Consider the following 205831-nt stretch of genomic DNA (forward strand, 5'->3'; position numbering starts at 1 on the left):
CATTGTGCCTGAGTCTGAGCTTTCAGAAGGAGCCAGCACTACACATTAGAACTGCTTTCAGATAAACTATTGTTTCTCCTAATCCCATGTAACTGGAGGAGTCCCAAGGCAGACTTGGATTTCTTACTATTGAGTGCTATTCTGATACGTACTGTTTGAAAAAACAGATTTCAATACAGGATTCTGCAGGAAAAGCTCTATTTACTGATGAGTTTTGAAAAAAAAAAACATGTTTTCCCATAACAGTATTCCTTTAATATTTCAGTTGAATTCTTTCAGTGTTCAGAACTTAAATTCTCTTTCAATGTAAATATATTGTTTATGCAAAAAAAAGTACATAATTTCCAGCAAAAATAGCACAAATTACTTTTTAAGTTTCTTCTTCTTGATTTTCCGAATTTTATTTGGATTGGGTACAATTCTTTTAACTTTTAGGGCTTGTAACTTTATGTCACCTGCGTCTTTAGTTTCTGCCTCACTTCCGCCATGTTTTCGTTTACGACTGGCCAATGGCTCACTGCTGGCCTTCTCCATAGTTTCATCATCTTCCCCTGAAGCTGCAGCCTTTGGTAAGCCTCTCTTTAGCCAAGGAAGGTTTAACGGTGGTATCCTGGGAATGACTGACTTCAATTCCTCAATAAAAACATCAGAGTTCTTTTTAAAGCCCAATGCCAACACAGACTTCAACCCGAGCGCTGGCCCAATGTTCTCACTAAGACGTGGCAGCTGGCAGGCTGGGGTTTCACGGCTCACACTGAGTTCAATGAGGTGCTTGGTGATCATCTCTGGTTTTGCAGATTTACACACCAGGACCAAACTGAGTTCATTTTTTTCCAGCCCCCTGGTGACCTCATTAATCCCTATAGCCAGCTCCTTGCGAAGGTCGTTCCGTGTCCAGCCTGATTTTTCTGGGTCGTCTTGGACTCCTTCGCTTTTTGTTGCCTCTGAGCTTTCTTTCTTTGTTTCTGCCTTTTCACTGTTGTTTCCCTTTCGTGTTTTTACTTGTTTGCTTTTTCGGGGCTTCTTTGCAATTTCAACCTTTTTTAGGCCAAGGTCCTTAAATGTATCAGTTAAAGTTTTTAATATGAATTGCATTTCTTCCCCTACTACGGTATTCCAGGCTATTTCATACGGGTTGTTCAATGACGTCTTCACTACAATTGGCTTGGATTTACGTGTCGACCCTTTTGCAACCTTAGCAGCCATTATTTAGTTGCTACTGCAAAAAAAAAAAAAAAAACAGCAAAAAAAACTTTAAAACTCTAGTTTTACTGCAATCTCGCATACATTAACAGACAAGGAAACTTGTATTACTTATTTATCATGTTGGATAGCCCCCTTAACACCAGTAACTATGCTAAGTTTTTTACTAAAAACTTGCTATTCCCCACTGGAGTACTGAAATACACACAGAATAAAGACAGAGGGGCTCAGACTGGGAGTTCCCTAGGGTTGAAAATAAAAATCCTATGATCTCTGGGTGGTGAATACTGGGGGGGGCTGCTGTCAGAGAGCTGGAGACTTGGGAAAGGAGGGCGGTAGCTCGGATGCCTGCATTACCCCCACACACACACTCACAGCTTTCCCTATGCTGTACAAAGACCCCAAGAAAAACACATTTTTCGAAAGGACACATTCTAATGAATCTAAAATAGATGTCTTTCTGCACCAAATGACAAAGCTTTCCTAAACTTGGCGCTCACACGTGATGATGTGGTGACATGAAGCCCAATATGCATAGATGTACCAAAGCAGGGGCCATCCATGGGCCCCGAATGAAAAAATCTGAGTGGTAAAGTGCAGACGTGCTCTAACCCTTTCAATGCCAGCAGAATTTCACATTTTGGTTCCCCCATTTCGGTTTTGTAAACATTCTGTGCTCTCTCATTTCAGGGGCGTTTACTGGGGGGGGGGGGGAGGTTTAGTTTAGGTAGGAAAACTATTTTCAGGAGAACCCTCTAGGAGAGCTCTAAATACAACGCTATACAAGCAATGCTTTTCTGAATTTTGCAGTTTCTACAAAAAAAATATGAAAATTCTAAAAAAATCACCTCATCATATCTCCCACATGACATGAAGTTCCAAGATAAAACACCCTAAATATGAAAGCTAAGGGGCCACTGAACAGTTTGATGCCCATTGTGCATAGGATTACCAAAGTATCATTTAGAGACCCCAAAAAGAAGTTAGTGCATACATATTTCATGGCATATAAATCAGGCGGTCTATTTAAGATGACCCCAGAAAACCTCATATTTTCAGAAAATACACATTCTACCAAATGTAAAATGGGTAAATATGTCTTGGTATGGCAAAGCAGCAAACAGCAAAGCTAAGCTAAATGGTGTCATTTTTATGTCATTTCAGAAAATTGTCTCAAACCTGGCATTTTACCCTATTCTATATCCTACATTTCATAATGTACCAACATAAAACATTCTAAATATGAACGCCACGGGCCTACTGAACAGTTTGATGCCCAATATGCATAGATTTACCAAACCATGTGGCATATAGAGGCAACCAAATGAAAATAGCGCATAAATGTTCTTACGTAACCAACGGGCTCCTACATTAATCCCAGGACTTGATGTCCTGAAAAGGGGCGCTATTCCCAAAAAAAACCCAATAAATCTGATCTGATAGCTTGGTATCATAAATCATTAGCTGCCCTTTAAAATTGCAAAAAGAGGATTGGTGGGGAAATGTGAATGTAGCCAGTGAAAAATCTGGGTCGGGGCCGGGAATCGAACCTATGTCTTAGCGGGTCCGCAGGCCGCTTCAAGTCCGATGCCCTTACCACTAGGCTACCCGACCCACTGAATTCTGGGAGATTTTTTTTACTCTGTTGTCTGTAACAGACCAACGGTTGGCTTATTCTAACTGCAAATGAAACATGCAGGTTATAAGGCTTCCGTTTGCACCAACACCTGCATAAGTAGGGCAGTGAGCCCCAACCAGTGCTTGGTGAGCTACATGTTGCTCCCAGGGGCCTCAAAGTCCCCTTATCCGGAAAACCCCAGGTCCCGAGCATTCTGGATAACAGGTCCCATATCTGTACAAGCAATGCTTTTCTGAAATTTGCAGTTTCTATAAAAAAATTATGAAAATTCTAAGAAATCGCCTCAAAGCTTCCACTTTCAAGCATCATATCTCCGACATGACATGAGGTACTAAGATAAAAGACCCTAAATATGAAAGCTAAGGGGCCACTGAACAGTTTGGTAATCCTATGCACAATGGGCATCAAAGTATCTGGCATTTAGAGACCCCAAAAAGAAGTTAGTGCATACATACAGTGGTGTGAAAAACTATTTGCCCCCTTCCTGATTTCTTATTCTTTTGCATGTTTGTCACACTTAAATGTTTCTGCTCATCAAACACATTTAACTATTAGTCAAAGATAACATAATTGAACACAAAATGCAGTTTTTAAATGAAGGTTTACGTTAAGGGAGAAAAAAAACTCCAAATCTACATGGCCCTCTGTGAAAAAGTGATTGCCCCCCTTGTTAAAAAATAACTTAACTGTGGTTTATCAATTTCAATTTTCAATTTCAATATCAATTTCTGTAGTCACCCCCAGGCCTGATTACTGCCACACCTGTTTCAATCAAGAAATCACTTAAATAGGAGCTACCTGACACAGAGAAGTAGCCCAAAAGCACCTCAAAAGCTAGACATCATGCCAAGATCCAAAGAAATTCAGGAACAAATGAGAACAAAAGTAATTGAGATCTATCAGTCTGGTAAAGGTTATAAAGCCATTTCTAAAGCTTTGGGACTCCAGCGAACCACAGTGAGAGCCATTATCCACAAATGGCAAAAACATGGAACAGTGGTGAACCTTCCCAGGAGTGGCCGGCCGACCAAAATTACCCCAAGAGCGCAGAGACAACTCATCAGAGAGGCCACAAAAGACCCCAGGACAACATCTAAAGAACTGCAGGCCTCACTTGCCTCAATTAAGGTCAGTGTTCACGACTCCACCATAAGAAAGAGACTGGGCAAAAACGGCCTGCATGGCAGATTTCCAAGGCGCAAACCACTTTTAAGCAAAAAGAACATTATGGCTCGTCTCAATTTTGCTAAAAAACATCTCAATGATTGCCAAGACTTTTGGGAAAATACCTTGTGGACCGACGAGACAAAAGTTGAACTTTTTGGAAGGTGCGTGTCCAGTTACATCTGGCGTAAAAGTAACACAGCATTTCAGAAAAAGAACATCATACCAACAGTAAAATATGGTGGTGGTAGTGTGATGGTCTGGGGTTGTTTTGCTGCTTCAGGACCTGGAAGGCTTGCTGTGATAGATGGAACCATGAATTCTACTGTCTACCAAAAAATTCTGAAGGAGAATGTCCGGCCATCTGTTCGTCAACTCAAGCTGAAGCGATCTTGGGTGCTGCAGCAGGACAATGACCCAAAACACACCAGCAAATCCACCTCTGAATGGCTGAAGAAAAACAAAATGAAGACTTTGGAGTGGCCTAGTCAAAGTCCTGACCTGAATCCTATTGAGATGTTGTGGCATGACCTTAAAAAGGTGGTTCATGCTAGAAAACCCTCAAAGCTGAATTACAACAATTCTGCAAAGATGAGTGGGCCAAAATTCCTCCAGAGCGCTGTAAAAGACTCGTTGCAAGTTATCGCAAACGCTTGATTGCAGTTATTGCTGCTAAGGGTGGCCCAACCAGTTATTAGGTTCAGGGGGCAATTACTTTTTCACACAGGGCCATGTAGGTTTGGATTTTTTTCTCCCTAAATAATAAAAACCCTCATTTAAAAACTGCATTTTGTGTTTACTTGTGTTATCTTTGACTAATAGTTAAATGTGTTTGATGATCAGAAACATTTTGTGTGACAAACATGCAAAAGAATAAGAAATCAGGAAGGGGGCAAATAGTTTTTCACACCACTGTATTTCATGGCATATAAATCAGGCGGTCTATTTAAGATGACCCCAGAAAACCTCATTTTCAGAAAATACACATTCTACCAAATGTAAAATTGGTAAATATGTCTTGGTATAGCAAAGCAGCAAACAGCAAAGCTAAGCTAAATGGTGTCATTTTTATGTTATTTCAGAAAATTGTCTCAAACCTGGCATTTTACCCTATTCTATATCCTACATTTCATAATGTACCAACATAAAACATTCTAAATATGAACGCCACGGGCCTACTGAACAGTTTGATGCCCAATATGCATAGATTTACCAAACCATGTGGCATATAGAGGCAACCAAATGAAAATAGCGCATAAATGTTCTTACGTAACCAACGGGCTCCTACATTAATCCCAGGACTTGATGTCCTGAAAAGGGGCGCTATTCCCAAAAAAAACCCAATAAATCTGATCTGATAGCTTGGTATCATAAATCATTAGCTGCCCTTTAAAATTGCAAAGAGAGGATTGGTGGGGAAATGTGAATGTAGCCAGTGAAAAATCTGGGTCGGGCCGGGAATCGAACCTATGTCTTAGCGGGTCCGCAGGCCGCTTCAAGTCCGATGCCCTTACCACTAGGCTACCCGACCCACTGAATTCTGGGAGATTTTTTTTACTCTGTTGTCTGTAACAGACCAACGGTTGGCGTATTCTAACTGCAAATGAAACATGCAGGCTATAAGGCTTCCGTTTGCACCAACACCTGTATAAGTAGGGCAGTGATCCCCAACCAGTGGTTGGTGAGCTACATGTTGCTCCCAGGGGCCTCAAAGTCCCCTTATCCGGAAAACCCCAGGTCCTGAGCATTCTGGATAACAGGTCCCATATCTGTACAAGCAATGCTTTTCTGAAATTTGCAGTTTCTATAAAAAAATTATGAAAATTCTAAGAAATCGCCTCAAAGCTTCCACTTTCAAGCATCATATCTCCCACATGACATGAGGTACCAAGATAAAAGACCCTAAATATGAAAGCTAAGGGGCCACTGAACAGTTTGGTAATCCTATGCACAATGGGCATCAAAGTATCTGGCATTTAGAGACCCCAAAAAGAAGTTAGTGCATACATATTTCATGGCATATAAATCAGGCGGTCTATTTAAGATGACCCCAGAAAACCTCATATTTTCAGAAAATACACATTCTACCAAAGTAAAATGGGTAAATATGTCTTGGTATGGCAAAGCAGCAAACAGCAAAGCTAAGCTAAATGGTGTCATTTTTATGTCATTTCAGAAAATTGTCTCAAACCTGGCATTTTACCCTATTCTATATCCTACATTTCATAATGTACCAACATAAAACATTCTAAATATGAACGCCACGGGCCTACTGAACAGTTTGATGCCCAATATGCATAGATTTACCAAACCATGTGGCATATAGATGCAACCAAATGAAAACAGCGCATATGAATTTTCTCACGTAACCAACGGGCTCCTACATTAATCCCAGGACTTGATGTCCTGAAAAGGGGCGCTATTCCCAAAAAAAAAACAATAAATCTGATCTGATAGCTTTGTATCATAAATCATTAGCTGCCCTTTAAAATTGCAAAAAGAGGATTGGTGGGGAAATGTGAATGTCGCCAGTGAAAAATCTGGGTCGGGGCCGGGAATCGAACCTATGCCTTAGCGGGTCCGCAGGCCGCTTCAAGTCCGATGCCCTTACCACTAGGCTACCCGACCCACTGAATTCTGGGAGATTTTTTTTACTCTGTTGTCTGTAACAGACCAATGGTTGGCTTATTCTAACTGCAAATGAAACATGCAGGCTTTAAGGCTTCCGTTTGCACCAACACCTGTATAAGTAGGGCAGTGATCCCCAACCATCTCAATGATTGCCAAGACTTTTGGGAAAATACCTTGTGGACCGACGAGACAAAAGTTGAACTTTTTGGAAGGTGCGTGTCCAGTTACATCTGGCGTAAAAGTAACACAGCATTTCAGAAAAAGAACATCATACCAACAGTAAAATATGGTGGTGGTAGTGTGATGGTCTGGGGTTGTTTTGCTGCTTCAGGACCTGGAAGGCTTGCTGTGATAGATGGGACCATGAATTCTACTGTCTACCAAAAAATTCTGAAGGAGAATGTCCGGCCATCTGTTTGTCAACTCAAGCTGAAGCCATCTTGGGTGCTGCAGCAGGACAATGACCCAAAACACACCAGCAAATCCACCTCTGAATGGCTGAAGAAAAACAAAATGAAGACTTTGGAGTGGCCTAGTCAAAGTCCTGACCTGAATCCTATTGAGATGTTGTGGCATGACCTTAAAAAGGTGGTTCATGCTAGAAAACCCTCAAAGCTGAATTACAACAATTCTGCAAAGATGAGTGGGCCAAAATTCCTCCAGAGCGCTGTAAAAGACTCGTTGCAAGTTATCGCAAACGCTTGATTGCAGTTATTCCTGCTAAGGGTGGCCCAACCAGTTATTAGGTTCAGGGGGCAATTACTTTTTCACACAGGGCCATGTAGGTTTGGATTTTTTTCTCCCTAAATAATAAAAACCCTCATTTAAAAACTGCATTTTGTGTTTACTTGTGTTATCTTTGACTAATAGTTAAATGTGTTTGATGATCAGAAACATTTTGTGTGACAAACATGCAAAAGAATAAGAAATCAGGAAGGGGGCAAATAGTTTTTCACACCACTGTATTTCATGGCATATAAATCAGGCGGTCTATTTAAGATGACCCCAGAAAACCTCATTTTCAGAAAATACACATTCTACCAAATGTAAAATTGGTAAATATGTCTTGGTATAGCAAAGCAGCAAACAGCAAAGCTAAGCTAAATGGTGTCATTTTTATGTTATTTCAGAAAATTGTCTCAAACCTGGCATTTTACCCTATTCTATATCCTACATTTCATAATGTACCAACATAAAACATTCTAAATATGAACGCCACGGGCCTACTGAACAGTTTGATGCCCAATATGCATAGATTTACCAAACCATGTGGCATATAGAGGCAACCAAATGAAAATAGCGCATAAATGTTCTTACGTAACCAACGGGCTCCTACATTAATCCCAGGACTTGATGTCCTGAAAAGGGGCGCTATTCCCAAAAAAAAAACCAATAAATCTGATCTGATAGCTTGGTATCATAAATCATTAGCTGCCCTTTAAAATTGCAAAGAGAGGATTGGTGGGGAAATGTGAATGTAGCCAGTGAAAAATCTGGGTCGGGGCCGGGAATCGAACCTATGTCTTAGCGGGTCCGCAGGCCGCTTCAAGTCCGATGCCCTTACCACTAGGCTACCCGACCCACTGAATTCTGGGAGATTTTTTTTACTCTGTTGTCTGTAACAGACCAACGGTTGGCGTATTCTAACTGCAAATGAAACATGCAGGCTATAAGGCTTCCGTTTGCACCAACACCTGTATAAGTAGGGCAGTGAGCCCCAACCAGTGGTTGGTGAGCTACATGTTGCTCCCAGGGGCCTCAAAGTCCCCTTATCCGGAAAACCCCAGGTCCTGAGCATTCTGGATAACAGGTCCCATATCTGTACAAGCAATGCTTTTCTGAAATTTGCAGTTTCTATAAAAAAATTATGAAAATTCTAAGAAATCGCCTCAAAGCTTCCACTTTCAAGCATCATATCTCCCACATGACATGAGGTACCAAGATAAAAGACCCTAAATATGAAAGCTAAGGGGCCACTGAACAGTTTGGTAATCCTATGCACAATGGGCATCAAAGTATCTGGCATTTAGAGACCCCAAAAAGAAGTTAGTGCATACATATTTCATGGCATATAAATCAGGCGGTCTATTTAAGATGACCCCAGAAAACCTCATATTTTCAGAAAATACACATTCTACCAAAGTAAAATGGGTAAATATGTCTTGGTATGGCAAAGCAGCAAACAGCAAAGCTAAGCTAAATGGTGTCATTTTTATGTCATTTCAGAAAATTGTCTCAAACCTGGCATTTTACCCTATTCTATATCCTACATTTCATAATGTACCAACATAAAACATTCTAAATATGAACGCCACGGGCCTACTGAACAGTTTGATGCCCAATATGCATAGATTTACCAAACTATGTGGCATATAGAGGCAACCAAATGAAAACAGCGCATATGAATTTTCTCACGTAACCAACGGGCTCCTACATTAATCCCAGGACTTGATGTCCTGAAAAGGGGCGCTATTCCCAAAAAAAAAACAATAAATCTGATCTGATAGCTTGGTATCATAAATTATTAGCTGCCCTTTAAAATTGCAAAAAGAGGATTGGTGGGGAAATGTGAATGTCGCCAGTGAAAAATCTGGGTCGGGGCCGGGAATCGAACCTATGCCTTAGCGGGTCCGCAGGCCGCTTCAAGTCCGATGCCCTTACCACTAGGCTACCCGACCCACTGAATTCTGGGAGATTTTTTTTACTCTGTTGTCTGTAACAGACCAACGGTTGGCTTATTCTAACTGCAAATGAAACATGCAGGCTTTAAGGCTTCCGTTTGCACCAACACCTGTATAAGTAGGGCAGTGATCCCCAACCAGTGGTTGGTGAGCTACATGTTGTTTCCCAGGGGCCTCAAAGTAGGTTGCCATTTTTAAATTTCTGGCTTGGAGGCAAGTTTTGGTTGCATAAAACCCAGTGTAAAGCCAAACAGAGCCTTCTATAGGCTGCCAATCCACATAGGGGCTACCAAATAGCCAATTATTATTTAGAGCTCTAAATACAATGCTGTACAGGTATTGGACCCCTTATCCGGAAACCCATTATCCAGAAAGTTCCGAATTACGGAAAGGTCATCTCCCATAGACTCCATTTTAATCAAATAATTCACATTTATTATAATAAAACAGTACCTTGTACTTGGTCCCAACTAAGATGTAATTAATCCTTATTGGAGCCAAAACAGTCCTATTGGGTTTAATTACTGTTTAAATAATTTTTTCAGTAGACTTAAGGTAAGAGATCCGAATTACGGAAAGTACCCTTATCCGGAAAACCCCAGGTCCCGAGCATTCTGGATAACAGGTGCCATACCCATACAAGCAATGCTTTTCTGAAATTTGCAGTTTCTATAGAAAATTATGAAAATTCTAAGAAATCGCCTCATCTTCCACTTTCAAGCATCATATCTCTCACATGGCATTAGGTACCAATAAACAATACCCTAAATATGAAAGCCAAGGGGCCACTGAACAGTTTGATGCCCATTGTGCATAGGATTACCAAAGTACCTGGCATTTAGAGACCCCAAAAGGAAGTTAGTGCATACAAATTGCACAGGAGATCTCTTCAGCTACTGAATATGCAACACATTTAGTGCATTTTTTGTGGTGTAAGACACACAAAAAAATACTCTGACCCCCCTAAAATATATAAGGAAAGTCTGGAATAATGCTCCAAACCTGATAACATTCCAAGAATTTCTGTATGCTATAGTAATTCTAATGGCAAATCGCTTGTTATGCACTTGACACAATTTAGAGGACAAAATCCATAAATACACAAAATTCCTTCACAAGCACAATCACATATGTAGTTCTGCGTTGCGGAATGAACCTTGACATGCACGTGTGACAATAGTACATAGAAGTAAGGCCACCGATACAGGAATCATTATATTTTTTTGTGTAGAAGCGGGCACAATGTTTCAGTCCCTGAAGCAAGATCTGGGGAGAAAATTAGTGTATTGATCCTTTAACGGCAAGCAGAACCCTGCATGTGCTGTAGCATAGTTTATCCTATATACAGGTATGGGATCTCTTATCCGGAAACCCACTATCCAGAAAGCTCTCCAAATAATACAGAATTTTAAAACTGATTTCCTTTTTCTCTGTAGTAATATAACTGTACCTTGGAATTGATCCCAACTAAGATGTAAATAATCCTTATTGGATGCAAAACAGTCTTATTGGGTTTAATTAATGTTTTATTGATTTTTTAGTAGCCTTAAGGTATGGAGATCCAAATTACGGAAAGACCCCTTATCCGGAATACCCTTGATCCCGAGCATTCTGGATAAAGGGTTCTATATTCAAGTGGTTTCAAACAGAACTGTATATAAAACAGTGTCCACACAAAGAATAGAGAAAGATTGTTTTATATCAAGAACCCAGTCCAATACTAAACAAAATCAGAACTCAGATGAGACAGGCAGCCAACAACTCTGTGACCCCCGGCTTCCTGCGCAGTGAAAAGACAGGAAACATTTGGTTCAGGTTCAGTTGGCTGAATATTGCCAGGAATCTCTGGCTTCATCCAATAAGGATTAACTATATCCTAGTTGGGATTAAGTACAGGTACTGTTTAACTATTACAGAGAAAAGGGAATCATTTAACCATTAAATAAACCCAATAGGACTGTTCTGTCCCCAATAAGGGGTAATTATATCTTAGTTGGGATCAAGTACAGGTACTGTTTTATTATTACAGAGAAAAGGGAAATCATTTAACCATTAAATAAACCCAATAGGGCTGTTCTGCCCCCAATAAGGGGTAATTATATCTTAGTTGGGAGCAAGTACAGGTACTGTTTTATTATTACAGAGAAAAGGGAAATCATTTAACCATTAAATAAACCCAATAGGGCTGTTCTGCCCCCAATAAGGGGTAATTATATCTTAGTTGGGATCAAGTACAGGTACTGTTTAACTATTAAAGAGAAAAGGGAATCATTTAACCATTAAATAAACCCAATAGGGCTGTTCTGCCCCCAATAAGGGGTAATTATATCTTAGTTGGGATCAAGTACAGGTACTGTTTTATTATTACAGAGAAAAGGGAATCATTTAACCATTAAATAAACCCAATAGGGCTGTTCTGCCCCCAATAAGGGGTAATTATATCTTAGTTGGGATCAAGTACAGGTACTGTTTTATTATTACAGAGAAAAGGGAATCATTTAAAAAAAATAGAATTATTTGCTTATAATGGAGTCTATGGGATATGGCCTTTCCGTAATTTGGAACTTTCTGGGTAACAGGTTTCTGGATAAAGGATCACAAGAACGCTTGGACAGGCCTCCTCTCGGCTTCCATTAGGTTTCTGTCAATAAAATGCACATCCCATTGGAGGGGACATATTTTCACTCACTCAGAGTTGATTGGCTCTACTATATATGTATGGCACATGGAGAAAGAAAGTGACTAACCGCAGGACAAACGGGAGCTGAAGTGAAAGTGCCACAGAGCCCCATGCTGGGTACACAGACACACCGATGCAGCCAGGCCCAGGCGGTATCAGCGCCATATAGAGAGATAATAGTGTCAGGCTCCCCTCCTGATAGCTTTCCCACAGTCCCACGGTTCGCCTACCTTAGTGACTAGGGTTAACGGAGAGTCCAACTCCCGGCGGAGGGTGGGCGCACTCATTTTGCGTAATGACGTGACGTCACAGTCTCGCAAGATGAGATTTGTGACGCCTGAATTAGCCGCTTGCGGAAGTGCGGGAGACTTTAAGGTGTTGCGGGATATTTAAACAGCGATCTGGCGGTGCGGGATGTGCGGGATGTGCTGAGGAGCCGGACTATTGGGCGGTAGGTCCCACACTGACTCCCTGTATGTGTTTCCCCAGCCGGTCTGTGTGCGGCCCCTTCCTTCTGCCTTTGTACCACATTGCTGTTGGGAATAACACACATGCCAAGGCTAAAGAACTAATCAGATAGTGCAAACATGCTGGGAAAGAAAGTGTGACGGCAGCAGAGAAGGGGGACAAATAGCAGAGTAGGAAGGTACTGAAAAGCAGAATGAAATAAAGTACAAAACAAGAGAAAACAAAAGAATGGGCGTGATGGAGATTAAAATGGTAATATAGAAATAGGGGAGAGAGAGGGTTAAATGAAGGGAAACTAATAGGTGGGATACAATTATTATATTAGCTTAAAGAGATAGGTAAGAAAGGAAACACAGCAGCAAGAGAAGTAGCAGGGCGGATGGGGAAATAGATGTGTCTGTGCTGTATCTGTGTATTACATGTGTGTTGGCCTGGGCTCTGGCTATCCTGGCAATGCAGGGGTTAAAAAACTAACAAAGAAGTGCAGAGAAAATACAGTGAAGATAAGTGGAAATAATAATTCAGGATTTATGGTAAACAAAGAGATGGTGGGACAATAAGGAAAGGTGGAGCAGAAGGTAAATGGGAAAGCAAAGTAAGGAGAATTGGGAAAGCAGCATAAGAATGAGAATACAAGTTTAGAATAATTCTGTAAAGAACAGAGACAATGGTTGTTCGGAGAGAAGGGTACATAAAAAAAGATGGCGGAGCATTAAAGCAAGTAGAGAAAGGCTCTCTGAGAATAAAGCTGGCCATACACGCACCGATACTAGCGTACGAAACCTCGTTTCGTACGATATTCGGTGCGTGTATGGCATGTCGGCGAGTCGACCGATATCACAGGAAGCTGCTGATATCGGTCGACTCGCCGATCGGCCAGGTTAGAAAATTTTGATCGGGCGCCATAGAAGGCGCCTGACCAAAATCTGCCATCAGGGCTGAATCGGCAGAAGGAGGTAGAAATCCTATTGTTTCTACCTCCTTATCTGCTGTTTCAGCCCTGACTGTGTGTGGCGAATCTGACGATGTTTCGTGCGACCGATGGTCGCACAAAACATCGTCAGATCGCCACGTGTATGGCCAGCTTAAGGCTGGAGACCGATGATAGAGAAAAGAAGAGAGTAAAATTCTGGAATAGCAATAAAATTGTTAGAGAAGAACACAAATTTACATATGGAAAAGGTGAAGGGAAAAGCAGGACAGAAACAAAGAAAAAGTAAAGAAAATGTTGGATGTGGGTGAGGTTTTTAAGGAGAAGGAAAGGTAAAAACTAAGTAAGCTTTATTAGAAAGGTCTATGTAAATACAGCCATAAGCACTCACAGAAACGCTGCACTGAGTTCTCTGTCAAAAGATTCGTTGTGTCTGTTTTCCTGTGCCAGAGACACGCAGCTCTTTGCTTTCTGCTCATTCCTTCTCCACCCCTCCCTCAAGAATGCTAAGAACTCACTCCCCCCCTTAGGAATGTGGATCTGAGCCAATCAGCAGGAAGCTGACTCATAGTCTTACTAACTGAGCATGTTCACTTGGTCTGGGTGTCGGTGCAGGAGCACGGCATTATGGGAACTTTCATCTGAACGGGAGAAATATGGGAAGACTTAAGGACACTATTGACTTATGGGCCCTCGCTGTCTTATGAAGTTGTGTAGTACTGCTTTACTGGCGCATTGGTTTTCCAGAAAACTGCCCCTACATACCAGTGAGCTGTTTAGTATCTTCTGCTATCATTTCTGTAGGGGTATGTGATGGGGTTTTTGAGTGATATTTTGGTGATATTCTGAGACAATTTATGCACTTTTTTTCAGCAGCTATCTAGTTTGGAAGTTTATCAGCCATCTGGTTGCTAGGGTACAATTTTACCAGGCAGTGGTTTGAACAAAAGACTCGAAGATGAATAGGGGAGGGCCTGAAAAGAATGATAGATAATAAAAATGAACACATTTGTAGCCTTACAGAGCAATAGAAATTAAGGAAAGGCAAATAACAAAAACTACAAAAATGAACACCAAATAAAAGGTTACATACTGAAAGCAGACTTAAAGTGAACCACCTAACCAATTTTTTTTGTGTGTGTATTTGTGTTTTTATGTAAATAACTGTTTTTCATATCTTGCAGATAATTGGCAAATGAAAGGCCACAGCAAAATTATATCACGGTTAGTAATATCATTTTAATAGTTTGATAACCAATTTCCCATGTTGTTTGATTTTCTAAGCACACCAAGAGAGCTGTGTAATGGCTTATGCCATTCCCTTTTGTGATTCAGATGCCGCTGGGATTAAAGCCAACATGCAGCATGTGCAAAACCAACACATCTTCCATGTGGAAGAAGGGAAACCAGGGGGAGATCCTGTGTAATAACTGCAGTGGCAAGAGCAGCAGCAGCAGCAGCGGTGGTGGAAACAACAACAACAGCGGCGGTGGTGGAAGTACCAGTGGTAGCAGCTCTTATACTGGCACAAACTTTGCAAGTGCATCCACGTCCCAGCAGAGTAATGGTGGGAACACTAAGCAGGTACTGGTGCAATTGGAATTTACTTAGTAATGATTAGTTGTTACAGTTCTACAGTTTGCCAGCAGTTTTTGGTTTTGGGTTTTTTTGTTTTTTTTTGTGGGGGGGGGTTCATACTGGTTATTAAAGGCATATATTATAGTAATAGTATCTATTTTAATATAGATATGTTGTTTTTCAGTCCAAACAGGAAATCCACCGCAGATCAGCCCGACTAAGGAACACAAAGTACAAATCTACTCCGGCTGTTGAAAAGAAGGTTTCTACTAAAGGAAAGGGCAGAAGGCACATATTTAAACTAAAAAATGTAAGAGTAATTAGTCACCATCACTATAGCCATTTGTTTCTAGGTGGATCCAGTATAATTCTAAGGACCGTTTAGTGGGGGGGATGCACAGCAGGAAGTGTTTTGGCGCTTTGCTGGCTGAATCCTTTCATAAGGATAATTAGAAAGATTCAAAGAGAATGTAGCTTGCAGTTCCATATGTGCCATACAGTTTGGAAGAGGTTGCACACTGCCCCATTTGGTCTACTTAGTTATTATTTAGATGCAGCTAAGCTGATCTACGGCAAGTCATCCCCTGGTGGATGAATTCACAAACAACCAGCTGTAAATAAATGGCATAGTAAGGTCACATGGAGCTACTTGTTGTGGCTACAAAATAGACAATACTAAAAATTGTCTCTGTCTGTTTAGCAAAGAGAATTCTCAGTATTGTCTATGGCAGGGTGTTTTTAGCCACGGCAAGTAGCACTGTGTATCATAGCCGTAAGGGTAAATGTTTGCTTTATATAAAGGGGTTAAACTCTACCAATTCCAGATAGCTTGGAGTTAAGTACAGACACTAACTGGTGAAATATAATCGTATGTTACTGTACAAATCTATTTATTTACTGGAAATTTTATAAGGAAATCATCAAGGAAGGAAAGTAAAATTTTTGTTTTGGGAGGCTACCAGTAGAAGGCTTACCAATGGGGAATTTATAATTACATGTGAATTTTTTTGGCTTAACCTCCCTAAATCTTAATTATTCTCCACTGGTGAACATCCTTTTTACTTGAGAAAGAGTCCTGCAGTAGGTTACGTACCCTTGGGCTAGTTCCAGTCCAGAGTAGGACTGCGAATGAGAGTGCAAATACTTTCTCTTGTAGAAGTTTCACCCCTCCCAGTCATTAACTCTGTTTATTTATTTTTTGTGTTTAGCCGATCAAGGCACCAGAGGCTGTATCTACCATCGTAACATCAGAGTCCATCTTCCATAAGGTATTAACTAATGACTACTGATATATTCAATTTTTTTTATATAATATGCACTGTACTGTTTCTATTTCTAATATGCACTGTAGATACTCTTCTCACCTGAAACCAAGTGTGGGTATTTAGTGGGCAATTTAAGCATGATGCCTAAAATCACCACATATGCCTTTGGCCTAATATTTATTATAAGGCCAGGCAGCAGTTATGAAGTTCTTAGCCCCGGTATCTGGACTTAAAACATATAATATATGGAACCCATCTCTAAATATATTTTATTGTCAATCATATATGTCTGAAATGGTTAGCCGCTGGTCTGTCCCATTTAGTCCCTCAAGCTCTGTTAATACAAATGAAATTGCACTCTGATCTGCTTTTGGGTTTTTTTTCTGTGATTAAGGATATTCATAGATCAGTGTGCTTTGTTGTGACTATGTTTTGGGTTGCTGCAGGGACTCTACTACCAGATTGGAGATGTGGTTTCTGTTGTGGATGAGGAAGATGGCAAAACATACTATGCCCAAATCAGAGGTTTTGTACAGGATCAGTACTGTGAGAAGAGTGCTGCCCTGACATGGCTCATCCCTACAATGTCCAGTCCAAAAGATGGGTTTGATCCCTCAACATACATTATAGGTTAGTATTAACTCAAAAGTAACTTCCAAATTAAAGGCAGTGGCCTCCAAACGTATTGAATTTCCATTGATGCTGAAGATGAATTTCTGGACTGTGATACCTGCTCTGTTGCTTTCGCCTGTTAGGTCCCTGCATTAGATAAAATCTTGTAATATGTTGTCTCATGTTTCTCTGGCAGAGAAGGGTTTCCTTAACAAATGAATCCATCACATCTAAATTGATTTAACATAACTACTGGCCAGAGGTAGGGGCAACAGCTGTGCTCATAAAAGTTTTGTCCTGGTGTCATTTCTGCCAGTCCCTTGTCTCAGACAAATATTAATGTATTTCAATTAAGAAAAACAAACATGTAGGAAGGTTATATTACACTCAGGATTTCCCCACAGCCGGCCCATTGCAGGTTTGCCTGCACAGTGAGACAGGTAATATGAAAATGAAGTTGATACTAAAGTAGCCCAAAGCTCTGGCAGCAGTGAGGCCTCTGAAATTGTCCCAAACTTCCTCTTACTTGTAGATGTATGAGTTCTATTATCTGGAATCTTTGGGACCTACAGAATTCCAGGATAAGGGCTTTGGTTAAAGGGGATCCTGATGCTTCTAAACCAAAGTTTGTTAAAGAGCCCCACCCAACACAGAAACCCCTAATATACCTATCACTGTAATCTGTTCCTTCTAAATATATGAATACCATTTTATAGGCTGAAATCCAGCCAGTTCTTCTTTTACTCCATAATTTGAAATCCTGGCAAGGGAGGAGGGACTAAAATATTGATGTTATAGATTGTAACAACTTATTCACTGCTTACAGACAGCATGCAGGAACTACATAACCCACAATGTATTGCACTATGATGTTAAAACCAAATCGGTCAATAATGAAGGTTTCAGGTTTTAAATAGGACTCTATGGGAGCAATCATTCTGCTTGATTGTATTTCAGGGTCTGTTTTATGCCATTTTTTTCTGCAATTTTCTTAAAGGGCCAGATGAAGATCTCCCCAGAAAGATGGAGTGCTTAGAATTTGTGTGCCATGCTCCCTCTGAATACTTCAAGTCTCGCTCTTCTCCTTTTCCTACTATTCCTACCAGGCCAGAAAAGGGATTTATTTGGACTCACATTGGCCCCACTCCAGCTATCAATATCAAGGAAACAATTGCCAACCACTGATAGAGATTCATAGACTGTATTGTCCAGCCAAGCATTTCTCACATGTAGCTGAATTTGGTCTTCAAACAATTTTTTTGCCAAAACAATTAAACGACGAGAGCTTGTTACCTGTAGGGGTAAAGATTGGGTGCACACGCCCAGCGAATGTCAAGCAACCAATCAGCACTGAGCTATGCCTAAAAGGAAGAACTGAAGAACTACTAGATCTCTTTGGCTGAGAAACGGCCACTTTCATACAATGCAATTAGATTAATACAATTCAGGGAAAATCCAGATGGTTCCACCTAGATGGGCAGGTTTCCTTCCTTTTCTAAACATTTTAGTGTGAAGTCTGATAAGTATACATGGGGTCCAGGTGCACATACCTTAGACCTACAGCAAAAGGAGGTTCATGCCACAGCCAGAACAGCAGGCATTCATGGATCCCACGAAACAGGCTTGTATAAAAGAATTACAAACTTTATTGTAGGCCAACAGAAGATTATAGCCTTACATCAGGGGTGGCCAAAACATCAATTGTGGTCCACCAGTCGCTCCCCTGTGGATTTCTGGTGGACCGCGTCGAAGCCGGGAAATGCGGAAGTGTGGTGGTTCCGTGCGTTTATTGGATATGCGTATGTACGCTGCGTCGCGTATGTGCGCACGGAGGAGTCAGAAGTCGATGGAAGCAGGAAAAAGTCTGGGCGCCCCTGCCTTATATGTTTCCTGCATAAAGCTCTTGAAGGAAAACTATACCCCTAGAATGAATACTTAACCAACAGACAGTGTATATTATGTTAAGTGTCCTATTAAAGAATCTTACCAACCTGGAATATATATATCAGTAAATATTGCCCTTTTATATCTTTTCCCTTGAGCCGCCATTTAGTGATGGGCTGTGTGCTCCCTCAGAGATCAACTGACAGGAAATAATGCAGCTCTAACTGTAACAGGAAGTAGTGTGGGAGTAAAAGGCAGAACTCTGCCCATTTATTGGCTGATGGAGCCTAGCATGTATGTGTGCCTTGGCTTGTTTGTGTGCACTGTGAATCATATGATCCCAGGAGGCGGCCCTTAATTCTTAAAATGGCAATTTTCTATTTAGCATTACCCAATAGCACATAATGTTAAAAAAAGTATATTTTTATGAAAATGGTTTATTTAGATGAAGCAGGGTTTTATATTTGAGCTTGTTTATGCAATATATTTTTATAGAGACCTACATTGTTAGGGGGTATAGTTTTCCTTTAATGATAGGCTAAAAAAACAGGTATATCTACCCAAATACAAATTAACTAATTAATTAGAAGGGGAGGGAGCAATAAAAAAAAACAAAGAAACACCAAATATAAGAAAAAAATAGCATTCCAAATTCAAAAATTACTCATAATAACAGGAAACATCAGATTCATAATTTAAACCCTGAGACTGTCTTGTTTTTAACGTAAAGATCCATTTAACATCTTTTTTATTTAGTAGAGGAAAAATGCAACCACCCCCAATCGCGATTTTTATTGCGATTCAAGGGATAATGCAAGGCACGGCGGGCGGGAGCTGCTGATTGCGGAAATGACGTTATGCCATCATAACAGTTATTATAGGAAGACGTTCTGTGTGCACAATTAGCTGCTAAGGAGCTAATTGTGCACACAGAACGTCTTCCTATAATAACTGTTATGATGGCATAACGTCATTTCCGCAATCAGCAGCTCCCGCCCGCCGTGCCTTGCATTATCCCTTGAAAGCCAATTTTTTGTGAAATCCCTTATGCGGCCCAGCCTCATCCTGACTTTGCCTCCTGCGGCCCCCAGGTAAATTGAGTTTGAGCCCCCTGATCTAGACTGACTCTTTCTATAGCCATTACAGAAAGAATTCACATTGCCATCAGAACAAATTGCAAAATGATTAGAAACATTTACTTTCTTATATGTGTTCTCTTAGGCCTTCCTTCAATAGTCGCTCTGTTTGGCCGACATACTGTTTACCACACTTATTGCAAGTCAGCAAATAATATATTGCTTTATTCAGTAACTTTACTTTTAGTAACTGAAGATGTAAAGGTTTTTAATACAGATACGTAAGAGAATGTTAGACAGCTAGAGGCACCACACTTATACATGTAGGTATCGTAGAGCCTTTCTTAGAGAAAATTAAACTGGGAGCCAAAATATTTCCAATAGTTTTACATATTTACAGCCATTTTTCAGAATGTGATCTAAAATAGGGTCGGTCTGGAGTATAGGAAGTTTTTTGTTAATGTTTTTTTATTTGAAGAAATTGGGGACTAAACATGAAAATGCTCAAGGGCGCCTCAGATCCAGATATCGAACCCACAGTCTCTCTAAGAGAGACATTAGAGGGGGAACACATCTGAATTTCCTGGAGAGAGTGGACTTAGATGTCTTTACTGCCCTTGTAAAAGCCTTAGTCAGATTGGGCATAGTATATCCTCTATCAGGCAAAAGATGTAAAAACTGTCCAGTTGGTGTATTTCTGATTACATGTGGGGGATGAGAGGAATCTGCTTGTAGAATGGTATTACCTGAACATTGCTTCCTATATAAAGAGGTAGAAACGTGATGCCCAGAACCAATAAGAGAAATATCCAGAAAGTGAATAGTAGTAGTGTGAAACTCTTTAGTAAAATTCAAATTCATTTCATTCTTGTTCAAAAAAGAAAAAAGGCTTCAAAATGTTGTGTATCTTGCCAAATAAACAAAAGATCATCTCATACCTGCTGTAATAGAAGATGGATTGTTTATACAGATTTCTGTTGTGATAAATAAATGTGTACTTCTAGCAACCAATATTCAGGTTGGCATAGGAGGGGGCAAACTTAGCGCCCATGGTGGTACCACATTTTTGTAAATAGTAATTGTTGTCAAATAAAAAGAAATAGTAAATATTCAATGGAGCTCAATAGAAAATTCTTCAGTACAGTAGTGACAGGTGGGTGCCATTAGACTCTCCAAAAGCCATTTGTTTAGTGCTGCAAGGAATCAAGGCTAACCAATGAACTACCACACACTGTAAAATAAGTGAAGCATTCTTTTTACACCACTCATTGTTCCCATACAACTCCCTTCTAAAACTTATGTTGCACCATGCTTACTCACTATGCTTTGCTTGAGATCCACTTATAAATACAATCCAAACCTGAGTTGATATTAGAGGAGATCTCCTGATTATCCCTTTCTTATTAATGCGGGCTAATCAGTATGATGTTACCTACGACAAATGTTGTACGATGACAGAAGAAGGAATATACTTGCATGCCATTTTATTACTAATGTTACTTCTCTATTGATGAGGCTATGAAGTGGCTGTATAAAGGATGTATTTTTATATTCTATTCCTATGGAGTGGTTTTCTAATATATGAGGTTTGGAATGAGTTGCATGGTAATTATTTATATCCTCTAGGAACCCCCCACCCTAATATTTACTATATAAATCATTTTATCTAGATTAGGAGTTAGGATTTACACAGGCAGTTGCTCCTGTGTTATTGTTTGATCACCACTCAGGATTAACCTGAAATAATAAAGATGTCTGCTGCATGATACATCATTTTATATACACTTTACAGTTTTATGCACGATAAGTTAAATAGCACCTTAGTCTTTCCTATATCACTGTGTTTGGTGAGTATCATGGCACTGTTTGGTCACAGGATGCTTTTTCATTACTAGTAATGCCTTTTCCATCGCTTCCATCTGTCAACAACGTGATCAACATACACCTGTATCCCACAGGAAGCCTCTGCTCATTGTTTAGAAAAATCTTTAGGACACAGAGCAACTGTAATGCAATTTTTTCTTTCAGTTGTCTAAGCTTTGCTACAATAAAGTAGCCAACAGGGACAGAAAATGACAAAAACAATCATAGTTTTACCACGTCATTCTATGTCTGATGTCTTATATTTTTATTGCGTGTGGGTAAGTGAAGTATTAACCGAAAAGGAGGCCAAACTGTGCAAATTAATGCTTTAAATATAAACTGAACATGCACCCAGTTGGTGCCACTGCTGGGCCCAGGAACGCCAAACTTTAACAGAAAAGCTGACTTTCCTGCTCTACTGCGCATGGGTCGGCCCCAGGATTGTGCAGAAGGAAGGGGATCGCTCATCCACAGGTACCCGGGCTGGTACAGGTTTCTGCTAACAGGAGCACCAGCCCAGGGTATCAGGTAAGTGATTACAGTCACTGGGGGATGCCTAACATTTGACACCCCCCAGTGATTGCATCCTTCCTTCTTTTTTAACCACACCTGGAGTTAAAGGTGTTAAGGGGTAAATTACCTGGGAGATTTTGATCAGATATTATGAGTCAGACTTTATACAAAATCTCATCTCCACAGCTCTAAGGCAATTCGGACCAGTTAAAGTTGGATGGGGGTTTTTTTTTTTTTGTTCATGCACCTACATCTGACAGTTAATGTCTTCTCGACACCAAGTAGCAAGGCTTGTCTACTATCTGCTCCCCTATAGGCTCTCGCATGAAGTGAAAGTTCAGGTTGTCTACTAGTGCCAGTAGATACACTTATGGGGAATTAACTACCGGTACATAGATTTTTAAAGGGGGCATAAGCTCAGTGACCAATTTACAGGACAGTTTGCTCAAAGTGGTCTCCATTATACCATTTAAATTTACATTAAGCCTTGTGGTTTACTGAATTTGCAGCTGCCCTGCATATGAGCAGGCTTACACTCGAGGATGATGGGAGTTGTAGTGTGAACCCTAAGCTATGGCCATCATCATTTTCCCTGTGGCTGCTGACAGTAACATAGCTGCAGTTTGTTTTTGCCTGACCTGATTTGCCTTGTTTTTCTATTGTGTTTAAAATGATGGTGAAGCAAAGGCATTATCAGGGTCACTGGACAGTTAGCCTATAAGGCAGTGTTCAGCGGACCATACACAGGCCCAGATTAGCTGTTTGTACTTTTTTGGCCTGTCCATAGAGGCAAACTGATGGCCCACCCAACCCATATTAATATAATATAGCCTGACTATTGTACCCCTGGGCTGTTACACATGAGCTAGCCTTGAAACCCATACGCACCTAGGTCAGCAGCAAGGCCCGCCCATTATTAGGCTATGCCAACTGTAAAGCTCAGTTGTATGAAGTACAAAATATAGGGTTTATTTACAATGGTGATTTTTAGCCTGCAAGAGAATTTTTTTTTTTTCACAATCCAGAAAATCCACACTTTGTGTTAACACAATATTTTATTTAGATTCAGGATTTGCTTTCATAAAACTGGATACATTTTTATAATTCCAAAACTTTGTATCGTATAAGCTTCAATATGAAGCCATTAAATATTTCATATAATACAAAACAAAAACTGCTTTTTACATGCGAACGGTGTGAGTATAGCGAGGCGAAGCATGGGTACTGGTGAGCAGTTGGATAGATTTCTTTTGCATGGTGTTTATGTAGGAAACGAAATGGCAGGCAATGCTGGGAGTTGTTTCTGAATGCTCTATAGCCAAAAGGATGCTGAAACTCCGATATACCCCAGTCCAGGGCTTGCAAAGAGATTACCTTGGGCACGCTCCTGTTATGCCCCAGCTCTGGCAGAGATCCCCATTAGTAAGACTGTAAAGCTCTTAGTAATAGAAAAAAAAAAAAAAAAACAAATCTGATGACAAAAGATTCTCCTAAAAGAGTGAATGATGATATACACACACCAAGCTACATGGGAGACAGGGGATGTAATGGATAGGGTCAGCAAAGCACTCACACTCATAATTTATTATTCTACAGGCAGATTCAAACTCTGGCCATCCACCCCTTGCAGAGCTGTAACTTCCAATTCCCTTTTTCATGAAGCGAGAAAATTGTGATCCCACATCAAATGGACTGGTAGCAATGCTCATTAGGGTGACCACCAATAAGCCATTATCAAAGAAGTTAAAAAGGAACTCCTAAAGGTCCCCATACACGGGCCAATTCTAGCTGCTGATATTGGTCCCTTAGACCGACGGGCAGGTTAGAAAATATAGTCGGATCAGGGACCGCATCGGCTCGTTGATGCGGTCCCCGAAACGATTGCCGCCAATAGAATTCAATCATTTGGCCCCAGGGCCAAACGACCGAATTAGCCTACACGCTCCCCAACATTGCCCACCCGTAGGTGGGGATATCGGGTGAAGATCCGCTCACTTGGCGATCTCGCCAAGCGAGGGAATCTTAACGAGTATGGGCACCTTTATACAAGAAAGTGAAGTATGTGGATTTACACATCCTGTACCTTTAGGCTAATGCCCCATAGGGAAGATTAAACATCACTTAAGTCTGAAGCTGACAGGGCAATCTTAGTAAGAAGAAAAAAAAGAAAAATACATGCATGGCCACAGAAAAGGTTTTTTATCATACAGATATGTACCTAATGGCTATTAATTGTAATGAGTAACTGGCACAAGTACATTTTACAATCAATTTCAATTAGTAACCTCTGAAGCACTTTGTTTGCTTATCATTTTAAGTTCTTTTCCTTCTAAATACCCAGTTTTCTTTACGCTTCTTGCCATTAAGTGCCATATCAGCAAGGGATTGCACTGGGCTGACGCGCACACACACACTCTCGGCTCTGACCAAAAATCCTGGTGCAGCTCAGCTTTTCTCTATTATAACTGAAAGTACCATGAGAGTTGTTTGGATATCTTTCATTGACAATTATGTGATATTACCCCTCCAGTTCCTTGCTTATAGGTTACAGCCCCCTTTTCTTCAAACAGTCCCTAAAAAGAACTTCTAAATCACCGATGAGCGCATCAGTACAATGAAGATATAGCTTCAGTTTAGCTATGGTTAAAAAAAAACATGCCGTGTGGGTTCACAGTCTGAAATCTGTCATTGCACGTACTGTTTCATTCAGTTATTTATCACTTCAAAAACAAGTGTTAGTCTGAATCTGAACTTGAGGCTGCAGTCTTCTTCTTCTTTTTCTTGCTGTGTTTCTTGTGCTTCCTTTTCTTGTTGGCTTTATGCTAAAGAGAAAGGAGACAGATAATGGAATACTGCCTACATGTCTACCATAAGCATATCAAATTAGAGGTTATTTAAAAGGACAAGGAAAAGCCAAGTCACTTTGGGGGTGCCAAAATGTTAGGCACCCCCAAGTGACTTAGATCGCTTACCTTGTACCCCGGGCTGGTGCCCCTGTTAGGAGAAAACTGCACCAGCCCGGGGCACCTGTAGCGGAGCGCTTCCGCCTTCGCTTTGGAAGGACTAAACGACAGGCACGTGCGCAGTAGAGTGAAAAGCCGACTTCTCTGTTAAAGTTCCACTATTCACTCTACTGCGCATGCAGGGAACCAGGAAGGAGGAAGCGATCGCTGCTACCCCAGGCTGGTGCTGTCTTCTCCTAACCAGCCCGGGGTACAAGGTAAGCGATTTAAGTCACTGGGGGGTGCCTAACATTTTGGCACCCCCAAGTGACTTAGCCTTTCCTTCTCCTTTAAAGAGCTAACTTACAGGCTTAGCTTTCCTTTAATGGAACTGGGGTGCTAAAATAAGAAGTCTCTGCAGGAATCTAACTGCAAACTACATTTGTTCTAGGGATAGGATTGCCACCTAGCAACAGCTAATGGCTTTGGTGACAGCCTCGTGAACATACACTGGAAAAATGTATTTTACCACTACAGCCATGTTTCTGTGTTCCCCTTCTGATGTGCTTGTCATTTTAAAATGCTTTTAGAGCATTTAATATGACCGTGTCTAGTATTTCTGCACAGAAGGAATACAATACAGATAGTTTTAAAGGTAATATCTGTAAAGAAAGAGACAGACCCTTTTTTTACAGCCCTGAATACCTGGGTTTTGTGTTGGTAGGCATAGTAGCCCTGTTTAATATGTGGAATTATCATGGACTCTTAAAAACATTGATATTTATTTAAGCATTTAAGTGAGGCCAAACATGCAGGAGGAAGTAGTATTAAGTTTAAAGCCTAAGTCAGCTAGTGCAGCTGTGGCGAGACCTTCTTAGGCTGGTCACATGGTTGAAGGTTTGGCCAATAAATAGAGCTGCTCTCTAGAGCCAATTAGGAAGCAATAAGAGAGGTTCAAGGCAAAAATTATCTAGGCCTTCTTGGTCCACATTGACTAACAACGCCAATGGACCAATAGCAATGGCTACTTTGAACTGGATGAATGACAGGAATTAAGCCAATATATTTGTTTAATAAGGCCTGATTACCCATATAAACGACCAGGTGGCAGTAAGATGTTACTGGGCCCCATAACAAATTCATATTAGAGCCAAGACATTGGTAAGTTGATCTACTCTGCCAAGATATATTACAGTTGCTCATTAATAAGGGCTTGTACTAGGCCCTCTACACTCCCAGGCTCCCCATGCAGCTGCAGTGTTTCCTTCCTCTTAGTAAAAGTAAGGAGCAATTAATTTGTGCATAGTGTAAATTGCATCATATTTCTATATCAGGGAGATGGGAAATAACGCCATAGAGTCTGTCACAGAGGAAGAAACTGCATCCTCCATGAGCAGTAACAGAAAGGTTATCTGTCCTGCAAACTCACTCAGAAAAATAACAGTTTATACAATTCTCTTGAGCCACTGACATCTTGTCATTTATTTATTTTTCTTTTTTCCCTGCAAACTTACTCTGGACCTTTGCAGTGTATTCCATTCTAATTCCCAAACAATACGTTTATAAGTAAGTGGAGCCTGTGTCACACTCCTGGGAATCATTGCCTGTAAAGACAGACCTCCTACAGGATACAGGGTTCCCAATAGAGTAACCCAAATGGGCCTATATACAATGCTTTCAGTGAACCATACTCTGTAGAACAGGATTGTCCATACATGTTCCTTAAGGGGTCCTACAGTTCAGTTCAACTGACACCTGACTAAAATTTCATTCTAGTTCAACAAATTAATAAAGTAAACGTTACTTGGTACCAAATAGGTATTATTTCTATTTAAATGCTTTTTAATGCTTGGTATATAATAATCACACTTTGCACTTCTTGCCATCGGTACTTGTTTTCCAGATACAAGTGCAGAAGTGTCACGCTGCTGATGCTGTGAAACCCCATGTACACAGGTAACCCTAGGCAGCATGTAGAGATGACATGCTAGCTGCTGATTGTGAAACCCAGGTACAGAGAAGGGTGTTAAATTTCCTTAACTGAAGCAACAGGTTGTACTGTAGTACATGGATGGATTTATTCCACACAGCAGCTAAATGCATGTAGGAGACAACTTACTGTTTTTTCTTCTCTGCTTTTTTTCTTTTTCCAATATACCTTGAAAAGGAAGAATATTGTGCCTGTAAGCATGCAAGCTCCAGTTATTTCATACAAATGTTTTAGTGGGCCCTTTACTACCCTAAAAGTAGAGACTGCATTATGGCTCCTCAAATGAAATACATTAATTCATTATGGTAACAAAATAAAATAGGATTACACAAACAGACAAACCCTATTCATGCCCATTTCTGTTCTAATGACCATCATCCCATTCTGACCACTCAAATCATTGACTAAGAAAATCTAAGTTTCATAAGTTACAGAACTTAAAGTCAAAGCATCACTAAACTATGCCTGACATTTGGGGAGAATCCAAATTTGCTCTCACCTGATACACCTAGAAGCCCAGCTTGAGGTTCAGTATGGGTGAGAGGTGGGTTTGAATGCTTGTTGGGCCCCTGGCTCAATACAAATACAGCTAAATTTCCATGTCTGTAGCCTTGTTATAAACCAATGCTGGACTTACTTAAAAGAGGGTGGTTTGGAAATAAAGTCTTGAAACCTGTGACAGAGGGATGCTGGGGATTGTATTTTTGCAGCATAAAGCTCCAAAGATCACCAAAAAAGCACAGTGACTTCCCTAACCCACTTGTACATTTTTAGATTTTTCTCTAATGAGCAATGCACTTTTTCCTTCTAGTTTGTCAGTACTGCGATGTAATGTATGTAATCTGTGTGATATATACACCCTTCTATTGTACAGAGCAGCAGAATATGTTGTTACTTTATAAATACTTGTTAATATGAACAGACCTCTTCCTCTGTATCAGATCCAGAAACAGACTGAGATGATGAGTGTTTTTGGTCTTCATCTTCCCTTTTTCTTTTTCTGATTTTGCTGTCCTTGATAGACAAAGAAAATCAGTTACGTTTATATGCTGATTTCAGCACTCAAATCTGACAATGCAGCAAAAATGTACAATAATGAATGGTAAAAAAAAAACTGCAGAAATGAAATCAGTGTTTGCTGGCAGTTATTTCATAAATTATTTGTACGTGTTCCCCATTTTCTCTGTGCTGGGCAGACATATTCCTATGAACCATTCAGGAGGTGCTGGCTAGAAATCCTTCAGATACAAGCAATGTGTCAATCCTGCAACATTAAAAGGGTATATTTATCATGCTGTGTAAAAAGTGCAGAAAAGTATTACCGGTGATGTTGCCCAGGGCAACCAATCAGCAATTAGATTTCAATAATTTACGCAGCATGTTAAATATACCCCCTTGACTGACTGTGCTGTTTAGAGCAGTCAAAATGAATTCTTCCTGTCTACTATTGCAAAGCAATGAGTGTTTCTCTTTGGTGTGCAGTGTGTAAAAAGTAAACAAAATGGTTCCAACTGTATGGTTCTTTTTCTATATAATTATGACTTGCAAAAAGCTCCACTATACCCAAAAACTTTCTAGCTGTGTCTTTAAGCATATGAAGTTTATCTGTCATGGGGTAATTCAAATGGGAAGGACAAAAGTGCAGACCTAATACACTGACCTGTACGAGGTGACTTTGGGCAACAAAACTGCGTAAGTTTTGCAGCCGACGATTCACTTTAATGCCGGTGGGAAAGCATTCTGGGGTGGGGGATGTCGCCCGCATTGCCCAGTTTTAATTGTGGACAAAGAAAAAAAAAAAATCTATCCCTATACCTTTAATGAAACAAACATTCTTCCCTGAAGTAAAACATTTTTAGTATGAAGTAGTTTTTTTTTCCCTCATAACTCTTCAGCAGAAATCTAATGGAAGCCCAGCATCATTAATTGTGATCAGGTTTTGTTGTTTACAGAGGTCAGAATTCTGCCATCCAAAATCTATCACCTTGTCTTTGTCCTGCTCATCTTTGGATTTCTTCTTTTTCAAACTATCCTGTAATGGTAATTAAAACATGTAACTAAGCTTGTAAAAAGCTAATTAAATACCTAGGAAACAATAAAACACAAGCTTGTGAGAAACTAATTTTGACTATATATGCATCTGCGTAAAGAGTTTTTTTTTTTTTTTTTTTTTAAAGAAGTTACAGGGTGGCAGCTTTATATCAAGATAAAAAGCAAGAGACATTTTTTACTGTTTTGTTCTAGTCTTCTTCTGTCTCTATACGGTAGTGGCATAACAAACAAGGAAGGTGGTTGCAGGGTGGCCTGGACTGTGAGGTCTGTTTCCTCCATTGCTGCATATGAAATCTCTGCTCCAAGCTGGCTCTCAGGTAGGAGATAGGGAAGGGAGCATGTATTTATATGCAAGTGGCCAGGGAGTTTGGGTTAGTCCGCTCTGTGCCAGGCCCCTCTGAAGATATTTTTTGAAGGAGGGCCCAGAGCAGAGTAGTTACAGCACTGACTTTTGGATCTTCATTATATCCCTCCCACTGTTAAGCTGTGCTGTGGGCATAATGCAGTAAGGGAATTATAGTTTGTTATCTGACATAATGTTTGTATATGTATAATAGAATTCACTTCTTACTCCAGCATGATAGTTGCTGAATCATAAATATCAGAACTTTTAAATCACTAAGGCTAATGCCACGCAAATCTGATTCTCAGCCTGTGTAAGTGTAGGCTGAGAATCATTCAGTCCGCGGGCATCAGCTTAGCTGTCTGCACCTGGAGCCACTACTTATACGCAGGCCGTGACAGCCCTGTCTGGCATTAGCCTTCAGGGTACAGGTCAGACATGCTAAGGACAAATATGTTCATTCATATATTTTAGATTGTAACCTCTAACGAACAGGGCACTATTTACCTCCTGTACCAGTGTTTGTATGTAACCAATATGTTTCATGCATATACTCTTTTTACATCACTATGTATGGAATATCTTTAAACATACCTTGTTTTCCAAGCCAGTATCAGAACTACTGTCTGATGATTTACGGGAATACTTTTTCTTCTTCTTCCTTTTTGTTTGTTTTTTCTTGCTCTGTTTACAAAAAACAGAATTTTTTAATAAAATATTTTCAGAACTTCTCCTGAGCTATATCACCAACTATTTGAAGTGTTTGGGGGAGATTATCGAGATGCCTAAAACTATATTTACTGAGTGCTCACAGACCATCAAAGTAAATATACTCTACAGCTAAAAATATGGAAAAACTCTCACCTCATTGTCAGATTCATCCGAACTGCTGGGAGAATCAGAAGACGATGATGAAGAAAAAGGTGAAGACAACTTGACCAGAGACAATAAAAAGCAGAATTTGTGAGTTGGATTTTAAAACAGTCCTCTTGTATTAATAAGCAACTGCTCTTGGTTAATCTCCAGTGTAACAATATACAGTAACTACCTGGTAGCAACTGGTCTGCTCTGATATAGAACAGCTAAATGAACTAATTCCAAGAAGTGCCACACAGGAAAGACACAAAGGACAAGTAAGGCTCCTGCCAGGAGTGTGTGGATTCTCGGCCCGCAAATAAATGCATCTTAATGATGTGCCTCGCCCAGAGCCATTTTCAGCCCAGGTGCAGGCACGTAGAGCAGATTTAAGCACAAAACTATATGTTTGAGCTGTTTTGCACCAAAATACACAGGGGTGAATTACTGGCCTGTTCTTGCCTGCAGGCCGAGAATCTCCCACGTCTAGCATTAGCCAAAGCTAATGGAATACATGAGAACAAAAAATAGGAGACAGTAAGACAAACATGCCAGTGGTCTCTGGTATCATGGCCACAGTACACTCGAGGGATAGTCTCCGCTCTAGTTTGCAACAGTTTGTGTGCCACTTGATGCCTTTGTGTTTTAACCTTTAAACTAACTTTGTAGTAGTGGGGTTTCTCTGTTTGATCAAACTAGTGAATCTGTAATAAATGGAGACAATGACTTGCTTGTCACTAAATAAAAACACAAAGTCTATTTTGCGATTTTAAATCTCAAGCCTAATATAGAAGTCGGTTATGCAAGACTCAGTGTAACTTTAAGCTGTGTTTAATATCCAGTTTTATTCTGCAGTCCTCTTGCCTTTATTTTAGCAATAAAGATGACTCCCAAATAACAGCTTTCTGCCTCCATACATCAACAAAGTATTCAAAAAAACCTTGACTTGTTGGTAGCTAAGGTAATGTGGGCATCTATATTCAGTGGTTCACCAAATAACTTGTTTATGGAGACTAGTCTCATGGAAACTGAAAAGGATCTTCATTATTTATTTTGTGTTGTTCTTGTTTTGTAGCCTTCCTGTTTGGAATGAAACTGTTTTCTAGCTGCTAGGGTCAAATGACTACAGCAATGAAACAATGAATTGTAGGGGAACTGAATAGAAAGCTGGAGAATATACATAGAGATATACAAGAGAAGCAGGGCACACTGTCTTAGGGTATCAATGTTACACCACAGTAACAATCAGTGATTAAACTTGAAACACTATGAAAATGAAAGCTTCTCTCACCCCACCAGATTTCTTCTTTTCCTTTTTTCTTTTCTGCAGAGAAAAAAAAAACAGAACGGTAGTGTCCCTACATATACTGTAGGTTAGGATATGAACCTAAAGCAGATACTATGCAGATTAAAATTAATGTACAAAATAGGCAGAGAAAAGTAGAAATTACCGTTTTTACGTTATCAGCTTGTAGGAATTTTATGTTGAATTCAGATGAGTAATCAGTATACACAGAAAGTAATACAATATATTTACGCTTATCTTTAAAAAATGATTAGCCTTAAAACAAGGAGAACACATAAATACCTCTTTCTTTTTAGAGGAGATCTCATTGCCAGAAATAATCTTCTCTCTGTGTTTTTCTAGCTCCTTTCTCCAGCTCTAAAAATAAAAAAAAATATATCCATTACAGTCCTGAGCATTACACTAACTGTTGTATTTTTCTGCCCAACAACAAGAATGTATCCAAAGGTAAGTCACAAAATGCAATTATCTGATCAGATTTCTAAAGCCATTTATAGTACATTTAGCCAACATTCACCCTATATACAGTGGGATCAAAATATTATAAGAAATCCAACTCTATCAAGGTATAGGCAATACTGACCAGTCAGTTATCTGGGACCATATCAACCTACCCAGAAGTGGCAGGGCTATAAACATTGCACTTCCAATGCTATCCAGTCACTTGGCTCTCAGAAAAAGCTTAGCATGCCAAAGGGTATGGCAAGTTTAAAACACAGCTGTATGGCAAGTTTAAAACACAGTTGTATATAAACTCCAAATGTGTTAAAATAAAAAACGATATTTAACTAATACATAAAAATATATTGGAAAAATGTAATAGACTAATTTAATAACCTCATTCATCTTTTCCTCAAACTCAGCCAGTGCTCGAGAGCCTTTCTTTTTCTTTTCCAATTGTTCTTTAACTTCTTCCCTAGAAAACAAAGGAGTTAATAGAGCTTGCCAGCTTTTGGTCCTTTTCATGCATTTAAATGACTGCATACAAAGCTTAAACTAGATAAAATATAGCATGGGGAACCCAGTGTTAGAGGGGAACTTCACCTTCCCACAACCAGAACCCAAACAGTCTCAAGACACAATACATAATGATGGATTGCTATGTATATTTTTCTTCTAACCTACCCTTGCCTGTAGTTTTTTTTTTTTTAAAAAGAAAATAAAAAGAATAAATTGTTGCACATAATTATGTATTTTTTAATCTAGACAATGAGTTATATTAATTACATTACAATACATTTTATAACAATTAAAGGGGTGGTTCACCTTCAGGTTAACGTCTAGTAGGTTATAAAATGGCCTATTCTTAACAACTTTTTGATTGGTCTTTTTTATTTTGTATAGTTTTTGAATTATTTGCCTTCCTCTTCTGCCTTTCCAGCTTTCAAATTGGGGTCACCGACACTCACTATTGTTACTTTTTATTAATTATCCTTCTATTTAGGCCCTCCTCTATTCATATACAGGTACGGGATCTGTTATCTGGAAACCCATTATCCAGAAAGATCCAAATTACAGAAAGGACGTCTCCCATAGACTCCATTTTAATCAAATAAGGCAAAATTTTTAAACATATTTTCTTCTCCACTGTAATAATAAAACAGTACCTTGTACTTGATCCCAACTAAGATATAATTACCCCTTATTGGGGGCAGAACAGCCCTATTGGGTTTATTTAATGGTTACATGATTCCCTTTTCTCTGCAATAATAAAACAGTACCTGTACTTGATCCCAACTAAGATATAATTACCCCTTATTGGGGGCAGAACAGCCCTATTGGGTTTATTTAATGGTTAAATGATTCCCTTTTCTCTGCAATAATAAAACAGTACCTGTACTTGATCCCAACTAAGATATAATTACCCCTTATTGGGGGCAGAACAGCCCTATTGGGTTTATTTAATGGTTAAATGATTCCCTTTTCTCTGCAATAATAAAACAGTACCTGTACTTGATCCCAACTAAGATATAATTACCCCTTATTGGGGGCAGAACAGCCCTATTGGGTTTATTTAATGGTTAAATGATTCCCTTTTCTCTGCAATAATAAAACAGTACCTGTACTTGATCCCAACTAAGATATAACAAATACTTATTGTAGGCAAAACATTTGTATTGGGTTTATTTATTATTTAAATTATCTTTAGTAGAGTTAAAACTCGGAGATCCAAATGACAGAAAACCCCAGGTCCCGAGCATTCTGGATAACAGGTCCCATATCTGTCTCTCTTTCAAACCAATGCCTAGTTGCTAGGTTATATTGGTCCCTAGCAACCAGATAGCTGCTAAAATTCCAAACTGGACAGCTGCTAAACATAAAGCTAAATAAAAAAATGGAGACTGAGATTGTCTCAGAATAGCAATCTATACAGCATACTAAAAGTTAATGAAAGAGATTTACTTATAAATCAGTGCCGCCCTAGTGCTAATGAATATACTACCAATAAATACAAGAATGCTTTTGCAGATTTGTTAAGCACCCCCTTGAGCTGGACAGCCTTTGCTATGAGAAACAAATGGCCAAAGGTGGTCTAGTGGAGAGCAGAGAGCTGCACAACTTGGAGAATTCTCTTTTGACAAAAAAAAAATACAAAAGTCATCTTGCAGACTGCAACGGACACCAAACAAAAAAAAACAAAGCCACACTGTTATTTGAATTTTTATAGAGGAAAATTTCATTTGCTACAAAATTGATATATACACGTCTAAAAATCAATTGAACTGGACAACTCACCAGGTAGGTCTTGGCCTGCTAAGATAATCCTGTATTGTTGGACCTCCAGATGATGAGGGACCCCTGGCTCGGGCCATGGCTATAGGATTCATATATGCCTTAAAAGAAAATATTTTAAAGGACAAGGAAAGGGTTAACATAAATGTGGGTCCATGTAAAGGCATACCTTAATCCTCTCTAATGGTGCTCTTAATTCGCTTCACTTTAAATTCATTTGAATGTACCAATTATCATAAAACTTTTAAAAATTCCCACAATGCAGCACTGCCTAGAGAAGCCCAAGGCTGGGAGCATGAGCAATAGATACGAATTCTAATAGTCACATGCTGGGAGCGCACTTGGTCTACACTCTTGGTACTCTTGCATACATCCGCCCTGTGCCCTGTGCTGTGCCCACCCTGTGTAGAACGTCAACCAATAGCAACCGTTTAAAGCAGTTGCTATGGTGATGCGTACTAAGACAGACACAGACAGCGATCTGCATTAAAAAACTATTTATTCTACTTCAGTGCTGATCAGTGTGTGTGCTCCTGTCACTTGCCCACGTTATATTCAGCCCAATCCGACCTCCACAGCGCACCAGGGAAATAATCACGTGTGCGCAGGGCAGAGATGTCCTCCATAATGATGATGTGGGAAAGGGAAAGATGGCGGATGGGACCGAGCAGATGCATATAAAGTTTGAAGGAGAAGGAAAAGTAAAAACTAAGTAAGCTTTATCAGAAAGGTCTATGTGAATACAGCCATAAGCACTCACAGAAACACTATTTTTTAGAGCACATTCCTTATATAGATAGAGGAGTACAATTCATTGGCATAGTATTGTTTTTCACACTATATGTCCATAGCTGCAGTGACATTTATATCTGCTATACACTGACACAGGCTTTCATACTGGGTTGCCTTAATTCCCCTTTAGTTTAAACCAGGGATCCTCAAACTACAGCCCCCCCCCAGGGTAATTTACCCAGCCCCCCTGGTCCTCACCCCTGGCAGCGGAGAGTGGGAGGGGGGGAGCTGGTAGAGGGAGGACGGACGGAGTGGAAGGATGCAGCGGAGAGCAGGCTGTAGTTTGACCCCGCATCATGGAGCTGGAGCGGGATATGGGGGGGGGTGAGGCATAGTTTGAGGACTATAGTCCAGCCCCCCAACAGTCTGAGGGACCATGAACTGGCCCCCTGTTTAAAAAGTTTGAGGACCCCTGGTTTAAACGATAGAAGGGAATTAAAACCTATTCCCTACGCAAGGGCTCCCGGCACTGCTCCTCCAGATTACCAAAAGGGCCTCAGCATCCTTATACTTGATATGCATAGTTGGGCAACAGGGATGGTGGCCACTGTGTTTGGCCAGGTCACATCTCCTAGAGCTTCCACTGTTATCGCTGGCCATACACACAAAGCCGGAACCAGGTCAGCTTCCAGAGCAAATTCTAAATCTAAGCCTCTTAGCTGCAGATGTATGCTTGCAACTCCTAGCATGCAGTAGACGGTATAAAACTAGGTGCATGTATAGGACCAGTTATCTGGTAACCCGTTATCCAAAAAGTTTCAAATTACGGAAAGGCCATCTCCCATAGACTTCATTTTAAGAAAAAAATTCACATTTTTAAAAAAAATATTTCCTTTTTCTCTGTAATAATAAAACAGTACCTGTACTTGATCCCAACTAAGATATAATTACCCCTTATTGGGGCAGAACAGCCCTATTGGGTTTATTTAATGGTTAAATGATTCCCTTTTCTCTGTAATAATAAAACAGTACCTGTACTTGATCCCAACTAAGATATAATTACCCCTTATTGGGGCAGAACAGCCCTATTGGGTTTATTTAATGGTTAAATGATTCCCTTTTCTCTGTAATAATAAAACAGTACCTTGTACTTGATCCCAACTAAGATATAATTACCCCTTATTGGGGGCAGAACAGCCCTATTGGGTTTATTTCATGGTTAAATGATTCCCTTTTCTCTGTAATAATAAAACAGAACCTTGTACTTGATCCCAACTAAGATATAATTAATCCTTATTGGGGGCAGAACAGGCCTACTTGGGTTTATTTACTGTTAAATTATTTTTTTTAGCAGACTTAAGGTATGGAGATCCAAATTATGGGAAGATCCCTTATCGGGAAAACCCCAGGTTCCAAGCATTCTGTATAACAGGTCCCATACCTGTACTTCTGCGCCTCTGTAAATAAGCCCTAGCATCCCTTTAAAATCACAATATGAAAAACCACCTTAAGCTGCACTAGCACGCTCCTACAGCTGCTACGTTTGGCCCATTTCACGTTAATGTGGCACTAGAGCGCATGTATTTACAATGCAGGGAATCATCAGCTGCTCTGTGCGTCCTGTACCTGCCCACTGCCAGTTCTGGTGCCTTGAAGTTGTATAATCTTACCTCCTTTTAGACTAACATCACTATGTTTATTCTTCAAATTATTCTTAGCCAAGTACACAGAAGGCAGACTGTAAATCCTGTATCACTTACAATATGACTAAATGATACTATAAAAATACTATACTACATACAGGCAGCTTAGCGTTATCAAGACCAGTTTTACAGTACCAGAAACACATACTGATGATACGAGGGGAGGGGTTTGTATTAGAGAAAGTGTATAGTAAGGCTAGATGATATGAGGGGAGGGGTTTGTATTAGAGAAAGTGTATAGTAAGGCTAGATGATATGAGGGGAGGGGTTTGTATTAGAGAAAGTGTATAGTAAGGCTAGATGATATGAGGGGAGGGGTTTGTATTAGAGAAAGTGTATAGTAAGGCTAGATGATATGAGGGGAGGGGTTTGTATTAGAGAAAGTGTATAGTAAGGCTAGAGGATATGAGGGGAGGGGTTTGTATTAGAGAAAGTGTATAGTAAGGCTAGATGATATGAGGGGAGGGGTTTGTATTAGAGAAAGTGTATAGTAAGGCTAGATGATATGAGGGGAGGGGTTTGTATTAGAGAAAGTGAATAGTAAGGCTAGAGGATATGAGGGGAGGGGTTTGTATTAGAGAAAGTGAATAGTAAGGCTAGAGGATATGAGGGGAGGGGTTTGTATTAGAGACAGTGAATACGCTAGGAGGTGTAACTATGGGACAGGCAGTACAGTACTGTATGAGAGCGCTAGCAGCACTTTATATTGGCGCTTCCGTTCCAAACTTCCCGCAGTGGAACTTCCCCGTCTCCCCGGTACCGGCCGGGAGCAGCCCCGGAATAACTATAAATAAGTATACAGTGTGCGGGGCCGTACCGAGCCCGGGGCCATAGGGGCAGCTCCAGCCCTTACACGGAAGCCGCCGGGCACGTAGTTCCGAGCAGGACTAAGCTGCGTATTAACGGGGCAGCGCATCAATATGGCCATTACGATGGTTTTCCCTGTACCCAAACGCTTTATTTCGGCCCTAACCCGCGACTAAATGCGGCCCCGCCAGCGCCACACACACATGCACTCACCACCCGGTTATCTCTTTTCCCCATTGTGCCAAATCCGTAGCCTTCCCCTGCTTCCAAATATACTGCCAAATCCTCTGGCGGCTGCAACCAGCCCCACTATCCGGAAACACCATCAGGCGCATCGGAACCAGCGAGAGAGCGAGTGGGAGAGCGCCCCCTATATGGGCGGAATGGGCCGCTCCCCTGACCTCTCAAAGCTCCGTGCTCTACAGTCAGTGACCCGCAGCTCTCTCAGCAGCAATATCCCTCCCCTGCCGGTACCGACGCGCTAGGGACTGGGGGCCTTGCTGCTGAGGGAGCTGCTGTTTGTCAGAAGGTGAAAAGATAGGGGAGCTGCATAAACCAATGCGCCTCTATTGCTGGTACTAATATCATTCCAACTGTATGAGAATATCACTGAAAATAGGAAATTGTTGGGGTTAAATTGTGTTACTCCCTAACCCTGCCCCGTTACGCCCTAACCCTGCCCCGTTACTCCCTAACCCTGCCCCGTTACGCCCTAACCCTGCCCCGTTACTCCCTAACCCTGCCCCGTTACACCCTAACCCTGCCCCGTTACTCCCTAACCCTGCCCCGTTACACCCCTAACCCTGCCCCGTTACTCCCTAACCCTGCCCCGTTACACCCTAACCCTGCCCCGTTACACCCTAACCCTGCCCCGTTGCTCCCTAACCCTGCCCCGTTGCTCCCTAACCCTGCCCCGTTACTCCCTAACCCTGCCCCGTTACTCCCTAACCCTGCCCCGTTACACCCTAACCCTGCCCCGTTACACCCTAACCCTGCCCCGTTGCTCCCTAACCCTGCCCCGTTACTCCCTAACCCTGCCCCGTTACTCCCTAACCCTGCCCCGTTACTCCCTAACCCTGCCCCGTTACTCCCTAACCCTGCCCCGTTGCTCCCTAACCCTGCCCCCCGTTACTCCCTAACCCTGCCCCTTTACTCCCTAACCCTGCCCCGTTACACCCTAACCCTGCCCCGTTACTCCCTAACCCTGCCCGTTACGCCCTAACCCTGCCCCGTTACGCCCTAACCCTGCCCCGTTACTCCCTAACCCTGCCCCGTTACTCCCTAACCCTGCCCCGTTACTCCCTAACCCTGCCCCGTTACTCCCTAACCCTGCCCCCGTTACGCCCTAACCCTGCCCGTTACTCCCTAACCCTGCCCGTTGCTCCCTAACCCTGCCCCGTTACTCCCTAACCCTGCCCCGTTACGCCCTAACCCTGCCCCGTTACTCCCTAACCCTGCCCCGTTGCTCCCTAACCCTGCCCCGTTGCTCCCTAACCCTGCCCCGTTGCTCCCTAACCCTGCCCCGTTACGCCCTAACCCTGCCCCGTTACTCCTAACCCTGCCCCGTTGCTCCCTAACCCTGCCCCGTTGCTCCCTAACCTGCCCCGTTACTCCCTAACCCTGCCCCGTTACTCCCTAACACTGCCCCGTTACACCCTAACCCTGCCCCGTTACTCCCTAACCCTGCCCCGTTACGCCCTAACCCTGCCCCGTTACGCCCTAACCCTTCCCCGTTACTCCCTAACCCTGCCCCGTTACTCCCTAACCCTGCCCCGTTACGCCCTAACCCTGCCCCGTTACGCCCTAACCCTGCCCCGTTACTCCTAACCTGCCCCGTTACGCCCTAACCCTGCCCCGTTACTCCCTAACCCTGCCCCGTTACGCCCTAACCCTGCCCCGTTACTCCCTAACCCTGCCCCGTTACGCCCTAACCCTGCCCCGTTACTCCCTAACCCTGCCCCGTTACTCCCTAACCCTGCCCCGTTACGCCCTAACCCTGCCCCGTTACTCCCTAACCCTGCCCGTTGCTCCCTAACCCTGCCCCGTTGCTCCTAACCCTGCCCCGTTGCTCCCTAACCCTGCCCCGTTACTCCCTAACCCTGCCCCGTTACTCCCTAACCCTGCCCCGTTACTCCCTAACCCTGCCCGTTACTCCCTAACCCTGCCCCGTTACTCCCTAACCCTGCCCCGTTACGCCCTAACCCTTCCCCCATTACGCCCTAACCCTGCCCCGTTACTCCCTAACCCTGCCCATTACGCCCTAACCCTGCCCCGTTGCTCCCTAACCCTGCCCCATTACTCCCTAACCCTGCCCCGTTGCTCCCTAACCCTGCCCGTTTGCTCCCTAACCCTGCCCCGTTGCTCCCTAACCCTGCCCCGTTACTCCCTAACCCTGCCCCGTTGCTCCCTAACCCTGCCCCGTTACTCCCTAACACTGCCCCGTTACACCCTAACCCTGCCCCGTTACTCCCTAACCCTGCCCGCCGTTACGCCCTAACCCTTCCCCATTACGCCCTAACCCTGCCCCGTTACTCCCTAACCCTGCCCCATTACGCCCTAACCCTGCCCCGTTACGCCCTAACCCTTCCCCGTTACTCCCTAACCCTGCCCCGTTACTTCCCTAACCCTGCCCCGTTACGCCCTAACCCTGCCCCGTTACGCCCTAACCCTGCCCCGTTACTCCCTAACCCTGCCCCGTTACGCCCTAACCCTGCCCCGTTACTCCCTAACCCTGCCCCCGTTACGCCCTAACCCTGCCCCGTTACTCCCTAACCCTGCCCCGTTACGCCCTAACCCTGCCCCGTTACTCCCTAACCCTGCCCCGTTACGCCCTAACCCTGCCCCGTTACGCCCTAACCCTGCCCCGTACTCCCTAACCCTGCCCCGTTACGCCCTAACCCTGCCCCGTTACTCCCTAACCCTGCCCCGTTACGCCCTAACCCTGCCCCGTTACTCCCTAACCCTGCCCCGTTACACCCCTGGCTGTGCCGCTGCTCAGATCCATAGCTCTGCCCAATGCTGTCCCTATCTGAAATAAAGAACTTTTCAGTTACTGTGGGAGATCAGTCAGGGGGGAGGGGCTGGTAAAACTATTTGTCTCTTGAAAAATTTAGGAGATATTGCATTTGGGAGATTTAAGCTTATCTTTCAAATACATTATAGGGGTTGTTCATCTTTGAGTTAACTTTTAGTATGATGTAGAGAGTAATACTGAGACAACCGCAATTAGTCTTCATTTTTTATTATTTGTAGTTATTTCACTAGTTGTTTAGCAGCTCTGCAGTTTGGAGTTTCAGCAGCTATCTGGTCGCTACCGTCCAAATTACCTTAGTGACCAGGAAGCTGTTTGAATGAGAGGATGGTAAATGAATAGGAAAAACAAGCTATAAAATGTAACAATAACAATAAAATTGTAACTTTGCACAGCAATAGTTTTTTGCCTGCTGGGGTCAGCGACCCCCCATTTGAAAGCTGCAAAGAGTTAGAAGAAAAAGGCAAATAGATCAAAAACTATAAGAAATAAATAAGACCAATTGAAAAGTTGCATGCAGAGAATTTGTTGGATAGATAAGTCTGTCTGACTAAAGTGCCTTGTGTATTACAGCATTTAAGGTACAATTAAATAACCCATCTAGGCATGTTATACTATAGGTACTGGCACTCCTGGAGATTAGACGCCTGCAATAAATCTTTGCTGCCGCGGCTGCCTAATCTCCTGCAGATGCTTTCTCACTGGCAGTAAAGTAAACCGCCGTTGGGAAAACACACACAGCATTTTGTTTTTCTAAAGTCGCCCACTTGATCTGTTTCAAAGTGAAAATAGATATACCTGCCATGTTGTGGGGCTGATTCCTATAGAACACTGCAGAGCAAACCAGGGGCAGATACAAACAAATAGCATTGTAGTTGAGCAAAACTTTTGGGTGCAGCAGAAAATCAAACAGCAGACTAGCTTTTTTACACCACCATTACATGTAAAAAAGTTTTTCTTTAACAGTAACATTTGGAATAACAGTTTAATTCACTTGCTCTGAATTTGTCATTGACGCAGGCACCATGGACTTCATACAGCTACAAAATTTGTTCTGACATATGTGTGATTCATAAAAGGAAATTCAAAGTTATATATGTGCCACAAGGTAGCAATGGGGGACATGCAGAGAAACATAAGCATAGAGTTCACTGCAATTCATCATAGAGAAAATCCATTGGTCTTTATTCACTTGCATTGCATATTCAAAGGGTGAAAATATATACTGTATACATGCCCTAACAAACTCTATACAGGTCACTAGTCAAGTGTTTGACTTGCAGCTTGGCTGCTTGTAGCATAGTTTAAACCAATACTTCCCAGTGGACATGATGTTCGTGAGATAGTGCTGAAGTTGAAGGCTTGTCATGTGGTCCCGGATGAAAAAAAGTGGATAAAAAATCTGGCAGGCGATGCACAGTGCAGCAACATGGGGTGCAGGCAAGCACCTAATGCCTAATGTAGGGCAGTCAGTAAGGGCAGTTTAACTCAAGGGGAAAAAGATACAAACGTTGATAAACCTGGCCCAATAAGTGGAGAGAGCCATAGGAAGAGCAAACTGAGCTTAGGGGGAGAGACCTTGGGGGCAGAGAGTATGGGCAAAAAAGCACTCGGTGCTGCAAATGATTTAGGGAATGCAAGGTGGCTGATCGAGGGGATTAAATGATAGAAAGACCATCATTCTGGGAAAGACATTATGAAGGGTAGTAAACAGAGACAGTGATCCAATTAGAAGTGAATGTTATCCAAATACCGTCAGCCCAGCATTGGCAGTCATTTGCAAGAAACAATGAAAACTAAGATGTTTTTGTATTATTTTATTACAGAAGATTTGAATGCCCAAAGCAAAACAAACAAACTTTAAAGCAGCAATTTTCAATATATCATGGTCAAGTGGAGGTGGCCCCTCACTGACTATTAGCGATACATCACAATTAATCATTGTCATGTCCCTCTGTTTTTTTACAAAAGATTTCATATTTTAAATAATAACAATAACAGAATTGAGAGAGAAGGAAGGAAGTAGGGAGGGAACTATAATTGAGAGAAGTTCTTCACTTAGTAGGAGGTGCTGGAGATGGAAGCCAGGAACACGGGATACACGAGGCAAGCAAGAGGTAGAACTGCATTCCGCTAGGGTGAATATACCAGTGGCCACCTTCATGTATGCACAAGGCCAGAATATTTAACATACCCACACACTGAATTTGAATTTAAGAAGTGCTGTAGTAAAGTTAAATTATATATATATATATTAGTGGGAACAAGTTAATTAAAGACAATTAGAGAAGCTATTAGGACATATTTTTCAGTTGCTCGTACATGCACCAAAGAATACACAAGGTTGGTTAGATATGTAGCATGCATAATGGGACCATCATGTACAACCTGCAGCCCTCCAGCTGTTGGCCAACAAGCACACCTTGTACTTGCCCCTGAAGTGTCTGTAGGCAACCACAACGCAATAGGAAGTGACAAGGGCCGTGCTGTCGCATTGAACTCTCACATTATATAAAACGATTATCCTATTACCCCCATTAATTACAGTGGTATCTCAATAGATCTGAGGAGGAGAGATGAAACATCCTATCAATTCAACTTTGTTATAGCATAAATCATGAAAAGTGGGATGGTGAAAATGTGAATCACACGGCATTGATAGGCAAATCACAAATAAAGGGGAAACTCTGTTTTTTCACATTAAGCTTACTAAATATGAATTCCAACCTCAACCGGTAAAGATGTGCTTCTAAGTTTATGAACAAGAAAGAACCTGAAATTGTTTTTTCAATGTAAAAGTGGAATCATAACAAGCAAAAATTACATACAGAGATTCTACATCACATTTGTCAAACAAATCAAGCTCCTGCAAGGGTTAACTTATCCAGCACTGTCATTGAATGCTCTGTAGAACTGGATTGTAAGTTAGAGCACCCCCACACAAGCTGCAGACAGCTCATTCTGCCATGCAGAATTTTGTCCGGGGGCTCTGCCAGGTGTGATCAGCTAGTGCAGGCTGCCATGTTGGGGTAATAAGTCCTGACTACTAGGCATTCAGCAGATGTGTGATGGCGTGTAAGTACAATGCAACAGCCACTTCCCACACGTTTGCCTATCCTAGTGTCTACACCACAGGGCACGTGCCAGATAAGTGCAGATCACACCTGGTACACTGTATTGGCATTTAGATTGTATAGGGGTCTTGCAACGCTATGCCTTTAAACCAAGCTCCTAAAAAATAAAGGTACTTGGTAACTAGTCCACATGTACAAAGCATCACTTCCATTTCCTCCTTCCTTCAGGAAGGTAAATACGCCACAGAGCTACGGAGGGGGTGCAGTGCCACAGGCACCAAGGGGAGAGACAGAATAAGAAAGGTAAAAATACCACATGCCAAAACATACAGGCTCCTTTATAAATGGCCATAGTGTGTGTAAATGTCTACAATATCAGATATATAGGCTGGTTTTATATATGGGCTAGTTGAAGGAAAATTTGCTAACATAGGCACAGCATTGGGCAAGTGCGGTAACCCATGCCAACCAATCAGCAATTAGCTTTCTTCAGCCAAATCCATTTAGAATAATAACAGCTCATATTTGTGGCCATTGTGGATTACAGCCCAAGGTAAAATTGCATCTATGTTTTAAAAAAATGAATAAAATAATCCGAGGTTGTGCAAATTTCTCTGCTGACCACCAAGCCCTTCATATAAAATTCACACAGTGGGATAACCATAGAGGAAGCAGAACCTGCGGTGTCAGGGAGGCCCAGTCCGTGGGGTGCCTGGTAGGGATATCTGTGCACTGGACCACTCCAAAAGTGTTTTTGCGGAGGGCCTGGCACACACTAGTTATGCCGCTAAATTCACATTAGACCTTGCAAATGATTCTGTGGTGTTCTACTAGCCTATAAAGATTCAACATTAAACTGGCTTTGTAATCAGGACTGTTTTCAGCACCCCCTTCCCCCCACAAAACCTTAGTGGGTGCCGTGATTCCTGTACCAATATGTCACTCCACTGAGAAAATACAACAAGCAATGAAAGAACTCCTTATGCATATGGCACCCACACTTGTCAGGGAAAGGAATTCAGCTTTTTAGGATATCTTTTTTTTTTTAACGGCTTCCAAACCCTCTTCACTAATTACTTTGAGCACCTTATTTCATATAGTTTCCACTTCCCAGCAAAAGAGGTAGGCGGGGAAAATAAGGGTTGCCCCATTCATTACATGAGTCCACAAACAGGTCAACCCATTTATTGCATTACCCTGCTTCATCAAAAGCCTAGAAGCCTGGGGGATCAGCACTTAAAGCACGTGAACTTAAAGGTACAGTTAAGTGTAATATAAAACTGGGTAAAAAGATTGGCTAATTATATTGAAAACATGTTTATTTCGCCAGTTTCATTTTTACACTGAACTGTTCTTTAAGCATTGTAAAGGCAGCCACCAACTGGAAAGCAATAGGTGGAACATGAATGATAGAGGTAGTGGGGATTCAGCGCTTGTTTCAGGGTTTGCTTGCAGTGGAGGGGTTAGGTCAACGTTCTGGGCATGTGGGGTGTATATAGGTGCTTGGCACAGACAAATGTGTTTGTGTATGCAGTATTAGACTAGAGAAATATGTCATACATGTGTATGTATAGCACATGTAGTCAGTACCATGGTTCCTATAATGTAGCATGTTACCTTGTATATACATACTCACAGGGCCATATTTATAAAGGTGTGTAAAAAAAACAGACATTAAAATGCACCACAGACTAGCACTTTATCGCCACGGCAGGCTGCATTAACGCAAAGCCAGTGATAAAGCTAGATAGAGACAAGTACGTGTAGCAATGTGTAACATGCTAGCGTAAAATAGCAATTGTTAAGTACCACCCCCTTTTTAAGTCCCAATTTCTTTGCATCCTAAGTCTCTAAAATAATGGCATCATTTTCTCTTTTAGTCTGGCATTAACAAAAAGCACAAAAGATGTCACTGATTGTTTCTGTGCTTATAAAGATGATACAAGGGAAAGTAGAGCTTTATTTATGCACCATTCATTTTGCATTGCTTCTTACACCATCTTTTCAGTGTCACATTTACACACCTTTATAAATATGTCCAGTAGTGTCTGTACCCAACTGCCACTACACTTTGTGCTCCCTTATTCATGGTGCAGGTTCTCAGCAATATGAGAGCTCTGTAAGGAAGGGTTCCTTCTAGGTTCAAGCTTATCCTGGAGTTGTTGCTGAAAGCAATGTTTCTATTGGCCCTGGGGCAGGATACAGCACATTTATAGGGTTGTAGCACCTGAAATGGACTGGATGGACTCTTGCTTTTTTTTACGGGTGTAAAAAGGTTGGTGGATATGATTTACCGTATGTCAGAATGATTATGGTACATTAATTTGCAATTGCCCAGCATTCTTCTTTATATGGGGCAATACATACAATTTCTAGGTGCAGTCTTGCCTGCTGTTGAACAAGCCTTTAAACTCTCTGCATTCATGTGCTGTTGCTTCATACAGCTGAGGCATTTTCTATTGCAGAGATGATGCCCTATGATGCACTGAGTTTTGTTATAACTCCTTTCACAGGCTAAATGCTTACTTAAATATGAACCAACCTTTTTAGAATCTTCATTGCTCAGCACACAAATTCACAAAAAAAAGAATATGTCTTCTGTTAACAGTCAGGGCCCATCTTTAGACACTAGAATATGGCAGCCCACCATATTTTGCTTTCCTTGGAAGTCGCTTTCTCCATAGACGTGTGTGTTCATGAATAGATGGCACTACTAATGTATAAAGTTCAGCCTTCCTGCTCTTGTTGAACTGTATCTTCATGCCTTACCAGTCAACAGTGAACACTGTAGCTGAAGACTGCATGTTTGACACCTCTTATGTATAAGGAGAATTTCTCTATTCATGTAGCAGCTCCCACTGAATAGAAACCTACATGCAACCAAAGACTAAATAGCAGATAAACAGTGCCTATAAACATGGTATATTTTCTCTCTGCTTATACACAGGGTATCACTTAGTGACTGGCTATATGAGTATATGAGTGTATAAAAAACACCCCTAACTAATTCAGTAACACTTACTAGACGTACCGCTCAAGTCTTTAATAATCAGGAATTTCTTTTGTTGTGTTGGGACCCTGGACAAATGGATTTTGTGTGGCCCTATTATTTAATTCATAGAAAATCCCAACGTAGAGCCTCCTTAGCTGATGGAGAACAACTCCCAGAAGCCAACAACATCCTTTGGGAGTTGCACTTCAACAACTGAAAGGCTGCAAGTTGGGTAACACTGACATAAAGCATTATTTCCCACACTGACTATACCACTGTTGAGCTACTTAGTTCCTTCCCCACAACTGCCATTCTGAGGGGCCACAAGTTTAAATCCCCTAAAGGCAGCTCTGGTGATAAGGCGGAGGCTCATTAGGTAGCCAGTTTGGCTTTAGCAGCTGTAGATAGAGAGTCCATCCTGTTTTGGCAGTGACTGAGTTAATCTAATTGATATGGCAGCTTCGATGCTGGACAATAAGAAGGCAGCAAAAAAATCAGCAGCTTTACTTTTAACTGGAATTCCTCCAGGTTTAAAAAAACAAAAAACAAAAAAAACCTCAAAAGACAGACAAGTAAGCTGCACTCGGCTTGCATTGATTTGAGGAACGGTAGCAGTGTTTCAGAAAGAGATGCTTGTGGGAATAAAAAAGATTCTGTGAGCAGCTCCACATTCACTGGGTTCTGGCAAGACCCCATTTTGTCCAGGTGCCTCCCCTACATCAAGCAGTCTTCTTTCCAGCAGAACCTTCATCCACCCCCTTCTGGCCGCTTGGCCTGTGAGAGTCTACACTGTCTTTGCCTTTCTGTAAATCATGGAAGTAAGGGTGGGACAAGGCGCTGTATGCAGAGATGCGGTTGGCTGGACTGAAGGTCAGGCATTTCTAGGAAAAGAGAAACAATCATGGATGTATTAGGTAACTGGCCCACTGAGATTCTGAGCTGGTAATCAATACACAACCAATACACATCTCATTAAGCCTATTCATCTAAGGCAGGACCATCCTACTGGAGGCTCACAGGTTGGATGTGGCCTCCGCAAGATATTTATAGCACCCAGACAGAGCCAAACCTCTATTTACCTCTTTGCACTAGTATAGTGAATCACTGGCCTATTATATGCAGACCGTTGGACAGCACTGGTCTAAGGAATTGTTGGTCTGTATAATAAAAGGGCTGATTTTAAGAGCCCCTGGCTTTAAAATCTAAGTGGTGTGCTGCTCTTTGCAGGAAGTGCCAATCAAAAAAACTGGTGCTTCTTTACAAAGAGCAGGTAAGAGTGTCAGTAGGTGCCCTCCAGGCCTCTCCTTATCCTCTGCCTTAGATCAGGCAATAAGGACAAGGCACTTTGTGGCCTGCACCTCCTGCTGCTCTGTACCCTGTGTGTCTGAATGCCTTGGGCCTAATGCAGCTGGCACTAAATTCAAACTTCAATCCACAGGTCTCTACATTCCAAAACAGAGGACAGAGGCCTGTGGCTCTGCACCTTAAAGTAGGCAAAGTGTAAAAATTAAAATGGCCAATTGCACCCTTTTTTGCACTTTCCACTATGCATAAGGCAGTGTATGTGCTCTAAAGGGTTTCCTGACTGATTTCTTGGGATCTATATTAAGTCAATGAATCAGCTTACTTTCCCTTTTAATTAGGTCATATAGGGACTAGCAGTTTTCAACATCTCATCTTATATTTAGGGCCTGGGCACCGTTTCCTGCTAAAGCATTTATTGGCCATTATATTAAAAGTACCAAGGTGCCATCAATTTAGCATGATCCTTCAACAATTAGAGCAGCAGCACTGAAGGGTGCAAGTCCAAGAGATAAATATCATGAAGTCATAATAATAATGTCATGAAGTTCCTTCTAAATAAACTGTGCAGCCACAGCTATAATAGCGAGGAAACATTTTACTTACAATAAGTAAGTCCTTGCCTTGCTCATCTATACCTGGAACAACATTTTCAATGGGTTGAGGCTGTCTAAAATGGAAGGCATTCCTTGGTACAGCCACATCGTGGGGCCACTCTTCTTCCTCTGGGAGACCAATGACACTATGGAAGAAAGAACAGCCATTAACTGGCATTTTTATGATCTTATTTATTTTAAATACTAAAACTATAAGGGCTGTTACACATGGGGAGATTAGTCGCCACGACAAATCTTCCTTGATGTGGGCGACTAATCTCTCGCAATGCCATCCCAGCAGCGATTTACATTCTAGTCGCTGGGATGGCATTGCGAGAGATTAGTCGCCCACATCAAGGAAGATTTGTCGTACACAGCGGCGCAATTTGCGGAAGTTGCCTTGAGAGGAAGCTTTGGCGACTTTGGCAAATCGCGGCACCGCATATGCCATCCCACCGGCAATTTACATTCTAGCCGGTGGGATGGCATTGCGGGGAGATAAGCCGCACGCGACAACGGAAATTTGTTGCGGTGCGACTAATTTCCCCATGTGTCACGGCCCTAACAATAATAGTTAGATTAGTGATTAAATAGCACCACTAGGGGGCACAGTTGTACTTCAACTGATTTGTGATCCAAGCGCTTGGTGATTAAAGATACCAATTTAAGTGACTTATATGAAGGTTGGAATCCTCATTAGACTGTATGCCTTCTCTAGTGCTGCAAGTAAAATAGACCCCAAATTAATTTTTTCTCCTTTAAACAAAAACAAAAAACACTAGTATATGACTCCCCCCCCAACTAATATTGCCTGAAATTCTTTTGGCCATTATGGAATGATGCATAATAGCTGGGTTTCTGTCTGCTTATATAGGGAAAAAGCAGCCATCAGCCTAGCTTTCATGACTCTTCAGGGAGAGCTGGGTGTTGAAGTCAAAGTAGGGTCAGTCAAAACAGTACCATGCCCAGGTAGTCACATTGTCAGGATGAAATGCCACTGTATGTTCAAACTGCCTGTGTTATATACACATGTATGATATACAAACATTACACCAAGGCTCAAAGTTTCATGGTTCGTCACAGCTGTGGGTATGAAGCTTCTGGTCATTTATTGCAGGGAGAAAGTACAGGGCTTCTATATGTAGCTGGTTCTGTGGGGCTTTTGGTATTGGAGCTATATCATTACATTATCCCCATGATTAGGTCTCTAATTTGCAAGCTAAGAGAGAGTGGTGTCCACTGGTCCCAAGTGGCTGCTGAGAGCACTATGGGTTTGTGGGAAGGAGCAGGGTAGGTACAGCTTTCAGCTGGCAGCCAGCACAGGACGTGAAAGTGTTACTGAGACCATAGCTAGATAGGGGCAGGGCCACAGAAGCCAAAGGAAACTGGGGTAAAATACGGGCCTCTTTACCTGCAACCACATAAGCTATATATTAGCACTCATATTTATACTTACTCAAAGATTTTTCCTAGTTGATCAACATCTGAATTTCCACGAAAAAGTGGCCTTAAAAAGACAAAAAGAATAACATTTTATAAATCTGTCAACAAATCTGTCTTCATACATTTCTCGCTTAGTAGATAAGTCGGAAGTAGAATTAGCAGGGTACCTGAATAGTAAGTAATAAATCAATGCTACACTCACACCAGGCTGTTGTCAGTGGACCCATAAATGTGCTGTGGGCTTGCAGCCATTTTTTGGATCATATGGGGAAAGCCTTTTGATGATGCAGTCCATAGACAGGGCAAGAGCATGGGAGGTTCAGAGGTATCTCAACCCCCCTTCAGAACAAAATATAGAATGGATTGTGGGCTTTTCACCCCTATGACAATCACGCACATCAGGTTACGAATATTTAAGAATCTTTACAGCCAACAAAAGGCCAACAAAACCCACAGCAAATCAACAGTTGATGCAATCTCACATGTATTTCCGAATCCACTATAGGCAGGACGTTCATTCATGTCTAGATTAAATCAGGCAACCAACCGCAAGCACGTTAATGAGTTATTTTCACTCCCAATACACAAGGAATTCACATAAACAATTCTATGCATGCCTAACAGCTACAGAATGTTGGTTCTCTACCAACGATCCATTGTGCCGTCACTGGGGCGTCTTTGATCTTTTTCTCTGGAAGCAATCCAGCAGAATATTCTCACGGCTGCAGGTAGTTCTCACACATCATCTTTGCCTGTATCTCTGCTCAAAATTTCCTTCCAAAAATGAGCAATATGTTGCCCCCCCTTACTCATGTGGGCCAATGCTTCCTGTATGAATGGGCAACGCTGAGTTTTGCTGTGTTACAGGCACAAGACCATTCAGAGCACACTGCCTCTCACTTTTCCTATAATAATGTGAAGAAGCTAAATAATGGCCCCTCCCTTTAACTCCCCCAAAGCAACTTCCATGGCTTGTGTTCAGTAGGCAGCTGGATTATGTTAATTTAGAGAGAACACTCCAAACAAACGATACCGAGGTGTGAATTGAGTGGGTAGATTTAGGTGGAACCAAGTGATTCTCTTCTCCCTCAAATACTGTATAATAATTCACTCTCTCTATATCTGCACAATGGTTACAACCTCGCTACACTGCTACTTCCCCCATTATATTATATGTGTATTATACACCCCCATAAGATGGTATTACTGATCCTCTACTTAGTGCAGTACAATACATGTTCTCCATGATGCCTGTCTAGCTGTCCCCCTGGCTGTCTTTGTGTCCATAATAATAACATTTGTTTTGTGAATGATTAATCCTTTCCTATTTGTGGATTGAAACTTTTAGTTTTAACATATTTGACCTAATGTTCTTTATTTACATAAAAAGCAGTTCCTGTTCTAAAAATACACTGTGGGAGAAATCTTATTTCCCTTTATATATGATACTGGGATGTTCCTATTAATAACCAGGAATTATGTCCCACGTTCCTTGCCTCTGTGAAGGCCTGTTAATGGCAGAACAAGTGTAAATTGGCACCTACCTGGGGCAGGATGTGACACCAATGCCCCGTGATATCTGGGACATCATGCCTGCCAAGGACAGACAATCAGGACACCAGGGATTAAAGTGGTAGTACATCGGTCACTTTCTGCTATTGCCAGTATGCTGATCCTTATCTTTAGTAAAGACTTTAGGGGTCATTTACCATGCCCCATGCAGTGTGCCAAGTACAAAAAGGCTGTAGGTTTTTTTATTTGCATTTTGTACAATGCGTGGGGCATATGAAGAATGGCCGCAGGTCTATACAATACTTTTCCGACAACAGAGACCTGTGCCCCCCCCCTCTCACTAATACAGCGCTGACTGCCTTAGATGAGTCCATTCTAGTTTTCCCCATAAACTTTATGCAATAAAACATAAGCTACATTTTTTTTCTTAATGAACTGCTTTTTGCCCATTACTTTTTCATTCAGAACAAATACATATCTGTAACGTGCTTCTAGGGGGCTGTCTCACCAGGACAGTGACGTCTCTGAGACTGGTTAACAGACTAATTCCAACAAGATCAGAGTTTTTATGCTTTATTGACAGAACTCGATTATATTGAAAACAGCCACAGGAGGGCAGCAACGGAATGCACATTTACACACACACAGCTACTTCAGCCCATATACAGGATGCACAGATACAAACCCCACAGGGTATGGCACCCACTCCAGACAAGGCAGACACAGTAATATGTGGCAATCTCCCAGCCTGGGTACAGTCACTGACCTTAATAGCAACCACTTGCACCTGTCAAACTCCCATAAGCCTTTGTGCGGCACAGGACCAAAGCTACTGGCACTGTCAGTCTCTCATTTCCGGCAACCCCTGCACCCACTTCCTTTTCCTGTGAGAAGTCACTTTCTTGTTGTATTTACCTCCCTGGGGTTTCAGCCCTCAGTGGAATTGGCCAGTTTGGGAAATGGTTGACCAGTCCTTGACAAACAATGTAATTTTAAAGTTTTACAGTGTGATTGTGGATGCATGGAAACTGGGATTAAACTGTCATGGGGCAACTCCATGGGGCAGTATACCCCCTGTTCAACAGGAGCAAAATGCATAGGGCTTGTGCTATATGTACTTGTTTTTCTATTGTTTTAGTCACAAAATTCTTTGCAGCACAGCACAGAAGTTACTGAGACCAAGCTAAAATGGCTGCTGCTATCTTAAACAAATGCAGGGAACTCCTAGGGCTGTTTACTCAGGTATGGTAAAACTTTCTGCAGAATAAATATAGCATTCTAGCTGGCACTAATGTGGTACATCTATTGGCAGTAAAATGCCAAAATGTCTTTCTTTCTCCTTTAAGCAAATATTAAAATATATTTCAAATATGATTTCCTTTTTCTCTAAAGTAATAAAACAGTAGTTTGTACTTGATGGTAACTAAGCTGCATGAATCTATATTGGTGTCAAACGATCCTAATGAGTTTATTTCATGTTGAAATGATTTTAGACTTAAGGTATAGGGACCCAAATTATGCAAAGATTCCTTATTCCGGAAAATACCAGGTCCCGAGCATTCTGGATAATAGATTCTACACCTACCTCCTTATAATGATTTGAATAGCAGTTCAGACAAAGCCATCATCTTCTAGAGCAATGCTGTCCAACTTCTTTGATGCCAAGGGCCAGAATTTCTCTAGCATACATAATGAAGGGCCGCTAATGGAAGCAAGTTTTGACCACTCTCCTTTTAGACCACAACCATTTCAAACCCCACCCATGTTATCACAAGAGCTTTAAAAACCATATCCACATTAATAGTGGTAGTGCAGCAAAAACCCAATGGTATGGCACACACAGGCAGCACAGGACAGGCAGAGCATGGCACACACAATCAGTACTCTGTCTGCCCTATGCTGCCTGTGTGTGTCATACTCTGTTGGCCCTATGCTGCCTGTGTGTGCCATATTGTGCCTGCCTTATGCTGCCTTTGTGTGCCATACTCTGCCTGCCCTATGCTGCCTGTGTGTGCCATACTCTGCCTGCCCTATGCTGCCTGTGTGTTCCATAATCTGTCTGCTCTATGCTGCCTGTGTGTGCCATACTCTGCCTGTCCTACGCTGCCTGTGTGCCATACTCTGCCTGCCCTATGCTGCCTGTGTGTGCCATACTCTGCCTGCCCTACCCTGCCTGTGTGTGCCATACTCTGCCTGCCCTATGCTCCCTGTGTGTGCCATACTCTGCCTGTCCTATGCTGCCTGTGTGTGCCATACTCTGCCTTCCCTACGCTGCCTGTGTGTGCCATACTTTGCCTGTCCTATGCTGCCTGTGTGTACCATACTCTGACTGCCCTATGCTGCCTGTGTGTGCCATACGCTGCCTGCCCTATGCTGCCTGTGTGTGCCATACTCTGCCTGCCTATGCTGCCTGTGTGTGCCATACGCTGCCTGCCCTATGCTGCCTGTGTGTGCCATACTCTGCCTGCCTATGCTGCCTGTGTGTGCCATACTCCGCCTGCCCTATGCTGCCTGTGTGTGCCATTCTCTGCCTGCCCTATGCTGCCTGTGTGTGCCATGCTCTGTCTGCCCTATGATGCCTCTGTGTGGCATACACACTGGCAGCATAGGGCAGCAGTACATAAAGTGACACAATGCTGGCACTGCTCTGAGGTGTGAACAGGTGAACAATGTGGGTGTTTACAGTCTGAGCCTGAGGTGTGAACAATGCAGGGGGAGAATAATGCAGGCACTAAAATGTGTGAACATCACAGGGGATTACATGTAGAAACAATACAGGGGGATTACATCTGAATCTGAGGTGTGAACCATGCAAGGGGGCCAGTTAATCTCAGTACTGATACCATTTAATGCTTACACAAAGAAAAGCCATCAAAGCAGCCAAACAGGTGGGGGGGCCACACAGAGGGGGGTTGCGGGTCGCCAGTTGGACAGCACTGTTCTAGAGCGATTGAGGTTCCTGACTGATACTATATTCTAATTATTTTGTACAAACCAATCCAAGGATTGATAGATGGCAGCACTTTTGTTGTGTTGCCCTTGGTTTCAGCCTGACTGTGGCATAAATAACTACTAGTTCACCGGGTTCCTGGAAACCATTTTACTGTTTAAGTTCAGGAAATTCATATGAAATGTTTACTAAACTCAGTACCTTGGCAACCATACATCTAGCGTCCCTGTCATTATTGGTGCCAGTAAACAGGCAGCAAAGTAAGTAATTCATTACTTGCAGCAGGCCAAGGTACAAAGGCAATTTCTAAATAAAGTGTTAGCCCACATTCCCCGCTCACATCACTGCCAGCTTTCAGACTGTTTGGTTAGCCAATGGCTGTGCTAACCACACTGCTTAGCCCCAACTGGCACAAACTTAGGCTGGGAAAAAACCCACAGCTGAAATGCCTGGCACACAAAATAACAGTCAAATCCAACCGCAAATTAAAAAATGTTACAGGATTTTACAACGGCTATCAATCAAGCAACTGTTGTCATGCTTACGAAAACATCTGTTAGCTTAAGGGGGGAAAGGCTAAAAAACCCTAATCAGCATTTCCTGTGGCAAACATGGGTACAGTGGGTCACATACCAACTTTATTTTATAATTATTTATTAAAGGGAAACAAATTTCTACTAGATATGTAAAGGTGTAGTATAACCCTATTAACACTAGTGCAATGAATAGGGCTTGTGATAAGCATACTTTTTGCCTATTGTTTTACTTAAATTACCAGGGCACAAATAAGCAGGAGTCCATTCTGCAAGGGTTTATATGTACCCTGGTAATTTACTTATGTACCTTGCAAGGACCAAACATGGAGTAGCTTCAATTTCTCTGTTTAACTCGAAACATAACAAAAACCATAGATTTTTGTTCTGAAGAAAACTGGCTCATTGAAGCTCTCCATAGATTCTGGCAGATAAATGCACCTTCAACATAAATACATCAACATAGACATGATATAGACATAGATGACTAGCAGAATAAAAATGGTAATGGTTCCTGTTTCCACCTGCTTACACTTTTGCTACTATATTAAAGGAAAACTATACCCCCAAACAGTGTGGGTCTCTATAAAACATATTGCATAAACCAGATCATATGTAAATCCCTGCTTCATCTAAATAAACCATTTTCATAAAAATAGACTTTTTTAGTAGTATGTGATATTGGGTAATCCTAAATAGAAAATTGCCATTTTAAGAATTAAGGGCCGCCTCCTGGGATAATAGGATTCACAGTGCACACAAACAAACCAAGGCACACACACATGCAAGGCCCCATCAGCCAATTAATGGTCAGAGTTCTGCCTTTTGCTCCCACACTACTCCCTGTTACAGTTAGAGCTGCATTACTTCCTGTCAGCTGATCTCTGAGGGAGCACCCAGCCCATCACTAAATGGTGGCTCAAGGGAAAGGATGTAAAAGGGCAATATTTACTGATATATATATATACCAGTTTGGCGAGATTCTTTAATAGGACACCTAACATAATATAAACTGTCTGTCTGGGGGTATAGTTTTCTTTTAAGGCATGGGAAGAAGGGGAAGGGTGAGTAATTTAGTAACGAGGTCAGTATTTCTTGTACAGGAACCTGGACTGTGGAAGGAGCAATATTCACCTTTATTTTAACTTTTACTGTGTTATGGGACCTGTCCTGTATCATTATTGGTTTTGTATGTTATAATAATTCTGGCTCTTATCTCCAGCTTATAATGTTATATAGTTGTGTTGGTGACTAGCAATTTATTTTCATAGGTAGCTGCGTATTCTTCTTCATCATTTATTTATATAGTGCCAGCAAGTTACGCAGTGTGTAACATTCAGTTAAAAAACATGGGTCTTATGGGATAAAAAACAGGGGTCTTACAATATAAAAGCATAAAAATAGGGTCAAAGGGCCCTGCTCACAAGAGTTCTCAGTCTAAATGATCTTCCATTCTGCCTTGTTGGCAGGGTAGTGAGCCCTAGCAATCCTACAGCAGCTGAAATTCCAAGCATTAGAGTCACAGAACAGAAATGATAAATGTTGTGAAAAAAATAACATATATATTAAGACTGATGCCCCATTAAGAACTGGCATAGCACGAGGGAGATTCTTTATCTGGAAGCCTACCACCTTTAACTTTCAAAGCCCTATAAATTTCTAACATTTATGACATGCAATATGAAAAACAGCTAATCTGAGATCTGGCAGATTATTTACAGATAGGGCTTCCTTTCCCTATTAGTATTGCACACATGCACTTGCTGGTTGACCAAACACTTATCTGTCCCAGTGTTCTAAGGGTTCTGCTTAGCTTTAATATTAGTAGATTTAGACCATTCCCCCACACTTTAGCTAGCCACTTTGGTTGCCAATTTTACCATAAAAATACAACGCACAACAGGAGGGCAATCATAACACATCTTGTTTACTACACATACTTCCAATTGTATCAGCCAGGATCACCTACTCTTCCTGCAAAATCTACAGCTTTATTATAGTTCATATTTTTTCAGTGGCAGGTCATTTTGTTATAACTCTAAAATATGGCCAAACACTTTTATCATGCTTAACTGTAAAAGTATTCTGCAAACAGTAACGGAAATGTATGGAATGGTTAAGAGTTAAGAGTACAATGATGCACAATCACTGAGCAGCGAATATAGTACATTATGGGCCTGATTCACTAAAGTGCAATAAAATTTATTGCACGCTTTTTTGCGTTAAATTAGTCGCGATAATTAGCGCGCGATTCACCATAGTATTATCGCGTGCGTTAAGTCGCCATATCGCATGCGTTATTTTTCGCGCAACCGCATGCGCTAGTTTTAACACATGTGTTAATTTCCGCGCTGAAAAGAATACGATCGCATGATTCACTATAACTTAGGTGCGCTAAATATCGCATTAGGCTATGCGAAAATTAACATTATAGAAAAGTACAGTAAATGAGTTTTTGGCAATAAAATATGGACTTACAGTGTTATTTATTCAAGTATGTGTCTTATTACTAAACTTTACTAAAGTCTTGGCATGTATGGAATTTCGCTACTAATATACAGTACTATAGCGGTAAATATTTAGTCGCCAAAATATACTGTACTGTAGCGGTAAATATTTAGACGCACAAAATACATTACTAGGTATAATAATTATAGAAAAGTACAGTAAATGAGCTTTTGGCAATAAAATATGGACTTTGCATTGTTATTTATTCAAGTATGTGTTTCCCCTAGAGTGACGCAGCCGCCAGTTTGCAGGGAAATGGTAATTATTAATACAGTAATTTTCCGCAAGTATTGGCGTGTATGGCTAACACGGCGTGCGTTCATTCACACGACTATTTATATGCAGCTACAAGTGCTGAAATGTTTAGCCAGGCATGGATTTGCAGCCAAATTTTGGACGTGCGGCGAATTTTTCCGCAGCAAATTTTTTCATGCGATTCGCAAAACAATCTGCCAATGGCAAAACGCATAAAAAAATTTGCCACGCAAAAATTCACGCGTGCCCAAAAATTTACACAGGCGTCAAAAAATAATAGTCGCGGGCAACAATTTTTTTGCCCGCACAACAGTTTTGCCGTTTTGTGGATCTTTCGAAAGATTTGCTAATTTTTCACCAAAGATAACCAGAACACATTTGCTCATCACTAGTGGCTACTATTTATAAGCATCTACCATTTATATGATACCATTTATATGCTACCATTTATATGTGGCTAATATTTATATACACTATTTATATGCGGCGACAATTTATATACACTATTTAAAGCTACTATTTATATCCGGCGACTAAACGCGAGCGTTATTTAGCGCATGTATACCGCATTGAAATAGTCTTCGCGAGTTAAATAACGCATGCGATATCGTGCGTAAAATAGCGCAAGTATGCTTATAGTGAATCGTGCGAAAAGTCGCGAAAATTAAGAAGCACTAAAATTTTTACCGCACGCTAAAAATATTGCACGTTATTTCACACTTTAGTGAATCGGCCCCTATGTGATTTATATGGAACATATACTATAATATGCTAGACATACATGCATACCTCCCAACATTTGAAAATCAGAAAGAGGGGAAAAATATCTACTACGCCCAGCATGGCAGACTAGTACTACTTTGTAGTCATACCCCCAAATTCCATGTTTTTTTTACAAAAATTATTAAGGGAAAGTAAATGATTTTTGGGGGATTTTTTGTGTGTTGCTTGGGAACTGGTTTAATTGTACCAAAGTCTTATATTATTTGTAGTTCATACCACCACTGTTTTAGTTCTCAAATTGTGATAACGATTGTTCTTTATTCCTTTGTTTTGTCGTATGCTACTAAATATATTGTTCCTTTTCACCATTAGCTGCTTAACTGGTCTTACTGGTGATGTTATATACAGTACATGCCTACGCAGATGCTTTAGCCCAGGCATAAGCAAGAATGCGGGGCAGACAAACCTGCAAAGTAATTTAATTTAATTGCATGGAGCTGCTGTACCAAGAAAGCATTACAGCAGCCTAATCCTATGTAAGAAGCCTACTATGCAAACAGTATGAAGCACATAAATTATGATAGTTGGAAGGTATGATGTGTATGGTGAATGCAGAGGGGGTTCATGTTGTTCAAATTGGTTACAATCTGAATAAATAGCACAATGAAATCATTGGCTCTTAACACGAACTGACAAAAATCTAGAACTTTACCAAAACACATGGGATACCTGGCACCAAATAATCAACCTACTGGTATGAATTCAACCATAAGTGACTAAATGTAACCATGACTTTACTATCTGTTACTGTTTGTATTTTTTCTTCCACAATCCCTCTTCTACTTTATCGTTAATGTCACAAAAAAGTGTCTAAATGCTACTGATATAAACACTATTGTGTGACAAGACAAATGCTACTATTAATCATATGTATTTGTATATAATACTCTTCTTTTTTGCTATACAAATAAAACTGACAATATTATTCTTGGGCAGTGTGTAGTCTGTTTCATTGTTCTACACAAGCAGACCTCAATGCATTATTCTTTGTGGAAGGTTATTATGGTCAGGCCATTGCCAGGCTGGGGTATGGTGCATAATGCTTTCTGTCAGATTATCAAAATTTAGTAGCATTCAGTAGTGTTGTCACCACATGCAACATGTTAATCCATTTTAACTATAATGAAATTAAGTTCCAGAGACTCAGCTCTATTGCTGAAAACCACTATGAATAGGGTGTCAGAATCAGGGCCACCATGAGTGGGGCAGCCTGTCAGGGGCTCAGTGCCAGTAGGGGACCCTTGAGTGTCATGAGAAAAATGCGCAGATAAGGGGCAGACTGTAAAAGAAAATAGTTGGGCAATAGCCAGGCTGTTGTATGGTGCCCCATTAAAAGGATGGTTTACTTTCAGGTTAAGACATACATAATAAATATGACTTACTTTCGTCGAAACATTTCTGCAAATATACAGCCAACACTCCAAAGGTCAACTGGCGTGGCGTAACTCGACTGAAGTAAGACTTCTGGGGCTCTGTACCACAAGGTGACCACCTGCCAATGAAAACAGCTATTAATTACACAAGTGATCCATTTCTCCCCAAAATCCATCATTATTGTTCTCTGTAGTGGCAGGCTGATAATGCAATGTATATATAATACACAAATACAATACATAAATGGCTTGTGCAGGTAAATAGGCATCACCAGTACATATATGAGGCGATATTAAAGGGACAGGTGATGAGGAAAACCAGAAGGAGGTTCCTGGGGTTCAGAGATTCCAATCTAGTGTGTGCAACTAAATAGGAGGGTGATAAATGCAGCCAATGATAGCACTGGGGCAAATGGGGCAAACTACACTAGATATTGTGCCTCCAAGAGGAAGAACTGCTTAGAAGCCACTGATGGAGAGTTCTCTACAAATGAATTCAGGGATGGAATTTCCCTGGCAAAGAGCAGGGAAGAACTTGAAGAACTTGAAGAAATGGAACGTACAGGGACACAAGCAAAGACTTAATGACGTTTTTGGAAGTGAATAATTTTCAAGTAAACAGAAGGATTTAAGTAATTTGTTGCTTGATGGGGAGCCATAATAAAGCAGTAGTGGGACATGTAATTGCTGTTAGTACAACACAAGCAAGTGTTTAAGGAAATAACATTTAATTACAGTATCTGCATGACAAGGCTTTCTACATAAAGCTAGAAGTAGTAGCCAACAGTGGTAGCAACAGAACCAAAAGCATCTTCATCCTAAATCTCCTAATTTAATTCTGAATTTCCCTACTGAGTTTCCAAGAGACGAGTTCTTCCAACTGAATTGAATCTGACCTACTGTGTGACAACTGCTAGATAGCATAAGTGGCTAGGACTCTAACCGCCAACCCTTTAGATCTTGAACTATAGATTCCATTTCTACTAATGTTGTTTTTCTACTAATGGTTTCAATCATCTCAATTTCTTCCTTTTTCTTCTTCAAATTATGACATTCCGTGTAATTAAATCATTTTTTAAACTCAAATTTATTGGCCATTTTGTTTACAATTAGCCCACGCACATGAAATGACTCAATACAAATATGTTTGAATCCTGCTGTGTTTGTTCTTCTGCATTCCACTCTTCTGATTTGCTCTATAGTATTTTCTTATTCATTTTTTACATGGCTGTATCAGAACCAGGGATTCTGCCTAAGGGGAATTATCTTGAGATCGCTCCTAGCTGAAAGCACTTGCCTCCACTGGTCTCTAAAATCTCCTTCTGGGCTGGGTAATCAACTGATTCATAATAACCTGCATTATTACAGTATATATTGTTTGGCAACAAGCATAGTAAAAAATTCAGATCTTTGCCCCTTGATAAAGTCCAATACACTGTGGTTTTAATACAAAAAAAAGTATTTTTATTCTCCCCACCCTCTTACCATAGAAACCAAATAAATATTTGCCGGCATTCTTTTAAGTTTCTAGATAAGAATACATATAGCTTGTTCCCAGGATAGAATTGCCTAGCACTCAACAAACACATTGAGGCTGATTCATTTTACGTTTCGAAGTGTCTTAATTTAATTAGGAAATGCTGTTTAAGAGTTTTATCAGGCAGTACTATTATTTAAGGTGTGTGGATGTTTGCCGAGCGCTGTAGATAATGAAGCTTTACTAACAATCCCTGTACGGAATGGGGACCATGGGCACCAAACAGAAAAAAACAAAACAAACAAAAATATATATGTATCCAAAAATAGAGCTATGGAGCTGCATTAACTAAGAGTGAGCAAAGTGCACAAATGAGGAAACCAAACACCACTAACAGTGAGCAAAGTGCACAAATGTGGACAACCAAAATTATTTTACCCCCACAGATGTTGCATCTGCATCATTATGGATCTCACGGATTTAGTTCGGTATTTGGCTGAATCTTTCGCAAAGAATTCAGGGGTTCGACTGGATCCTAAAATAATGGATTCGGTGCATTCCTACTTATAGATATTTAACCTGTTGATCAAAATTAGTGCCATGCAACCCCTCCAAATAAACCCAAGTGCACATATATACGCACACTCATACCAACCTCACATATATAAACTATAAATACAAATATCTATACTAACTGTAGATCTTCGTATCACAATAGCCTTGGATTTAAATCATCCAAGCTCCTCTTATAGGCATTAACAGAATATGCCATCACAACCTGAAAGCTCCGTTCCTCTAATGTAAAGGGGTGGGCTCTGATGCGCTGATCCTTTTTATGGGAAAAAAAGAGCACCCCCTATCTGCCTATAATCCCCTCTAATGTACTTGTACAGAGTAATCATGTCCCCTCGCAAGCATCGTTTTTCCAGAGAAAACAACCCAAACCCTGACAGTCTAACCTCATAGCTTAAATCTTCCATCCCCTTTACCAGTTTAGTTGCACGTCTCTGCACTTTCTCCAGCTCATAATATCCTTCTTAAGGACTGGAGCCCAAAACTGCACTGCATACACAGGGTGAGGCTTTAACACCGAATGACACTGCCTGGAATTAGACAACTTGTTATCTACGAAAACCCCCAGATCCTTCTTCATTAAGGAACCCCCAACACACTACCATTCAGTAGATAGCTTGCATTTATATTATTTCTACCAAAATGCATAACTTGCTGTCGACACTGAACCTCATTTTCCAGTTTGCTGCCCAGTTTTCCAATTTAATCAAATCGCTCTGCAAAGCGGCAGCATCCTGCATGGAACTTTTTGCACAATTTAGTGTCGTCAGCAAAAATAGAAACAGTACTGTCTATGCCCACCTCCAGGTCATTAACAAACAAGTTAAAAAGCAAAGGCCCAAGGACTGACCCCTGCGGTACTCCACTAACAACACTGGCCCAATTAGAAAATGTTTCATTTACCACCACTCTCTCCGGTGTATGCTTCAGCCAGTTCTCTGTCCAGGTACAAATATTATGTTCCTATTTCTAAATTTAACAAGTAACCTTCTTGTATGGTTACAGCTGGGGCTTTGTATCACCAACCCCAATGGGCGTGGGATGAAAAACAGCATAGAGCTTTTAAAGGTGTTTTATAGAATTTTATGAAAACGATATATTGCAAAGTTCCTCCAGACAGTTCCGGGAAATGAAGATGATAAGATGTCCCAAAGTATTCTGCTAAGAATTCAAAGCAAACAAAATGCTGATTCTCCATTGCTGGGAATAGAACAGCATTCCAAAAAAGGTTTTTTTTGTTGTTGTTTTTTTTTTTTTTACAAAAAATTTGATTTTTCATTTTTTCATTTTCTATTTTTTTTTTTACTTAAATTAACGTTGCCTTTAAATTTTATTTCTTTTTTTTACATATAATTTTTCACGTTACATATACAGACTGTAGTCAGGAACAGTCCAAAGTGCACCAAGGTTTGACAACCACTTGCTTATCTATAACTGATCTATCTAATGATCTAAATTAAATTCTAATTTAGAAGCACATAATGGCCAAGGATGTCTAAATGGAGGCTGGTGGGCCACATATGGCTCTCATAAGGATTTTAATGACCCCTAATCTTTTCAAAGGCTTCACTGATTTCACTGTACAGGTATGGAATCCATTATCCGGAAACCCATTATCCAGAAAGTTCCAAATTAGGGAAAGGCCATCTCTCATTTTAATTCAATTGGTAGGGAGTCTATACTTGGTACAAGTATGGAACCACAAGCGTGTGGGGGGCTCCTAATTCTTCTTTGAATACTGATAATGTGGCAGGTATACAGGGGGCTCCAGCATCACCACCAAAGTGACTGCAATTTGCTGTGAGGGGATAGTACTTCTTTACATCAGTTGATAGAACTTCTCCAGCAGAATTCTGCATTGTAATCTGTTTTTTTAAAAACACAAATGTTTTATTTATTTTATTTAACTGTAAATGACACATGGGGTAGCCATATTCTTCATTTCCCAGGGTGCCACAGCCATGTGACCTGTGCTCTAATAAACTTCAGTCACACTTTATTGCTGTGCTGCAAGTTGGAGTGATATCCCCACCCTCCCTCAGCCAATCAGCAGAAAAATGGGAAGGGAGCAAGATAGCAGCTCCCAGTAGGTATCAGAACAGACTCAATAGTAAGAAATCCAAGTCCGGCTTGGGACTCCTCCAGTTACATGGGAGTAAGAGAAACAATAGGTTACCTGAAAGCAGTTCTAATGTGTAGCGCTGGCTCCTTCTGAAAGCTCAGACTCAGGCACAATGCACTGGGATGGCGCCTACACACCAATATTACAACTAAAAATACATTTGTTGGTTCAAGAATAACGTTTTAAATGGCAGAGTGAATAATTTGCTATGCAAACTGTGTAATTTAGAAATAAAAAGTATACCATAAAAATCATCACAATCCCTTTAAGCTAATAAGTAAATTTTTTATGATTTTCTTTTGCTGCGTAGTAATAAAACAGAATCTTGTATTTGATTCAACTAATTTATCAATCATTTATTTTATAGTATTTTTAATTAATCCTTATTGGAGGCAAAACAATCTCATTGGGTTTAAATAATATGTAAAGGTTTTTTTTTAGCAGACTTATGGTATGGAGATCCAAATTACAGAAATATCCCTTATTCAGAAAATATCAGCATTCTGGATAACAGATTGCATGCCTGTAATACATTATCATTAAAATTTAAGCATTTTCTCTTTGAGAAATAACAGCTCTGATGTAGGCAATCCTTTTCTTATTTACTGCTAATGGACAGCAGTCTGGATTAAAGAGCAACAGGAGAGATGGAGAGTTTCTGTCAAAGCTTTGGTTCTAAGCCATAGACAGCCACTGCCTTGAATCTGTACTAAAGGGAAAAACCTGTATGAGTTTCCAATACAAAGCTCACAATAACTGCCCCTAACCATTAGCAGATAATGAAATCCAATGGCAGTGCCATTAGCTATGACCCTAAAGATGATATTCATTAGGCAAGTATAAATTTGCCAGTGGCAGGAATCAGAGTGGGGAAGATATGTGGGTCAATACAGATGCAATAAGAAGTTATTTCTGCTCTGTGCATGTTCACACTAATTCACAAACCATAAACCAATAATACCAGCAAGCTGCAGAATTCTTCAGACTCTGATGTTTTCATTTAATATACCTTCAGTCAGGGAAGTTATATCTCTCATAAACAACATACTCCGCCAATTCTGAATAAACATCCGAAATGGTACAGTATTGAAAAATAAAACTGAAACACTCAGCACCTGTCATCCTGCAGTTTCAAGTATTTAACGCAAAAAGATTTTTCGAGAGTCGCGATATTTTGCACCCTTACACATAGTAACAACCCAGTCTCCTGCCCTATGTAACTGGCACTTAGATTAATACTGAAACCACCAGAATATACCCCAGAAACAGGCAGTACCTGGTAGAGAAGGAAGCATACCTGGGGGTGTGGCCTAGGGTTAATGGGCCTGACCCAGACATAAACAAAATATGAAACTGCTGGGTTGGCATCTCAACTTGCAAAGATCCACAGTGTTTTGTGCCTGTCTCAGAGCCTTAAAAGCTGATTTCTCTACCACTGATGTCCATGCACTGGTCCAAGCGCAGGGGTAGAAAGTAAGGAGGGGGGCATAGGGAGTATTGGGTTGGCCATCTGAAGTGGCATTTAGGCAAGAAACACATCTTTGTGAAGATCACTGTTTGCTACAGCTCTAAATATATAACTAATTGTATTAAAAGAGTCTCCTATGTTATGAGAATTACTGGCTTTGCCCAGGGTAGGGAGATATATCCTAGGCAAGGAGAGAGATGGTTTGAGGAAATAAATGAAATGTAGCAGTACCAATACAGTATTCTCCAGCAAGCGTATGTGCTCAAAGGTACAGCATTTTATTATAGTGAGACCTCTCCAAAGGTTTTAGGGGGAAACCCTTGAGTAACAGAGGAAGAGCCCTGGGCAACTGCAAAAGAAGGTTCTCCATGATAACGTTTGTTTTGGTTTCACTATGATAAAATGCTGTACCCATATACTGGTAATTGGATGTCATGATTATTTGTTTGGGGAACAACCCCGTGCATTGGGGCCAGAACAGACAGACCCAGGGTACAGATATATTCCTTAGGGAAACAGATACGTGACAAAGGAAATATGGGTAGGTGGTCTGTAGAGATATGAGGGTGGACAAAAAGTCGACACGCCTAACTCTAACCCATCAGCTCCCAAGCCGCATCAACCTGGCAAGACATCTCTATTTATAGCCCCACACCCGCCCATTTCTTATGTCATGAAAGGGGGGCGGGGCTGGCAGGTATAATCCTAGAAATAGCGGCTGCCAGAAGTGAAAGCCAGTCAGAGTAGCCAGTCAGAGTAAGGTTACAGGCAGGGAGGGCAGAAAGGAGAGGTCAACCTGAACTTGCCCCTGACCAGCAAATCCTATTAGGGTGTTGGCCGGCCCGCACATCACTAACAGCCAGTATGGAATACCTATGTTCACACTAAAATAATCTCTATTAAAGTTTTGGGTTTCTCTTTTTGTAATACTTTGTAGGCGCAGTTTGTGAGTGCAAGTTAAAACATTCCCCACCTTAGTTTCAGAATTCAGGAGCAGGAATATGGTTTATTAACACACACATTCCACATACTTACAGGTTTTCTTTAAAACACTAGTGATAAACAAATGCAGACGGTTTAGTTAAAGCTATCTAAGAAATGCATTAAAGGGAAAAGCTTGGCTGCTATTTCTAGGAAAGCATAGCTTCTAACAACCAAATTCTTAGTATTTCTCACACATTCAGAGTTGGGTTACTAACACTTCATGTAACATCTAGTGCTCTTTCTCTTCACCAGAACATTAGATCCTTCTCCTGCAGCACACTTTTGGGCTTTCTTTTATCCATTGTCAGAATCAACTGAACAACCACTAACTGATGTCTGCACACTTATCACAAACAAACACAGGGGAGCGACCATGTTGTCTGACAATGTGGTTAGGGTGCAGCTAGTGACATATACAATCATTCATTGCTATACTGTTCTCTACAGAGAGTAGTTTGAGCTACTTACAGGGCCAGATCTAGGGGTAGGCAGGAAAGGCATGTTCCTATAGTGCAATGGTGGGGAGCAATAGGCACATACCTCTTCTGTCATCTACCCATAGTCTGGGTCTGCTTGTCATTTAACTTCCTTCCTCCGCATTGTAACTGTGCCCACTTGCCTAGGGCATGCAGCTGGCTTGGCCCAGCACTGGTTATTTATTTGTTAATATGGCATAAGATGGAGCTCAGCAATTCAGCATGTAGGATGGAATAAATACCTGCTTCATTAACAGAGGCACAGAATAGAGAAACTGTGTGTTTTCTGGAGATACATTGTTTTTAAAGTCATAAAGAGTACATAATACATCTGTGAAATAAAACTAAAGATGCACAGTGTGAATGTCAGTTTTGATGGCGGTGACAGAAGATATAGATATATAGTGCCATAGACCATCTGTGGTGCTGGCACACAAGTTACAGTGTTGTAGATTCTACATTTCTATTTTCAATGCAAGATCATAAGTTTCCATAATATTTGATGGAAATCTACCAACACGAAAGGTTTCCATTTCTGTTTTAAGTCCATAGTTTCTAAAACATATCTATGCCAAAGAGGCTTAGCTAGGCTCTACCAACCTGCTCAGGCACACCTTTATTTAACATTTGAGGTGTAAAGGTGACCATACACTGTAAGATCCGCTCATTTGGCGAGGTCACCAGCGAGAAGATTTTCTCCCCATATGTCCACCTACGGGTGGGCGATATCAGGCTAATTTAGATCATTTGACCCTAGATGTCGGTCGAGGGGGCCCGTCGTTGGTGCCCATACACGGGCAGACAAGCTGCCGAGAGTATCAATATCGGCAGCTGAAATCGGTCCGAGTATGTCCCTTTAGGGAAGGGAAAATGACTTCTGTAGCAGAGATAAGTAATGGCACTTATAAGTGACTCTCTCCCCAAGAATTAACAACAGGCTTAAAAATAAATATCCCTTTATTAATGAACAATACCCTTTGAAAAAAGTACAAAGTACAAAACCAGTCTAATATTATCTAGAATTGTACCGAGTTCAGTATAGGATGAAGATATGATTCAGCTGTTACTAATTCAGAGAATCTGTTAGGCATGATATGAAACATCATCCTATATAGACTGTTCAGCTGTTTATCTTGCTACAAGATAGTTAATATGAATAACATATTGCTCAGGTCTGCTATTAGTAATCCCTATTGCAGGTGTACAGTGTTTTTTCTTTAGATTGGTGGATTAACCACAGGGTCATAAGGACCACAAAGCATAATATAATGCAACTGGGCTAAATTTTGAATTTGAAATGTAACATGCACCTGCATTCAGCAGTACAATATAAATGTTTCAGCTTTATTAGAGATTTTTTCATAAGATGCTTTTCGAATATTCAGGGGTGTCCTTTGCCTGCATGCACCGTATTACTGCTTAATGCTATCAGTGTGGCTTTATAGCCCAGTGGTAGGCACTAGCCAGCAGGCCATAACGTCAATTAAATTGTTAAATAAGCAAGAGCTTTGGGTCAGAACTTTTGGGATTCTAATTAGGTGGCTTTAACCACTATGGTTACTTTGCAGTAGTCAGTGCAGTGTTTTCTTTACTGTCAAATTAATTGGATACAAATTGAGTTCCATGAAAATGGAGGTCAACATATAGGTCCAGAGATCCATTGCTCCTTAAACCATTCATATCATGGTTTCAAATCATTCAAATCATTGTGATTGGTACTTTTATATAACTGTTTTTCACCAGATATACTGGTACAGAGTTTCATTAATACCAGCAAAGCACTAACAGCTGGGCCATAAATCTCTATGCAAAAATGTGCCAATATGGCGCGTGACCTAAGGCTAATGTCACACTAAGACCCTGAAAACCGTTTGGCGAGAATATGCCCCACTACTATAAATTTATCCTACCATGTGCAGGCACATGTAGCCAATATCTGCCAAAAAAGTGAGACTTCATATTTTCAGCGGATATCGGCTACATGTGCCTGCACCCGAGCGTATTCCATTAATTTGGGTGCAGCCACAGGTAGGAATGTATGGCGCTATTTTCGGCAAGGGTTTTTCGGCTTGCCGAAAATATACGCCATATGCTAAGTGCGGCATTAGTCTTAGCCCTATCCCACAGTAGTTAATTTGTTAACAGCTATTACTGAAAGAAGAATGATGTAAAGAAAATATAAAGAAACAGGAAAATTGCATGCATTTGACTGAATTCTATGAAACACTATAAGGGGCAGATTTACTATTTAAAAAAGCAATAAAATGAGTGGGGTTGGTTTACTAATCATTTTCTGGGGTACTATGAATTCACAGTAACCCTATAAAATTGCATTCTGTAGACTTTAGAGGTAACCCTTGTTCATTCCTAAAATTTACACTGAAAATTAAAATGTAAAAATATTATTTTTCTTCATTGTAATTAATTGATTAAAAAATAGTGTCATTTAACAGATATTCTGCTGAGCTCCTGTTCTCTCTCTAGAACTTTTGTGCTACTGGAGTCAGGCACTAGCCGAAAGAATCCTTTTCCACAAAATGTAAAGGCAACAATGATCTTGCTGTAGGGCTCAGTTATGTCTTACTATTACATTTCTCTGCATACAGCCTACTTTTTAAAGTGATCTGTCCTGTCAAAAGGCCCAGGTGTAGCTGGGGGGCCTGGACTACCTTAAAAAGGGTGGTCTTTCATGTAAACAAGTAGGATTTTGTGGATGGGGGGGGGTTGCTACCTTTTTTAGAAAATTTTCCAGGCCAGTTTAATAGGGACAGGGGGCGGGGTGATAATGCGAATGGAGAGGGCAATGATTTAATTGGCAGTGAAGACAGATCGGCAGCAAACAGGAATCAGGGGGCGGAACAACAGCTAATTACAAATGTATTGGCAACTACGTTGCAGGAATTTTGCTGTCTGGGCCTGGGGTGGGTCAAGTAGGCATATGGGCCCAATGATTCTTTAAGTCCACCTTGTTATAACACACATGCATACAACATATGCATGTTCCCATATCGGTTAGGAAAGGTTTTAATACATAACGCAGCAGTCACCCCAGGCTGCAGCATAAATTTCAAGCTGTATAAGTAGCCATGTTCCTTTCCACTCTGTATTATCCTTCTTAAAGTACAGTAAAGTGTTAAAAATATCTGCCTCTCTCAATTCAAATTTAATTGAAAGAGGTAGATATTTTTACACTGAGCAATTAAAAGGTTTTGAAAACAATAAGGGGCAGATAATTATAAAATATTTGACCTTTTGAGCTGTAAGGAACAATAAACAATGATAAAAAAAGAACAATCAGCTTTAAGATTTACAAATGTTTTCGGCTGTAGTTTAGCAATAAAAAAAAAACGTGCAAAAGATTTAAAGGATTTGCTTAGTTGTCACTTACAATATACATATACAGTGGTGTGAAAAACTATTTGCCCCCTTCCTGATTTCTTATTCTTTTGCATGTTTGTCACACAAAATGTTTCTGATCATCAAACACATTTAACTATTAGTCAAAGATAACACAAGTAAACACAAAATGCAGTTTTTAAATGAGGGTTTTTATTATTTAGGGAGAAAAAAAATCCAAACCTACATGGCCCTGTGTGAAAAAGTAATTGCCCCCTGAACCTAATAACTGGTTGGGCCACCCTTAGCAGCAATAACTGCAATCAAGCGTTTGCAATAACTTGCAACACGTCTTTTACAGCGCTCTGGAGGAATTTTGGCCCACTCATCTTTGCAGAATTGTTGTAATTCAGCTTTATTTGAGGATTTTCTAGCATGAACCGCCTTTTTAAGGTCATGCCACAACATCTCAATAGGATTCAGGTCAGGACTTTGACAAGGCCACTCCAAAGTCTTCATTTTGTTTTTCTTCAGCCATTCAGAGGTGGATTTGCTGGTGTGTTTTGGGTCATTGTCCTGCTGCAGCACCCAAGATCGCTTCAGCTTGAGTTGACAAACAGATGGCCGGACATTCTCCTTCAGGATTTTTTGGTAGACAGTAGAATTCATGGTTCCATCTATCACAGCAAGCCTTCCAGGTCCTGAAGCAGCAAAACAACCCCAGACCATCACACTACCACCACCATATTTTACTGTTGGTATGATGTTCTTTTTCTGAAATGCTGTGTTACTTTTACGCCAGATGTAACGGGACACGCACCTTCCAAAAAGTTCAACTTTTGTCTCGTCGGTCCACAAGGTATTTTCTCAAAAGTCTTGGCAATCATTGAGATGTTTTTTAGCAAAATTGAGACGAGCCATAATGTTCTTTTTGCTTAAAAGTGGTTTGCGCCTTGGAAATCTGCCATGCAGGCCGTTTTTGCCCAGTCTCTTTCTTATGGTGGAGTCGTGAACACTGACCTTAATTGAGGCAAGGGAGGCCTGCAGTTCTTTAGATGTTGTCCTGGGGTCTTTTGTGGCCCCTCGGATGAGTTGTCTCTGCGCTCTTGGGGTAATTTTGGTCGGCCGGCCACTCCTGGGAAGGTTCACCACTGTTCCATGTTTTTGCCATTTGTGGATAATGGCTCTCACTGTGGTTCGCTGGAGTCCCAAAGCTTTAGAAATGGCTTTATAACCTTTACCAGACTGATAGATCTCAATTACTTTTGTTCTCATTTGTTCCTGAATTTCTTTGGATCTTGGCATGATGTCTAGCTTTTGAGGTGCTTTTGGTCTACTTCTCTGTGTCAGGTAGCTCCTATTTAAGTGATTTCTTGATTGAAACAGGTGTGGCAGTAATCAGGCCTGGGGGTGACTACAGAAATTGATATTGAAATTGAAAATTGAAATTGATAAACCACAGTTAAGTTATTTTTTAACAAGGGGGGCAATCACTTTTTCACACAGGGCCATGTAGATTTGGAGTTTTTTTTCTCCCTTAATAACGTAAACCTTCATTTAAAAACTGCATTTTGTGTTCAATTATGTTATCTTTGACTAATAGTTAACGGTTTTTGATGAGCAGAAACATTTAAGTGTGACAAACATGCAAAAGAATAAGAAATCAGGAAGGGGGCAAATAGTTTTTCACACCACTGTATATTCTAATATATATATTCTAAATAACAGGTATAAGCTATTACCACTAATGCTTGGGACCTGGGGTTTTAAGAAAAAAGATATTTCCATAATTTGGATCACCATACCTTATTAAGTCTGCTAAAAATCATTTAAAACATTAAATAAACCCAATATGGATTCATGCAGCTTAGTTACCATTAAGTACAAGCTACTGTGGGGACAGGTTAGGGCCTAGGTGTCAGGATAGCTCTGTAATAGCTTGCTACAGGAGTAAGAGATAGGAGCAGGTTAGCTAACGAGCATCCTGAAGCTCTACCAAATTAGAAGGGTCTCAAGTGAACCACCCTTAAGCTGGCCATACACGCACCGATAATATTCGGTGCGTGTATGGCAAGTCGGCAAGTCGACCGATATCGCAGGAACCTGCTGATATCGGTCGACTCGCCGATCGGGCCAGTTAAAAGATTTTGATCGGGCGCCTGACTAAAATCTGCCTTCAGCGCTGAATCAGCAGAAGGAGGTAGAAATCCTATTGTTTCTACCTCCTTATCTGCCGTTTCAGCCCTGAACGATGTGTGGCTGATTGTACGATCTTTCGTGCGACCGATGGCCACACACGTGGCAAATCGCCACGTGTGTGGCCACCTTTAGGATATGGACACAAGTGTACAGACTTGGGGTTACTAGGGTTGCCACCTGTCTGGTTTTCAGAAGGGCTGTCCTCTCTCGTCACGTTTATTGATTTATACAGTGAGCAGCAAGTTTTCTGGAGCACATTGCAACTCAATGTAACTATCACCTTACACAAATATACCAGGGCTATTTTAGTCTGACACTTAGTATAAGAGGAGCTTAAAAGGAAGTCTACCAGTGCCTAGCTCACTGTCTACTGGGTGAAAGCATGTTTTGCTTAATGAACGCAGGGTATGGAACACCTGAGATTTTTTACAGCATCAATTTGTGCCAACACAAAGCACTGCGACACTCTGCCCACTATGCACAGTACTGCTTGCATGCTTTCTATATGTACAATGGATATTTGCTGTCTTGCTGTTCTAGAAAACATAAAAAACGGATGTTGTGGTAATCTGTGAGTTTCCTGTTCTCATATCTATAATCTCTATCCGTGTCAATAATATTATGTACATTGCATGGCATAATCATAGGAACCATATTCCTAGATGGACACAGCATTTGCTCACTTGATCCTACTGAACACGGAAAGCAGAAATATCAGTGCTCAGTATAAAACTACCTGTGCACCAGTACAGGGCTGGGTATTCAGAACTTATTTACATTATATACTGGAGGTGAATATAAAATTCAGCTTTCATATTGGCCATTTCCCATAGACTCCATTTGAGTCAAACACATTTAATTTTGGGATCCTTTCCTCTCTGTTATAATAAAACAGCAGCTTGCACCTGATCCCACCTGAATTCTAACTGCAGGCAAAACAATCCCATTGGGTTTATTTGGGGGCAGATTTCTTAACATTCTGATTTTCGTGGTTTTAGAGTTTTTTGAAACCACGACTAAACTCATTGCCACAAAAACCATGAATGTCTAGTAATTTATAAAAAAAAAAAAAAAAAATTGTTGCAGTTTTGTTGCATAATATAATGTGAAAAAATTAATTGTGAAAAAAACATTTTTTAGTAAATGTCCCCCATAACATATAAATTATTTATAGTAAACTTAAGGGGCGATTTATCAATGTTCGAGTTTGTGAGTTTCTATAAAAGTCAATAGGAGTTGTCCTAGGCAAGTCAAGCCATATTTTTAATTTTCACACAAGTTTACCACATTAATAAATAAGAGAGCATCTAATATGTCAGTTTAATCGATTTTGAAAAACAATTTCAAATTCACAAACGGCAAAATTCATAAATAAGTCCATTAAAGTATGCTGATTCAAATTACAAAAACATTGAACATTAGTAAATACCCCCCTTAATGTTTAAATAATTAAGGGGGGTAAGTATGGTGATCAAATTACAGATCCCTAGCGAGCATGGTGGATCACAGGTCCCATACCTGTAGTAAGAGTGGAACGCATTCCCATCAAGTTCAACTCCAATTCCTAATTCTGTCTCTCCATTTCAGTCTCCTCTGAGACCTCAAGGTACCAAAACATTGGTTTACTTACAAAATCGTATTTGTCGCAACGAGTACAAAAGTTTTGTTATTCATTCAAGCTTTGGTATTGTGACTTTCCCTTGGCCAGGTATGACTTTAGGATTTGCTTGGATGACTTCTTGGATAAGCACATTATCCAAGGCTATAGTAATCTTAAGATCTCTAGTTACTTTTATATATCCATGTGTATATACAGGGATGGGACCTGTTGTCCAGAAAGCTTCGAATTACTGGAATGCCATCTCCAATAATTAAAAAATGTAATTTTTTTTTTTTAAATGATTTCCTTTTCTTTGTAATAATAAAATGGAACCTTGTACTTGACCCCAGATAAGATACAATTAATCCTTATTAGAGGCAAAACAATTTTATTAGGTTTATTAAATATTTAAATGTGTTTTTTTATTTTTTACTGGGGATAATTCAGAAGGAATAAACCTTTGGGACTATTCCTGCCATAAGAACAAGAACAAGCTCGTAGTTTTGCACCTGCAGTTTTTTTACCTGCAGAGAACTAACCTTAGTCTGATGAGTCTTCTTGGCTTGGGCTAATATAAAAACTTGAATAAGATTTGGTGGTGCTATCAACCTTTAACTTCACTTGACTGTAGTCCAAAATATATTCATGGCCTTGTTTATACTGTTCTCCTAATATGACCCTTCCAACATGTGATTTGTTTTAAATGTTCCTAGCGCTCATGATTTAGAAATGAACTACCCAAGCAGAGTGAACCTAGGGGACTTATTCCTAAATTGTGCAAAAGATGAAAATGAACAGATGAAATTTCAGTTCATTTCAATTCATAGAGAGAATATAATAAGGGCAAAGCAAAAGTCTTGATTATGTATTTATTTGAGTATTATGGAATACAATTATTAGATCAGCACATTTTTACTAAGGAAAAATGAGTGTAATGATAAAAGTCCTCATGTATACCTCTATATAGACTCTAAGCATGCAGAACTAGTAGAGCTCTCTGCAGTACATGCCCAGGCCATCACCACATTCCTTGTAGGAAAAAAAAGCATCAGCTGTTTTGAGAAGATAAAAAGAGTTGGCAACCCCTCATAACCTAGGTCTGAATCCAGAGGGTGTAAGGACACATGGGGACATATTTATCTTATCCCAGTTACCAGGGATTTAAAGTAACATACTGGGCATTCTCTGGTGGCAATGTTTGGTGAAACAGTGCCAGATTAGTCACCATCTGATACATTACCTGTGTCGGAAAGAAAAACAGCTGCTTTTATAACTGAGGAGCCTAGAGTTTGAGTGGCCCCAACATACAGTAGAAGGGATTTATTTATTAAAACACTTCTAACTATAAACATAATAATTGATTTTGGCTGTATGCAGGTGAAAGTGAAATAAAAACATTGGGATAATCCGCCTCTGTCTCAGTGTTATACAGCTCTTCTAGGCTATATTTTATCTTCTACAAACACACGCACATTTGCTTATAGAGCAAAAGCTAGGAGCTCTTATGAATGCCTTATGCTAGTTTGCTCTGGCTGTTAGGGAATTGCAACAGAGAGAAAGAAATCTATTTCCAATGGTTAAATCTAGTTAACAAAGAACATATTGCTCATGTGATGATTTGAAAAAAAAAACCCAATAAAGGTTAAAAATAAAGCTTTAAGATTTAGGGGGTTAAGATTTAGGGGCGGGGGGGTCCCACCTTGTTTCCCTCTGTGTGGATGGACTACAGTCACTTGTACAGCATGGACCTTAATGGTCACTGGTTAATGATATAGGGTCTGGACTGGACATGCATGGTAGCTCCTGAAGATTCTTACCTGCCGTCAATATCTGCATTTAAATGGGGGGTGGGTACAAGAGCCTAATGCACTGTGGTTTTTTTAGGGATCTCTTTAAAACAACAATAAATGAAATGCACTTTATGGCTAATTCATCATGGAGCCCAATAGCAAACAGCTGCCACCTACATATGAAATAAATACTCACCCTGCTTTTCTCTTTCTTTGCATTCTTATAAATGTATTGTTATTATCCACTATCCACAGCTTTTTTATTTCCCAAAAGAAATGGCAATCCCCCCTTTCAATAAAATCACTATAGCCCAGTTGCCAAGACTTGCAGTGAGGGGGAATATAATGCGTGGATTTATAAATAGAAACAAATAGTAGATTAACATATTGAACCAGAACTGGCAAAATATTTAGATTATTTGAGCAATTTTATTTTGCCATTATGTCATGTTGGAGAAATTATACCTATTAAAAAGTTATATTGTAAAATTACAGCCATTTATATGAGGCAGGAGGCATGCCCAGGACATGGGCCAGTATAGAAATGACACTATGAGATCCAGAATAAAGCAAAAACCCTGCATATCAACCAGAGTAACAAACACGTGTACTCAGGACCATTTAGGGGAACAGACACTTAACTTGTCCCGTGACACTAGCCCTGGTGGACAGGAAGATAAGAATGGCTTTGCTTGTGACAAACAAATGGCAGATAGTAGAACAGCAATGGTAGTACGTGGCAAGTCCCTAAACACATATGTATCTATCCTCTACCATCCCAGTATATGAGCTATCCTTCCAGATCAAAAATACCCCATCTGACACAGATGGAACACAGAGGCATTCTTCTGATTTCTGTTAGCACCTTAGTCCCAGAATGTTCCGGGAAGAATATGCTCTGCAAGTGGCCCGCTGTGCCCTCCGGCATTACTACGGGGGGAAGTACAAGTGCGCTGAACATGCTGGGTGGACACATCGGCTGAGTAGATGACTGTGGCTGCCGGCCAATGTTAACAACCCCCTGGGTGGGAAAAGCAGGGAGAACGGCTCTTTGTGTCCTCCTATGATTTATTTATTTATTGCTTGCTGACCTTTCGTGCTAAATACCTGGTTACTACCTGCAAGCAAGAGAATGCACACTGCTTACTTTGTGTTCAAAGAAAAATACATATATTTTTTCCAAGTTTTAGTAACATGACATTTTTTTGAAACATCATATATTTTCTTTTATTTATATAGCAACAACATAATATGCTGTGTATTAACATCAGTCCTTGTGCCAATGGTGCTTAGAATTCCTTCTTTTTTAACTACTGGCAGTCACATAAATTTAGGAAAATTTCACAAAATTGCCCTAGTTGCCACCCAGGGGCGGCGCCAGTAGGCAGAAGAGGGACCTGTCTAGAGCGCAACAGTGGGAGGATCGCTCTGATGTCACCACGCTCTCCTCCCCCCCCACAATGTTACTGCGCATGGCAACAGGCCAACTTTATTTATAAATGTGCAAAGAACAAACACATACATGCAACCACAGATAAGGTTTCCTACTTGTAAATAGGCATTTGCATGCGACTACTAAGAACACCAATCTGCCTTCGGATACAATTTTCTCTCTCTCTCTCTCTCTCTCTATATATATATATAGCGAACCCAGGGTGGCACTCTGCTTCAGCTCTTACCTCGGGTGCAAGGTAAATGATTTAAATATCCAAAAAAAAGACCAGCAACACCGAGTTATATTCCAAAAAGATCAATTGTGTATTAAAAACGCATGAGCAGCTGTTCATGAGTTTTTAAGACACGATTGATCTTTTTGGAATATAACTCGGTGTTGCTGGTCTTTTTTTTGTAAATATATATATATATACACATACATAGACAATACACAAAAGACACGAATATCCTGTAAATTATAAATGGTGCTTAATAATGTCATCAGTTCTAATCAGTGCTTAGTGATGTAATTTCGGTCACATGCCTCTCTGAAACTTGTGTATTATAATAAATTATGTACCAACCGTCATAAAATATGAGGATGCTAAAAACCACCTTGGAGTTCCATGACCTATATATAAACACTTGGCCTTCAGCCTCATGCTTTTACATGGTCATGGAACCAAGGCAGGGCTGGCAATGTTTGGGTTCTGGCAAATGCCAGAGGGGCTGCTGTAAGATGCCATAGACAAACACTATACAGTGGGCATGGTGTCGGCTGTTTTGGTTTCTTTTTACTTGAAATGCCGGGGCCTATTTTGAATCTCTATCCAGACCTGCATGGAACTATTTGGGGGCTTATAATATCCTTATATACAGGGGGTAATATCATTTCCTTTACAACAGGGGGTATATTATTCATTGTATACTTTATATTGTCCCAAAAAATTATGTATTTAGAGGTTTTTGTAAGTGAAATGGAGGTTCTAGCCATGCTCTGGGAGCAGTGCCCTTAAATATTTGTAGGCCTGCTCATCTCTAAGCCATAAAGCAGTATGATAAAATGCATGAAACAATTGGTGCCATGAAATGGTATACATGAAGTAACAAGAGAGCTGTTTTATGCACAGCATATCGTTAGACTGCACAAGGGAAGCCAAAATATGCACAGCTAAATGGAATGTTACAGGGGCCTCTTTCAGTGAACAAAGCAAGCTCAGTTTGGCTCCTTTTCCCTAGCCCTACCACATCCGTACATCGTTAGCTGGAAAATTCCAGATATATGCCGTAATTTTTTTGTGCCTTTTTTTTTCCTGCCCAGTGCTCTTAGAGCTTTAATGTCCAGATGCCATTTTTTTCCCTTTATTTGTCGCTTTATTTTTGGCTCATAGCCAACTGTGGTCAACAATTAATATAGAAAAGGGAAAATATGGTACATTTCCTGGCAGCTGAGAGAGGAAATACATCATAAAAATTTTACTTTTTATGCAACCTTTTTTTTTGCCAACAGGCCATCCTTTTTCTGTTTTATTTTTTTTGACAGAAATATACTTTGTTCAAATGACGTGGCCCCAATCTCTGAGCGCCCTCACGTCTGACATGCATAATCAGTAGCAACCTGAAACCAGAAGAGGCAGAGAGAGTCACTAATCCAGCAAAACATTCCCTCCTTGGAACTCCCACTGCCATGAAGTCTATAGGCCTGAGGATTTACATGCCTTCCAGCTGCTGTCTACCACCATCTCAGAACTCAAACACACTCAATGACCTACAGCTATTATAAAATACATTTGCAGGCACTTTCAGCCAGCTGTGAATGCTGGGAGCTGCATGACACAACCCAAAAATATAAATTGCAAATCAAGTTATACTTTTCATACTTATGTGAGGCAATGTAAAATCAGTAACTATGTTTCTGATAGAGGTTGTCGCTCTGTGATGTACAACATGGAAGCCTCTCATGCCTTAAGCCACTTGCATACTGTCAAAAAAATCCCATTGGGTATATTTCATGTTAAAATATTTTTTTAGCGGGCTTAAGGTATGGTATCAAATTTAGAAAGAGCCCTTATCCAGACTCCCGCTGATCTCGAGCATTGTGGAAAAGAGGTACGTACCATAACCTGACAGCAGTGGGTTCAAAAATGCTGTAATTCTGTAAAGTAATGTAAGCCCATCAGAAGCAGATTGAAGAGAAAAGACTGCAAATTAGGCAAAGAGGCTTCTGGCCAAAGAAGCCACTTGAATACTAAGCCAACATAACTGTACCCTGAGATACAAGGCCCTACATATTCAAATGTTTGGAAAATGCTAATAGTACATAAAGCAGAAGGAAAGGCTAAGTCACTTGGGGGTGCCAAAATGTTAGGCACCCCCAAGTGACTTTTATCGCTTACCTTTTACCCCGGGCTGTTGCCCCTGTTAGGAGAATACAGCACCAGCCCAGGGTACCTGCAGCGAGTGTCTCCTCTTCCTTCCTGTCTTCATACACTTGCGCATGGGCAGTAGAGTGAAAAGCCAAATTTTAACAAAAAAGTGGTCTTTTTCACTCTTCTGAAGAAATAAGGAAGAGGAAACACTCACTGCAGGTACCCCGGCCTGGTGCGGTTTTCTCCTAATAGGAGCACCAGCCCGGGGTACAAGGTAAGCGATTAAAGTCACTTGGGGTGCCTAACATTTTGGCACCCCCAAGTGACTTAGCCTTTCCTTCTCCTTTAAAGCAAACTATAACTACTCCAAATGGCAAATTTATCATTTGTTAGTTGGTTCCTTTCTGCATAACAAGCAGCCAAAAGATTTCCTCCAAATGTCTCATTCACTGACAGAAGTGCAACAAAAAAATCACTATGGCCTTTACCCACAATGCAGCCTTTCCCATGGAATTCCAGCAAAAGAGAGGCTGTGACAGCCTGTGTCATAACATGCACACAATTTACTAATGCAGTCGCATATTATAAACTACATTCGTAAACTGCACAGAAGCTTTAGATGCAAGTCAGTTACGTGTTTAGGTGCAACAGGCAATGTTAGCACCTCCTTATGGGAAGTACAGATTTCGGGCTCCCTTATATCCTGTACTTTGCATGTAATTCATAAAAGCAGACTGAACAAATGGATTGACATTAGGCACAAAATAAAAGGGACATGTATAAGGTAAGTACATATGTCAATAGTTTTTATACACCACCAAACATCTTGCCCAAAGTATCAGGAGTCAGTGGAACCCAAGCATAATATTTCTCATTAATTAATGTACTATTTGTTATTGCACAGGACCAAAATGCACTCATGAGTACTAAGGAGCCCAAAATGACACTAACACCTAGGGGCTGATTTACTAACCCACGAATCCGACCCGAATTGGAAAAGTTCCGACTTGAAAACGAACATTTTGCGACTTTTTCGTATGTTTTGCGATTTTTTCGGATTCTTTACGAATTTTTCGTTACCAATACGATTTTTGCGTAAAAACGCGAGTTTTTCGTATCCATTACGAAAGTTGCGTAAAAAGTTGCGCATTTTTCGTAGCGTTAAAACTTACGCGAAAAGTTGCGCATTTTTCGTAGCGTTAAAACTTAAAAGGTGCAAAGTTTCGCGTAAGTTTTAACGCTACGAAAAATGCGCAACTTTTCGCGTAAGTTTTAACGCTACGAAAAATGCGCAACTTTTTACGCAACTTTCGTAATGGATACGAAAAACTCGCGTTTTTACGCAAAAATCGTATTGGTAACGAAAAATTCGTAAAGAATCCGAAAAAATCGCAAAACATACGAAAAAATCGCAAAATACCGATCATTACGAAAAAAACGCAATCGGACTCATTTCGACCCGTTCGTGGGTAAGTAAATCAGCCCCCTAGTGTAATGTCTGTGCTTTTCCCCTTGCACCCCAAGCAAAAAAAAAAAAAAAAAGGATGAGACACATGGCAGCCTTGTACAGGTCTTTCCTGCACTTTCTGCCGCTTGGGCTCCCTCATACAGAGGTGGCAGCTAGAGGCTGTGACAGGCATGCTCACTCCCTGCCCCCTGTTTGCCCATGCATATACAGAGACAGCTGAGCTGCATACAGAAAACTGCTGAGACTCTTGGGCTCAATTTTGGAAATTGGAGGCACAATGTGGGAATCCAATGCACAAAGTGCAAAACACATGAACACTTGGTGCCACTTTTTTTTTAGTAATTTCATCAGCAATAATAAACAAGCCCTTATGTTTCAGTGCTGCAAGCCCCTGATGGCTGCTTGTCTTCCAGATTTGTTTGACCCAACATTGTGGTTTGTTTCTTGTAATTGATATTTGTGTCCTTCTTTCCCCTCCATACTATTCATTTCTAGTACAGGTATGGGATCCATTATCCAGAAACCTGTTATCCAGAAAGCTCAGATTAAAGGAAGGCCATCTCCCATAGACTCCATTTTAATCAAATAATTCAAATGTTTTCAAATTATTTCCTTTTTCTCTGTAATCATAAAACAGAACCTTGCAGGTACCAGTACCTTAAGGTGTGGAGATCCAAATTATGGAAAGATCCCTTATTCAGAAAAACCCAAGGTCCTTAGCATTCTGGATAACAGGTCCCAAACCTGTACTTTAAAGCTGTATTTGGCCATTTGTAAGTCACAGAACAAACCATACACTAGTGATGTGCGGGCCAGCCCATAACCCACAGGATCCACAGGTCGCGCGAGTTCGAACTGCACATTACTACCATACACAAAGCAATGCCTGATTTATCAAAGCATTCCATATTTTTTTGTTCCACCACTGACCTGATACACATACTCACAGGCTAAAGATGCTTCTGATTATGACAAGTATAAAGTTGGTAAATTACATAAATTATATTAATTTATTCTAGTATTTTAAAGCTGTGTCTGGCTATTTAAAAGTCACAAAGCACACCATACACAAAGCAATGGGCGACACCATATTATATTTTTCTTTACAGAATAATATACGGTTAAATGCACTACTGCTGAATTGTTCCACCACTGGCCTAATACACTCACAGGCTAAAGATGCTTCTGATTATGACAAGCAGTTGTAATACACTTGCATTATTACTAAATGAATAGTACTGCTAAGTAAAACAGTATTTACTGTATGCACAACTAGATTTAAGCTGCTATTGGTTACGGTAAAATTGAATCAATATGGGTTTTTTTTTTTAATCGATGGTTATTGTTTAAACCACTGTTGACAAATATAACTGAACGTTAAAAAGAAAATTTGCGTATCATGAACAAATATGTATCCTATTTATGTTCTGGCCTGTTTTTCAAATGAAATGCCAGCAAGTTTCCTGCCTAGGACTACTTCAAAGCACAGAGCCAAGAGCAGCCAAGCCAGTTCAAATGTGGGGAAAGTCAAAAACGCTGAGGAATTTCACCTACAAGCGGTATACAATGTCCTATTCACCAAGAGCAGATTACAAAAGATAGCCTTCCTATGAAAGGAAATAGAAACCGCTTGTCGATTGCGTCTGCTACTTTGAAATTTTAATATTAAAATGGCTAAATAGAAACAATATGAATTAAATATAGGGAGGTTCATTACTACTCATTTTTCCATTTGCATGGTTGCATTGGATCCAGAGCCGCCCCATTTTAAAACTGGTCTTCTAGACAAAGGTAACACAATCTGCCCGTACATGCTGCAGGAAAGGTGCTGGCTTTGGTGCCAACAACATGTGGCACACCGTAGCAAATTGCCATATTCATGGCAAATATATGGAATCTAAATATTTACAGATATCCACAATAAAAGCCACCAGTGGAAATGTTTAAAGGTTTGCCAAGCTTTTTATAAAAAAAACACTGGCTCTAACAGAAGCTATGACCCGCATTCCGACTTGCTTTCTATATCTGTTTTTCTAGTAACTTTAATTAGGTGCAGACCAGAGTGAAGTTGGGTGACCAAGGATAAATGCTGGGTGATGCACCCAGCAAAAAAATGCTTGTGCAGAACACTGGACCTTGTCATGCAGCGCTTTACAGAATAAAGGGAAACAAAAGACAAAACAGTTAACATGTACATATAGACAATTCACAAAAAAATGGTTAACAGTTACAGGGCCCTGCTCGCAAGCGCTTACATCCTTCGTTCTCACCTGAAAATACCTGTCAACGGAGGCTTGGCATGTTGGAAGTGGTCAACCACTGCACTGAAATGGCAGAGGAGCAGTAAGTACAAACTCCCAGATCAGTGGTCCCTAAAATTTGAGGAACAAAAGTTGGCTTGGAGATGTGGCAGCAGGGGTTCAGCCTGAAGGCCTCTTAGAGTGAGAATTGGGCATTTTATTCTCCTAGAAACACCCCAAAAGACAAGCTTGAAAGCCAATAAGAATGAGATTTGGGATGATAATGTATTGCTTTTACCAGATATTCTTGTAACCTTGTCCAAAGGTTGAACCTTCAAAGGGGACTTTGGCCAAAGCTTGGGCTTTCAAGTGGAGCTTGAACTGAAAAGTTTGACAATCATTTCCCTAAGTTTTAATTTACCCAGTAGAGAAAGAGACAATAAAACATTATCATGAAAGATACTAATGGCTTTAATTTAACAATTGATGTAAAGGCTTAGAATGTATTCTGTGTACTAAGTATTAACTCATAAAAGCCAATCTCTACCTTCCTAATGTTCAATCCTCCAATTTCAGAATTGTGCAGTGACTTTACCACAATTCCTTCTCTCTAAACCCCAAAAAGCTAAATTACCTGAATTACATTGAGATCCAAAATGTACAACTTGAACTGCTGTGGGACCCAAGATTAAAAAAAAAAAACAAAAAACGTCCATACCAATTTTTTTTCCATAACTGTATGTATATGTAATAAAGGTCGCTATTTTTTTTGTTTGTATGGGTTCATGTCAGAACCCACTAAAAATGGTTTATTAGGTTATTTACAAATTTAGCAAAACAGCTGTGCTGTGTTTTTAACCACATAGTGTGGTTGAGAAGTACACAACATGTATAAAGGTTCTATTGATAGTTAAAAAAGTGAATATAATGTTTACTGGCTACAGGATCACTCAGCTCTTCATATAGATCTGTCTCCCCAATGAAAAAAAATGAAGGTGTGGAAAAACAAGAAAATATGTTATTAAAGGAGAAGTAAAGGTAAAAACTAAGTAAGCTTTATCAGAAAGGTCTATGTAAATACAGCCATAAGCACTTACAGTAACGCTGCACTGAGTTCTCTTTCAAAAGAAACAGGATTTCTTGTCTGTTTTTCTGTGCCAGCATCTGTGTAGCTCTCTCCTATCTCCCCTCTCCTGCTCCCCCTCCCTCAAGAATGATAAGAACTCCCTCCCCCCCTTAGGAATTTGTAATTTGAGCCAATCAGCAGGAAGCTTCCTCATAGTCTTACTATCTGCGCAAGTACACTGGTCTTGGTCTTGGTGCAGGAGCGAGGCATTATGGGAATTTTCTTTACACAGCTCAACTTTTTTTTTCCTATGAGGCTTCTGATCATCTGAACAGGTGAAATATGGGGAGACTTAAGGGCACTATTGAGAGAACTGAAGGTATGCCTGCAGCTTGAGATGAACTCTTTATTAGCCTTTTCTTCTCCTTTAATATGCAGGTGCCATATTCCATGTACGGCCAGTCTGGTGTCCACTTGCATATTTCTTTAATTTTATTAAAAAAAATAGAATAGAATATATGAATAGATCATTTACCCATAATAAATGATCAGCTCTAGACTATGATCTCTGGGATCGGACATGTTTAAGATCTCAGACCTTATTGTATAACATACATAACATATTCACTTAAAATGTTATTATTGCCTCATTCATGAAACTAAAAATAGAATAATCATGCAAATGTGCAGTAATTTTTTTTTTATATACAGTATTAGATTTAATAAATTACACTTTTTGTTTAATCAGGGTTTTACTTTTTTAGAAATGTGTTAATGAGGCTTTTTGCACCTACTGTTGTAGGGTAAGGCAGAAACTTGTCCCCTAACAATAAGCTGCTAATCCTTATAAATATGCTAATGATTCCCCCCAATAGTGCCCCTACCAGAGGTGTGAATTGAAGACCATGTGAAACAAAGCAAAACAGAAGAGCTTAGAACTGATTTGAGCTTTACTCCATTTTCAAAATGTCGGGAAAAAAGTTGTTAATAAGTTAATAATGTTTTTTGGAAAGGAGCAAAAGCTATTATATATGTCATCCACACATCATAAGTACATATCCCCCCTTTGATTTGTTTATATATTTTAAATTAAACAATTCAGTACACTGTACTACCTATAATTCCCCATGAATGGTTTAACTGTGTTATAATTATCACCATGTTCTCAAATTCTCTTTTTTCTTCTTTATCCTCTCTAATTTACTAATACACATTTTGCTAGAAATATATTTGACAGATGAATAAAACAGTTTAATTCACCTTGTATGACTTTTAATTCGGGCTCTTTGCCAGGTTCCAAAAAGCACTGTGATTCCAAGTCAATCAGCAGTACAAGAATCAAAATAAACACTTGTGCTCCCTGGAGCATCTTGTAAGGGAAAGGGACCTTCATGTTTGGTACAGGGTAAATAAATTAAAGGTAAGAATAATTATACAAGATAGATAAATCAGACCTCCTCCCCAACTTGTGCCTAAACCTAAACAAAATGTGAGGGTCTGTGGCCCTAGGGATTGGGGCAAATGGAAGTAATAAGAGGGTGTATTCCTGTCTGTGCCCCATCAACTTGCATACTTTCCTGACCAATATGACTACCGCTAACAATCAAACAAGTCCCCAACAGCAATGTCTGCCTTTGTGTTCCAAACCTGCATTTATGCACATTGAAGAGGGACTTTTAATATAGTCCATAACTTGTGTATACGTGTCTAATATCCAATTCTTCTACAAAGAACACTTTCTAGGAAGAAGTGACAATAGCTCATCTTATAAAGAAGTGATTTTGATGCCAATATAGTCAGATGGAACTGTTGTGCTGCAGTAGAGCAGTATATCTATGCAAGCTTTAGAAAGATACAGCAGACCTGACTTGGGGGGGATAACAACCCCATGGTGATGTAAAAAAAGAAAAGCATTCTTTGACAAGAACAGTGGGCAAGTCACCTTGGTAATTTACACTGTGCAGTGAGGTGAGCTAGATGCATATTTGTTAGTGTATCAATGAAGGGGTTGTAAGAAAAAATTAATTGAAGTAGGTTCTGAGATTTACAGGCATCTTCTTCAAAGGTTAATTTATTTAAACAACATGTGTAGTGTAAATCCAACTTTGCCACTGATTTGTGCCTTATGAAATATTTAGGACACTGGCTAACTTGTTAAAAGGTGGCCCTGGCAGCAAACACCAGACAGCAGTTTTTGCCTCCTGCCACAAGACAGGGCTCATTAGCAATATGTGCCCACCAACAATCACTCATTTTCTGGCCTGGATGATATGCAAGTTAGTGGGTGGGTAGATGGGAGAGTGGGTAGATAGGGTGCACATCCTCCTCTAAATACAAATGTGTGGAAAACAAACACCACTCTAATGGTGCAGACAGTGCAAGTCCTTGCATCTGTGGGTGTTGTGGGCCAGGCTGCAAAATGTGAAAAACATAAAGGCTCATGTATCTTTTTTGCACTATGAACCCCGCCCTGCAATTTGTAAATAGCTCTTTATTGTTTTCTTTTTAAACCACATTTTAATTAGAATATGCAGTTAACCAACAAGTTTGCTTCTCTAGTATAGCAATTAGTATGAACAAATCATAAAACTCACTCAAGTGCTATAGTTTTGGCTGTGACCATTAGGTAGCGCAGAAATGTAAAATCTATGGTGCATGAATGCTCTTACTCTGTGTCACTGCCACAGCTTTTATATGCTATGTCACTTATTAATTGACAGATTAAATGACTAAAGCAAAATAACCAATAATAATAATTGTAAATAATTATTATAAAAACATGTTGCTCCCCAACCCCTTGGATGTTGCTTCCGTGGCCTCAAAGCAGGTGCTCATTTTTGAATTTCTGGTTAGGAGGCAAGTTTTGGTTGCATAAAAACCAGTGTAATTGCCAAACAGAGCCTTCTGTAGGCTCCAGTCAACATAGGGCTATCAAATAGCCAATTAAAGCTATCATTGTCACCCCGAGGAACCTTTTTGATGCGTGTGTTGCTCCCCATCAGTTTTTCTATTTGAATGTGGCTCACGGGTATAAAAGGTTAGGGATCTTTGGACTAAGGTATGTTATTCTGGGGAGTAATTTTAAAGATAAAACTTTAAATTTTTACTTGGCTTTTAGTTTTTATACTTTTTTAGTTTATGACTTATTTTCCTTCCTCTTCTAGATCTTTCTAGTTTTTAAAATGGGGGTAACTGACTATAAACATCCATTCATGCAGCTTAGTTACTATCAAGTACAAAGTTCTGTTTTATTATTACAGAGAAAAAGAAAAACGGTCAAAAATGAAAAAGGGTTTTTTTTTTAAATAAGTTACTCTGGAAATATATAACTGATCCCATGCCACATGGATTTGAAAATGTATGCCTTTTAATGTTATAGAATACACAGGACTCCCTCATGTACAGGCCGTTATTAATCAACTGTAAAACATACTTAGTAATTTAGTAACATAGTATAGTAACATAGAGGTTTGGGTGGAAAAAAAACATTTTATAAAGAAATGTTGCAGCCTTGTAATGGTGTAATTCATTTGATGTCACATTTGCACTTTTTCCCAGAAACTATCGGGTCTGTTGAGAAGTGTTGCTATATGTGAAGCGTCTCCTGCAGCTGACTGGCAAGAACAAGTTTTCTGTAACTTGGTTATGAGATTACCGTGGTCCGTTTAGTAACGTCAGACTGTTTATTCTTCACCACATTCTTTCCCACTGTAAAAAGGTGCTTTTTAAATGCCACATTCCAGCGCTGGTGCCAATAAGTCACTGGAGCATATTTTCCCACAAGAACTGATACCATGTACAGAACTCATCCTATTTAAACCTTCTGGAATTTTCTGCTACCATGCTTTGCACAGAACTATCACAGATCAATACTTAAATACTTTGCCAGTGTCCCTTGGGTCGGTTATTTGCAGTTGTGTAAAACCAAAGACATACTTCTGGCATAGCCTATATGTACATGCCAATCATGTAATTAAAAGTACAGTACTGCAGGGACAGGAGAAGAATTTTACTGTCATCTACAATATGAAACCTGCATGCAACATTTAAAATGTTATGGGGTTAATGTAATAAAATGCACTAATTTCGCCCAGGAACAGTAACCCATAGCAACCAATTAGCAGGTAGCATTTACTGGACACTGGATACTGGATAACATTATTGGATGCTATGGGTTACTGCTCCTGTGCAACCTTAGTGCCTTTTTTTACATATGGGGGTTACAGTGCCTTCCTGTTCACAGGCTACTGCTACTACTAGGTTTAAGTATAATTCATGTTAAACATCCTGACACCCCCATTATGTAAAGCAGGTCTGAACATCCCAATGAGTCCTGAAACAAAGGCTTCTATTAGAATCCCTAAAATAAGCTATTTTATAACAAATATCAACTCTAATCAAATATATATGGTTTCCGGGCAATTCTACTAAATATGACCACAGTGAGTAAATGTGGTCCTTAGCGTGTAAGCAAAAATGGGGCAGGGAACAATGTGAATGATCACTGCAAAGTGGTGTGGAATATGTTGTACTAATAAATAAAGGTTTATAATGATTATTATGCCCAGAAGGCTGAAAGCACACCAGAATCTGCACATTTGTCCAATGCTCGGGCCATGCAACTGGTACATTTCCATATAGGCTTCATGCACAATATATTATAAATATGCTCATTTTCACTATACATATACGTTCTGCCCCTTCCTTTCTCTTTAATCTGTACCCCTTGTTCTAATATATTAAAAGAAATAAAAATTGAATTGAAAAAAAAATATGCTCCCTCAGTGCTGGAAAACCATTATTTCTGGCCCCTTGTTGTCCCCATAGTTCTTACACATTCCAGCCTCTCTACAGAGCCCACCTTCTATAAGTTAAATGGGGTCACCATCCTTTCTGTTATGGAACACTTCTCTATAAAACCTGGGGACTATTTTTACAGCAATGTCTTGAGGGTTCATAATTTTGTCTTTAAAATTAATCCACTCAAAGAAAAACCTGAATTATTACTGAAACACATATTTGTGCTGATACTTTGTCTTATATAACATACTTGTAACTTGTCAGTTAATACCAAATATACATATATGAGTATTGTGGTAGTTTCTGTTCATCTTCGATCGCCTCATTTACCTTCCCATAAAGAGGGCAGAGTTTTACTGGTAACTGTGACAAAGCATTAACATTTACTGAAAAAAGGAAGCTAAAAGTATTTCTCACATATAAGGCAGATATCATGGACCTTTTGCTTTTCAGATTATTAATTCCAGCCAAAATAATAATAAGCTGCAATTTTCCATATGACTGCACTGTAGGGTATGAAGGGAAGAGACTCACCCCTAATGTAGATCTCCTAGCCAGGAGACAACTATGTACCCTAACTAAAGGCCCCCATACACGGGCCGATAGAAGCTGCCGATATCGGTCCCTTGGACCGATTCGGCAGCTAATCGGCCCGTGTATGGGCAGAAACGAGCGGCCTGGCCGACCGATATCTGGCCTGAAATTGGCCAGATATCGATCGGCCAGGTTAGAAAATCCAGTCAGATCGGGGACCGCATCGGCTGGTTGATGCGGTCCCCGAACCGACTGCCCATGGCCGCAAATGTAATCCGATCGTTTGGCCCCAGGGCCAAATGATCGGATTATTTTTTTTTAAAGCAACTTGCTACCCGATATCGCCCACCCGTAGGTGGGGACATCGGGTAAAGATCCGCTCGCTTGGCGACATCGCCAAGCGAGCGGATCTTATAGTGTATGGGGACCTTAACTCACTAAGGAATACTCAGTCTAGATGACAGTTCCAATGTAAAACTTGCTGGTCACTCATAGAGTCCCGATGGCCCCCACTGGCTTCTTGCTAGTACTAAACATCAAGCACACCAGCATATGACGGCACAATGATACCTGGTAGTCAACTGATGTGTATTGCCATTTCATGGGCTTATCTAAATTGCTCTAAAGTATCTTGCAAATAACAGAAGTGATAAACCAAAGCAATCACCATATACAAAAGTAGAAAAGTGATTTATTTATCGTAATAAGCCTCATTGCTAATGGGGCAACATTCATTTAAGCTCAATATGAGCCAAATACCTAGGGCTTGTGTTGGAAGCCACACTGCTGATCTTTGGGATCTGTCAAACTGAATTTCTCCATTTCTACTGCAACAGGAGCTGAAACTTCTTTCATTCCAAAATGACAAAAGTATGCATATGAGTGAAGGTTAATAAAACTTACCACTGATGTGAGTGCCATCTGAAAACTGTAGATTCTGGCAAGGCCAAAGTCTGCTAATTTTATCTGTCCATTGCTGGTGACAAGAATGTTTTGAGGCTTTAGGTCTCGATGAACCACTCTATGGGAATGAAGAAAATCCAGTCCTCGAAGAAGCTGTAGCATCATATCCTAAAAGCACATAACAAATGTGTCATTACAAACAGCATGGCCACTATCACTGAACTGAAAAAAACACCTTTACACTGATACAGCTACATGCATAAAGCTTCAATGTACAATACAAAGCATATTTAGGATATTTATATACAGGGTCGGATTGGGGGGTGCAGAGCCCACCAGGGTCCCGCCCCAGGGGCCCTGCAGGTGCCCCAGCCAGCCGTGTTTACCCTAACCCCCCCCCCCTTTAGGGGACCCCTTAACCCCTCCGCAGGGCCCCCACCCGACGTCCTCCCCGAGCGCGTATAAATTGAACGCGTCAGGGGAGAAACAGTCAGAAGGGGGAGCGCCGGCAAAGGTCGGACTGGGCCGCCGGGGCCCACCGGGATTTTTCCCGGTGTCCCGGCGGCCCAGTCCGACCCTGTTTATATATATACAGTGCATTGACTTCACTTGTTCAGAGCAAGCTACAGAATTCAGTGTTGGAGAATTTTCTTTTACAATAAAGTGAATGGGCTTATTACACTTTCATTGCCTTTAAAATTTACACTTTATTGGACCTTTCCTGTGAGACCATCCAATGCACTTTGTACAGCGCTGCGGAATATGTTGGCGCTTTATAAATAAATGTTAATAATAATAATAAAATGCAAGTAGAATGGCTGGGCTAGTAAGGGTTATGGAGACATTTTCTTTAAGGGCAGCACAAAATGTAACATTTAAAGGCACACATTCTATTTTTAAACGTGTATAATGCATTGTTTGACAGTATATGTTCCTTCTAATTAAAAGGGCCTTATGAAAGGTTAATAGCATTTCACAACTACTAAGCTAGGCCTACATTGCATTCTGTTATGAATGCAATGAGTGGTTTCTCTGTATATGGCAAACCTAGAGGTCAGTATTCAACACTTTCCTACCAGCAGAAGCATCGGCCATATACAGGTCTTCAGCCTGATGTTTTATATGGTCATTGAACTCCTCAGTTACTTACAATTTTACAATAGGAGGTACATTATTCACTATATATATCCACTGGAGTATCACTTGAAGGGATGATGAATAGTCATCTCTTTAAATCCAAAGAAACTATGTAACTTATTCTTTTCATTACTGGTGTTTTTCAATCTCTCAGTAAATGATAAAAGGTATGTTAGGTTATCTAGTATAAATAAATTTAGGACTTGCTTGGTAATCATTGAAGATGTTTCACTACTCATCCGAGCAGCTTCTTCAGTTCAAAATCTTCATAGACGTATTTTAGGTTGCTTCAAACTGAGCACTTCAAAGGTTAACTGGCTACCTGTTGCATTTTCTATCCTCTCAGTGCAAATAAATTATACAGGCATACTAAATGAATTATAAGCACACTGCTGCCATCATAAAAATGGGGAGTCTGCACTAGACTAAATTCCAGACAGAGTACAATTCCTGAACTGAATTATTATAATTCCAAAATATTATTAGTTATTTTTTAATGTTCACGTGATAATTACCTTCTTTGCACACATCCCAGACCATGCACAATTTAAATTCCCTATACTGTTGCGGGCTGTATGAATTATAAGGGTAATGTAAGAATTTTTTTATAATTACAATATTATTAGGGCTAAGGTCGCCCAGAAGTTTTAACTTGAATGTCTAGGGAATTAGGGCTTTAGGCCCTCTCCTACAAAAAAAAACAGGTAGCAGTCCACCTCTGACTAAGTGCCTGTAATGGCCTCATATAAGACTTCTTCCTTTTTGCTATTTATTAAAGCTGTAATTAACCTGTTTTAATTAACCTGTTTAACATATCCTGCTATTGGGGCATACCTCTTTATGTTAATTTGTATTCACCTCACTGTGCTGAACATGTACTTGCAAAAATGATGTATACTATATAAATTAAACAACACTATATGCAGCCCGCATTAAAAGACAAGTGAGACAGAAGGAAGTTGGATATCAACTGGCTCTTTAAAGGACTGCCATTTGGCAGATGTTGATAACTGAAGCCGTGGGCAGGCAGGAAAGGTACGTTAGTGTGGGGCTTTTGCCTTCCTGCAGCTGTCTCTGGATAGCAGCTAAGTGTCTCTACTTATTTAACCTCAAAGATAAAGCCTGGAGGATCCCAAGCAACTCAGGCGAATGTTTTTTTTTTTTCATTAACGGTCATTTCCTCTCTGGTGTAAGTTACATGACAGCATGTGACAAGCAGAAATGAATGGGGACACTGCACTGCCAATAGCCCTGAATAGCTCTGACACTGGCTGCAGGCGGCCTGCTAACCCACCCAGCCAAGACCTCACAGGAGACATGGCCAAGGGCCCACAGTGCTATTCACTGACAAGCCAGCTGGTTGCTCATTAGAGAGATAAAACAATGCCAGGCAGTCAGAGAAAGAAAAGTTTAGCAACTGCTCCAAAGTAAAGTTGTTTTAACCCTTCTTAGTTTAAAGAGATACTGACACTAGAAATTAACCCTTTTTTTTACATCTTTTATAACATTGTCTTTGCATGCCATAAAAGTACTAGCCTGATGCTTTTACATTACCTATCTGATCCCTCCATGTTCCTCTATGCAAGATAAAAAGGCATTTAAATCCCTATACAAGCTTCTGCCTGTCTCTTTAAGTAGAAGAAAAGGTGAAAATGCTGAGGGTGCCAAATGTTAGGCACCCCCTAGTAAAAATGATCGCTTACCTGATACCATGGGTCAGTGCTCTTGTTGGTAGTAAACTGCACAGCCCAGGGTACTTCTGTTGGAGACCCACCAAGCACTCATCTTTTTCTGCTTTTTCCTTCTTCGATGGTCCCAGCCAATGAATGTGCAGTAAAGTAAAAAAAGCCAGCTTTTTGCTTATAGCTTGACTTTTCACTCTATTGTGCATGTGCAACCGGTGCAAAAAAGGAAGAAGAACAATCCCTGGTACTCACACACACTAGGCCAGTGCAGTTTTTGCTAACAGGAGCACCAGCCCAGGGTATCAGGTAACTTATTATAATCACTGGGGGGAACCTAACATTTGGCACCTCCCAGTGATTTCAAAAGGGCTTATGAAGACATTCCTGTATACAACAGCCCTGTGTTGGCCGCACAATCGTACAGTGGTTAGGACTGTGGTTAGGGCCCTACATTCAATTCTGCCAGGGTACTATCCATAAGGAGTTTGTAGGGCAGACTTACGAATATAAGTGTTATATCTATGTCTACAGTCTTCTAGTATAGGTAAGGGACCCCTTATATGGAAACTACCCACTTTAAGCAAATAATTCTAATTCTAAAATAAAAATGATTTACTTTTTCTCTGTAATAATAAAACAGCAGCTTGTACTTGATGGTAACTAAGCTGCATGAATCCATATTGGTGGGAAAACAATCCCATTGTGTTTATTTCATGTTGATATGGTGACATCCCTTGTTTATTTCAAGATATGGTGACATCCCTTATCCAGAAAACTCTTGGCCCCAAGCATTCCATATAAAAATGAAAGTGAATATGTAACTGGTTGCTATGGGCACAACTGCAATATAACACCTATGTTCATTAAAAAAAACCTGTATTTTCTTCCTGAGCTTGTCTGGCTTCGCTCTGGAATTTTTCTCAATTTGTGTTGAACTGCAATTACATTAATTTTAGTGCATCTACACAAATGAGTCAGACACAACTCCCCCTTGCAACCACAATAACACTAGAATGATGGGAAAACATGCTGAATTGTGGGTAAAAAAAAAGTAGATTCATTTTTTTGAATCAGTTATTGGAAAAACACTTCAAAGTTTGACTGATACCTGCTCTGACTGAACTGATGCAGAATATTAAAAAGTTGAAATAAAGGGAAACGGTAAAATCAGGATGTATATAATAGTATAGCCTATTTTTAATTCTAGCTTGGCATTGTTCCTTAAGTATAGTTCAAGTGTACCGATTTAGAAATCAGTATTTATTGCTCTATAAAAAACAATAAATAGAAATAAATCTGAGAAATGACCAGCTGAACAGGAATGAACCTGGGAAAAATTCAATGCATGTGTATGTCTGGAAACCCATTTTCCAGAAAGCTCCAAATTACAAGAAGCCCATCTCCCACAGAGTCCATTTTAAGCAAATAATTCTAATTTTAAAATTGATTGAATTTTTCTTTATAAAAAATAAAACAGTACCATGTACTTGATCCCAATTAAGATATAATTAATCCTTACTGGAGGCAAAACAATCCTGTTAGGTATATTTAATGTTTAAATTATTTTTTAGTAGACAAAATATAGTGATTCAAATTACAGAAAGATCTGGGAAACCCCAGGTCCCGAGCATTCTGCATACCAGGTCCTATAGCTAAGTGTATACCTTGTATATATGAGTCAAAATCATGTTTAAATATTTACCACATTGGCATTTCAGACTGCTGGCATGCTGATTTTGGGATTTGGATGCAAAGAATGAGAAACAATATGTTGTTATAGTTTACAGCATACAAAGGAGCTTAATAAAATAAGGCCATTGTATAGAGTATATACTGTGACCATTTGTAGCATACACTCACTGTTTTCCAAATGATTTCGAGTTTTAGTTTTCTAACAGTTTAAATAAAGGTTATGAATAAGAAAAGAAGGGGCACTTACAAGAGGAAATGATCGATTTCTCTTAAATCAAACAAAAATAAACCACTCTCTTTTATACCAGTTCCATGCAGCTTCCACTCGGATCGAGAACGTCCCCCTTTCTGTGTAATATTGAAAACTTTACAATTGTGGAATAATGCAAACCATTGTTTACAAGGGTAGTCTGAGGGCATTGAGTGAAACTTCAATACCCTTGTTTGGCTGGATTCCCAATTCCGGAAATCTAACATGAAAAACTTGTAATGGACGCTGTCATGCTATCAGGAAACATGACTAAAATGAAGCAAAGATAAGAATACTAATGATGTTATAAAAAAAAAAAAAAAAGATTTTTGAATGCAGCTTACCAGGCTTGTCTTCATACACGCACACACAAATACGCACACAAACATATCTCAAGCATTTACTTCTGTTACCAAACATGAACACAATGCAATCAGCTTCCTGTCAAAGGGCAATGAAAGGTTAATATAAATTAAAAGTCTAAAGGCATTCTTTTTAAGTACTTACTGCATATCTAAATTCCCAGATCCCTGCTTGCTTCTCTGAGATATGGTGCTGGCAGCCTACAGAAGTGTGAAGACTACAGTGACATCACTGAAATCTCTCTCCCCTTCCTGTAGGCTTCCAGCGGCAGCCTTCCTATTCTCTGAGCGATCCTGTCTCCTGTTCTGAGCTACACATGCCCACAAGCCAATCAGAAGCAAATCTGGCAGGGGAGGGGGAGGAGGGAATGAAACACATGTGCAGTATGAAGCAAGGAGGGAAAGGAAGGGAGAATACCTTTTTAGAGATGGCTGCCTGTTCTAGAAAATGTGAAGTAAGTGTGACTGAGTAAATATTTGATTAAGTGAGCCAAAAGTGCAGTGTTTTTACTAAACAACAGGAGGACTATTGGGCAGTATGCTTTTTAAATTTTGACTTGCATTCTCCTTTAATTGTAAGGTGTGCCTAATTCTAATACACAGAGCTGCCTCTAGACAGCGACCATGGGCAAATCAAGATATACTGCCCTAACCTTCCCCAGCTCCTATATTAGGCTCACTTCCTTTTGTAAGAGTCCAAACATTCTACCACTGCATTACCCAAAGCCAAAGGTCCCCAGTGTGCATTCCATCTACTTTTTGGGGTTTTCATTTTGATGCCAACTGGTGATGGATCAAGAGTGTGGAAGAAATCATGGCTCTCATCAAACAGTAGTACAACTACTTGGGTGCAACCCAAAGTACACGGACAACTTCTAAGTCACATTCATTTTTCTTCAAGCATCAACCTAGTTAATACAATTCTGTCCACCCAGACAAATGCCACTTGTGAAGGACAGAAATACAAAATATACTGATGATATGGAATAAAGCATATGTGGTATCATTATTGTGTAATGAATATAGCCCTTAAATTAAAAAGTACTAAATACAATGATGGTGCAGCATGATTCTAACTGTTGCAGTGATAAAAGCTTGTTTATATCACTAATTCTAACCATGATAGGAAGGGATGATTTCAAAAGCACATGAGTATTTTACTGGGCCTTTTCCTCGTGCCACAAGTCACCACTCTAGATAAATAAGCGTAAATGAACAGGGAGTCAAACATTTTCATTCTTTAGAAATTATCTTGCTAAATGCTAAGGTTCATTTAATTCTCAATGAAATGTTTTGCTCATCCCTGTACAGTACAACATGGCAATAAGAACCTCTACTCTTCTAAAGAGAGTAAACTTATTTTCTCTCCTTTAACTCTGTAGATAATGATCCATTGTGAGCTTCCGAGGATAGGGAGCTACAGCAAAATATATCTGCTCATTATGCATCGCTGTCCCTCTTGAGCCGACGAAGAAAAAAAAACCTTTCTATTGTGGATCTCCTACCACACAGAGAAGAAGACAAGATGATGATTTTCCAGCTCATTTCACATGCAAAGAATTCTCACTGATCACCATGGGGAGGCCTCTATTTCTCTCAGTGGGAATCTGTTGGTGTGTGCCATAATCATCTGCTAGCCGGGCAGATAAGGGACACATCAGTAGAATTATGAACATCTTTTTGAAAGTTACCGAGGGTGCTGTATGTTGGGGTCTGGTAGTGTGCAAAGGTGGCCATCCATCTAACTGAAAACTCAGCCCTTCAGAGATTCATTGTAGATTAATGCAATGCTACATATTTGAAGTTCTTCTAGTGCATCTGTCTAGTTTTCTTTATGGAGAAAATCATTAAATACAGGGGCACAGACTAACCACCACTAAGCGTGTGTGGTTTTGCCAATGTGAAAAGCAGAAAGCCCATGTATTGCAATTTGCTCTCTGTTACACAAACAGGACACACAGAGCACAAAACAAAGATCTTTATGATGTGAAAAGATGTCAGTTATGTAGAAGGGTACAGTGATCAGTATTTGAAGCATACTGTCTCTGTCTCAGAACTTTATTATTATCATTTATTTATATGAGAATAAACTTTTTATTGCAGGGTAGACATCCTCTCTGTAGACATTTGTTAATCTTCTAGTAATCACATATACACTGCATTGTTTTGTTGACATCTATGCAGAAAAGTGGCCAAAAGCAACTTAAAAGGCATTCCTTCTCAAATATATAATAATAAATACAGGTATCGGACCCCTTATCCGGAAACCCATTATCCAGAAAGCTCTAAATTACGGAAAGCCCGTCTCCCATAGACTCCATTTTAATCAAATAATTCAGAATTTTAAAACTGATTTCCTTTATCTCTGTAATAATAAAACAGTACCTTGTAATTGATCCCAACTAAGATATAATCAATCCTTATTGGATGCAAAACAATCCTATTGGGTTTAATTAATGTTTTATTGATTTTTTAGCAGGTATGGAGATCCAAATTACGGAAAGACCCCTTATCCGGAATACCCTTGGTCCCGAGCATTCTGGATAATGGGTCCTATACCTGTAACACTGTTTTGCCAACCAGACTGTCCATTCTCAACCTTTCCGTTAGAATTTCTAACAATAATGGACTATTGCATCATAAATATGGCTGCACCCTCATACAGGAACATGGGGGATCATATAGTTAATGCAAAAGCATTAAGCTAATACTTTTAAGGCAAAATTATAGCATGCAAGGACAAAGTTATGATAAATGTAAAAAACAAAGGCTTTATTTCTAGTGTAAGTATCTCTTTAAGCTCTAAATGAATAGCCATCCTACTCTGTTAGCCTAACTGGCATTGTATGGTGTGGTGTACGCTAAAGTGGATCTGGCTTTCTACACGTTCACTGTTTGCTCATGTACCTACATTTAAACAAGAACTGTGGATGTTTCTGTTTGGAAGCTTACATAGTTCCATACATCTCTTGAAACTACACTGACTTTTCTTTTTGAAGTATATAGAGAAAGAGGCTCTTTTCACACTGCGTATATGTGTGGCAGACAAAAAAAAATGATCTCAGATAGGAAGATTGGTTTTCACACACTAAATACATCTATCCATTAGGCTTCTAAAAGAAACTGTAATCAGAGATGTAAATTGATGAGTCCACAATTTCAGATAAAAACGACATTTCGTAGAGTTTCCCATGCTGGATACTAATGGTAGCGGTCTCAGTTGTAAAGGATATCGTATGACTATATGTAACTGTACTCTAAAAGAGGGATAATGCACAGCTGTCACAGAATAAAATCCTCTAAATGAATGAACTGACTAACCTAAAAAACACGATTAGTGTGACCACATGAGCCCCATTATCAGAAGGCGGCTCCGTAAGTAGGACTTCAGCAGCGGCTCTTTGAAATAAGAGTTTCAAAACCAGTAATAGCAGCGTCTCTTCCTAATAATAGGTATGGATAGTTTATAGTACTATATACCAAAGCAGCGTAAGTATCATAAAACACCTTCCACACACTTTAAGTGCAGCTGCTTTCCTCAATATAAAAGTGAGGCACCATAATCTAACAGCTCAGTGTTCTATATATTTAAAGGGGAACTCCAGCTTCTGAACAAAAATATGTTAAAAAAAAGCCCCACACAACACATAAACCCCTAACAATCTGTAATCTGTTCCTTCAGAAAAATAGTATGAATAAATATTATTTGTATATGCTGAAATCCAGCGGCAAACCAGTTCTTCTCTTCTCTGCATCATTTAAAATGTAACTTCTCCCACAACTTACAGACAGCATGCAGGAACTACATAACCCACAATGCATTGCACTGCAATGTTCCTTTCCTTATTGACATCACATGTGCAGGTAATTGTTGGTTTTGGAGTACTGCAGGCTGAAGGCAAGCTACTGTTACATTTGAGTCTCAAAGTAGTCAGCCAGTCAAAGTTGTTTGAAATTATGTTTACTTTTCGAAAAGCTTAAATTGGGTTTGGGTGGAGTCCCCCTTTAACTGATATAGTTTGGGTAAAATTTTGCACAAGCATACAATAGTAAGGGGTGGGTGGATTTACTGAAACTGAAGGATTCCCAGCAGTTCATATTTTATCACAGTTATTAATACTTAATTTTACTGACAGTCAGAAAATTGTTTAAACGAATAAGTTACTGCAGGCAAAGCTTCAGGAACCTTCACTCTTTTCATGAAGCCTTTCCAAAGACCAACAGTCACGTTAAGTCACAAGAAATGTAGATTTTAAGACCATATTTCAAACATAACATATCTTTGAATAAGCTGTGATGCATACAAAGTTGTTTTAGGAAACCTAAATAAAAATGATGTATGTTTCAGTGCTTCTGACTCGTTCCACATATCGACAATAACTAGAGAAGGGGAATGAGTGGCCACGATCAACCATTGCATCTGCAGTACTCCAGCATTCTCTGTTTGTCTGCGACCAGGTAGCGCACACACACACAAACTTTTTTAATATGTGCAATCAATTTTAAAGGAGAAGGAAAGGTAAGTAAGCTTTATCAGAAAGGTCTATGTAAATACAGCCATAAGCTCTCACAGAAACGCTGCACTGAGTCCTCTATTTAAAGAAACACAGGATTTCTTGTCTCCTTTTTGTAAACATATTCTTAGGTATCTGACATCCGCTCTCAGAAAAATCCTTCATTCCTGGGGCCTGAGTCTGCGCAGCTCTCTACTCTCTCCTGCTCCCCCCTCCCATAAGAATTCATAAAACTCACTTCCCCCTTAGGAATGTGCAATATGAACTACAAAGGCTAGAGCTGCAGCAGGAAGCTAGGAAGACCAAGCTAAAATGGCAGCTGCAATCTGAAACAAACAGAGGGAGCTTCTAAGGCTCTTTACTCAGGTATGGTAAAGCTTTCTGCATAATAAATATAGTGTTCTAGGTGGCACTAATGTGGCAAATCTATTGGCAGTAAAATGCCAAATTAACTTTCCTTTTCCTTTAAACTAGCATGCACACTTGCTATGTTGGGTCAACTATATAACAAATACATGGCACATATATATGGTATACTGTGGTAAACTTACTGTTAGGGGCTTTTACAATACTGCACACAGTGTATGGTGTTTGTAATTTCCAAAGTGTAAGCAATTCAAACTTGTAAGCACAAGTATAGGGGATCAAACTGTTCAGGAGACCCCTGGAATTTATATTTATGATGTTTTGTCTTTGTATATATGATCATGTAGGAGATTAGATGTTAAAAGAATCAAGCTTTGAAATATAGTTTAAAAAAATAATTGTAGCAAACATTTGCAGTTAGGTAGTTTGGCCTATTTACCCTTTTTTGTAGTCGACTTAGTCTTGGACATTATAGGCCTATAGGCCTTACAATCTAAAGCAGTAATCCTCAACCAGTGGCTAGTGAGCAACATGTTGCTCACCACCCCCTTTGATGTTGCTCCCAGTGGCCTCAAAATAGGTGCCAATTTTAATACTGTATTTCTGGCTTGGCAAGTTTTGGAAGCACAGAGACAGGGCCGGATTTATAAGTCGGGCGCCCCGAGGCCACCCCCTGTCCGGCGCCCTACCCAAGCCCATCCCACCCCGCGCGCATGCGCAACCGGCACGCGCACCCCCGCGCATGCGCGAACTCGCGATCGCATACAGAGCAATGGGGGAGAGACAAAAAACTTACATTTTTGGTGCGGCAGGGCGGCATGCCGCCCCCCAATTTGTGCCGCCCTAGGCCCTGGCCTTTCCACAAATCCGGGCCTGCACAGAGACACAATTTTACTCTAAGCAGAGCCTCCTGCAGGCTAGCAGTCCACATGGGCTACCAAATAGCCAATCACAGCCATTATTTGGACTCCCCAAAATATATCTTGGTAAAAAAATTCAATTATATAAAGCTGTCCCATATAGTTTTTTTTTAGGTACAGCAAAAACTCTTTCCAGGAAAGCCTCTAAATTAAAAAAAGCACAATATGTTTGAAAATCAGTTGGTATTAAAAGGTGATAAATTAAGTGCAATTCTGAGCACTTTCGCGGTGTAGATAATTTTTTTGCATATGCATTCATAATATTAACAGTGGAGCACTGTTTATATTATGAATTAGTAACATGCTAGTCTGTCTGAGTGGAATGGACAGGAATTCAGAAGCTTATGTACATTCCAGGAGGCATCTTCTGATACTCTTCTGCTCAGTTCTATTACTCCTGTAACACCGACTATAAAGTTAGCTGTAAATCATCATCCAAAGGAGAGAAGTGAATTGACAAAAACTTTTTCTTTCAGTGTGTAAAAAAACAGGCGTTGTTCAAACCAGCACAGGTATAGTTAATCCCGCATTTACTCTTCTCCCCCCCCTGCTCTCCCTAAACCAGGCATAGAGTGCTAGTGTGGACAACTCAGTGTGTAACCGAGCCTTACCCCTTAATTTTAACTATTTGATATAGTTTAATGGTTATTTAAAGGTTAAGTTTTAACTTGGTCTGAGTCTACGAACTAATACTGATGTGGGTGGTGCAGTGTTTTGATCTTCTTTCTTTCTTCCTTAATTGTAAAAAAAACAGGTTTTGGGTGGACATCTACAATAAGGACAAAAGGCTTGATACCTTCTGTGATTTTTATACTGCAGGTGCATAACTTGTAATAATATGAGGGAAAGTTTTCTTGCTAACAATGTATATATTGAAAATCAATTTATAAGTCTAAAGGTAATAGCTGTAAATTGAAATATGTATATATATGGGTTCATTCAGTGTGAATATAGCCGATGAATAATACCATAATCTCTCCCTTAGATCACTGCTACGTATGGTAAATTAAAAAATAAATGGCTTTTTTTTTTTGACAGAAAAAAATTCCAGAATTTGATAAACCTATTTTGTTAGTTTCTTTTTGTATTCACTGGCACCCACACACCCCACTCATTTCACTCCTTCCAGCTATGCAGTAAACTCAGTACAAACTCAAATGTGTGCCTGTGCCTTTCTCATCAAAGATCTATATCTACTTAACAACAAATGCAGCAAAATATACAGAGATTTTGATGTGTTAAGGGTAATTCTCACCTTACTTCGACATACTTTAAGCAAGTAACTATACATTCTGGTAGAACTCTAAAATGGTGTACTAAGTCACTTCCCCACTTATACAATAATTACTAATAGGCCTTTTTTACCACCACTCTATACCCATCACACTGCCTATTGGATGCAGGTAGGATGCAGGGGGTGTAGGGGAAAAACCCCATCAAAATACTCTCTGACACAAAACATGAACCCTTTGACAAAAAAAAAATTAAGGTATGGAACCTGCAATCCAAAATGCTCAGGACCTGGGGTTCTCTAGATAAATTCCAGTACAGGTATGGGATCCCTTATCCGGAAACCATTATCCAGAAAGCTCCGAATTACGGAATGCCCATCTCCCATAGACTCCATTTTAATCAAATAATTCAGAATTTTAAAACTGATTTCCTTTTTCTCTGTAGAAATAAAACAGTACCTTGTAATTGATCCCAACTAAGATATAATTAATCCTTATTGGATGCAAAACAATCCCATAGGGTTTAATTAATGTTTTATTGATTTTTTAGTCGACTTAAGGTATGGAGATCCAAATTACGGAAAGACCCCTTATCCGGAATACCCTTGGTCCCGAGCATTCTGGATAACGGGTCCTATACCTGTACCATTAACTTAGTATCCTCATGCATTAGTCCAGTTGTCTGGACTGGTGTTAGCTAGATGGCTTGAAGGGTCCAAGTTTTGTTGAGAAAACACTTGTTCCAATAATGTAGTTTGTGGGTCGTTATATGCACTTCCAAGGTATGGTTGCGCATTGACAGAAAAACATACAGTTTGCATATATACTTGTAAGATGTTTTTTTGGCAACAGCAGACACAATAAGTAAGAGTCTCTTGGCTCCCCTAGTCATTCTCGTAGCAGTGTTTGTATTCACTCCTCATATTGTGGGAATAAGGGTACATAGTTGACCACGTGTCTGGTTGCATAGTTCTGTACCTGAAGCCAAAAATGTTTAATAAGTGGGCAGTTCCACAGGCAGTACATTAGGTCAGCTGGGGCTCCTTGGCATTTGGAACAATGTTTATCCTGTCTTATTTGGGCTTTTAACAGTGTTAGTGGGGTTAGGTAAATTCTGTGGAATAAGTTTCATATTCTTTCCCCATAAATGCTGGATGGTAAAGTGTACCACGTTTGTTTGTATGATGCAAGAATTTGCTTCACTTCCATTCCCAATATGTCCACTGTCCATTGCCTCGGTCCTTTTGTCAGTTTGTTTGAGTCTATGTTTTCTTTTTAAGAATCAATAGTTGAAGGATATGTCTCATTTTCCATTGCTAGGGTTTCAAAGAAAATTGTCTAAGGTGTTGTTCCAGTCTTTTTGTCAGAAGTGGCGAACAGTTCTGCTAGTATATGTTTGTGTTTATAAGAAAGTGAAAACATTTTGGGGTAATGAGGGGTATTTGTCTCACATTTGGGTGTGTATGAAGTGTTCTGCAGTTTTTATCTAGTAGGTGCCATATAGCTATTACCCCCTGCTTATCCCAGTCTAGGTATATCTGTAGTGCTTGGCCACTTTGGAATTTTTTTGTTTGTTTTCATATTGTTTGTCATACTAGCCAGGTTGCATATAACAGTGGGTTATCCACAAATCCGTCCAGTAGTTCTTGTTTCTGTAAGTGGAGCAGGTAGAGTAGGTGGGTGTGGGGGAGAAATTGTTGTTCCTGTGTGGTGTTTGTGTACATTTCAGTATTGTTTATCCAGGCTTTTAAATCTCTTAGGAGGGACACCAAATTATATTGTTTAATGTTAGGGAAGTTTAACCCTCCATTTACGTTTTGTTTTTGTAGTTTTATTAGTCCGATCTGGGGTCTTTTTTATTCCAAATTTATTGTCTAAAGATTCTCTGGATGTCCTCCTATCGATATTGATGTATTTTGTAGTTTGAGTAGCAGCTTGCGGAAGGAAATCATCTGTAGTGGATTAGTTCTACCCATAAATGGACACACTATAGGCTTGCCATTTTTTAGTGTCAGGGTGTAGTTCCTCCATGTATGTTGTGATATTGTGGTGGTACAGTTTGGTATGATATTTTGTTATATGTATGCCTAAGTAGGAAATCTTAATCTTTGGCCCATTTAAAGTTCTATTTTGTACTCTACATGTGTGTGCCTTTTGGGACCAGCTAAGTATGTAAGGTGGGGCTTGCTTAGGGTTTCCTATATAAAACAAAAGGTCATCTGCTAACACTGTGAGATTTGTTATGTGAGAGCCTTTCTGAATTCACTGGAATTCTGTCATGTTTTGAAGTAATCGTAGAAGTGGATTTAGGGTTAGGTTGAATAAAAGTGGTGATAGTGGGCATCCCTGTCATGTACCCCTTTGTATGGCAATGGGGATGATAAGTAGGCCGTTGAGAAGGAGTTGTGTTCGTGCTCTGGAGTATATTGTATGGATACATTTTTTAAAAGTTGGGCCTAGTTTTCCAACTTCTAATATCTGGTATAGGAAGTGCTATAATATATTTATGATAAATATTTTATGGAAACTTTTTCCACAACTAGGCGCAAGAGTATGTTTTTACTGCTTTGCTCTTTAACTAATATTATGGAGGCTGCTATTGCTGTTCTGATTCCTAGTGTTGAGTGTCTGTTTTGCATAAATTCTAGCTGATGGGTGGTTAATAAAGTTGGGTTAGGAGTTGAAGTTGTTGGGCTACGATTGTGGATAATGTTTTTTAATCCACATTTAAGAGAAAGATTGGGTGATAAGAAGTGACTTGAGTGAAATCCTTGTTAGGTTTAGGGATTAAAATGGGGCATGCATCTGTAAAGCTTTGTGTGGTGATGCTATCTGTGTGTATTTTGTTACAGATATTGGTTAGTAGTGTGTAGGATCTTATAATATATGTCAGTGTAGCTGTTGGGTCCTGGTAACTTATTGGTGGCTAGTTGTTTTATTGGTATGTGAAATGTGGTGGTGTGGTGATGAGAGGAGCGTTTAACGCTTCTCTTTGATCGCAGTTTACTTCTGCTACGATTGCTTTAGTCAGAATTTGTTTCATTAACGTTCGTTTGGTTCTTCTGCCTTGTATAGAGTTGTGAAGTAGTTCTCTGTGGTTTTGATTATTGCCTCCATGTTGTTGAGGGGCTTTTTCACTTTAGTATGGGTCTTTTTAGAAGGCTCTTTTGTGAGATTGGCTAATATTCTTCCAATTTTATTGCCCAAACTGTAGAAAGTAATTTTTTAAAATTTGAATTATTTGATAATAATGGAGTCTATGGGGCATGGCCTTCTTGTAATTTCTGGAAATTAGGTTTCCGGATAAAAGATCAGATACCTGTATTAGTTAAACTTAGTAACATCTCAAGAAAAAAGCTCATCATATATTTCAACCAAAAAACAGCAAAGGGGTACCATAACCCTACTGCCACCAGCATGCCAAGAAGCTTCTTTTTCTTATCAACCCTATGTAAACATTTCCACAATCTTTCCAACTGTGCAGAAAATACATTTATAAATGATATGCGTGTATTATGTTCAAAAAATGTAATAGTTATCAGCTCAGTGTGTAAGAGCTAATGCTTTCCTATATTTCATTCCCCAATAATACATAACAGAACACAGAAAAAGCTTTAATAAATGCTTTTTAAATGGCACTTAAGCCTTTCTGTAATATATGACACAGAAATGGTTAAACACTCTTTTAAGTGTATCTGTTTTGGCTCTTTGAACGTTGGACCCCTTTCTAAATGCATCATTTAGTCTTTAATTTTTCCATACTCAAAAATAACTGTTTAGGTGACAGCCATTTATCCACCAGTGCTAAGCCCCCTCACGATTAATGCCAGCAGTGACTGACAGAACAACAAACAATTCCAAAATTTAAATATATGGCAGAGAATTATGATGTTGGCCATTGGACTCTTGAGATCTAAAGTATTATGCTACATTGAGAATTGAACGTAAAAGTCATATATATTTTGCATGTTTAGCAAAACGGTTAATGAATACAGGTGCCTTTGTTTTTGTGGGTTAGGTTTTTCTCTTTGCTAGCAGAACTGCATTGATAAACACTGATATTTATATATACTATAGCAGCAGTGGGATAACAGTCTCTGGAAAGGGACTGTGGTTGTGGGATAGCAGGTATAGTAGGGAGAGATGGTGCCTATAGTAGCAGTGGGGGGGATAATAGCCTCTGGGAAGGGACTGTGGCTGTGGGATAGCAGGTATAGTAGGGAGGGATGGTGCCTATAGTAGCAGTGGGATAATAGCCTCTGGAAAGGGATTGTGGCTGTGGGATAGCAGGTATAGTAGGGAGAGATGGTGCCTATAGTAGCAGTGGGAATAATATTCTCTAAGAGACTGTGGCTTAGCAAGTATCGTAGGGAGAAATGGTGCCTGCAGCAGCGGTGGGGATAACAGCCTCTGGGAAGGGACTGTGGCTGTGAGATAGCAGGTATAGTAGGGCGAGATGGTGCCTATAGTAGCAGTGGGATTGTAGCCTCTGGGAAGGGACTGTGGCTGTGGGATAGCAGATATAGTAGGGAGAGATGATGTCTATAGTAGCAGTGGGGGATAATAGCCTCTGGGAAGGGACTGTGGCTGTGGGATAGCAGGTATAGAAGGGAGAGATGGTGCCTATAGTAGCAGTGGGATAATAGCCTCTGGGAAGGGACCGTGGCTGTGGGATAGCAGATATAGTAGGGAGAGATGATGTCTATAGTAGCAGTGGGGGGATAATAGCCTCTGGGAAGGGACTGTGGCTGTGGGATAGCATGTATAGTAGGGAGATATGGAGCCTATAGTAGCAGTGGGGGGAGTGGGGCTGTGGGATAGCAGGTATAGTAAGGAGAGATGGTGCCAATAGTAGCAGTGGGGGGATAATAGCCTCTGTGAAGGGACTGTGGCTGTGGGATAGCAGGTATAGTAGGGAGAGATGGTACCTATAGTAGCAGTGGGGGGAAAATAGCCTCTGGGAAGAGACTGTGGCTGTGGGATAGCAAGTATAGTAGGGAGAGATGGTGCCTATAGCAGCAGTGGGGATAATATTCTCTGGGAAGGGACTGTGGCTGTGGGATAGCAGGTATAGTAGGGAGAGATGGTGCCTATAGTAGCAGTGGGATAATAGCCTCTGGGAAGGGACTGTGGCTGTGGGATAGCAGGTATAGTAGGGAGAGATGGTGCCTATAGTAGCAGTGGGGGGATAATAGCCTCTGGGAAGGGACTGTGGCTGTGGGATAGCAGGTATAGTAGGGAGAGATGGTGCCTATAGCAGCAGTGGGGATAATATTCTCTGGGAAGGGACTGTGGCTGTGGGATAGCAGGTATAGTAGGGAGAGACGGTGCCTATAGTAGCAGTGGGGATAATATTCTCTGGGAAGGGACTCTGGCTGTGGGATAGCAGGTATAGTAGGGAGAGATGGTGCCTATATTAGCAGTGGGATTATAGACTGTGAAAAGGGACTGTGGCATATTATATATAAAAGGGAGAAATGGTACCTATAGCAGCAGTAGGTTTAATAAACTCTGGGACAGGACAGAAGTGTTTCTGTGGCAGAGTTTAACCCCTCTCTTGTTGAGGTAAATAATTTCATAGATATAGATTAAAAAATGTGCAGCAATAAAGATTAGAATATTGTTGACCCTCTTACTTGATACAAAAGCACAAATTAAATTAAATCTAAAATTTCAAAGCTAGCAGAAAAAAATGGCACAATTCAAGATCATTTCTTAAAAATTAAATAAAGTGATAATATATTAGATCTTCAAGCCCCACAAACGTTGAAGGATACTGAATGTACCATACATATATTTACTTTTTAAAATTACCTTTATAATTTCACTCGGAACGCCAGGATCTGGTACTTTATCCAAGTAAGTGGTCAAATCTTGATCAACATGTTCAAACACCAGTGTAAGTTTTGTCTCTCTGTCTGTCCGTGAAACTGTACATACATCAAACAATCTGTAGAGAAAAAAAAAACATGAGAATGGGAAACCACCAACACTTACATACAGCCAGCCATTTCCTAGTGGGGTCACTTTTAATTTAAAGCACCCCTTAGCTATATTTCCTAAGTTTCAGAAGGTTTTGCCTTAAAGGGGGGCCTAGAGATTATAGTATGAGCCTTTGATGTGGGATCTCCAGCTTAGAGACCCTGATTTGATCCCCCTGTGCTAACTCCCTATAACCCAAGGCAAGTCACTTAAATCTTCTGGTGTCTTCTGCCTTGCTTGCTGTAAAATGCTTAAATGTTTGCAAAGCCAACAAAAATAAATAAACCTCAATGTTAAAGGGGATTTACGCTCAAAATCAGAATCTTTGTTTTTATTAATGAAAGGAAATGCAATTCTAAGCAACCTTTCAATATACATTACAGACTTTCAATGATCTGCATGTAAGTATATGCAGTTGAAAGTAGTTTACATCTGTCCTTTGCTATTGTCTTGGATTGCAAGACTACATTCATTATGCAAAGAAAATACATTTTAATGTTCATTTCAGTAACACAGAGTTAACACAGAGCAGCTTTAATGTTTTAGAATATGTTAAAGGATACTCTATGGTAAAACATAAAATGCAGAGGTTTTATTCAAATAAGTAGAAACATGGGAAAGATAAGAAATGACAGCTACTGATGCACAAAAAATTCCAATTATATAACAAACTAATATAACAGAAAACCATCCAGCACACAGCAATGCAGGTGAGACACTGGTATTTGAACCACAAAATTGCTCATCTGTATGTAGTATCTACTAATAACAATAATTACAGATAATAGATATATATGCCCCCTTTTATATTATTTACACGTTTATGCAATATTTAACTTGGGTAGTCAAAATGAGTCTTGAGGTTACGCCATTTTTTTTTTCACTTTGCACCATGCCTTATACACCACTGGAATTGACATTAGAACTATGGCCAATGGTATGGACCAGTCAGCCCAGTCAGAAGTTTTCTTTGATTAACACAAAGGGGGCATTTACTAACATTCATATTCATAATTTTTTTGTACAAAAATACCTTTTTTTCTCGGAGAAACACATTTTTTCCTGCTATTTATTATGCGTCAAGCGATAAATCCGAAAGTAAAAATATGGCATCTAAAATCTGTCAAGGTCATGTCCTTCAAGTCAAGGCAACTGTCCTTGATTCCAACTGAAAGATCTTCTTTGCTTTGTAGGACTTTCTATTCGCTTAAAAATGCTAAATAATCTCGGTTTTTGTGGGGGGAGGTTTTGTTCATGCTTGCTTTTAAAAGGCTGTTTTATTACATCACTTGACATTTGTGGTTTTCCTTGGTTTAACAAATCTATAAAACCACAAAAACGTTGATAAATGGGCTTCCACGAGGCATGCTCTTGTTCCCCTTGGTGATCTTATGACCAGAGTCATAATAAATGACTCCTTATATCTGTTTTCATTTCTTTTCCAACAACTAGGACATATGTCATATTGTTGACCCCTTTAGCCAAGCATTACACCGATACAAAGGCAATATTTGGTCTTTGCTGAGAACACAGATCAGTAGGATGATCATATTATTTGCTAAATTAAATCTCAAATCAGTTGAATCAATTAAAAAAATGAATTGATAGATTTCTCCCCTCATTTTCTAACTACTTTCACCTACAATTTCTGTTCCTTTTCTATAAAATCTATACAGTTCTTACTGCCCCCTTTATTACCCGCTGCAGTTGTACATGTTCCCAGTTTCAAACACGTCACAATCACCAAGATTCAGAAGCACGGAGAAAATCTTTGTGATGTATGTTTGAGTTATAAATTATTTTTGAGGGTCACCCTGACCATCTATCTATATGCAAGAGGATAATAAATAAAGGATTTTGTTTGATTAATCAGCCTTGCGAGAAACTTCTGAAGAGGGAATGTTTGCTAGTATTTGACTTTAGGTTAGTAACCTGCAATAAATATATTTATATAAATCAACATGGAATGCAGCCGTACAGCCTATAACCCCAACACATGCAAATAGAGAGGAGCCAGACAGGTCTGAACATCTGAACATAAACACTGGAAAATATTTCCCACTGTATGATTCCTTTGTGTTCACTTAAATTTGCTTTAAAATTTTCAAAAAACACCTTTGCTGCCAGATATTTAGTGCACTGGCCAAACCAGCAATGTAGGGACATACTTCAGTAAAATGATTTCCCTGAAAAAGAAGGTGTATACAAATGATAGCCTTCTTATGGGGCATTACACGCTTGCCACCACTTTGATAGATCACTTCTCTAATCCAGATATTGCACTTGGAAGCACAGAATGTATAAATGTCACGATCCAACCGGCACAACTTTCTTGGAAAGGCCTTTGCAAATAAAATCATTAGACTGTTCCACAGCTTAAAGGCATTATTATACTAAAATGATCTGAATATTGGTCAGGGTCATTTATGAACAGATGAAATGCGTTTGCATAGCAGAATCCAAATATCTTTAAAGATGAACTATGCTGGAGTGTGAATGAAACAAGGTAATAAACATGCAGTTTTTTAAAAAAATATGTGATTATATACCTGCCTCAAATGCTGTATGTTTTTCTATTTTTCAGTCATTTCTAATCTGTGGCATAACCCTGGAATAAAAAATGTAATGTTTTGCTCAAGAGAAAGTATTGCCAAACAGTGCAAATGACAAAAAATCTAGAACCATGTAAAGTGGACCCTACTAAGTAGAGAAGGAGGAACAAATTTACCCAGTTTTATAACATGAGTTGCCACTTACATTCTGCATTGACTAGAATGTTGCTATATGTTTTATTATGGTTCTACTTCTTATCAAGTCTTGAAATATTTTACAACGGTGTAATGCCATACTAAAGAGCCTAATTTCTGCAGATACATTGGGCCATATTGGCACAGTCACATGGGCTATATGGAGCCTAATGGTGGGCCACGTAGAGCATGTGGAGCATCGGGGGGTGTGGCGCAGTGTGCTAGAGGCAGCCGGAGTAGTGGGTCCTTAGCTGAGGAGGTGGGGGCGGTGCACTGTTCCTTGGTTCTAGAGAAGTTACATTATGAATGATGGAGGTAATAGGTGCTCTATTTTTTTGGTTACTAACTGAAAATAATTGTCAGGTAATATTTACAGGTCACTTGCTGGACAGCAAGTATTGCTTTTGTTGTTACCTTACACCGCCCTGCTGAAATCTATTAAAGATGCAGAAAATGTATAAGGTTTTTATGTAAAGTGACTAAAACTTGTAAATATCATTTCACTATTGTTCAGCTTTTCATGTTTTGCCAATATGGTTTGGTTTTTTTAGCTAGGGTTCTAGTAGGTAAGGCAATCTGATGGTAAAGGTTCATTTTAATTTATGTGCTTAAAGAGTTTCAGTGGTCTGGTAATATTAGTTTGTCACAAAACTTTCTTTATAATATTTATTCTTATAAACAAAGCACAGTAATACTATTTCTTTGGTTAATTAATTTAACACTTTTTAGGAACTAAACTGAGCATTGATGCAAACATTACATACATAAGCTTATGGGTGAAGACACATGGAGCTACTAGTATCAGCTACTTGTTGTGGCTCCAGAAATAGACAATGCTGATCATTTACTGATAATTGTCTCTACATGTGTTTTAGCAGAAGCAATTCCCAGTACTGTCTATGGCAGGGTATTTTCTGGTGTTTAGTAGCCGTGACAAGTAGCTGCTACAAAGTAGCTCAGTGTGTAAGGGACGTTTATCAATCTACATTCAACATGTCGCTCTTTTCTTTCTGCTGGACAACTACTTCCAACATGTGGCATGCTAATAAGGGACTTTCTGTCTGCTATTTAGACAAAGGAACTGCAATGTATTATACTTGCAATACCATACTGTGAATATTAGTAACTAATTCAGAAAAAATATGTTTTAACAGTTAGGGAGCTCTTCAGTCTGACTATTATAGTGCAAAAAAACAGAAAGGGGTTGAATGATACTCTGTCATGGGGATGTGGCTGTTCAGGGAAAAGACCAAGCAAAGCAGCAGCAGGAACAATCTGTTTCCTCATAGCTTGCAGAGAGAAATAACATACAGCTAAGTCTAGCATAGGTATTCCCCTCTAATAACCACAAATTAAGCAATAGTAAGTTACATTTAGTGCATTACCTATTCAGCTATTGTGTCTGAATAGGTTATGCATTTTTTGTGTGTGTCTTATTTTACTCTAAGGGGTGAGTGTAATACAAGTTGTTTTAGATCTAAAGCTTAACAAAAAAAATGTAGGCAAGAAATGCTGCACATTACTGTTTGGGGTTCTGTACCAGCCCAAGGCGACCACAACCCTTTAGCAGGGAAGATCTGTGCCCTCAAAGATGCCAGTAGCCCCCCATCTTCTTTTCTGCAGATTCCCTGCACACACTCTGTGCTGCTGTCAATTACCTGAGCTTAGGGACCAACTCACAATATACTGTATATATAGAATATAGATGATAGAATATAAATGTCACAATACAAGATTCATAAGTAATTCGTTCAGATTCTCAGCTCAGACACCAGTGCAATTTGTATTAGAATTAAAAGCAGCCGTATAGCATCAGTTTTTATGAGAGACAACCCTCGTTTTCTCCTTGATGATTTGCGACAACCCCTAAGCTTAGCTTCTTAAAGGAACAGTAACACCAAAAAATTAAAGAGTTTTAAAGTAAATAAAATAAAATGTACTGTTGCCCTGCACTGGTAAAAGTTATGTGTTTGCTACAGTAACGCTACTATAGTTTATATATAATAAGCTGCTGTGTCGCTACGGGGGCAGCCATTCAAGCTGGAAAAAAGGAGAAAAAGCACAGGTTACATAGCAGATAACGGATAAGCTCTGTAGAATACAATAGTGTTTTATCTGTAATCTGCTAAGTGCCTGTGCCTTTTCTCCTTTAAGGGCTCTGGCACACGGGGTGATTAGTCGCCCTCGACAAATCTCCCGTGTTTCGGGCGACTAATCTCCCCGAATTGCCATCCCACCGGCGACAATGTAAGTCGCCGGTGGGATGGCACACGCTGCGCAGGCGATTTCGGCTGCGTGTGCCATCCCACCGGTGACTTACATTGTCGCCGGTGGGATGGCAATTCGGGGAGATTAGTCACCCGAGACACGGGAGATTTGTCGCGGGCAACTAATCTCCCCGTGTGCCAGAGCCCTAAATGGCTGCCCCCCTGGCTACACAGCTGCATTCTTTATATAAACCATATTAATTAGTGTTTCTGAGGCAAACAAACCAGTTGTACCAGTGCAGGGCAGCAGTACATTATATTGGAATTTCTTTTATACACTTCAATTTTTTGGTGTTACTGTTCCTTTAACAGCTAATACACTCAGCATGTGCGTGTCACTGACAGTAACATCTAACAAAATCCAAGACAGTCCAGCTCCTGTGCACAACAAAATGTTAAACCTTTATCCTAGTGAGTATATAAAATATAAAAATATAAAAAAAGCATTTGTAGCCATATTTATTTTAATGGTTCAGATTTCCTTTACCGGTTTGTTGATGCCATCTCGTCCAAACAGCCTGCATTTACAAGGTGGGCATAGCGGGAAAAGGTCTGCTCGTTTAGCGACCTTCGCCAGAGATCAAGCAGAGCAGATCAAGTGAATGACCAACTTTACATGTATGCAATGCACAATTATAGGCTTATGTAACAGTTTTTAATGTTGTGAATTTTGAGAGTGTTTTTCTAATTCAAATACACATGCATTTGGAATGCTTGCTTATTTATTAAGGGAAACCTGTTTGAATAAAAAAACTGGAATATCTCGAATTTGCGAGTTTACAAAATCTTGAATTGTCCCTTTGCCTAGGACAACTCCTATCTACTTCTACATGACCTTGCAAGAGTTTTACAATTGAGTTTTCAGATATTTTTTCCTTAATATATATCAGAGATTCGAGTCTTTGAACCAAAATTTGAATTTTTGTGAGAAACTCAAATTGTTGATAAATCACCGCCATAAGAGTTTGATAACTAATGGAATTTTTTTTTTTATTCCTATTCATGCTAATTGTTTTCCATTTACACTTGTATTACATTTACCCCTACCCCCTATTTTTTGGGATCTTACAGGGGACCCCTGCAGTGAGCACCCACCTTATTGTATTGATTCTGTAGGTGTGCAGCATTGCATACTTGAATTTTTTTGCCACGGGTGATAAATCTGAACCCCCCCCCCCCGCCTGAATGTTAGCTATTTAAAAGCTCTAAATGTTAAAGTGAATTAACTTGAGTTGTTAGGATATTAGATTGTGCTCATGTAGATATTGCAAATGGCATCTCCCAGAAACCCATAGGACAGGCTAATGGCATTCACTACCTGCACATCAATGCAAAGTCAAAATGTAAAAGTAGAAGAAGCACTAGATGACGTGGCTTTCTAAGAACATCAGAAATCAGTTTTTTATTACGGCTGCTTTACCATAGTTACATCATTTTTAGCTTGGGCCAATCAACTGTTCCCACAGAAATGTACGGTTTTTAATCATGGCTTCATCTTGTACATTGTGCAGTGGTAACATTTACAATACTGTCTCCTGGTTACATAACAAATATGTATTTCTTCATATCATCCAATTTTCTTTTTTAGTATGTGATTTCTAGTATGTCCCATAAGGTTTAAGTTTGTTTTAAGTTTCTGTTGGAAGATGGTCGCATTAACAAGGTCAGTACAGTTTGTGTCACATTTGTAGGGATGATGTAAGCTTACAGCTCTGTAAACAGAATATTACAGAATCTGCAACTTGACCTCCTCTAAAAATAAAGCACCGGAGGGCTCATTTAAGAATGCAAGTGGAAAAGTGCAAAGCACATAAATTGCGATTTTCTTTTTACCTTACCCACAATGCAGTATTTATTCTCAGAATTCCATTGCAAAATGGCAGGTAATGAATCTTTTAGCTGATTTACCAATGCAGATATTTAAGAGCTTATTTACAGTGCCCACAGTGTGCAAAATGCATGGGGTTTATGCAGCATGTGCTCAATTCAAAAGGGGCAGGAGAAGGCACATAGGTGTCCTCCCCCCCCCCCACCCATAAAGTCATTCTGAGGTGCAAGGTAGAAGCAGCAGGACACACAACCTGCAGGTGCCCTAAAGCAGGCTGTAAGAACAGGGCTGCCTCACCTGCCACTGAGCTTGTCATTGAGTGCCGGATTTTTTATCAGTGCAGAGCGCATGTGTCATAAATAACCCCTTTAGTGTGGGATTTCAGTGTAAAGTTCATGTAAAAATGGAGTCCAGGCACTGATTCTAGGTCTCTGCACCTTCAGCACAGTTCAATCAAAGTAAGCTGAACAGGCATATTGTAAAGTTGCATGTTTGCAAGATATGGATCAGAATCGCTGGTGGGATGGCATACGCGTCGCTATGATTTCCGGAAGTCGCCCGAAGTTTCCTCTCAAGGCCTCCCGCCGGTGATTTACATTCTGGCCGGTGGGATGGCATTGCGAGGAGATAAGTCGCCCGCGGCAACGAAGATCTGTAGTGGGGCGACTAATGTCCCCATCAGTCACTGCCCTATGACCCAGAATAAAGAAATTATACACACATGATGGAGGGTTGGATAGGCAAACAGATTCAACAATGCCATCAAACAATAGCAGGAGACCAATCTGGAAGGCAAGATTGTAAATACTGCAAGCAGTACACAACAGGAATTCATTTTATGCAGTCAAGAGGTCAAGACAGGTAGCAGACAATGTCAAGTCTATTTGACCAGGCAAGAGGTCAGGGCAGGTGGCAGACAAAAGCAAGTCTGTTTGGCAATCAAGAGGACCGGACAGGTGGGAGATAATAGCAAGTTTGTTTGGTAGGCAAGAGTACAAGGCAGGTGGCAGACAATAGTAAGTCCATTTGGCATGTAAGTGGTCAAATACCGAAAATCTGCAGAAATTGTAAAGGGCATGGCACTCTGGAACAAAAGTTAAATCACCAAGAGAACTCGGTTCTCGAATTAGTTTTCTGCAGGTAAGAAATATCCAACCTGCACCCATCCTTTCTCAACTCAGGCCTGACCAGCGACCCTGAGAGGGGGGGCTAAAAAGACTATCCCACCAAAGAAAAGGTAAGCGACTGGGAGTCCAGCCACAGCTCACAAATGAAAAGTTCTGTGCTCCCAGACCAACGTGAAACCAGCACCATATATAATTTACAATTGCCTACAAAATTTTAGGTTTTTTTTCTTTTATCCTATAAAAGGGAGGTTTTAGCAACAAAAATCTTTAATGAGGGGAGGGGAAGAGGGACAGCTACACTGCCAGTAAATTTGTCGGCTCTTGCTGGTGATTTACCGGCTAGGCCAGTCAAATACCAGCCGGGTGGCAATTCTATTTGGAACAGGGACCAGAAGGAAGGCAGTGGTACCAGGCACAACTGTATGGAAGTGCAAGGAGCAGAGACATAAAGTACCTTTAATAATTAGTCGGATTATGGGAGGCACCAGAGCAGATACAATAGATTATCCTCTCTTGTTCTCCATCATCCTGTCATTGGTGTAGAAAAACTGTTCAATTAAAGTAAACTGAATACAGAATAGCAGAATCTACATTCCTGGCACTCCAGCATCTACAGTGTTGGCAGTTAAAGGGTTACCGACATATACAGTACAACTTACAGTAGGGAAAGAGTGTAAACGTACAATTTGGGCATCACAAATACCAGCATTAATTATTCTGGAATAGTCAGGGTTAAAAAAAGGAAGTGATGGTTTGCAGCAGAAACTAAGAAGTGAAGAATAGGCTAAAGGAAAGAAATCAGCAAGGAAACTGCAACTTTAAGCAGTTAGTTTTGTCCCCTTGCTGCTCCCCCGCGTATGTGATGGCAGACCGTACATTCCCAACTCTTCCTGCCAAGTGAAAATGAAAACGCTTCTAGTCTAGAAATGATTGAGGTGGTTTTCCCTAATCAAATTAAAGCAGCCAAATGTTCTTTTCAAAGGTAACTGTCTACTCGGCAGCTGTATGCAAACGACCACATCAAATGTGGATCGAAAAAAAAAAAAAATAACGATAGAGACTTCTGTCCCTTCGAGTGCTTTACTTCTTATAGAGAGGGAACAAAAGCAGCAACACAGCTAATAATTACATTTGCCGAAAGGATGAGGGGGTTTCATTTAACCCCGTCCTTTCTAGAGATTCATGAGCAGCTGGAAACAGTTATGTGAGACAGTACTTCCCAAGGTAACTGTGTTATAACTACAACACATACTCGTGGGATACAGAAAGTACACCCAATATGAAGTTTTAATTTTTTAATATGTGGACATATCAATATATGGTCTTTATTAAAGCAGCATATAAAGGTAAAGGAGATGTAACTGAACAAAAAGCAAGGACAAATCGACTTTGTAATCCACACAAAATTAATAGATATGCCATTTGCTTATTATTAGGCTAATACCTCGTATTGCTCCTCTGGCACAAACAACATCAAGTAGGTTCCTGTTGGGCCCTGATACCCTTGGCTACCAGTCCTTCTTGGTGTTCTGGCCACCCTTCCATGCTCTCAACTAAAGGTGGCCATACACAGGCAGATTTAAGCTGCAGATTCATGTCAGATTCAACCTTTTTTGTGCCAAGGACCGGTGGTAAGCAGGTAAAATTTTCCATGGACCGGGGGGTGGGCATATTCAGCGCGGCCAGGAACAGAGGCGGCCCACTAGAAAGCAGCCTGTGGCCCGGCAATAGTCCGCGGACCGGCGGTTGGGGACCCCTGCTTTAGACTGATTTAGCCGCTTATCTGCCAGTATATGGGCACTCTTGAAGGGCCTACCCGGCCAATTTTAGACCAGATATCAATTGGGCAGGTTTGAATTTCCCGCTGGAACAGCATAAGCTTATTAATGCAGTTCTCGTTCCGACAGGTCCTATTCCTGTCATTGTAATTCGATTATTCTCATACCGCCCACCTCAGGTGGGCATATCGGTGGATCCGCTTGCTGGGCGACCTTATATAACGAATGGCTACCTTCCACCACCCGCGCGCATTACCAATTTTCAGTCTCCACTCCTATTGCTGGTTAGTGCACTGATATTGATGTCTGTTGTTTGTCCGTCTCTCTTTCACTTGATACTGGTAGGAGCAGTGTCAGACTGTGGTGTCCAGGGCCCACCGGAGCTGCCACCTCAGGGGCCCCCACCGTAGTCATAAGCTGGCACTACAACCTGTGGTCCACCCCCCACATGTACCTTACACTACACAGCCGAGATTGGGAGGAGGTCGGGGGGAGCACCAATAGAACAGAACTTGGGGCCATGGTGCAATTAAGGAGCAAAAAAGTGTGGACCTGTGGTAGCCTGGTCAGAACTGTGTTAAAACGGGGTTAGTTTGTGATTATTACGTCATGCATCTGATGCACCTAATAATGTAGCCCTCTGTGGGATGTTTAGTTTGGCAGTCACTCCAAGGTTCCTCCTGCATCAGCAGGCATACCTGTCTGGGTTTCAATGGAACAGGCAGGACTGATGAAATGGTGTTTGCTGCAGCAATGTTGAAGTGCAAGGAGGGTGTTTGGACACAAGTAGCTTTATTAAATAGCATCAATACATGCACCCAATGAGCTCATGTTAGACCACACTTATTAGTAGTTGTAAATTATGCTCTTATATGTCCCTTTACAGGTTGCAGTAGCTTCAGCGTTCCCCTTCATCAAAAGGCATACAGTGCAAGTGCGCAAGTGTACCTTTCAATGCAAGTACATATAATGGATGGTATTTTTCATGCAACTAACTGGGACAAACTTGCTGAACCACACCTGCACTTAGCGGTAGTAAATGAGCCTTAAAATGGTCAATATCCTATCTTTCCACATATATAGCACCCCCTGTGGTCAGTTTTGCCTATGTAAGATATAAGAACTACTGTTTTTAGTTACAATTCATTATATTCTTTGTCCTAGCAGTCACTGGCACTTTCTCTGGCCACTGATATGTCATAACTAGTCATTTTGTATTTTATTTCTTTAATATGTATTACTCATTTCACTGAAAAACAAAACCCATACTACAATATCTGAACTCAATCTATATATTTAGCAGTAAATCTATATATATATAACACAGCTAAAAGGAAAAACTACATTGTGAATCATGTATTTACAGGGAAGGGGAATTTGAAAAATAATTAGACAAAAATGTACGAAGTGTGCTTTTCAGATTGCTTTGATGGCTGAATGAGTCAGATCACCTTCCTATGATTCATACTCACACCACAGCAGTGCAATTTTAAGAGTACATCGTCCATCCCAAATTGTGGTCATTACAGAGACTAGACACATAGCAGATCATACGTTTAAGGATAAGTAACCCTTTTATTTAAAAAAAAAGACTCTATAAACAGCCCCTAGAATAACATACCTTTCTCCTTGCATTCAGTTTAATTACCTTTCTAATTTACAAACAGTACAACTGCAACTCTTTCAGCTACTTCCTAGTCTAGCATGAAGCTGCCTCTGCTCCAATGGAAATCAATCAGGCCTGTGCAGTATCCAGTGCTGTATTTAGGTGCGTTGTCACCATACCTGAATGAGCCCCCTAGTTTGAGGAAGTAACGTCACAAGCAGCGTGCAAGCTGTTGTGCTGCAGAAATGAAATGTGACTGAAAGCAGGAATAAAGGTATATTATTCTGGGCACTATTAAAAGTAATTTTAGTGCCAGAAAAAAAGGTTTACTTAATCTTTAAAGATTTTCCCCCCAGTACTTGCATTTCTTAGTCTCTGTAAAAGAACTGACTTTGTAAAAGTACATGAAATAATGAAAGGAGTTACGGAATTAGTAAAAATAATCACATATGTGGTTAATGCAGGTTTTAGTTTTCTAAAAAAGACAACAGCCTGTGTCTTGTTTTTCCGTTTCCATAAACAAATGAATGAACATCTTGACACTCATTAACAAACACATGAGCAAAGTGCTAAAACTTAAAAAAATCATCAGGTTTTTACCCACAATACAGTGTTTTCTAAGAATTTCAACAACTGCCTACAAGTAATGCTCACATTTAGCTTTTGTTAGGTGCAAATCAAGCCATTTCAGGTACCCTGGGTTGAAACACAATTTGTATGCAATTTGTTATGTGCAAATCAGTGTTTGCAATATGCTAAGGTAACATCTTCACAATGCAGGTGGTAATGCCAGGGTTTCTTCCATGAGCCCCTGTTTTACACACCTGTATAAGTTCAACACTAGAGATGAGTCTAACAAGTGTGTATAGGAACAAGTATTCTGTGTTTAAATGTGGGTAACCTATCCTGTGTTTGATAAAAGTGTCAACAAGCATTTACCCAAACAAATTTCAGAACTTCATTGACCCTAAAATGCAGTTAACAACTTATTCCATGTCTTGAGGAGTATTTTGTCAAGCAATGCCCATCACATTAAAATATTCAAAAAGCCTATAGTGCTGTAATAAAATCTTGCAATATACTTCTGGTACTAATGTATGCTTTCCCATGCTTGGAGCCCTATTCAGTTATAATAACATCTATCTTTAATGCCAACCATTCCAGTTCAGTGGTGCAGAGTGAGGGTTTGTATACAAAGTTGCAGGGCAGCAGACACGGAACTTCCAGCTATGGTAGCCGCTGTAAACATGCAGAGGGCCACTGGCACTTACATGGAGTTACTGTATATAGAAAGCCAACTGCATCCCTAGACACACAGAAGTACTTACTGGGATTCATTCAGTAAAATAATTTAGTCTACCTACAAGAACTATGCTTTCCTCATTAGCCTGAGCAAAAGATCCCAGTACACACACACACACAATTATAATTACTTTAATTTTTTGCTTCTGTATTCATAGAGAAAAGTTGTACGGTTCTAACTCTTAGTAATCCCCAGTATCACTGAATCAAATATCAAATCAGCTCTGAATCATTCTCGAGACTCTGAGTCAGTTTGGTAAAGGGGAATTCCTGTTTGCAAAGCAGTTACACCATTATTACACATGGCATTCCTCTCTATAAAAACATAAACTTTCAATGTTGAATTGCATTTTTTAGCCTGCTGCTTTTGTAACAGGAAAATCTAGCATCTATCTGATTCCGGTAATATTAATCTAACTTTAAGAAAACCATTTATGAGACACTATAATATATTACTTTACAAACTACCAGCATAACTATCATAGTTCTAAGTTTCTTTTATTACTAAACTTCCTTTTAAAAGCCTTTTCCCTAAAAAGTATCAATCAATACTAGTCAATACTTTGTTAACTGCTTGGTACAGTTCTTTTGTTACACTTCTTAAATACAGATGGCATCCTTAGCTGGGTTTCTCTATATTATTTCTGCTTCAACAGGTTTCTGTTCCCTTTTAATTGCTGATTAGAGGTTTTTTTTTCATTAGTCGCCAACATCTTTGCCGCTTAAAGGGCACCTATCACAATGATTTTGCTTTCCCACAATAGGTGCAGGCTGATAGAGCACATGCATGAGTGCCACAGCTCATTATGTGCATGTGTGTGACATAGGCGGGTGAGTCGCATCCACTGCTCATGCGCACTAAATAACATGGCTGCCCACACCGGGAGCTCCTGTTGGGGGCGGCCTAGTACCGACAGGGTGTGTGGAAGCAAAATCATTGTGATAGGAGCCCTTTAAGCTGGTGTGCCATATCATTTTAATCCTGTGCTCCATGACCACCATAAAAGGCATGCCTGGGCATGATTAATTAGTACCACTGTCTTTATGCACCGCCTCTCAATAACCATGCCCTATCATTTTAGGTCACAGAGATTTTATAAACCAGCAGTGCCTTGTGCTGAAGGTGGTTGCTTGCAAATGGCATATCACCTATTACATCCCTTTCTAAAGAGTATTTATAATTACAATAAAGCCACAGACTTAATTTAACATTCTGTCTGGTTATAGCACAGGGACACAATAGGGATCTAAGAGAAAATCCAAAACAAACTCTTATACATCACTGATACAGGATCCCCCAAGTTAGACTTCATAAGCGGGCATCCACATCACATCTTGGCCATACCAACTCCTAAGTACTTGTTTTCCTCATGAATCAACAGTTATTGAATGGTCTTAGGGCAGTTATTCGATGATCTCAGAAACTGCAAATAAGTGAAAAACAACAAAGGAAGCTGGTTGAATTCCAGCTCACAATTTTCCTTGCAACAGTAGGATGATGGCTCTACTTACCTCATCAACTAACTGTGGAGGGGCTACACCTCCAGACACAATCTTAGGCTGAGTAGCTCATTTTTGGGGGGATTTCGAGGACAGCTTACTGGCTATCCGCTGTATCCTGAACATTCCCCACTTCCAATTACAGTGTATCACGAGAAAGTTTCACAGCAATATAGTGACTTAAGTCATTAAAATGTAACACTGACCTGACCTGAATTTGCCAGATTATTTGGAACACTTTATTTTCACAAGCACCTCAGCAAGCCATTAGATTTCCTCTACAAAAACAGCAGGGATTTTGTTCAAAGGGACTCAGAATCTGCCCAGTTACTGAAGCAAAAATAACCTGCATACCCCCTATCTTTTTTATAGAAATAAAGCATATCAGTTTTATCTAAACAAGAATTAATTAAAGCATTAGATCCAACAAGCAACATTGGTTTGTTCAAGATTTTTAACAAATTCCCCATTTTTTCCCAATATTTAGATCAAACCAAATCCTTATTTTATGATTCGACAGAATATAAGTCCTTGGGTGCGTAAGTTATTGCAGGTATGAAACCTATTATCCAGAATATTTGGGACCTGGGGTTTTCTAAATAAGGGGTCTTTCCTTAATTTGGATCTCTACACTTTAAGTTTACTAAAAACATTTACATGTTAAATAAACCTAATAGGATTGTTTTGCCTCCAATAAGGATTAATTATATCTTAGTTGCAGGGCTGGAACTAGGGGTAAGCAGAAGAGGAACATGCCTAGGCCGGGAGGGGGGGGCGCTGGGCACATACCTCTTCTGGAGGAGCTAAAATGCAGCCATATTCAGTGATCCCCTGCACTCTCCCACCCCCTCAATGATGTGCATGGGCTGCTCATTTTACTTGGCCCAGCCCTGCTTAGTTGAGATCAAGTACAAGGTACTGTTTTATTATTACAGATAAAAAGGAAATTATTTTAAAAAATTTGAATTATTTGATTAAAATGGAGTCTATAGGAGAAGTCATCCCATAATTTGGAGCTTTCTATATTAGGATGACCCGATGACTTAAAACTTCAGGGACACGTCTTACAAATAAATGCATGCTGCAGGTCAGCATTTATTGCATTTAAAAAGCCCTGCTAGCTGAATTTTCAAGTGATCTGGTAACCCTATTCTGGATAATGGGTTTCAGGATAACAGATCCTATCCCTGCACAATGGGAGACCAATTAAAATGGCAAAAATTACCACAACTATGATACAGTTTGTTGATGTTGACCATGGAACTTTAGTTTCTCTTTCTCTACATATATATATATATATATATATATATATATATATATACACACATACATGTGTGGGTGTATTTTGCACACTGAAAATTGTCTCTTTTCATTCTTGTCACTCTGTTAATGATGGGAAATATTTACCGAGCAATTCCATCTTTAAACAGGCTAGCAAACACACACTTCTATATTCTTAACTTAAAAAAAGGGCCACTTCTTGCCAAAGCCTCAGCCAGTCAAGCCACATCACAATACAGGTATGGGATCCCTTATCTGAAAACCGGTTAACCAGAAAGTTCAGAATTACGGAAATGCAATCTCCCATAGACTCCATTATAAGCAAATCATTTTTTAAAATGATCTCCTTATTCTCTGTAATAAAAAAACAGTACCTTGTACTTGATCCCAACTAAGGTATAATGAGTCCTTGTTGGAGGCAAAACAATTCTATTGGGTTTACAGTATTCAATATTTGAATGATTTTTAGCAGATTTAAGTTATAAGTGCCGCCTTCCCAAAGGTACCCCCTTTACCTACAGGCTGTCAGGACTGGTACAAAGGCACGTGTCAGTGAGTTATACAGGATGCTCCTTTACTCCAAAGTAACAACCTTTCTATACAGGTATGGGATCAATTATTCAGGATTCCTCTTACTTGGGGTTTTTGCAGTACGAAGTATTTCTGTAACATGGAACATGCTGAAAGCCTATTAAAAATACTTAAAGGAGATCTGTCACCCAGACATATATGTATAATAAAAGTCCTGTTCAAATCAAACATGAAGTCCAAATTCCTTTTTTTATTAACACATCCATACCCATTATAAAAACATTTAAATATCCCAGTTGTCATATACTTTTCATTCATCACTTCTAGATGCCACTGCTCTCCTAGCTTTCCTCTTTCCTCCTCACCATTTAAGGAGGGCATCAGATCCCCCATTCTGGCACATAAACACAATTTTGGCATGATGCAAAGCTTTCCTTACTAACAAAATGGCACCTGGCTGCTTGCTGTAGTTATGTAATTCCAAGACCAAAAGAAACAATTACATAATTTATGTAGAGTAAGTGAACTTTATTATGCTTGACTAACCCAACAGAAAAGAAATTGGAATTATTTCTTAGGGTGACAGGTCCCCTTTAAACTTACATTTTTTTTCAATCAATATGTAGTTGTACTAGTTAATTAATGTACTTATTATTGCAGAGAAAAAACAAATATGTGAAAAAATAAGAATTAAGTAGAAGACTTTTGGAAATGAACTTGTATATTTATAAAGAGGGGTTTCCAGATAACAGATCTGATACATGTATATGTATAATCAATTTGGTAGACCCTCTGAACTGTTTGTCTAAACTAATACTGTCTATAAAACCAAAAGTGAAAAAACAAACATTAAGGGTAGTGATGTGTGGGCCAACAATCTGTCCCACCCTAACCCATCCTGGGCCTGTCCTGTCATGTTTTCATCACCTTTTTCACCGTTGCCTGACTTGCCCATCTCAGATGTCACCGAAGTGTCTTCTAATGAAAGGGCCCAACTGAGCTGAGCTGGGGGAAGTATGCCTGATGGGGTTGGAACCAGGGGGCTAATGTCACTTGTGGAAAGAGCCCTGGACACATTAGGCCCACCACCTGCTGAAGAAGTAAATCATTGTGCTAGACCCCCGTGTAAATCTTCAGGGCCTGGGCCAGCCAGGACACCTCTAATTATGGGCTCAAATAATTTCAGTGATAAATATGCGAAAATATCATCTTACAATATAATTTTTTTCAATATAGTTTAACATAGTTTTTGTTAATATATTTTAGTTCAAGGCCAACTTGAAGGTCCAAATATTGGTCAGGCCATTCCTTACCTTATGCAATAAGTAGCAATATAGAAAAAATATTGAATATATTCTCTTCTGTGAATGGCAAAAGAATTAAAAGAGCATGATGAGACCATTTGCCGGAGAATTCACAGCCTGTCCATAGTAAAGCTAGCCAAAACCTGGTTACATCGCAAATATGCTCCTTAACTGGCCTTGTGTGAGCTCTGAATGATTACTTTATTCCTATAAAATATGTCAGGGAGTGACGAGACTTTTATTCAGCCGGAGTTAAAAGCCTGATTGTCCAATGCCTGCATTATCATTTGTATGTGGTCGTTGGCTGAACACACAGAATTGGGGGCCCCTTGATCTGCCTGATGCATTTAGTCAGTATCACACACTAACTCACACTACCATCACAAAGAATATACACAGCTTAGTTAGTGATCAATTTACTGGTATTATGTGTGCTAACAGTGCCCACTTCATTTACTGCCCGTATTTTTTTTTTTCAAAAAACATTAAAAAAGGAACAGCAACAACTAATGGTAATAATAATGAAATTTAACAAACCAAAATGGGTTGCAAAAAAGAACAGAAGCCATATATTTAGAATAAGATGTGGGAGAGGTTTTTTTCACTCATGAAATGAAAATACTGAAACAATAGGAAATGGTCAGCGCAATAACCTAGATGCAAATTAGGGAGACACATGTAAGAGTTAGTGTGCATTTTATTACTATTCGGTCTTTCTTACTGCAGGGTATCCAGGCATTTTGGCCAACTACCTGGGGGATGACAGGGAAAGCTAAATTCTCTGATATATAAGGCACCACCCAGAGAATTTAAGTGTTAAGTTTATTTACAGAGCTAACACTACCCTTTAGAACAAATTAACTGAACCTGTGAATTTCTAATGGAGTACCTTGCTACCATCTTTACTTTCCAGGAGTCCCTTGCTAGACTTATATGTGAGTACGGGCTCAACATTTTCTCATTTTGGTCTACATCATATGTACAACTCTTAAGTCTTCCATTTCTATGTGTTCAAGAAGGCTTACCCATGTAATTATCTTCCTTTCTGTAAAGAAGTGTTTGTTTCACCTTACAGTTATCCGCTACCCAAGTTCATGATGCGGCTTCTAGTTGTAGCCATTTACCACTGACAGAAAATGCTTTTCCTGCTACTTCCTTTGAAATATTTGAATGTTTCTATTGTCTGCTTCCCATCTCTCTTGTAACTTGCATTCCCTGCTTTCACATTGCCCTTTTTTTGCTGTAGTTCCCTTTTATCTGCATTTACTGGAATTGAGGTGGCCGTGTCTGTAAGTCTGTTTTTTCTTCTTTCTGTTCTCCATTGCTGGCCCTCGGCTATAAATGCAATATACCTTTCTGTGCAGCATTTTGCAATAATATGCCTCCTTTGATAACACCGGTCACATCTACTTATGTACCTTCAACGCACCACCCAGCCCACAGAATGATTCCGCTATGCAGCTTGGCAAGGCAAAGGTCTATACCATTAAATCAATGCAGATAAATAACCAATACACAGGAGGAATTCCAAGAACATCATCAACGTGTCTACAACCCCTTTATGCCCCCATTTATATCACTTGAGATGTATGTAAATGCTATTCCAAGCATCTACTCAGTAAAGCTGCATCTACAGCGGGGGCTAACATGCATGGCATTACTTTTCTGGTTTAATAAAAAGTGTTTCTTAGGCCATGTGCACATGGAACATTTGCTCCGCTTCCCTCAGCCTGCATTATCTGCAGGCTGAGAGAAGCAGATTCACTCCCTTCCTCAGTTCTGTTTATCTGCAGTAAAAAGTATTGGATTGGAGCAGAGGTTGGGCTGAAAATGTGGTTTTTAAGGTAAATTCTGCTCCGTGTACCTGCACTCAAGCAGAAGATGCACGTGTATCTGCTTCTCTCAGCCAGCAGACATGGCCTTCCTAATAAACCCTATAGTTGTCCATGAATAATCCTGGATTTGTCTATACACTCTTGCATTTGGTACTGGCTGTTTTGTATGTTTTTTTGTATGTTTAATTTTACAATGCTGCAGAATATGTTGGCATTTTATAACATATGTTAATAATAACAAAATACTGAATCCACATAAAAGATTTGGCTGAAAACCAAACCAAATGCAAACTATAATTTGAATATTCAAATCTTACCAAAAAAGCAAAAAATTATAACCTTTCAAATTATTGCTTTTAACTTTTGGGTTTTGTTCAGCTAAACACTTAGGGGCATATGCATTAACTGTCGACCTTCAGATTCGACATAATCAATTCCAGAATATGCAACTGAGTTCCATAACTTTCATTTTCTTGCATCAATTTTTTTTTTTTTAAATAATTAGCTTGTAACCCAAAACCTGTCAATGTGTACATGTACCTAATTGTTTCATAGTTCTTTGATTTTACATACAGGTATGGGCTCTAAATTACAGGTCATCTCCCATAGAGATGATTCTGATTTCCTTTTCTCTGGAATAATAAAAAAGTAGCTTTTACTTTATGGTTACTAAGCTACATAAACCCATACTGGTGGCAAAAACAATCCTATTGGGTTTATTTAAAATTTAAATGTTTTCTAGCAGACTTATGGTATAGTGATTTAAATTGTAAAAAGATACCTTATCTGAAAAACCCCAGGTCCCAAGCGTTCCACATAATAGATCCCATACCTGTATTTTGAATAAATTGCAGGTAGAAATTGAGTAAATTACAGAACACAGTGGTTGTAAATTAGATGACCAGCCTATTTATTTTTAGCTGACCTTGATATTTGAACTTATACGGGATGCAATATCCTTTATTTGAAATGAAAAATATTTTACAAAACCAATAATCCTTAAATACTAGTAAAACAGCAAATCAAACATCTCAAAGAATTCCAGATCAATTTAAATTCCAATATACAATGTTGACAGTTAAATCAAATCTTTGAGACATTAGGCAATTACACCTCTATCCCCACTAGGCCAAGCAAATAAAAGCACATCTGTTTTTGACTTAAACCACATGTTGCCTTTTAAATAGCACAAGTTTTGACCACTTCTTAGATGCAACAGTTGAATGAGGCCATTAGCTGATCTCCTGGGCAATTAAAGTAATTGTCATTTGCATGCTGATTACACGCTCAGAAATGAACCCTACAATTTGAACTTGTGTCTAATTATGTCTATGATTTTTGATTCCTTTGAAGGCTAATTTACATCATAACTTGTAAAATATTTGCAACAAATGAGGACCAACATAACACCTAAGGGTCTTTAAAAGAAATGTACACATGTTTTCAAAAATTTCTATACTGTATATTTGTTTTACAGTTAAAACCAGAATTATGCCAACCACTCTCAAAGGTGCAACCACAGGGTTGAAATGGTTATCATCTGTTTTCAAATGAAACATAGATATCAAAGAACGCTCTATAATGTTTGGCTTTAGCCTATGAAAAGGTGTTGAGCCATATAGGAAGAGTAGTATTTATGACAGCAGTTAATGTTGATATGGGAATAGCCATGGTACTAATGACATCTGTGAAAACAGCTGTATTTCTCGCTCAATCATGGGTAAAGTATGAAAAGTATGGTCTAAAAAATAATCTCCACCAACGTGATCTCTGCGCTATAGTTGTAAATAAACTTTACAAACTGATGTGAAGAACAATCATCAGGAACTGTGTAGGAGCAATGAAACTTTGTACTAAGCCAATGCTGGTTTGGAAATGTCATTAATGATCTCACTAATGCTACACTGAGCTCAGGGATAGCAAAACTCAAAAGCTATATTCAAATGCTTTTATTTTCCTTTCTCCAAAGCTCTGTGTTCCTGTGTTGGCCACCTTACAGAGTTCTTTTACTTGTCTATACATGTCAAGAGCTGAATTGTCATGAGTATTTGTATGCATTGCATAGCAACATTTGAGTACAGTGGAAAATAAAGGAGAGGCTCTAGGGAGCACAAATGCAGATTTTACCATCTACATGCTTTTGTTTGGTATTTAAATAACATACTGTACTGCAAACGACTGTATGTGTAGCCTGTACACTGCACAATAATACAGATATATACATACAAACTACAAACAAGAAGGGGCCAACTCATTAAACGTCTATTTTTGTATAAACTTTCTTTGTTTGCATTTCAGATATTTATTAAACAATGCATCAGAGTAAACATACAAGGAAGTTAAACATCCTTATGGGAATAAAGGAACAGTTTAGGGTAAGTTAAAGAAGATAAAGAAAATTCCTTAATATTTTGTCCTGGTTTTCTAACTCTGGACACAGCAAACTGGCAACTCAACTCTGACTTTTTTCTTTTATACTGGACACATTTAGATTTATGATCTCTTTGTTACTTTGACTGTCCCAATGCTACAAACATGCAATATGCAAACTATACAAACTACAAATCTATAGTGAGATATTTGCATTGGTATAATAGTAACCTGGATTTCCAGAAATTACTCAGGCCCCCATGCTGACCACATTTGGTTCATATCTGACTACCGTGCTGTTCATCCAAAGAGATCCACCTTATACAGGTATAGGACCCGTTATCCAGAACGCTCGGGACCAAGGGTATTCTGGATAAGGGGTCTTTCCGTAATTTGGATCTCCATACCTAAAGTCTACTAAAAAATCAATAAAACATTAATTAACCCCAATAGGATTGTTTTGCATCTAATAAGGATTATTTATATCTTAGTTGGGAACAATTACAAGGTACTGTTTTATTATTACAGAGAAAAAGGAAATCAGTTTTAAAATTGTGAATTATTTGGTTAAAATGGAGTCTATGGGAGACGGGCTTTCCGTAATTCGGAGCTTTCTGGATAATGGGTTTCCGGATAAGGGGTCCGATACCTGTATAACAAAAAAGAACAGCATGCTGGTAGGACAGAATCTGAGAGAGAAGAACTGAGCCAAGCCCTTTTTTCAACCTGTAACTGTAGCTAATGCTAGTATTAATGTCATTCTGAGTCTAGTTGGGATTCCAATGTTCTAACCTCTGCTATTTTTTTTATCTCAGGGAAGCCACATATTTAGATAGACAGACTGTTGAAAAGATATACTAACATCTAGATAGCATAAAAAATGTATGTAAAAAATGTAACTTAAAGCGTAACATCTAGTAGACAGACTGAATCATTTTATTTCCTAATGGAGTTCCTGGTTAATAATCAATGTAAATGTTTTTTCTTCTTAATTGAATTGGGAACATAAATCAATAATTTCCCCATGGTTCAGTAACAAATAGATATACGTAGGGCTCATCCACATTTTTTTAATATTGCTTACTGTCTTATTATATAGTACAATCGTATGTGGCATAATAAAAACCCATGTTTATTAGGACATAATTATGCTGTCTTGTCACAAACCTATGTTATGGGCTTAGTTTGTGTCTAATATTTCCTTATTAACTCTTTGCAACCCTATGTATTTAATATCTGGAACTTTTTGTAAATGCCTAATGATGAATACTAAGTGGACAAATGAATATAAGTACCATTCCACTAAAGATATATACTGACCACTAAAAAAGTGAGATATGGACAGTGTGATTCAAATTCATGTCCACATACATATGTATACTGGAACATATTTGAAACAAAATTCCTAACTATTCACACAAAACTCCATCTCAAAACATTTTTAGCCATCACATAACACTGCTCATCTTTTTTGTAGGGATAGAGAATCGAGTATTTTAGAATCCGGCCGAAGCCTGAATCTTTTGTAAAAGTTTAATCCGAATAACGAACTGAATCCGAACCCTAATTTGCATATACAAATTAGCAAAATGACGGGTTAATGTGAACAGCACCCTACGCACGCAGTGTTTATGCGATAAAAAGTCACATGATTTGAAGGATTCGGAATCGGTTCGAAAAGAGGCAGGAATTCAGCCAAATCCTGGATTTGGTGCATCCCTTCTTTATTACTAGCTTTATTTGCTCCTTGTTAAGGCTCCATATTTTTAACTAAATTACATGACCACGATAAGTTTCAAAGGAAAGAAACTGAAACAATAATACCTTGCAGAATAACTCTGCTATCAATGATATACATATCACTCTACTGGATTCAAGGGTCAGCTTTCTAACCAAATCAATTTACTGCCATACCCTTCATACATTAAAAAACCACTGCAGAACTTTAAAGCGTAGGAATCCTCAGCTCCTGATACAGAGAATAGCACAGAAGCTCTACATGAGAACGAAGCATTACAATTAGTCATCCTATAAATATTTCTGCCTTGAGATCAGATTTAGGAATTTTACATATCTTTTTGGAGTCATTTGGCTCTGAACCAGTGCCTAGTTCAACTGCATATTATAAGAGGGCATATGAGGATGCTGGCTTCCTGTGGTCTAGTCATATGACTCTGGCAGTTCATATACTCTCCCAGGCCTCGTTCTCCTATAAGAAGCGCTTGCTCATCATGTTAGATTCTTTATCTGCTCAAACTAAAGTATACGTTTGTGTTTATATGGTTTTACTGAATGGTTGGGTATTTCTCAAACTACCACAGGTGCAATGTGCATGGTATACTTGGTGTCACTTCTTGCCATCAAACTGACATCTTTGTGTTATTCTTTAGGCGTAGGTGTGCTGCGCATTTTGATGCAGCCTACACTGGGAACCCTGAAGCTATTACCAGGTGGTGTTAGCAGCCACACCTCCCCTGCATCAAAGGGCACACTTACCCTATATATGTTATTCCCAGGAAGCATTGATGTTTCTTATTTCTGAAAATTTTGCAAAAAAAAAAACAAACAATTTTTTTTTTGTTCTTAGAGACTCAATACAGTTATGGGATCTATGATTTTGAATGCTCTTGAGCAGGGATTCTCTGGATAAAGGATCTTTTCATAAACTGGATCACCATATCTCAAGTCTACTTAAAACAATTTAAACATGAAATAAACCCAATAGGATTGTTTTGCCCCCAATAAGGATTAATATCTTAGTTGGGATCAAGTACACAGTACTATTTTATTATTGCAGAGAAAACGGAAATCATTTTTAAAAGTTTGAATTATTTGCTTTTCAATCAATCTTGAAGTAAAATGTAAATATATATATATTTAGCTTTAAACTTTATATGAATATGCTGAGCAATAAACTATACAAAGGTACAGATTTCAAACTACCATTGCTACAATACTCCAGGTTAATAGCCCAACATCAAAGAACAGAGCTCCTATCAAAAAGCACATATAAAAGCACATAGCTTTTTAAGTCAGCCACACTTTTGCATGTTAGAGACCATGGGAATGGTCACTTTTCTGATGCATTATGAAACTAGATGTTCATCTTTTTTTCTCACACTATATTGAGGGTTTTCAGGACTACTAAGAATTTTTTAGATACAAGAGTGAGTCATGCACCCAGTCACTTATGAATATTATGCAAACATAGGGGAGAAACTGAAAGTATAAGATCTTTTAGAATTACTCTTTTATCAATGTAATTCATGCCTTCCTCTAAAAAGCAAGTTCATCTATTCCTGTAAGCACTATAATATCACAGGTTCCTTATAAGGGCTTTAAATAACAGAGAATTTTAGAACTTGTACTTGATCTATCTATCTATCATTCCATCCAAGGCAACACACTGGCAACGCCTTGCTTCACCTTGACAGTGAAGTACTCTTTTTAGTAATCAGAAGGTCAACCAAAAGCCTTAAACACCTTTAAAGGGATTCAGTCATGCTTTTTATGCTGTTCCAGAATAAGAAGAAAGTCTCCACCAACAGCTTTTTAGCAAGGTTTCTCTTCCAACAAATACAGCTGAAAAACTGGGGTAATTAAATAACCAGCTGCATAGCTGGTGTTAGTGCAAGAGTTAAATCATTTTAGTGCTGAATATCAGATTGATATTGACTGAACACCAAGTTGTGTAGTTAAGCAAAAACTATATGGATAAAGGGTGCTCCAGAGTACATAACAAGAGTTATATAAGGTTTCTAGGAACCATGAAGATGAGTCATTCAAACTAAAATATTTAGAGTACCCCAGATTTTTAACATAAAAACACCAGAACATATATGTCACATTTCAGTGACTATACATACATGTATATCTCATGTCTCATAAACTGAACAGAATATTGTTTTTGTGATACTTCTAAATCCCTAGGCATTCACAAGCTTTCCACATAAAAATATCTTTTCAATTCTAGAAAAAAAACAATGAGTTAAATGTATGTTTTTTAATGGGACAACAACTGAATAAGCCACGTGCAGCACAAATCACATTTAAGGAAATCATATTGTTTTTAAGCAGGGTGCATCCCGAATGATGTATCAAAAATGGAAAGACTAGGCGGACTAATTAATGATGGGCAAAAGTTTTCGCCACAACTCGCCACAAAAAAGTCATCAAATCCAATGTAAAAAACAGTTGCACAGCTTCAAAAAAGTTGCAACTCCAAGGACTTGGGTTTTGCAAATTTTCCCTCTTTCGCAAATTTTTCACAAAATAGGACAGATTTGCCCATCATTACACATAAACGTAATACAGGTATGGGAGCCCTTATCTGGAAACCCATTATCCAGAAGGCTCCAAATTATGGTAAGGCTATCTCCCATAAGCATCCCTTATCTAGAAACCCATTATCCAGAAAGCTCCAAATTATGGTAAGGCTATCTCCCATAAGCTCCATTTTAATCAAAAAATTCTAATTTTCATTTTCTTTGTAATATTAGAACAGTACCTTGAACTTGATTCCAACTAAGATATAATTAATCTTTATTGAAGGCAAAACAATCCTACTGTTTTTATTTTGTGTTTAAATAAAATTTTAGTATCCTTAAAATATGGTTATCCAAATTAAGGAAAGAACCCTTATGCAGAAAACCCCTGGTCCCAAGTATTCTGGATAGCAGGTAAAACTAAATCAGAACATGCAAGTGAGTTCTTTAAAACTCCATGGAAATCTATGGAATTGTTTTCCAAAAATCTTTTTTTAAAAATGCAAAAGTTTGCCAGATTTTATAAGGCAAACTTTTTGTTTATTTACTTTTTAACCGATTAACCAATTGAATCTGCATTTACTAAGTTTATTAGATCATAAATAGCTATAAAACCCAGCAAGACAGTTCCTACAAGTTCAGAAAAATGATTAAAGGTGGCCACACACGTGGCGATTTGTAATCTTTCGCAATCGTTAAATCTGCCACTAACCTTCAGGGCTGAAAAGGCAGATAAGGAGGTAGAAACAATAGGATTTCTACCTCCTTCTGCCGATTCAGCCCTGACGGCAGATTTTGCTCAGGCGCCTTCTATGGCGCCCAATCAAAATCTTTTAACCTGGCCTCCTGCGATATCGGTCGACTCGCCGACTTGCCATACACACACCGAATATCGTACGAAACAAGGTTTTGTACGATATTAGTAGTGCGTGTATGGCCAACTTTAGGGAAGTTTGCAAGAAATTAAATTTTTACTTATTTTATAACGTACCCATACATCATACACAAAAGCTTTTAATATACAGTGAAATATTTCATTATTTTTGTTTCTAAGATATATTTTATTGTTAATATGGCCACCAGATGTAAAGGCTTGTTGCACATACCCAGCTGACACCCACATTTAAGCTGCTTTCAAATATTCTGTCTTCTCTCTATAGGTAAAAAGCTTGTTTGTTTGGTTCAACGCCTCCAGTCACCATTAAAGGGCAGTGGTCCACCATCTACAATCTAGCCAATGGCCACTGTGTGTGACATTAACATTAACCTTCATTTTAAATTGTGCAACAAATTCTCTGACATATTTAGCTAATGGCTTTTGGGACATTGACGTGAACTCATTTTCAAGATTCTGTTTTTTAGCAGAAACAGGTTCTTTTCTAGTACTGTTTATCGGCATTTTATACCATGCATTCTTCTTTCTGTTAACAAGATGCCTAGATACTGCTGTTGACAAACAGTCATACAGTAATGTAATGAAAATATGTGCAAAAAGGGGGTGAATAATTGCACATATGCAAGCCCCTGTAGAAACTAGGATGCCTGAATGGTCTTTTAACATGATGGTGCCTCATGTAATTCTTGAAAATTTTACATGTCTTTGAGTTAAAAGTCTTGTAAGGCTGATCACTGATGAAGCAATTGTTTTTCATATCTATGTTATGGAGGTGGACTATTACTCTCATGGAGTTCTTTATGACATTCATCCATACTGTCATATATGTCACTTTTGCCCTGATGGATCCCTTGTCAATAGCATGCATGAGATAGGGCTCACTAATGGTCCAAATGTCACCATACTGATTCCCGGGGTCAGGACATATGCACTCTCTCTCTCTCTATATATATATATATATATATATATATAAATGATAACCTTATAAAGTGAGCTTAGTGTTGACAACAATAATAATACTAGGTGATGTAATTTGTATCACATTACTCTGTGTATTATAAATAATATTATACATTAGGACATAAGGATGGCCTAATGCGTTTCTTGCCCCAGCAGGCATGAAACGCAGAAAAACACTAGGCCATCCTCATGTCCTAATAAATTTTTTTTCTACTTACTACTGAATGAACTTTATTGGGAAGCTCACAGTATAATATTTTTTGTGACTCTTTGTCATATAACCATAAACTGGGGCAATTTGGAGCTATCCCTTACAAATTCAGCTTATTTGGCTGCCTTTCACTTTAAAAATCACACCACATGTTTTTTGCTTTTGTAAATAATAATATACTCCCTTTTGCAAAATATGAGAATATTAGAAGTCACCTTAAATTTCCATAACCTGCATGAAAGTGCCTGGCCTACAGCCTCATGCTTTGATATAATCATGGAAGCCTATAAGACTTCTTATGTTTTCCAACAGTAGATACATTATTCCATATATATATATATATATATATATATATATATAGCGAATAAATAAGGCTTCAGATATAAAACACATATAAGGCATAGCCTGTTACTTTACTGTGAGAATCCAGAGGTATAAAACAACTATCCATAAATGCACTAAGCATTAACATTGGATATTATGTGAAAATCTAGTTTGGTCTTTCAAAGGATACAGGCACCATTTCAGAAATCATTTGTTCACCAACCCAGAACCCAATATCCTGGAAATGACACTTTCTTTTACTATAACAATGTAAAAGTACAAGCATTAGAGACAGAAAACCCAGAGTCTTCTACAGAGTATGAGAGTATTGCCTGGTACAGTATTTGCTAAACAGATCTTTTTGTTGACAGTTTGGAAGTTGTTTGGCCTTTGGCTTTTGGTAATGCCATTGGGTCAAACCCTCGCTGAGATCATCTTCCTGACCATTTTGAGTTTGGAGTGGCAGAAAAACATGTTTTAGGGCAGACACAATAGCTTCTGCCTATGTCACTGGGTCAAACCTACAGTGAAGACTGATGTCAGTCCTAAAAATGAGAAAGGTAAAGAAGAAGATGGTGAACACTTTGGTTCATAGAACTCATATAGGAAAAGCTATTGGGATAAAGGTAATATTAAAATGGAATCTCACAAGGGAATATGGTACTGTGCCTTACATTAAGCTGGAATATACAATAGCTGAGCTAATACAGTTTAAGAATAGAGGACAAGAGGGATAAATCATGGAGGAGGAAATAAACATAAACACACATGGGCAGTTAACATGAGTAGATATATTAAAAGGTGTCATTCAGGTGTTTTGGGGAAAGTGAAATATACTAAAAACAGGATAATACCATCACTGTCTACAGGCACTGTGCATCTCTCAGAAAAATGATAAACAAAGAAATAGCATAAAACTCAGTTATGCCATCAGTTTATGCCACTTATCCTTGCCAGAGCTTCGGATTCATGCATTTTTTTTTTATTAACAATGTTTTTACACTGGAGTAACACCAAGTAGTCAATCACTGTGTAAACTTGACACCAAAGACATCTAACTTTATGGCACTCCCACCAGATATGTGCCATGGTCCCAGGTTCTTGACAGCCCCTAAGACAATTAGAGTTATGAGAAGGTACATGTTTGTCTATGTGAACTGATACTAAGTACCAACCTAAATACCAGAGCTAACAGAGCAATGAGCAGTTTTGAGAAAGTAGGAGTAGCCCGTTCATTTTCTTCAAGAGATAAGCCTAACTCTTTCTCCCATGCCCAAACATATTTAAGTTCTTTAAAGGAGGTGGAGTTGGTCCATTTGTCTTAAAAAGTAAAAATAATTGTAATACAATATAATTCAAAAATCAAAGGGTCACTATAGGTGTTACAGGGGGAAGGTTATGCACTTCTGGCAATTTTACTATAGGTATTAGAGAACTTTTGTGAATAAAATTATTCATAAGTGCAAAGTTGAGCTCAGACCACCACTGAAAACACTGTTTGTGTTAGGCCTGGGGAAAAGTTTGGGCTTCTAAGTAAACTTAAGGATGGGGTATGGTTGGAGATAAGGTCCCAAGCCTTCTTACCTTGTTCCCATATTTTTAGTGAACGTGAGATAACTGGATTTTAAATTGGGGGGCGAGTTCTAGGTGGTAGCCAAAATAAATTTTGTATTGAAATATTGGAAAATAAATCTTTATAAACTATAATTTTGGTTTAATTGTTTTTCCCCACCCTTTCTATCACTTTATACTCAACCCCTCCCTGAGAGAGGGTAGGAGTAATTAAGCTCCTCCTTTCCCCTAATCCTGGTTATCTCCCTAAGGACTTTGTATTTCAATATGTTATATATGAAACACTGTCCACCATGTTTAATCTGAAAAATGAATACAAATCATTGAAAACAAATATTGGAAAATGTACTTTGTTCTATGGATACCCACTTGGGTGGGGGGTAAAACATGCCATGTAAGGTTCAATTCCCAGCACACTTTGAATCCTAGCCATAGTTCAGCCACATATGGAGGGCCAATGTTTGCCCCTGGAGAAATAGGATAGACCAAGCAAGAAAATTCCCAATGTGCAAGCTGGTAGAATGACTTGGCTCCACTGCAATTAATTTGAAGAACCCCAAAGAATATATGCCTATGCCAGACAGTGCCATGTGCTCTTCTATCCCACCACTCATATAAATGCCCGGGGCCCCGATGCCCCCCTACCGTAACACCTCCATGGTCTCTTCCCAGGACCATCATTCCCGCTACAAGTGGTGACCACGTGTCCGCATGCCCCGCCCCCTCTCACCTGACCACGTTGGGATGCTCGAAGGTCTCCAGGTGCCGAAGCACCGCCACTTCCCTGATGGTAGAGAGCGGCATGCCCTCCTCCCCGGTCTGCACCCGCACTCGTTTCAACGCCACGAAGCGACCTCCGTTCTTTAAGTCCCGGGCCTTGAACACCTTGCCGTACGCCCCTTCCCCTATCTCAGCCACGCACTCGTACTGCTGATCGGCCAAGCTGTCCTTCTCCATCATCATCATCATGGGCAATCCGGCCGCTAGGGGGCGTGTTTATCCCAGGCCGCTGGAGAGCTTGGAGCGTAAGGGGCCTGCGCGGAACAGATTGGATGGCGAGCTGAGTGTGCGGAGCGGCGCTTTAGCGGTTCGGCAGCCAGGGGATTGGAGAAGAAGAGGAGCCGGCCGCTCACACAGACGCGCACAGCTCGACTTGAAGCGCTACCAGCGCGGAGCAGGAAGCCCTGGCCAGCACAGGGGGTGGGGTTGGTCACATCATCTGAGGAGACAAACATCCACATGGTCACAATGTAGTGGCTTCTTAGCTTGATTCTTGTCATCTATAACGTGTGGCCCACCATCTGCCAAGGAACTACAACTGCCAGCAGCCCTCCCACTGCTACAGCTTATAACAGAGTGATGGGGTGTATAGTAAGGCAATAGCTGGGCAGCTACAGGGCTCAGATCACAAAACAACTTCCCTGACAGAAAAGTCTGACTTTTTAATTAAAAAAAACTCCCTTTTTATCTATAAATGTCAATTGGAGTAAATATCAATAGATAAACAGTGCTTCATTAACTGCATGTCCTTATATATGCATAACTGCTGGAGTTGCCATGCAGATATTCCTGCTTTGATGGGCTAAACTGGCCAACATTACAGCTTCCAATGTGGCTTAGTGCTGCTATACCATTCATTTGAAACCTTTGGACTTGGATTTTTTTAACCCCCTGGCTAATGCCCTACAACCCCCAACAGCCCCCCTTTTAGGCTTTGAGGGGATGAATTGTAGGCTGCAGCAGCTAGAGTTGTAGATCCCCAGCTGTGATCATTTCAGGCTAAAGTTATTAAACGTATATGGGTAGCATACTTACGAAACCATAGAAAGAATTTTAAATATGCCTTCCTGCTCATTTTTTATGATTCCTACATTTTTACCAAATAAATGGCCACTATTTGAATGCATGCATTGTTTATGTAGCGTTTATGAGAAAATTCATAAAAAAAAAAATTTAAATAAAGTTTTTGCTCATGTGCCAAAATTCTGTGTTATTTCTTTTTACTCATTATATTAATGACTCATTTGCACTGTGTACTTAATTAAAATGACTCAGACCTATATCAGCTCAGCAGCTGGCCGCTGCATTAGCCCATAACCAGTGGCTGTCTATAGCAGATCTCATTACAAGCCAAGGATGACTTGCTTTGCTATATCTTAAACCTACCACTTATTGGGGTGACTGAGCAACATAATGTTTCTTGGGGGCTGTATACCCAATACTAGTTATTAGTAAGCCTCATCATGCTGCTTGTGTTACAATGATAATTTAGACCCCCAAGATTGCAGGAAGGTACCATTGTGCCCCAAGTACCCCAACACACAGAGTTGCACTATGGGAAAATCTTGGTGCTTTATAACTAAACGAAGATAACATGATGAACAGGGAACCATAACACTGGGATTAATACATACCAAAGCTATAGCCTTAATTGTAAAAGATTAAAAACCCTTTTAGATCAAACAGAACATACATCATGAACTGTATTTACTCAATATTATCCAAATTCATAACTTTTTTTAGGGAAAACTGAACTTGCAGTTTTTTTTAGAAATTCTGCTAAATCTCTTAGAGTCTTAAGAGATTTAGCAGAATTTCTAAAAAACTGTAAGTTCAGTTTTCCATAAAAAAAAGTCTTAGAGAGACATCCCCGGACTTTTTTCATTTACTTGGAAAATCAGCCCTGCACAATTGAGCTGACAGCAGGAACAGAACTGCTTTGTGGAGGGTTCTGAAGCAAATTATCGGCTCTGTAAAGTGTAAGTTACGCTGACGGGAATACTGTATTCTAATGTTTTTATGGGTTTTTTCCTGCTGGTGTTATTTTTTTGTTATTTTATATTGCTGTGCAGGGGTAAACCATGTAGACAATAGATCCAAAAAAAGGGTTAAAAAAAAGTTAAATGCTGTACGAATCAGGGAATTATAAAGTAGGGGCAGGCTAGGGAACAGTAGCACTTTTAAGATGATAGAATCCATGATTATTCAAACCATTCGCAAGCTGCTAAATGGTTCCTTTAGTGTGAGAGTAGGAGATAAAGAGCACATGGCAGCTGTTCTGCACAATGCAATTGGGGCTTGTTGCTTTAAACCACATTTAGTTGGCATTCCTGCAAGGATGTCCAGCCTGTGACACCCCAGCTGTTAGTAAGCAACCATTCCACATCACCCACTCTCTGGGAATGCTGGGAGTTGTAGTTCACCATGCAGCTGGAGAATCCATGCAGAACAAAAAGACTTCTCTCATGGTGCTGCCTTTGTTGTAGCACATGCTAAAATAAATGGACTTACCTGGATTGGTGCTTGAACTTGCAGTTGGGGTGTCCTTAGGGATGATGGGCTGCAGCACTGGGGGATGAGATCAGCCCTGGACCCCCCCCAACCCCGTATGAACTGAGCTCAGAGGAGGCAGCTGCTGTCTCACATGGTCCCACTTCTGTGCTGTTTGGGCCACACAGGTAGCCACAGCTCTGGGCTCTTCTGCACAGCCATCCTCAGCCGAGCAAATACATGCAAAAGACACAGGCTCGCCACAAAACACAGGGCGGAGAGGAAAATATGTATTTATATATATAATTCTTTTTTTTCTTCTTCACAAGCCTTAAAGTTTATTGTGCAGAGCTGTGAGTCCCCATTGCAATCACATAAGCTGTGAGGTAGTGCTCTCCTATGGCTCTCCTCCTCCTGTTCCCAGCCTCTCTCTCTCTCCCTTTCCTTCCTCACTGCGTGTCTAAGCAGCAGCAGTGCTTTCTTTTCCTACTTTTTTTTTGTTTTTGCTTTCCCACGCTGGCTGAATGTGACTTGACCCCGCTTCAAAAAAGTTTGACATAGTGCGAGAACATTTCCGCATTCTTCACTGACTACAAAGCGCGCTGCCGCCTCCTTCTGCTTTCTGTCTCTGCTCTGTGTCTCAGCACTCAATGAAATCCTTCATATTAGGCTGCCACAAGCCAAGGCAGCACACACACGCACACACACGGCGCACTTGCACATTGAACATGTTTCACATACGTTCTAATACACCTTCTTGCTAGGCTTTTCCATTAAAACTTGTAAAGTGTTTTATGGCAGAGCTGCTGCAAATTCCTCAGCGTTAACCCTTGCGCTGCCAAAGCCAGGACAACGCTTGTTTCTGTCATGGCTGCTGTGTTAATGAAAGCTGTGGAATGCATATAGGTTAAAAACTCCTAATATAGTACGGGGCCCATTTACTTACTCACGAACCGGCCGAATGCGTCCGATTGCGTTTTTTTCATAATGATCGGTATTTGGCGATTTTTTCGGAAAATTGTCGCAACTTTTTCGTTACCAATACGATTTGCGCGAAAAAACGCGAGTTTTTCGTAGCCGTTACGATGCACTCGTATTTTGTCGCGACTTTTTCGTAGCCTTCGTGCCGAGTACGAAAGATTCGGATTCATTCAAGCTTCAGTATGGTGACTTTCCTTGGACCAGGTTGGAGCTGCAGAGTGCCATTGAGCCCTATGGGAGACTTTCCTTGGGCCGGGTTGGAGCTGCAGAGTGCCATTGAGCCCTATGGGAGACTTTCCTTGGGCCGGGTTGGAGCTGCAGAGTGCCATTGAGCCCTATGGGAGACTTTCCTTGGGCCAGGTTGGAGCTGCAGAGTGCCATTGAGCCCTATGGGAGACTTTCCTTGGGCCAGGTTGGAGCTGCAGGGTGCCATTGAGCCCTATGGGAGACTTTCCTTGGGCCAGGTTGGAGCTGCAGAGTGCCATTGAGTCCTATGGGTGACTTTCCTTGGGCCAGGTTGGAGCTGCAGGGTGCCATTGAGTCCTATGGGAGACTTTCCTTGGGCCGGGTTGGAGCTGCAGAGTGCCATTGAGCCCTATGGGAGACTTTCCTTGGGCCGGGTTGGAGCTGCAGAGTGCCATTGAGCCCTATGGGAGACTTTCCTTGGGCCGGGTTGGAGCTGCAGAATGCCATTGAGCCCTATGGGAGACTTTCCTTGGGCCAGGTTGGAGCTTCAGAGTGCCATTGAGCCCTATGGGAGGCTTTTCTTGGGCCAGGTTGGAGCTGCAGGGTGCCATTGAGTCCTATGGGAGGCTTCCAAAATCATGCTAAGTCTGAAAGTTTCGCCCGTCGCTTACGAACGCTCAATACGAAAAAGCCGCGACAAGATACGAGCGCATCGTAATGGCTACGAAAAACTCGCGTTTTTTCGCGCAAATCGTATTGGTAACTAAAAAGTCGCGACAATTTCCGAAAAAGTCGTAAAGGTGCCTAAAAAATCGCAAAAAATACGAAAAAGTCGCAAAATGTTCGTTTTCCAATTCGGATTCAAATTCGTGTCTTAGTAAATGTGCCCCTAAGTGTGTGTGTATTTATAAAGAAAGTCCAAAAGAGGAGCTCAAATGCCCAAGCACATATAAGAAAATATCAACTAATAGACTATAGTTCTGCACTCAGTGGAGCTTAAACACCTAAAACAATGTATTAAAGTAATGAAAACGTTTAAAGGATGTGATGTTTCAGTCATGCACAGGTATCCTTCCTCAAGGTTTCATTGTTTTCTAATGTTCTCATAGGTCTTCTGTGTACCACTGAACATTTGGATCTCTTATGATTTGATCAGTGTAATAAATCACTTTGTTTAAGTCCCACTGAATGCAATAAAGTAGAACCCCCTTTTTATGTTTTTTTAGGTGACCAGAAATAAATGGAAAATCCGGAAAAATGTAAAATCAGGGAAATGGATTATGCATTTTATATTAGTGGAATCACAAAAAACAGTGAAATAAGGAAAACGTAAAATTGGGTTATGTAAAATAGAGTATTTACTGTACTTTATATACATATATATATGTGTGTGTGTGTATACATTGTATATATAGATATATATATTTTTAACAATTGTTGGTGAAATTTAAAGACTAAAGTCCCTTAAGAATCATAAGTAGTGTAGTGCAGACCACCTTTATTGTATGTATTGCCTACAATACTTATCCTTAAGGGAGTGAAACTGTTAAACTCTATCCTCTTTCTCTCTTTCTCTCTCTCTCTCTCTCTAAATATATATATATATTAACTCAATGTTCTGCACACCTTAGATTTAAAAGTGCATTGATGTGTAATGTTTTACATCTCAGTTTGTAGTTCTATTAGATAAAATCGTAATATTATTTACAGCAATAACATTTTGTGTTTGGATTGTAATCCTCTGTGTGTATGTAATTACCTTTCTACATATAATTATCAAGTCATTAAGTGCCTATCTATCTGTTTGTCTATCTTTTAATTGTCTATCAAGCCATCTTGGGAATCAGGCTTGTGCATCAAAATAAGTCAGATGACAAAATAATTTCTGCATGACTGCTCGGTAAAAGACTAAATATCTAGAACGCTTGGGACCTGGGGTTTTCTGGATAAGGGGCCTTTCCCTAAACTGGATCACCATATTTTAAGGCTACTAAACACCATTTAATCTTTACATAAACCCAATAGGATTGATGCAGCTTAGTTACCTTTATCATGTAAAGGTACTGTCTTATTTTACTAAAAAGAAAATTAATTCAAACATTTTCGCTCAGATAGAAATGTTTTGGTACTTTCTCAGTAATAAATACCTATTAAAATAAACAGCTACATAAATATATATATATATAAAGGAGAAAAATAATGTGCATACACAAACAACAAATACCACATATCATTTTTACTGTTCTGTGCCTCATTACTTAGATTTAATATTAATTTTACATACTCAGATAACATTTAAAATGTATTGAATCTCAATTCACAAATAGTATGGAGTTAGCATATCAAAAGTAGCCTGTTTGTATGCCTTCCATGCTTTATTTGAGTCCACGTTAAATTATGATAGAGGCTTTTGTATGTTTGTATAAACTACACATTTCTAGCTGGAATTTTCTATCACCTGATCATACAAATAACAATGTTGTTTTAGGCTCTTGTTTTTTGTACAGAAGCTTATAGTCAGTTCGGTGATTTCAAAGGAAATATTACAGTTACAGGTAGCTAAAAATGTTATTGTTATTGCAAAAAAATGTTATTATACAAAAATGTTTTTGAGGGTATGCAACCAAACAGCAAAAGGGTTGTAGTATTAAAACAGAAAAAGAAATATGAAGGTTTAAGACTTCTTTACAGAATTCTAAAGGAGTATTATGACACCATGAATGATGGAATGGTACCTGTGTATGTACAATATTTAATGATTCTTCCTCCATCAGATTTACACTTGTTCTGTAATAAATGTAAATGTAAGTGATTGCTATGCAATTTAAACATATTCCAGGGCAATTTTACACTTTTACAATATTTATGAACATAACATTAAAACAGTTCATTTACATTTTATTTGACAAAATAAACATAACTGCTATCAAAGTCCCACTGAAGTCAGTTAGATTAAAACTAATTAAGTTAAGCTAGGTTAAAACTAATCAAAACACAGGTAGGTGATCTATTTCTCAGGAGCCCCCAGTCAAGAAAGTTTAGAAATACAGGACTTTCTTTGTCCATACTGTCCAATGCAAACAACAAAGTTTTGACTGATTTACTTTTTCACTGTTATAGGAAGACTGTTCCTTTTATTTACTAATAAACAAGCAAGAATAACTCTATATTTTTGGCAAAACAACCCTTTTGTTTGTGTAAAAGTTCAAATGTATTCTGGTAGCTTTAAAGCATTTTGTTCAATATTATGGGGATATACCTCATCAGGAAAACCCCTGTCATTGCAAATTATTGATTTCATAGCCTAAATGTATTATAGATTTAATATAGACAGTAGAAAATTGTTGAAATTAAAAAAAAAATCAAAAGCAAAAATAACAATTAACTTTACTAGTGTAACGCATATATTATTATACAAGTATCAGATCCCTTATCTGGAAACCCATTAGTTATCCAGAAAGCTACAAATCACGGGAAGGCCATCTCCTATAGAGTCCATTTTAAAGGGCACCTTTTTTTTAAAAAAAAACAAAACAATTTTTGGGTGATAGGTGCCCATTAAGCAAATAATTATAATTTTTAGAACCAATTTTCTTTTTCTCTGTAATAATAAAATAGTGTCTTGTGATTGATGATAACTAGCCTGCATTAATCTAAATTGGTGGTAAAAAAAATCCTATTAGGTTTATTTAAATGATTAAGCGATTTTTAGATTAATGTCTAAATGCATGGTAATACAAATTTTGGAAAGATTCCTTATCCAGAAACCCTTTAGGTGCCAAGCATTTCAGATAAGAGATTATTTACCTAAATTTGCTGTTTTGTTTCAGCAACAGAATCACATATTTGATCCCAGGGGTTTGTTTTTTAAATATTTTAAGGAGGTTGTATTGCCAGTCACACAGATACTTTGTTTGTCAACTGTGTTGTTAATCGTGTTTTAATGACTTTTAGAAGTTATTTTTATAAGTTCCTTTTTTAGTTTGGTAAGCCTTCCGTTAAAGGGAAAGTAAGCACATGTGTAACATCTTGCATGCTAAAAGCAAAGTTCAATGACTTTAAAGTTATTTGTTAATGCTATTGAAATTAATATCTGTCTGCCCTTGGCTATTCTTGGCTCTGCTAGTCCTGACTACATGTAACACTGAATCAGTATACAGGTATGGGACCTGTAATCCAGAATGCTCAGGACCTGGGGTTTTCTGGATAAAGTGTCTTTCCTTAATTTGGATCTCAATACCCTAAGTCTACAAAAAATAATTTAAACATGAAATAAACCCAATAGGATTGTTTTGCCTCCACTAAGGATTAAGTATAACTTAGTTGGGATCAAGTACAAGGTACTGTTTTATTATTACAGAGAAATAGGGAATCAGTTTCCTAAAAACTTTCAATTATTTGATTAATATGGATTCTATGGCAGATGGTCTTTCTGGATAATGAGTTTCCGGATAAAAGATCCCATACCTGTAATCAGTCACTTCTCATTTAATCATGATACCAGTTTCCATGCACATTTTTTGTTATTGCACTTTTACTTGCACTTATTGAACTTGTAATCATATTTGTTTTTGTTACCTGTCCTTTAAGTGGGTATAGTGATGCTGCAATATAAGCTCTCAGCTCTCTAGTTACAAGAAAGGTAATTCACCTATATAAAGGGCTGGCTATATTCTATTTTTTTTTCTTTTCATTTTATTTCTGTAACCCCTCTTTGTTATTTTAATTTTAGTGTAGCTTGCAAATAAAATAGTTCTATTATATTGAATAAACAGTCTTGTGTTAACAGCCCGTTAGCCGTTCAGATTTGTTTATAAAAGTTACTCTCTTTTTTTGTTTGTGCGTTGCTGCAACACAGTACCCTTTGGTCTTTAGCTTATGTGTGAGCACATAATTTAGAAGCAAATGACCACCTTGACCAGTATATTTCATTTGTATGTATGTAAAACTTTATTAAATGCTACAAGGATACATGGCACTGTACAATTTTGCAGAACAGAACAGTACACAGGTTTTACTTCACTGATGTCCCTCTGACCGCCACATGTTATAAAAATACTTTTTTTTATAACATGTGGTGGTCAGAGGGACATCAGTGAAGTAAAACCTTGCAAGAAAAGAGATTTTTCCACCCACCTATTTCCCCTATTTGGGGGAAATATTTTTGTCCTTCCTCTGTGTACTGTTCTGTTTTGCAAAATTGTACAGTGATGTGTATCCTAGTAGCATTTAATAAAGTTTTACATACATACAAATGAAATATGCTGGTCAAGGTAGTTATTTACTTCTAAATTGTGTGCTCGCACATAAGCTAAAGACCAAAGGGTGCTGTGTTGCAGAAATGCTGTGCGTACAGTTATAGGAAAATAAGCAAATACAAGAAATCAGTGGGAACGTTGCTTATAATGAAAGCAAATCCATTGGGAGGATTTTTTTTGCACCACAACATCAAGATTTTAACTAATACACATCAAGCTTGCTCTAATGCTGTTTTTATATCGCACAAACTGCAAACAGAGGAAGTATAACCTAACTGAATTACAAGAGAGTCTCTTTTGTAGATACCACAATGTTGAACATGCGTGTATGTAAGAATGTGTAGGTGTATGTTTGTGAAAGTGTGTCCAAAGTAGAACAAAAGCAAATGCATCCTGGGCAGGGCACAGCCCATTGATGTTGGCAGCAGTAGGCATTTTTCCAAGGCACACGGCCATTCTTATCACTGATTTCAGGCAGTGATTTTAAATGTTCAATTAGGACTATAAGTCAGCCCTGTATGTTCCCCCCAGTTTCTGGAAAAATTGTGTTTGGAAAATATTGTATATATATATATATAAACACACATATATTTATATACACAGATGCACATATATAAATATATATTAATTTAGTAATGTAGTTCCTAGCATTATTTGCTATAGTATACAAATACTTAATAAAGGTAATTTATAACTGGGGATAACTGGTGTACATTTTTTGGACATTTTTAAAAAGTACAAGCCCCTTAGCCAAGTGAATTATAACCCAGTTATAATTAGTTTCTATTTTTATAGCACGTTACTCAACCCTTTACAGAATATATCATTCACTTTATATCATAGTACAGGTATGGGATCTCCTATCCGGAAACCCGTTATCCAGAAAGTTCCAAATTGCAGAATGGCCACCTCACATAGACTCCATTAAAAGCAAATAATTCTAATTTTTACAAATGATTTCCTTTTTTTCTGTAATAATAAAACAGTACCTTGTACTTGATCTCAACTAAGATAAAATTAATCCTTATTGGAGGCAAAACAATCCTATTGGGTTTATCAAATATTTAAATGATTTTTAGCAGACTTAAGGTATGGAGATCCAAATTACGGAAAGATCCCTTATTCGGAAAACCCATGGTCCTGAATATTCTGGATAACAGGTCCTATACCTGTACTGAGCATTATAGAATAGCAATGTCACTCTTGCACCCTTTCAGGAATATGGAGGACAGACAGAGAAGATCATTTGGTAGAAACATTTATGATTAAGAAAAGGTTTTGGAGAATGGTTACCGAAAAGTAACAATAACAAAATTATATTGTGGCAATGTATTGGCACCATTTTTATTTAATACAGTTTTAATTTTTTGTTTAATGACAATTGTCTTCTTTTCTGAGTGAAGCTACACCATACTGGAATCGATTGTCTAAGTACAAAAACAAAATGAAATACTGCATATTGGTTATTTATAATACAGTAGAGTTTTAAAACCTTTTCATCTCAATGAATTAGAATTTCAGGCTAAAAAATTAAATTGAGTATTGAACTTCTGCAGATTTTTGTGTTCCAATGTTTCATTAAAAAGTATCTGTTGTTATACCGAAGGGTAATGTCAAGCATTTTGCAAGCTTCTTGGGAGTTTCTGTTTTCAACAAATTGTTTGAATGATCCCAACTCAGGGTCAGCCATCCTCCCTGAAACATATGCTGTGTATGTACAGTAATGTATACAATAATAATGCATATAGAAACAATAAATATATAGAGGAAAGGAAACAAAAAGCAAAAAAAAAAACCTCTTTCAGAAAATAACTTTTATATTGTATACGTAAAGATGCATTTTTTCATTTGTGGGTTTGTTTGGTAGTGTATTCTTTATGCTCAGGGACCATGCTCTCATTCAGGTGGAGGTTGATAACTAATATCTGTGGAAGGAAGTCAACTATTACTGAATTAGATTTCTGCATTCCATAGTGTACAACCAAATGCAATAATACATTTAGCTATGGTTGTTTAAATGTGCTGAGCTTTAATTTTACCTTTGTTTATTCCAATATCACAACCCTGATGTGACCAATAAGAAAGCATCATTCCACAGTATTGGAGAACCACTTTGCAGCACATAAAGGACATACCTAGGTGTTTCAGAGATGATGAGCTCCTGTCTATCATATATTTACTCCAAAATCTCGGGTCTGACAACTAAACAAATCAGATTGTGCCATTTAATAGTATTAGCGAAAATTCAAAATCATGGCTTTATGACATTGAATAAAGCATATACCCAGGCATTTTCAAGTGTACTGAGTTTGATTATATGGTTTATTTGCCTTGAAACCAAATTTTTACTTTGCACATTGCATTGTAAATGAGTCCTTATGACTGCAAATAAAGAAATAATGTGACCAAAAAGAAAAAAATGTAGTTTACCTGGTTATTATTGCAGCAATACAACGTTATAATGGGATATGATTATGTTCTAAATTCCAATTCAAGTTTGATATTCCAGCAAAACATGCTCAGTAGTAGCCAAATTATATGTGTTTCAATACGTAGAAAAATAATGCAAGGTTACAAAGAAAAACAAAATACAGTTTGTATTTGGTTAGGTTTCCTATGCCACAGATAATCTTCTCGCAAGATGTAATTAGTTGGGTTCATCATGGTATAATTTCTGTTAAGATTTGCATGACATGTTTTACACATCAAAGGCAACAAACAGATCAGGGCAGGTGTGAGAAGGCTGCAAAGGGATCACAGTTCAGAAACGTTTGCCAATAAAACAATAAAAAGATATGTCTCGTTTATTGTAGAAATATTTAAAATGGAGTAGATAATTTTTAACCACTATGAATAGAAAAACTTTACCTTTACAGTTAAGATCTCAATTATAGATGAATGCTAGCTTAGTTACCTTAGTTTCTGGAAAGTCATTTTCTGAATAATAGGTCTAACACCAGTTATTGAATACAGCAGTAACAACCCTGAAACCTTATACTTCCCTGTAGTTCAGCTCATTTAAACATCAATTTAGCACAAAAGTACTTAGAAAGTGAAAGGATTAAAAAGTTCAAAGTGAAAAACATTTTTTTTTTATGAACAAGGTGTCATAGTTGGTGTTCATGGTGGGTTGGGGGGCTTTGAACAGAATGGATACAGGTACCAATTATTTGGGGGGTGGTAGAAGTTTAGTTTCAACAAATTATTTCAAGAAACATGGAGCAGGATTTGTTTACATGGGTTATTGTTGGTCAGCTATTTTACTGAGAATAAGCTCAGTAATAAGTTCTCAAAAAGAGCAGAATTGTTGTGCTGTAAAATGCCAGATATGGCATTTGAATGTATCCCAATAGGCTGCCAAGGTTCATCCAGGTCACTGTATATATGTATTAATAAGTCAAATCAACTGGACTTGTTGCATTTTGTCAATTGAAGACGTTTCGCTACTTATAAAATTGGCTTTTCTGAACTGAGAAAGCCAGTCGGATGACATGTGAAACTTCTTCAAGAGAAAAAATACAGCAAATCCAGTTGATTTGATTTATTACTACAGGTATCCCAATAGGTATTGCCTAATGCCATGGCCATTTCTGGGGCTGCTACTGCTGCTGCCTGAGACAAGTCCATTCTGTGCAGAAACATAATTTCCACTCTTTATGTTACCAGGGCAGGCTGTTTTCCATTCCTGCTAAACTGCTGCCCCAGGCACCAACTTCTACCCATGTAACATATGCAAAAGTAAGCATCATGGCAATCGTCTGGGCCTTAAAATTAGTACATGGTGCATAGCCACTTTAATTTTTTATTTGATATGGTATATACTAATAGTACTAGTAATGCTTTTACCTGAAAACAAAGTGTAATATCCTTTGTGCTATAATCTGGAAATACTGATTTATTTTACTTCTAAAAAAATTAAGGCTCTATATAACAGATTACATGGCACTAAATGCTGTTGTAAAACAAATTATTTTAAATGAGAGGGTGTATTATTTGATCACATAAGGTTTTTAAGGGGCAGATATTGTTTTTAGCAGTCTGCAAAATCTCAGCCTATTTAAGATCTAGTCCAGTAATTATGTGCCAATCACAAGTTAAATTATCAGCCTTGAGTGACATGGAGATATTATTGGTATGAAGGGAATTTTAAAGACCTTTTAGAGAAAATACAATTATCATTTGTCATTAGTGTTTTGAAATTGTAATGTGGGTGGTGTATGGCTGGCTGTGATAGTTCAGTATACCAGTAGTGATATACCAGCAATCATCATCATTTATTTATATAATGCCAGCAAATTACACAGCTCTTCACAATAAATTTAAAAAAACAGGGATCTTAAAAAGTTAACAAGCAAGGGTATACAGAGTAACAATAGGATCAGAGGGCCCTGCTCGCAAGAACTTACAATCTACAGCAATGAAACTAATAACTTACAGTTGGCTCTACTCACATGGGACAGTTTTCACCTGTAGAACCAAACAAGAGGTGCACATAAAGAGACTAACTAGGAATAACTAAGGTAGATTAGAGTAGTTGCCTAAAATGTCCCAGTTTTCCATTTTGGAATGTTGGAATATATTGGCACAGTCTCCTCAACTTTCAGCCCACCAAGTCAACAGCAGTTAAAAATTGTCCCATCTACTGACATTTGCCACAGGGAGTAGAATCCCATTTCCTCAAATGTTGTCTTGTTTATTTTCTAGGCTAGCAAAAGTTCTCTTCTCATACAACAGATGTCCATGTAAAACCATCTACAAAAGGCCATACTAATATTATTCTTCCAGCAGAGCCCAAGAGTTCCTTTCCAGAAAAACAAATCTGAGCCCCATTTCAATTGTATTGATTTACACTTCATGATTTACAATATTCACTGAGAATAATATATACATTGATTAATAGGACAAATGTTTTCTGCAGAAAGAAATCTTTCTGTCAGTTCCCCCTAAATGGATCGCTGAAATAATTGTATGTAGCTGCAGGCATTCATTTTCTTAGTGAATAGCTAAACAAAGCAGTTCCCAAAACACTTTTTGATTAACTGATGTTTGTCAGGCCCTCCCCAAATACATTCCAGGCCAATAACTGCCAGACCCATCTTAATAGATTAACTGCAATCAAATTAGGGTAGTAAATATATGACATACTCGCCTCCTTTCATTGAGGTGTGGGGTGATTTCTGCATCTCAGATTTCAAAAATAGCAATCACCAGGAAGCTGTCAGACCAACATTTTAAAGGCACAACAGAAGGCAAATTTGGATAAGTGCAGGGAACTAGTTGAAAGAGCGGGCCCTGGGGGCAATGTAGGAAGTCTGTGGTCCTCAAACTAACTTGCAATACAATTAACGTGCTATAAATAAATGATGAGGTTGAAAAAATTACATAAAACACCTTTTTTTAAATAATATCATACTATTTGTAATGTTTTTCTGCAAAATAAGTCAATTAGTAGGTGTTATCTTCACTGTATCTATGTATCTTTATCTTCATAGCCAATAAATATATTACCATTGCATTTTATCTATTCAAATCATCTCTGCATTTTTTCATGAGTGGAAGCTGCCATAGTTCTTGTATTGGCTGCTTTGTTTTTCATAAACTGGAATCCCCGCAGCACCATCTAGTGGACAGAAAATATGGATTTACTAATTATAATGAGTCAAGCAATATAATAACACAATTTGCATATATGACTAAAAATATATAACCTAGTTTGTTGAATATGGTAAGCTATACCCTTATATGGTGCTATCTATTTAGTAACCTTACTGGAACATAAGCTAAGGGCTGTGACACAAGGCTCCTTGTCGCGGGCGACTAATCTCGCCGCAATGCCATCCCACCGGCTATATACACGGCGCCACGATTTGCTGAAGTTGGCGAAGTTGCCAACCCACCGGTGATTTACATTTTAGCCAGTGGGATGGCATTTCGGGGGGATTAATCGCCCGCGACAAGGAAGATTTGTCGCGTGGCAACTAATCTCCCTGTGTGTCACAGCCCCAACACTTATTTATCAATGTATCCAGGGTGTGTTCTTTCTGTTTCATGTCAAAAGGCACAGAGTGGTTTGTTGACTTATCCAAGGCCACAATTGTTCACACAGGAGCCACCACTCTAATTGAACTCAGACCTCCAGTCAGAGTCTAGCAACAAGCTGAGTCGCTCCTCCATGGTTGTTAGTACATCCAACAAGTATGTTGCCTGATAACTGACTATTCAACAAAACATGTTAATTCTCTTTCACACAAATTTTATTGCACAAGTGTGATGTCTCAGACTCAGATTGATAGGCTTTCCAACGGTTATTGCTTGAAGAAAAAGTGCAGCTGACAAAAAAACCCTTGCAGGCTTTCCAAGCCTTGAAGAAGTTCTACAGTATACAGTGGGTAATATAATAAAAGTCTAAAAAGTTGTTATATGCCCATTGGCCTATTTGAAAGCAAAGATCTATGGTTCTTGTGGGTTACTGGTCCTAGACCAAATGTTGTGTCTTGTATTTCATTGTCATAATGAAGTGAGTAGGTACAATCTATAAAAATACTATAACCAGAAGGATATCAGTATAAACATGATTAGAATTAGTATGTCACATTTATCAGGCAAAGTGCCCTTGCACAGGTATAGGCCAAATGGCAAAATAAGGATAACATAACTGTGAGTGCTCTAGTACAATTCTCAACAAGATTTTTGCGTACACTTCTGGCCTTCACTGTAGACTCTATAGCAATTCTTGCATTGTTCTCATAAGAAAATCTTTCAAACAGTCAAATTGTATGTATATAGCCAGTAGCTGATGGCCAGAATGTCTATAATAAAAGTTAGTCTGGTATAGCATCATACACAGCTTGAAAAGCTTACCACCCAGGCACCCCACCCAATGTTCTAGATACACATACCCATTCATAAGAGATGCTTATAGATCTCTGGGCCAGACCACTGAACAGCAAATGCAGTCCTGTGCTAATTGATTTTTAATGTGATTTTTGTCTTTCAAGTGGCAGCTTTTATTTAAAACAAAATATAGATAAGAATAGTAAAAACTATTATTAAATTAATTAAAATTAAGCAAGCCATATACTGCCTAAAAAGTATTACTTTTCTGTGCATACCAATAGTTGATTGATCCTCTCTCTTTGAATTTCCTGACATATTCTTTCTGACAAAGCATCTTAGGGCTCTTCCAGATAAAAATGGACCATTAAATTGCAACACTAAAGAGCACTATTTGTGATGGTTTTTTTTACCCACAATACAGCATTTTCCCTACAATTCCAGCTATAATAGTTGTCACAATAGTGGTGTTGAACCTGATGCTATTTTGGCTTATTTGTTAAAATACACAAAGCTGCACTTGTACTTCAATGTGAATTGAGCAAAGTTGCATTGAAAGCCTTCAGATTTCATAATTTCTGGTGTTCGGCATCAAAATTATGCCTATGCTTGTTTAAATGCAAGTGCGCGGTGTCTACTGATGCAGGCTGGTCTGGGAAACACTTTCAAAAGTGGCAGTAGTTCTAAAGCTTAGCTGCATGAATAGGTACACTTAAGTTGCAGCAATGAACAAGCGGCACTGAGTTCCACAAACCATTGGCTTAGACTGATGATAATCCATACCGGCAGTGCAGCATACTTTCCTGATGGCAACCCTAATTGCTTGTGAGCAAATCCAGTGCAAGTTGGATCTACCATTTTCAGAGAGGGGATTTGGTGAATTCTGGCATTTAGATGCAGTTGGACATGATTTATCAAAACAGGCAGGGCGGTCACAATGGTGGAAGTGCACAGAGCGTGTTTGGAAGCAAGTAACTTTAAGTATTGGCATCAATAAGTGCTGCATTTCCGTCCATTGTAGCGCAACCGCATTTGCAGCCTTGTTCTCAAATGACCCTTTATAGGAGGGAAGTGCAGTCCCTGTCACTTCCTTCCCCCCGCCAATCCCAAAGTATTCGGCACAATGGGATTATGGGGCAGTCTTTTAAAACTGCTTGCTCTTGGGATCTTTAATGGAGTATAAGCTGGGCATTTTAGGCAAAAGTGTCTAAAAATCTCACAACCATATCTGTCTGTGTATATTCAACCTTAACAAATATGTCAGTACATGAATAAGACATAAATTATGTGGCTTGCAGTGGATTAAATGAAAGCATGTTACAATTAACTAACATAAGTATAGTGTGATCAGTGAGGCCCCAACTGATAATCAGTTTGGAGATTTACTTGAGAAATAGATCATCATCCTGAAAGGTGGGGGGAGGGGGGTAAAAAGATCTTGCTGTGAGGCCCAGTAACAGCTAATTAGTTAAACAGTTATACAGTAACACTGAAAAATTAGTAGGCTCTGCAGTGCGTTTTTAGCCCTAACCATGTGGGTTCCCGAAGAGACTTTAAATGAGCATCCAAACATTAAATTGCTGGATTCACTTGTGAGAGAGGAAAAATGTCTTTCATTCCAGCGATGTTGTGGGCTGTGAAACCACAGATATTCTTCTTGTGAATCAAAGTAGGGAACATAAGCACATCATGTGCAGTAAACTAAACACAAACACAGAGGTGGCCGATCACTGCATGAAACGCCCAGCCTGTTGGCAATGCCAGAGTTAAGGCCAGGACAAAACATTCATAGCCCCGAGACATTGTATTAGTGACTTATTTACTGCTTCCAGAAAGGAAATTCCTCACTTTGGAGTTAGGATCCCCCCCTTGTTAACAAAATTCAGCTTTATTGTGCAGCATGCCTCTCTTTGTATTGCAGGGAAGGCTTTCTCTCACAGGCATTCCTGTGGCCAAGCTGATCACGATGGTGGGCCATGTACCGTCAACAGTTCTGTTTAGAAATAAGCCAGTTGTTTTGAAGCTGCCAAAGCCCAATGAAAAACGTTTGCTGAGCTATTAAAATCAAACTGCAGCAGTAAAGCAGAACAGCTTTTAAAGATAATGAGATCCAATTTGAATAATCTTGTGATGAATTTTAAAGGAACAGTCCGTTTATATATGTGCATGAAGTATAATCTGTGCAGCACTTTAATGTGTAGCAAGTGTTGGAAATATTGTTAGTGAAGGAGCAAACTATTTCCTGGCTTTAGTCTTTATAGCAATTAGGTGGTTTTCTATGGTGTAAAAGCAATCAGATTACGTAATTGCCTAATAAATCACTGGCTGGGATTAACCAAAGTAGGAGCATACCATGTTTATAATTATTAAATCAAAAAATGACTGACCAATCGAGTTAGGTAACCTACTGCTTTTTTGGATAGAGGGAGGTATTTTCTCCTTCTGTGATGCTTAAATGTTCACCTTTGAGTTAACTTTTAGTATCTTCTAGAAAACACTATTATAAGCAACTTTTTAATTGGTCTTCTTTTTTTGTTTATATTTTTTTAATTATTTGCCTTCTTCTTTTAATTCTTTCCAACTTTCAAATGAGGGTCACTTAGATTGTAAGCTCTACGGGGCAGGGATCTCCTTCCTACTGTGTCTCATACCACATGGCACTTATATATATATATACATATATGTATTTATTGTATTTATTTATTATACCACTTGTCCTCCCTGTGTGTAATTTTGTATTCTGTAAGATTGTACAGCGCTGCATACCCTTGTGGCGCTTTATAAATAAAGTTATACATACATACATACTGACCCCGGCAGCCAAAAACTATTGCTCTGTGATGGTACAATTTTATTGTTATTGTTACTTTTTATTACTTTTTCTATTTAGGTTCTCTTCAATCCATATACCAGTTTCTTGTTCATATTACTGCCTGGTTGCTAGGGTAATTTAAACCCTTGCAACCAGATAATTCTGAAAAAAGTGAAATATTAAAAAAGAAATTAAGACCATTTGCAGATGAACTTAGAATATTACTCTCTACATCATACTAAAAGTTAACTCAAAGGTAAACAACCCCTTTAATTAGTTGCTTAGGTAATCCTTTGGATTACTATAGAAAGGGTATTGTTTAATGCTTATTTCTAATTTTAGCCTCTCCTTCTCTATAAGTAATTATTTGCTCCTTTAGAATATGCAATGCAGAACATTCTGTCTCTCTAACTATATGCAGATCCTTTATACTTAAGGGAGTTACAAAATATTTACATTTAGCATTTTATCTTCGACCTGGCTTGGCTTCCATCCAATCTCCCCATATGCTTGGCTTTATGGGGAAATCCTAGTGGGGAATCTGGACCTGCTTTGACACTCTTAGATCATTGCTGGAATTCAGAATTCCAAATGTACTTTGTGTAAGCATAAAGTGAATATCTTCTTTCCCAGCCGTCTGAGAGTACCTTGAAGGGCAAGGTTAGCAAAGTTGGGAAGGGAATGCAAGAAGAAGGAGTAAAGCAAGGTATTTACCAATAGCAAAAGAGTAAATAGTGATGGTAAATGGACTCTAGTCTGAGGATACTGTGAAAATATAACAGTTTATTTACCACCTTAAAGTGATACTGACACCAAAAAATTTCTTTTAAAAATATGAACCTACTTCCAACCTACCTATAGGTCATGCTGACTGTTTTTTCTTAAAAGTCTTGTTCCTCTACATAAATCCTACTGAAGATCCTGAACCCGACTGTCTGGCAACCCAACTGTAGCTTCTCAATCTGTCAAAAGTACTACGTCATAAACTGGGAGGATTCAGCTTGCCGTTTGCTTCAAAGAGTTCCCCCTCCCTCACTCCTCGCATTGTGAACTAGATAGCAGGCAGGCTTGATCTTTCCATTGCCTGCCTGCTTCAAAGGGCTGCCCCCTCCCTTTCGGCTCTTTGCACAAAGAATTTAAATAGCTTTCCCATGCCTGCCTGCTTCTAAGGGCTCTCCCTTCCCCCTCCCCATTACACACAGACAACAGAGCTGAGCTTGTCACACACCTGCTGAAAGCAGAAGGGGTGCTGCAGGTTTGTGATTGGGCATATTTATTCACTTGGAGGCATTTAAATTAAAACCCAGAAGAGGGGAACAAACATGGCTGCTCCGTGGGTCTGTAATTCGTGCTACCATAATTATGAAGTGAAAAAACTTTGCAGATTTAGTTTATAAGGAATTTAAAGCTGATACAAATTAAAACACAACAGCAGGTGTAAAAAAAAATTTAATTGGCTGTCAGCATCACTTTAAAGGAGAAGGAAAGGCTAATAAAGAGTTAATCTCAAGCTGCAGGCATACCTTCAGTTCTCTCAATAGTGCCCTTAAGTCTCCCCATATTTCTCCCGTTCAGATGATCAGAAGCCTCATAGGAAAAAAAACGCTGAGCTGTGTAAAGAAAGTTCCCATAATGCCTCACTCCTGCACTAAGACCAAGACCCATGTACATGCTCAGTTTGAAATCTTGTTTCTTTTGACAGAGAAGTCAGTGCAGCGTTTCTGTGAGTGCTTATGGCTGTATTTACATAGACCTTTCTGATAAAGCTTACTTAGTTTTTACCTTTCCTTTTCCTTTAAAAGTCTAGGAGGGATAAGGAAGTTCTAAATGGGAAACAACATGTAGGAGAATAGAAATATATGAAGCAGATGAGGTTAAGACAAAGAGTTGGATACATTTATAAATTAGACTCTAGTATTGTTACAGGATGCAATGACAGACCTGTCAACCCATTAATGCGCAAAACGTAATTGTGTTCACTTACTGCCTCCATGGTGGAGTGGGAGGTTGTGAGAAGGCAAAGGAGTCATCTAGAATATGAGACAAATGAATGAGTGAATGAATGAAACAAATAATGGACTAATTGCAGCCATTGGGCCTATTTGAGTTCTAGCCTTGTTCTCTGTGGGACTACTGATGAGTACTGCTTGCCTGATAAATATCTGGCAGAAAATTGGACAAAGACCACATGCAGGCCTGGATTTGTGGCGAGGCCACAAAGACCCGGGCCTAGGGCGGCAGAAGTTTAGGGGTGGCATGCCGCCCCGCCGCAACAAAATTTTTAAATTTGGCACCCATACGGAGCAGTCGGGATCTCTCCCTACTGCTCCATATGGGAGTTTAAAGGTTTGCGCATGCGCACTCGCAGCAGGCGCGCAGGGGGGGGTCGCGTGTTCGCACATGCACACGGGTGGGGGCGACCAACAGGGGCAAAATCCGGCCCTGACCACATGGACTGATCAATGATGTCCTCACCCAATTAGTGTGCATAGTATTTTACCATTATAATCTAAATGCTGGTATTGGTACCAAATGATAGGATGAGCCCAAGTTGGCCCAGCATGTGGGAGGCCAATCAGACAACTTTAGAAAGGAAAAAGTAAATAAGTTTTCCTTTATTCATGGATGTTCCTTTCTCTACTATTCAGCTCACATGTGCATAATTGAGTACACAGGCGACAAACCAGTACTGATCCAGGCGCTCCTAATCATGATCAGATGGCTAGTAAAATCAAACACAGTTTTACATCCTTGTCAATTTGCATATTATTTCCAGATGTCAACAGAGACCTTACATTGTACCATGTTGTAGTCCTTAAAAGACTGATTGAAGCTGAAGTTTCATTTAATCTTTTTGGTATGGTTAAATATAATGCCCTGAACTGAAAAAAGTAATGCGACTGTATATTGTTTTATGCCTATGAAGGGTTTCATTCATCCAGGTCATTTAGTATATAATTTTCAGTCATAGCAAGTCTAAAGCAACTGAGTAATCTTGGAAATGTTTCATAGCTAATCATAGCATCCACTAGCATTTTAAGCCCTTAAGGGTAATACAGGTATGGGATCTGTTATCCGGAAACCCGATATCCAGAAAGCTCCAAATTACGGAAAGCCTGTCTTCCAAAGACTCCATTTTAATCAAATAATTCAGATTTTTAAAATTGATCCAAACTAAGCAGTTCATAACTCTGCCCCACCCTACATCTCTAAACTCATCTCTAGGTACCATCCAACCCGCTTGTTACACTCCTCTACTAACCTGCTCCTCAACTCCTCTCTCATTCCCTCCTCACACGCTTGCATTCAAGACTTTGCAAGCGCTGCCCCCCTTCTCTGGAATTCGCTCCCACAAACTGTCAGACTTTCTTCCAATCTCTTGGCCTTCAAGAAATCTCTAAAAATGCATTTATGTAGAGAAGCTTAAGCTAATCTAGTTTAACATATCCTCGGTGTGCCGCTAAAAGCAATACCCTGTGCCACAACTGTCATGCCCATTCCCACATCTTGTGTCTCAACCCTTTCTCCTTGTAGAGTGTAAGCTCTTTTGGGCAGGGCTCTCTTCACCTCTTGTATCGGTTACTGATTGCTTTATATGTTACTCTGTATGTCCAATGTATGAAACCCACTTATTGTACAGCGCTGCGGAATATGTTGGCGCTTTATAAATAAATGTTAATAATAATAATAATATAATTAATCCTTACTGGATGCAAAATAATCCTTTTGAGTTTGATTAACGTTTTATTGATTTTTTAATAGACTAAAGGTATGAAGATCCATATTACGGAAAGACCCCTTATCCAGAATACCCTTGGGCCCGAGCATTCTGGAAAACGGTTCCTATACCTGTACATTCTTATAAATTCAATCACAGTGCTTTAGCAAAAGCTTTTTATGCAGGTAACCCAGTGCAGAATCTATGGTCCAACGGGGGGGGGGGGGGGGGTCACTAGGCTCATACCTCATCTACCTATCTACCTGTAAACATCTACTTTGCTAATTTCACACAAAAACCCAACGCAATAATCTGAAAACCTCAGTTTCAAAGCAAAGAAGGATCCTCCATGAAAGAGAAGAGACATCTGTTATTGACTTCTACATGATGTCCTCAAGCTTTAACTGGCGAATTACCAGATTTTTAGCCGTTTTGTTGCATAGTAAATTTTGAAAAAGTCACAAAATTTTTATTTTTTTTTACTTTTAGCACTAAAAAATCTGAATAGAAAAAAAAAATCCAACCTTTAATAAATGCCCACCTACTGTAACAATTTGCTATACTGACATGCAGGGGGCCTGGCTTGTCACCATTGAGCATTATCACTCCAGCTCCTTGACCCCCCCACCCATGTCACCTGATACCATTGTCTAGGGTGCTCCTTAACAGTTACTGAGGTAACCTTATTCTGAAACGCTCTGAGCAAGGTACATATTGAATGAGATGACAAATAGCTTGAAAGAGACACAAGGGAGGCCATGTATGCAAAGCTGTATCTGTCTGGCTGTGTATATTTTCTGCCCTGCTGGCCTTCTGAAAAAAATGTAGCAGAGGCAGCTGATTAAAAGGAGAACTAACATCTGCTACTTTGTTTCAAGAATCAGAACTACATTTACAAATAACTTTAAAACCATTACAGGTTATTTAGGAATCATTTTTCATTCATTACGCAAAAAACTTTTAGGTTGTATGTCCTTTCCTTTTAATACATTTTGGTCAAACTTGCCAACCATGACAGCTCCATTTCACGGACATCTATCGCATCTATACCATTAAGGAAATATAGCACTGCACTTACTGAGCCCCAAAACAACATTCCCATTTATTATCCCAAAAACCATTAGGGAAATAATTTGTTTTATATAAGGAATATTTAAAGTGTTCTACCTGCAGCTGCACACATAGAGCAGGTTTTATGAAAAAAGTCAATCACTGCTTGGTTGCCATGGCTTGCTGCAGTAGGAGACCACTGTATTTTCTGTAATACACAAGAACTATGGATTATTTGCATATGTATACACAGGGCTTTACAAAATATAGCATTTCAAAAAACCTGATCTATGTGTGTATATATATTTACTTGTTCTCGATGGGTGAAAAAGCAGTGTGAAAGGATGGTAGATATAAGAGGAAAGACAGAAGACAGAAGGAGTGACAGTAGTGTTATCAGACATTTGCTTTGGTTAGTTAGTCTTCACTAGATATATGAAAGCTGATTATTTGTTATGTGCTACTGCCATGGTTGGGCATATTACTTAGTAAAAGGGCACTAATTACTGAAGTGGTAGAAGGTCTTAGGGCATGGTGCCAGAAAGGACAAATAGCTCTCTGGTAATACAACAACTGGGAGAAGCAGAAAAATCATAATTATGGGTTTTTGGAAATTAAAGGGGTTGTTCACCTTTAAAATAACTTTTAGTATGATGTAGAGAGTGATATTCTGGTAAAATTTGTAATTGGTCCTCATTTTTTATTATTTGCAGTTGTTGACTTTAGCTTTTTGTTCAGCTGCTCTCCAGATTCAATATTCAGCAGCTATCTGGTTGCTAGGACCCAAACTAACTTAGCAGTGGTTTGAAAAATAGACAGGAATATAAATAGAGGAGGGCCTAAATAGAAAAAGAAGTAATACAAAGTAACAATAACAATAAACCTGTAGCCTCACAAAGCAATAGTGTTTTGGTTTCTGGGGTCAGTGACCCCCATTTGAAAGTTAGAAAGGGTCAAAAGAGAAAAGCAAATAAGGATAAGAAATGAATTTATTACTAAATTACACTGTTCACATTGCAAATAATTCATTCTACCATTTAATATTTTATTTTTGAACAAATAATTTTTTTAGCTGTGATATTGGTGTGTAGACGCCATCTCAGTGCATTGTGCCTGATCCTGAGCTTTCAGAAGGAGCCAGCACTGCACAATGGAACTGCTTTCAGATAATCTATTGTTTCTCCCACTCCCATGTAACTGGAGGAGTCATGAGCAGGACTTGGATTTTTACTATTGAGTGCTATTCTGATATCTACCACTAGACAGGGCATGGGAGCATTGTTAGCAACACAGGTATCAGGTAGCTGCTATCTTGGATGCGGGGTGGGCATCACTCCATTTTGCAGTGCAGCAGTAAAGCGTGACTAAAGTATATCAGGACACAAGTTACATGGCCATCTTCACCTTGGAAAGTAAGAATATGTCTAGCCCCATGTCAAATTTAAAAATTCAATATATAAAAATACCACTGGAGTACCCGGAGGAAACACGCGCAGTCACGGGAAGAACATACAAACTCCTTGCATTTACATGTATAGAATCTATTATCCAGAATGCAGGGTCCCTGGGGTTCTCCAAATACAGGATCTTTAAGTCAGCTAAAAAATAATTTAAGCATTAAATAAACCCAGTTAGATTGTTTGCCTCCAATATGGATGCATGCCATCAAGTACAAGCAACTGTGTTATTAATACAGGGAAAAGGTTATTATTTATTAGGGCTACCCCCTGAGATTTAAGGTACAGCCAAATCAGATGGCTTGAGTTATTAAGTGCAGACTTATTTTTAATCCTAAATATGTTGTTACTTAACTAGCAAATAATATATAAAACACAAACTTTGCCCAATTTAAACAGTAGGCAAAAATGACAACTCTTTCTATGAAATTCTATTGAACAAGAAGGTATACTCCCCCTATAAAGGGTCACTATCTGTACAGACAAAATTGCAGACCAGGGGCTGATTTACAATGATAAGTGCAAAGTTGCACCAGTGTAAGTGCAGACTGCTCTAGTTGTTTATTGGTCACTATGCCACATTTGCATCTGCATTTGTGAAAATTTGTACTTATGTTAGTGAATAAGGCATTATACCTCTTCTTTGATAAAACTCTGTTTAATTCTTGTGTCTTAAATGATATAGAAATTACATAAATAATATTCAAATAAAAGTATGGGAATATTTAAAAAATATCCCTTTATGTAGTATTTTGGTGTATATTCAGTCTGGTTTAGTGATGTGTGGGCCGACAAAATTTAACCCGCACACAACCCTAACGTAACTTGTAATCCGCACCTGACTCTAACCCACTGAGCCTCTGTATTTATAGACCTGCTTGTCTGACCCCCGGGTTTACCCTTTTTCTATATGCCTTTTATGCATGCTTTAAGGGTTCTTGTTTTCCTGTTGCAGATTTCATAAAATTGTGATTTGTTGTCTAAGCAACAGTAGCTAAAATCTCAAATAGATTTTAAGGAATACAATAGACACAACAACATTAGTACAAGGCAATATATTTTTCACCAAATATTTCAGTGTAACCTTTATCAAATGCATTCATATTTTTTTTTTTGCTATATATTTCACATTAGGTTCTAGCAAAAATATCAATGAATATATAAAATCCCATTCAGCATTTCTTTGGGTGGGAAGCTTGCAGAATAATGAACATCGGACACCAGGTAAAGAAGGAATTCAGCACTCTGGCCAGCTCCCTTTGGCTGTTCCTCAAACCCTACTGAATCAATACAATACTTCTTCCATATTTTAAAGCCACTAAGCATTCTACAGAGGGATGGGCAGCTGTCTGACTACTGCAATTATTTCTCATTTAACACATTTGCTTATAAGTTTGCTGAGGCAATTTAAGCTAGATAAATTACTTAATGAGGCAGTTGTAACCATACCTGTCCAAACCCCCCACCTAACAACAACCACCAGGAGTGTATATTTTCATAGTCATAGTAAGTTGGGTTGAAAAAAAGACATAAGTCCATCAAGTTCAACCATAATGCCTATATATAACCTGCCTAACTACTAGTTGATGCAGAGGAAGGCAAAAAACCCCATCTGAAGCCTCTCTAATTTGCCGCAGAGGGGAAAAAATTCCTTCCTGACTCCAAGATGGCAATCGGACCAGTCCCTGGATCAACTTGTACTAAGAGCTATCTCCCATAACCCTGTATTCCCTCACTTGCTAAGAATCCATCCAGCCCCTTCTTAAAGTTATATAATGTATCAGCCAGCACGACTGATTCGGGGAGGGAATTCCAGAACTTCACAGCTCTCACTGTAAAAAATCCTTTCCGAATATTTAAATGGAACTTCCCTTCTTCTAAACGAAGTGGGTACCCTCGTGTCCGTTGGAAGGACCTACTGGTAAATAAAACATTAGAAAGGTTATTATATGATCCCCTTATATATTTATACATAGTTATCATGTCACCTCTTAAGCACCTCTTCTCCAGTGTAAACAGACCCAACTTGGCCAGTCTTTCTTCATAACTGAGACTTTCCATACCCTTTACCAGCTTAGTTGCCCTTCTCTGGACCCTCTCTAACTCAATAATGTCCCGTTTAAGCACTGGAGACCAAAACTGAACAGCATATTCTAGATGGGGCCTTACCAGTGCTCTGTAAAGGGGAAGAATAACCCCCTCCTCCCGTGAATCTATACCCCTTTTAATACAGCTCAAAACCTTGTTTGCCCTTGCAGCTGCTGCCTGGCATTGCTTGCTACAGCCAAGTTTATTATCTACAAGGACTCCAAGGTCCTTCTCCATTATGGATTTGCCTAGTGCAGTCCCATTAAGGGTATACGGGGCTTGCATATTTTTACAACCCAGGTGCATGACCTTACATTTATCCACATTAAATCTCATCTGCCACTTAGCTGCCCAGATTGCCAGTTGGTCAAGATCCTGCTGCAGGGATGTCACATCCTGGATAGAATTGACTGGTCTGCAGAGTTTTGTGTCATCTGCAAACACTGATACATTACTCATAATACCCTCCCCTAAGTCATTTATGAACAAATTAAACAAAAGTGGACCCAGTACAGAACCCTGAGGGACCCCACTCAGAACCTTATTCCAAGTAGAGAATGTGCCATTAACAACCACCCTCTGTACCCGATCCTGTAGCCAGTTTTCTATCCATGTGCAAACGGCTTCACTAAGACCAATAGACCTTAGCTTAGAAAGCAGTCGTTTGTGGGGAACAGTATTAAATGCTTTGGCAAAATCCAAATAGATTATATCTACTGCATCCCCACTGTCCAGCTTCTTACTTACCTCATCATAAAAAGCAATTAAATTGGTCTGACATGACCTGTCCTTCATAAAGCCATGCTGATTACTGCTCATAATGCCATTCTCCACTACATAATTTTGAATGTGATCCCTTAACAAGCCTTCAAATAACTTGCCCACCACAGATGTCAAACTTACAGGCCTATAATTGCCAGGCTGAGACCTTACTCCCTTTTTAAATATAGGAATGACATTCGCCTTCTTCCAATCCCTAGGTACCATACCTGATGAAAGAGAGTCTGAGAATATCAGAGACAAGGGCCACTGTAATTCTGCCCCTAGCTCTCTCAGTACCCGAGGGTGTATTCCATCTGGCCCAGGTGCCTTGTTTACATTTATCGTGTGTAACCCTTTAAGCACCATATCCTGTGCCAGCCACTGTGTAGTTGAAGCTGAGGCAACAGTGCAGCTATTGGGTGGGACTTGGCCCTCTGGCTCCTCTACTGTATACACAGAAGAAAAGAACTGGTTAAGCACATCTGCCTTTTCTGTATCCACTGTAACCATATTGTTACTATAACTCAATGGGGCCACACCCTCAACCTGCATCTTTTTACTATTAATATACTTAAAAAACTTTTTGGGGTTAGTCTTGGCCTCGGCCGCGATGCGCTCCTCATTTTCTATCTTTGCGTTCCGGATTGCTGTTTTACAACACTTGTTATAGTGTTTATAATCATTAAACGCAGCTACTGTCCCCTCTGACTTATATTTCTTAAAAGCTTTCCTTTTTTTCCCTATTAACTTCTTTACCTCAGAGTTAAGCCACATAGGGTGATTCTTAACACTTCTACTTTTTCTTATTAATGGAATGAATTGAGAACAGTAATGATTTAATATCATTTTAAATGACAACCATTTCTGCTCTGTGTTTTTATCAGAAAACATAATGCCCCAATCTATGCGCTGAAGCGCTGCCCTTAAGGAGCTAAAATTTGCCTTCCTAAAATTCAGTGTCTTTGTTGCCCCCGTGTAAATTTGTTTCCTGCACCAAACATCAAATGAAATAACATTATGGTCACTATTACCCAGGGGTTCAACCACTTGCACATTTGCTATACGTTCTGGGTCATTAGAGATCACTAGATTTAGTATAGCATGGATCCTGGTTGGCTCCTCAACAACTTGTGACAAAAAATTGTCATGCAGCAAGTTTATAAACTTGTTCCCATTTACTGTCCTGGCAGTACTATTGCCCCAGTCAATATCAGGGTAATTAAAATCCCCCATTATTATCACTTGCCCCAAACTAGCAGCCTTTTCTATTTGCAACAGGAGCTGGGCCTCTTCCTCTTCACTTACATTAGGGGGTCTATAGCATACCCCTACAATTAGTTTGGTAGATTCTTTAATATCTGTGAGAAGCTCAACCCATAAGGATTCAGCTCCCTCTGTTACCCCCATCACTTCCTCCTTAATATTTGCTTTTAATTCTTGCTTAATGAACAGACACACTCCTCCTCCTTTTCTATTGCCCCTGTCCCTCCGAAACAATGTATACCCCCCAATATTAACTGCCCAGTCATGAGACTCATTCAACCAAGTTTCAGCAACACCAATCACATCATATTTCCGCTCCAACGCCAGTACCTCCAGCTCTCCCATTTTACCAGTCAGACTCCTTGCATTGGTAAACATACATTTAATGCTGGTTCCGTCGTGAGAATGACGTGTAAACATCTTATGGGCCTCCCTGCCATTATCAGTATCCCGAAGCAAGTCTCCTCCCCCATTTTCCCTTACTATGCCCACTACCTCATCTATCCTGTCTACCACAGAATTTCCCGCTGCACCCTCCCCCCCCCACTCCTAGTTTAAAATCTCCTCCAACCCGCTAGCCATCTTTTCCCCCAAAGCAGCTGCCCCATCATCATTGAGGTGCAGCCCATCCCTGGCAAAGAGCTTGTAGCCGATTGAGAAATCAGCCCAGTTCTGGAGAAACCCAAAGCCCTCCTCCCTGCACCAATCTCTCAGCCAATATATATGTAGATAAATAAACACAGGGAGGACAAGCATTATAATAAAATAAATAAGTAGATGAAGTGGAAAGAGACAGGTCCCTTGCATACAGGCACAAATTCTCAAATGTGCACAAAGGTAATGGCCCTTAAGGGTCAGGACTGGACTAGACTAGATCATGTTCTAGTTCTCCAAAATGCAGGATCCAAGAGATTGAAAGAGAGTAGGGGAATTCAGGGATGGAATTCTTGAGGTAAGAAGCAGGAAGATAGAAAGGTTTTGGATGAGAGATGGCAGTGGGTGTGGATGGGGTAAAAAGACAATGACTCTGGGAGGAGTGTAGAAGACAGCCAGGAATCTACGGGCCAACAAGTAAAGAAATGTAGTAAAGAGCAGAGGAGTGAAGAACTTTTAGATGAAGGATTTTGGATGCTATCCTTTGCTTATGAGGAAGCCACGCTAAAGGTTTTACCTGGGGCTAACAGGTTGCCTCTTAGGAGAGTTGGAGGAGCCTAGCAGCAGGGCTTAAGGTTGTAGAAGAGAGAAGTAGGTGTCTGGGAGGCCAGTTAGTAGGATAATGCAATAGTCTAGGGTGATAACACAGTGTAATTATTTGGTTAATAAGAAGAACAAGTCAAATGCTAGAAATATGATTCTATATGTCTGAAAAACCACGGTTCCTTTTTTACAAGTGCAATCATCAAAGATATGTTGGAAAATGAAATGGAACCTGTACATAAAAATAAAAAGGAAAGACAAAAATGTTCTGTATCTCTTTTTCATTGTTATGTCGTATACTTCAAATGAATTTTACAGGTTGTAACTCTCTTACATTTAATTATTTAAACGGCTGTGCCATTTACATTAGCAGTTAAAAACTCAATAGACTGGCAAGCAAACCTGTTAAATTCCAACTGGAAAAGTTGATGAAATTCATGGTGTGGTCTCCGCAGGGTAAAATTGACGTTCTCATTCCACAGTTAATCTTTCAACACTCCTGGGCAGGAAGTCAATTAATACATACTACGTTACGCCTTCTCCCCCTTCATCTTTTAACACAAGATCACTTTCGGTTTAACTCGCTGACAGAATCACACAAGGAAAGAACTGAACGTTACAGGGGTTTATGGGTAAATATATAAAATGCAATGTTGAGAAGCTGGCTTCAGATTTATGTATTGCATTCTTTTAACCTTTGCAGTGGCTACATATTATCATCTCAAGCCACAGTCTGGTTACACAACGTAAAGTACAGGCAGGGGACCTGTTGTCCAGAATGCTTGGGACCTGGGGTTTTTTAGAAAAGGGGTCATTCCATAATTTGGACCTTCATACCTGGATGTAATAAAAATCATTTAAATATGAAATAAACCCCATAGAATTGTCTTTGCCAGCAATATGGATTTATGCAGCTTAGTTAGGATCAAGTACAAGGTACTATTATATTACAGAAAAAAAGGAATTGAATTGAATTATTTTTTTTGAGTTTTTTTTTATTTTTTTCCTAATACTATAACAGCATCAAGAAATACATTCTATTCATATAAATATCCATTATTTTTGCTGACTAATGCAAAATTCCACATATCCCTAGATCCTGTAAAGCCCATTTTCTACCATAAAAAACTTACCCAAGGGTGGGTTTACTGATTTTTCGGGTTCACTTCTTTTATGGGTGCCAAGATTTCACAGAACAGCTATATCTATGATTCTATATTTCCTCAGAGTTTCATTGCTTTAATTTGAAAACTTAAAAACCTGTGTGCCATAGAGTCTATTTTCAGCATATAATTACATCTTTCTTTCAATTATTTTTTTCTGGAATAATAAAACATTACCTTGTATTTGTTCCTGCCTAAGTTGCATAACGTACAGCAGGGGTCCCCAACATTTTTTACTCATGAGCAACATTCAAATGTAAAGAGACAAAAGCATCATGGAGGAGCCAAATAAGGGCTAAGATTGGCTATTGGGCAGCCTCTATGCACACTATCAGCTTACAGGAGGCTTTATTTGGCAGTAAATCTTGTTTTTATTCAACCTAAACTTGCCACCAAGTCAGGAATTCAAAAATAACTACACTGAGAGCAACAGCCAAGGGGTTGGTGAGCAACATGTTGCCCCTGAGCCACTGGTTGGGAATCACTGATGTACAGTGATGGGTTTTTTCATGATGTTCAGTGTCAAATTCTACCATTTAAATAAGATAAAAAGAGATTTAGAAGCCTACAAGAAGCCAACAAAAACGGTATTATATATTTATAGAGCATAAATTTGAAGGCTTATTTTGTTTCCAAACTATTAACAAATAGCTCAGTAAGCTCCATAGATCATAGAGTCTGTTTATTGCCAATTAAATGCAAAACTCACCTTTCTAGCTATACCTTTGGAGCTCCTATTACAGACTCACATACAACTCAAATTTGATTTAAACATTTTGTATTAAAAATGTTTAATACTATTTTAGGGCCAGTTTGAGGGGCACTGTTTATACCCCAAAGGAGACAAATATTAAAATGGTGTTCCTTATAGGAGAAGTAAAGTCATATTGGCATTTTACTATCAATAGATTAGCCACATTAGTGCCACCTAGAATGTTATATTTATTCTGCAGAAAGCTTTATCATACCTGAGTAAAGAGCCTTAGAAGCTTTCTCTGTTTGTTTAAGATTGCAGCTCCGATTTTAGCTTGGTCTTCATAGCATCCTGCTGCAGCTCTAGCCTATAGCTCAGATTACATATTCCTATGGGAGGGGGGAGTAGGAGAACTGCTCAGACTCTGGCCCCAGGAATGAAGGATTTTTCTGAGGGAGGAAGTCTGATACCAAAGAATATGTTTACAAAAAAGGAGTCAATCTATGTCAATAAATCCTGTGTTTCTTTTGATAGAGAACTTAGTGCAGCTTTTCTGTGCTTATGGCTGTATTTACATAGACCTTTCTGATAAAACTTACTTAGTTTTTTCCTTTCCTTCTCCTTTAATGATTATAAAGATCTTCTTTCTTTTTTTGTTAGTTATGGGGATTCTTTAATAAAAAGTCAATCTTAGTGTAATAATTTTGTCTACCAGAAAAGGATAGAATCAATATTTTTCTCTAGTAGTGATGAGCAAAATGTTTCGCCAGGTATGGATTTGCAGCAAAATACAGCGTTACACCTTTGTCACATGTTTTTGTGTAAAAATTTTACCACAAAAAAGTTGCTGTGACAAATCACCCATATAATCCAGTGTATTTTGCATGGATAAAGTAGCAGCAAAAAAAAATTATTAACATTATTAACATTTATTTATACAAATCGTGTGTTTTGCAGATTTTCACCAATTTGCAAATTTTCCTATGGTTTCACAAGTTTCAGTGAAGCAAAAGGGGACAGATTTGCTATTCTCTAATAATGTACAATCATAATTATTATTATTTATATAGCACCATCAGTTTATGCAGCGCTTTACAGAATAAAGGGGTACAAAAGACAGAACAGTTAATGTGTACATATAAATGATTCACAAAAATGGTTTGCAGTTACATTTGGATAAGAATTGGAGACACTCGGGGGAGGGCCCTGCTCGCAAGAGCTCACATTCTAAAAGGTCATAATGGGGAGATGACACTGACACTTATTAGGGGGAGTCTAGTGCTGGATAGTAAATCTATTTAGTATGGCTTGTTGGTGACAGTGAGACTACTTTATATCTATGTTGCCCAACCTGTGCCCATTTAGTTGTTGTGAAAATGCAAGTTCAAACCCTCATAGTCTCTTTTGCTCACCACCACCTTTGATGTTGCTCCCAGTGGCTTTAAAGTAGGTGCCCATCTTTACATTTCTGGAATGGAGGCAAGTTTTAGAAGCACCCAGACAGTTGTACTTGAAACAAAGCCTTCTGGCTAGCAGGCCACATGGGGCTACCAAATAGCCAAACACAGGCTTTATTTGGCATCCCCAAAGTGTGTGGCTCATCAACACTTTTTAGAACTGACTGTGGCTCACAAGTAAAAAAGGTTAGGGGTTCCCTGGTCTATTATGTTTTAGTCTGAAGCAATGAATGGGCTAAATATAAATGTTTTAATGTGGTCAGATTCACATCTGTTGCCACCAGTATAACATTTGTGTGGTGTTTCTCTTTTGTTCATTTCGGCTGTATCTGTTATTGACTTGTTTCCTCTCTGGTATGCTCCATAGCCAGCTTTCATCTGTCTTAGAATTATCTACTGACCTTCCCTTTCTGTTGTTAACTTCTGTCTGACCTTAGTGTTGATTCATTTCTCTCTGTTGCCAGCTACTGCTTGACCCGACGCTTAGTTATTCTGACCCTATGGTTGCTGAGTACTGCGGCTAGTAACCATAGTTAGTGATTGCTCTGATTCCAGGTGCTAGCTGAGTGGCTTAGGTCTCTGCTACATCATTAACATGTACTGTCTCTTATAATCTGCCTAAAGCCATAATGCCTGAGTGCTTGTCTTTATAAAACACTCTTTTGAGGTATGACCTTTTGTATTTTACATGTATACAGTATTATCAGCATCACTCAGTTCTAGAGGTGTTGTCAGATGTCCTAAATGGACATGGAATTCATCAGAAGTTTTTACGTAGTTGCTGGGACTGCCTAAACTTGGATACCCTAAAAGAGATGGGATTTTTAGGGTTTATCAGACTGTCTTTATTGATTCATAATGATGCCAGTTCCTGTATCAGGTAAGGAAATGAAAGTAGAGTTCTTAATAACAGTTGCCTGCCTACAGTTGTTTTACAGCTTAATGCTTTTTGCAGTTCATCAGTTGAGATGGCATTTCCCCTGCAGAGACTTGCTTACTGAGGTCAAAAAGGCCATCCATTAGATATATGCCAAAATCCAGCCTGCCACCTGCAATGACAATCAACAAAATGTTTAATGTGACTAATATTTTATTTTTCTAATATTTCCACAAATTTCCATGAGTTCCCAGGAGTTGTTCACCTATAAAAAACTTTTATTATAACGTAGATAGTGATATTCTGACACAATCTGCAATTGGTCTTTATTTTTTTTATTTGTAGTTTTTGACTCACTTAGCTTTTTGCTAAGCAGCTCTCCAGTTTGGAATTTCTGCAACCATTTGGTTCCTAAGGTCAAATTACCCTAGCAACCAAGAGGGAGCCTGAATAGCATGATAAGTAATAAAATGAATAATAACTGTAGCCTTACAGTAAACCCCACTGTGAAAGCTGTAAAGAGTCAGAAGCCAGATGAGGGAGGTGAATAATACAAAAACTATAAACAAAATTTAAAAGGAAAAAAAGAATGAAAAGTTGCTTAGAATTGGTATTGGAATTGGTATTACATACTAAAAAGGTGAAGCAAAGGTGAAGAAACCCTTTTTAAAAGGAATGTCCCAATACTTTGCCACCATATATATCACTCTTGTCCCTGCAAAGGATATCAGCCTTACCAGCACACCTTGTCCGCACACAGTTATGTCCTCATCCCATATCCCAGACAGGGTATATACATTATTGAGACTCCTAGAAAATAAAGGAGAATTGACATCTCTGTGCCCTGACCAAAATCAAAAATGGTCAAACATTATGTGGTGGAGGTTGATCCAGTTACTAAGATCTTTATTCCCTTGCCTGCAACTTATGTGCCATGTATATACCATTGGTGAATGCATGCAATTGTGAAGCTTTTAGTAGAAGTTTTAAATAAGCAAATGTAACCCCTATTTGGCTGTAAAACAGACAAGCGCCAGCTAGATTAGGTTTAGAGCATGGGGTACATAGGACTCAATCCTTCACATGGGCTTTCACAAAGTGGAAATATCACGGGGTGTAGTGCAACTACAACTCACTGTCACTGTGTGCAGAGTAAAATAGCAAATAATGGACACCACAAGGTTCTTGCAGATGAACAAAGGATAACTTGGTTTATTGTCAAAGACAATTATCTCACAGGGTTGATGGTATACTCACAAATATGCTAATAATGTCAGTAGTACACTCTGAGGACAACAAAAGAGGATGCCCACCGGTTTATCCCACCTATTTTTAGAGACTAGGCAGGGTAAAGGCACCTTGTCAGCTCGGCACCACTATGGAGGGCAGTCTGGATAGATACCTTAGTCTTCAGGTTGAATATCTTTAGCTTAAAGAGTCCTCAGGGTTAGGTACTAGCCTGTATCCTGCATCTTAACCGTGGCCCTATGCTAAGGCAACAGTGCCTGTATGGAAGGGTACTTCCAGCTAACTTCCTGGATGGAGCCAAAAACTGCTCTTGCTTCCTTGCCCATCTTAGCTCACTTTCCTAGATAGTGCTTGACGGAGTGTAACTGTATAACTGGTCCTCATTCACAGGGTCCCTGTCCCCAACTTCTCTTGAGTGTAAAAGGGTACACTAGGGTAGAGATGACTTTACTGGGGCCCTGTTGATCCCAAGCTCAGTGGACCTTCCACCTGAGACACCAGAGGCAGCCAAAGAGGAAGACCCACCCCTTTGCTAAACACTATATTGGAGTGCAAAGGGTTGAGTCAACCTGTAAACCAATAGGGCACATATGTAAAACTATAAACTTGGGTCTTTGTCCAGTAACAGCAAAACAACTAGGAAGTTGTAGGGTTTAAAGCCGTAGGGGCATGTTAACCCTATGGGTCCCTACATATATTATTATTAATAATAATAATAATAATAATAATAACAGTCCAGATTGCTTTGAACCTGGGGTTTTCTGCATTAGGGATCATTCTGTAATGTGGAGCACCATGCCAGATTTAGATACCATCAGGTATAAGGAAAATTATTTATGTAGCTAATTTCTCCCATGGGACTCAAAGAACTTTACAGCATTTAAGACAGCAATTAAGTGACTTGTCCAAGGTCACAAGGAGTTGCTACAGGGAAACAACCAGGGTCTCTAGCATGAGATCCCACAACAAAGCCTTACCTCTGTGCAAATTTCCCCTGTCAGATCTGAAAAATTGCTTGTTTATTGAGGACACGATATGACATTACATTTCTGTATTTTCTACATATTCTAAATGTATGGATAATGGATCCCATGGCTGTACAAACATTCTGATTTTGTACAATTTACTAAAAGAAAGTGGATCTCAGACAAGTCTTTTGCAAATCTTTACTGAGACTGAACCTACACACAATGACTTACTCTCTGGCAAACCCAACACATATATATGTTGATTTTTTTTACCTTTTTGCAATGACAGTTCGGTGAGAATATCAGATGAGGAATCTGGATTAGACTGTATGTTTTATGTGACAGCATTCAATAAACTTTGTGAGGAACTCCATGGTCAATGGCAGGTATGCATAAAGAATGCTGTGCTATTTTTTCTAAGCCATGTAAGAATCCCAACAATTTGCTGCAAAGCGCCATAGAATAGATCTCTAAATTTTGCCCTGAAGTGGAAATCAGGTTCATTCACAGAACACTTGCTTACATATACAGTACTCCCACACACATGAACCTTTTTGGCCACAAAAACTAATCCAAAAATGACAGTACATTCATAAAGTTTGGGATTCATAATAGGCTAATGAATCTTTTCCACTCTTAATGGGGCACAATAAAATTTGCACTTGTGCGTGAAAGCAATGTGTAGTTTTGGGTGGCAGAGGGGGGCATTGAGGCAAGCAGGCTGGCATGCACGGAGTGGTGCTGTGTAAATAACTGGCGGGGGGTGGGCAATTGATGGGTGGGTGGCTAGTAGGAGAGGGTACCTTGGGTGGCAGTCTTCTTACTTTCAAAACAGTGATATTTTTGGGAAAATTGTTTCCATAATTCTTGCTGTAAGAAGTTATTTTTAAGAGTTTTGCTCACTGTTCGTGCTCTCCCTGTGAGAATGCGTTCTTTGTGTAAAAGCCTTTTTCTTGACAATTCTTTGACATTAATTGTAACCGTGATAATAAAGAAAAAAGAGCGTTCTAGGTTTTCTAGGTAAAAGCCATTTATTTGTTTAAAATTTAAACATTTAATTTAACTTTACTATGATATTCTGAGGCTATTCTGAGACACTTTGGTCTTTTTTTAATACTTAGCTTTTTGCTCAGCAGCTCTCTAGTTTGTCATTTCAGTAGTGGGTCCAGTTTACTGTAGCAACCAGACAAAGGTTCGACTGACAGACTAAATATAAATAGGAAAGTGCCTAAACAGAAATATAAGCAATAAAAAGTAATTATAAAATGATAGCATCGTAGAACAGTAGTTTCTTGGCTGCAGGGTCAGTGACCCCAGGCCCAGGCTGGGATTTCAAATAGGCCCTGGCATTTCAAGTACACAGAGGCCCAAACAGCCTCCGACCAGCCCAATTAATAATGACCTATGTCTATGGCATCTTATAGGAGCCCCTCTGGCATTTAACAGTATTCACAGATTGCCAGTCCAGGCCTGAGTGACCTCCATCAACTTGGAAAATGAGAAAGGCAAATAAATAAAAAAATAAAAAATTAAGTTAAGAGCAGGACATTCTATAACATTCAGAGATTACCTTTAAGGGGTAGTTCTCTTTTAACTTAACTTTAAGTATGATGTAGACAGTGATATTCTACGGCAACTTGTGATAGGTCTTCAAATTTTAGTTTTTTGTGGTTTTTTAATTATTTGGCTTTTTGTTCAGCAGCTCTCTAGATTTAATTTTCAACATCTAGGGTCCAATTTACCTTACCAAATATGCAGTGGCTTGAATGAGAGACTAAAATATAAATAGTGGGGGGGTCTAAATAAAAAGATATAAAAAGTAACACCAACATTCAAATGTTTTTTTTGGTTTCCAGGGTCAGTGATCTCCATTTGAAAGCTGGAAAGAGTCAGAAATAATTCAAAAACTTTAAAAAAATGAATTTTGATTATAAGGTTGTTATAAATAAAACATTCTATACCATACTAATCTTAATTTAAAGGTCAACTATCCCTTTAATTGAAAAAATTAGCAGAGATAATAAAGTTTTGCAAGGCAAAGGAACTCCACGGTTGTATAAACAATAATGAGACCTTTATCAATCAATATGTATAGGTAAATTAAGCGCAGAATTACAAAAACAGTGACGGCTCTATATTTTGTTCGGGAATATTTTCATGTATAAACATAACAAAACTCCCTTTGCTAGCTTGCTAAGGACTGTGCGAATACATTGATTTTTGCATAAGAAGTCTTGACCTTAACACAATGATATCCCTATTAAGAAGATATACATTGACAGTAAAGAGTTGCCTGACCTTAATCGCTGAACCTTGCTAACGCCAGCTCAAAGCTAAAAACGCCACCTATATGGAGATTTCACTAAACAGTCCAACCCTTCTAGCTCAATCTGTGATACAGACTTTGCAATGTGGAAGGCCATCCTGTGAGAATCACCTATTTATTTTAAAGAAAAGCCTATAAGCCAAGCCAACCGCCTAGCAATTAACATTGATCAATATTGCATTTAGGATTATAACATCTAAAAAACAGTCTCCTTAATAAAGATGAGTTGATGTGATCACTTTTCCAACCCTACATCTTTTTAGAATGTTCTTATTCTTTCCATTCCGTTTTACATACGAAGGCCAAAAGTTACAACACTGTAGCCAAACATTCATTATGGTTCATAAAAAATACATTTATAGCTGTATATATTGTTGGCAAATTTTACTCTTTAGGAAAAGATGGAAAATTACACAGAAAATATTCCAAGGTTCACAATAATTATTGATATGATGTGGAATATAATATCCTAAGAAGAATTTCAAGCATTAATCAGATGTCATTAAACTGACAACTTTGTGACATAAGTAAGAGCCAGAGAAACACTGATAAGGCTCCATCTAGAAAATGCTGTGCAGCTTTGGTCTCCAATGATTAAAAGGAAAGCTATTAAAATTGAGAACTAAGCTGGTTAAGGGAATGGAAAGTTTCACTTATGACTGTCCAGGACTGGCCAAGTTGGTATTGTTAATGCTGGAGAAGAGACACTTAAGGGGACATATGATAACTATGTGTAAATATATAAGTGGGCGATACAATAAACCAGGGGTCGGGAACCTTTTTGGCTGAGAGAGCCATAAACACTACATAGTAACATAACATAGTAACATAGTAAGTTGGGTTGAAAAAAGACATACGTCCATCAAGTTCAACCACAATATAATGCCTATATATAACCTGCCTAACTACTAGTTGATCCAGAGGAAGGCAAAAACCCCATCTGAAGCCTCTCTAATATGCCGCAGAGGGGAAAAAATATTTTAAAATGTAATTCCGTGAGAGCCATACAATATGTTTGGCTATGGATGTTGCGGGGCAAGGTAGGGTGGGTCCCAAGGATGCCGGATGCGATGCAGAGGAGGGCGTGGCCTGCGCTCGGCGGATAGAAGACGTGTTCTAAGGCAGGCAGGTTATATATAGGCATTATGGTTGAACGTGATGGACGTACGTCTTTTTTCAACCTAACTTACTATGTTACTATGAGGGCGTGGCCTGCGCTCGGCGGATAGAAGACGTGTTCTAAGGCTTAGAACACGTCTTTTATCAACCAAGCGCAGGCCACACCCCCCCCCCGTTATATATTTTTTTATTAAAGATTTGCCAGCGAGCTAGATGCAGCCATCAAAAGAACCATATCTGGCTCCCGAGCCATAGGTTCCTTACCCCTGCAATAAACTATACAATGCTTTATTTACGAATATGTCCTTCCAGTTGACACAAGGGGGCAGATTTATCAAGATGTAAGTTTGAAGCTTAATACAAAAAACTCACCCTATTCAATGAATCTATTCATTCCTGTTTTTAGAAGTGTTTTTATCAATGGGGAAAAGACATAGTTTGCCATTTGATAAATATGCTTCTTAAAATCCCATAGAAATTAATAGATCATGGGTAAGTTTTTATGTAATAAGCTCTAAACTCAAGTGCCAGAAATACATCATTGGATTTGCACAGATTTATCTATAGGGCTATGTAGGGATCTTTTTTCACATTTTTTCCTGGTTTAGCAAAGTTATGGAATTGTTTCCAATATTTTATGTGAAAGGTTGAGTTTTTGCAGACAATAGCAAGTAAGCCTCGCACATTTTTTTGTCCTGCTGTTTAGAGGGAATTTCATCAAAATTTGAGATTGGGATTTTCCCATGATTTAGGAACAAGACTTTTCCTGAAAGGTCACAGCAAGTAAATGCAGTTGAGATTTTCACCAATTCACCAATTTTCTGAGATTTCACAAATAAAAGATCTGACACCTAAAACCTGTTGGGTTGCTATAGCGGCTGTAGAAGAAGAATGCTGTAGTTTTAGCATTCGAGCAAGTTACTCATCAAGTTTTTATTTTGTTTGTGATCACAATTCTTCCACCAAAACAAAACTCATTTGCAATTAAACCATGCAAGATTTTATCATAAATATTAAAATGATGACAAAACACCACCTCGGGAAAAGTCACAATTTCATTTACGCAGGATTATTCTTGGTTTTAAAAATTTATTTTAAATCAAAATGTCCAATACTGTTTTTCCCTTGCCCCATAACTTGCTGCTGCCCCTATAATGTATTCAGGTGCAATGTTGCTGTTTTGGTAGTGTGCTGTAAAAAATATGAAATAATCGGCATTCCTATTTTTTTGGTATAGTACATAAGGTTTTAAAGATACCTATAAAGGAACCCATGTTTTTATCCTACCATGCAGCACAGTGTTGCTGCTGTGAGCCCATCATTGGCCTTTTAATTTGCCGTTCACAGGTCAATAAAAGTTACTGGCTTATCCCTTCCAGAGAGAGGCAGCAGCTTATTGACCCATGGTATGGGGCTTGTCAACAAATATCTGGCTGAAAACAGGCAGATATCAATTGGGGAGGTTTGATTTCTACACCCATTGAACATTGGCATCATATTGTCAATTAGGCCCTCATCCACCAGGACTGTAGGCCCTCTGGTCAACCCGATTTGGCCCAGCAAGTTGGTGGCCCAATAGGGCCCAGATCTGCTTGTTTGGCATGGTCACCAAATGAGCAGATCTGGCAATGTATGGCTAGCTTTAGAAACCATTTGGGATTTACTTGATCTTAAGGCTGTTAATCTTAAATCAATACTGTCATGGGAATGCATCAGTTAATAGAGCTCTTTAGTAGATACAAGATAGATAGAAGAGCAAGATAGCAGCTCCCAGTAGATACAGAATAGCACTCAACTTTTAGAGATCCAAGTCGGGCTTAGGACTCCTCCAGTTACATGGGACTAGGAGAAACAATAGGTTACCTGAAAGCAAAACATATAGTTCGGGCTCCTTCTGAAAGCTGTGGCTGCTTACACACAAATATTACAACTAAAAAACATACATTTATTGGTTCAAGAATAAAGAAAGAATAAGTTTAAATGGTAGAGTGAATTATTTGCTATGTAAAGAGTGTAATTTGGAAATAAAAAGTCCACAATAAAAGTCATGATAGTATACTTTTAAGGCTATTCACAATTTTCTTTTTCTACAAATTGGTCTAGAATTCTTGTGCATAAACTTTAGGGCTTACACATTACACTAGACAAGAAGGTTTCTTGTGCTTCAGTAAAACCAGCATACGCGTTGATTCGTTTTCCGAAAGTTTCCTTTTACATGACTTTGCGAGCTTTTAGATAACATATTTTTACATTTGCCTTTTTTATAGATTTGGAACTTAATAAATTGTAAAAAAAATTATGGGTTTATTAAGTGAAAACAAAAAACCCGATTATTAACACATAAAAAATTTTAAAAATACAAATTTCAAGAAAAAGTACAACCATTGAAAAATCAGCCCCTAAGTAATCGTATTAGATGTTTAAGTAAATGCTAACAAAACCATTACTTTTAAGCACTTTATGGAGTCATGTAATGAAAAGTCTTTAGACCACCCATAGCATCCAATAAGATGTTTGTTTCAAGTAAATGCTACCTGCTAATTAGTTGCCATGGGTTAGTAGACAAGTTGCAAGCTTAAGGCCTTTTATTACATTACCCCCCTTGTGTACCCCCTTTTTTCTGGGCAAAAGCAAAGAATTAGGCCAATCAACGAATGAAGTGATAGGCTGTAGCACGTCCCATGTTGGCCACCAATGCACATTAGTTGCCTAGTATTAGTTGCCTTTAAATAACACTAAAAAATAGCACTAAAAATGAATGCTTTGTTTACAGAGAATCTACATAGAATAAATGAATGGCATTTCCTCTCGCTGAGCAAATACATTTTTAAAATTTCGGTGAAGCATGAACATTTCTCTGCTTTCCTTTGAATGTGTGTTTTTGTCTGTGATGCCATTTGAAACTCATTGAATGAACAGCAAAAAGCTGATTGGAGACAAGCTGTGAAGAATATCTTAGAGCGGACGTTGCCAACATTCCTTCTGTTGCTGAAATGTGGCCATTATTTGGAATTGGCTGGAAAGCCACGTTGTCGCTTAGGGATGTTGATCTTGTGGCTTTTCATGAGTTGAGAAATAAGTTTTTGCCATTTAGTAATACAGAGGGCAAATGAAATCACAAGGGAGGCACTCTTCTTCTGATAGAGAGCAATTTAAGGAAAAATATCATTTAAAAACAGTCACACAGCCCCCAGCCCAACATAAAGCCAACCCCACTGCATAGCTTTGCGACAGACAGTAGAACACATTAAACACATGCTACCAGTATCCTGTATGTAGAGAACCGAGGCATTTCACTAATCAATACAGAGAATATTGTAATCCAATAAATCAGAACCTGCCCAAATGGAGCTTCCAGTCTTGTTTCCCTGTTAAAGTAACACAATGACACTAGGGTCAATGTCATCAGGAGCCATTTTACCTACCTGTATGTTTTTGGATGGTGGTATGAAGGGAAACCCAACACCAGTATGGGAGGTGTATCAGCACAACAGCAACCTGGGGAGATTTGTACTGAGGACTCAAATGGCTCCATATATTTCACACAAAAGGTTCCATATCTGAGTTTAAAACATATTTCTAGTTATAAGATGTGCATGTTCTATTGTGGGAGACCAAAGTGATAGCTGGAGGATTAGAGACCAACTTGTTTAGACAGGATATGTACCATTTATAATAAACCCAGTTTCTGGAAGGCACAAGAAATACCAAGTGTATATTTGCCAAAATGAATACAGTCCTGTTATTACTGTAGCATTCCCAGTATAGTATTTTTGAATCCAAAGATTATACTCCTATGAATTATATGCTTACTGTTTTAATGTTCTTTTATTAGACAGCACACATATAATGTTGGTTATCAGTCTGTATACCTACCAATCCCTGCTAGTATACAGTAGCTGTTTACAGTTAAGCTAGTTAACCTATCTAGTAGCGACTTTAATTTGCTGCTATGTCCATTCTACTTTTCTTGGTCCAGAAATAAAACAAATTCTTTCTATGTGCCCCTAATCAGCCAGAACTATGATATATGGATCCCCTGCACCCTATATATCTATACCATAACACAAAGTCATCATAAAGTCAAAATGCTTAACTTTGCAAATCTTTATCGCAGATAAAAAAGGTGCTTGTCAACAACAATGTGTAGCCAAAATATACTGTTTCAGGTTGTGGGTAAAATAATAATATATTAAAGGATGATATATTTCCCTGTGTTTTTCTTTTCTTTTTCCTCTTTGGCATACATCCTAAAAACATGTAGATGAGAACTAAACACGGATGTGGGGCAAGTAATTGCAGGTACTTCTGGCTTCAGCTATGGGAATATTAACACAACTGGGAACTGGCAGAATAATGACACCTTGTATATCACCTAAATTACTTACAGAAAACCATTAAAATCACTGTAATAGTTTGCTCCAATTGTGAATTGTACACCTTCCTTTGCTACTGGTAATAAGTATATATCATAGTTTAAAGTATACAAATCTCTTGTAATATTATATGTTTACTATATTAAATAAATGCGTGACATCTTATTAGAGATGATCATCTTGTTCCACTATAACCCTGGTAGCAGTGTTAACTAGAAAAGATCAGAGTGAGGTGCTATCAGACACAAGGCAGCACTTTACTATTACCTGTCATAAACAGGGGTAATTACAGGCATCTGTTGCACCTTGTGGCTGCCTGCCCCCCCTAACTTGCATGTACAAAGTTACGTTGCTGGTAGGAGGCAGGATAGGGGCACTCTCGAATGCAGGCAGGACTGTACTCATGGGAAAGATAACGTCTTTGCACTAAGGAGCAAGTGCATAAATATAGTCTTTTGAGACAGTTTTTACACAGTGTTCTGTCTCCTTATTTCAGGATGGGGGGGGGGGTGATTATTCTAGGTTAGTAATTCTGAGAACAACTGAGACAGATGGGTGTTGGACAGGAAGGATTAAGTGCTATTTTCTCACCTTTGTAAGAGTGTATTTCTATAAGTCAATTTAAAAACCTACCAAGATGTGAGTCATCAATATACTCTTATAATACTTACTAGGGATGTTTTCTTTATTGCTAAAGTATCAGTTACTTATACTTGTCACAGATAAAACCAGCATCACAAATAGAGGAAAATAGCAATTTAGCTGTGAATATACTCCTTTGTTAAAGACCCCGAAAGAGAGGATCTGGCAACAAATGGCTTGGGCTTGGCCAAGTTGTGTCTAAAGAGTAAAAATCCTTCCTGACTATGAAACTACAATGTGACCAGTTACTGGATGAACATTGCACAGTGTATAATAATAACAGTAGCAGTGTATTTACTCAGGGTCGGACTGGGGGGTGAAGTGCCAACCGGGGCTCCCGCCCCAGGGGCACTGCAGGTGTTCCCTAACCCCCCCCGCAGGGGCCCCCCTAACCCCCGTCGTAGGGCCCCCCACACGACGTCCTACCCCGAGTGCGTAAACTTAACATGGGAGGAGCGGTCGGCGGGGGAGGGGGCGCTGCAAGAGTCGGGTCTGGCCCGCTGGGGCCCACTGGGATTTTTCCCGGTGGCCCAGTCTGACCCTGTATTTACTTATTGGCTAATAATGCATCCAGCCCTCGAAAATATCTCTTATATGTGTAAATGCTGCACCTAAAGACGATACTTCCTAAGTTCTGATCTCAAGAGATGTCCTTGTGTACTCTACTGGTGGACCTTCCAAATACTTGTGTCCTGGAAATCAAAGCTGTAGTCAATACTCAGACTATTGCCTTACCAATACTTTACCAAGATCAGATATTTATTCTGCTGCTTTAGGAATTGCCAAAATGGTGACTGTAATTCATATTAAAGGGGACCTATTACCTAGCTATTAGAAGCTGTACAGTTAAAGTCCTTTGCATATGAAACATTAAATTCTATTTCATTTTTCATTTATTTGATAAAACATCCATTCCTGTTATAAATGCATTTGAAAATCTCAGCTGTCAATCATATATTGCCTGCCCCGCCTCTATGCCTCAGACGCAGCAATCACTTTCATTTCTGCACTTCCTAGATGTACTCCTGACATCCCCCCTACCTTCCCACTGTCTATAATTTTGTAGCCTGTGCATGGGAACATGTGTCAGGTCCTCTTTTTGAAACATACTCATGTTTCTGGGATGTTGCAAACTTTGCTATATAATCAGCTTACACAAAATGGCTGCCACCTGCTTGCTGTGATTGTGGATTCCAATATAAGAAAATAAATAATATTTAAATAATTTCAGTTGTGTAAATAAAGTTTATTTTGCCCGACTAGCAAAATAAAATAGGATTTTGAATTATTTCTTAGGGTGACAGGACCCCTTTAAGGGAAGGTCGGCAGGTACAAGAAAAAAATCTTTAAAAAATAGCGTTAGTGCAGGATAAACAGGATAAACATGGCATGAAAGTATTTGGCTATGAACCACAGAACGCAACACACAAAGAAACAAAGAAATCGGTACACTACCATTGGTTGGCATAGTGGAACACATGTTGGCATTGCTGCCTTGCAGCTGAGTTGCATGTTTGTCCCCATGTTTGTGTGTCTTTTATTTTTAAATTTAGTTGCATAAAAACCAGCCAGCCAGCCAAACAGAGCCTTCTATAGGCTGCAAATCCACATAGGGGTACCAAACAACCAATCACAGCCCTTATTTGGTACCCCCAGGAATTTTTTTCATACTTTTGTTGCTCCACAATTCTTTTTATATTTATTTTAAAAAAGGTTGGGGACCCCCGCCCTAAGGTCTGGAATGGGATCCCTTTTTTGGACACCCGTTATCCAGAAAGCTCTGGATTATGGGAAGGCCATCTCCCTTAGACTGACTTTTAATCAAATAATTCAAATTTTTTTAAATGATTTCCTTTTACTTTGTAACAATAAAACAGTACCTTGTACTTGACCCCAACTAAAATATAATTAAACCTTACTGGAGCCAAAACAATCCTATTGGGTTTAATTACTGTTTAGCAGACTTAGGGCTCTGGCACACGGGGAGATTATTTCGGGGACTAATCTTCCCCGAAATCGCAGAAGTTTCCTCTCGGGGAAATCACAGTGCCGCGTATGCCATCCCACTGGCGATTTACATTCTCGCCGGTGGAATGGCATTTCGGGGAGATTAGTCACCTGTGACATAGGAGGTTTGTCGCGGGCGATTTATCTCCCCGTGTGCCAGAGCCCTTAAGGTAGAGAGATGCAAATTAAGGAAATAACCCTTATCTGGGAAAACCCCAGGTGCCAAGCATTCTGGATAAATGGTCCCATCCCTGTACTGTGTGTTTCAACTTGTGTTTATGTGACAAAAAGTCACATGATTTTAAGGATTCGGATTCGGTTTAGTCAGAGGCACGGATTCCACTGAATCCGAATCCTGCTGAAAAATGCTGAATCTTGGCTGAATCCTATATACTAGTGATTTATCAAACAGAATAATTACAGTACAATTATTGTTCGTTTTCAGATCAACGTTAATGCACAAAGCTAAACACACAGAAAAGTGCCAGCCTTTGTGGGCCAATAGTGTTATCTACAGGTATAAGTAAACCTGATGCTGTTGTGTTAAAGGGCAGGGGCACATCTAAAGCTGGACATACACGTTCATATTTCAGTCTTCTTCGGACGAACGTTTGGGTACTGATCGTACGTTTAATTGCAATGATCTAAAACTAACATACAGATTGAAACTGTAGGATAAAGTACTAAAAAAATAAATCAGAGGATGTTCTGAACATAAAATAATTGGCAGACAACAATCATACATAGGTGATGTCCCAGAAATGCATTGTTGGTCACACAAGGATATCGACAGATACACAATACATGTGTAGAATTTATCAATGACCATCTAGAATTTACTAACCTGTCTGATTGACTAAATGACCAATCGCCATAATAAGACAATTATTGGGATAATAATTAGGAGCCCACACAGGGTCTGAAAATTGTATGAAGCCTAGTATGATTATATCAGTGCGTGTATGGCCAGCATAAGTCTGCGGCCACCCAAAACAGTACTATTCACACCCTAGGTAATGTTCCTAGAGCTAGCCACATGGGCTCTCGTGGGAGTTCTTTAAGCAGCAGAATTGGTCTGCTCATTTTGAAATCCTACTGGTATGTACAGGTATATGGTGGAATTAACAGGATAACCAGAAGTGGCAGGTGCTAGAAAAGTATAGATCATTTTGCAATCTACTTGTCTGGCATAGATAGGGTTGCCACCTTTTTGGGAAAAAAATGGCCTTCCTATGTTTTTATCATTCTTCCCTATTAATAATATTGGCATGAAGCATCGTTTTACTGGCCAGGCCAGTACAGTACCAGCCAGGCTGCAACCCCAGGCAAAGAGGCTGGAAATGTATATTGCCACTCACTTAGCAATGCTGCAGCAAGTGTTCCCCAACAACATTTAGATACTTGCAGAAAATTGTTGTTGTCCCTTGCTGGCCTATGGCCAGGGCTAGACATGGAACATGAGCAATAATCAGCAATAATATTTAGCAGTGTAGCCAACTGCTGTGAGCATTCCCCTGGCATTAGCAACGAGGTTGCCCCAGCATTTGTAAAGGCTGCCTAATGTGACGCTTATGTATGGTACTCTCTGATTTTGCTAAATGGAGCTAGCTGGTACCAAACTGGGGAAGTACCAGTAAAACTAAAAAAAAAAAAGACTTTGCAAAGTGGGAAAATGTGTAGTTTTGGGCTATCAAGCATCTTAAGAAGTACATCTGTGTAATTGTGTTTAAACTTATATATTCTCCTTAATCACTCATGTATATCTGACCTAAATGTAACTACCAATCACTTGTGTTCGGACAAATCCTTTAAATACCTACACAGTAAGAATAGAAACTGGGTATCATAATTTTAGCAGACACCCCTCACAAAATTGCATGTGGTTAATCCCATACATAAAGCACTTACGTCTACCTATTCTTGCACATGTAGGATACTCTCTGATTTTCCTAATCGAAGCTAGCTGGGGCCACACTGGCAAAGTAAGCTCTTGTGAGCAGGGACCTATGACCCTCTTTTTTACTTTGTTACCCTTGTTTGTTAAATTATTGCCCTGTTTGTTATAAATTAATGTAAAGTGCTGCATAACTTGCTGGTGCTATATAAATAAATGATGATGATGACAAAAGTGTGCTCATTGAATATATCAATGTGAGAAAGGCATAAAGTACAGCATGCAGAGGTACAAGGGATCTGGAATTTACACTGGCCTTGCGTGCAGGGCTCCCTTTGTTTAGTTAACCTGTGCATGCACAATTAAAAAGGGATGCCCATATTCTGACCACACAATTTCAAATAGGTGATATGCATGGGTATATCATAAATGGTTTTATTTTGCACTTAGCCCCTATTAGGGGCCTTCATATGTAGAAGGAACATGTGTTCTAGCCTGCAGAGTGTCACAATTAAGCATTGGACTTTAAAAATCAGGAGACGCTTGGAGGTCACAATCATTACTGAGGCCTTGCTCTTCATTTTTTTTTCAAATTTATTATATGGTCATTTGTTGGTAGTGGGTTATCTAAATATGTGATGCAAGCATAAGCATAACTTGTTCAATATGGCAGTTGCTTCTGTTTTGTATAATGTGAGAGTGCTGCAAGCACCATTGTATCTCATCTGAAAATTCCACTACCACCTTTTCTCATAGGGAAAGCTCATGCTGAACCTTGACTTTGGGTGGGGAAACCTGCAGAACCGATCCTCCCCAGTCTGGCAGCAGGGTTACATATTAAGAAATACACCGTGCAGATTAGGAATGTGTGGGCAATAATGATGGATTGAGCTGCAGAATAAGAATTAATAAAAAGAAAACATGTTTTTGGGTGGGTCATCCTTTTCATGTTACTTTGCTGTAGGGCTTGGATACGTGAAGTGTGTGGGAGCCAAGCTGGAAGTATACGCTGGGACTGGAGCTGGGATTAATACCTAAGACTGATGTTGTTTTTTTAATATCTGGACAAATGTAAGTGAATACAGTAACAGAAATGACTAATACATGTGCTTTTGGTTTTTTTTATATAGAAACAACCATTATGGAAAACCTTCCTACTGGGCAGCCCTTATTCAAGGCCAATATTCAGATTAGCACTACATTATTCGTCCTCCATCCTGGCAGTAACAGTTGGCCAAAATAACCAGTAGGTAGCCATGGTGGCCATCTAAACTGATACCCTGTTTGTATTATTTGTGTTAATATATATTTTCCGATGTCCAAACACTTCCTGATGAAAATAATAATGTGCTGCGCTGCAAAGGGAGACTGCTCAATGGCCACGTGGATGAAGGGTATCAGTACACTTTGCTCCCCCTACATAAGGATAAGATGAAACCCACAGTAATACAGATTGCCTGAATAGAGATTACTAGTGTGACATACTGTAAGCAAAGCATTTGCCTTGCTCTACTATGGCAAGCACACCCAGGGGATCTTGGGTTCTTTCATTGTTGCTGTTTAAAGTTCCCTAAGTTCAGTGAATGGGTATGTAACCCCTATTTGGCTATAAAATAGTCAAACCCCACATGTGACTCTCTTAGCCAGGATGGGCCTTCGCTAGATGGAAAAGACCTGCAGAGCTGGGGTGTAGTGGAACTACAATTCACTGTAGCTGTGTGCAGTGCAGATTTGCAAAGAAGGACACAGAAGGTTCTTGCAGTTGAACTATAGCACAGTTTTATTGTCAAAGACAATTGAATATGCAGGGTTATATTCATAATACAGATACAGATGTTAAATGATAGTAGTACTCTGAGGACAACAAGAGAGGATGCACACCGGTCAGCTTGGCACCCCTATGGAAGCCGTCTGGATAGATACCTCAGTCCTCAGGTTGATAACCCCTAGCTTGAGAGTCCTACATCCGACTGTGGAACAGGGTTAAGGTACTGCCTGCCTCCTATGTCTTAACTGTGGTCCTATGCTATGGCAGCAATGCCTGTATAGAAGGGTACTTCCAGCTTCTTTCCTTGGTGGAGCCAAAACTGCTCTTGTTTCCTTCCCTCTCTATGTCACTTTCCTAGAATGTGCTCTTACAAGAGTAACTATCTAACTGTTCACAGGGTCCCTGTCCCCAACTTCACTAGAGTAGGTATTAATCTCTGGGGCAATAAGGCTGTATTAGGGCCTATGTTCTGATCCCAGGCTCAGTGACCTGTTCCTGAGACACAGAGGCCAAAGAGGTCAACCCAAATAACCAATAAGGCATGGATAAAGGGTGAACTAGATACAAAATATTTTATGTTATGGTCTCTTAACTGCTGCCACAAAGTGAAAATTTTGCAAGTATAAATTAATTACTAATGGCAAATGAATATGGATCCGTTTAAACAATTTTACCCCTAGAATCTTTTATTCAGAATTATTAGAGCCATGGGGATATCTGGAAAGGAGTTTGATAAATCGAAGCACAGAGGTACAGACTGCAGTATAATACGAACTTGAATTCCCACAACATTACACAGGCCATCTCTCTCTATTCTCAGTACAGGTATGGGATCCCTTATCCGGAAACCCGATATCCAGAAAGCTCCGAATTACAGAAAGGCCATCTCCCATAGACTCCATTTTAATCAAATAATTCAGATTTTTAAAATTGATTTCCTTTTGTATTTTATCCCAACTAAGATATAAATAATCCTAACTGGATGCAAAATAATCCTATTGGGTTTAATTAATGTTTTATTGATTTTTTAGTAGACTTAAGGTATGAAGATCCAAATTACGGAAAGACCCCTTATCCGGAATACCCTTGGTCCCGAGCATTCTGGATAATGGGTCCTATACCTGTATTTACAAAGGTTCCTTGCACACTGCAGGCGTGTATTTATTAACACTGGAGACACACATCACTGGTGATAATGATAATAAATACACCCCTTGCTGTGAGCTTAGCAAGACTGGTGAATTTCATGTTTGCTTGTTCATTCTTTACTTTCAAAACACAAGGTGACACATTTTCTTGACATGTAGCACTCAGACCTGATTCATTTTTAATTTGGAATTAGCCTTATTTGTGTTAGATTTTACTTGCACCCCAATTTATGCATACAACCACCAATGGTATAGTCATAAGACAGATAAGTATCCATTCACATTCATTAGGAAAATATCATGGCTGGTAGTATATATATAGATAATATATGGCGGATCATTAATCATGATGTGTTTGCTAAGAGAAAAGCAAGCCATTCAAGAAAATCCAGACATGTGAATGTTTGTAATGCAAACTAAACCTTTATGAGAATGATACTGTGTACCATGATATGTAGTGTACACAAAGGTGTGTCTTGTTAGTGATCAAAATACATTTCATTTACAGTGTAGGTCTGTGGACAAGATACTATTTGGATACAATCCTAATTATAAAATGATACCTTTAAAGGCAACTTTCTGGACAGTGAAAAAGTTCAACTTCCGTGTTTATGTGACAAAAAGCCATGTGATTTTAAGGATTTGGATTAGGTTTGGCCGAATCCGAATCCTGCTGAAAAAGGCAGAATCTTGGCCTAATCCCAAACCGAATCCTGGATTCCGTGCATCCCTTATTCTTGACAATTCTGTGCTTCCTACTTTGTGACAACCAAATAAGGCCCAAACATAACTGGTTTGCAGAGTTGGGAGAGGAAGAACTTGACCTTAATAAAGCTTTGTCCTCACGCAAGTGAACATCTAAGGGATGAATTGGAACACTGACTTCAGCCAGAATAGGCCAGCCCTGATTACCCAACATTAGTGCCCAACCCCTTATGTATGAATTGAAGAAATTCATCCAACAATGTTCCAACATTTAGGAGAAAGCCTTCCGAGAAGAATAGAGGGTAAAGCTTGTGTAAGCAACAAAGGGAGGACCAACTTTATAGTAATACCCTTGGTTTTGGAATGAGATGTTGGACAGGCAGGTGTCCACATAATTTTGGCCATGTAATATATTTCAAATGCTACTGAAATAATGGACATTCTGTCCTGCATGGGTCTGTTTTAGCGGATTGCTGGGGAGCTCAGGGTTTGTTTTTTTTACATGTTTTATAACTATACCACCCGCACAGTCAGGACATGAGGGCTTTTCTGAATCCTCACCACTTTGTGGGTATTCCCACAAACTGCAACTGCCCTCTTTATATGGCCAGTAACATAACTGACAGTTTGTTTTTATATACAGGTGCAGGATTCCTAATCTGGAAACCCATTATCCAGAACTCTGGATGAACCTGACTGTTTTGCCAACCTGACTGTCCCTTCTCAGCCTGTCAGATATAGCTTCCAATGCTAACAGACAAATATGGCCGCCTCCTCATAGAGGAACATGGGGGATCAGACAGGTAATGTAAATGCATCAGGCAAATATTTTTATGGCAAAATTATAAAGTTCTTGCAAAGACAATGTTGTGAAAGATGTAAAAAAAGATTTAATTTCTGGTGTCAGTATCTCTTTAAGGTATGTAGATCCAAATAACTGAAAGATCCCTTATCCAGAAAACCCCAAGACCCAAGCATTCTGGATAACAGGTCCCATACCTGTATTGTGTTTTTTATACATGAATTTCTATCAAGAACTTTCTGTTTTATATATTTGAAATGTATTTACATTTATAGGAAAAGAGGATAAGCAGGGCAGGTAGAAATAAATTAGCATTCTTATACATGCCTTCCTTTCTGACATTATACACCAGATTATACAGTATACAATATTACCTTTTCATTCATTACATGCAATTGGCTGCTATCATATAATAGCAGAGCTGCCTGCAGCTGTCATAGGAGGGTTACTACAGTTACATAACAAAAAATACAAGCATGATGGCATCACAGAGTACATGTTTCCTCAGCCTTGTCTTGGCCCCAGCAGGAATGATATCCCAATGGCTCATTATACATGTATGGTATATGTTTGGAATAACTGTTTGAATAACAGACAGCACATTGTATCTGGGAGTAATCCAGAAGAGACAAATGGGTAATTAATGAGCGCAAGTGTGCAAGGACAACTTTTTTTACCCTTAGTGCAATGTTTTTTTCTATAATTCCTGTGCAATTGTGACCTGTGAGGGGGAGATGCCCCTGACACAATTTTGTGTAGTGCATGTATGCACAAAATGTGGCACTTTCTGCTGTGGGAACCTTTAAGGTGGTCAAAACTTCAGCTTGTCCAGCATCATTAGACATTCTTAATTGCAATTCATAAAATAAAGCAGGTGAACACACCGTTGCAGAGTGTCATTTTCTAGAAATGCAAGGGGTGGGGGGGGAGGGTTAGACTAGGGTGTGCAAAGCCCCAACACCCCTCTGGGACCTCTGCCGTCCACCCACTAACTCATCAACAGCACCAACCCCCTGCCTGTGCAACTTATGCTTACTTTTGCTACAATCAAGGGAGGGCAGGGGGCAAGCAATGGGGGATGCAGGTGGGGTTTTGGTCTGGGTCGGCAGGAACCACAAGGGCCGGGGCCCAGCAGTTCTTCTCCTAGTGTCCTGCAGGCCCAGTCCAACCCTGAGCAGGGAAGTGAGAGCAGGTGGGGATTGGGTCTGGATCAGTGAGGCCCACGAGGGTTGGGCCCCACTGGGTTTTTTCCTGATGTCCCACCGGCCCAGTCTGACCCTGGGGGGAGCTTTGGATACAAGTACTGTTTAGTAATGGCATCAGTTCACACAGTAACTGCAACCTTTTTCCTGTATCTGTGGTTGGAAATAAGCCCTTATGAGTTCAGTTTTTAAAAAATATGAATTGTATAGTGCATTAAGGCTCAAAGCTTAAACTGTGAGTACTCCAAAATGAGAATTTATTCCACTTAGTATGACTATTCTATAAAACAGCTGCATTGTGAAAAACAAAAGCAGTAGCTGAAGCACTATTAAAGCATAACATTTGTTGTTTTTTTCCTGCCAGCCCAATGTAGAAGAAATTATGATTTTATAAATACTCTCCCTCTAACGGCTTTAATCCCATGAGTATTATTTTGTGAACCCATCATTTGTTAAACAGGCAATACATTTGTAGCAACTGGAACTTAATATTTTCTGTGATTTTGGTTATAAGCACAGATATGAGTAATACACACCATTAGGCCACAAAGAGAATGTTAATAAATATATGGTTAGTGATGGTGAACGTTACACCATAAGGAACAAGTCATTTTCAAGTATCAAGGTCTAACCCTGCATAAGGCAATACATTAAGACATCAAAAGTGGCTTGTCCAAAACATAATTATTATATTAATAATGTTAAGAATTCTCATCCAAAGGACAAGCCATTCATCAAAGCCTGAGGGAACCCAACATGCTTGGTGTTCTGTTTCTGGCTGGCTTGGGTATTGTTTAAGTCAAGAAGTTTTCATTTTAATCCCATGAAATACAACTTTGCACAGTTTGGCTTGTGGCATTTGTGTATGATCACTACTAAATATCATAAATGAATATTGTCATTGTGATAACTCCCTTTTATAACAACAGCTTTTTTATTACCCACGCCTCAGCTGTGTTTCCATTACGTCATGTTGAGTATTGTTATATTCTTATATCCTACAAGTTCATTGGTTGTGATTGCTTCAGAATCTCCAGCCAGCAGTCTTTTTCGTGAAACTTTTAAATACAGTATTATTAACCTGTAAGACTTCTGCCATTTTTTGAGCAAAACATTTGAATCCCAGCCATATGCACTGTCCTATGCAAGGGAAACTTGGCCTTTACTACAAAAGAACATATCCCCTTAAAATGCATGACCTTTCCCAATGTTATTGCCAGGCACAGGTAAGCCCTTTTGTACTTGTTCACAGTATCCCTTTTATCCAGCATGCCCTGGACCTAGTTTTTGTCATATAAGGGATCTTCCTGTAATTTGAGTCACTGGTCCTTAAATCTGCTAAAAAATAATTTAAACATGAAACCAGTAGAATTGTGTTGCCACCAATATGGATTTATGCAGCTTAGTTACAATTAAGCACACGGTACTGTTTTATTATTACAGAGATGAAAATAATTTTTAAAAATATTAATTATTTGCTTAAAATGCGCTCTTACCTGAGATGGCCATCTCATAATTTGGAGCTTTCTGGATAATAGGTTTGTGGATAAGCGATCCAGTGCCTGAAATCGAGTGAAATCAGGGCCGGAACTAGGGGTAGGCAGAAGAGGCAGCTGCCTAGGGCGCAATGATTGGGGGGCGCCAGGCAGGAGCCTCTGCTGCCTACCCCTAGTCCTCTTCCTCTGTCATTGCCCCCGCCGCTTGTCATTAACGGTGAAGGCAATGACCGTTCGGATCGCGCCTCCCTCTCACCTCTCCCTCGCTTGTGCTTTGGCGCACATGCGCCGTTCCGGGGGGGGGGGATTGGCTGACCGGGTTGCCTAGGGCACCCAGTCAGCTTGGCCCACCCCTGAGTGAAATCAATGAGTCATATGTGCCATGAAATATTAGCCAACCTGCAAATGATAAAAAGAGAATAATGACAAATAGGTAGTTACTCATATAGTTTCAACTTGTGTGAGTACAAGTAACTTCAGTAACTGGGCTGATCCACAGGTTCTTAAAGGGCACTTGTCACTCTAATGTTGTTAATAGAGGTAAATTGTTAAAACTGCAAATAGAGTAATAGAGTGCAGTCGCCTAGCGCTCCTAGGGGGCATTAAATAAACTATTGTTTCTTCCTACCAGAGTGTGGGCTGTATTAACGCCCACCTGTAATGGTGGAAACAATTTAAGGGCAATAGTTGTCTGTAAGGGTGTCCGCCGTCCGCATGGGCTCGATCAGCTCGCTTGCGCATGAAAGAACATTCGTGGTGCAACGAAAGTTCGGTGACGTGCGTCCGCACACAAGTGACACAGTTCAGCATGTGTCCTGACGCAAGTGCGTCCTCGTGTATTGGCGCCATCCTGTTAGTTTAAATAGTTGCCTAGAACTCACCATCTTTGCTTGGTTATCAAGTTTACTCTTGTGCCTGGCGTTTATCCTGATCCTGTTTCTTTGTTTTTGAACCTTGCCTGGCCTTCGCTTCTGAACCTGTTCTGCCCGCCTCGACCTGGACCTGTCTGACTATTCTCTCGCCTGATCCAGTTGTACCTCTTTTGGCTCTCCGGCCTCTCTCCACTTCCGTGCTTCCTGTTCCCATCCTCAGGCAAGCCTCCGGTAGTGTGGGACGTTTGTGGGCTTGCTTACATCGACTTGTCTTCCTGGCCGGGGAAATAGGTAAACGGCTTTCTAAAAAATATGAAATAATTATGTGGATATTTGTCCTTTCCTTAGGAATGGGAGACAATGTCACATGTAACCAGAAAAATCCACCAACATAATTCCAACCTGTTTGATTATTAAATGTCTTGTGGCATGGCATGAAACATTATTGGGGCAGAGGGTTGCCCTGAAATGTTTCATCTCATCAGTGAAGTGTAAGCCTTTTTGTTTAGGATTCTCTGCTTGGGCATGCTGGGAGAGAGTACAGGGTTACATCCTGTGCAAATTGTCAGGCAAACTGCATCCATTTCCTGATTTACTAATTTGCCGTCTTTGGGAAGCGACCTTTGCTATGTGATGTCATGGCGTCCACTGGAGGGATAAAATGCTCTGACATTCTTTCCTAATTGCTTCGGCAACTGCACAAACCTGGCAATTTAGCCTTTCCTTTTGCAAATAACATTAGACAGCAGAAAACGAGCTCCATGACAAATGGGAGGTTTTTCTAAGAGAAGCGGATAAGTGGAATGAGCGGTAAGGCTCGGTTTCCTTCAGCCGCCGCAAATCAAAAATGATCACTTCTTGTCTGAGTGACAGAACGTGAACCTGCCATTCATTTATCTACAAATTGCTTTATAAATAACTTTCTCTGCACACTGCATAGTTACTGTGTCCCTCCAGACATTCTCTAATAGTGGTGTGTAGGTGTAAGTATCTGAAGGAGGCTGAGCCTTACTAACCAAGGCCTTTTATATATAATGACTGTGTGCTATTATGCACTTACTCCATAGAATGTGCTTGTTAAAGTATTATGCATAGCACATTTAATGAACTTTCATAGAATGTATGGGCTAAGGTTTTATGATGTGACCATGATTGAAAATCTGGCATTAATCTGCTCATACTGCATCTGTATGCTGAGGATTCAAAACGTATGAAGTCCTGGGAGTTGATAGTTGGCCTGGAAAGTAGTGACTTAACTTAACTGGGAATATTCTGGAAATATGACATACTAATATTTTTTTATTAATATTAGTTGAAACGAATAAAGCCCTGGTAGTGCTGTAGTTTGAGGCAGTGTTGAGAAGATAACTAGCTATGTGTTTAATAATAACCTCTAGCTACTAGAAGGTACCACAGGCCCAGGTAGGGCTGCCATCTGGCCAGTATTTGAATAGCCTATCCTAGATCTTACTTTATTTCTATGCTCCATTACCCTCCCTCCAGCAGTCACAATGTCATAGCTCTGCCTATTTTGCCATTTCCCAAGCCACAGTATCACCTGCTCACTTTTATGCCCCCACCTGCTGGTAAAAACTCTTTAGGAAACTGGTATCATCTCCACAAATCAGAAGCTGGGTCATTAAACATAGTAGATTAAAGATGTTCTGCGGTGGTTCTTGTTTTCGAGCCACATGGGTCCTTCCTCTAGTGCAGGTTACACCCATGTGGTCTGAAACATGTAGTGCTATGCATCTCTAAATAAAGTTCTACATTTGTTTGCACAAATGGCAGCTCTCCGGTGGATTCCATTTATATTATTGGATTCAAGTACCTTTCATGACTATCGTCAATGACTTCAGCAATTTTAGTGTGACTGCAACAGTGGTTGTAGTCACACTGCCCTTTGACTTTCATATAGAGATCCAGCATATAAAGCTTAGTTATATAAAATTGTAATTGCAAATCAATAGAATGAACATGGAAGAATAAACAGAATCTCCCCAGTGGTATAATTCATGCTGCCACCTAGCTGGTATTTTAACGGCCTGGCTGGTAAAAAAGATGCATGATGTCAATGTTATTAATAAGGAATTAACATATAAATATAGGAAGGCTGGTATTTTTTTTATAAAGGATCACAACCCTAGGTGTAGATGGACTCAGTAGCTGTATTCCCAGTCACTTCACACCTTGGCCTACCATTAGCTTACATACCTAAAGCGATGTGTTAGAAATAACGATTTGCGAGGATGCGTTTTTTAGCGCATGCGATATGCGGATTAGCGCATGCGATATGCGGATTAACGCATGCGAAATGACTGATGAATCAGTACTTAATTTTCGCATGCTTTTTATACAAAAAAGCATGCGATAAGCGTTATCGACCTTTAGTGAATCGGCCCCTATATGTCTTATGCTGCCATCTAGTGGCTGGAAGACATAATAGTAGTAAAACATAAAACACATAAACTATGTTATATTAACTCCTCTTACATTTCCAAATTGTTTAGCATTGGAATGTCTCCATTACTAAATATGAATACTTACACTTAACCTCAATTATGTGTTTGGAGTTCTGAGTATTTTTATGGAGTTGGAGTTCACTAACATCAGCCACGGTTTGCACATCCCTAACCAATACTTACACGGCTGGAGAGGACATGGTGGTCTAGGCAAAGAAAGAATGGCAAGGACCAGACTGGAAAACAAGAAAACACAGGCTGCTGTTTTGGAATGATAGTCATTTAGCGTAAGGATCATCTTTACTGTTACAATATCAATGAAGCATTTAGTACTGTAACAACTCCTAACTCATGCACTAACACAGGAATACCCCCCAGGATTTAGAATAGGGGTAACTGAAAAGAAAGCATTGAGGCAATGTGCAATAGGTATAGCTAATGTTAACATAGTCAAGTGTTTACAAGCTGGATAAGAACTAGAAGGCTTTTATTGGATTTACAAATAACATCCCGTGGCAATTAGGGGGCAAGAGCTTCTATAATCGAGCCATAGTTGCCTCATTTTTAAAATGTGTTGAGTTGGCTTATGAAAATGAAAGCATGCAGAATTCCAAAACATATACTGTATATGCGAAAAGACAAGAAACATAACAGTTCTTCTTGAAACATGTTTTCACCTGTCTGATATGCTCCCATAGGGTGAAGATTGCAACATGAAATGTCAAACAAACAAGACAGTAATTAAGCATAATAGTTTTTAAGTGGGAAGTATTATATAACCAAATCTTACAATATCATTTAAAGATTAACTGAAAGCTAAATAGGGTTATAAAGGTTAAAATGAAAGATTCCCTTAATCAATGCAGTTACCTATAGCATTCTTTAGGGCAGGGGTACATGGGGAAATTAGTCGCGCCACGACAAATCTCCATTGTCGCGACTAATTTCCCTGCAATGCCATCCCACTGGCTAAAATGTAAATCTCCAGTGGAATGGCATACGCGGTGCCGCGATTTGTCGAAGTCGCCTTGAGAGGAAACTCCTCGTGCGTCACTGCCCTTAAATACTTATAGTAGACTGTTCAAAGCTAATTAGAAGAGTATTCAAAGCTTACTGTACTTGTACAATTTAGCACCTATATTGGTTAATGGCCTCCAACAACTATGGAAAATAATTTGCATATTTTGACTATAAGGGTTATGCCGTAACAACGCCAACCAATCAAACATTTGCTTTCCTTATTCAGATTGAACCAGACCAGTAAGAATAACTGCTGAATCATTTCTATGGGGTTTCAGACACAGGAAAACTCTGGGATATTAGGGCACATATTACCACTTTTATTAAACATGCTTTCAGCAAAATGCACTCCTTGCAGTTCCACATAGTTGCGTTTGGTGCCGCACAGTCTTTCCTGCCTTCCAGTCAGAATCTGGAGCTGCTGAGCCTATTGACTCAGAGGAACCCTGAAGTTACCACCACCTGAACAGAATTGAACGCAGGCAGCACTCGCACTCCAAACACAGGAAATTGTGTCCAATTTGTGAAAAATGCAAGCAAAGTTGTGTTAATTTTGCCGAATCAGACACAATTGCTCCAGACACAGTGCAGCTGCATCAGGTGCAATGCCCTTTTGCGGTCACAATGACTTTTGCATCGTGGGAAACAAACATGAACATTTTGCTAGACATTGCAAGTGGCTCACTACGTCTGTAAACTTAGATGAGCCCTGCTATGTAACATCTTTTAAGGGTAATGTAATAAGTGAGGCACCATTTTCTTCTAGCATCCAGACATTTGCCTTACAATTGACTGCAAGCAGAATGAAAGCTAAAGGTAGCCATCACGATTTTTTGCCAGATATCGATCAGGGAAGCCAGTTGGGGGGTCCCATACACGGGCAGATGAGCTGCCGAATCAGTCTAAAGGACTCAAATCAGCATCTTAATTCTGCCTGTGTATGGCCACCTTTAGTATAGCTACATTTTATACATGGATTTTGTTCTCTTTTAAGAGCAAGCATCTGACCAGGAGCCAATAAACCTGCTTCTATGTTTTTGAAGTGTGGGAGGGAACTAGATTACCTGAAGGGAACCCATGTAAGCACAAGTAAAATATACAAATTCTTTACAGGTAGTGCCCTGGCTGGAATCAAACTTAGGGTGCCAGCATGGCAAGGCAGCAAAGCAAGTATGCGCTAACATGATTGGTGATTGGAAGACAATCTCCAACTAACAAGAAGAGGACAAATGATTCTCTCTTTGCAGCCCCAATAATAATAAGACAGGATATTCATCTTTATCTAGAAGGGGCTGACTTATCATGCTGAACTTTTAAAATAACAATAAGCCCCTTGTTATGTAGAAATGCCATCTTACCAATTTAAAATAAGATACACATGGATAATAGATAATTCAATATATGCATTCTGCAAACTAATATGAGTGGATTTACATTATCAGTTAATAGAATTACATATGTTTAAAATATATGCATTTGGATGTATTCCTAATAGGTTTTATTTATCATGTGTCACAATCCTTAAAACCTTGGTTTATGGGTAATTTTATATAAAACAAAATAATTTGCTTCTCTTTAGTGGAATGTCATGAATATTTTGTCACTGTCCTGTCTCCTTTCTACAATAAATCTCAACACAATACTTGCTCTTTCTTTAATGTATGTAACATATCTTCCAAAAAGAACATGTAATTAAGTTAAAGTAGTACCTTTTATTGGTCACAGCCATAAAGTTTATGAAGGAAGCACTTGTATCATCATTATCAATAAAAAACACATCAAATAAAATGTTTATTGGAAGGCTCTTGTAAGTTGTCTTTGGCATATTAACAAGGGATCTTTCAAATGCAGCACTTTCAGCACAAAACAATGGAGAATTCCCTGGGAACGATGTTAATCCCACGGTCCAAAGATATTCTGAAGATGTAAAAGAGATTAAAAAAAAAATATCTGTACACAGGAGCACAAATGATGTAAATATATGATGGGAATGAAAAGAAATGCCTGCCAGTATGTCACTCATACAAGTCTGTATAAGATCTCTCAGTAATACTGCATTCCCCACCAATAGTGGTGTATCTTTAAAAATATATTTTATATATTTTTGATATACAGTGAGATTGTTTAATGAAGAATGTGACTCCATTCAATTTTGGTAACAATATAACTGATACAAAAAGGCAAATGTACTAAACCAGTTCTTTCCTTCAGTGCATACAATAGAGGATAGCTGTACTGTTGTCTCAGCTTAATCTAGTCAGGGGTTGATGCAGGATATGGTACATAAAGGCTTCTTCAGTTCAAATGACTGGTAGGGAATTCCCAGGTATTTAAACTCTTGATGGTAGTACAGTCACAGACATCCAATCACAATGGTTCCAATGAACTTATTCAGTTAGGTGTTAGCTGAAACAGACAGGTGTAAGAAGGTATGATCCAGTCACAATGGTACCATGATTTTCATTGATGCAGGTGTTAATTCTTCAAAGTACATGACTTGTGATTGGATGTCTGTACTACCATCAAAGGTTTAAATACTGGGGAATTCCCTACCAGTCATTTGAACTGAAGAAGCCACTTGGATGAGTGGTGAAACGTTTTCAAGAAAAACTCAGGAAAGTCCAGTTGTTTTTAGACTTAATTCTACTAGATACTGTATATCATGACCTTAATGAATGAGAATCTTCATAGACATACATAAAGGTTTACTCAAAATTAATGTGAACAAGGCACCAGGGCCAGATGGAATATACCTGCTAGTACTGAGAGGCTCCAGAGAAGGGCAACTAAGCTCAGTCGCACTGGCTGATACATTAGATAGCTTCAAGAAGGGGTTGGATTGCTTTTTAGCAAGTGAGAAAATACAGGGTTATAGAAGATAGCTCATAATAGTGGGACTGGTCCGATTGCCATCTTGGACTCAGGAAGGAATTTTTCCCCGTCTGCAGCAAATTAGAGAGTCTTCAGATGGGTTTTTTGCTTTCCTCTGGATCAACTAGAAGTTAGGGAGGTTATATACATACATAAAAGGCTGAACTTGATGGACAAGTGTCATTGCTTTAAGTTGTGCATCTGTCGGCCAGAAAGGCACCTGCCCCCCATAGGGTGAAATGATGCAAACCACTTAGTCACCAAGACAGGGAAACTCCGGGAGCAGAGGAAGAATGTACTTCCCCAGTCTCCCAACCCCTTAACCCATAAAAGCAACTCAAATTTCAAACCAGACCTAAGTGTGAACCTAGAGGTTGCGGGTCAACCTGCACAACACCTACTGAGCAAACTTGTATACCTTCCATATTATTAACTAAACCTTGGTATTCGTGCACAGATACACCAATCAATAAAATTAATGTGTCCATTCACCTCTGTAGAAAACTCAGGGGTGGCCCAGGTGCTCCAGCCCCAGACCCTCAGCCCAGGGGACCGGATAAACTGTAACAAAAAGGAGGCGTTGGGCACTCTGGAAATCCACAAACAGGCCAACAAAAAAATTTGGTTAACAGATGAAAAAAATCTTTATTAAATAGTCATCTCACAGAGCCTTACGTGTTTCATGTCTGGCACTTAATTATAGGCTTTTAACTTTTAACCACATTTCTGTCAGCCTGATTGTGGCTTTCCAGAGTCCCCAACACCTCCTTTTTGTTATTTTGAATCCCAAACATTGGCAGTGTTTGCGATACTCTAAGAAATAGGGTTGAAAGACAGCAATGTATAAGAAATTCTGGAAAATAAAGTGTACAGGTACAGAATCCATTATCCAGAAACCGATTATCTAAAAAGCTCTGCATTATGGGAAGGCCATCTCCCATAGAGTTTAGCAAATAATTTTCCTTTTTAAAAATTATTGCCATTTTCTCTGTAATAATAAAACAGTAGCTTGTACTTGATGGTAACTAAGCTGCATGAATCCATACTGGGGGCAAAAACATTCCTATTGAGTTTATGTAATGTTTAAATATTTTTTTACTAGACGTAAGGTATGGAGATCCAAATTATGGAAAGATCCCTTATCGGGAAAACCCATGGTCCCGAGCATTCTGGATAACAGGTATGGGACCTATATGTTGAGTGTTGAAACTACAACAGAGTATCCATCTTAAATACCCACACATTTATAACTGATTAACAGATTTGGATTTTTTTCAGGAAACAGGCATCACTTGTGTGAGGATTATGTGGATCATTGCTGTACTCACCTGTATTCCAGGTCCCTATCGTTCCATATATTGCTTTATAAAATGCCCATTGCCCTTGATGTTTGCACTTTTTTTTTCAATGTGCAGACTAGCCAAGAAATTCTGAAAAAGAGGCAGCTTAAAATAACTTGAATATATATTGTTATGTGCCATACATTTATTCTAGTAAAGTTCTAAACCCTAACTCAAAATATGTTGGAAAGTTTTACTCTAAAATTTCCATTCTAAGTGTGCTGAATTTGTTGGCAGAATGGCTTAGCTAGAATTTACTTTTTTTAAGACGTTGTTATAAAATAGTGTTTAAATATGGGTAGTGACAATTTTATTAATTGGCCTGTATCTTTGAATTAACAGCTTTCCTTGTCTCCATATTAGGATTTGTGGCTTTGTCTCCTACATTTTCCAATTCTGCATTAAAGGAGAAGCAAAGGTATCAATATAACTTATAACTGTGCAAGGATTCTCCATTTAATTTACTCCTGTAACACTAAAGTTTTCAAATTGTTATTGAACTTCATTAGTTTGCTTAAAGATTACAAGCATTAGAGCACTAGCTAGCCGCAGGTAGAACAATAAATGCAAAAATTTGATTGGCTGCAGTGGGTTACTGCCCATGGGCTAATTTGCCCAATGTTGATAAATGATCCCCATGACATAGCTCCAGGACAACCCTACCAGTCATCTCTGAAGGAGAAAGAAACAAAGCACAGAGCATGCATGTCCAGGGCTTGGGATTACTTGTCTGTGAGTGCCTGTGCCCGCACAAGAGGATTTGAAAGAATAGGTGGAAGTTCAGTTATACCATACATCTAAAGAGGACTGAGAAAAAATAGGAATTAATTGCAGGTACTAGGGAAAAAATACAGCATTGCAGTAAAAAGTGACTTGGGTATCTAGGGCCGACTAGAGGCTGCCACCTCAAGGTTCCACCACATCAGCCATGGAGGCCCCCATACTGTCGTGAAGACCCCCCCCCCCCTACCATGGCTGCCGCAAACCAATCCCCACAACCATGATCCTGGGCAGGCAGAAAACCTTTGGTGCCAGGGCCCACTGAGTTTCCTCCTTGTGCCCCATCAGCCCAGTCCAGCCCTCTATCTAAGGATTTTACTCTTGCTGATGAATTCTTGTTATATTAACCTTCCCTTGTCTCTCGTTCTGTCTAGTTTGCCTGGGACACAAAATGTGAGCTTTGGCAAAATTGTTAACTAAACTTTTCAAACCTTCTAAATGTGTCTCACTGGCAAGCTAAGCCTATAACCCCTAATAAATGGAAAATAAAGACTCAACACAATTAAATCCAGAATCAAAACTCTTACATTTTTTATAGTGTTATTCACACCCATCATTGGAAACTAAGCAGAAAAAAACACTTTTCAGATTATATATAAAGTAAGCTATACTTATACCTGGGTTTATGCTCTACTTCTAATCATGGAATTAATGCCACTGGATTGCCTAGATTATAGATTTAATGTTTTTTAGAGTGTTAGGAATATTTAATAACCCAGTGATGAGCATTCAGTATGATTTCTATGGTATATGTCTTTAATATGTATGGGATCCATTATCTAGTAATCCATCAAGAAATCTCAGAATTACAGGAAAGCCATCTCCCACAGGCACCATTTTAACCAACAATTCAAATTTAAACTCGGACATCAAAATACTGGCCAAAGTTCTAGCCAATAGGCTCAAACGGGTCATAGAACTCCTAATACACCCTGATCAAACTGGCTTTATGCCAAGTAGGGCCACAGATATTAACATCAGGCGTCTGTATACCAATATCTGGGCCAAACACGACAATATAGGGGAAAGAGTA

At 39.4% G+C, this 205831-nt stretch overlaps 4 protein-coding genes across 9 annotated transcripts; 1 reads left to right on the forward strand and 3 right to left on the reverse strand.

Annotated features, from left to right (window-relative positions):
• Positions 1-232: 232 nt before the first annotated feature.
• Positions 233-12327, reverse strand: rpp38 (ribonuclease P/MRP 38kDa subunit). 2 transcript variants are annotated; one of them, XM_002934588.5, is made up of 2 exons: positions 12229-12327; positions 233-1219 (listed from the first exon to the last, which is right to left on the reverse strand). In XM_002934588.5, the coding sequence occupies exon 2, from the start codon at positions 1204-1206 to the stop codon at positions 364-366; it is 843 nt and encodes a 280-aa protein (XP_002934634.1). In that variant the 5' UTR covers positions 1207-1219; positions 12229-12327; the 3' UTR covers positions 233-363. The 2 variants fall into 2 exon arrangements, with proteins under 2 accessions (XP_002934634.1, XP_002934635.1); XM_002934589.5 differs by lacking the exon at positions 12229-12327 and adding an exon at positions 12066-12160.
• On the forward strand, positions 12322-19348 carry gatad1 (GATA zinc finger domain containing 1). Its single transcript, NM_001170506.1, is given in 7 exon segments — positions 12322-12449; positions 14582-14621; positions 14733-14981; positions 15160-15285; positions 16184-16243; positions 16687-16870; positions 17850-19348. Coding segments are annotated over 5 exon segments (807 nt in total). The 5' UTR covers positions 12322-12449; positions 14582-14621; the 3' UTR covers positions 18038-19348.
• Positions 19349-23224: 3876 nt separating this feature from the next.
• On the reverse strand, positions 23225-38012 carry fam133b (family with sequence similarity 133 member B). 4 transcript variants are annotated; one of them, XM_002934590.5, is made up of 11 exons: positions 37865-38012; positions 34413-34510; positions 32514-32592; positions 31959-32033; positions 31662-31694; positions 30380-30448; positions 30110-30199; positions 29105-29152; positions 28045-28134; positions 27250-27288; positions 23225-25010 (listed from the first exon to the last, which is right to left on the reverse strand). In XM_002934590.5, the coding sequence occupies exons 1-11, from the start codon at positions 37886-37888 to the stop codon at positions 24924-24926; spliced, it is 732 nt and encodes a 243-aa protein (XP_002934636.1). In that variant the 5' UTR covers positions 37889-38012; the 3' UTR covers positions 23225-24923. The 4 variants fall into 4 exon arrangements, with proteins under 4 accessions (XP_002934636.1, XP_012821066.1, XP_017950298.1 ...); XM_012965612.3 differs by having other exon boundaries at positions 27250-27311; XM_018094809.2 differs by lacking the exon at positions 29105-29152 and having other exon boundaries at positions 27250-27311.
• Positions 38013-42484: 4472 nt separating this feature from the next.
• cdk6 (cyclin-dependent kinase 6) lies at positions 42485-142547 on the reverse strand. Of its 2 annotated transcripts, XM_002934591.5 has the most exons (8): positions 141977-142547; positions 139416-139904; positions 108815-108950; positions 90843-91010; positions 60013-60122; positions 50103-50153; positions 48657-48792; positions 42485-47629 (listed from the first exon to the last, which is right to left on the reverse strand). In XM_002934591.5, the coding sequence occupies exons 2-8, from the start codon at positions 139652-139654 to the stop codon at positions 47468-47470; spliced, it is 1002 nt and encodes a 333-aa protein (XP_002934637.2). In that variant the 5' UTR covers positions 139655-139904; positions 141977-142547; the 3' UTR covers positions 42485-47467. The 2 variants fall into 2 exon arrangements, with proteins under 2 accessions (XP_002934637.2, XP_031759644.1); XM_031903784.1 differs by lacking the exon at positions 141977-142547 and having other exon boundaries at positions 139416-140643.
• Positions 142548-205831: the final 63284 nt, after the last annotated feature.

Source organism: Xenopus tropicalis, chromosome 6, assembly GCF_000004195.4.
Source record: "Xenopus tropicalis strain Nigerian chromosome 6, UCB_Xtro_10.0, whole genome shotgun sequence".
Classification (NCBI taxonomy): domain Eukaryota; kingdom Metazoa; phylum Chordata; class Amphibia; order Anura; family Pipidae; genus Xenopus; species Xenopus tropicalis.

What these genes read in the sequence shown, in the direction of transcription:
- rpp38 (XM_002934588.5), bottom strand. Translation starts at nt 1,206, where the DNA reads ATGGCTGCTAAGGTTGCAAAAGGGTCGACACGTAAATCCAAGCCAATT.
- fam133b (XM_012965612.3), bottom strand. Translation starts at nt 37,888, where the DNA reads ATGGGGAAAAGAGATAACCGGGTG. An exon ending in CGGATGAATCTGACAATGAG is followed by an intron (nt 30,200 to 30,379) that starts GTGAGAGTTTTT and finishes TTTTGTAAACAG; the next exon opens with AGCAAGAAAAAACAAACAAA. An exon ending in ATGAGCAGGACAAAGACAAG is followed by an intron (nt 28,135 to 29,104) that starts GTGATAGATTTT and finishes TTGTCTATCAAG; the next exon opens with GACAGCAAAATCAGAAAAAG.
- cdk6 (XM_002934591.5), bottom strand. Translation starts at nt 139,654, where the DNA reads ATGATGATGATGATGGAGAAGGACAGCTTGGCCGATCAGCAGTACGAG. An exon ending in GCAGAAATGTTTCGACGAAA is followed by an intron (nt 50,154 to 60,012) that starts GTAAGTCATATT and finishes TGTCTTTTTAAG; the next exon opens with GCCACTTTTTCGTGGAAATT. An exon ending in CAACTAGGAAAAATCTTTGA is followed by an intron (nt 48,793 to 50,102) that starts GTAAGTATAAAT and finishes TTTCTTCCATAG; the next exon opens with TGTCATTGGTCTCCCAGAGG.